General features: G+C 39.0%; 2 protein-coding genes, 2 long non-coding RNA genes and 1 pseudogene across 6 annotated transcripts in view; 3 read left to right on the forward strand and 2 right to left on the reverse strand.

Moving 5' to 3' along the window:
• Positions 1-6,277, reverse strand: part of LOC132520006 (uncharacterized) — a 9,259-nt gene extending 2,982 nt beyond the window's left edge. The window contains exons 1-2 of the long non-coding RNA XR_009540408.1: positions 6,250-6,277; positions 380-561 (exon numbers count right to left, since the gene is read on the reverse strand). This is a non-coding gene — a long non-coding RNA (uncharacterized LOC132520006). The remainder of the gene's footprint in view (positions 1-379; positions 562-6,249) is intronic.
• A 26,702-nt stretch (positions 6,278-32,979) lies between these two features.
• On the forward strand, positions 32,980-204,775 carry SYNPO2 (synaptopodin 2). Of its 2 annotated transcripts, XM_060148653.1 has the most exons (5): positions 32,980-33,233; positions 165,370-165,521; positions 168,881-169,680; positions 172,128-174,313; positions 201,031-204,775. In XM_060148653.1, the coding sequence occupies exons 1-5, from the start codon at positions 33,129-33,131 to the stop codon at positions 201,571-201,573; spliced, it is 3,786 nt and encodes a 1,261-aa protein (XP_060004636.1). In that variant the 5' UTR covers positions 32,980-33,128; the 3' UTR covers positions 201,574-204,775. The 2 variants fall into 2 exon arrangements, with proteins under 2 accessions (XP_060004636.1, XP_060004635.1); XM_060148652.1 differs by lacking the exon at positions 201,031-204,775 and having other exon boundaries at positions 32,986-33,233; positions 172,128-176,100.
• On the forward strand, positions 95,584-96,415 carry LOC132519481 (ran-specific GTPase-activating protein-like; annotated as a pseudogene).
• A 6,951-nt stretch (positions 204,776-211,726) lies between the features above and the next one.
• LOC132520002 (elongation factor 1-gamma-like) lies at positions 211,727-213,143 on the forward strand. Its single transcript, XM_060148651.1, has one exon. It carries the CDS (start codon positions 211,740-211,742, stop codon positions 213,051-213,053), a length of 1,314 nt encoding a protein of 437 aa, XP_060004634.1. The 5' UTR covers positions 211,727-211,739; the 3' UTR covers positions 213,054-213,143.
• A 4,886-nt stretch (positions 213,144-218,029) lies between these two features.
• Positions 218,030-226,595, reverse strand: LOC132520005 (uncharacterized). Of its 2 annotated transcripts, none has more exons than XR_009540407.1 (2): positions 226,572-226,595; positions 218,030-221,328 (listed from the first exon to the last, which is right to left on the reverse strand). It is a non-coding gene; the product is annotated as an uncharacterized LOC132520005 (long non-coding RNA). The 2 variants fall into 2 exon arrangements; XR_009540406.1 differs by lacking the exon at positions 226,572-226,595 and adding an exon at positions 221,631-222,156.
• Between the last annotated feature and the right edge of the window lie 27,480 nt (positions 226,596-254,075).

Here is a 254,075-nt window from a genome sequence, read left to right on the forward strand (position 1 = left end):
AGTAGCCATGGCTCACGGGCCCAGCCGCTCCGCAGCATGTGGGATCTTCCCGGACCGGGGCACGAACCCGTGTCCCCTGCATCAGCAGGCGGACTCTCAACCACTGCGCCACCAGGGAAGCCCCAAGAGAATACTTTGAAGCAAAATTTTATAAAAGAATTCTCTCTCTCTCTCTCTCTCTCTCTCTCTCTCTATATATATGTATATATATATGTATATATAAACATATATATATATACACACACACACATTAAAATGTGTAACAAATAGAGAGGGGGAGGGGAGAAGGGAGGGGAGGGGAAGGGAAGTCATCCATTTATGGCTCACTTTAACCCAACACTGTACACAGTGCTTGAGTTCCTGGGAATTTGGCTCTTACCTTCTGTCTTTCTAGGTTCCACACCTTCTTACCCTGGATTGCACTGACAGTTTCCGAGCCGTCCAAGGGAAGATACAAATCTGTTTTTGTAGCACAATGCTTTAACTCTAAAAGCCAATTCTTCTGCCTCCAAATTTCAGCTTTAAGATCTCATCTTTACAGAAAGCAGGTGCAAAGTGTCACTGAGTGGGAAGCAGAAAGTGGGAAATCAAAACCTTCTCCTTAGATAGGATGACCTTCCATGTACTCTCTTGGAGAGGAGGAACCGCCTCCTCTTTCCTATTTCTGAGGTTGAACTTTCTGTCCTGTTTAAACGTATCACTAATGTATCTACTGTTTCTACTATGGTTTTAAACCATTTATTGCCCCACTAAATTAACCATACAGTTTACAATGAAACAAAATCTTTTAAATGGTAATATAAATGAGGGAAAATCTGATTTGTTAGATCTCACCACTCTGTCATAAAACTTTGGCTTCACTAAATCTTGACAGTCTCATTATCTACATAAAGAACCCTAATTTCTACATTCTATATTCTCTCCACAAATGTTGGCTAATTTCTCAGATGGTTTTCACATAACCTTTTCTTTTTTCTAATTCGTCACTGCCTTGCTTCCTTATTTCTTGCCTCTCTCTATTAAGCCCTTTTAAAAGAACCAGCTCCCTCCTCCCATGCATCAGGTACTTACAAGGCCCTGAAAAACATCGCTGCAATTACAGACCGATGAAAAAAATCTCTTATCACTGAATCACCTGAGTTAGCAAATGAGTGGCACTTTCCGGTCTTTATAATCACTGTTCCTGCTCTTTGCATGAGTGTGATAGACTGAAGTCTAGGCTCCTATGTAAATGTGTGACCCGTCGTTTCTATAACTGGGATAATATCTTCCTCATGTAATTAGGCATAAAAGCTTTGAACATTTTGCATTTCCTTGGTATATCTCCATCCAAATTTGTTTTTTTTAAGATAAGACAACAGGCCTCAAATGGGGTCACTCATACTAAGCCCCACGTCACCAAACCAAGACTTAATTACAGTTTGGGCTCTCCCAGAAATGGAATCTCACACCAGTTTGGGCTCTCCCAGAAATGGAATCTCACACCAGTCAATCGGGAGTTGCCTGATCAGCAGTAGTGAGGTAATCTGCCTGATAGACCCATGCTGCCTGATAGACCCGTGCCATCCCCTAAAGGAAAATAACCTTGCAGTAACCAATTTGCTTTTTGCCTGATAAAACTTCCTTGTTCCCACTCCCTTCTACCTATAAAAGCCTTTCATTTTGTGCAGCTGCTCAGAGCTTCTTTCTATCTGCTGGATTGGATGCTCACTGATTTGGGGGACTTGAGCTCAGTAATGAAGCAAGTCTCTGGCAGGCATATCTGTACCTCTGATATCACTTGAATTCAGGGGATGGCAAATACAGCTATGATGTTGCTGCTTAAGAATTTTAATCCTTTTTAAAATGAGCTGTGAATAACCAGCTATATTAATATTAAAGACTAGAAATATGACTCAGTTTGAGGAAAAAACCTCTCAAAACAAAATACCTCTGTGATATAAAAGAATGTCAAGTCTATCAAAAATTAAATTTGCAAAATATTCAAGGAATTCCAGAAATATAAAATTATTTGTGAAAAAAAGTTTTGAAAGGACATAATACACACATGGCTATTGGACATGTGTTTTGTAAACCTTGGCTCTTTTTTTTGCCAGTTTATATGTAGAAATATTAGAAGAAATATGGATTTGGGTACTTTCTGCTAGATATTTAAATTTTCTTTGCTTTTTATTTAAAACAAGATGAACCCTTGCAAAATGCTTTATTCAGTATTTTGTGCTGTGAAGAGGGGAAATCAATTAAGAACAGCTTCAGAAACAGATTTCACATGCTAATAATCACTTTAAATGTTATTATTAAAAGAGGAAAATAAATACGTTACTTAAGCCAATGTGAAGAGAAAAATTCTTAGAGGAAATGTATCTCTAGAATAATGATGAAAGGTGAATTGGTATCCTTTGTTGATGGGGCAGAAAAAGACATACCTGGATGAGAAAACACCTGAACAAGGTCATGGAAAAGTAAAACAACCTGGAGTCATTTTGAGAACTACAAGTTCTTTAATATGGCAGAATCAAGAAATAGGTTTGCTATGGGCTGTGGAGGGTACCTGCCAAGCATTAAGGATGGAGAAGTAATCAAGGGCCAGGTAATGGATGACATTTTATGTTCCACCAAGGTGTTAGGGAATCCTTGGAGGGGGGCGGGCATCAAAGGGTTTCAAGACAGGGAAACATGATTAGATTTGTTGCTTTTGTACTATTGGATTTAGTAGCAATAAGGAGGATAAAATGGAAGGTTGTGAGACTAGTGGCAGAAAAGAACTAAGAAAATACCATAATAGTACAGAAAAGAAAAACAAGGAAGAGTGGTGATGGAAGGGGATGAAATTGAAAGAAGATAGGGGAGGAAGGTGAGAGTGAAGATTAAAGTGACTCTGCTGTTTTTGACCTGAGTTATTTCTGAATATGGGGGGATGCCAAGAAAGGGGATATAGGAGGGGGAGTGGCTTCTGGGAAAACATTTATTCCATTTTTGGTTTGTTGCTTTCAAGATGTCCAGAACATATAATTCTAGAGCTCAGGAAGGAATGTGAGATAAACATCTGGGATTCAGCAGCCAAGAAGTGAAGTTCCAGTCTTGAAGATGGACATGATTGTTGAGGGAGACATATAGAGTGAGAAGACAGATCCAAAGACAAAACTGTTGGAAGCATCAAGATTTATGGAGTGGGAGAGAAAGAAAAGCCAGAAAGGGAGAGGGAGAGGGAGAGTTAACAAGAGAAGCAGGAGAGAATGGTGCCTTCCTTATATTTCAGCCAACTGAACTCATTACTCATTATTTCCTGAGAATAACAGATGCTTTCCTGTTTCTAAGCCTTTACGTATGACTTTTCATCCTTTCAAAAAGAGTTCCTCTTAAAGTCCTACTTTTCAGAGTCTAAAGTGGAATACCAGGTCTTCTGAGAAAACTTTCCGTATCTTTTCTGCCATAATCTCTCTTTCCCCTGTTTTCCCTGTAGCACCAGTGTCATGAAATTAGACACAGTTGTATTATTTAAGGCAATCTTTATATATTAATTCCTTTCAAAATAGCAATAAGGCCGTTACATGTCAGTGTAAATAATATTTTAATGAAAAAATATATTTTCTAAAACAGAACAATTTAGTGAGAAAAGTAGCATTGTTTTACATTTTTGCAAACCTCTTTAATGCCTGGTTTACTAGAAGACAGCTGGATTATCATAACCATTTTTGTATTAAATCTGTTGTGATTAGCTGTTTGGCTGAAGGACAGAAAGAAAGTTCAGCCTTATAGCGATAGGTAGTTGGAAAAAGAAGGACGTATTTAATAGCCTTTTCAGAAAACTGTGGATATTCTTTCTTTTTTGGATATACACCAAAACTTAACAAGGGGTTGTTTCTTAAAGGTTAGTTTGTAATGTGAACTCTGAAACCATATCAATAAAATGTTCAGACTGTTGTATTAAAATCCATTTGTCTATCTTGCAATTTGGATGGCCATTTTTGTAACATTGCTTACACATCAGTCATTTGGAAAGTATTGATCCACTGAGTTATGCAAGTCCTTGAAATGTTGACACTTTTCACTATCACATTTGTTCATATTACTATCATATTATGAATCGCATCAGAAAAGCCTTTCGATATTGGGAAACTGTCAAACTCACAGTGGTGGATACAAGTTTTCCAAATTTTCGTTTTTACTCAAAAGCTCAAGTTTAATCATTGGAAACAAATACTGTGTTATTTTCTTCAATGCAAGAGTCTTACATCATTAATTTTTAAGAAAATGTCATACTATTCTACTCTGAATATGAATCCTTTGTATATATGCCTTATCCTTCCTAAGGGTAAGAGGAAAGAATTGGCTCAATTCCTATTTGTATTTTCCTTTCAGCTTATAGCTAAAGTTCATGGGCTTAGTAGGTCCTCAACAAATATTTGTGGATTTGAATTGAATTTATTTCCACTGTGAATTTAAACTACTTTAGGGTTTTCATATGCCCCAGTATGCCTGAGACAATCCCCATTTATGCCTATTCCCTTGTACCATCCACTTTAGGATTTTTTTTCCTGATTTAAACAAGTAGTGTTAAGTGTTGTATTAAAATAAGCAAAGATCAATTTGATGGGCCTTTATTCTGTACTTGCAACTTCTGCTGTAGTCTCATCTAGAAGTATGAGGCTAATATGCAGGGAAAAGAATTCTCAGTTTAGGACATATAAAGAGAGTTGCCTGGTTAGAGAGAATATCTTTCTATTCCAGAACCTTTCTAAATATATATATTATATATATATATATATGTATTATATATAAACTATACATATATAAAATAACAACTGCTGTTCAGGATAGCATGTGGAGTCTTAATTGATAAAATGATGTGCCCTTGGATTCAGGCGACTAGGAACAGTTAAATCCTTCTGGTCTTGAGGGTGGAGGAAGAAGTATTCAACACAGTTGCCCCTGCAATCTATTTGGTGTTCTAGCCAATTATGCCATGGCCCATGCTACAGATTTCATGATGTAACAAGCTGCCAGGCTGCTAATCAGCAGGGTCATTAGGAAATGTGGGTAATTACAGATTAGTTGTCCACGAAATATATTCAGGAAATGGAGGCTGGTTACCATACTGTGTACCGAGAGTGGTCTGAGTGCTCTTGTTACAGCAGTTTTGTCAGTATCCCATGGTAAAAATCTTTAAAATTTTCTTATTTTGTTATCCATGCCTTTATAAAAATTGCAGTCAACTCTTTTGACAGTAATAGGCTGAAAGCCAAGAGTGTTTCATGAAAAATTAAGTACTGAGTTTCTGTTTCTCAAAAAAGCTAATGTTGAAGGTGTAACTTTCAAAATTTTTAAATTCCCCATCCAACAATGGGGCCATAATTGCTGAGCATGTGAAAACTGAAAGTATCCACTTCAAAAGTTAATGTTATTTTAAGATGATTGTTCCTGGAGATCATGATTTAACATGTGCAGCTGCAGAAGGTGTATTTACATGTCACTCTGCAGCAGGACTTTCCATTTGGATCAAATGATTTTACTTCTACATTTCGCTCATTTTAGATTCCCAGTTTTCTTATGATTGTACAAAAAGTGAAGTGATAGCTGTTATTTTATTAGTTCTAACAGGATGCTAACGTCACAGATAGTTAAATGATGAGACTCTTACAACAACATATCAGGTGCTACAAATAAAAGCCAGCCAATTAAAAATGGTTCAAGATTTTTTCCCATACAAATCATGGAATCAAAGTAAAACTATTTAAAGTTCATTCTGTTTAGATAAAGCATCTCACACTATTGTTAAAAACATTATAAATTTAGTTTAAAAGTTCAACATTGATATAAAATTATTGGCTTATTTCAGTAATAAAATGAACACAAATTTTGATGGACAACTTTGTAAAAACATGGTAAAAGCAATGTTCCACTAAATTAATATATATACATTGAAGAAATGTGCTTATCGTATTGGTTGTGGTACATACAAAATTCATAATTGCATCCTAAAAGAGCTGTGATGATCTAACAATTGAAATAGAAGCTATAGTTGTTAAATTTTATAAATATTTTGTATGTACATGCAGTTAGTTACTAAACTGTATACTTCTTTCTTTTTTTACAAATTTGATGTTGAAATAAAAAAATAATTCAGATTCAGTGTGGAAGTAGATGCTTTCTCTCTTTGCTACATGTTATCAAATTTTAGAAATGCTTGAGCCCTTAAGGAAGTTCTTTGTAAATCAATCTAAGTGCAATACAATATATTCAACTTACTTGTAAGTACTGAAATAATGAAAGTCCAAATAGTGCAAGATTTGATTTTGAAATTAGATAATAGATCTTTGGGATATCTTGAATGTCCTTTGTGTTCCCACTTTTGTTGGAAAAAATTCTCTGTGCCAAAATAGAATAAAACTCAAATGAATTTAAATTTGGCAAAACATTCAAAAGAATCATAGAGAGAGATAATTTGATAAATTTCATCTAATAAAACATTTATTGAATAAATATACTCTGAGTGGAGGCAAAAAGAGAGTACTTGTGAAAATATTTTGGCTGAAATATTACTATATTTCAATATAATGCAATTAAAATGGAAAATATTCTCAATTTAGCATTATTATTGATCTGACCAGGTACCTCAGTAACTGTAGAGAGTATTTTCATGATTAAAAATAGTATGGGAGGGCTTCCCTGGTGGCGCAGTGGTTGAGAGTCTGCCTGCCGATGCAGGGGACACGGGTTCGTGCCTCGTTCTGGGAAGATCCCACATGCCGCGGAGCGGCTGGGCCCGTGAGCCATGGCCGCTGAGCCTGCGCGTCCGGAGCCTGTGCTCCGCAACGGGAGAGGCCACAACAGTGAGAAGCCCAAGTACCTCAAAAAAAAAAAAAAAAATAGTATGGTTGAAATAGAAGAAATCAACTGAAGATATTAACAGTTTCATATATATTAACAATAAAACACCATTTTAAAGATTGCAAGTAATTTTGTAACAAACATACAAAATAATAAGACCATAGGAAAATACCAGTGACATGATATTAGAGAAATATGACTAAGAAACTGATACATGAAGACATAATGAGGATAATTCTGTACGTATCATTTTTACTATCTATATTTATCTTCTTTAAGTGCAGATATAACACATACCATAAAATTCACCTATCTTAAGGCTTAATGATTTTTTACATGTGTATATAAGTGTGCAAACACCATTCGGATCAAGAGAAGAACATTCCAGCACCACACACACCCTGACGCCTCCTCCCAGTTGATTTAGCCCCAAATAAGTTACTACTCTTCTGACCTCTGTAACCAAAAAAATTACTTTTGACTCCTTTTGAACTTCATATAAATGAATATTACAATATGCATTCTTTTTTAAAAAAATATTTATTTATTTATTTTTTGGCTGTGTTGGGTCTTTGTTGCTGCTCACAGCCTTTCTCTAGTTGTGGCGACGGGGGCTACTCTTTTGTGGTGTGTGGGCTTCTCATTGCGGTGGCTTCTCTTGTTGCTGAGCACGGACCCTAGGCGGGGTGGACTTCAGTAACTGCCGTGTGTGGGCTCAGTAGTTGTGGCGTGCGGGCTCTACAGTGCGTGGGCTTTCAGTAGTTGTGGCTCGTGGGCTCTAGAGCACAGGCTCAGTAGTTGTGGTGCATGGGCTTTGTTGCTCTGTGGCATGTGGGATCTTCCCAGACCAGGGCTTGAACCCGTGTCCCCTGCATTGGCAGGTGGATTCTTTTTTTTTTTTTTCCATTTATTTATTTATTTTTGGCTGTGCTGGGTCTTCTTTTCTGTGCGTGGGCTTTCTCTAGTTGCGGCGAGCGGGGGCCACTCTTCATCGTGGTGCGCGGGCCTCTCACTGCCGCGGCCTCTCCCGTTGCGGAACACAAGCTCCAGACGCACAGGCTCAGTAGCCGTGGCTCACGGGCCCAGCCGCTCCACAGCATGTGGGATCTTCCCGGACCGGGGCACGAACCCGTGTCCCCTGCATTGGCAGGCAGACTCTCAACCACTGCGCCACCAGGGAAGCCCTGGCAGGTGGATTCTTAACCACTGCACCACCAGGGAAGTCCCACAATATGCATTCTTTTATCTCTAACCTCTTTCAACATTGTAAAACTCATCCATGCTTTGGGGTATTACAGAGGTTTATTCCTTTTTGTTGTTGTATAGTATTCTATTATATGAATATACCACTTTTAAGTTATCCATTGCACTATTAGTGAACATTTGGTTTATTACCAGTTTGGGGCCATTATGAGTAATACTCCTATGGGCATTTTTGGTATATATATATACACTTGGCAGGCACACATAGGTAATCATCTTTCTTGAGTACATACCTAGAAGTGGATATCACTGTGTCATAGAGTTTGGGATGTTTAGCTCTAGTAGATATTGCTAAACAGTTTTCCGAACTATCACTAACACTATCACCAGCAACATTTGAGTTCCAGTTCCTTTACATCCTTGCCAACAGTTCGTATTTTCAGTCCTTTTAATTATAGCCATTTTAATGGGTGTTGTTGGTATTTTATTACTGTTTTAATTTGCATTTCACTGTTATTAATAATATTGAACATCTTTTTATATATTTATTGGTGATTTAGATACCTTTTTTTGTGGAGTGCCTATTCAAATCTTTTGCTCATTTAAAAAATTTTGGGCTAAGTGTCTCTTTCCTATTGTTTTATATGAGTTATTTCTTTATTTTGGACACAAGTCCTTTGGGAGATATATGTATTTCAAATATGCTCTTCCAATTTGTGGCTTCCTGTTTACTCTATTCATGATGGCTTTTGATAAAATAAAGGTTCTTAATTTTAATAAAGGTAAATTCATCGTATTTTATTCTATGATTAGTGAACTGTATGTTCTATTTGGAAATCTATGCTTTTCTCAAGGCTATAAAGGTATTCCGTGTTTTCTTCTTGAAAATTCATTATCTGACTTTTCACATTAAGGTATGGAATGTTTCTATATACTTATTTCTCACAGTTCTGGAGTCTGGGAATTCCACAATCAGGGCACAAGGCACCAGTGAGGTTCCAATTCCCAGGTTCTTGGCAGAAGGGACAAAGGGAACTCTGGAGCCTCTTTTATAAGGGCACTAATCCCATTAATGAGGGCTCCACCCTCATGACCTAATCACCTCCCAAAGGTCCCATCTCCAAATACCATCATATTGGGGATTAGGTTTCAACATATTAATTTCTGAGAGATACAAATATTCAGTCTATTAATTCAGCCTATTAATCCATCTTAAATTTTTATGTAAGCTAGGAGTCATATTTAATTTTTTCCAGTATTGTATCTCTTTTTTCTGGCATCCTTTTATTAAAAAGACTATCATTTATTTTACTGAATTGCTGTAGTGACTTTGCCATAAATCAAATGATTTTATATGCATGAATCTGTTTCTGAATTCCTTACTTTGTTATACTGGTCTGTTTGCTTGTCATTGAACCAACACCATTCTGTTATAATTTCTGTTGTTTCATGGCAAACCTTGATATCTTTATGTTCCTCCAATCTCTTTGTTTCTCTTCAAGATGCCTTGGCTATATTAGGTAATTTGCATTTTCATATAAATTTTAGAATGCGCTTTTCAATTGGCACACACAAAAAAGTCTGAGATTTTGAATTGTTTGTAAACCACTCTGGGGGAGAATTGACATTTTTACTACCATGAATCTTCTGATCATAAACATAGAATATCCTTCCATTTATTTAGGTCTTTATAATCACATTAGCAATATTCTGTACTTTTCAGCACAGAGGTTTTGCACATCATTTTTAAAAAATTTTTTTTATATTTTTGTGGTACATGGGCCTCTCACTGTTGTGGCCTCTCCCGTTGAGGAGCACAGTCTCCAGGCGTGCAGGCTCAGTAGCCATGGCTCATGGGCCCAGCCACTCCATGGCATGTGGGATCTTCCCGGACCAGGACATGAACCCGTGTACCCTGCATCAGCAGGTGGACTCTCAACCACTGCACCACCAGGGAAACTTTGCACATCATTTTTTAGATTTATTCTTAGGAGTTTTATTTTTCAGTGTCATTTATAATGCTATTTAAAATTTATTTTCATTTTCTAATTATTCCTAGTATATAGAATACAATTGAGTTTTGGATATTGATATTGTTTCCAGTAGCTGTGTTTATTAATTCTAATAGTACATTCTTTTAGACTTTTTACATACATACATACATACATAATCATGTCATCTGCAAATGACAACTTTACTTTTTTCCCTAAGAAAGTATTTTACTTTTTACTCTTTGTTATATCTTTTGTTTCTTTTATTTGTCTTGCCTTATAGCATTGACTAGTACCTCCAGTACAATGTAGAATAGAAGTAGTTATAGTGGTCATATTTATCTTAATCCTAACTGAAGAGGCAAATGTTTAAAATTAACCATTAAGTAAAATGTAGTTGTCAATTTTTAAAAAAGATATTCTTGCTGAAATAAGACAGTTCCCTTACATTTCCAGTTTGCTAAGAGGTTTGGGTTTTTTGTTTTGTTTTGTTTTTCCTTGATCATACTTTTTCTGCATCTATTGAGATAACTATATGTTCTTTTCCTTTATTCTGTTAATGTAATGAGTTACACTGAGTTTTAAATGTTAAATCAATCTTGCATTTCTGGAATAAACTCTGTTTGGTCTTGATGTACTACCCTTTTTATATGTCCTTTATTAGATTTGCTCATATCTCACACAGGACTTTTGCGTCTCTGCTCATGACAGATATTTACCTGTAATTTTCTGTTCTTGTAATTATTACACTTAAGTCATCTTTAAATGTTCAGATTAAAAATTTTTAAATTTAAAAAATTTCCTTTAATGTATGTAGTTTTTTCCCAGAAAGACTTATATTTTTAAATAATTTTGAATAAAACAATTTTTGGACAATAAATATTTCACGAATATATTAAAATAAATATAAATGATTTAATTTTTATCACTTTTACTATTTTTTTCTCTTTCAAAAGTATCACAATTTGATGATAAATTTTTATGGTCCCCTATTAATTGGCAAGGTTGAGTCTTCCTTGCCCTTAGGCTCTCAGATTTTTTTTTGCCTGTTGAAGAAATTATTTCCTGTTGAAGCATGACCCTTTGAACTTTTCCTGAAACCTCAACATCTCCTATCCTTTCCCTGCTCTGAGCCTTAGCTCTTGCTATTACCCGCAACTGGAGTACCCTCTGAACTCCAGCAGTCTTTGCCTTTTGGCATTTTCCTCTTCCCTACATTCCAAATTAAATGGTCTCTTCTTCCTTCATTCCAAAAATATGAGATTTACTTCTCCTCTGAATAGATAATATTAATAATCACTTGCACATATTACAATCACTACGTCAGGTACTATTTATTCTAAGTGCTTTTAATATATTAACTCATTTAATCTTCCTAACAACCTTATGAGGTAGATATTATTTTTATTAATCTTTTACAGATTAAAACAAAAAAACCCTGAGTTATAGAGAGGTTAAGTAACCTGCCAAAGATTATGCCATTAATAACTGGAAATCCACTTTTCCAATCTAAGTTGTTTGTTTGTTTCCAGACCCTGTCTCAGGCAAGAGCTGATAACAATTTTCCATTTCTACTGTCACTATGTAGTTTAGATCCCCTCATCTCTCACAGCTCTTTGTCAAGACCTGGCTAATTGTTATTAGTAGCAGAGGCATCAGGACGTACATTCTACCTCACACACTACTCCCAAAGTAACCTTCTAAAACACACATCTAAACAGCAACATCCAAAACATAACAAACCAAAATAACCACCAAAACCCCCCTGAATTTCTCATTTATTTGCTTAAGAATGTTTGTTAGCTCTTCACTGCTTTTAAGATAAAGTCCAAAATCTACCACAGCACCGAGGTCCTTTATATACTACAGTCAAGGCTTCCAGCATCAGCTCTAGCATTCCAACACTGCCCTGGCCCCAGCCTTTATTCTCTAGCCACACCTCTCCATTAGTAGTATTGACCCAAATCAAACAGACTGCCAGACATTTCTCCAGCAAAGATGGGTTTACTCAGGATCAGTAGAGAACTGTCATGTAGCGTCTGCAACCATGCTGAGCCATGTGCAAGTTCCCACGGAGCAAGGCAAGAACACTTTTATAGAGGGGAAAAGGAAGTTGGGCAGGCTACAGGAAACAAAGAGTCCAGTGGCTTTTCATTGGCTGAGCCCTTGCCAGGAAAGGAGTCTGTCTTCTTCCTGTTGGGCTCTGCTATTGTCACAGGGCATGAGAGCTCCCCCTTCTAGTCTCTTGACTATTTAATTGAGGTTTCTGGGGGGTTTTGTTTTGTTTTGTTTTGTTTACAGTAGTTCTTAAACTTACATGCTTACTTTTGTCTCCATGTCCTTGTTAGTGTCTCTGTGCATCTGTATTATCCTTCAGCTTTCCTCCCTCTCTCCTTTTTTCCTTCTCTTCCTCCCTGCTTCCCTCCTTACCTATCTCCTTACCTACTTCTACTTCTCTTTCTCTTCTCTCTCTCTCTTCTTCTGTCTACAAACTCCACCTGAAATATCATTTCTTCTTTTGGCAGTGCTCCATAAGCACTCCTTTCATCACCACCCCCAGCATAATTCTTTTATTCACCACTGAGATACCAAAAAGTAGTGAATCTACCTCCATTCCAGCACATATCATACAGTATATTGTGATTTGCATTTATACCTGGTCCCACAACTAGCTAGTGAGTTCTTTGTGGGTAGGGACTATATGTTACCCACCTTTATTCCTTAGCACTTAGCACTTTGTACAAGGCACATCATAGGAACTCAACAAATGTCCTGTGAAATGAATGATTTATTTATTCGATCACATAATGGGGTTGAACACATTGATGGCTCTCGATAAATATTTTTTGAAGCAAGTAGGCTTGTATCTTCTAGTTCCTTGGAGTTAGCAAATATCTGGTTCTGAGATGCCTATAGGTTTATCAGGGAGGATTGTAAAACCTACCACAGGACAATCAAGTCCTCCTCATTAGCAAAGCTTCATACTAAGCCACTCTTTATATTGAGATGAATAGAAATCACTCCAGATCACTGAGAATTTCAAATGCATATATACTAAAAAACAGTTTCCTCCTGTTCTATTCTTAGTGTGAAGAAGAGGATGAATAGAGTCTTCAATTACATAGAAATAATGGACATCCACCTTTAATTTTTATTCTATGTGGGGTTTTAAATAAAGGATATGAATTTGCTTTGTTTTTAAAAACAATCTACAAAAATTCTTTATTCAACAAATTTATTCTTTATAGCTATAACCAAAAACTATAGGCTTTTATTTTTATAATTAAAAAATCTTGGCTTCAAAATAAATTAATAAATATATAACTAAGCAATTTATATTATTATATTAAACTTGGGGCAATCTTTGAAGAACGTGTTATTCCCCCACCCTTTTCCAAACATTAAAGGGACAAAATACAGACAAGCATTTCTTCTTTGAGTTTCTACATTAAAGGCACTGGGTAATTTACCAAAGCAGTGCAAAAAAACACCAAACGTGAGAAAATTCATTTCAAGGAATTATTAGTAGTGCAAAAGTAACAGCCATACAGAGCAACCCAATTCCCCAGGAAACTTCATAAATAGTAACCTTATTAAGCTGAGGGCATGATAAATTGTGATAGGTGTGCATATTATATAATATATTATAATATATAATATTATATATATAATATATAATATATAATATTATATAATATATTATATATATTATATAATAAATTATTATATATAAATTATAAATTATTATATATATTATATAATAAATAAATAAATGATAACTCCAAGGCCAGCCAAGACATGATAAGTTAATAGCAGATTGGATGGTATTTGACAGTAGAAAGCTTTTGATGGAGAAAGTTCTGGATTTTTCAGTAAAGAACTACACAGAGCATATGGTTCACTGAAACAGGATAGATTTTGTTTTAATCAAATGTTTTAACTAATCTGTGAAATCGCTAAAATTTTACATTTCTTCACAGATCAACATAACATGAAAATTAGTTAAAAGAAAATCACTGAATTTCAGTGTAACGTTTAAGCTTGTTTTTAATTTCCAGTTGAGTAGAATGCTTTCATACTAACAGAGTCATACAGATTTTTCTAGAACCACTTATTTGAATAACATTGATCATTATATCATAACTAAGATAACTTTAGAGTATTTTTATTTATTATAAGTAAAGTGAGTGGCTTTTTGCGTGGGTTTTTGGCTACCTTGACATATAAAAGTAATTTGGGGAGAAACAGTGATTCAATAAAATTTCAAGAATCAAGAAGTGGTGGTGATTTCTTATTTAGCTTATATTTCTCTTGCTTTCCTTAGAATTTGCACCTCCACATAATTGAAAACCACAGGGCTTCCTGACCATTAAATCCTCAGGGTCAGGCTGGCTTTCCTTGCTTTCATTTCTTCCCTGCTGCACAGGCCCATGGGCTGTAGCCTTCTTCACCATCCTTTTTAACAGTGTTAGCATCTTCTCTGGTGCTTGCTGGCCTTTTGATAATCCTAGCTACATGATGAGAAGGCTATATATAGTCTCTCCAGCTCCCACTTCCTTGCTGCCCTGAAATCAAGCATAGTAGATGCTTCCCATTTCAGAATTTTACTGTTATTCATTATGGGATAGAATCTTGATAAAAATGATCAAAGAAAATTACAAAATTTAAAAAAACTTATAACATTTTTGGAAAAGACTTTATTTTTTAATCAGTTTTAAGTTCGCAGCAAAATTGAGAGGAAGATACAGAGATTTCCCATATAACGCCTTCCCTCACCCTTATAACATTTTAATGCCTTTTGTTCCCTCACAGTTCCCCCTATGGCTAGAAGCCCTAGAAACGGAGGATTCCTACCTGCTCTTTATGTTGAGAGCAGATTTCATGTGTTCCTAACTTTCCTGTTTCTAGGCCCAAAGATCCCTTTCTTTGTAAAGGCTTGCCTTCCCTCCATAGGCCTGAAGATGCAAAATGAAAAGTGTAAGTCAGTGTTAGGGTACCTGTCTCAGCACCTTCCAGTCTTGACTCAATGGCCTTCTCAATGGCCTCCTAACTCAAGATAGAACACATTCCCCTATGATGTTACCACACCTAGAAGCTTTCTTCGAATAATCATGATTACTGGGGGTCTTGGGATAATATAAAAATAAATAAGCCTGAATGAGTAAAGCTTCAATTTTATTAATGCATAATGCCTACCGTATCATGAGGCAAAGGTTATGGATGTCCTTAGTTTAGCCCAAAAGTACTCATTTCATCAAGGTTTATGTATAAGTCACTGAAACCCCCTCCCTCATTCAACCTTTCAAACTTCTTCCAGTTTTAGTTCCCCCTTCCACCCCACCATAACCACTGGCACCCCATAACAATGGGATGGAATGGAAGCCTTATTTGGAGGCATGATGGAAGGGTGAGTTAAACTTTGGGAGCCAGATCTTTCCTCGTAATTAATATCAGTACACTAAATGAACACCAAAATCCCATATACCATTCATGTCAGCTAGGGGAAAAGTAAACTCAAAATGTTCTAGGATAAAAGAGTGTTACGTTACTCTCCTGTTGAATAAATAAGATGATAGCTATAATTATGGCTATTCTATGTATTACTGGCTCTATTATTAAACAACTGAAAAGGCAAGTAAGAACACCAAAGCATCATGGAGATGGCAACTGAAAGAAGCAGCTCTCCCCAATACCCTTCATAGGTTTGGGGCAAATAAAAGGAAGAAGTTGGAATTTATTAAAACATGGAAGTTTGAAAGGGGACCCGTGGGCCTGGGCCAGCTCTCTAAGGAGGGGTTGCTGCTCGGCTGGTGGTGGTATCATGAGACTGGTTCTGCAAAGTGTCAGAATAGCCACAGAGTGGAATCAAGGTCAGCTATTAGAAGAAACTGCTACAGGAACTGGAAACAATCCAGTGGAAGCAAGTCCCTTCTCTCTGCTCTGGCCTTGCGGTCTCTGTCCAGCGCCCTCTATTGGCAGACCTTATGAGGAGCCGCTGGCAAAGCAGAAACGCAGTTTGAGCCCCAGCTTGAGCATCACAGAGCTGCTGTAGAAGGGTGGATTTGAAGTTGAGAGGCACAGTATGATAACTGCCATACTGCACACAGATCCTTGTGGGATATGTGTAGTGGGTGGGATAGTGAAGGGATCAAAAAAATGATGATAGAAGGAGAATCAGGTTAGTAGGTATCAGAGGAGGACACAGGAGATTTTTAACAGTAAGTATTATGGCTAAAGGAAGACCATTGGTTTTACAGTTGAGATTTGGCTAGGAAGGCATTTGCAGAGAGTCATTGAAACAGATGTTAGATTATAATAAAGTGGACACAGTCATGTTGACTACTCTTTCAATAATTTTGGCTGCAAAAGGAAGGAGAGGAATAGGGAATAACCTAAAAAGATAGCAGGGTTAAGAAAACGTGAATTTGAGGGGGAGGGGGGAAGGAGAACTGATAAGGCATTTCCTTGAAAAAGAGGAAATACTTTCTTAAAGATGGAAAAGAATGAGTGAAGTTATAGAAAAAAATATGTGGAGAGGAAGGAAGTAGACACAGCATTTGTAGGATGATTTTAACTAAATCATTAAGGTAATTGATGAGGTGCTTTTCTGAGGATGAATATGGCTGTGCTGGGATGGGGACCTGAGGGAATGAAGATGATTCAGAGCACTTCATGTGTGGAATTTAATGGGGGCAGGAAAATTCCATACATCAGATTGAAAGAATCTAACAAAATGATTCCTAGAAAATGTCTGAACCAAACCAGGAATAAGAATTATATACACTCTGGGGTGTGTGTGTGTGTGTGTGTGTGTGTGTGTGTGTGTGTGTGTGTGTGTAAGATTCTAAGCCTCCAATTTCTGTAGTCCAGGGTTTTACAGCTGGGGTACTGTTGACATTTTGGGCCAGATAATTTTTCGCTGGGGACGGAGGGCTGTCCTGTGCATTGTAGGGTGTTTAGCTGCATCCTGGCCTCTACTCACTAGATGCCAGTAGCAAACCATCTTCTCACCCACATTATGACAATCAAAAGTGTTCCCCAACATTGTCAACTGCCCCTCAGAAGCAAAATTGCCCTTGGCTGAGAATCACTGCATGTTTAAATTTTCTTAGATTTATCTAAAACCATAAACTGAATTCAGTCATTTTCTTTCAAATGACTAAAGGCAATGAAAGATGGTGCTGTAATTGCATTGTTCTGCATCATTTAAGTCAAATGGCATTGTTGGTTAAAGACTAATGCCAAAGAGTATAATTTTAAGAGTATAGACCCAATTCCTGGCTGTACCTATTAGTTCCATTTTTGTTCAGTCACAGACTTCCCCTTTCAATACCTATGTTGCAAAAAAATGTATTATTTTTCACAAGGAGACTAGGACAAAGTGAATAAATGCATCGGTACAAATCAGTCATTCATACAGATCAAAAACAGTGTATTTATTAAAGATGGTCATTTACTGCATCTTTCTGTTAATACAGTTCCTCATGTATCTTTTTACATTACACATGTTTACATTACATGTGTACTCTTTGAAATTCATTTGAAGAATGTAATAATTTATATTTGATATATATGTTTGATAATGTATAATTTGATAATAAGAATGCCTTCTATTTAATTTCTTTCAAAAGCAGATAACCCTTGAAATAGCTACATTTTCCTCCCCCTTCTTTCACAAGCAAAAACGAGGTAGAGGTAATTCGTATAATCATATGTCACAAATGTTCTCATACACCAAAGAAAGGAAATTATTTACTAGTTCAAAGTTGTTGAGATTAGTTGTCCTTGGACTAAAATAATATTTGTGTATGCTGTCTACCAAATACAGTTGCCCGTATGCTTCCACTTCAAAATCTTATAATTCTTATTAATGATTTGTTCTGCTAATATTTAATGATGAACATCATTAGTCAGATGTTATCCCGAACTCATTTTGCATCTTGGATATTAATGTGTATGTATTTGTCTTTCCATTACTTCTTGGCAAAAGCATGTTTACCATACTATAAATCTTATCAGTCTTTGAACAAAAGTTACTTAAAACTCTGAAACTGTGTTATTTTGTGATTTTGAGTTGCCACTGTACCTGGGTAGTATCTGTTATTTATTTGCTTGTCTCCTGAGGGTACTGGTAATGCTTAATGATTTACATCCCGGGGTTTCCTTAACCAAAACAATTTTGTAAGGAGACTAAAGGGTTTGTTTTTCAAATGAATGGTTATACTAACTAGAAATCATGGCTCTGCTTTACTGGGCTTAAAACAAAGTATCTCGCATCACTCTAACATCTGGATTTCATTTATTGCTAAGGCAGAATAAAATTGGTTTGAAAAGAGTGAAGTGAAATCAGTTTTAATGATAATGATCATTATCTGATTTTTTTTTGACTGAAAATTTCCCTCCAAGTCAGGTTCTGTCATGTTTAACTTTGAGTGTGTACCTCATAGGAATAAAAGTTAGAGCAACCCAATCTATTCCTCTTCTACCTCTGACTTAAAAAACTACTTACCTAATGAAAAATGGAGTAAGAGACATAATCTTCCTTGATATTTTGGTGCAATGGTTCTGTTGGATTTCATATATATATATATATATATATATATATACACACTTGTATACACAAGGAATGTGTATATACCCAAGTATATATATATATATATATATATACTGGCTTTAATTGCCTGCACTTGTTAAAACATTTTATTCCACCAAAAATATAATACACTTGGTCTAGATTTTATAGCTTTTCAAACTGATTATCTAAATTCGGGTGATTCTTTAATTTTTAAAATGCATTTACAAATGGGATACATCAGAAACAATGTGTCTGAAGTATCTCATGCGTGCATTAAATTTTCCTATAGTGACAACATAACATTACATTTTAAAATTGTCAACCTGTGCAAATCTTCATGCCTGTTTATGTATGCCTTTCAAAAAACTTTTCTTACATTTTGTTGAAATTCTATAGCTATCTGGCAGAACAGCTGTCTTGCTCAAACATTACTTCAATGTTTTGATTTTTAAAAAACCTACCTCTTTTTTTTTTTTTTTTTTTTTTGCGGTATGCGGGCCTCTCACTGCTGTGGCCTCTCCCGTTGTGGAGCACAGGCTCCGGACGCGCAGGCTCAGCGGCCATGGCTCACGGGCCCAGCGGCTCCGCGGCACGTGGGATCTTCCCGGACCGGGGCACGAACCCGTTTCCCCTGCGTCGGCAGGCGGACTCTCAACCACTGCGCCACCAGAGAAGCCCAAAAAACCTACCTCTTAATTAAAGATGTAAAGAAAGATTTTTTTCAAAGACATTTAGAAGAAGTGTTTCACATATGATAGCTCTATTCCCAATAATCCTAAACGTTACTACTATCAGCACTAAAAAGGAAGAAAAAGATAGTAATGGGAAGAATAGAAATATGAAAAGAGAACTGGAAGTTATACTTTAAATGATAGACAAATTTCTCCTGGCAGTTGAAGCTCTTGGAGGCTGGCATAATTACCCAAGTTGGAAAGATGGAAAGTGGAAGGAAATACTACCCCTAGGGATACTTAAGGCCAGATTTGCCAAAGTGCTGGGAAACAAAATGCAGGAAAATCCCCTGAATATGTCGTCAGGGCAATGGCCTAAGTACCTCCAGATAACTTTCCCTGTTCACCATGGATGGGGTAAGAAGGCTCTGAGTCTGGTTTGCTCTCTCACTGATTCCAGTGTGACCTCAGGCAATTTGCTTCACCCGGCTGCCTCTTTCCCCTCTCCTCAGAGAATTTAGAAAATGACACTTGGTGGGACTTAATGTTTATAACCACTTCAAGATTTCAAAGAGAAAGTTATCAGAGATGGACAAAGTATAGTTCCTTGTCACTCTACATGATGGTAAATGAAAGTTGAAATCTGGAAATAAAGTCCAAACCAGGTTTAATATGTTAGTTTAAGTTTGCATTTACTGTGTTTCCATTTAATTCAATTTGATTCTATGCAATTTCATTCCATGTGTATTTATTAAGGAGCGACGATTACCTTCGGAAAACTCAAAATCCAGGGCCTGCAGAAATTGGTTCACTGGCCATCTTGGAAGGCAAAGGGGTTCCTCTACTTGAAGGACAGAAAAAGAATCTCCCAAATCCCTATGTGGTTCAGCAATTCTATTATATCCAGAGGTGAAGCTCAGTGGGAAAACTGGGAGACAGTACAGTCAACCCATTGGCAAACATTTTTGAGCTCCTAGTTGGTTGCAGAGGCTGTTCTAGATGCTGGGGAATTCAGACTGAAATTCAGTCCCTGGATGAAACTATGGAGGAAACCATGCTCTCTCAGGGCCTTATTTCACAGTTCCGGTAAAGGATATGATCCTATTTCTACTACTGTACTTCATGCTAAGAGAGTGAATGGGAAAGCATCCTGAGCCGAAAATGGATAGACCACTACTACTAACAATAACAACAAATATACAGCGAGCGCCTCCTGTGTTCCAGCACAGAGTTAAGCATCAATATACATCACAGTTCTTCAAAACAGCCTTTTCTTTTCCAAATACGAGGAACCTGAGGCTTAGAGAGCCATGGTAACCAGCTAGTGGGTGGCACAAGTGCGACACAAACCCAGGCCTGTCTTGATTCCAAAGAGTTATAAGGAGTAATGAAATCTGGTCAGCTGAACGTCTGCTCTCGTACTCAGTGGTGGCCCTTTTATTCTCTCTTTGCTCAGTTGTTGCTGCCTGTTCTGCAAATAATTAGCAATTTTGTATGAAATTCCTCACTTTTGTGGGAAGTCCATTGCACTGACCTACAATGAAAAGCTATTTCCTTCCAAAGACTCTGAGCTAAGGCATCTGCGTTGCCATCCAGAAAGGAACATCTTAGAGAGCAAAGGGAGGGGTTAAAGGAAAGATTTATTAAGCAGTTACTATGTGCCAGGCACTTGTTTAAAATTTGTTTGAAAAACAAGTGTTTAAAAACATGTCATTTTGGGACTTCCCTGGTGGTCCAGTGGTTAAGGCTCCATGCTTCCACTGCAGGGAGCATAAGTTCGATCCCTGGGAACTAAGGTCTTGCATGACATGTGGCATGGAAAAAAAAAAAAAAACTCATTTATTTCTCAGAGAAACTTCAAAAGAGGAGAATATCAAGGTTCAGAAAAGATAAACCATGCATCCAAGGCTGTGTAGAAAACAGTGGCAGAGCTGGGGTTTGAATTCACATTAAGCTCCTGCCTCTCCCCCGACCTGTGCTGCCTCTGAAAAAAGTATACTTACAGTATCTTGCTTGGTCAAATATTCTTATGATTTAAATAAAGCAGTGAGGGACTTCCCTGGTGGCGCAGTGGTTAAGAATCCGCCTGCCAACGCAGGGGACACGTGTTCAAGCCCTGGTCCGGGAAGATCCCACATGCTGCGGAGCAACTAAGCCCGTGCACCACAACTACTGAAGCCTGCGCGCCTAGAGCCCATGCTCCACAACAGGAGAAGACACCTCAATGAGAAGCCCATGCACTGCAATGAAGAGTAGCCCCAACTAGAGAAAGCCCACGTGCAGCAACGAAGACCCAACACAGCCAAAATAAACAAATAAATAAATAAACAAACAGTGAAAACCACCACTACTGCAACAGCACAGAATAGATCTCTGCTCAAATATCACCTCCTCAAGATAAAAAGCTTCCCCTGAAGTAGCCAACCTCCCAACCCTACCCCTACAGCTTTATTTTTCTTCGTTGCACTTACCACCTTCTGACGAAGCCCAGGGTTATTTGTCTTTATCGTCTGTCCTTCTTACTGGAATATGAGTGTCTAGAGGGTATGCATCTCATCTGACTTGTTAATTTCCATATCCATCATGCCTAGAACAGTGCCATCATGCCTAGAAATAAATAATAAACATTTATTAAATAAATGCATGAAAGCAGGTTTTTGAAGGCAGGGTAGATAGCAAACCTGCAACAGGTTGAAAGCACAATGTGGTTTAGTCTTGAAAAGATCACCTTGGTGCAACAAATGCAGTGATTTGAATTAAATTTTTTTTTCATAGGTTAAAAGTGATTCCCAACTTAAGAAATCACTACTCGTTATCTAAAATTTGGCTCAATATAAGGCTTCACTCAAGAACCCCATCAGCATTATTTATTTTATTAGGCATTTTTAATAGTACTTTATAGACATTTTGTCATTGTAAATGGAAATGTATTTACTTTAAATATTATTACCTTCCAGAAGCCTAAGGGCAAAGCAGACATTTTAATTTATCTTGCAAAGCTATGAAGTTAGAGAGAGGGTGGAAAGATTGATGAAAAATGAAAAGATCGGGCTTCCCTGGTGGCGCAGTTGTTGAGAGTCCGCCTGCCGATGCAGGGGACACGGGTTCGTGCCCCGGTCTGGGAGGATCCCACATGCCGCGGAGCGGCTGGTCCCGTGAGCCATGGCCGCTGGGCCTGCCTGTCCGGAGCTTGTGCTCCACAACGGGAGAGGCCACAGAAGTGAGGGGCCCACGTACCGCCAAAAAAAAAAAAAAAAGAAAAGAAAAGATCAGAAGAGAGACAACTAAATTACAAAAATAAAAATGTGTTAGTTTTATCTATGAACGCCCCCCCACAAATTACCTGATAACTACTACAGACATCTCAAAATCCAGATAAATAACAATATTTTTATTAACTGTTTGATACACCTGTTTTTCCCTACATTATTTAGTTGAGTTCTCTTTGATTTCCTCAAAGACAAAGTTATATGACAATAACTTTGTAATTTTTTTTCCATTAACCTCTAGCATAGTTAATTAATGCTAGTTTTTATTATTGATAATTGGCTTGCACACCACATGGTTTATTATTGATAATTGACTTGCACTGTAACATGGTTGCAGGTTTGTGCCCAGAAACGTAGGAATTCTGATAAATTCTATTTTTCATGGTAGCCAAAAAAAGCATGGTGCATTTATAATTATATGCGCTGCATCATCTAGCATGTTCCTGAAAGGGGAAAGCTTCACATTTGACTAGGCATCAATAAGAAACTAATTCTTCACTGGCAATTTTTATATTTAGCTACTGAAAAAGTTTCCACAGACTAATTTGTGGTGCTGTACATGCCAACCTATGTTTCTCCTTTACTACCAAATACAGTGTCAGCACCCTAAAATGGGTTGGTGTTATGGTAAGACCTCTGACCCTGCCCTTCAGTGTTTCCACACCAGGCATATCGGCACAACACATGGGGGGAGTGTGCCTGGGAGCTGTTCATTCCTATGCTGGCGCAGCTGGCAATAACTTGACATGAATGTGACTGAGAACCACATAAATATAGTCCACCGAAACCAAGCTGAACCAATCCCCAACTCATCTTCCCTTGAGCTGGATTTCAATAATGCTCCACCACCACTTGGAGGGGAAGTCGGAGTGAAAAAAGACAACAATCTTAACCAAATTCAGTTCAAGTATTTTACTCTGGCAAATTTTACAAAGGCATGTGAACATGTGAACACATTGCTGGTGTTCCTTCCGGGGCCTTGGAAGGGAGGGTCCTGAGCTTCTGCTTCATTAACTTCATGACAGATTCTCCTGTAATGGGTTCACATGCACTACACTTGCTAACCTCCATCTCTTTCTTTGCACTGACAAGGCATAGTTTTGCTCTCCCTCCCACTCTTCCTGTCTTTCAAATACCTGTCTCCTTATCATTCGTGTCTCAGCTCAGAGAAGCTTTTTCTGATCTCCTATGTGTATCATTCCCCTCACTCTGCCATGTTACCCTGTTCCTCTCTCTTTTTAGCTCTCATTTCTCTCTGAAGCTATTTTGTTTACTTATTTACTGTCTGGCTTCTCCAGGAAAATATGGGCTCCAAGAGAGCAGGAATTTTGCCTGGAATGCTTACAGCTACACCACCTGAACCTAGAATGAGCATCTGGCACTCATTCATTCAAATGACTTTTGAATGAATGAATGAACTATATGCTTAAAAGCGCATAAATTAGCTTAAGAATATAATTTGCTCAAGAATATAATTTTACCATTTTAATCAAGTTACTCCACCTCTAGTCCCCCATTTCACTGTGCTGGCTGAAAGCCAATCTCAGGTATGGTTAGGGCTCCTTCCTCCCTGGGGTTTACAAAGGTGTTAGAATTCAACAGAGGAGCAGGTCATCAGTCATTGCCCTCACTGGTCACTGAACTGTCCATGGTCTTCGCCAGCAGTCAGGTCCTAACTGCAGCTTCAGTGACATGCATGTGGCTGAGGAAGGCTGACAAGGATCGGGGGAGCCCTGCTTTTGGTGTTTGGCCTCCCTCTAAAGACCCTGCAGCCCTTTCCCCCGAGGCCTTGCCATTCTTTCCCTGACAGCAGCATGGTGGTCTACCGACCACTAGTCCCTCCTAGTCAGAACTAAGCCCCTCCCTTGCTTTTCTCAAAGGCATTGCTCTGGGACACCTTGCAAAATCATTTCATGGTGTTTAGACCTTATGAAACTGAGAATCACGGTTACCACCTTCTGTTTCTGCTCAGAAAAATCCTTGAGTTAAGGAAATTGTAAGGGTCTGACTACTTTCTTGGAATAGGAAGAAAGTGGGAAATCTGAAGAACAAACAAAATTATCAAAATCTCAAAAGTGATCTCGTCACCTCCATTTTATATATTCTTGTATATTGGAAAGGAAACTAACCGGCAGTTTGGCTGACTGTATGCTGTGGCTCTCTGTTATGGGCTAAATTTTATCCCCCCAAATTCATGCATTGGAGTCCTACACACCAGTATCTCAGAATGTGACTGTATTTGGAGATAGGGGCTTTACAGGTAATTCGGCCTAATGAGGTCATTGGGGTGGTCTTCATCCAATGCTTGCCATCCTTATAAGAAGGGGAGATTAAGAGACAGACAGGTACAGAGAGAAGGCCATGTAAAGACACTTGGAGAAGACAGCCATCTACAAGTCAAGGGGACAGGCCTCAGAAGGCTCTGCTGACACCTTGATCTCAGACTTCTAGCCTCCAAAGTTGTGGGAAAATAAATTTCTGTTCTTGAAGCCATCCAGTCTGTGGTACTTTGTAATGGAGGCCTAGCAAACTGATAGACTCCCTGATGCTGCAAGGTTGGGCAAGGCAGCCACTCTGGGGGCTGTGTAATAGTAGGAGTTGTTAGTGTGCATTCTTTAGCTCTGCAAGCCGCCGTGATGGAACTTTAAATCACCAGCAGTAGCAACAGTGCTGGTTTCTCCCCAAACCACATTCAGCCTCAAAGCAAGAGCGGGCACGTAGATGCACAGGGAAAATGCTTTCAGCAGGGCCTGGGGGTGTCTTCTTTCACACGGCTCCTTATCGCCTTCACTGGAATGCCGCAGAGCCCAACACCACCTGCTCGCATGGCATTTCACTCATGTGCATTCCAGGAAACAACACAAATACTCGAGTGGCAGCAGGCCCTAGCGGGGTCAGCAGATGATGAATTAGTGATTCTCCAATAGTCAGAGTTGCGTAACTGTCAAATATGAGTTCACAAATATTTATCCATTATATCGATTATCTGTATATTTATTTTTTAACACAGAATGAAGTTCTGATATCTGTAACTAATTCCAACCAGCATGTTGCCTCTTGCTGTCTTTGTCTGGGATATTCATTTCTTCTCGTATACACGATCTTATGTCTAATTGTTGTCAGTCATTTTTTGCAGGGAGAAAAATAAGACAATAAAAAAAATGCATTGTTTCAAAGCTCCAAATTTTAACACTGATTTTGGAGGGTATAATTTAGTGATCGTTCCAAATTATGATTGTACCTATGGAAAAATGGTTTTGTTTGTTTAAAAATATAAAAGCTATCAGGAAAATCTCATCTTTGATAATTCATTGACATTACCTTATGTTTTTCCTTAAATTATCTTTAGTTTTTCTGATGTTTCAGATAATCCAGTACTATCTGAAATGCAAAAAAATGAAATATTTATTAGCAAAAACATAAAGTAGCAAAATGTTATAGTCAGCAGACATCATGAGTCATAGCATTGTATTTCATTCCTTGACATTAGAGACAAATGCCCTCCAGTGTTTTGGAAAAATCTAAAACTATTTTTTCTAATATGTTGATTTAACTCCCTCTTCATTGTCCTAAAGTACACACACACATGAACACACAGGCACATACATACATACACACCACTTTTATAAAGTATGCTTTTTGAAAATGAAACTTTTAATATGTATTTATCCTACAAGGACTTTAATCCATGTGGTTTCATTTGGTGATTCATTCAAATTTAACTCACATAAATATATTAGCTAATGTTGCAAGAGGCCTGCTACATTTTTTTAAAGTCCTTTTAATAAGCACCAAGTTTTGGTGTCCCAAAAGGAAAGAAAACTTAAACTTGGTTTCAACACTGAAATCATGGTACATTTTTTTCAGTTTTGGTCATTCTAAATTTCACATAATTTTAAAATAATGTTGTGAGATAATAAAAAATATATATTAGTCTTTGCTTCCAGTTCCTGACACAGAGCTCCTAAAACGCTTGTAATTTCCTGGGTGATAGGAGTGCCTTTGTTCTAATGAGGTGACTCTGGGTGAGCTCCTGGATGGCTCCTGAGTGAGGGCTGGTCACCAGAAAGACCAAGCCATGATTAGAAGCTTGGAATTCTCAGCCACACCCCACATTCTCTTGAGAAGGGAGAAGAGCTGAAAATGGAGTTAATGATTGATCATGTCTATGTGATGAACCCTCCATAAAATTCCAAAAGGATGGGGCTCGGAGAGCTTCTGGGTTGGTGAACACATAGAGGTGCTGGGAGAGTGGTGCCCTTGGACAGGCCGTGAGAGCGTCATACCCCTTCCCACACACCTTCTCTTCCCTACCCGTCTCTTCCCTCTGAATGTTCATCTGTATTCTTTATCATATCCTTTAATAAACTGATAAATGTAAGTAAGCACTTCCCTGAGTTCTGTGAGCTGCTCTGGCAAATTAATCCACCCAAGGAGGGGAGTCTTTGGAACCTCTGATCTATAGTCAGTTGGTCAAAAGCACAAGTGATACCCTAGGATTGCAGCTGGTGTCTGCAGGGTGTGTGAGTGGGGGGTGGGGGGGGGAGGCAGTCTTGTGGGACTGGGCCCTTATCTCCTGGTAGATAGTGTCAGGATTTAGTTGAATTCTTGGACACCCTGCTGGCATCCTGAGATTTGCTTGATCCCCCTCCCCACAGACCCACACTGGAATTGTGATCAGGAACCAAAAGAAATGTTTCTTCTTTTTGCTGTGATGCTTTATTTTTCTCCAAAATTTAATATATTACTATGTTATTCATACTGAAGAGTAACATCTAGGTTTTTTAATAATTAGAAAGAGCCCATAGACATTAGCTCAAAATGGAAAGTAATGATATTTTTGAGTGAAAAACTGAATTCGAAAAATAAAAAAGAGGCACGAGCTAGGCATGGGTGGCCAATGTGAAATTATTGCAGGATAAGTAATTCCTAATGGAATATTTTTGCTTCATAATATGCCTTGACAGTTCATGTTAGGCTCAGAAATCTTAATGTGGTGTCAAAATTGGGAAAGATAGTATAAATATTATTAGCTGAATGAAAAATGAAATGAATGAACGAATGAATGAATGGTAGCGTAAAACAGAGCATCTGATATAGTGTTAAATCATTTAAATGGCACAGAACTAGAGTTAGTCTAAGAAGATCATTTTCAAAACCACTTAAGTCACAGTTTTTTCCCTTAAGAAAATATTTATTTTTCTCTTGACGTGATTCTTAAATCCCAAATAAAATAAAGAGCAGGCTTATGTGCTTTTTGACCAGGGCTCTGGTTCCATTTCTCTACTAGTGTCTAAGTTTCACCCCACTGGGTCTGGGATTTAATTGCATCCTCTTTGCAAGCTACTAAGTTACCCTGTTACTGTTTCATGGATGCTGAAAGCAGATGTGAGACTCTTGGGTAGAGACAAAGAGCTTTATTACTCAGGGTGCAGCAAGTAGCATGAACATCAGCGTGTTTACACTGGTTACCCTTGCCTCAGACTCCACAGGGTTGACATGATATGACCCAGATGCATGCTACACACACAGTGGGTTTGCATAACAGCTAAGGAATGCTAAAGTTAATGAGTCCATTGCTTTCATTTTGTTTTTGGCTAACAATCAGCTAACAAACTTGCTCCTTGTCCCAGGTTGAGAAATTACCACATTTCTCAATATTGCTTGATGCAAACACAACCCTGAGAAATAGCTCAGGAAAAGAAGCATTAGGATCTTGAATTCTGACACCCCTAGAAAGACATATAGGAGCCTAGACACCCATGGAGGACTCTCCCACTACCACCTTGTGGCGGTTTCATCCTTACACTGGCTTCCCCCACTGCTATCAATATCCATGGGGGGAGGATATTGCCCCTGACAGCTACCTGGAAAAGTCTTGCGCTTCCCTGTGGCTGGAACTTATACAAATTAATCACTGGAACCAGAGGAATGTCCTTGACTTAGGCCTAGGTTTGTACCCATTCCTGAACTAATCTCTGTGTTACGGAGGAAAAATTACTCTGATTACTTAGATCATCCATGCTGCTGGGGTGGGAAGATCAATTTTACCTACTTAATAGCTACCAATGGGGCTTCCCTGGTGGCACAGTGGTTAAGAATCCGCCTGCCAATGCAAGGGACACGGGTTCAAGCCCTGGTCCAGGAAGATCCCACATGCCGCGGAACAACTAAGCCCGTGCGCCACAACTACTGAGCCTGCGCTCTAGAGCCTGCAAGCCACAACTACTGAAGCCCGCGCGCCTAGAGCCCATGCTCCGCAACAAGAAAAGCCACCGCAATGAGAAGCCCGTGCACCACAACCAAGAGTAGCCCCCGCTCACCGCAACTAGAGAAAGCTGGCGCGCAGCAACAAAGACCCAATGCAGCCAAAAATTAAAAAAAAAAAGCTACCAATGGGGAAGAGGCAAAATGTGAGGAGGCAACAATTACCTACCTCACATGGTCTCTAAGTCGTATAATTCAAAACTTTTGCTCTATTTCAGGTTTTTCCAAGTCAAATGAAGTGGAGAGAAAGAAAACTCTTTGGCTCTCTTTTCTATGCCTTTATTCTGGGAAATCCTATCTATTTTTTCATTGTACCCATATTAATGGATCATCAGTTAAGGGTCAAGAACTGTATTAGGGGCTTCCCTGGTGGCGCAGTGGTTGAGAGTCTGCCTGCCAATGCAGGGGACACGGGTTCGAGCCCTGGCCTGGGAAGATCCCACATGCCGCGGAGCAACTAGGCCCGTGAGCCACAACTACCGAGCCTGCGCATCTGGAGCCTGTGCTCCGCAACAAGAGAGGCCACGATAGTGAGAGGCCCGCGCACCGCGATGAAGAGTGGTCCCCGCTTGCCGCAGCTAGAGAAAGCCCTCGCACAGAAACGAAGACCCAACACAGCCAAAAAAAAAAATTAATTAATTTAAAAAAAAAAAGAACTGTATTAGACTTGGGGATACAATTCTCAAAAAGTCAGAAATGACCCCTAAACTCACAGGCAAATAATCTAGTGAAGGATTCATTTTAAGAGACCATTAGGATGAGAGGGAAAAATACAGAGTGACGGTAGCACACAGAAGGAGCGCCTCACCTGGACATTGAGTGGGAAGGTTAGGAAAAGCTTCCTGGAGAATATGATTACTAAATCCGAAGCCAGAAGGATGAGCAGGAATTATCAGGTGAACTGTGTGTGGGCGAGGACTAGATAGCTTGGAAGAATGCCTTTGCAGATGGAAAAACAAAGCAAGTTAGAGAAACTAAATGTAGTTCTGTTTGTCTGAATCATAAAATTCAAGGTGAGAGATGAGGTGGGAGAAGTGAGGAGTGGGAGGGAGAAAATGTTATCTATGTAAAGGAGCTTTGACTTTTCTGAGAAACCTTGAAGCCTTTCAACAGAGAGAAAACAAGGTAGATACTGCATTTCAGGCATTTTACACTGGCTATTAGAGTGAAAAGTGAATTGAGGGTAGAAACGAGGCTGGGACAGAGAGATTAGTTAGGAGACTGTTGCAATCCAGCACAGAGATAGAAGTAATCATACCAGTGAAAATGGGATGAAGGGGCAAATTTGCCATCTATTTAGAAGTTGGATCCATAGGTCTTAATAAGTAATTGGAAGCATGAGATGAGCATAAGGAAAAACATAAGGCCTGGAGATAGGATAGCAATAAGAACAGATTTTTTTTTTTTTGGTTTAAAATGGCACATTAACATTTCTGCCCCAAAGGGGGAGGCACTTTTCCTTTTTTAAAAAAATAAATTATTTTATTTTAGTTTTGGCTGCGTTGGGTCTTTGTTGCTGGCACGGGCTTTCTCTAGTTTCGGTGAGTGGGGGCTACTCTTCATTGCAGTGCTAGGGCTTCTCACTGCAGTGGCTTCTCTTGTTTTGGATCACGGGCTCCAGGCGTGCGGGCTCCAGTAGTTGTGGTGCACAGGCCCAGCTGTTCCGTGGCACGTGGGATCCCTCTGAACCAGGGTTCGAACCCATGTCCCCTGCGTTGGCAGGTGGATTCCTAACCACTGCGCCACCAGGGAAGCCCTGAACAGATATTTTTAATTCAGACAGCAAAGGTTCAGATCCTGACTCTACACTTAGCATCCAAGCCTGAGTTAATTACCAGCAAAAGGGAGACACTGATAACTACCTAGCATGGCTGCTTTGAGGATAGATATACAAAGAAATATTTTAAAATACTATATGGCAAGTTCCTAACAGAATAAATCTCTAATAAAGTATGGCAATATATCAGTTCCTCTTTCACTGTCTGAAAGAACTGGTTGGATGGAGAAGCTATTCATTGAGTGCAGCAGTCAGGAGCGTGCTGGCTGCAAGTAACAATAAACTAGACCTACAGCAGTTTAAAGAAGTATGGGTTATTTTTCTTGCACAATAAGAGAACTGGAGGTGGATAGCTATTGGCATTAATTCAGTCGGAAACTGGAGTCTTTGCTGTTATTCTTGGTTTTACCTCATGGTCACAATATGGCTGCCCCAGTTCTAGTCTCCAGTGTCACATTTACATTTAAGTCAGGGTTGAAGGGAACCATGCATAAGAGAAAGGTAATGGGTTAGTCCATTTTCCTGAGATGGGGAACATAGGAGGAGAAGACAGAAGTTTGGGAAGAAATAATGAACTTGATTTTGAATATATTGAGTTTTAGGTGTCTTGATATATTCACATAGAAAGAGGTATAATGGGCAGTTAGATATACTGGCCTGGAGTTAACGAAAGATGTCTGGGATTGAAGGGGGAAGTTAAATTCTGTGGGGTGAATGAGAGAACACGTAGAAAGGGTCTACAGTGAGAAAAGGTGAGGTCCAGGACACAGCCCTGGCACAGAACACCAACATTTAATGGATGAGTAGAGGCCAAAAACTGCCAAAGGCAAGAGTGGTTGGACAGGCAGGAGCAGAGCCAAGAGCATGCTGTGTCCTGGAAGCCTAAGAGAGAAAACAATTAAGGAGGACGTGGTCAATAATATTAAGGGCTACACAAAAGCAAGAAGGTCATAAGTGACCTTGCTGAGAGCTTTTCCTTTTGTGGGGACAGAAGCTAGACTGGAGTGGGTGAGAAGTGGAAGGGACAGGAGAAAGCAGAACGAGCAAATGTAAAAAGTTCTTTTCTTTTTCTTTTGTTCTCAGAGTTCATATTTTAGGATGTCACTTGTAAAATTCTTTTTTTCAAAGAAAGATTTTTGGTAACGTCAATTCACCTCTCTGAAGAGAAGAAAACTTGGGATGAGAATCTGGTCTTCATGGCCTTCTAAAGGTCTCTTCAGGAGCCACCCGTCTCTGATTACATGGTCTTTCTTACCCCAGTGATGAGGCACAAATAAAATCAAGGACACATCTGGGTTCTGGGAGCAGGGCTGTGTAAATGTTCCTTGTATGACGCTTCCTAGTACTGAAACAGGCAGAGTCTGGAGGTCACTTGTCTGGTGCCACATGTAACACAAACTAACTTTCCCAGGCTCTTCTTTATTTAGTGTGTTTTTATGTGGATGAATGTCATGGAAAATAAAAGTATTATGGGAAAATAAAAATGTTCCATTTGTGCAATTTTGGGTAGGTCATATTCAGATTTAAAACGTTAAACTATTTTGGGCCACATATAAAATCAACTTTTATATTGGACCACCCAGACTCAGAACACTAGATGAAAGACTAAAAAGAAGAAACTTGTTGGTGACATCGTATTCAGTTGGCTGACTATTCAGGTTTAAGAAGTTTCCTTCCTGTTGAAGAAGGAAGAAAATGAAACACTTATTTAAATTTAAAATACTCCAAACCAGGCAATAGATGTAGTTATAAGAATGTAGCTTCCAGGGGGAAATAGTCTCTCCCTCTCTCTTTCTATCTGTCTCTCTTCTCCTTCTTCTGAACTATATAAGCACCAGTTCAGAAAAGCACTTTTCAGAGTACAAGGTTTTTGTCTTTTAAAAATGAATGTTTCGCTTTCTTTTATTTCCTGCAGATTACTTCTGCAGGCTACAGACAGCAAAAGCTAAGAAAAATAATAATTTAACCCACTTAAACTTCTTTTTGTCTGTTTCAATCATCAATGTGGTAATTCTCAAAACATTTATTTGAGAGAATCTAATCCTCTAGTAGTTCACTTCTCAGAGCTCATGTTTTAGGATGTCACTTGCGGCTTGGAGATTAAAACCTTCATCTGTCCTCTACTATTTATAGAATTATTCAATGAAAGTTTTCCTATTATCCTTTCTTTTAAGGGTTGGGTTCTCTCGTTAGAGCTAGAGAACTTTTGTTCCCCTCCCCGCCCCGCATCTTGCCCCAAATGGGGGACATTCTCCTCTGTGTGAGGCTCTTTCCGTTCCTGAAGGTGGGCTGAGCAAAGGAGCGTGACGCAAGAGTGGGCTGTGCGCTTGATGCCTCCAGCGCCTCTGCCGCCTTGTGAAGGATCCCATTAGCAGCGCAAATTCGAAGCGGCGGCCGGGGCAGCAGCGGCTGCTACGGCGGAGGCTCTGCGCGCCTCAGTCCTGCCTCCCTAGCGGGAGCCCGAAGCTCACGGCTTAGCCTCAACCGCACCCAGGCTTCGTCTGTCTTTTCAAGCTCTTCATGTTACCCAGCTAAAAGAAGAAAATGGGCACCGGGGATTTTATCTGCATTTCCATGACCGGAGGGGCGCCCTGGGGGTTCAGACTGCAAGGTGGCAAGGAGCAGCAGCAGCCCTTACAAGTTGCTAAGGTAGGACCATCGAGGATGGGTTATCACGGTTCTGGGCTGGGAAGGAAGGAATGAAAGCAACCTGTTGATGGTTTTTCAAGTTCTGATCCAGTAGTCTCTATATTAGTTTGATTTTGATGCTGACATTGAATCTTTCTAGGGTGTGGGTTTTTTTGTTTTGTTTTTACCAAAGAAACTTTGGAGAGTAACATATAGCACATATGTAATTAATCAGCCATTAATGGGGAAGAAAGCGTGCCATATTTTATTAGCTGAACAAAAGCCTACGTAATTAGCTTCTTCTCCGGCATCCAGCAAGACGCTTGGGGACGTTTCTTCTAGGCAATATTAGAATCTGCAGTTGTTATTGTTTCATGTCACTTTCCTTGGCTCTGGCTGAGGAGAAGTGCTCAGCTCAGCATAACCAATTGGCTTGGCTTTTTTGGGGCCTCATAAAGTATTGGTAATGACATTTATTATACAGCATTTATGAGAAGCCCAATTTGGGGCAATAATTTTTAAAAAATATGATGAAGATGCCATAAAATCTATTTGAAAGAATACTCTTTTAAGGATTTGGCTAATAAATGCAAAAATCCAAGTACTCTGTTCTATCATGTGCATTCGTCTGGTTAGGTGCTCAAAATAAAATTCAAAGACACTGGAAATATATTTTAAGTACTTAGAGGTAACTTTGAAATGCATCTAATAATGATTTAAAATATTTTAGATGTTTGTGTTTCCATTAGATTGCTTTTTTTTCTTAGCTCAATATGCTTACCAGTTTGCTTGAGGGGATCTGACATTGTCTAATTGTGATTCAGCTAAAACAAATGTTTAAATACATGAAAATAAGCAGACTTTCACCTGATTGTAATACTAAATTGAAGTACTATAGGAAAGAACATGTTTGATTAATTTCCTGTTTTATACTTACATTAAAAATGTATCTAGATCCTTATGAAATATATGGACCACAGGCCTTTGTAGTTATTCTTCTTTCCCTTTGGCTTTTTTTTTTCCTTAATGTTCACTGTGAAAAAAGGAGTTTCTTTGAAATTTTCTGCACCCAGGCTTCCATAGGAAAATCCTTTCATAATGCGATGGTGGAATCCTGCCACCTAGTGAAAATTTCAAACATCAGGAATGAAGCATGAAACGGGAGAAAGCAGAAATTTTTAGAACTGAAAAGTTCCTCAGAGATTCCCACTTCAACCCGCTAATTTTAGATGAGGAAAGAACCCTGAGAGGTTAAGTAACTTGCCTCCGGTCTTTGGTCTTCGGCTTGGAACTGGCAGAGTGATTAAAGGGTACGGAAAGGTGGTTGGTTTCACTGTGTTTCTTTAGGAGTGAATGGCAGCCAACATCAGACAAAATATTAATGTCTAATTCAGCGTATACAGAATTCATGAGACTGAAGTGGATTTGTCCCGGGTCTAGAATAGCCGTCGGCTGGCTCCCATTACTGAGATTTGGGTCCTAATTCCAGCTCTGATCTAACTTGCAGCCGGGCCTGAGACAGATCACCCTTCCTGATTCATCTGATGTGTGTGTCTTTGTGTGTGTGTGTGCAGAGGGAGAGAGAGACAAAGATTTTGAGTGGGGTGGGAAAAGGAGAGAAGTACGGTGGAAACTGGACTCTACCATTAGTGAGGTTCTATGTTGCTCGAGTTTTCTACAGCCCTATTAGTGTACAGTTTTAGAATCATTTGCCTACCAGTTAAAATGTGGGGACAGGAGTGGCTAGAAGCTGTGATTCCTGGTGGCTCTTTCATAGCCAGACCTACAGAATAGAATGGGTTCTCCCGACTTCTTGATGTGCTTATTTCAAAGTGGAACCACTGTGTGATTTTTTTGAAGAACTGAAGCAAATTGCTAGTGAAGGGTGTTTTGGAGGTGCTCCTCTGCTGATAGCATCTCTATTACCAGGATTCAAAGAGGCTATTAGTCTGTATGAGGATCAAGAAATTTAGTCCTGCTCTCCCCCCATCTCTCCTAAAATACCCAGGAAATATATTTTTGGTTTTAAAAAGATCATTATATTAAAGCATCGGGATGTTTGCTTTAATTTTTTAGTTTGTGTTGCTATAAAGTTACTGATTTTAAAATATTATGAAAGCACCTGGATGTTTGCCTTAATTATAGTATGTGTGTGTGTGTGTGTGTGTGTGTGTGTGTGTGTGTGTAAAAGAGAGAGAGGGATAGAGAGAGAGAGAGAGACAATAATCTATAGTTTTTTGCCACATGTAAAAGTGACCAGAGAGCCTTCTGAAGAAGGTATAATTTCTAAATTTCTTTGGCAATGCCCACTTTTCTTGGTCTGGTTTTATATTTAATTAAAACTTATTATATTTAATTTCTTATTACTAGCATTATTTGTTCCCAAAAACCCTTGGAACAAAGTGCTTGTCAATTTCTACGTTATCAAGGCCATGGCCTCACTGGAATCACTGTTCTTCACTCAAAACATTAAGTCAACTCAATTCTACTAAAGGTCTCTCATTGAGATCAAGGTGAAGTGTATGTTGCTTGGCATAGGTTTTCTTCTTTTCCAAGGACTGGTTAAAACTTATTAGAGCCAAGTTACCTCCAAGTAGGAGGATGAAGAGAAAAGAGACAGAAAGGCTGAGTAGGGGATGGTTGCTGGCAAACAAAATGCTCACAGTTTTGAAGAACATGCAAAAGAATAGTTTGGAAACTGAAGAGATTATTTTCAAAAAAAAGAAATTTTCACACAGTGCTTAAATCATGCCCCTTAAAATGGGTGTGCTACAAAGCTGCTCTTTAGATAACAACAAATTTTTGGCTCGTTGTAAATATCTAGTGTTTAGATTTTCAATAATTCTATATAGAATGAAAATCTAGCAAGCTGAAATAGCAAAAGAAAAACTAGTCTAATATTTTTAGAAAAAGAAAAAAAGTAATTCTAATATTATTAAGAATGATCAGAATTTAATAGCTTTATAATTCCCAGTAAATATCCTTCTAGTGACATGTTTAGTCATTTTTGAAAGATATTCAAATGTTTTTAGTATTTGGCTCGCTGGCTGAACTGTAGGTGAACCCCATCTTTTAAAGATCACTAACAGAAATATTAATAATAAAAATTTTCATTGACATTGAAGCTCAAGGCCATAAAATTCTGCTTTGTTTTTAAGATAAATTGAATTTCTAAAAGGCCCTAAATAATCAATAACATTGCCCTATTTTTTAAATGTTTATATATCTTTTAGTTTCTGTTCTAAATATATGTGGTGAGAAGCAAACATTTCTAATACAGAGTCATAAAACAGTACTCTTGCAAGGTATATTTCCAAGACATCATCCACAGAAACAAATTTATTCAGACATAATTACAACATAAAACCCCATTGTGTCTGTGCAGATGTCCTTATGAAAAGTATGTTAGCACTTTTATTTTACAAAACTCTCTTATTTGGAACATCTACTTACATGGCTATGTCCCTGGACATACTCTTGGAAAATCACTTTGGAAAATCTCCACATAAAGAAATGGGGAGAAATTTTTGTTTTGCAAACAAATCTTATGAATGATTCAGAAATAACTCACATTTTGAGAATCATGAACAAAAAATGTTTAGACTGTTTATTCTTTACATGTTTTAATGGTTAGAAATGGGGAACTTCCCTGGTGGTGCAGTGGTTAAGAATCCGCCTGCAAATACAGGGTACACGGGTTCGAGCCCTGGTCCGGGAAGATCCCACATGCCGCGGAGTAACTAAGCCCGTCGCGCCACAACTAGTGAGCCTGCGCTCTAGAGCCCGTGAGCCACAACTACTTTAGCCTGCGTTCCTAGAGCCCGTGCTCGGCAACAAGATAAGCCACCACAATGAGAAGTCCAGGCACTGCAGCGAAGAGTAGCCCCCCTAGCCACAACTAGAGAAAGCCCGCACACTAGCAACGAAGACTGAATGCAGCCAAAAATAAAAAAATAAATCTATTTAAAATAAAGAAATGGAAGCTTTCTTCAAAAGTATAGACCACTATGGTACTTATTAAAATGAATTTTAATCCAGTTTCAAATAACTTTATTAAAATTTAGATGACAAATTACAATCATCCATTTTATGAGGCAAGGTGGATTTAATGATTCTCATCTATTATTGTATATCCTCTCTTTAAACATTTGAATAAAAGTATTTAGGCAAAGCACATTCAAATACATAATTCATATCCCTTAGTGACATCAGTGAGGTATCTAAAATGTTTCAGATAGAATAATTCAAGAAACATAGCTATTTCTAAAGGGAAAATAGGGAAGATTTTGATGTTTAAATATGTATATTTCAGGATAAATGCTCCTTACTACAAATGGAAACCTAGGAACATCTTTATTAGTAAATATGACTGATCACTTAATATTTATTGATTTTTTGAGCACTTTTTAGAAATTCTAAAAATAGCTATGCTTATAGAAATCCGTGCACACTAGCTAAATCTATTAAGCAGATGTTACATAAAATTTTTATTTTAGAATTGCATGTTTTAAGACAGATCATTTGTTGAAGGACAATGAGATAAAATAATGACTATGACTATGCATGAACCTTGCCATTATCTAGACATAGTCCATATGTAGCTCGCATTTATCAGGCCCTTGTCATATGCCAGGAAATGTTCCAGGTGCATCCCTGGTAGGATGTCTTCCTTGTCAGTGCAGTTGCTGGCCTGCCTAGTGCCTATGTGAACAGTGGGATGGGGGTAGGGAGAGGAAGGTGGGGGGACTAAAACTGGAGAAGGATGCAGGAGGGAAAAGGAGAGAGAAAAAGAGAAACAGAGAGAGAATGAATAGGAACCTGTCCATTTAGTAAGGCAAGGATCCTTGCATTTCCCATGGATGAACGAATATCACAGAAAGTCATTGGCAGGACTTGAGCCATCTTGCTTGGCCTACCCAGAAAGGCCAAGCTCTTAGCCAGGGGCTGGCAGGAACAAGCTGGCATTGGGGGCTTGGAAGGGCTAGAGAAGTGCTGGACAGGAGCCCTATTTCCTGTGTTAGGGAACTATGCAGGGCAAAGCCCTCCAGGGCTCCTAGAAGGAACCACACAAGTGTCCCTGCATTTGGACACCAGCTGCAGAGAGGACAGTGATGGCCACTCAACATTAACCAGAGAAGCACAAAAACCAAGAAAGAGAGAAATGCCACCTCATTCAGTTATGAATAAATAGATCTACCTTCCCCCTCCTTCTCCAGCCTTCCTTCCTGCCTTCAACCTGGGAGGAGTGGGTGGGAGGCTGGTAAAGAGCAGACAGCACTTTCCTCCTCTTGCCAAGCCCTGGAGCCACAAGCCAGCCACCGTGCTTAGGGAGAGAGATTAGAGTTAGGTGTTAGATCAAGCTGTAATCGGACTAGACCGTTTTAATAACCAAAAGCCACCAGAAATGCATGGGATCTCACCAAAGTATTATTAAGGGAGGGATTTGGTTTTATAATAGTAGTCAAAAGCAGTTACTGGAAGAAATAAAATAGTTTCACATTTATAACAGAATGATAGGCACTCCTCAAAAACATCAGTTCCATCATACAGGTTCATATTATCAATCACACATACTTGATGTGTGTTAGATTGAAAACTTATCACCAACTCATATGACTTCCATTGATCATGTTGAAGCTATTGTTTCCAGGTAGAATGCATGAAAATCTGACTTTGAGCTTAATGAAATGTAAACTACTTCTTTTTCCTTTTCTTCTTCTTTTGTTGAATGTGAATCAGTACTTTATAACCTGGGATGCATTTCGTTATTAGGCAGATGCATACCTTTGGTTAAGTCTAAAGAGGTGTTTCTTGAACACCTATTTCTTGAACACCTATTAGAGGCTAGAACTCTCAAGTTAGAAGTACTCTGAACTTTTATTGGGTATTAAACTTTTATTGGGTATAAAGGTGATTGGCTTTTTTTAAAAATAAATTCATACTGCAAATTCCAAAAGTCAGTATGTAATATCATTGGGACATACACATTATACCTAACTGGATAATATTTGCATATTTTTCATGGTAATGGTTTTAAAAGACAGGTCAGCTTCCAAAATAATTTAGCTCCCTCTGTTAGTTAATGTATTCAGGAATATAAGCTAATTTATATATTTAGCTACAAATACTTCATTTGTTTATCCTACAATCGTCTTAGTGGGTTAACATATATTATCTCCTTTGATACTGGTGGTGTAGACAAAGTTTTATTATGCTCAGTTTATAGATAAAAAAACTGATTATGAAAAAAATTATTTGAAAAAAATCTTATATAAAACAGCCTTAAGTCAAATATGATTCTTTCCCTCTAGCAGGGGCATCATATCACTCTGCATCATCCTGGATAAGAGAACAGGATATCATTTAGTAATGCTGAACATTGCAGTGACTTCGATACAGAATTGTATCAGAATGTCACCAATCTAAGATTTGATCTTTAAAAGCATTTGTAATGATTTCTTCTTTTAATGGGCCTGAGGGCCCATTAGGGGTTTTTATAATCTTCCTGTAACGATTACAGGAAACGCATCTCTGAGCTAACGTGCAATGAGAGACAAGACTGGAAAGGGAACTGGTTTACTTGTAAATAAACCTGAAAAATATATGGACTCCAAAATGTTTATTGTGTCTGTTCTAACAGATTCATGATGAAACTAAATGCCATGAGGTTTTTGTAAAAGGAAACGGAGAATTCCTGCATCGGCTTCATTAAATAATCTGAAAGAGTAAACAACTTCATGAAGTTAAAAGCTCATCTGAGAAACAGATATAACATTTGCTCTTTGGGGAATATTTCATTGTTTGACCACCTCAGTGAGAACATATTTACAGTATTGAATTATCTTAGGCACTTAATTTTTCTGAATTATTTACCATTCTTTTCTTATTATTAAAAAGCAGAAATGGCCGCATTCTCAACAAACTGTTATCTTCAAAGTCTTTGTGAAATCCATTGGCATGTGGCAGATCATCAGCGATAGTAGATATAGTTTTGTGTTATGACGGTCTGGATGTAGTTTTCCTTAACTTGTGTATAAATCTGGTGTGTTTCAGATAAAGTACTAAAAAATGTGGTGGATTTACTCTTTGAAACATTATAAATGAAAGATTGTGTCACTTGATTATGTAACAAATAGTTCTCCTATCCATTGGTTTTTGGTTTTTTATAATCTTACTCACCCAAGACTAGCTTTTCCACTTTTCTTTGGAAGCAGTGTGGGTACTGCACTGATAAAACAATGTAGTGGATGACTTTTCCTGAACAGAACTATGTGTTTGTGTTCTATCTGATCCTACTTAGGCAATACTCCTTCCTTTATCAAAACTTACCTGGCTTGGATTTCACCGTTTTAGGACACAGATTATTTTTTCCAGAAAAAATCTATAATAATGTTCAGAGTATCATTTTCCTCCCAACATCTTATTGCCTTCTGGAGATAATTTTAAGAAACTCATATTAATGTTTACTGGGTGCTGGACAATTCTTTGATCACCTTTTAAATATAATGGAGAACCCTGTGAGGTTACCCCCATTTAAGATCCCCATTACAGAGGCAGAAAGTGGTTAAGTGACTTCCTTGGGTCACACAGGTAGGTAGGGGCAGACCTGGGCTTCACCCAGTTTGACTCTGGGGTTTGTCTTCTAAGCTCCTACACACATTTTGGGGTTTAGTGTAGTTTGAACAGCCAGTTAAGAAGGGAAGAAAGACCTCAACAGACCATGGTGGAAAGATTTTTGTAGTCCCATAAACTACACCTACTTCTTCTGTTCTGACTTTAAGTATATTTTCACTAATTTAAATTAGTGTCAGATCACTATTTGAAACTTTTGTTTCTGGAACAAATAATTTAGGAAATGAAATAGAAACAGACTAGAAACTTTCATAATTCTGTCTTCTGAAGGATAGATTTAAAAATTTTTTTCTAATCAGATTTCCCATGTCTTCTTAACAAATATGACATGCTACTTTATTATTATTATTATTTGTTTTTGTCTTTGGCTGTGTCTGCAGATTACGGGATCTTAGTTCCCTGACCAGGGATTGAACCCAGGCCACGGTAGTGAAAGTGCCAAGTCCCAACCACTGGACCACCAGGGAATTCCATGCTACTTTATTTTTTATTTATTTATTTTGAATTTTATGAATTTTTTTATACAGCTGGTGCTTATTAGTTATCCATTTTATATATATTAGTGTATATATGCATGCTACTTTATTTTTGAAGCAAAAATTTTCTAGCAGTAGGACCATGTTTCAGAATTTTACCATGTAGCTTAAGACACATTAAAGGGGTATGAAACCAACGCACTGAGGTGGAAACTGGCGGTACTGAATTTACCTTCTCAGTAGCTCACTCACTTCCTGCTCGGTGTGTCTACTCCCACTCCTTCAGCTCAGGCCTTCACTGGCTGTCTCTTCGATAACTACCTTGGCCTTTTAACTGTCTCCCTGCTTTGGGTTTCACATTCCTCAGGTTCATGATACAGAGAGCTGCCAGAGAGATTGTTCTAAATCACCTGTTATACCACTTCTAAAAATACTTCAAAGTCTCCCCATCGTATCATCAAAATAACCATAACATTAAAAAAAATCTCTGTACAGTTAAGTGCTTTATGTATCATATCATTCACAGTAGGCTTAACTATCCTTTTTTTCACAGATGGGAAAACTGAGCCTTAGAGAAGTTAGGTGAATAACTAAGGTTGTAGAGCAGGTCCAGGCAGGCCTAGGACAGAGGCCAGTTGGACACCAAAGTGCATGCTCTGAACGACCCCCTGCACTCCCGATATCACATGCTTTATAGATTCCAGTATATATTAAATGTGAGTTTTTATTCAATTAACCATATTGATGACATCCTGCAGCACTTTTGCACTTTTGTCTTCCATTTATTTTGCTTCTCTCTTCAACGTAACTTTCCTACAAATAATGTACTGAATGAATTTTATGTGAGGCACTTCATAACCTACCCTAGAATCTTTTCTTTGTTAATCCCTGTTAAGGCGGCTACTTCATCAGTGGTTTTATTTACATTTTTCCCATAAAACATTGATTTTTTTTTAAATTAAAGAATTCGTTTATTTTGAGAACTTATCTCCAGTATTTTTCTGTATCGGCTCTCCAAACGAGTAGTTCTTCATCTATTTCAGTGTTGAAATAGAATCAAGAAAATACTGTAGGCTGGGATATACCAGAAACATATGTTCTTTTATTTAACTTTACAGCAAAACTCCTCCAACATGTAGGTTGGTTTAATATTATTTCTACCAATTTCCCGGTTTTTCTTTACATCTTCAACAATATTTGCTGATAAAAAATATATCTCGGTTTGTTGCCATATTGTATTATTTTAACCATTTAAAAATGCATCCATGAGACGCTTTCTAAACATTATCATTTGGTTTAATTCTGTAATGCTTTAAATCGAGTATTGCCTGACTTCAACCACTGTTAAAAAAAAAACAAATCTGGAAGTTTTTCATGCTCTGGATGCTTGGTTATGAAATATCTTAGTCCTGACTACTTCATACTAACACTAGCTGGTATCATAGAGCACAATAAGGCAAAAGTTCCTCTCTGACAACAGTGGATATAAATCCGTATTCCAAATAGTGTTCTTGGTAATTTTGAATATTTTACCAACCTGTCACATATGATTAAACAGTAATGGTGTTTAATCTCGCTACATGGCTGATGAAGAGTTTCTGAAGGAATACATATCTTTTTCTCTTGTGCCTGAAATGTAGATGTTATCTTTAATCAATAGCTGCCTTTCAGGAATATTTTAAACTTGTGTCATTTTGTGAGGGTTAAAACTAGATAATAACATGGAAATTCATTTAATCAAGCACCGTAAAACATAATATATTGCAAGACAATGAACATATGAGGAAGCCTCTTTCCCCTCTGCCGTGTTAGGAGCCCCTGTCCCCTGTTCGGTGGCGTCACCTCAAGTACTGTATGAAACTCATAACTATCTGGACCAGACTGGACCAGGGTACTGGTGTCAATCCATATATGAAAGTGGATTAAACATTAGTTAGAGCTCCTTCTCATTTTTTAGTTGAAAATAAAAGTCCATGGGAGTTCCAGTTGGCTTGGCAGATAATGGGGGAAGTCTTCCAGGCATAGGGCACTACAAGTACAAGAGCCCTGGGACAGAAGCATGCTTGGCACATTCAAGGAACTGTGAAGACGCCAGGGTAGCTGGCACACACTTCCATGAGAAATTGCTATAAGAAGTCCAGTCTTTCACAGTGATAAATATGAAAAACTCTCTCCTGGGAACCCTGACCATGCCGTTATGTTCCCATCATTAGATGATTAACATACTGGTCCTAGAGAATGACTTTGAGCTGTTTTCTTCATAGTTCCTTTTCATCCCTTTCAGTTTTTCATAATGTAACAGCCTACTGGCCGGTCTTTAGGACACTTTATTTAAATGAATTATTACTACCGCTTCTTGTGTAGATGTTTGGTTAAAAATTCTATTAACCTTTCCTCTTCCTCTGACATTGATTCTCCCAGTGAGAGAAGAAGAATTTAAGGAGTGTCAAATAGAATTTGATACATAGATCCTGTTTATTTTGACTTCAGTGTCAGACCTAGAGCAAAGAATTTTATTATATTTTCTAGTTTGTCTTAATTTCATTTCTCCTTCAAAAAAGAGATGATCTTATTTAGATATTATTTGGAAACTGACCCATTGAAAGGATACGAGCATTTTAATGCTGGCTACCACTTACCGTGTAGGTTTAAACACATTTTTCTGAGCCTCAGTTTCCTTATCTGTAAAATAGCATACTATGTAATGGAATTGCTGTTTTTATAGATAAAAAAATGTCACCAGTTTTACAGGTGAGGAATCTGAGATCCAAGGAATCAGTTAATAATATGTCTTGTGATACTTTTAAGTTATACATTTTACAAGGCCAAATAAAATGATTGTCCCGCTTAAAAATAGTACAGATTTTTTTTCTATTGGAGTATAGTTGATTTACAGTATTGTGTTGATTTCTGCTGAGTACAGATTTTTAAAAGGAAAATACCTCAAGCCATGAAGAATTATTTGCCTATATTTATGTTGAGCTCTGTTTAGAGCAAGTAAACTCTGACTCTTTCAATCATATTAGTCTCTGGGCTTCAGTTCTCTCATTTATAAAATGGGGATAGTGTCAGCACCTAGCTCCAAGGATTGTTCTCAGGGTTAGAAATTGAGCATGCAAATTACTTAACACACAGGAAACATTCAAGGGTTTTTAAAAATTACTGCTATCACATTTGTGGTTATTCTAATTTTATTTAACCAACCTTTATAAAATTGAAGGGTTATCTGCTGTCTTCCTTGCAATGCCTTTTGAGATCCGGATCTCAGTATCGTAAGAAGGGCTTCTGCAGTCCTCAGGATCTCTCCCTGTGAGATGGCATGTAATGGTTTCAGAATGTGGCCTTATGTTCACTCAGTAAGCCATCACCCTTTCATTGGAAACAGCATATGGAAATCATCACAAAGAGAAGGAATCATTTCAAGTGCTTTGAAAATATAAAAGAAAAATAAATTGTCCCTGGTAAGTAAATATAGGATGCTGATCTCTGAATAGTCAGGAAAACTCTGTGCCAGGGCCTTTGGGGAAGGCTAATGAGCATTTCAGTCCCTCCCCCCAACCCCCCACTCTTGTCTTCTAAATTAGAAGTTGTTACTATATAAGGCTGCTTTTTCTAAGTAAATGATAGTAGTTAAACTCTGTGTATTTTTAGCTTTTCAAACAGCGGAAAGTTATTTTCATCAGTCAAGATCAAGCTAAAATGAAAAAGTTTGTGAAAGGCTTAGGCCTTGGGAGTCAGGTACTACCGTAGCAGTCACCTTTATTTTTATTTCTTTCATGAAAAACATAACATTTTCCATTGGATGGTGCTCAGCATGACGGATATTAGATTGAATTGTGTAAATATTACATTACATGTATGGCCTGCTGCAGGGAGTCAAAACGCAGTGACCCATTTTCAGGTCTCCAATCTTTTGGCCGCCTGCCTGCCAGATGGGGAAATGTTGATCAGAACAATTTCATCCTGAGGCAGAGCTGCAATCTGGGAGAGAAAGCTCATCGCTGTCTGCTTCTTCTGTGCCAAAATGACCATGTAGCTTCGTGTTGAGTGAGTTACCAAGGGTTTCCTTCAGCTGCAGGCGCAGGACTGAGAGTAGACACAAATTCAATTAAGGATCCCATTATGATGTCTTCCATTCTGTTTTTTATTACCCTCAACTTCTCTTACCCTCTGTTTCTTTTTCTTATTTGAGAAGGAAAATTCCTTCTTCTCTGTCTTCACTGCCCCCATTCTCTTAATTCTCATTCTTTATCTATAAAGAATCTCTATTCTTTTTATGCCTCTCTTTCCCCCTATAGCTTCCTAAGCAAGACACCTAATCTGTTGTTGCCTTATCTGCAGAAGAAAAAAGGAATGATATCATGCACGTGTGTGTGTGTGTGTGTGTGTGTGAGAGAGAGAGAGAGAGAGAGAGAAAGTTCTGCATACATCTCTCTTTCTTAATTGATTTTCATGGAAAGATAAAAACATGCTGGATTTTTTGATTCAGAGCTGAGATGAACAAGTATGGAGAATTACTTTCCAGGAGTGTGTTTCCACAGTCCAGGCCTTCTCTCATAGAAACTCTTTTTCAAGGTTTTTAAGGCCCTTTGCCTCCTATCGCTGTCTCTGGTCTGAGCAGCTTGCTTCTTCCGGGGAGGCTGTTCTCATTTTCTCCTGAACTTGACATGTTAATTCTTCTCCCAGGTCTCTATGACTTTGCCCATGATCTTTTCTGCAATGGAATGTTTATATTTATTTCTCCCAGGCACATAGTAGGTATGCAATGAAGACTATTATTTTTTTAATTGACTGATTAATAATGATTCTCCTTTTTAATTTAGTAAGGGATAAAATTGCATTCAGTTGAAAGCAAGTACACATTGTTTGAGGAAGTTCATAAATTTTATCAGAAGCTTGAAGGATAAATGTTTTGAATGATAAGAATAAATGAGTGGTTCAGAATCTGTATCAAAGGCAAGTAGGAGCCAGAACATGCTTCTGCCACAGGATTAAAGAAGAGGGTAAAGGGCAGGGAGAAGGGGACTGGGATGGCACAGCATGAAACAAGGGCATTCTTCCTTTAGAAGTACTCACACTGTGGTCAAACCACGGCTCTTACTCAGGCCCCAGGCTCCTGGAGCTAGGGTAGCAAAGAGTGACTTCAGACCACAGTATGCCTTCCTATTTTGTACTTAGCAAACAAATATTATTGTTTTGATAGAGCTAAAGGCTATGATAAAGAAGCTTGTTTCTCATTGGTATTTCTAGTTTAAAAATTAGCATTTTCCACACTTATATTGTCACCTTACTCTTTGAAAGCAGGAGCCTAGCTCTTGGCATCTTCTAAAACAGTGCTCTTCAAGGTGAATGACATACACATATGTGTAACTAGGTACTGAAGCCATATTCTTATTAAAAGGTTGTTGAATAAATGAATGAGTAAACGTATATCTTTTATTCTTTTGTGTGAGAATGGCAACTACTGAAAAGCCTGATTATGCTGAAGCTTTATCTGATGTTTTTTTAATGAGCAATTTGTTTAGAGGGTAATTAGAAGAGTGATATATATGCTTTATATGTGTGTGTGTTCCTATTTTTATTAAATATTATGTAGTTACCAGATGCCAATTCAAGAGGTTCAGTGAAAAGACCATTGATTGGACTGGAAATCAGGAGGCGTGAATTTTAGGCATTGGTCTAACTTGACTTTACTCTGTGACCTTAACTAAAATTGTCTGACTCAATTTCTCTATTTATAAAAGGAAAGATTTAGAATATGTAATTTTAAGGTTCCTTTTAGCTAGGGTCTATTTTAAATCAAGAAGATAAAAGATGAGGGACTTCCCTGGTGGCGCAATGGTTAAGAATCCGCCTGCCAACGCTGGCGACACAGGTTCGATCCCTGGTCCAGGAAGATCCCACATGCTGCGGAGCAGCTAAGTCCATGTGCCACAACTACTGAGCCTGCGCTCTAGAGCCCACGAGCCACAACTACTGAAGCCTGCACGCCTAGAGCCCGTGCTCCGCGACAAGAGAAGCCACCGCAATGAGAAGCCTGTTCACTGCAATGAAGAGTAGCCCCCACTCTCTGCAACTAGAGAAAGCCTGCATGCAGCAACGAAGACCCAATGCAGCCAAAAATAAATAAATAAAATTTTTTTTTAAAAAGGTAAAAGATGAAAGAAAACACCCATGAATGGTCATATTTTCTCTGTTAACTTGAAAAATAAAGCAGTATTTTCTGGAAGGGCATTTCTTTATACAGCATTTTTATCGGACTTTAATTCTCATTTCTCCAAACCATAATTTGCAGGACGTATATGTAATAAATAAATAAATAAATGAGTAAAACAAAAACTCTCAAAATGGTATCAATTTAATGTGCTTTTTGGCTAGATTTTACTTTTTTAATGCTTAAAATTGTAGTGCAGTGAATTACTACTGAATTCAGCATTTTCTGATTTTTTTTTTTGGTAAATGCTTTATTCTTTCCTTATTATTTTTCTAAATAAAGAGGTAGTTCCCTAGCATACACAAATGTGATCAACATGTTTTTAAAATATCATTAAGAATTCATGGATTTAAATACAATTGATGTTTTTATAAATCTAACTTATTTACTCAAACTCTGGATCTGACATGATTTACAGACTTTAAGCTTTGTTTTCCTTACCCTACTTAGAAACCCCAGAGAGACGGTGGATAGAGATTATCTCATAGATTAAAACCACTCATTCTGACCTACCTGTTCACTTATACAACAAATTTTAATTTGACGGAGAAGAGGGAATGTGCTTGATATTCTTCATCTATTCTTTAAACGCCTCTCATTTGTGTAAAATGTGTCAAAGAGAAAAAGAGATAGTCCTTGGTAAACTTGCACTGGATTAGTTTAGTTCCACATCTTGAAGTGCAGTATTTTGAATCAAATCATGGTTCTTCCTCACAAATGGATTAAAGCCTATCTTTTAAAAAATAGCTAGAACTGAAAATGGCTTTTATTTTTGGATTATAAAAAATGACACACTGTCATTGTAAAAAAATTCAATTACAGAAAAGGATAAAAATAAAATACATACCATCCAGAAATAACACGTTATTAACATTTTGGTGAATGAATCCTCAGTCCCCTCTCTGCACACACAGCAACTTACAGTCATACTTACATTCAACTCCATGTAAAAAGAATGGAACTAAATGTGCTTTCTTATTAAACACACAACATGAGCATCTTTCTGTGTCAATGAATCCTGATTTACATCATCTCTTTAATGACTGCATAGAATTACATTGTATGGATTGACCATAATTTATATAATCCATTCCCTATTAAACATATAAGTTATTTATAATTTTTCACCATTACAAATAGTGTTCATATGAATACTTTTGTATATATAAAATATATCTGTGCGCTTATCTGATCATTCCTATAGAATTAATCCCTAAAAGTAGTCTGAGAGTATGCTATATTTTTTTAGTGAAAATGAAGAGTATCTGAATTAATTTCAGGCCAACTGTTATATGCAAAGAGATATTTTCTTATCATGTACATGTCACTCATTATTATGCTAGTCAGTATAATTCTCTTTGGCTGATAAAATAAGTAAATGTCAAGATCACATAATCTAGGTAACATACTTTCATTCTGAAACATTTAAAAATATTGATAGTGATTTGTAACTTTTAAAAATGTCTTGAAAGAAAAATTTTTGAGAGAAAAAAATTCCCACATGTTCCAGTTCCATTAAATTTCCAGATTGTTTCAAGATAAAAATTTTGTATAAAGATGATCAGTGTCTTCAAAGTAAGGGACAAGGAGGTATTAATGCCTAGGGAATCAGGGTTTGCAGCTTTCCATGGAATTATCAAGATGGTATAGTCAGATAAATCAGAATTTTAAAAACTTATCTTAAAGAAATAATTAAACTCTGATATCTCTCTTTTGAAAGACATGTGAAAATAGGTTGTATACATGATAAAGCCACATACAAAAGTATTGTTATAAATATCATTGTAGTATTGTTTTCTTAGAGTCACAGGGTCGGTTTCAAGAGGAGCCTTCCTTTTAGGAAACACATCATTGAAATTTAGGTCTTAGAATTCTTTTTTTTTCTGGTTTTAATTTATTAAAAGTATTGCAAAACCTGTATTTAGTTTTTATTATAGTTTATATAATTTTGTTTTAATATAATTAAAAGTCCCTAACTTGTCTGATACATAATATAAAAGATCATACCTACAGAATATGAAGCATGAAGGAATGACAACCTCTGGTTTACTGTTCAGTTCGCTGGTGCTGCAGAAGGGGTCTTAGACAGACCCAGCAGCCTGGCCTGGAGCAGGGCCCCAGGAGGAATGACTCTGTGCTGAGATGTGAGCGCATTGCTCATATGTACTCTCAGACATCCTATAGGCATCAACAAAAAGTACTGGTGATTGTAAATTTGCCCTTAGAGAAGCAGAATATGAAAGATAAAGCTCCTTGTGTTGAAATACCCAAAGGATGGAAACTTACACACCTGGAGACCATCTATTCCATGTGCGTGGCCCTTAGTTTAATTTTGTGGAGGCAATGGGGCTGGTCCTGAGTGAGCCCAAGAGAAAAACATGTCCATGGGATGTCATGACATAGAGTAGGTGACATGTTTGGGTGTGTGGGAGAGGGAAGAGCCTGTGGGAAATGGAGGTGCCTTTTCCCCAGCCTTGCTGGGGTGTGGGCGGGGGGACAACCTTTTACTCCAGTAGAGGGAGAGTATGTTGCAGCAGTAGGAACTGTCTCCTGCGAAACTAAGGGTATTAGCTGTGTCAGCGTCCTAGTGACAATGTGTGACACAGTGCTGTGGAAAGGTGTGCTCTGGCCCTTCCTTCTCATACATAGGAGGGGGTGGCAAGGACTGGAGACATTGCAGTTTAACCCCTTGAAGATTTTACAGGTCTCCAGCTTTGTACACAGGAACCTCAACACTCCTAGAAGAGAGGCAGCTTTGTCTTGGAGACTTCTGGAAAGAGTGGTTGATGGGGCAGACATGGGTGGATTATGGACCACACCCATCCTCGGGAAGGCTGCCACATAAGGATGTGAGTGAACTTGTCCCTGAGTATGCAGGAGGAGATAGCAAACTTCTAATTATTAGTGTCCCTGGGGGCATTGTGATTATACGTATATCTATGTGATTTCCAGAGAGCACAGCCTGGGTGCTTATCTCTGACTCTTTCTAGAAGTTGATATCCGTATACCAAAAGCTATCTGTAAACTACAAATGAGATGACTCAGCAGTTGCACAATGGCATTTCCTGGTCACTCACAGCATGCTCCTGGTCTCTCCCATTTGTGGAAGACAGAGGACGTGAACATGATTCCCCACCCCCCATTTTTTGGTTTTCCATTTCCAGAGCCTGTGTTCTGCAGTGACCCCCAAATCATTAATCTAGCTGAAATGCTGAACGTTCTCAGGTTCCTTCTGTGTTGCTGCTTTTCATCTAGAGTCTGTCTTTGCATCAACCCATGCTGCTGTTTTTCACTGTTGTTTTAGCTCTAAAGTTTGCTGCAGGTGCAGAGAGAAACCCTGACTTTGTAGACCCAAACGGTTCCTTTGAACCAGTTCTTCCTTATGATAGGATGGCCTTATGGCAAATGATGCTGTGGAGAATGCAGATGCCATCACTCAACTTGGCTTTTCCTTTTCTGTGCTGAGACTTTGTTCTTCTTTCTGTCCCTTAATTTGCTTTTGACCTTGCTGAACATGCCTCTGCTCATATCTGAAAGAGGAGTGTTGCACTGGGGATTTCCGTTTTCACAACACTCAAAATCACTTAATCTTCATGAGCACAAATGCTTAGATATTACTTGTTTAATTTTGTGAATGTGTTTATGGGAAATAATGGTGTTTCTAAGTACTGCCAGTTTCTGCTAATTGATAGGATAGACAGGGGAAACTGCTTCACTGACCTCCAAAAAAAAAAAAGAGAGAGAGAAGAATGCTTTTAGGGACCAGGGCTTTAGAAGATTTTGACTACCTCTAAGCATTTCATAGAAAAGCAATATTGTTTAAAAGCTTAGCTTGTGGGTGGATGTGTGTGGGAGGAGGTAGGGGAACCGAGTTCAATAGGTCATTTTAAGCTAGGTTAGAGGAACACAGCACAAGAACACATCTTTCGTTCTTATCTTACCCAGCCATTTTTTTCCTAACAATCCTTCAAAGTTTAGTTCAGTCCAGTTGTTTTCATGAATCTCTCCCCAAACAAAATATGAGTACTTTAGTCTCTAAAACTGTCAATGCCATGTATTGTCAATGCCCAAGCATTTGGTGCTTAATCATATACTGCTAATGTATTTGATGTTTCATAAATGTGTGTTTTTGACAAAGAAAATGCTAAGCTCCTTAAAGGCAGGGAGTATATTTTGCATTTCTTTTATCTGATGGTTTCTTGCACACAAGAGACCCTCAGTAAATACCCAGGAGATCTATTCTGGATTTTCCTATGCATTGTCTGTCCTTTAGTCCCTTTACTACTGAGTACCCCCTTTACTGTAATATGGATGAAGGAAAGATAAGAAAGTATTTTGGTTTTAGAAAAATCTAAAGGATACGAGGATGGAATTTTGAGGCAAATTTATTTTCGAATTATATGGATTTCAGTTCATTTTTTGCTATCCTTGGTTCTATTATCATGGATAATTGGGAAATGCCTGTGTTATACTTGCATGAAATATCTTGGGTATCTATTATTATGAATCAGTTGCATAGTCCTTGTTTGCTTCTCTCTTATAAACTTCAGATGTATGTCTGAGATGAATTCAGTCTTTGTTTTCCCGCCTTCACCACTTGTTTTTCTGTTGAATCTAGTCACCTTTCAAGTAGCTGGAGTGGAAATATCAATATGTTCTCTGGTGCCTGATCCTTTGTTCTTTCTGTTATTGTTTTATTTTCTTTGTGCATTCATGAAAGTGTCTTGGCGCGTTCCTATGATAACATTAAAAACTCTACACGCTTTATCTATAGTTTCCATGAAATTCTGTCAGAATCAAAGGAAAACTCTTTGCCTGAGAAGTCATAATGAGGTCTTGCCTTGTCACCATCATGGAAGGGGTTAAGAGTTGACTAACATTTGGAAGCTCTTTAGGTCATTAATTCTAGGAGTTGAGATGAGACATGTACTAAAAATCATTGTGTTTACAGGTCCCATTTCCATCCAGAGACCTTTTTTCTCTCTTTATAATAGATCTATATACAATGAGAACACAGGCTTAATTTATAAAGAGAAATTTCTCTTGGGGCAGACATGAATTAACAGGTTAAATCAATTGACAGGCTTAAGTCTAGGTGCAAAATAGGATTGACTGCAGAATGGCAACAACTGCGAAGTATGGAAACTATTAATGGGATCATAAAACCTTAGAGTTGAAAGAGACATCTCAGTTGATACAACTGGCCCCTAGATGGAGGACTTCTTTTTACAACACCACAACATTACAATAGATAAGCAACCAGCCTTTTGAAAAATAGTTTTTGTCTTGGGACTCAATAAAATCTAAAGAATTCATCGTTGGTCACCATTACTCAAAGAGAAAGTTTCTTTATATTTAGGTGAAATCTTCCGACTTGTAGCTTCTACTCATTGACCCAAACTCTGCCTTCAGTGAAATATAGAACAAGTTTACTCCTTCTTCCTATGACAGCTGTTCAAATAAAGACTTCTAGAAATGGCAATCATTCTTTCCCTGTAACTTATCCTTCTAATGGAACACATCTACTTTGGAGCCCTAGCTGTACCAGTAAATGCAAATTTCTGCATTTAATTTAAAAAATCAGTTTTATAAGGTGATGAGTGATACCAGCTAGATAGTAGTTCAGAAAAATAAGACTTTAGGGTTTTAGTTGGCCAAGTTCACTATTAATAAACACTGAGATTCGGCACTTATAAAATAATCTCAGACAGCATTAATAAGGAAAATGTCCAGCTAAACACACAGTTATTATTTATGTTTATAGCTTCGACTTCACTGTAAGAATTTTTTTCATGTAATTTTCCAAACCATTAGGGGAGTTATTTCAGGGTAAAATCAACTACACTTCCAAGATTTATGGATTCCATCTAATTTTTAGCATTGGCTTCTGATGCTCATTTTAATTCAGTAGGCGTATTCACCACTTGCTTTGTAAAAAGTACCATTCCAATGTGTTTTTTCCCAATACCACCAAGCATTTCTCCAATCTCAGCAGACACTGAGTGTCCTACAAATTTAACTCAATTCTGATGCTATCTACTTGAGATAGCATCAGATCCCACAGGTTAAGGGCTCAGTCCCATAAGACTGCCCTTTCTTCAGATACCAATTGCAAATCCAAATTGTTACCTGTGCTTCTGACTTACTGGTTATAAACTGGGGACTCCCAAGACCCTCTCCTTCTCCTTGGTTCTGTTAACTTGCTAGAGTAGCTCACAGAACTTGCAGCAACATTTAATTACACTTACCAGTTTATTATTAAAGATATTGTAAAGGATACACATGAACAGCCAGATGAAGAGGTACACAGGGCAAGGTCAAGAAGAGTCCTGAGTGCAGAAAATTCTGTCCCTGTGGAACTAGGGTACACCACCTTTCCAGCAAGTGATGTGTCCACCAACCTTGAAGTTCATCAAATCTTGTTGTTCAAGAATTTTTATAGAGCTTAATCTGCAGCACCCGCTTCCCTTCCCAGAGGTCAATGGGTGGGGCTGAGACTTCCAGCCCCTAATCACTTGGTCTTTCTGGTGACCAGCCCCATCCTGAGACTATCTAGGGGTCCCACTCTCAATCACCTCATTAGATAAACTCAGGTGTGCTCAAAAAGCCTCTTTGTGAATAATAAAAGACACTCATCACTCAGGAAATTCCAAGGGTTTAGGAGTTTTGTGTCAGGTACTAGGGACAAAGACCAAATATATTTCTTATTATACCACAAATATGCTAGATTCTGGGGTAAATGAGACATTGTCTTCGCTCTTAAGAAAGTTAAACTTCCATGGACGAGGCAGATTTATAACTATTAAGAAGGTGACAAGGTTTTAAAGAGATGAATATATAATGGATTATGAAACAAAATCATGAATAAATTAATTCTGCATAGTAGCATCAAGAAGCAATACAGAGGAATCACCATTCAAACTGGACCCTGAACTGGACTATTCATTCCAGGCCTAGGGAACACATTCAACACGGACACAAGAGCATGCAAGAGCATGGCATGATCAATGAACGGCAAGCAGCTGTAGAGACTAGTATCTTCTGAGAAATTGTTCAGTTCTGATGCTATAATGACCTCTTTTGTGAGTACTGGATAAATCTCAGTGAATTATGTATAAAACAGAATTCGGTCAGATACTACCCAAAATGACCCTCTTTGACGTTTGGGTCTTTTTTTTTTTTTATTGTTTTGTTCTTTGTGCACGCATAAAAGCTCATTGGCATGTTCCTATGATGACATTCGAAACTGTACACTTGTTTTCTACAGTTTGCATGAAGTCTTTGTGTCAGACTCAAAGGAAAACGCTTTGTGAGAAAGGCTATAATGAAGATCTTGCCACCTCACCATCAGGGAAAGAGTTAAAAGATACCAAATTTTAGACTCTCTTGAGTTTATTAACTGAGAAATTGAGAAAAACCAGGGATTAAAAGCCACTGTTTTCTTCCTTTCAAATGCATCATCTTATTTGTAAGAAACTCTTTCTCTCAAATTCTCATTAAACATTTTCGAACAGGGGACTGGCACAATCTGGTGCACGCTTAGAAAGATAGTAATATGGAGATGGACTGAAGTGTGGCGCTTGGAGGATGGAGAACAATTAGGAGGTGGTTATAATACTCCCAACGACAAATAATGAGACTCTAGATTAGGCTAAGGGCACTGGGGCTGAAAAAGAAAGAAATACAAACAAATTAGAAAGATATAGATGTGGATGGCAAGAACAGGGGAAGAATGGACTGTAGTTTGGAGGTTTTACCTTGGAAGACAAAGGGATGGATATAGCATTTATTGAAAGATTTCACAGGAGGATGAGGAGCAATTATGGGGAAAAGAAAATAAATTTAATTCTAAATAAACTGAATTTGGACATCCAGAAGGAGCTATGTAATGAAGAGTTAAGAGCATGGGTCTGGGCTCAGGAGAGTTACCAGTACTAGAGATTATCTGGGGAAATAGCTGAGATACATGAAGCAAGAAGCAAAGAGACCAGAGGACAGAATCTTGGGGAAGACCAGTTTATAAAGTATGGACAGAGAAAAAGGAGCCAATGAAAGAAGTTAAAAGAGGTCACAAGAGAGATAGAAAGAGCATAAGCATTTCTGATAAGTTAAGAAAGGAGAGTATTTTAAGGAACGGGTTATCAGTGACAAATATTTCATGGTTCAAGGAAAAGGATGATAAGACCATACATTGACACACAGGAGGATTTGGGTGATCGTTTCTTAATAGAACGGTAGGGCTGAAAGCCACATAGTAGTGGCTGGGAAGTGAATGGGAATTAGAGGAGGGCAAGTGGAGATACAAGTATAGACAATTATATTTAAAGTTTGGCAGTGAAAGAAAGATAGCAAATAGGATGTGACTGGTGAGAAAACAGAAAGACTGAAGATGGCAACTACTTGAGGGAAAAGATGGTCCGGGAAAGTGTTTTTTAGGATATTGGAAGGAGAAAGAGAGAGAAAGACAAAGTATCAATAGTTACTCTTATAGCAAAATCAGAGTTGTTAGGGAAGGATTAAATCCATTGGACTTAGTGCTAAATATGTTGATATTTTATGTTTTACTTTGATATTTGGAAGTATTCTTTACATAATGAAAAATATTAGATGTAAAAATGTCCTTCAAAAGAACAGAAAAGCAAACAAATAAGGTCATTATTTGTTCTAAAAAACAATGCCTTCCAAAATGTTTGAGCCAGACTGTGAATTTTTATTTACTTAAAAATTTTTTTTTTACTTTGGACAACAGGAGCACAGAATTGGAATAATTATAATCCTTAGTTCACAGCACATTTTTAAGCTATTTTTAATAATATTATAAGCACATGTGACCTCAACTTCCTAACCAAAAACTAAAAAAATAACCTACATCTAACATTATGGACCCCCATCTCCCACCATATCATTCTGCCTCTCTTGACAGAATGATATGGTGGGATGTAAGCATCATTCTGAATTCTGTATTCATCATTACTTGCCTTTCTGTTTTTTTTTTCTTTTTGCGGTACGCGGGCCTCTCACCGTTGTGCCCTCTCCCGTTGCGGAGCACAGGCTCTGGACGCGCAGGCTCAGGGGCCATGGCTCACGGGCCCAGCCGCTCCGCGGCATGTGGGATCTTCCCAGACCAGGGCCCGAACCCATGTCCCCTGCATCGGCAGGCGGACTCTCAACCACTGCGCCACCAGGGAAGCCCCCTTGCCTTTCTTTTTATATAGTTTTATTGGCTATGTATGCATTCTTAAGAAGTAGATATTTAAATTTTAGTTGTTTTTAACTTTATAAAAAGGGCATCCTGCTGTATGTAGTCTTTGGAGACTGTTTTTCTCACTTAAGATATTATCACTAGGTTATATCCATATGGCTGCAACTTGTTCATTTGTTTTGTTGGATGTATAGTATTCCACCATGTGAACATCTCACAGTTTACTTATCATTTTCTTGTCAAGGGGCATGTGGGCTGCTCCAGGTTTTTGCTGTTTTGAGCAATGCTACTGGAACATGTCTCCTGCTGCAAGAGGGCAAGGGTTTCTTTTAGCTATAAACCCAGGAGTGGAATTGCTGGGTCATAGATTTGTAAATGATCAGGTTTAGGAGAAAAAACTCTTTTTCAAATTGATGCATGATTTTACAATTCCACCCGCAATGCCTAAGGTACCCTGTGCCTCTACATCTTCTCCAACACTTGATCTGACTTTTAAATTTTTGCCATTCTTCTAAGTATAAAATGTTATCTCTTTGTGGTCTTGATTTGTATTTCTCTGACCACCAGGTAATTTGAATATCTCTTCATTTGTTTATTGGCTGTATGTGTTTTTTCTTCTGTGAATTGCCTATTCATATCTTTAGAATACTTTTAGGTTATTTGTGTTCTTCATATTGATTGGTACAAGTGTTTTACCTATTCTTCATATTAAACCCTGTCAGTTGATTAAAAGTAACTTGGTTAAAAACAAGTCCCTCCCCCCTCAGATTCATAGAATTCAACGATTGCAATTCTCTGACTGAATAATGGCATTAGGGTGTTGTGACAATATCCGGGAATCAAGTTTTTAATTTTTGAATTCTTCAGCTATAGCTTTGTTGTTTGGATAAGAGAAGTAGGAAAGAATTTAGTCAAAAACAAAACTTGGTTTTATACTATGTAGATATATGTACATACATGTATATGATGTGTATTTCTTATTATATATGACTTCCAGGTAGCAACACTAAAAATATTTCAATCTGTAAAAATGGATTTGTGTTACTGGATAAACATCAATCCCTTGTGCTTTACTTTAAAAGAAGAATTTGATTATGCCAGGAGTCATTTTTCTAGTTCAGTCCAAGACACTGACAAAAAGACTAGTGGCAGGCATATTTTGGTATAATGTAAGGAGAATAAAACAGTTGTAAAATATTTGGAAAAATAGCTAAATATCAAGCCTCCCAATACTAAAATTTTATATTCTTTCACTTTTCAAAATCAGAGAATGAGCAGAGTTAGAGAGAAGTAAAAACTGAAGTGATAGTTTTCCCATCAAATTGTAGAGTTAGGCAGAGAGGGGTTGTTAATTGAACAGTGCCTGCTGCGTGGCCCTACGTTTTACAATCTTTCCCATTCAGCTTTCTATACAAATGCTTTGCAATACAAATTTCATGTTTTATAAGGTTCCTAGAAACTCCAAGTTCTCTTCTTTTTTTACTTTTAAAAACAAATTTCTTTAACAGAGTAGCCAAAATATAATTCCAAACTGCGACCAGATGTTGTAATGCTTGCAGAGAAAGAAATGTCCTTTTATTTTTACCATTTCACATGTGCCCAGGTGCACATGTTTATGTAATGTGTTTATGTATAATAGATTTTGACATAGGAGAAACATTAAATAAACCTACAGACGTATTTTCCACATGGCTCATCCAATAGACCTGTATTTTATAGTATTCTCTTTTTTGGTTGTTGAGAATATGTTCCAATAGAAACGGACAGAGGTTTATCTCTAGAAACAGGTTTGATTTCCTTAAAAGGCAGTTGTTTCTTTTTTCCTTCGCTTCTCTGGAGAATTGGCTACAAACTGGGAATAGTTATCCTATGACTCACTCACAGGGTTTGCACTACAGCATATAGAGTTCAGATAAAATTATAATGAAACAGACTCTAATTAGACTGTGTGAAACAAGAGAGTAAGTTTTAAAAGGAAATTTTATAGATTGCATTTTCCTAAATTTTTTTTTTTTTTTTTGGCTGCACCGTGCGCTTGCGGGATCTTAGTTCCCCGACCACAGATTGAACCTGGGCCCTCAGCAGTGAAAGCGTGGAGTCCTAACCACCGGACCGCCAGGGAATTCCTCCTTATTTTTAAAAAAGACTTAATCCAAACATCAGGATAAGATTTTCATTTGCCTTTTTAACTCAATATATCTAGTTTTTGTTTTTGCCAAAAGACATGACGTGTATCGTTATGTTAGGTGATTATTGAGTAAATTAGAAATTATTTAATTCTTGTTCAAGTGTGTCAGAGGTAATGCAATGACTATTTTAGATTCCCAAGTCCATCGAATTGCGTATAAAAAATATAATTGAATTCACGTTCAACGGTATAATTGAATGTGAACGTGTGGGGCAGGCTGAGGGTGGAGAGCCACAGACGAAACATAAAGCTGGGGAGTTAGGCCACATCATGGGGGGGCTTGTGGCATCTAAGAAGTCAGAATTTTCGAAAGGCTATGGGAATCCACTAAAAACATTTTACACGTTTAAGGAATAATATGATCAACCCCTGGAGTTAGGATTGGTTGGGTGAGGGACTTAAAGGCTGGGAGAGGACAGAGGATGAGGAGTAGAAAAGAGGAGATGAAGACCATTGATCAAAATAATTAGATTCTGTAGGGTTAGGTGGTTGAAGGGTTGCAAGACGTGGTGTAGGAGAAAGAAGAATCTGAGCTGACCTGGGTAACTGAGCAAATTTTAGTGTCATTCTTGGAGATAGTGACTATAGGAGAAGGAACACGTGTATGAGAAAGAAAACAAGTTTACTGTTGTGCATTTGAAGTGGGAGGTCCCTGGAGGCCATCCACAGTGCCTCGTTGGCAACTGTTCATAAGGCTCCAGAGCTCAGAAGAAAGGCAAGGATTTGGAACGCATCTGTGTGCAGCTGGTGGTTGAAGTCATTGGAGTGGGTGAGATCACCCATATCACGAAGAACAACTTTTGTTTAAGTGATCCAGCTTCACACATATTAGAGTAGATACAACAGTTCTTGGCACCTACAGTGGGCACACTACCAGGTACTTGTTCTCTCGTGGACCATGCATGGGCTCTAAGAATAAAATAACCCACCATGGAACAGAGGAAAGGCAATCATTTCCTATGCTTTCTCTCTCCTCACTGTAAGGTAATTTAACCATCAAGAAAACTCTTTGTAGTTTTGGTGTGATCTAATAAGAAATATATATTTCATACTCCAACTTTATTAAAATTGCATACTGGAACAATTTTGCTGAGGATGAAATAAATCTTAAATCAAATTAATATTTTCAAAATACACATATGAAACCATTTCTTTTTTGGACACCAATCTAATCATGGAATAACCAGGCAGTAGGTGGGCACACCGGCCAAATCAAGAATAATCTCCTCCGGCCAAGGAAGATTGTCAATAAAATCCACCTAAGTTCTTTACCTAGCCTTTAAATGTGGGTATGCTGTAGGGTTTCATGGTCAGCCCACGGCCTCTTGCTCTGCACACTATCCCTAGGAGATTATTTCCTTCTCGGAGGTTCTACTGCCCCTATTATGATAATGCTGTTCATGTCTCTGTCTCTAGCCCAGATCTTACCTTCAGATCTATCCTCTACGTAACTGCCAGCTGTTGTGATGTTGGCGAAACATATATTGGCCCATGCTACTTTCCTAATTAAAATCCTTCAGTGTTTCCTCATGGCTTTCAGACTAAAGCAAGTGCTCTTTAATTTTGGAAAAATGGATCCTTTACTGATGATGCTCTCTTTAGCCTTATCATTTTTTTAAACTATTTGAGCTTTAAACTTCAGTAACACCAATTGCTTATAGTTACTCTTCACATATATGCATATATGCATGTATACATACATTTATATTTATACTTTTTTTTTTTCCTTTTGGTCATCCGTCTTAACTCTTTTTTTTTTTTTTTTTTTTGCGGTATGTGGGCCTCTCACTGTTGTGGCCTCTCCCATTGCGGAGCACAGGCTCCGGACGCGCAGGCTCAGCGGCCATGGCTCACAGGCCCAGCCGCTCCGCGGCATGTGGGATCTTCCCGGACCGGGGCACACACCCGTGTCCCCTGCATCGGCAGGCGGACTCTCAACCACTGCGCCACCAGGGAAGCCCTGTCTTAACTCTTGCTTCTCCCTCAATATGTAATTCTCTTCCTCCTTCACCTGGCAAACTTCTGTCAGCTCCTCAGAAGGTGAGGTGTCTTGGCCCTGAATGAATTACCTCTATATTTTTATAATACTCTGCATATCATTGTCACTTAACACATTGTTTCATAATTACCTGTTCATATGGCTGTTTCCTTCACTACCCTGGGAGCACCCGGAGGGTAGGGACTGTATCCTATTCATCCTTGCATCCTTAGTGTCTAGCATACGCTCATAGAATGGTTAAATAAATGAGGAAGGAGTGAAGGTCAAAGGGAAACTCACATGGAAAACATGTTTTTGTACTTCAGTTTAATTTTTTAGCCACTTAGTAATTCCAGTTAACCACACGGAAAATTTGTTACTGTTAAATTCTTTTTGTTACCAGTCCTAATCAGATATTATCTGAAGTGGACATACCTCTGCATAATGTACAGGGCTGTTTCCTTCCCTCAAGAACTCCTTCAGTTTTAGAGAAAAAAATAGATTGGTTTTCTGCTCCAAGATCCGCAGGTGGATGATCCGTTCTGCAAGGAAAAATATGCCATTTTGGTGGTGCTCCTTACTTTATCCTTCTAAAGAATTCCCTGAGGAAACTCCAACTGTCTACTTTCTAGCCTGATGGGATGGTCAAATAGGTGTTGCTCTTAACTCTTTTCTACCTACATATTCATAGGACCTATATATTTTCTACCTACATATTCATTTGGGACCTACATGTTCACACAAAGAGACACATACCATATTTGTTTATAAAACCGAAGAGGGTTAACAGCCTTTTCCAGTACATTAACTTCTGGCATTTTCTGATTTCTGTTAGTTGTGAATATAAGGCCGCTTTTGTAATAGGATAGAGAGACATAGTGTTGTCTTACTTTTTTTTTTTTTTTTTTGCGGTACGCGGGCCTCTCACTGTTGTGGCCTCTCCCGTTGCGGAGCACAGGCTCCGGACGCGCAGGCTCAGTGGCCATGGCTCACGGGCCTAGCCGCTCCGCGGCATGTGGGATCTTCCCGGACCGGGGCACGAACCCGCATCCCCTGCATCGGCAGGCGGACTCTCAACCACTGCGCCACCAGGGAAGCCCATTGTCTTACATTTTAAACTCCAAGGAAAAGTGTCCTATAAGAATCACTTTATACCTAGGGATTTCAGACAGCTAATAGGCTCAGGCTGTCAAGAAGAAATAAGATCTTTTTACTGGAAGTATCATCTATATAGTATAATTTCACCATATTTGGACTAGCTGGCCCTATCTATGCATATATTTTTAATTATACATATGTGCTAAAATACAAAGTAAATCTTGTAAATAAAACAATACATGTCATGGATATATAATAAAGGAACTGCAGTATCCAGGTTCCTTGCATATATCTGGGGGGAAAATGTCTCAGCCATACACACAGCATGGTGGCAACCTGGGAAAATTGGCGTTTTAGCTAAATTTCACACGTAGTATATAATGTAAAACCCCAAATATTGAACTTTAAGTTTGCCTCCTAGCTCTAAATACAAACAAGATGGTTAATTGACCTGTGTCATCCCTCCTAGAATACAGAGGCTGGCTGTTGAGTGTAGCTGAGGACATGCCTGCAGACTGCAGACCCACTGGAGAGGATACTGGCTCTTAACATCAGTGTAACCTGTGTGTTCTATAACGTAGCTCCTTTCCTTAGCTTCCTGAACCTCTCCTTATGAAAAATTCCTTGCATGAGGAAAGGACAGATAGCTCAATAGGCTACACTAAACACACACACACAAACAAACACAAAACAAACCACAAAACAAAAACCACTGGAGTTCATGTGGCAACAAGTTTTTCAAGAAAGTTTTAAGGGGATTGTTACTCTAAGTTTCAATTAATGCTGATCTCAGATGGAATAATTTGCACTTCTATGTAATTTGTGTTTCAGTACACATGTGGTTGACAGGAGCTGACTAAATACATCAGATTTTATATATCTGTCAGTAAATCACAGCTTTTAAATGTGAAAGGCAGTACCTGGCAGCTTTGTGTGGGTGTGTAGCATTCCCAAGTGGATATATATTGAAAACAATCTCTTCTGTCATGGGTATACCCTTACTCCAGGACTGTACAGGTCTGCAGGAAATCTTTGCCCATTTTTAATTTTCAGAGCATGGGGATCTAGAATTAGCAGAAGAGAGTCTTGTGGCGTGATTGCAAATGATAGAAATTTTTAATTTGGCATTGCCTTTTAGGTGTTATCTTTTGGGATGGAACAAAGCCATGAGCATTCTGAGTTAATTCATTAGTAATAATAACATGGATCTTAAGAGGGTAGAAATATTTCCCCAAACATGCACCTAATGCACTGGCAACATAGAAGCCAAAAGGGGATTCAGAGCAAAAAAGGCCAGGATTTTGCTCAATGTTGGATGGGTTGTGCCTGCTGGCATTTCCTCTCCTGCCCCTGGGCATTCACGCCCACCTTCTTAGCCACTTGACAGGGTCATCTGCGCTGGTCCCAAGATGTATGACACACCATTTCTGTGTGAAGGGCTGAAGAATCTCCAAAGAGATATAGAGAAATTTTCTTTCAGATTATGTCTTCTCTGGCCAGGTGAATAAAGCTCAGTTCTTAGAAAGTGACAGTCTGTCCTGCTGGCATCTCCACTGTTTTAAAGGGCGGTTTTCCTTTAGGCCACTCTCGAGGCAATCAAGCAGCTTCTCTCCAGTCTTGTTTCTGTCAGTCTGTCAGTTGCAAAAGCCCCAATATTGTGCATTGAAGTTGAGTAGCCAACATATTACTGGAATTTTGAAAACTATTCTGCAAATTGCCGTCCTAGGCACATAAAACCTAATACACAGTCTTTGTAGCTGTAGTAATCCAATAACCGATTTTTTCTTAGAGTAAGAGTGATTCTCCTTTTCCTTCCATGGCATATGCTCCCAGCTGCACTGGTAATTTCATTGCATGATGAGATGTACCACTTTGCTAGAATTTCTGTTTACAGTCTAATTAATTTTGTGGAGGACACCAAAGTTTCAAGAATGTGGTCATTTCAGTGCCATGGTAACTAAACAAATGTGTGGTTAGGGAAGCATCAGGATGGAAAATATTGCTGACATAGCAAGAGAACCCAAGGAAATACAGTTTCATTACCTGGACTTACTAGCATGTGACGCATCAGATATGATTTGCCACCTAGACTCACCAGCCAGTAATATGCCAACCTCGAATCACACGGCTATTGGCCTTAAAAGCCCAGCCTACTTGGAAATAATGCACTGATTTTTTTCCATCCCCAAAGCCCACTCCATTTATTGCATTTTTTTGCTAGTCATAGTTCATTGTCATCACCTAAATATCAGGAGCTCCACCTTTAATATAGACCCCAGGTGTCAGGGCTTATGATCCATGTCATTCTTCCTTATCCTTTAAGGCTGTTCTGTGAGGACAAAAGCCTAAATATCTTGAACTCCATAACTTTCCCTGAGCAACATTTATTACCTTCAGGCTCATTAAAGTCTAACCCTAATAGAGCTCCTGAATGCAGCTGTATTTAATTATTATTAACATCACTTAATAAACATGTTAATAACATTAAACATCAGTTTAATTCTGTCTCCAGTATATTCAGAGGAAAAGGAGGTGGGAACTGTCTTAAGGATAAGTAAGAGTTCTCCATGAACTTAGGGGTGCAATATGTGATTATAACTCTCTGCCTGCTGAGTTTGGGTTACAATTATAGATATGGAGTTGGTACCCTGAAAACTCAGTGTGACAGTTTCCCAACTTTGATGCCTCAGAACCCCAAGACATTTTATTTATTTATTTGTTTGTTTGTTTATTTATTTATTAAGACATTTTAAAAAGGTCTAAAAACTTCTGAGATTTTGTTTATTGAGGTATAGTTGATGTAAAATATCATATAAGTTTCAGGGGTTCAAAATAGTTTCACAATTTTTAAAGGTTATATTCTATTTGTAGTTATTATAAAATACTGGCTGTATTTCCTGTGTTGTGCTATATATCCTTGTAGTTTATTTATTTTATACATAGTAGCTTGTATCTCTTAATCCCTTACCCCCGTCTTGCTAGGTACCAGGAAAACCAAGATCAGTCGGACACAGACCCTGCCTCCAGAATGTGCAGTGTCACAGGGGAGAGGGTAGGAGCTTTTCTCGAGGAGAAATGCACTTGGAGCAGATGGAACAATATTTGAACCGGCAAGGAGGCATGGCATGGTGTATGTCTGAGGAACTACAAGCACATCCGTGAATGGAGAACAGAGCTGGGGATTATAGGAGGTAACTGGAAAGGTGGGCAGGGCCAGATTAGGAAGACCTTGTAAGCCCCGATAGAGATCTTAGGTTTTGTCCTGTCAGTGTGTGATAGGGAGCAACAGTGAAAATTCTTTCCATAATCCTTGAGGCCTGCAGGAGAGGAGAAAACCTTCTGCTGTTTTATACATATCTGGAGCTGCTAGGAAGCTGTTGCAACTGTGGAATATGGTGAGGATGTGAATTGTGCAGCTGCAGCGGGTTGAGGAGAATAGGATGTGGTTAAGAAATGTTCGTGGGGCTTCCCTGGTGGCGCAGTGGTTGAGAGTCCGCCTGCCGATGCAGGGGACGTGGGTTCGTGCCCTGGTCCGGGAAGATCCCACATGCCGCGGAGCGGCTGGGCCCGCGAGCCGTGGCCGCTGAGCCTGCGCGTCCGGAGCCTGTGCTCCGCAACGGGAGAGGCCACAACAGTGAGAGGCCCGCGTACCGTAAAAAAAAAAAAAAAAAAAAAAAAAAAAAAAATCAAAAAAAAAAAAGAAATGTTCGTGTCATGCAGTGGAAAGGTCTGCATGACCCATTGGAGATAGGGGGGAAGAATAATAAGGGTGACTAAAGGACTACTTCTTCTGCCTTGATTAAATGGCGCCAACACCTACTCAAAAGGGAACACAGCACCCCCTGGAGATGTGCAGTGCAAACCTGTACAAAATCACACAGTGCACAGTAACCCTGAGAGCCAGGCTGCAGTTTGGTCTATGAACTTTCTAGCAGCCAAAGCACAGAGAAAAATACAGTCAGTTACAAGAGTCACATTATTCAAAGGTGTAATGCAACAAAGACTGTAAGATGCTATAAGTTATAAAATGTAATAAAGGAGATTATTACTATGATAGTCAAACGTGCCTTTCACTAGAGGAGCCAGGGTGCTGTCCTCCAGCTCTCCTAAGTCTGCCAAAGCCCAGCAGCGCGGGGGCGGTCTGCTTCCCCAGGGCTTCTGTCCATAAAGAGTGAGAATGCGCTCCCCTCCCCACCTCAGCAAGTGGACGCAGAAGCAGCAGGGACTCACCCTCTGTTAGCCCCTGCCTAGACCATCCCTGTCCGTAGATTGACACCTCTTTCTTAGAGGCATACTTCTGGAGTCACCATCTATTTCATTCTCCTCCTGGAGTCGTCTTCTTTCCCCTTCAGCAAAAACCAAAACCTCCTCTTAGTCCTAGCTCGCTAGCTTGTCCAACATGCACAGCCTAGCCTGGAGCCTAGCAGGTGTGGAGCAGAGGAGATGAGATTCCTGCCACAGATATTTTCTGCATTCAAAAAAAATCAAAATTTGACATTATTCAGATATTTACTCTTATTTTTCTAACTCATAGTGGCTCTTGGATTCTCTTTAATTTTACAGACAAGACATAAAATGTTGCAATCAGAAGAGACCCTAAAATTACCCTGGCCAATCCTGTACTCTTACAGATGAGGAAATTGAGGCGCAGAAAAGTAAAATGAATTGTTCAAAGCTATGCAACTGGGTAGTGTCTGAGCAGAACCTAGATTCAAGTGCCCTGACTCTCAGATAAGTATTTCTCCATTACCATGTTGCTTCCCAGAGCTTTCTTGAAATTGCACGAGAGAGACAGAGGTAGAGGGAGTGAGAAAGATAGAAGGAGAGAGAGGGAAAGAGAAAGAGTGTCGTTTATGTTTGAAAACATTAGCCCTCTGTGCTGGAAAAGTAGAATTGTCAAAAAAAAATAACTTTTACATTTTATACATTCTAGTAGTATAGCTGCAAGATAGTACTATATTATGTCTCTATGAATGTAGAGACTTGTATCTGCTTTATGATACGTACTGGTGGCCATGCTGACCCAGCGTTGCTTTCAAGGATGTTATTCTAGAGCTTGTTTTTTCCTAAAAACGACCGAGGAGTTACAATCATGACAGAACTTTGGAAAATGATGGATGTTTAATGTTCCATAGATGACAGAGAGTTTGCAAAGGCTGTTGCTGGTATTGGTATCTAGTAGTTGCCTTAGTTTTACATATATACTCTATGGATATCATTTAAATTTTTGGAAAATTTAGCTGTGCCATCTATCTTGAAAAAAAGCATCCTACTTATTTGTGTTGTGCTGATATTCTACAGAAATTGGTCAGGAAATTATACTGATCTAGAAATATTCAACTACTTCTCCCCCATTTTTAATTTTATAATGCTCTGTGTTGGGTTGATTACAGAAGAGAAGAAAGTATTCTGTTATTAAAATAGCATTTGTGTTTGGACCTCATCCTGGGAGGAGGAGGGTGTGTGCTGGGTGCTCGGGCTCTGTAGAGGCCGGGCTGCCAGGCTCCTACGACAGGAGGTTTGCTAGGCAACCAGAACGAGCTTTCAAACCAGCCTGGATATTCCTGCCTGGCCTGCTGCCATCCTCCAAGAAGGCAAGTAGGTGCAGTAAATTAGAACTGAACCATAATTGTTGATGTGTTACCCTGTAAGAAGTGTTGATGTTTTATGGCAAGAGGTTTGTTCAGAACTAATCTGTCCATGTAGGGGTTTATTTGCTAATTGGTCAGGATCAAAACTTATAAAAAGCATTTGGAAAACAGTCATCTGTGATTATACTGCAGGAAAAAAACCTTATGATGAATCAGAATTGTTGATGTTTGAGAAAGCTTGTCAACCTGCATATAAACTTGTGTGGGAAGAAATACAATTAAAATATGTCCTTCTATAGTAAATGAAAAAAAGCTTCTCCCAACAAGAAAAAACCAGATGGCATAGGTCTTATTAGGTCATAACTGATACTTTGAGACTTGAAAATCCAGACTAGGTCCAAAGACATCCAAATGTGCGCAGTGACATTTCTTTAGAAAGATTAGACATTACTCAGAAAGTTTTAGGTCATCCCCACATAGATACAAAAGGATGTTTTTTTCTTTAATCTTTCTTTCGTTTGTTCTTTTATTTTATAAATGTCTGGTGAAGAGGATTAGCCTAATCACCCTGGGATACTGTGAGGCAGTTTTCTTACGTTGTATTTTTGTATTTATATACTTATACATAAATACCTACATAGTAAAATGTAAACCAACTTTGAAAACCCTGGGTAATGAACTATTTCTTGTTCATGAACTAAACATTCCACAAATATGTGCTCTTGTCCTACACTGTATTTGCCTGATTATATAGCACTGCTAATGTTGTAATAAAAACACTTGTTTAATTAACAGTTTTCCATAGAAGATTGTAAGCTCTGAGGAAGGAATCATGTCTATCTTATTCACTGCTTCTTTGCCAGCACTTAAGAAAGATCCTGATCCCTGGCCATATAAAGAAAAAAAAGTGAAAGGTAGAGATAAAGAGAAAGGAAAGAAGGAAGGGAGGAAGAATAGAAAGAATGAAAGAGGAGGAAAGAGGGAAGGATGGATGGGAAGAGAAAGGAGAGAGGAAGGGAAAGAAGAGAAAAAGAGAGAGCAGAAGCAAAAAGTAAACCGGACATATATACAATGGAATATTACTCAGCCATAAAAAGAAACGAAATTGAGTTATTTGTAGTGAGATGGATGGACCTAGAGTCTGTCATACAGAGTGAAGTAAGTCGGAAAAAGAAAAACAAATACCATATGCTAACACATATATATGGAATCTAAAAAAAAGGAAAATTGTTCTGAAGAACCTAGGGGCAGGACAGGAATAAAGACGAAGACGTAGAGAATGGACTTGAGGACACGGGGAGGGGGAAGGGTAAGCTGGGACAAAGTGAGAGAGTGGCATGGACATATATACACTACCAAAGGTAAAATAGATAGCTAGTGGGAAGCAGCTGCATAGCACAGGGAGATTAGCTTGGTGCTTTGTGACCACCTAGAGGGGTGGGATAGGGAGGGTGAGAGGGAGACACAAGAGGGAGGGGATATAGGGATATATGTGTATGTATAGCTGATTCACTTTGTTATAAAGCAGAAACTAACACACCACTGTAAAGCAATTATACTCCAATAAAGATGTTTAAAAAAATAAATAAAGCCGGTTGATTAAGTTCTGGGGATACAATGTACATACAGTATGGTGACTATAGCTAACAGTACTGTATCACATATTTGAAAGTTGCCACAAAAGTGGATCTTAAAAGTTCTCATCACAAGAGAAATAACTTTGTAACTTTGTGAGGTGATGAATATTAACTCAACTTATTGTGGTGATCATTTCACAATATATACATATGTCAAGTCATAGTGTTGTACACCTAAAACCAGTACAATGTTATATGTCAATTATATCTCAAAAAAACTGGCAGAAAAAAAAGAATAGATGCATACAGAAAAACAAAGCCAGTTGAATGCTACTTTTTATTTGCCATAAGAATATAAACTGGCCAATGCTTTGGACCTTTTTAAAATTTAGATTAATGCTTTTAGATTTTCATGAGTAACTGAGTCGTTTACATCTTTAAATTTGTATCAGCATAAAGAGTTCAGAATGTCCTTTTAGAAAATCAAATGCCTCTCAAAGCTCTAAAATCAAGGGATTTCTTATCTGGCTTTGGCTAATAATGCAGGAAAAAAAAGAAATATATTTAGTTATATTTTCCCAGTAGTGAAGAGCTGGATTTTATTTTATTTTTTTTAAAGAAGATGTTGGGGGTAGGAGTTTATTAATTAATTAATTTATTTTTGCTGTGTTGGGTCTTCGTTTCTGTGCGAGGGCCTTCTCTAGTTGTGGCAAGTGAGGGCCACTCTTCATCGCGGTGCGAGGGCCTCTCACTATCGCGGCCTCTCTTGTTGCGGAGCACAGGCTCCAGACGCGCAGGTTCACTAGCTGTTGGCCTAGTTGCTCCGCAACATGTGGGATCTTCCTGGACCAGAGCTCAAACTGTGTCCCCTACATTGGCAGGCGGATTCTTAATCGCTGCACCACCAGGGAAGTCCCTGTGCACTTTTAAAATATAAATGTATAGTGATTATCATAACTAATAAATTGATCTGGCTTAAGTCAGATTCCATTCATTAGAACCCTCAATCGATTTATCATGGATGTGTATATTTTGTTTCTGATTTATTTATTTTCTTCATTCTGCTTATAGAAGAAAAAGTCAAAGGACTAAGAAGGCAAATGGATGGTATTAATTTAGTAAACAAAAATTACCTCTTCAATGTTATACTGTTGGAATAGATATTTATGATGGTAATCCTTTAGATTAACTTTCATAATAATGACTCTGTAGGACTGCAACTAAGAATTTAGAGAGAGGGACTTCCCTGGCAATCCAGTGGTTAAGACTCTGTGCTCCCACTGCAGGGGGTGTGGGTTTCCTTGGTCGGGGAACTAAGATCCTGCGTAACGCGTGGTGTGACCAGAAAAAAAAAAATAGAATTTAGAGAGAACCTATTATGTATATAATATTGTATTAGGCACTCAGAAACAATAAAGATGGGAGATGTATGTGATAACAATAATTAAACATTTATTAAGCATTTATCATTAACTAAGTGCAATACTAAAGCATTATCTGCATTACCTCATTTAATTCACACAGAAGTCCTATGAGGAAGATAATATGAATTTTTGCCCCCATTTTACACATCTAGAAACTACCAGAGAAAGCAAGTAAAACATCACATAGGTAATTTAACACAAATTTGATCCTGAGCTTTTCATCAGTTGTACTAGTCATCATATTTTAGTACTTTCTTATCTTCCCCATTGTTTCCTTCCTACCCCTACTCTTAAACTGTGTTGTGCATACTTCCATTAAAGCATTTATGTATGGTATGGGAATAATTTGCAGGTTTTAAAAAAAGTTTTCCCTTTCTTATTGGAACACAAGCTCCTTGAAGTCATGGTACAGACTTTTTCATATTTGTAGCACGGTGCCTGTCATCTACTAGGAATTCAATAAATATTTGCTGAATAAATGAGTGGGTGTATCTGGGTCTATCATCTTTGTTAGATTATGACTGCCTTGAGGATAGGGAAATATCTGACTTGTGAATTCTTTACCCATGGTGATGACTCAAATTAATATTTTCTGAGTTGGATTAAGAGTTAAAATGAGTGCTATATTCAATAAACATTTTATTATTATAAAGAATATTAAATTATAGCTATTAAGTCACGTTACCTAAGATATGAGAATACCATCACATCTTATGCAAATGTTCAAAAGGATGGATATCATACCTTATAGGGTCTTCCAATTTTAAAAGAACATTGTTGGATTATTACAATAAGTCTGAGAAATTAGGGATTCGTTAAGTCAGGAAATTGACTATCGGAAAGTTTGTGATTTGTCCGTATTCACAGAGCTTTCAGTAGCACAGCTGGGATGAGAACATAGGTCTTCTGACTATTAGTTTGGGTCCTTGCTATGATATTAAACTATTACACAGCTGACGTTTCAATGTATGAGAACTTTTAACTCCTCAAGTATTAGGTCATTAGGTTATTTTTGTTTTTAATATTTATTGAACACTTACAAAATGGTGGGCTCCTTTGTGAAAAATTGTATACATCTGTGCCATACTCCCAAGAAGCTTGACTCTCCCTAGAAAGAAGAAAAAAAGCAATCCTATATTGAAATGAATTGATATCACTTATTTTCTCTATAATCTAAACCATATGAAGAATCCAAGTCTGCTGCATAGATCAGAAATAGCTGGGAGTAAGTGAGGCATACGAAATTATGTGAGCAAATCAGTGGGATCCCAGAGTCTCAGAAACTACTAGTTCCACACCCAGTCCATTATTACCCACCTGTATACCGTGGATCTTTTTCCATTCCTTTGGCTCACTGAATCAAGAGCTCTTTGGTTGGGATTGCCAACAAAGGCCTCAGGCTTTTATGGAATGCCTACTGTAGGGCCAACCTTATACATAATTTAAAAATCAGCAAATATTTGTTTATTTCCTGGGTGAAAACTCCTTACTACATCAGTCATTAATTTGAATTCTGCAAATAACAGGTTTTTGGGTTTTTTTCTGAATTAAACACTTGTGACTGCTCAAAATTTCAGCATGTTTTTTAAACTACTCTGTCCCTATTACCCATTTTGGAAGGTGTGAGCCTAGCACAGTGAAGCATGAGCAGTGTACCAGCTGCTAGAAACCTTTTGACTTCGTGGCTATCCACAGCCTTGTAATCTCTTTCCTCAGCAGGTATCTTCTTCTGAACAAAACCATATAGTTTCCAAAGAGACTTCTAAGAATATGCTTTCAACTGTTTATAAGAGTCTTCACTTCAAAGATCCCATGATGTTCGAAAATAGATGACAGTGTTTTCGCTGACCTACCTGTATTCTGAGATAGAGGCAGCACTGACCCCACAAAGAATAAGGCAGCACTTAGTGTGGGATTCAAAGGAAGATTCTAGGTTAGGAAAAGAAATGCTCTGAAAAGCTTCCTGTCCCTGCCTTCGGAAATATAACAGAGTTTTGAGCTTGTATCTGACTGGTTGTTGTTAATAAAATAAGAAATTTTATCCTATGAAAGCAAGCATCTTGAAGCAATTGATCTTCTGCCAGTTATAAAATGGAAACTTTAGCCAACAAATAGCTAGATTTCATGCACTATCGATATTCAATTACTTTTTCCTGGCTCAATAGAACCCTTCATGGGAACTGAGCACAGACCCTATCTAGGATTAGTGCTTGCCATGAAATGGTGTTTTTCGTGTCAACATTAAGTTGCAATATGAGAACACCTGTGTAAGAATTTGCTTTCTGCAATTTAAAACCTGAAATGTTAAATAACCATTGTTAATGAGAGTAATACACAGGCAGGCCCTTGGTAGTTCATTGGCATTATCATTGGAACAAATATCTATCTTTCTCGAGTGTCCCTTACAAATTTTCCAAGGATAGTGTTGTGGGATCTCTGCATCATTTCTCACATCTCTGTGTTTGGCTGTAGGAGTCTTGTCCATGAGTGATGTATAATATGCTCCACCCTGAAAATCTGCAATTTTATTTTTAAACCAGCACTTGCTAAATCTAAGAGGAACACTGAGTAAAAGAACATAAAAATAATTTTCAAGGGAAAGAGACAAGTGAAAAACACTTCTTTATCTCAACACTGAAAAGGAAAATAAATTTTGGAGTTTTTTGGAATTCTTTGAATTCAAACTAAAGGGAAAGCTTGTCTTCCTTTACCAATATGCTGGCAAAACAATATTTTTTATACGTTTCCAGAGTTGGAATCTATCAAGTTCAATAGAAGAGGAACAAGGTAGAACCTTTAAGCAGTGTTATTTAGGGTAGTGCATCATGGACTTTTTATTGTGATGCCACACATTGGACATGAAAATATTTCTATTGCATTTTGGGTGAACAGACAACGTTGCTCCTGGCCAGAGGCTTCTGATATGGGGTCTTGATCTACCTGGGCCCTGTACAGCTGCCCTGAGGACTGAAGGAAAAAATCAGTAACTCAACACATTAATGGGCCACAAACCAGCAGCTGGGAAGCAAGGTTGATTGATGCTAATATCTGGCTTTGGTGCATGTCTGTGGTTTCAATTTTCATTTTTCAATTTACATATAGGCACAGGAGTAAATGATGATAAAACCTGAACCCCAATGAGGATGACTTGTTGATGTGGATCAAAAACCAAATTCTATAGAATCAAAATATGAAAGGTTGGAAAACAGCATGCAAAACCGTTTAAGGTCCTTACAGTTCTAAGTGTTGAGAAGTTATCAAAACTTTAAGCAAATCAAGAAATTAGTTAAGCATTTATTATCATCAATTCACAAGGTCATTAACCCCGCAGGATGTCTAAATTGATTGTAACTACTTTTTTTCATTGACAGTAGCCCTGCAAGGAGGAAGAAGGATTAAGTTTAGGCAAATAGGTTAAAAAATTTTCGGGGGCTTCCCTGGTGGCGCAGTGCTTAAGAATCCGCCTGGCAATGCAGGGGACATGGGTTCAAGCCCTGGTCTGGGAAGATCCCACATGCCACGGAGCAACTAAGCCCATGTGCCACAACTACTGAGCCTGTGTGCCTAGAGCCCGTGGTCCACAACAAGAGAAGCCACCACAATGAGAAGCCCGTGCACCGCAACGAAGAGTAGCCCCCACTCGCCACAACTAGAGAAAGCCGGTGCACAGCAACGAAGACCCAACGCAACGAAAAATAAAAAATAAATTAAAAGAAAAAAGTTTTCTGTAAAACTGCTTTAGATCTGTTTTAAATCTTTAGTAAATTTTTAGTTGCCGTGTTGTTTAACATGGTTTGTTCTGAAAGAGATACAGATTTTGAAGCCAGATTTTGACAAAAATTGAGTTTATGTGATTCAGACATTAGTATTAAGAGATCTCGGGACTTCCCTGGTGGCACAGTGGATAAGACTCCGCGCTCCCAATGCAGGGGGCCCAGGTTTGACCCCTGGTTAGGGAACTAGATCCCACATGCCTGCCGCACCTAAGAGTTCACATGCCACAACTAAGGAGCCCGCCTGCCGCAACTAAGACCTGGTGCAACAACAACAACAACAACAACAACAAAAACCCACAGAGATCTCTTGGTTGTTCAGTGGATCCCTGGATGCAAAATACAGCTGGTCTCTTTTTCACTTTCTGAGAATGGATGACTTTACACATATTTGGATAAGAATCAGAGTTAGGAATCATTTGTTTGCATGTGTAGAAAACACAGTCAAACTGCTTAAACCAAAAAGAAACTTCATTGGCTCATATAATTGAAAAGTCCACTGGGAGAAGCAGCTTCAGGCATGGCTTGATCTGCTGGTGTCCACAGCCTGACCAGCTTCAGGTTCTTCTCCCTTCAGTTCTTTGCTTGGTTTCTTTGTTAACTTCATTCTAGGCAAGACCTCCCCTTGTGGTCCTAAGATGACGACCAGTTATTGCAGAGACTCCATGCTTCCTATCCATAGCTGATAGGAATAAAGCATATTTGTCCCAGAATTCCCAAGAAATCAGACTGGATTAAGTCACACGCTCACCCCTGACCCAATCACTGTGGCCAGAGAAGTGGAATGCACTAATTACTTAGCATAGCTTCAAATTCCTCCCTCGTAATCCCCAATGTGATGCCAATGAACTACCTAAATCACCAAATGGGAATTTGTGACTGTTAGAATGGTGAAAATGGAGGCTGAAGACATAATCAGTTACATGAAGAATCTTAGAAATAGAAGGAGACTTTAGAATCTTTAACCAAACTTTCTGATCTAGCCAAATAACCAATTTAGCCAAACAAACTGACCAAACTTCACAAAACATTAATGCAAAAAATAGTCACTTAGTCTCTGCAGGTACCACTTGTGACAGTGAGCCACCATAGCCTGTGTGACTTTTGAACAGTTCTACTGGGAAAGGCCTTCTTTACATTGAGCATATATTTGCTTCCCTTTCCTTTGTGCTTTATCCATTGAACCCTGTTTTACCGCTGTGGCGACAAAGAGTAGATTAAATTCTTCTTTCATATTACAGGCTTTCTAGTATATATTAAAGTAGTTAAAATAGTCATCCTTAGTCTCTCTTTTCTAGGCTCAACATCCCACATTCTCTCATCTGTTATTGACATTGAAGGAGTTAAAACACCCTCGCTCTTTTGGCTTCTCTTCTTTGTATGAATTCTGGCTAGTCAATTCCATACTCAGACACACAGTTCCATACACTGACATAGAGACTCCCCATGTGGCCATTGGGAAGTGGTTTATTGCATATGTATAAAGATACTGAGGAAAAGAAGAATAAATCTTGTAGAGAGTCACTTTAATAGCAGTCTGTAGAATCAGTCTCAGAACTGATTACCTAAACTGAAATATCCACAGCCAGAATGTGAGCAAAAAGTATGTTTTGGAACATGATTTCTCTAATCTCTAACCATTAATATTGGGCTTAATTACTTATTTTGTTGTTGTAGGCTTGACTTTTAATTATTTTAATGTTATGAATTATTAGTATTTTAACAAATAAGTGCCTAGTAATAGATAGTATTTATTAATATATATTGATTTTGTGATTTACTTTATATATATATATATATTTATATTTATATAAAATAGTATATGTATAATATATACTATTTTGTTTTCAAAGATAATTCTTTTTATTTTCCCATAAAAATGAATGAGAAAGTATTACATCAACATACTTGGTCAGATTCTATTTGTCATTTGAACTGTGAGTTCTGTCCTAACTGTAAATGTTCTCCAGCAGGGTAACAACTTCCCAGGATCTACAACTTGACACATTTGTAAGGGAAATTGGAGAGACGATCCCCCAGCTGTTCCTTAGGGGCAGGCAGCTTTCTCCCACCTCTTTGTCCATCTCTCACACCCGGAAACACTGAGGAAATTTAGTTACACTTACAACCTAATACCACTAACCAATACTGTTAAGTCCGTGATCTCCCTCTCTTCTCCCTTTCAGGAAATATTTGCCCTGGTATTAACTCTGAAAAGGGCTGGTCCCCATCAGACACAGGAGAAGTAGAAAGGAGTTGAACATTGAGCTAAGGAAAGGCTCTGATGAGGTTTCTGGAACTCCTCCCTCTTCAACCAATCCACCACCAGGTCTTGTAAATCTACTTCTACCTACACCCCAAGCACATTGTCTTTCTTCCAGCTTCACTGCCACCACTAGTTCAAGCATCATCATCAGCTACTTGGGACTCCTGCAATGTTCTCCAAACTTCTCTCTTCCCATCCTCCAGTCCATTTTCCAAGCAGCAGACAGAGGACTTTCAACTGCAAATAGGATCATTCTTCTTTTTACTCAAAACTCTTCAATTTTCACCACACCCAGGATGAATACAAAATTCCTCACATGGTCTGCAAGGCCTGCCTACATGTCCAAGCCTATCTCCCTCCATTCTCTCAGTTACTACATTTCAGATATACTCTTTTTCTTTTCGTTTTGTTAGTGGAATCAGCTCTTTTTCACCTTGGGGTCTTTCCCTATGTTCCCTCTGCTGCTTGGAGCATCCCCATCTCTTTGCCTGGCTAATTCCTACTAACCATTACCTCTCAGCCCAAGGATCATTTACTCTCCATTCTTCCCAGATAGCCTAATTTTGGACCCCATTTTGTATTCTGTAAAAGCGTTCTCTACTTTTCTTTCAGAGCACCTATATGTGTCTAGTGGTCCACCCTTACCCTTGGTTTCGCTTTCCTCAGTTTCCATTACCAGTGGCCAACCTTGGTCTGAAAATATTAAATGGAAAATTCCATAACTAAGCAATTCATAAGTTTTAAATTGCACACCACTCTGAGTAGCATGATGAAATCTCACGCCGTCCCAATCCATCCTCCTGCCCCCTATCCCCATCCCCAACCACTGACATCCTCTGCTCCTGACACGTGACCATCGACATCGTCATGGCTCCATGACCCAGGATCACCTGAAGCAGATGACCCTCCTTCTGAGGTACTGTTGGAAGACAAATAGTAGCCTAACACTATGACACAGTGCCTACGTCACTCACCTCACTTCCTCTCATCACGCAGGCATTTTATCATCTCATGTCATCACAAGAAGACAGGTGAATACAGCACAATAAGATATTTAGAGAGAGACCACATTCACATAACTTCTATTACACTATAATTGTTCTGCCTTATTGTGAGTTATTATTATTAATCTCTTACTGTGCCTAATTTATATATTAAACCTTATCATAGGTAAGTATGTATAGGAAAAAACATAGTACCTATAGGGCTCAGTACTATCTATGGTTTCAGGTGTCTACTGGGAGTCTTGGAATGTACCCCCCTTGAATAAGAGGGGGGGCTCTCTGTACCATTTGAGTGTTTGAAGTCCACCTTGACCAGTAGACCAGAGACTGCAGGAGGAGTGGGTTGGCTCACTACTGGATCTCCAGGGTGTGGTCAGACTGACAGGGTTTGAATCCTTGTACCCTCACTTGGCAGCTGTGGGGCTTTGAATACTCAGTCTCAGTTTCTCCAATAGAAAAAATAATATTTTATTACAGGATAACCTTTTTTGTAGGGTAGTTGCAAGGATCAAATCATAAAATGTAAAGTATTAAATGGAGTGCCTGGCACATAACAGGTGTTCAATTTATATTGGTTATTAGTATATTATCATTGCTTTTAGGATATGTTTACTTATCGAAGGTAAAACTGTATCTGTTTCTTGAATAATTCTAAATAGTCTCTAGAAAAGTTATTGTTATCGAAGTTAGAACAGCACTTTAAAAACGTGTTTTTCACTGATAGCCTCACTGCGTTTCTCCCTAAAAGTTTTTTTTAATTGTCAAATATTTCAATGTAGCCAAGCTAATAGTTTAATCTCTGCTTCAGAGGCTGTCTTAGAATATGTTGCATTTATTGATTTGTTATATATGTACATATATATATATGTGTGTGTATGTATGTGTATATATATATATATATATATATATATATACACACACACTTACTTTCAGATGCTTTGAAAAATAATCCACCATTACTTTTTATCTTTTCCCCTGATATTTGAGTTAAATGTATTTTAAACACAGGACAAACTGGCTGAGCCTCTTGACAAAGACATTTTGTTTTTATAAACTTCAACTTTGAAGAATAAGGATATCTTTTCCTTTTTCCTCTCTGTCTGGAAGGAAAGGAAAAAGGGATTTTTTTCCTTTTTGATGGGATTTCCACGAGGGGAGCTTTTTATACCTTTAGCAGGGTCTATACAGTGAAAATACTGCTCTGTGTAAAAGGATTATGACAGCGTACAGATTTTTCACTGTCAAGCACCCTTGGGTCAATGTTTATTTGAAATGAGCTACAGCATTTAAAATAGCCCTGAAGAAGCTGCATACTCTCCTTGACAACAACAACAAAGTTTGTATATTAACAGTTGGCTTAACAGTGTCTGGCATAGAGAAATAAAGACGAAAATATACTTCGGCCCTGTAATATTTATAGCATTGCCAGTTTAACCATTGTGCCCTATTTAGGAATATTTTTTGAGTGAGCTTTATATTAATGCCTGAGAACACAGTCATAAATTGGTGGCAGGGAAGCTCATGCAGCAGAATACATGTTTGTGCTGTGCCATGGAGGACGGAGAGGGAACTCACACTGTAAAAATCCCCCTTAATTCTTATACCCACTGACATAGAGGACATTGATAACAATGGGGTTGCCGCTTGGAAATGCTGTGTCATGCTTTACATGCTTTTGTAAGAAACATCGTCTTTATGAGTTTATAAATGAGAAAGGCAAAGATTCCATTTTGTCATTCTGAGTAATGCATTTCCACATATGGCAGCGACTTGTTTATATGGCTTTCCCACTGTTAGAGAGTGAGCTACTCCAGATAATGCACATATTCCAGATATCTGGAAGCTCAGCTAAGAGGCATCATCACTTTACACTTTGAATCTTTCTAACTTTCATATAATCTTTGCTCTAAAAGCTAAGAACTAAAAATAATTGCCATTGTACAATAAATCTGTTAGAAGTTTACATATCCTCTCTTGATTTACTTAATAGAGTCATGCCTGTTGCAACAGCCTCGTTGGAGACTCCATGTTCTCACGTGAGCATCAGTTTCCAAATTGCATTGTGTTAAAATTTGTGAACACGTTGGCATTTATACCAAAGAATGCTAGACTGCCACGTACAAAGCCTTTTTAGTTTCTCCTCTTTCACTTTTTAGCTTTCGGTGCCCTGTCAGCGTGTGTGAGTGTATCTCTAGTTCCATCGCCACTCCCTTGTTTGTTTCTAATTGCCTGTGGATTAGAAAACATTATTAGAATTATTTCCAAAATAATAGTAAATTGGCTTTAAGTGATTATTGAAAAAACTGTCCTATGACTCAAGCATGAGAGCTTACATTTTTTCATTTATTCAACAAATGTAAGTTGAATGCCTCCTCTGTGCATGTTATTGGACTGAGGGAAGCTTCTGTTCATTCCCAGTCACCAGCTTCATTCAGGACACTATCAGTCTTTTCCTATATTGCTTCAAAACTACTATCTGGTCTCTGCCCGCACAAAGCAGCTAGAAGGATTAAACAGAGTAAATCCTGTTACTTACCTGATGTAAATACTTAAGATTTCTGGTTGCCTTCCAGATGAACACTCTGAGTGAATCTGCACTTCTACTCTCATTGCAACTTGGTCACACCTGGCCATTTATATATTCTTTTCTCCCTGCATGAAATGTATTCCCCATGTATTCACCTTACTAATTCTGTCCTTCCTCAGGGAAGCTTTTCTGGTCCCCTTGACTAGAATAAGGTAACCTTTGTATGCGCCAATCTCAATGACTATAGCTGTAGGATTTAAATCTTTAGAGATGACTGAGCGACAACATAGAGAGGTTAATGCCTTTGAAAGAAGATCTTTATTCCTTACACTTTCAGAGAGGAGGGGACGTATTGTGCCATGCAGGGCCACATGGGGAAGCACCAGTGTCAATCAGGATGTAGAAAGGAATGAGGGGAAAGCATAGGGCACAGTCTTTATTGTGTTTTCCATGGGAAGGCAAAGCAGGGCGGGAAAACAGTTTAGGGTTGGCTAGTTTGAATAATTCCAGCAGGCTTTGGGGCATAAGGGCGGTCCTAGTTGTCTGGCACCTGGACCTGCATTGATTTAGGGCACGGGAAGTATTGGCTTGGTGGGTGAGAGTTAGATAACAAAGATGGTTGGGGGTATAGAGTCAGGATTGGTTTATTTGCATATGAAAGGAGTGCCCTCAGGCATGTTGTTTAGCATTTTAGGAATTAAATAGCTCTGGGAGGGGCAATGTCTCTCCAGCCAGAAATCCTCCCCGCTCCACCAAGATGTCAAAATATCATAAAATATAGACAATAAAAAACATGATTAATACACTACCCTGTCACCTACTGTGGGATGGTACATATCTTACTGTGTTGCTTACATCTCCCAAACTTGCTAAATTGTAGGCTTCTTGAGAGCAGAGATCTTGTCTGTCTTGTTCACTACTGTAGCCCCATTGCCCAGGGTAGTGTCTCTTGCTTGGCAGATGCTCAGTAAATATTAGTGGAATGAAAAAAAAAATGAATGGACACCTTTCTATCTGGCATATGTGGTTAGTGTTTCACCTGGAAAGCATAGCATTTTTTTCCAGATACAGATTTTGTTATACCAATCAACTAAGTAAGAAATATTTTTATTTGGTTTAAATGTGAGGGTCTTACTTCTGTCATAACTCTTATTTCACTTGTCACTGTTCATTTATTGTCCATACTTCTGGAGCTCCAAGAGGTTGGGTTCCTTGTTCCCCACATGTAGGAAACCCCAGCATTTAGCAGTGTCTCCATTAAAATCACTCAATTGTGCTTCAGCAATTAAAAGTATTTTACTTCCTACATTGTTGTTTTCACATAGAAAATCCATTAAATGCTCTGAAGCAGAAAATAAATAAATAAATGTGAGGCTTGTTTTTTTTTCCTTTCCAGCTCAGTAAAGTTTAATTTGGCTCCGCATAATGCGTATGATTTACAACTCTATAAAGAGACCAACACATCTCTCTGCTCCTTGCGTTAGCCAGTGGTTCTTTACCAGGGGCAATTTTGCCCTGTGGGGGGACATTCCGCAATGTCTGGAGACATTTTTGGTTCTCACAGCTGGCATCTAGCTGGTAGAGTCCAGGGATGTTGCTATATATCCTATAATACACAGAACAGTCCCCTGCAACAGACAGTTATCCAATCTAAAATGTCAATAGTGCTGACATTGAAAAACCTTCTGTTAGAGGGTGATGTGTTTGACCGGTTTATCTAAAAACACCTCACACATCCAACCATGTTCCCTGACTTCTCCACGAAGCAATACAAGCTAAGTAGCTGATATCTTAGAGGTAAAGACAGCAGGCCTGAGGGGAAAAGTAATTTTTAGAGGAGGACACATGGCAAGCTGCAAGAGAGGGGTTCAGTATTTCAGCAGACACCATGAAAGGAAATCTAAGTGGATTGATACATAGCATGGTGACACTGAGGTCTGGGCTTAAAATGAACACTGAAATTATAGGCTTTTTAACTGAGAGTTAAAAGGTATGACTTTAAGTTAACATAAGTCATGTGGGGGGAAAGGAACAATCATATAGAGCTTGTAATTCCAAAATTGCTCTCTTTAAAACTGGAGTTGTCTTCTTAAGCTTAACATGCTGCCATTGATCAAAGCAATGCTGTCACATCTTTTTGGGATGGTCTTCAGGGCTTGTGTCATGCTCTTTTGAATAACATAAGAAGTTGCAAGCATTGCCCTTTTAGGCAGGAATTTGCTTTGGGGGGAAAAATATCAAGTTATTTGGACCTATATATGATGAATAAGGAAAATCATCCTTGCTCCTAATACCATGTTCATAAAAATTGAGGACAGGCTATAAACTATATGAATCTGACTTTAAAGGCAATTCTAAAAAGGAGTTTTAGAAATGTCTTGAGCTAAGTCATTGTCATTGGAGTATAAGCTCTCAGGATGACCATTTTCAGGAGAAATGCTCATATTGAGGTATGAGTGTTAGCAAAACATTACTTGATATTCATATTGATTTCAGTGCCACAAATATATGTGGAAATAATGCCAGGTTTGCACACAACCAAATTTCTGTCAGCATGAGAATGTTTAGGACAGGTCTTATAGTGTTTTTTATATGTAAAAGTTTAAATTTTTTCTTTTCCCCAGTTTTATTGAGATATATTTGACATATATAATTGTATTCATTTAAAGTGTACAAGATAATGATTTGATATATGTGTATATTGCAAATGATCGCAGTAAGTTTAGTTAACATCCATCACCTCACATAGTTACAACTCTTTTTCCTTGTGATGAGAACTTTTAAGATCTACTCTTCTAGCACTTTTAAATATACAATATGGGGACTTCCCTGGTGGCACAGTGGTTAAGAATCTGCCTGCCAATGCAGGGGACTCGGGTTCGAGCCCTGGTCTGGGAAGATCCCACATGCCGTGGAGCAACTAAGCCCGTGAGCCACAGCTACTGAGCCTGTGCTCTAGAGCCCACGTGCCATAACTACTGAGCCTGCGTGCCACAACTACTGAAGTCTGCGTGCCTAGAGCCCATGCTCTGCAACAAGAGAAGCCACCGCAATGAGAAGACCGTGCACTGCAACAAAGAGTAGCCCCTGCTCGCCGCAACTAGAGAAAGCCCACGTGCATCAACGAAGACCCAACGCAGCCAAAAATAAAATAAAATAAAATACTAATAAATAATAAATAAATAAATAAATAATTTAAATATATATATATATATATATATATATATACACAATATGGTGTTGTTAACTATAGTCACCATACTGTACATTACATCCCCAGAACTTATTAATCTTATAACTGAAAGTTTGTACTTCAGTACACATCATCCATTTTCTGCACCCAACCCCCCACCTCTAACAACCACCAATCTGTTCTCTGTTAAATTTTTAAGTTGTGATACCACACATACTTCAAAATCTGGGGATTTCTACTTTAGGCAAGGAGGTATTTAAGCTTTTTCCTCAGATGTCAACTTTACTTTGGCCACATAGACCTAATTTAGGATGGCTTTTCAACATCAAATCAAGTGCGAATCTAGTGTACTTGAGATAAGTTAGTGTTATAGAAGAAGAATTGATAAAACTACAAGTCTACTCCTAGTAGAGTAGCAATGCATCACAGTTTGCCAGGGAGAGACCTGATTTTAAAATGGGAAGTCCTGCTTCCTGGGAAACCCCTTAGTCCTAGGCAAATCGAGATGGTTACCAAATTCCCAGTCACTTAGCTAACTCCTCTGTTCTTTTTGGACTATCTACAGTGAAAACAAAACAGTGCCTTCCCATAATAAATAAAGGAAAAGGACATACCCCTATTGGGAGTAGCATAGCAACTCAAGTCAAACAGCAACATATGTTAGCTGAAAGTAGGCTGAGCTAATGGCTAACTTTTATGCTGATTCAAACTGAAGTCAGAAGTTCTGTTTCATGGCAATGCTGCAGGCCATGTTTTACCAGCCAATAACAAGAACAAGAGCAATAACAAAAAATAAAATAAATTTTACGTTTCAACCATCATGCTTATCATATTTGTTTTGGTTTTTAGGAGAGCTACTTTGACAACTAATGTCCTTGGGCAAGGAAATAATAGGTTACTTAGTTCTTCAATGGCTTTGTACAGTGGATCTAGCAATTATATACAATGCTTAAAAAATGAATTATGGTGGAGTTTAGCTGAAAGTTAACATTAAAAATATACATCATTGAGGGGGCATTTAGGGTTATGCAGATAGGAAAGCAGATGTTGTGGCAGTGAAGCACTGGGGTCCGGAAGAGCTGTGTTGGCATCCTGCCTTAACTGGTGTACGACTTTGAACTAGTTGTTGGCCTCTCTAAACCTCAGTTCCTTCATGAAACAAACAGGCACAATTATGGTACTTATCTCCTGGAACTGCTGTTTATTAAATGATAATGAATGTACAATACTTAATACTGTGCCCAGCATGTAGTAAGCATGAAATAAATGTAAACCATTATCATATGCACCTGCCAAAAGTTTCTGTAATAGTATATTCCGACTGTATTTAAGAGTCATGTTATTTCTTTAATTTCTTATTTCCTATCCATTACTCTTTGTAGAAGGATCTTGTTCAAGAAATATACAAAGAACACAAAGAATTCTGATAAAAGATGTTTTGCTATGTATCATTCTAGGTTCCAAAGATCAATATAGTGTTACTCTAAGAGAATATTGATAGGAAAAAATCACCCATGACACAAAACCCTCGGCTGTCCCAAATCAGGATAAGTTAAAGAAAGAAAAAAAGAAATTCTAAAAACTAAAACCAAACAATTAGAAGAAAAAAAAAGAGTCAGTAAGTATTAGATCCAGATTTGAACTACTAGTGTATCGTGCAAGCAACTTTATGTATACCTTAGGCGAGAGCCATTGAGACATCTTACTTGGGACAAGAAAGCAAGGTGTGTATTAAGATAAAGATGTTAGAAACCAAGTAATAACAACCCAAGATAGTTGCTACACAGGTTTTAAAAAGGAAGATAACGTGCCCCAAATTGTCCTGTATAATTATCTCCAAAGTTCCATAACATGATGACTTCAAAACTAGTGTGTTACATATATGTAATTGAAATAGTCAACAATTTGTCCCTCAAAAGTTTGTCTTACGGCTGTTTTGAAAGCAGATATTGACTGAATAGTTTAATACTGTTTAAAACCATTATCAGGAAAATACCTGGAAAAAGCAAGATATGACTTTGAAGGTTTAGAAAGAAAGGTAAGACATGAGGCAAAACCAGCACTTTCTTGCCAAATGAGGGCTCAAGATGTGCTGTTTGGTGAGCTCCAGTGCTATTTGGAATACAGCTGACAGATGATTAGGAGAGGTCACTGACTATCTCATTTTTTCTGTGACCCAGTTTTAGAAATCTGCCACCCAGAAAGAAGAGAACAGCTCTCAAAGGATTCCACACTCTGGCAATCAGACCCCGGGTTAGCCTCTGCTTTCCTACGTGAGCCTCCACATCATCTGCTCACTCTCTGTTGCATTCTAACCGTAAATTTAAGGCAGTAACTGGTTATTCTTTTTATGTTCTTTAAACTTTATTTGAATGGGTACAGTGCATTTTCTGTCTTCATTAATATTGTTGGAGACTGTAAAATCCTGAAAAGTTACACTAAGGTATGTTAGTCTCCTTATAATTTCCTCTAACATTTCAAATTCATCATAAAATAATTGAGCATGTTCTCTTTGCTAAATGTCTTATGTAAAGTGCTGAGAGAGTGCCATGGGTATTTTAAGAATGAAATCAATAAAAGGTTTTCTATTTTTCTGTAAAAATCAGTATGGTTAGAAGAAATACATTTAGGCTAGGACTTTTGGGTCAAGCACTTAGAGTTGACCAATTTTTTACTGAATTGATTAGTTGTCTTACTCCTGTGAAGTTACAGCTAACATTTTTAACCACTCTTCTTAATCTCTCTGTTCTATCAAGATGAGGTTTTTTTTTTTGCTGGTGTTTCAGGTTTTATAACAGATCACATTTTTACTTGGCTTCAAATCAGTTTAATTCATCTTTAGGCAGACTGACTGAATTCTATGAACTTCAGAGTCTCTGGTGATAAACTTCTCTGTCATCTCTGTATTATCTCTTTTACAGCCAGATGGGGAAAATGGTTTACATCAGGCACAATGTATATTTGAACAATAAGGTCACAAGCAGAGATGTATTATCTTTTATGGGCAGTGAGACATGTAACGTGTTACAGCCTTCCCCTTTAAGCTACATAGCAAATGGGACACAGCACTTTGTTTTTATGCCTGGATTCCCATACGATATTATTTTCTAAGCATGCTCATGTTAACAACCTGAGCCTATTTAAAGCAGCATTTCCTCTTAAAGTGTAGAGGAGGAGGATGACCTTCATTCCAGTCCTCTTAAGTTTGATTAAAGCCACCCGAAATAAGTTTATTGCCTCAAACGCTACTCTTATCCTCTGTGTCTTAGGTTCTCTTCCTCTCTCTGTATGGGAGGAATCAGCATTCTATTAAAAGGCTTGGCCCAGAAGGAGGAATCATCACACTTCTGATTTTGGATCTATTCCCTTGTTAAAAGACAATTTTGAACTATGTGGAAAAGTAAAACAATTTAAGGGAATGGAACAGTTTAATTCTAGCATGTGGAATATGTTTTAAGTTCTGGTAGGAAGTGCTTCCATAGCACATATTTTTTTTTTAAAGAAGGACAGTGTAGCTTAGGAATTGGCATGATTTAAATAATAATGAGAGACAACATATAATTGTCACCATAACCTAACTTGCTTTTTCTTTAATGTCACCCTAGTTTTGGGGATCTGATTACGTTTGGCATTTCCAGCAAAACATAAATAATTTTAAATGTCTATAATAGTCCAAAAGAATACTTCTTTGGCTAATTAACTCTGGAAGCAAAAGAAAAAAAATAAACAACAAACAACAGAAAAAAACCTCTTCTTTTCCCTCTGTAGAATTGTTTAAAGAGAGGTTCAAAGTGTTTGGTTTAGAGCTCTGTTTCACTTAATATTTCCAACGGTGGTTTATGAAAGATGGAATTCTTGAAGTTCATTAATGGCACTAATATGGTCCAGGTTGTTAAGATCTTGATTCATAGGAACAAAATTAAGAACAAATTAATCAAATACAGGATAAAAATCAGCAGTAGGATTAAAAAGCAAATTTTCTTAAGGAAGAAAAGTAGCAGCTGGGACATACGATGCTCAGGAACCATGCTTTACCATGGCTGAGTGGTTCTCAAACTCAAGAGTGGATCACGGTAATAACCTGGGGGCTTGTTAAACCAAAGATCACTGTCTCCCACTCCACACATTTCTGATTCAGTAGGTCTGGGGTAAGGTCCAATAATTTGCATTTCTAGTAAGTTCTAAGGTCCAGGAACCACAGTTTGAGAACTACGATTCTACCAAAACAGGCTCTCCTGCGGTCACAGTGTAAACTGAGCACTCTCCTGCCCCGGGTAACGTCCCTCTGCTGCCCCAAAATGAAAAGGGGGGATTTTCTCCTTTAAATACCACATTCCCGGAATCATGATCATTGCTCACTTTCCCTACCACATTTGTTCCCTAATTGTACATAGGACATTCATATAAATATACAAGTTTTTATTACAGTGTGAAAGAATTGATGTATTATATGTCAATTTACAATGAAGGTAAATTACAAACACACCATGTCATGTTACTTGGTTAACTTGTCACAGGCTTAAAGTATTGAATAAGCACTTAGACTTGCTTCTCTCTGGTTAGCAGTAAAGGATCTTTCTAGATCTAACCCACTGGAGAGTTTTAAAATAACAAAGTCTGGGTCCCATTCCAGATGAATTACATAAAAATCTCAGAAGGGGGACCTGGTAATTAAATCCCTTTCAGGTAGTTCTAGTGAGTAGCCAGGGTTAAGAACCATTGGTAACTCTAACCATGTATTCTCACTGGTTATCAGTGAAGTGAGATCACCCCCATGGGGGTAAAAATTAGTTCTCTAGGGGCAAAAAAATACCTTAGCTGTTATACTGGTTTGTGGGCCTCCAGAGGACCACAGCACGTACACATGTGTGTAGTATATCTGTAGCATTAGCATTTCATGGGTTGGGGACAATCAGGAAAAAAGACTCCCTTAGAAAATGATCATGAAAAAAGGTTGAGAAATACTACCCTAACCCTGGTAGACTGCTGTTAGTTTTCAATACTTCAACTTCCCTCTAAAATGGAACACAAATCTTTTTGGGTGCTCTTATAGATATTGGTAGGGAAAAATAGCATTTAAAAATTCTACTGGGCTTCCCTGGTGGCGCAGTGGTTGAGAGTCTGCCTGCCGAGGCAGGGGATGCGGGTTCGTGCCCCGGTCCGGGAAGATCCCACATGCCGTGGAGCGGCTGGGCCCGTGAGCCATGGCCGCTGAGCCTGCGCGTCCGGAGCCTGTGCTCCGCTACGGGAGAGGCCACAGCAGTGAGAGGCCCGCGTACCGGAAAAAAAAAAAAAAAAAAAAAAAAATTCTACTACATGTTGATCACCTAGCTAGGTGCTTTTACATATAGTATCGAGTAATGCTATCCTGCATTTTTCCTCTAGAATGTACATAAAAATTATAATTAGTTTTGTTTCATTCTGGCTTCATAATATTTATATTGAAAATAACTCCTGTCTTCATGAAGCTTACAGAAAAATTCCATTTGAATCTGTAAGGCAACCAGGTGGCTTCAAATTGCTTTCACTCTAAACCACTATCAAATGCATGTAATGAAGTTCAGAAAACAACATTCCATTAAAAGAAATCACAATAGAAAACAACCTCCATATCCTTGTCTCAATAGTATATTATTTATCTAAAGAATCATAGAAAATTATTATTTCATTAATTTACGGTAATACGGCTTTACAGTATAACTTAAGACTTGAATATATAGTATATTTGTAGTATAACTTTGCTACAAAAAGGCAAGTATATTAAAATATATATATGGTTGCATGTATTCTTTTGCTATTTGCAAGGGTATGGATTTGTTTTAAATATACTCAGGATCTTGTTTATATTCAGATATGGTAAGGCCAAAAGATCGGGAGATAATTGCCATTGAAAAGATACAGTTGGTCCTTGAACAAAGTGGGAGTTAGGGGCTCCAACCCTCCTTGCATTTGGAAATCACGCATAACTTATACTCAGCCCTCTGTATCCACGGTTCCTCATCCTTGGATTCAACCAACCATGGATCCTGGAGTATTGTTGTATTTACTGTTGGAAAGAATTCTCATATATGTGAACCCACACAGTGCTGTTGAAGGGTCAACTGTAGTTTGTCACTCACAGTTCCCAAGGGGAGGGGACATGCCATACCATGAAGGGCCACATGGGGAACAACCGGGGTTGGTAAGGAGGAGGGGCGAGAGGGAGACCTTGGGCAAAGCCTTTACGGTGCTTTCCAGGGAGGGAGTGGGCAAGGCCAGGTGAGCAGGTTTAGGATTGGATAGTCTGGATGATCTTGGAGGGCTCTGGATTATCAAGGTGGCCCCTCGCTGTCTGGTACCTGGTCCTGAGCTGATTAGGGCAGAGGAGTGCTGCCTCCTGGAGCGCTGAACAGAGGAGGCAGGTGGGGGTGTGCGCTCAGAATCGGTTGCTCTGCATCAACATTGTGCTCAAAGGCAAAGCACGTTGTTCACTCTCTAGGAATTAGCTAACTTGGGAGAGGCAGTCCCTCTCTAGTCCGTGAGGTCCCCGATGTTAGAGTATCAAGAATATAGAAGATAAGAAGATACAGTTAATGTAGTTAAATATAGTTAATACAGGGTTGTGTCCCAGAAAGTCAGAACCATAAACTAAATCAGCTGTGGAAAAGGAGAAAGATATTCAAGTGTGCAAATAATGTAACCAGGCACTCTGAAGGTCCATTTCTACACAAGTACGTAGAAAGTTTTACCCAAGTATAAAGTTATTCAAGGCTTCATGCTATTGCATAGATAAATCTAGAAAAATCACTAGTCCTAAACAGTGAGATATGTTGGGAGGGAGCTGGGGGAGGGAGGAGTTGACTGACATTATGGCCTAATTAATTCTGTCCCCTGTCTTCTTTCTCTATGTACTTGGTTTGTGTAGAGACAGAATATAAGGACGGAAGTTCAGAGCAGACACTTTCTGTTACCAGACAGGACCAGTACATAAAGAGATAGCAAGTTTGTTGCGGCGCAAGTGTGAAAATATATAGCTTCCAAATAGGACCAGGAGTTTTATTACTGCTGTTATGTGATTTTTACTGTTCAACAAAAAGAAGGCAACATTGTATCCTGAAAAGAAACTAAAGTGTACAGTAAAGTGGGCCAGGGCTGGAATTCTAACTCAGCTGTTTACTGTGTAATCTTGGGCTATATATGTTACTTCTCCAAACATAAGTCTTTTCATCATAAAATGCAAATTATATCTAGTCTTGAGATTGGAAACAATTAAGAAGCAAAACATAGGAAACAGATGAAGATTTAAATATAAAAACTTTTAAAAACTAAATTAAACTGAATTTGAGGATGTAGTCAAGAGATTGGAAACAATTAAGAAGCAAAACATAGGAAACAGATGAAGATTTAAATATAAAAACTTTTAAAAACTAAATTAAGGGCTTCCCTGGTGGCGCAGTGGTTGAGAGTCTGCCTGCCAATGCAGGGGACACGGGTTCATGCCCCGGTCCAGGAAGATCCCACCTGCCGCGGAGTGGCTGGGCCCATGAGCCATGGCCGCTAAGCCTGCACATCCGGAGCCTGTGCTCCGCAACGGGAGAGGCCACAACAGTGAGAGGCCCGCGTACCGCAAAAAAAAACCCAAAAAAACCAAAAAAAAACTAAACTAAATTAAGCTGAATTTGAGGATGTGGCCAGGGTGGATAGACATAATGAGCTTTTTTTTTTTTTTTTCGGCCGTGCCTTGCGGCTTGTGGGATCTTGGTTGCCTGACCAGGGATTGAACCAGGGCCCTGGCAGTGAAAGTGCAGAGCAGTCCTAACCACTGGACCGCCAGGGAATTCCCAGCCACTCTTCTAAACTTATCACATGATCTAGCTGAGAACAGATCCTGGGTAAGGTGTCTCCTGAGCTGGGAAGAGCAAGAGGAGGTGTGACTTGAGCTGGGCTTGCCCAGTCCCTGCTCCCAGTCTCAACCATCAGGCAAGGCCCTCTTCCTCCTCCTCCAAGAGTGAGTGAAGAGTGGTAAAGAGGAGACAATAGGTCCCCACCTCCCCACCCTGGAAAAATTAGAAGTGGGGGCGGAAATCTCCCTATACCACTTTGAAGATGATTATGAAGATAGACTACAGATAAGATATGCAAGATGCCTAACCAGAGCAATAGGCATTTTCAGTAGAGATAAATTCACCAAGACTTCATTTATCACATATAGCTTATTCCTTCTTCTGGTATTGAATTTAGTGAAATAGCTCTCTTTTTTTCTCTTATATAATATTCAACACTAAACTTTTTATTTATGAGAAAAGGGGATATTCTGTCTGAATCCGAGTTACTTGTAATTATGTATTCTGAATTAACTCATTGATTTTACATATAATTCTCAAATTCCATTCCAGTAAGAGTGTAGATTGGTAAAAAAAAAAAAATGCCAGAAATAATGTAATAGCAATCTGTAAACACAAGTATTAAATCTTACTATTCAGTTGTTTTGTTGGTATTTTAGTTGATCACATTGAATGGTAGGTATTTAATTCATCTTTCCAGATAGAACAATTAGGCACCTTCTCATCATTACACATACAAGTCAACAAAGGAGAATTTGGTAGTTTTCAACAATGATACTAACATATACTATTTATGAAGTGTTTTATAAAGTTTCAGGCACTGTGCCAGGTGCTTTATAAAGCTTTATTTCTAGTCCTACAACAACCCCGGAAGGAATTATTATTATGCCAATTTTATAGAAGAGAAAACTGAAGTTCAGAGACGTTGAGTAATTTTCAAAGTTGTAGATACAGATTGAAACTAGCAAAGTCAGAATTCTAACGCAGAACCCTGCCAAGCGTACATTTTTTCCTTTAAATAAGTCCTTCTGCCTCCCCCCACCCCAAGAACCTAAGGTGAAAAGAAAGAAAACAAGGTTGTAGTTCCATTAGCATAACTAATAAGTGACCTTGGCACTTCATTTAACGGAAGTTTTGTAATAAGGGGTAGGAAGACAACCCTTTTTTAACCCTCACATATGAGTTTAAACACATGATTCATTTTGAGCTAAAATGTTTAGCTGATTCATCCGAACTATGTTGAGAGTTCAGAGAAAATGATAAAAGTTCTCCTGCATTTATTATAATTTGAAGCTTTTAATGGGCACACCATTGTTTCTAAAGTTCACCAATACCCTGTACTTCTCCTTTCATAGGATTCATCACATTGGGACAGGATAGGTGCTCATTATTCATTGATTATTTGAATGCACTAATTAATGACTAAAGGCATAGGGGTCTCAGAAGTGGTGTTAGAGGGTATTAACTTCAGGCCAGAACAGGAGAGATTCTGCAGGACCCAACCTTTCTCCAACTATAGCCATTCCTTTTGAAAATCAAAAATTGCTCATAATTGTGCACACCATGAAGCTTTGAACACTTTGTGCCATGTATAATACCTATTGTTGTATTTTCATAATTTTCATGTGTAACTGCAGAACCACCCTGCTTATTATAGACTCCTAGGAATTAATATAGACTGCCAAAGATCACCAAAGTGAAGACCATAAGCCAGCGTGAAATTGAGTATTGATGAGCTCCATGGAGAATCAGAGGTACTGATCTCTCTTGGTCCTCTCCAGTGAATTTTTCTCCAACAAAACTGAACTCCTCTGGGCTTGGTGAAGAATGCATTAGAATGCAGAAAGGTGGAGCAGATCCTGTGTCCCCTTCACCCCTCCCAGAAGGCCAGGATTCCTGCTCAGGTCCTTGTCCATCTCCCCTCTCCTGACACATGGCCCATATCTGTCTACATGGTGTCTATAGCTCTCTCCTCAGATTCTGCCTGTAACTTCTCCTTAGCATCACCAATTATGTATGCTCTTCTCATATAGGTTTTACTGTGTTATGTTATAAAATCACGTTTTTATTTCAGTGTTTTAAAAGATTTAAGTACATAAATTTTCATGTAATCATATTTTACCATCTGTACACATCTTTAAAACAAAAGAAGGTGTTTTAAAAAAAGGCAATTTGGCTACAGATGTGCCTTAAATGTCTTCATCATTTAAGTGGTTTTTTTTTTTTCCCCATTTCTCTCTCTCTCTCTTGTTTTTAACTTCAGGAAGATTATTCATGGGGAAAGTCCTAGATCCTATTTCCAAACCGAACACAAATTGTAATACAAAGCATCCTTTTATATAGACTCATCATTGCCATTTAGGGAATATTTATGTCTCAAATGGGAAAGGATGTTCAACTAAAAATGGGTATTTCTATTCTGGTCAAAGTCTTAACTGAAATTAAGTCCGCTGCCCATCTCTCTGTCTTAGAAGAACACTCATGTTAAGTCAGGAAAAGAATGAGAAGCTGAAGGAACTCTAGGCATAATTCAGGCACAAAACTGAGCTAGAGAGAAACATATATATATTCTTGAAATCGATGGTATTTCCACACTCCCCAAATTAACTGGTTAGTTGATTAACTATTTTTTCAGATATATAGATATAGATGTTGATATAGATATAATATGTGTGTGTGTAGATAGATAGATATGTTTATCTAGCTAGCTAGCTAGCTATACGTGGGGAAATATATAAGGAAGAATAATAGCTAACACTTACAAAGTACTTATTATGTGCTGGGCACTGTCTAAGCATCTTACACATATTAACTCATTGAATCCCCATGATAAGTCTATGAGGGGAGTATAATATTATCCACAGTTTTACAGATGAGAAAACTAAGGTGTAATAAAATACACTGCCTAAGATCACATAGATAGTAAGTGATGATTTGAGCCCAGACAGTCTTGCTCTAGACTTCATACGCTTTACCACCATGCCAAACTGCTTCTGTCGTCAGAGAAGGTACAACATAATGGGAAATTTAAATGTTCACATGTGAGAAGCTAAATGATAACTCAGTTCCACAATATGAAATGTCCCACAATAGTGTGTCTTAGGTGGCGCATGGGCTCTGAGGCCATGAGAGCTGCAGATTTAGAGAATGTTTCCCTTGCCTATTTTACTCTGGACTGAAGTAACCAGGAGAAGCTTTTTAGGAAGAGAAGAATTGAGGAATTGGGCCTTTTTAACTGGAAGAATTGGATGAGAGAACAGAAGGCATTCTAGGTGAGAGGAAGGGCTTGAGCCAATATTCAGAGATCAAAATGAACAAAGCATTACTATAAGGGAGGAACAGGAAGACCAGCCTAACCAAAGCAACAGGTTCAAGTAGAGAAAAACAGATGTGTTTCCAAAGGTTGCTTAAATCCAGATGTTACAAGGATGTGACTCTCAGGCAAAGAATTTGGACTTCATTTCATAGATAAAGCAGAGCTGTCTTAAGAGGTCAAGTGCAAGAGTGGGAAAGTAAAAAAAGTATTTGGGGAATACAAATTTGGCAACCATGTGCAAGAATAGAAGGGATAAGAAAAAGGAAACAGGGCCTTACTCAGAAGTTTGTGCATTTTTCAAGATGAGGGCCTGGAATTCAATAGATATATTTTGAATAAATAAAAAAGAAGGCATAATACATTCTAGAACTATTACTAAGGAAATAGGAGGAATTGTATGAACTGTTCTGGAAACCTAAGGGAAATCATCAAAGATTATTTCAAAGGTTTTTAACCTGGGAAACACAGAGTAAGATGGAATCCAGATGAAAAGTAGATACAAACTGGAAATGAGGAGAGAGATTAGGGGTTTGAAGACAGATTCAGAAGCCATCTCCATAGATGGGGACTGATTTTGAAGAGAGGCTAGGGGACTGATATGACCGGAGGTAATGTCCATGTATGAGGAATACGAAGCGGAAGAAAAGCTCTTGAAGGAAACTGAGACGATGCAGTTATTAAAGTAGAGGCTGTGGAGAATCAGGATGGTATAAGCTTTATGGAAGCCGAGGAAGGAAGTGGTTTCAAGAAGTAAATTGTGGCCAACAGCTCTAAGAGTTGCAGAGAGGAGGAAGAGACATGAGAACACAGAAAAAGTTACTGGACCAGCACACTCACATTACACAATGTAGATATAAGTAGTCACAACTTCATTCTTTTAGCTTGTAATTACCGTAATTTTGTCAACATCACCATTACTCCTGCCAGCGCGTTTCCCGCCGCCGGGGTCAGGGGTCGGGGTTCGGGTCGCGGGGCGGAGGGAAGAGCGGGCGGGAGGGAGGCGCCGACGCCAGACGCGGAGGCAGGAGCTGTGACCGGCCGCCGGGAGGCCGCGACCACGGAGCTCGCCGAGCCGCTGCTGCCGCGCTCATGGCGGCTGCCAAGGACACCCACGAGGAGCACGACACGTCCACCGAGAATGCCGACGAGTCCAACCATGACCCCCAGTTTGAGCCCATAGTTTCTCTTCCTGAGCAAGAAATTAAAACGCTGGAAGAAGATGAAGAGGAGCTTTTTCAAATGCGGGCCAAGCTGTTCCGGCTCGCTTCGGAGAACGACCTCCCGGAGGGGAAGGAGCTGGGTACAAGGCATGTCAAGCTGCTGAAGCACGAGGAGAAGGGGACCATCCGCTTCCTCATGCGCAGGGACGAGACCCTCCAGCCCTGCGCCAACCACTGCATCACGCCGGTGGTGGAGCTGGAGCCGAACGCGGGCAGTGACCGCACCTGGGTCTGGACTACCCACGCCGACTTCGCCGGCCAGCGCCCCAAGCAGGAGCTGCCGGCCATCCGCTTCCTTAACGCCGAGAACGCACAGAAATTCGAAGTTTGAAGAATGCAGGAAAGAGATTGAAGAGAGAGAAAAGAAAGGAACAGGCAAAAATGACAGTGTCGAGAAAGTAGCCGAGAAGCTAGAAGCTCTTTCGGTGAAGGAGGGCAGGGAGCCCGAGGACGAGACCAAAGTGGCGGCTGAAGAGGAGCAATGAGTCGGCTCCCGTTGTGTCCTTTCTCCCTGTCTTTTCCCTTTTTCTTTTTTTAAATTTTGCCCTGCCCTCTTCTTTTTGGTTTGTTTTTATTCTGTTTTGTTTTTACAAGGGACTTTATATAAAGTACTGGCCTCCAATATTCAGGTTGTTTTTTTCTAAGTTTTTGCCCTAATGAAAACGACTTCAGAAAATCCGTTACCCAGTCGTGAGAATGTACTGTGCTAACTTTCTTTTCCATAGTGGAAACATTTATCTGTAGTCATCAAAATAGCAAATAAACAAAACATTTGTTGAACCTGAAAAAAAAATATTCCTTATTGGGTAAATCAGTCCCTACTTAGACACCCAGTCAATCAATAATGCTTATTGAGCACTCATAATAAAACAACAAGGGAGGAAGCTTGGTGGGACAGATGGAAGCAAGTGTAACTCAACAGTAAAATAAAATGGTTTCTAAGCCATAGAGCTTGGGTGATTTTATTCCTTTTCTTTAGTTACATGGAGAATAGATGCAGGAAGATAACATGGTGATAAAAAGCTTATGAACTCACTCACAATTGGTCCAAAGAGTGTCCTGGCAAAGGTCTTTGAAACTGGGATCTTTATTTGGAAAAACCATTCCCCACAAACACAGGAGGCACCTCCCAAGGGAAGTTCCCTGTGATCTTCCATGTCAGGGACCTAGTGGATGCTGCTGACTTGAAAGGCTCTTGAGAATTAGTGAAGAGAATAGGTAGGCTGGGGTCCATCAATACACCCACCCATGCAATTGGGGGCCATGTTTCATATCTCTCTGGTCTTCATTCTGTGTGACCTAGTATGTAAGAGAATGTGCCTGGGAATTGGATCTGGATTCAAACCCCAGCTCCTCCGTTTATCAGAATTGTGGTTTGGAAAGCCATTTAATCCCTCTGGACTTTATTTTTGTCATCTGTGAAGATGGAAGTAATAACTCTATATCAAAGATTATTGTTAAATGCTCTGTTCATGTGACACTAAATACATGGTAGCTACTCTAATTACTATCTGAGGAGGTCTGATGCAAACAATGGTGATTATCCTAGTTGATTACGAGGACTGAGTAGTGTCAGAAAAATCTCAATCCTGATTCCCATTACTGCATGATAAAATGACTTGCAACTTTAAACTTTTTCAAAGCACTTTCGTATCTGCTAATACATGTTATCCTTACAACAAACCTTCGAATGTGTGTGTGTTCGTTATTGCTCCTATTTTGTAGATGGAGAAAGAGGGCCTCAGAAGGGGACAAGGACTTATTTCAGTCACAAAAGGGGAAGGTCACAGAGTCTGCACTGGAACCCAGGGCTGCTCACTCCTGTCAGAGCCTGATGGGAAAAGCCAAGAATCTGCTGCCACTTTTCTTGCCAAAATACCCCTCCACTTATGTAGTGAACACAATGCAGAGATGAGTTAATTCTCTAGTCACATCAAAGAGCTGCTTGTTGAACTTTGGACTTTTGGCAAGTCGTGCATCATTTCTTAGCTTCAGCAATTCCTTGACACTTTTCCTGCTTTAACTTTTATTTTTCAAGGCACTTTTCAATTTACTCTGTTGTGTTCTCGAATAGTAGGCATTGTTTTCATCCTTTCTGCATCTCAAAAAAATGTGGTTTGTTTATGTTTCCATTAGTTGACATTACCATCCAAATGCTTATTCAGATCAGAATATTGGTTTGGATATATGTGGTGCATGTATGGTAGTGGGGGTGGTGGGAGGTGATCTCAAAGATGTTCAGACACGTCATATTACTTTAAATCCTCCGATTTTAAGGATAAAGTGCACTTGTCTTCAACTTCGTACACCAAGTTAATTGACTGGTCCATTACTTAGTAGATTTTGTACTTGATTGGGAGGTGTAAGGCCCTAGACAAGCAGAACTCAGCCTTATATAGTTTTGTTTACCCCTTAGGACCCTGTGGCAGGTAGGAGTGAGGGTGGGAGATGGAGGAGAGGGTCAAAAGTACAAGACTGCAAGTACTGAATCCATCTCCAGTGGAGGGGATGAGGATCCTGAATAGCTCCGCCCTACAACTTGTCCACAGTTGTGTGAGCCCAGAGAAACTATAGAGAATTCTTCAAGCCTCCTCTTGCAGTCTTCAATCATCTCAGGAAACAGACTGCTTCAGTCATCGTTTTCCTTCTAGAAGGAAGATGACTAGAAGAAAAGTTGAAACTTTCCCTCAAATTGCTCCCCCTAGAGTTTTTGAGAGGTAGGACCTAGAGAACCTTGCCATCCAGTAAGAGAGCCACACCTGGGGGTGCGGGGGAAGGACTAGTGTTCCTGCATTCTGATGCCATACATTCATTTTACTCTGATTTAAAATGTATTTCTCCAAGTTACCAATTTTTACACTGTAAGACAGATGACATTTTGATCCTGCATGATATATTTCTATTCAAAGGGTTTTAGGATATATTTGTTCATTAGTATGTAAAGCTGAGAAGTATTGACTCTAAAGTTACTGGTAGGGCTTCCCTGGTGGCTCAGTGGTTAAGAATCTGCCTGCCAATGCAGGGAACACGGGTTCAAGCCCTGGTCCGGGAAGATCCCACATGCTGCGGAGCAACTAAGCCCGTGAGCCATAATTACTGAGCCCGAGTGTCACAACTACTGAAGCTTGCGCACCTAGAGCCTGTGCTCCACAACAAGAGAAGCCACTGCAATGAGAAGCCTGAGCACTGCAGTGAAAAGTAGCCCCTGCTCACCACAACTAGAGAAAGCCCACGTGCAGCAACGAAGACCCAACACACAGCCAAAAATAAAATAAATAAATTTATAAAAAAATTTAAAATAAAATAAAATAAAATAAAGTTACTGGTAACACTGAATCTATTATTTTTATGAAAAGACAATGAATATATTTTCCCCCGGAGTGAAGATATATTTTCCGTTACCATATCAGGGCATCAGAGGAAAGCAGTTTCCTTGAATCATTACTCTCCGTCCCTTTCACTTCACTGACTAATCACAGAGATTTGAATCCTAAATTTAACTTTGGAAGTTTGCTACAAGTTTCAAAGAATTTGCTAAATAGGTTTCAAATGTTAGTCCTTTGTGCCTTGGGAATAAAGAATTAAAAGAAGAGTGATGGTTACTTTTATAGTAAAAACTTGGCACAAAATAAAACGTTTTTTTTTTCTTTCTCTTTTTTCCATGTGCTCACCTAAAGCAATAAACGTGTGGATGATTACCTCTGAGTTTTTCCAACAAGCTCAAGGAAGTTTAATGGCCTGAACAATGTGCTTTTTAAGAAGATCACTGTAAACATTCATTTCAATTCAAGGAGTATCTTTCAAAATTATTCTGGGACAAATATGGTGCAAAGAAACATGAGAGAGAGAAAAGAAACAGGAACCCCAGGCTCTCGCTCTAGTCGTCTGTGGCCCCTGCACTGTCTGGCTGTTCTTTCCTAGCTCTTCATCCTCTACTAACTTCTGTGTGTTGGAGTCTCCAAGGCGCTGTCATTGGAGTGCCAGCCTTGGAGCAAGCCTTTTGTCTTCTCTATCTGTACTCTCTCCCTAGGTGTAGTGGGTTGAGTGGTGGCCCCAAAGAGATATGTCACCATCCTAATTCCCAGAATTTGTGAGGGTTACCTGATTTTGGAAAAGGGATCTTTGCAGAGGTAATTAAATTAAGGAATTTGAGATGAAGAGATCATCCTGTATTATTCAGGTGGGCCCTAAATCCAATGACAAATGTCCTCATAAGAGAAACACAGGGGAGATTTGGCAGACAGAAGAGGAGGCATTGTGACCAAAGAGGTAGAGCTTGGAGAGGTGTGGCCAAAAGGCCGCAGTCAAGGATTGCTGACAGCCACCGGAAGCTAGAAAAAGTGAGGAATGGATTCTCCCCTAGAGTCTCCAGAGGGAGTACAGCCCCTACAGACACCTTGATTTTGGACTTCTGGCCTCCAGACTGTGAAAGAATACATTTTTGTTGTGTTAAGCCACCAGTGTGTACTCAGTTCGTTATATCATCCACAGGAAGTTAATACACTAGGGAATCTCATCTAGTTCTCATCTTCAAATTCGATCTATAAATTTAAATCTCCAATCCTGACTCTCCTCTAGGTGCCACACTCATGTATCTAACTGCCTGCTTCACATCTGCACTTGGATACCTAATAGACATCTCAAACTTAGTATGGCCAACAGAATTCTTGATTTCTATCTCCTGCACCCACCACTCTGTTTCCTAGTCTTCCCTGTCAATAAATGGCACTACCATCTCAGGCTTAAGGCTTAGGTCCAACTACTTCATGGCTCCAGCAAAGAACCTAAGCATCATGCTTGATTCTTTTCTTCCTTTCAACCCCCTCTACCTAATTCCCAGATGAATCCTCTTGGCTACCATTTCAGTCCATTGTGTCTGACCTAAGCTTATATTGTAGCTTTCTGATTTCTTCCCTGCCTCTACTCTTGTCTCTTTCCACAAAAGCCAGTGTAAACGTCCTACAGTGCAACTCATTTCTTATCACTCTCTACCTAAGATGTTCTAATAGCTTCCCACTGCAATTAGGATAACATCCAAATTTCTTATCTTGGCCTACAGCAGTGGTTCTCAACTGGAGACTATTTCACCTTCACAATGCCAAAGACATTTGGCACTTTCTGGAGACATGTTTTGGTTGCTACTACTGGGGAGAGCCTACTGGAGTCTAGTGGGTAGAGCCCAGGAATGCTGCTAAACACCTTGCACTACACAAAACAGGGTCCAAAAAGAAAGAATTATCTGGTCTCAAATGTCAATAGTGCCAAGGTTGAAAAACCATGCCCTACAGAGTCCACATGAGTTGATACCTGCCTTTTACTGCCTCATTTCCTTTTACTTTTCCTCAAATATGCTAAGCTTGTCCACATCTCAGAGCCTTTGAATATACTCTCCCTTTGGATTGCAACATACTTTTCCTAGTATGTTGCATCCCATCTTTGCATTTCTGTATCTTTGTTATCCAGGTGTAAATTCTAATACTACCTCCTCAGAGAGGCACCACCCATCTAAAGCAGCCTCCACCCCATCCTATCCCTGCTCTGTCGCATTAGCCTGTTTTTACCCTCTATATTGCTCTTATTGGTACTTTATTTTATATTTTTATGAGTTTATCATTGGCTTCTTCCCTCTAAAATTGCAAAGTCCTTTAGGGTCTTTCATGTTCACTGCTGTTTGCCTGCATCTAGAGCAGCACCTGGCACAGAGTAAGTGCTTAATAAATATTCATCAAATCACTGACACGCAAATGTAAAGCAATAGAGGATAATTAAGTAACCCATAAAATGTTTGGTCCCAAAATTGATGCAGTGAATCACCAGGAAGGCAGGCTTATTTCTAATCCCTTGTCAATTTCTAGTATATGGCTCTTTGGATGTTACCTTCATTTAAGTCTTAACTCCACTGACAGAATAAGAAGCTAGGGCCTTGTTTGTAGAAAAGATGTAATTTTACTTTTGAATCTATTGTTTTGAAGACAGAGCAGGCTTTCATGTAGTGGATGACTGGCAACCAGTTGTTAATGTGGTTGTAGATTTGAAGAATCCACGTAGAAGCAATGGCTGAATCCCTGAGAGCAGAGAAGCCCACTGAGGGATTGCTTTCAGAGAGAAAAGCCAAAAATTTGCCCTGAGAGAACCTACTGTTAGGAATAGAGGAGAAAGAAGAGTCAGCAAAGGAAACAGAGAAAACCTGATTAGAAAAGTAATAGGAAAACAAAAGAAAAAGTTTCTGAAGCCCCAATCACGGAGTGATAGAAGACAGTCAATTTATAAAGGAAGCATTGATAATGCATTTTTGGAACTTTTATGCCTTTGGGTTGGGGGTACATGTTCCTTCCATTAATCAGTGAACAGCTAAAAATTTTCTGGCAATGCAAAAATAAACTTAGCTATAAAGTACCTACAGAGAAGGTAATGAAAATATTCAGTTCTTACTTAAAAAAAAAAAACCTTAACCTTGCTATGAACTTTCCATAATTGTAAAGGGTTTCAGGATAATCCTCGGGCCCCTAATTTTTCTATTATCTATTTTACTTATTATGAAAAAACTTTTATCATTTCTAATAGAGCCTAAGTGTTGGAAATAGAAGTCATTTTTTCCCCTTTCATCCTGTGTTAAGTGGTTGAGAAATCAGCTAGGGAGATTGGCAAAATTAAGAACTGGCAGAAACTTCCATCTGCCCCAAACTGATCCACTCATGTTTCCATGTTTGGAAATGGTTTTTTGTTGGCAGGTCGTATCTTTGGAGAATGACAGGCACTTTTCTCCCTACTACCCTACTAGCCATGATCCTGGGCTTGAGGAATGCAAACTGTCTGTAATGTCCAAAAGCTGAGGGCAAATTAAACTGAGGGCCAAGTGAAATTACGGGTGCAGCCATTGGGTGAGAACTTACTCCGTTGCAGATACACATTACTGAGCTTGCCTTGTGGTGGTGTATTTTGTCCCATCATATGAAAAGAGAAATGAAAGAGAGGACATGTATGAAAGTAGGGTAGAGAATGAGAGTTAAACATGTCTGAGGATGAATTAAATTATTACATTTGAGATGCTAAGAAGAAATAGAGAGGGGATGGGATTGCAGATCACAGAAACCCAAGTCTGACAGGACAAGCACAGTTAATCTTAGGTGGGTCAGAGGATGGCAGTTCAGACAGAGGGACTCAATGACAATGGCTGTGAAGCTCTCCACCATCCATTCTGGCTGCTGGAGTGAAAAGGGAAACCGAAAATGTGGTTTATTTCCATCATCTCTCCCTCTAGCTCCCACACCTCAGTACTCAAGCAATACCTTTTGGCCAGAATTGAGATATGAGCTCTCTAGGGAGGAAGAAAAGGCAGTCTCCCTCCCCCTGGCAGTTTCTGGGTGGAGTCAACAGCTAGCAGAGGCTTGAATTCATTTCTCTTCCCCAGAGGCTGGGCCTCTAGAGCACAGCTCCCTCCTTACCCAGCAGATCCCAAGGGAGGAACTTCTCTGCAGTCTCACATGGAGAAGGGAAGCCAGGGTATGACTGTAAGTTCTGGTCATGAAGCTGTGGGATTTGGGATTGGACCCCAGGGCTGCTGCTAGGTCATATGGAACATTTATGAAAAACTAAAAAAAAAAAATGCCACTTCTTCTGGGATGATGCAATCCAAATCTGGGGTACAAGACTTGGAAAATGAAAGATCCCCTAAACTGTTCCTCTTGGGCAGGGTGCAAACTGAACAAATGGTGACCCAGTCTGTCCCGGGTTGTATAGATTCTATAAATTCAAAAGGTTGAATAAATTGATGAGATTCTTATAGGACCTGAATCCACTGATGTACTACTTGAAGAGTAGGTCCTTCCTCACAAGGCTCTAAATGATTAGCTAATAACATGGGAGTGTTTAAGGAACTGTACCTCACAATGCGTACATCTTTTCCCTCCTTCTTATCCAGTTACTTTAAAATAAGAGTAACAATGGTTAGCTTTTACTGAGCACACTTGACAGGTTCCAGACACTGCACTAAGTCATTTACAGAGATTAAGTCAATGAATTCTTAGAATAACCCTGTAACCTAGGTGGGTATTATTATTCCCATTTAATGTTTCAGAAAACAGAGGCTTAGGTGGTTGAACTAGTAAGTGGTTTTTAACCTGGAGCCCATTTTAACTCCCACTCTATGCTGCTATTCCCTTTTCTTTCCCTCCCTCCCTTCTTTTTCTCCTTTCTCTCTGTCTCTCTCTGTCTCTGTCTCTCTCATGTTAATAAGGTATTCATTGAACTTCCTGATAACTCTACAATTGACCTTTTAGCTCTGACATGCCCAGACACTGGGCTTTCCAAACAAATAGCTTCCCTTTGTTGTTTGGGGTTTGCCTCAGAGCCAGAATTTTGAAAATCCTGGCTTCAGGTTTCCACACCTAATCCTTGCCAGGCGGTAATACATTTCAGCACACAAACAAGAAAACAAAGCTCCACTTGGTCCTTGGCCTGAGGCTCTGTGGCTTTTCTGGCCAACCAACCAAAAGCACAATGGGAAACCCCCATCCATGGTCACTTCTAGATAACCATTTGCCATCTGCGGAAAATGAAAATAGAATAGTACCTGGTAGTTTCTATACAAAGAGGTTCCATGTTTTTCCCCCATGCTTCTGGCACAGCTCTGGATAATTCCCTTAGATATTAGCCATCTCCTCAAGAAATCATAAGATATACAGCATCTTAAGTAAAATTTATAACACCAGAGCTCTATGGTGGTACTCCCTTTGACTTTGTTTGAAAAACCTTATATTTTACAAAAAATGTAGTGTCTACTTAAAACATGGACCTATTGGGGCTTCCCTGGTGGCGCAGTGGTTGAGAGTCTGCCTGCCGATGCAGGGGACACGGGTTCGTGCCCCGGTCCGGGAAGATCCCACATGCCGCGGAGCGGCTGGGCCCGTGAGCCATGGCCGCTGAGCCTGCGCGTCCGTAGCCTGTGCTCCGCAACGGGAGAGGCCACAACAGTGAGAGGCCCGCATACTGCAAAAAAAAAAAAAAACAAAAACCAAAAAACAAACCATGGACCTATCCATGCACCTTTAACCTTTGTTAGAGAATGTGATGTAATGAAGATACAGAGCTAATCCATAAAATGTCTAATTTTTGTGAAAAATGTGTAACATCCAATATATTAACATCCAAATAAGATAACCTAATGTTCTTGGTTATTGGTTTCCAAAGACTGTAGAACATTTCCTTCTTTGGCCTTGGAGAAATTTGCTCTGGGATTTCAGCCTAGCCCTTGACTTGCTGAAAGACTACAGACTTAGAACAAAGCAAGCTGGCTAAGAACAAAGCAACTAGTGAAAATGAAAGTAAGAGGTCTCTAAGGCTTAGCGTGTGTGTTTTTTTTTTTTAACATCTTTATTGGAGTATAATTGCTTTACAATGGTGTGTTAGTTTCTGCTTTATAACAAAGTGAATCAGCTATACATATACATATATCCCCATATCTCTTCCCTCTTGTGTCTCCCTCCCTCCCACCCTCCCTTTCCCACCCCTCTAGGTGGTCACAAAGCACCAAGCTAATCTCCCTGTGCTATGCAGCTGCTTCCCACTAGCTATCTATTTTACATTTGGTAGTGTATATATGTCCATGCCACTCTCTCACTTTGTCCCAGCTTACCCTTCCCCCTCCCCGTGTCCTCAAGTCCATTCTCTAGTAGGTCTGCATCTTTATTCCCGTCTTGCCCCTAGGCTCTTCATGACCATTGTTTTTAGATTCCATATATGTGTTAGCATGCGGTATTTGTTTTTCTCTTTCTGACTTCACTCTGTATGACAGACTCCAGGTCCATCCACCTCATTACAAATAACTCAATTTCGTTTCTTTTTATGGCTAAGTAATATTCCATTGTATATATGTGCCACATCTTCTTTATCCATTCATCTGTGGATGGACACTTAGGTTGCTTCTATGTCCTGGCTAAAGAATGAAATTAGAACACTCCCTAACACCATACACAAAAATAAACTCAAAATGCATTAAAGACCTAAATGTAAGGCCAGACACTATCAAACTCTCAGAGGAAACTATAGGCAAAACACTCTATGACATAAATCACAGCAAGGTTCTTTTTGACCCACATCCTAGGGAAATGGAAATAAAAACAAAAATAAACAAATGGGACCCAATGAAACATAAAAGATTTTGCACAGTAAAGGAAACCATAAACAAGATGAGAAGACAACACTCAGAATTGGAGAAAATATTTGCAAATGAAGGAACTGACAAAGATTAATCTCCAAAATTTACAAGTAGCTCAATATCAAAAAAAACAAATAACCCAATCCAAAAATGGGCAGAAGACCTAAATAGACATTTCTCCAAAGAAGATATACAGATTGCCAACAAACACATGAAAGAATGCTCAACATCATTAATATTAGAGAAATGCAAATCAAAACTACAATGAGATATCATCTCACACCAGTCAGAATGGCCACCATCAAAAAATCTACAAACAGTAAATGCTGGAGAGGGTGTGGAGAAAAGGGAACCCTCTTGCACTGTTGGTGGGAATGTAAATTGATACAGCCACTGTGGAGAACAGTATGGAGGTCCCTTAAAAAACTAAAAATAGAACTACCATACGACCCAGCAATCCCACTACTGGGCATATACCCTGAGAAACCATAATTCAAAAAGAGTCATGTACCACAATGTTCATTGCAGCATGTGTTCTTTAAAGAAGGAAGAAATTGCTGCGGGGGTCAGAAGAAAGTCATTGGCGGCCCTTGAACTTACTAATGCTAGTCAGACCTCCTGTTCCAGATAGATCAACAAAGTCCAGAAATGCAATGTCTCAGTGTGACTGTTACAGCAGTGTCCTGGCTTCGCTGAGATGTCTTCTCTCCCAGAGGTCATTTTACTATTGGTCATTTAACTGTTTCCCCTGATGCTGACATTCCTAAATTAGTAGGGAAAATGAACGACAGATGTTCCAGATTGAAGCCCAGGCTTTGGAAGGTCACAACTAAGAAAGCATCGATAGCCAATTCTGGTCTCATTTAGTAACATCTCTAATCATGATACAGTGCTGGAGGATGCCAAGAAGGAAAGGGGACCAGATTTATGTGAGTTTGCTGAGGTTGAAAGAGCAATGTCTTCTACCTAGTCTTGGGGTTGAGGTTAGGGAGTGACAGGGTACTACTTTCGAAGATCGCGAAATATATATATTGATTTGCCATAGGTAGAGAAAAATTTAAAGCTTCAAATATGTGACATTACTGGGTTTATTTTCTCCCCACCTCTTGAAAAGAAACTTTTGCAGAGACAAGATCGAGTGATTTTGAACACTACTGCATTTCCAAGTTAGATTCCTAGACCTTTGTGGCAAAATAAAAAACTGTACGGGCTTCCCTAGTGGCACAGTGGTTAAGAATCTGCCTGCCAATGCAGGGGACACGGGTTCGATCCCTGGTCCGGGAAGATCCCACCTGCTGTGGAGCAGCTAAGCCCATGCGCCACAACTACTGAAGCCCGCGTGCCTAGAGCCCATGCTCCGGAACAAGAGAAGCCACCACAATGAGAAGCACGCACACCGCAACAAAGAGTAGCCCCCCGCTCGCCGCAACTAGAGAAAGCCCACACGCAGCAACGAAGACCCAATGCATAGTACTTCCCTGGCGGTCCAGTGGTTAAGACTCTGCACTTCCAATGCAGGGGGTGTGGGTTCGATCCCTGGTCAGGGAGCCAAACAAACAAACAAGCAAACAAGCAAGACCCAACTCAGCCAAAAATAAATAAATAAATGAATTAAAAAAAAAAACTGTAGAATGAGAGGAATGAGGAGACTGCTGTTCTGATTATAGCTTAGCTTCTATCCAGTTGAGAGAATCCAGTAAACTTTCCAGGTCAGTTAAAAAGAGGGGCTTGGCTAATTAGTTGACCTCAAGGGCCCTTGCACCTCTTAAATTCATTGCTAATATAAACACAGCACTCTGTCTCTGATAGGTTACCACATTTAGTATCTCTTAACACTACACAGGTAAATTTTAGACCAAGGTCCCAATGTAGTATTGTCTTCATTTTTCTGTTATATTAAGATGAACTGTAAGTCCTTGAATTACTATATAGATATCTCATTGTACTTTGTAAACGTTCTGTATGGCTCCAAAAATGCATCTGAGACCAAAAAAAAATGTATTGTCTTTCAAACCACTTACACGTGTAGTGTTTAAAATGGAAAATGCAGTTGTATGGAAATACATCTCTCTCCAGATTGTAATAAAAGGTTTATGTGATCAATTAACAGTGCGTTTACTGCCCTCTGCTGCCCTAAGCAGAACACTGGCTTTGGAAAGTCCAGTCTTACATCTGACTGGGGAAGGCCAGATTTTCTTTTACGGTCATTATTTTTAATGCTTGCTGGCATATTCCAAATGTAACACTATCTGACTTAGAAAATCCCAACAATGAAGTAGCCCATGGCCTGAAACCAAATAAGCACTACGTTCTTGTGATTCAGATTTTTCTAAAGTCTTCTGGGGTTTTATTAAGTTCTGGGTGTTCTTTCTACAAGATCACTAATATGTGGAAGTACCTGTTTATTTAGAAGTTGATTACAGGGTGTTTTTTTTAAAAAAAAAAATCAGTTATCTTTTAAAACATGAAAAATTAGTAGAAATGGAAACAAAACTGATGAAAACCTTAGATGAAAACCTTCCTTCTTAAAAAGTAGAGTGAAACTTAATAGAATTGCTTTGTGGGAATGTTCTATTGTTTCCATTTAATATTGGGTGCTTACCATAAGAAAAAGATTGAGTGCTTTTATAGTTTCAATTATATTTTTGTCTACTTTTTTTTTTTTTTTTGCGGTAGGCGGGCCTCTCACTGCCGTGGCCTCTCCTGCTGCAGAGCACATGCTCCGGACGCGCAGGCCCAGCCGCGCTGCGGCACGCAGGACCCTCCCAGACCGGGGCACGAACCCGTGTCCCCCGCATCAGCAGGCGGACTCCCAACCACTGCGCCACCAGGGAAGCCCTCTTTGTCTACTTTTAATTAACAATATTAGGTGCCATTTCTGTTCATTCTTTAGGACTTCTATTTAATAATGATAGCAAAGGATAATAACTGACATTCGTGAGGCTTCCTGGAGAGGTACCTGTAAATTGTATTCATTACTCACCTAGCAGAAGCTTCTACCTGAAATCTATTTTACTCCTGAGTTATAAATTATCAACTGCTTTTATTCACTTAACAATTATATGTCAAATGCCTACCATGTACCAGGCACAGACTCTTGGATGAGTAAACTGAATTTCTAACCTAAGGTGCTCAACAATTTAGTGAGAGCAAAATGTAGATAAACAGATGTATTACTGAGAAATTTCCACAGATTGTGCTTCCGTTTGTGCCAATCTAGAGTTCTAGTAGTTTGATTATTTCATTTGATTATTTATTGATTATTTCAGGATCCGGGGCACTAGTGACTAATTCTGTCCTGTAGTATTCCTTAATACTCACTAAGAAAAACAGGAATAGGTTTTGCAGCTTTTTTTTTCTCCACTGTATACTTTTTAATAACTTGATACCTCCCTTGGACAAGATGCATGCGTGCATCTACCCTAACTCACCAATCACAAATGTGTTTGTAAATAATAAAAAGATAAGTATACTTCCAAATGCAGATAACCTTATTTTGCTGTTATAAGTTGAGAGGAGTTGTAATAGAAAACCGACCATGCTATATCCAATTACTGCCAAAACAGAGAGCTATGGATCCAACATTCCAGAACCAAGGTGAGTGACTTTGGTAAATGATTCTGACATTTAACTGGCTAGGAGTCAATAAACCTATTTAGCAAGTTAGTTTATTTGGTTACCAAGAGTGTGTTTTGAAAACACAAGGAATACTCAAGGGGCTTTGCTTGAATCCTCAAATGCCTTATAAGGAATACTCGGGAAGTTATTGCTCAGTGTTAAATGCTTTGATAAAGCTTTCCATTTTGTTATGGTTAAGGTAGGCATGTAGTTATATTTGCTTCAAAGGGGTTCCAGGATTAAGTTGAGGAGATCATACTGTAAGATGTGCAGTGGGGGGCCTTTGCTGCCTTTCCATATATATGAGCTCTGAATGAAAACCCTAAACTTCTTAAGAATCTTAGCCAAGCCCAGCCTGTCTCCACTGGCCACCTCCATCTTCCAATGTGGAAGCAGAGTGGCCTTCTATTTGGGCAACTTCTTTCAGTTTCCTGCATCCTACAGCCAACATGGTTCTTCAGCTAGCTGCATCACAGGAACATGGCAGGAAGTGTAACATTTAACTACTGTCCATTGGCACTTACCAAAAATTTGGTTGATGCAAACCAGTCTAAACTAAGGAATATTTAAGAACAAGTTCCGTAAAATTTAATTTTTTTTATACAAATAAACATTGTGAAATTTTAGGGGGCAATAATGAATCATCCCCTTCTCTCCCTTTTAATTTCGGAACCAATTAAGAAACAGACCAGAGTTAGACAGATGGAGCCAAAAAAAGAAAAAGAAAAATCAGCTTTATTATTGGTAAAGTTGGCCTGGAGAACATGGTTTGATCTATGACCACATCGGGCTTTCTACAGGTTCCCTTCATCTTGGAAGCATTTGCAAGTGCAAAGAAAACTGTTCTACCTAGAAGAGTTATAGGTGCTCTATACCTCCTTGCAATAAATGAATGAATGAAGCAGTCAATCAAAAGTTACTTCTGCTTTCCTCAGAGGAACATCAAAATAAATTCCACAGTACATGGAATCTTTTCATTTGTTTTGACCCTTGATGACCCTTTGCCTCTTCGGACTTGCCGGCTATTAGCATGACACCCTCAGAGGTGGCAGAAAGCTGGAGTGGCTTTCAGACTGAGCACTTCTGGTGCCAGTAAGAGGTCCCTTCAGCACCTTTTCCTCTTCCTCCTCTCCCTTCATCTTAAAATACAACATGTTATTTTCTGGTGGGAAGGTAGATATATTTGATTTCTGAGATTGGTTCAGTGCCTTAGACCAGCTGTTTTGGCTCAAGTATGATTAATTTAAACACCAGCTCCTGTTTAGTAACTTACTCTAATCAATCAACAGGTATTTATTATGTGCCTTTTAAGCAGAAAACAAAGAAAAATGCAAAACAAACCTATGACTCTTAAGAACATGGAGCCAGATCCAGCTGACGGTTATGTTATGCCAGTGTTTTCAAGACAGCAGAGGACCGAAATGCCTATCTCAAGAGTTCTAGCCTTAGAGTAGCCCTCACACAGTCCACCTTCCTTTTAGGTTTTAACTTTAAATAATCAGTTTTACTCACAATAAAGGTGGACAGGACAATGTGACTTGGACCTGAGACTAAAATAGCACTTCCTTTTAGGGAACTAACATTTATTAAGTTAGGCTAAAATAGCACTTCCTATAGGGAATTAAGATTTATTAAATTAAAGTTAATTGGCCTCTGGTGATGGGCCTCCTGACTCACCCGTTCACAGACAAGAAAGCTGGCAAGAAGATCAGAAGCCTAGCTGACCCTACCTGGGGAAAGTTTGCTTACTTCCTGGATCTTGAAGCACAGGTGAACCCACTGCCCATGAGCACAGCCCGTCCAAACCAGTAAGAGAAAAGATTGGCTGTCACTTACTTTTCAATTCAATGACCGGAGTCCTTGGAAAAATCATGGCTCGGTGGCTTTCAGGCTCTTCACCAATCACATTAGCTCGTCTTCCCAGGAGAAAAGTGACAGGAGACATCCAGAAGTGTTATATTGTCCCATCTGTGAGAGGAATGGAATTTCTCTCTTTTGAAAAAGAATGAAAAGGGAAATAAAATTCTCCCTAACACCAAAGTTTTCTACAGGGGTAGACCTCACAGGGCAGTCCCAGCGACCGTCATAAGTTGTTTAGGTTTAGGTTGTCCTGAACACAACTGCAGGCTTTCCTGTAGAACTCTAATCTCTGCAGAAATTCTGATGTAAGAACTATCTTAACTTCTGATTGAGACCCTCATCAGAACATAAAAGAAGACAGAATAATATTTACCATACATAAAGAAAGAGATTTGAGCCTACAAGCAGAATCTGATCTCCTCATTTTTCCCACTTGGGAAAGTAAAACATTTTAAATATATGTTTTCTTCCCTCCCCTCCTCCCAAAATTCAGGAGCTAATTTGCCTGAAGTAACCCATAACGAAGCCTAGCAAATCTGTCTCTTGTGTTTGATTCCAATTCCTTTCCATCACTGTAGCATTCTTCTCCTCGGATTGTTGTCTGGTTTAAAGAGGTATCATAGTTGAAAATGTTTCGCCCATTGCCTAACATTTTAAGTCACATTATCTCTGGGTTTGGATACTGGCTCTCTCATATACTAGCTCTGTGACCTTGGAGAAGCCACTACAATCTCTCTGAGGCTGAGTTTATTTTTCATCACAGGGCAAGTGCTTATTAATTTTAGTGCCTTTCCTTTGAATGTTAGAAATGAATTAGATATCGTAGAATTAGAAATATATATTTTGTAGGCTGGCTATCCCTGCCAGCCTCCTGCTTTGTCTTCCCATCCACACCACTTTTCTGCAGGCAGCACATGCAGTGGAAAATATTTGAACTTTTGAATGAAATCGTCATGGGTTTGAATTTCTGTTCTGCCGTTCATTAGCTGTGTGACTATGGGTAAATCATCCGAAAGGTCTCATTTGTTTACTGTGCTAAAAAATGTTATCACAATGAGAAGAGAGACCTATATTCAGACTCATATCTGAAAGAAGAGAATTATAGTACATCAACTATCAGACTTTTTTCTGCATTTTAGAAAGTAGCTTATATATTAGAGAAGTTTCATGTCTTTAATGATTCATTCACTTGTCAGGCATACCTGTGCACTGTTCGTGCAAACGCACACACTACACTCACACAGAGGTCAGCTTCCTTCCAGGGTGGTGCCGACTTCTTTGGAAAAGGCACAGCTTGGTGCCAGTGACAACTGGCAATTTCTGTTACTGTGATGAGTGAGGATGGGTTAATCCCTATGCCTGTCAGGTTTGGCCAACCACCAACAAATTTCCCTTCATCAAATGTAAGTATGTGTCCTGCCAAGTACTTTCCACTTACTTTTTAAGCTTCATGTTTTTTCATTGGAAACTTAATGCATGTGTGCTGAGTTATTTGCTGAACTCAGAATATTACTGGGCAAATGCCAGTCTGTATCCAAAAAATTCCCTCCTCACAAAAGAACCCATGGTAAATATCCACATTCTTCCTTCCTTCTTTTCTTTTATTTTTTTAAACAAAATTTTTAATTTTAATTAGGATCAGAACTAAAAGAAGCCTAGTTTGGTCCTGAAGTTACATAAAAGTTATATTGATTACACCCATCACTAGTCTCTGAATATACAAGCTAAAAGAATCACACCAAAATAAGCAATCTGCCATCACTCAGACAAAATATAAGTTCTGTATTGACCTATTTTCAGATTCCTCTTTCTTCACAGAAAGAGAAATCAGGTATTAAGGCTCCCATTTTATAGCTGAGGACATTGTCTTAACTATAAAATCAACAACTTGCTTATCTTGGTCACCTGATCTACATTGTGGAAAGGAAATTTGAGAATGAGAGTTAAACACAGCTGAGAGTTAAACTCAGATAATTATTACATTTGATCTAGAAAAGAGGCATTTTGCAATATCTTCAGTGGGAGAATACATTTTAGCACCCAAAGGGAATTGTAGCAGCAGCCTGTGTGCAGCTTTGCTCAGTGGGATGAGATGGGAGATGCTCACAAAGGCGCTCTATCATCAGGTTTCTCATGCACTAGAGATGCCATATTTAGGCACAGAGGTGGACTTTTTTAGAGCCACGTTGTATAACAGATTCTCTCGTTATGAATATTCAGTCCATCCATAACTCCCTTGCCCATCCTTGGCCACTGGCCCAGCCCCAGAAGATTGTGTAAAACAACGGACCTCTTGCCAGATTAGGCTTGAATTCCCTTACAGTTCCCTCATCCATATTTATGACTTCTACTCCCACATCTATCCCAAACTGATATGTTTAGCCCTGATCCTCTCATTTGCCTTCTAGTCTCACTTCAACAATTCACCTGATTTCAACACATTCCTCTGCTTGAATACTTGCTAACAACGTACTCAAATATAATCAGTGTTATTACTGAAACATCTTGGAAAGAGAGCTGGGGTTTTAGGCTCCTTTCCCCAATATATTGATTCCCCTTCCTAGATTTATTTGCTTCTACCAATGATGCCACCATAATTACGAATTTGCAGTCATTATTGATTTCTGCCTCTCTATAAATCCAGTCTTTCACTGAGTCTATAGTTTTTGCTTCACGTGTGTCTCTTATCTCCTTCCTATGGGTTATAATAGATAAACTCCAATTCAGGCTCTCATCCCTTCATGTTTGCACAAGTTTAATGGTTTCTCAGTTTCTCTATCTTCACTCTTTTCTTCTCCAGTCCATCCTGCTCTAGTAATAATTTCTCATCACTACTGGGTTATATCCAAGTGTCTCATCCTGGATTTAAAATTGTTTTTGTTTTCGCGGTACGCGAGCCTCTCACCTATGTGGCCTCTCCCGACGCGGAGCACAGGCTCCGGACGCGCAGGCTCAGCGGCCATGGCTCACGGGCCCAGCCGCTCCGCGGCGTGCGGGATCTTCCCCTCCGCGGCACGAACCCGAGTCCCCTGCATCGGCAGGCGGACCCTCAACCACTGCGCCGCCAGGGAAGCCCTAAAATTGTTTTTAATGTGGTTCCACCTCACTAAACCACCTTTACTTTCAACGACCTGTCACACATACCCTCCCACCCTTGTTAGGTCAAGCTCTGCACCTCTTAAGAACACACTATGCTTTTTCCCACCACTGTTCTGCCATACTTACATTATGAGTCACACATAGCCCAGCTACAGGGCTAAAGGAGCTGGACAAAGACCTGCACAAGGAATGATAAATAATTTGGGAGGTAGATTCCCAAATCTATCTAGACAAGTGTAACAAGTAGAATAGAGTTTGGGAAATATATGGGAACATAAAATTGGGGGTAGTCTGGGCAAGCAGTTCTTTTCAGAAAGAGCCAAACTTCAAGAGTGGAAATGGACTAGTATATGGATGACAGAGACAAAGGATCCAAGACAGCCATTCCGAGAAACCTAGGTATACAGGCAGCACCTGGTGGTAGTAGAGTCCACGCATTCAGGTGAAATGGGATTTCCATCCTGGGAAGAGGAGGTATGACAGGGGCAAGAAAAGTCTCCCATTGTAGAAGAGTTGGTTTTCATGTAATTTATCGAGGGCAGGGTAAGTCACAAAGAGTAAGACAAGCAGGAATATAGTTACAGGATGGTTCTCTAGAACAAGGCAGAAACTTGTCAAAATGGGGTCACACAATCAAAGCTGATCAGCATCAGTAACAGAGTCCACTGCCCCCAAAAATCCAGGGCTAAGAATATGTGTTCCAGAGCCTGAGACGGAATCTACCATAGTAAAAAACTTTGGATTTGAATTTCATTCTCCTGCCATCGTGCTCAAGTTCCTTAACTTTTGTGAGGCTTGATTTCTTTATATATAAAAGTGGGGAAAATTATAAATATTTTACAGATTTGGTATGATGATTAAATAAGTGCCTTCGATGGTATCTATTGTTTAATAATAGGCTCGCTGTCCTCTGTCAGAGCTTCTGAAATCACCCCTGCCCAAGAAAAGGACTGACTCTACTGGTTGAGGTGGTGCTAAGCCCGTGGGTGGGGTGTAGCCATTCCACAGATGGCAGAGAAGATTCCAGAGGCAAGAAATCAGGCAAGGCCGGATGCTGGGATGCCTTCCTTCCCCTCTCCTCTTCCCCCCTCCCCCCATCTCTACCAATCCTGAACATGACTCATTATCAACACAACCCCACATCTTCTGAGAAGCCAATACTGTCCTAGGGATTTCTCTGTTCTTTTAGCCCCTTTTGAACAGGCATCTTACTATACTTAACCATGTATAGTACTACAGTCCCAGTTTTGACTTCTTTCAAGTAATGCCTAAGGTTCATAGCATTGACATTTGCAATCTTGCAAAGGCATAACTTCCATTCAAGAGTTCTGCAAAGCTGGCTTGAGGTAGTGGGTCACTAGCCAAGTGAGTGAATCCAGAAAATCAGCCCCCATTGTAGTCCAACATACTTTAGATGATATCAAGTTGTTGCTACATGAATATTTTATGGGGGAGTTATATGCTATTATGGAATTTGAGGATTGGGAATTTTCGAAATTCTCTGGATGAATTCCTTGATAACATCAATGGCCCACAATATAATTTATTGTTTTTTAGTTTCCTCTTGTTCTTTAGCCAGATTTGCTCAGCTAATGCCAAGCCTCTCTATGAATGAGCCGAATTTGTTCTTTCTCTTGGTTCTCCCAAAATTTAGCCCAAAGTTGCCTTCATAATGAGCATTCAACCTGCAGTTGTTGAATTGATTCAATGACTACAACTTGTTACCATTTTAATTTTTGTAATTCTAGATAGTCATTTTCTTCAATTGCCTAGTTACATCTGACTTAAACTATGACATTTTCCCTAGCATGAGAAAAAGGGAAGTAAAATACAAAAGAATTGGGCCTACTACTCATTTTTTTTTTTTTAAACAAGAAAAGCACTACAAACCATTTGCAGGGAAATTTTGGCTACACATCATTCTTGTCACCAGTTGGCTTATGAATAATCAGGGTAATTTACATTACCTTCTTCTGTTTACAGACTGTATATCTGTCTTCCAATGGATTTTCCACTTGTTCTAATGACTTGCTGAAATGGAAAAATACTCAACCTCCTTTACAAAGTAATGATTATCAGTACCCAACCACATCTCCCTGCTTCCAGATTAGTATTTTCGCTTTCATTTTTAAAGAATGTTCTTTTGGGCTTCCCTGGTGGCGCAGTGGTTGAGAGTCCGCCTGCCGATGCAGGGGACACGGGTTCGCGCCCCAGTCCGGGAAGATCCCACATGCCGCGGAGCGGCTGGGCCCGTGAGCCATGGCCGCTGAGCCTGCGCGTCCGGAGCCTGTGCTCCGCAACGGAAGAGGCCACAGCAGTGAGAGGCCCGTGTACCGCAAAAAAAAAAAAAAAAAAAAAAAAAAAAAAGAATGTTCTTTTACTATGGAAAATGACACCAGGACTTTCTGGCTAATTATGGGTACAAATATAACACATGAATTACTCCTGACATCACACACACACACACACACACACACACACATTTAGCCCATCCGTTGAAAAGCGGCTATAACGTTTTTATGTGTAGGATTCTAACCTTTTCTATTTTGTCCAACTTATTGTTTTACCCTGTGCAGTGGCCTTGGATTGAATTCCAGTTTTTCACTAATACTCCCCGCCCCACACACATTCACACACCATTTCCAGTGCCATCACTCTAGCTCAAACCTTCATCATTTTACACCTGGACTACCTTGATAGTCTTCCAGAGGCAATTTTGGATTGGTCACTTTTCCTTTTAAATCATTCTGTACGTTGCTTCTGTGCTTGCAGCCGTATAACCCTGCTCCTGCCCTCAGTGCAAATACAAAGGCCTCTACAATATAAATCCAACGTCCTGCCCAGACTTGTCTTCTATTCCGCCTCATCCCTTCCCCCTTCCACCCCCTGCAATACACACCCTCTGCCTGCCTAGCTGTCCCTTGAATGTTGGCTGTGCTTTCTCACTGGCATAGCTTTGTTCCTGCCATTCCCACCTGCCACGTTCTCTCTTCCCACCTCTACCTAAATTTTATTTACACTTCAAGGCCTGTACCGAAAGTTTACTCCATAAACCCTTTCCTGAACAAATTACCTAAAGTCCCACCCTTAACCCTATATCATAAGCACATATTACTACGCTATGTGTCTAGTAGTCACTATTTACTGCCTTATTTTGTAGTTGTTTACTCTCAGTAAATATTTGTTCACCAGATGAATATTCTCTAACTATATTATATTTTCAGCACAATAATGGGATACACCAATAGAGAAATCTATTGGGGGGCATACAAATCGGAGCTCAGAAATTCATGGAACTATGGACTGCAGTTTGAACAATTTCATAAAGTATAATCTCTCAGTAAATATGATTACAGATGGCGATATGAAAACACCACATGGAAAATAAATTTTTTCTGCATTCACTCAGCATACTTGAACCAGAACAGTGGCTATTTCATAATTCTGAGTCCCTTGGTCCGATACTTAATCTGTATCCCATATTATCACTCATCCACACTTGTACGATCTCAACTTAAACACTACAGAGGGAAAAAAACTCTTGGTGGTTGAGAAATAAAGTTGTACACATTTTATATTATATCCTGTGTTTAAATGAACTTAAAGGGAAAGCTTCCTGGATGAAAACAAATAATATTAATTTTATTAATGATGGCTCCTACTAGTAATGATACATATGTACAGTGTATTAAAATCTTTTTCTGTTTTCTGGAAAATTTTCAACTCTTTTTTTTTTTTTTTTTTTTTTTTTTGAGGTACATGGGCCTCTCACTGCTGTGGCCTCTCCCGCTGCGGAGCACAGGCTCCGGACGCGCAGGCCCAGCGCCATGGCTCACGGGCCCAGCCGCCCCGCTGTATGTGGGATCTTCCCGGACCGGGGCAGGAACCCGTGTCCCCTGCATCGGCAGGCGGACTCCCAACCACTGCGCCACCAGGGAAGCCCTTTCAACTCTTTTTAGTGTATTTTTCCTTTGGGGACCCATTCAGGGCTTATACCTTCCTGAGAAAAAAGTTGTTATATCTTATATATAATATATATATTAATATATCTTCTTCCTTAAAAAGTTGTTATTCTGCCTATGCTCCTTCGTATTTTTTCCAGACCATTCTTTAACCATGATCTTCCATCTTCTGGCTGGTTTTCCTGATAGAGTATAACCACACTTACGCACATACCCACACTCCTAAAACTATCTGGTGTTTGCTTAGTGAGTTCTACCTAGTTTCTTCCCTGGCCTATGTCCCCCAGGAGCTGTGGGACTGCAGTGATTCACACTCCTTCCTTCTTCACCCCTCTTCCAGCACACACACAAGCCATCATCCCAGAATCAGATGGGACTCATTTTATAGGAAAGTGTTTGGACTTAGAGCCATATGTGATTTCATTTAAGATTAAAAAGAAGAAAAAGAACTCCACCAGTAAGTGTCACCGTCACCATTCAGAGTACCTGTCCCAATCACAGTATAATGTAGCTGGAAAGGAAAGGTGTATAGACCATCTGATCCAGTGGTTTTCAAATTTAGATCTATAAAATGGATCAAAGTGGGCTTGCTATGCTTAAAAAGGGAAGGAAGAAAGGACTCTGTGTCCTGGCAGTAGCCTGTGAAGCACAGCCTCCCCACAGAGCAGTCTATAAACCACTAATCTGAGCTAAATGTCACAGTCTGCAGATGAGGAAACTGAGCCCAGAAATTTCGGTTAAGTGACTCTCTCATGGTCATATAACCAGTGTATGGCAGAGCTGATTCTAGATCCCAAGTTACTAAGCAAAGTGTTCTTTCCCGGGCTTTCCCACAGCACCAGAAAACTGCTAAATCAAGGGCTCATTTCTACTCATTGGACTAGCCCAATTCACCTCTGTGCCCAGCCCAAAAGCGGTGTACGAGAACTAGTGTTTTCCTAGCCGAAAATCTTTCATTATTGAAGGATTTTCACGATTAACCGAAATCACCCAAAATATCAGAACAATGTGGCAAAACACAAGGGACAGCACTGCCTGCATTTTTAGTTGGCCCACCTGTTCCAGGATGGGCTCTCTAGCTAAGTAGCCAACAGCTTCATAACCGACCTGCCTCATAAACCCAGCCCAGAACACCCAGCACACCCTGAGTCTGCTCATCCCCTTGAGGGTGGTCTCCTCTTTTCCCCATCAACAAGCTGGGAAGCTAAGCATAGGCATTAGCAGGCCTTGGTGGTGGCCAATTAGAGCAGAGTCCCAACAGAGCTACCATTATAGGCCCTCCACATTGGTACCCTCCTCCACAAGCCATCTTTGTGATTAATGTAATCACCATAATTGCTGGCCTCCTTTTTGAGTCTTGGCCACATGGGGAAGAGATGAATATTTTCCCTGAACGCATTCTTTCCAAAGGACTGTATGTCCTTAGTAGTGGAACATGATGTCATGAGTTCTGATGAGGGGAGTGCCCTACAGAAGCTGAAGATTGGCCCCAAAGGCCTAAGGGAGCCAGTTCAACTCGTATCCCACAGCTGCATCCCTGTGGCCACACACGTGCAGCCAGTTACTCTATAATTAACAAAAACAAGCCTGTGACTATTGCTATTGTACTTTTTACTTTATACCTTTTGAGGGAATATTGGGAAATAAAATCTTCCTTTTCCCTCATGCTCCTCAGACTTGGCACATAATAATTTTTGTTGTTGTTGTTGTTTTTCTCCTGGTCAGGAGTTAACGCTTCAGTCAGACAGGTCTGATTGGAAACCTGGTTTCCATCCAGAAAAAAATAGTTGGTCATTCCCAACCTAGACCATTTGAGGGCAGCATAGCCTTAAGAGTGTGTGTTTTGACCGGCTAATATGCAGCCTTAAGGAGGGAATAGGCAGTGTGGGTTTCACATACACACTACTGCTACTGGAATTCAGGAAATAAACCGTGAACAATGAGAAAACACTCCCTGGGAGTCATCTCAAATTTCAGGATGAACGAATAGATGCCTAACTTTAAATGTACTTACATAATTTTCTTATATAACATAATCGCTTGAGGCAGGCACAATATAAACCATTGGAGGTGAGATTTAAAACTGGAGTGCTATCAAAAAAAAAAGAAAAAAGCTAAAAACAAAAATAGCTAAAGTAAAATATATTAACCTGGGAAAAAAATCAGATATGTTTGCAGGCCCTTATGCTCCTCTTGGGGGACACATAGTACTTCACAACTAACATGTCCCTATTATAACCTCTTTTAACCTAAGCAGAAATGCTGCCTCTCTGCATTTCTTCCATATTTCGGGAGTAAATCCAGGATGGGCAAGTGAAGATAAAGGGAGGAGGCTTAGGAGGAAAGGGAGGAGAAGGAAGAAGGCATTGCACGCTGTCCTTGGAGAATCACCGGTAATGAATTCTAGGGAAAAGTCTACATTGACCCAAATCACAGGGAGGCGCACTGACTCCACTCATCTCCCACCCCTCCCCAGTAAACTGTACATACCTTTTGGTAGTTTTCACAGGATGTTAATAAGAAAATTGCAATTGATCAGCCTAGTGTGATAGTGATGTTTAAGTTCTCTCTCCAAATATCACTGTATAAGTTACCTAAATAACGGAGACCAATGGCTGTCTCCCAGAAAGTCATCTGGAAGGAATTCTACGTTCCTACCTCTGCTTTTCTTTATAGGCTACAGAAAGAACATGATAGTTCTTGAACACATTTCCCAGATTATTCAAAGAGACCAAACTTACTTTCAGCACAGCTCTTTAGAGGTTGTGATGGTGGGGAAGCAAACCTCCAAAAGCAAACTCAGTCTCTCTCAAGCATGGAGGCAAGCTCAGCTACTTTGCTGAGAGGGCCAAGGTGACATGGCGTGCATGAACTCCTTGGTTTTCCTCCCTTCGTTTCAATTTTTCCCCTTCGATCTCTTACAGGATCTTGTTCCATCAAATATCTTCCCAACTCCACCCTTTTCTCTTCAACCTTTTCTGCTACACTTGCGGAGAAAGTCCTTTATCTGCCTTATTCCCTTTTCCAGGTCCTTTCCTCTCTCCCTCCATTCACAGTAGATTTCTTGAGAGGAAGTTCTCCCCAGGGCCTCCGTACCTTTGTGTTCCTTCACTCGCTCCCTTAATATGATTCTGCCCTCACCACTCTTCAGCAGTTACCCTTTAAAGCTCATCAGTAATCTGCTCATCACCAGGTGGTCCACTGATTTCTTTTCAGCGGTTTCTCCTTACTGCATCACATCCCTATTACCACGGCTTGGTATTGACCAGAAATCCTCCCACCCCTCCCCCTTTGAAATTCTTTCTCCCCCTAGATTCAATAACACATGTCCTCACTCTCTGACCATTTCTCCTCAGTCTCTGTTGACCCCACTTCTTCTACAGCCCCCTTAAATGTGGGAATTTTTCAGTACTCAGTAGCCCCTTAATCTTCCTCTATCGAGCTCATCCAATCCCACAGCTTTAACTACCACCTCTTTGCCCTTGACTTCCCAGTATATATTTCTCTTCCAAGCTATGTATCAGTAGTTCACCTTCTAATGGGATATTTGTCATTTCTCAAACAAAAATTTCCAAAATAGACCTCATCTTTCCCACACAGCCTCCTCATCTCCCTGTCACAAAATAACTTCCCCTCCCTACCATTCCTCAAGTCTCAAGACAAAATTTCATTTTCGACTCCTACTGTGCCATTTGTAAACTGATTGGACATTGGGAGTAAAGGATGATGAAATATCCTTTTAGAGTCTCCTTTATATTTACAGTAACTGTACTCTACTTCAAGCCTTCATTTCATCACCTGGACTTTTGCAATGTGAAACTGGTGTCTCTGTCATTAACCTTTCTCTTCTCCATTACTATCCAACCAGTATTGGGCCATAAGCTATTTTCCCAAACAGTCCTCTCCATACAAAAGAAATAGGTAGCATTAGTGGCTTCCAGAACAAATGGCTGAGGGACAAGGGTGGAAGGAAGGGAAATTTTACATTTATGTACTATCTTGTTTCTTTAACATTCTGTGCTCCATGGATATACTAGCTACTAAGAATACTATTTAGGGCTTCCCTGGTGGCGCAGTGGTTGGGAGTCCGCCTGCCGATACAGGGGACACGGGTTCGTGCCGCGGTCCGGGAGGATCCCACATGCCGCGGAGCAGCTGGGCCTGTGAGCCATAGCCGCTGAGCCTGTGCTCCGCAATGGGAGAGGCCACAGCAGTAAGAGGCCCACGTACCGCAAAAAAAAACCCAAAAAACTGTTTAATGGATGAACAACAAGATCCTACTGTATAGCACAGGGAGCTATATTCAATATCCTATGATAAACCATAATGGAAAAGAATATAAAAAAGAATGTATGGGTTTCCCTGGTGGCGCAGTGGTTGAGAGTCCGCCTGCCGATGCAGGGGACACAGGTTCGTGCCCCGGTCCGGGAGGATCCCACATGCCACGGAGCGGCTGGGCCCGTGAGCCATGGCCACTGAGCCTGCGCGTCTGGAGCCTGTGCTCCGCAACGCGAGAGGCCACAGCAGCGAGAGGCCCGCGTACCGCAAAAAAAAAAAAAAAAAAAAGAATGTGTATATATTTGTATAACTGAATCACTTTGCTGTACAGCAGAAATTAACACATTATAAATCAACTAAACTTCAATAAAAAAAGAATACTGTTTAAGTTAAACACTGTGTTACCCCTAAAATTAAAAAAAAGAAACATCCATTTCAGTTCATCTTCTCAAAATCCTGCATACATTGCCTTTAGGACAAAAATCAAACTTTGGCCTATTGTTCAAAGCTCTCTGAGGTATGGTCACAGCCCACCCTTCTAGCCTTCTCTTCTACTCTGCTTCTGTCTCCGCTCTTAACACACTCCACAGGCCAGGCACATGCCATCAATCTGGATCAATCGTCTCTGCCTTTGTTTAAACATTTCCTTCTGCTTGAGGTGCTTTTCTTCATACCAGATGCAGTCCTACCTTCCTTCCAGCTACACCTCAGATGGCACTGCTCCCAAAGTGCTTTCTTAAATCCCAGCATTTAGAAGGACTCCTCATCTGCAGGTTTCCTAGCCTAAGCACTTGATTCTATCGAAGTCAGCCTGGTTTTGAAGTTATCTGTGCACGTGACTATTCTTAATGCTGTTCAATGCTTTTCACATGATGGGTTCTCAGAAAATGTTTTCTGAATGTCATTGGCCCTTGATACACCAAGAAATCCAAAATTAGAATTGCTTGGATATGAGATCCAATGGCATCTTCATGTCATTACTGGTGCTTGGCATTGTCATTAAGAAGTACAAAGCTTGATGGGTCCCCTTTAGGTCAGTGCTTCTCCAATTGTGGTCCTAGACCACCTGCTACAGGAATACCTGGAGTGCTTGCTAAAATGCAGATTTCTGGGCTCCAATTGAGATTGGTCCAGAATCTCTGGGGGTAGGGCTTGGCAATCTGTAATTAAAGCAAGCATCCCAGGACTTCCCTGGTGGTCCGGTGGGTAAGACTCCACACTCCCAATGCATCAGGCCTGGGTTCAATCCCTGGTTGGGAAACTAGATCCCGCATGCGTGCCACAACTAAGAAGTCCCCACGCCGCAACTAAAGATCCCACACACAGCAACTAAAGATCCCGCGTGCCATAACGAAGACCCGGCGCAACCAAAGTAAATAGATAAATATTAAAAAAAAAAAAACCAGAAAGCAAGCATCTCAAGGTGATCCTCACATACACTCAAGTTTGAGAGCCTCTGCTCTAATCGGATAGAGCAGGGTTTGGGGGAAGGTTTTTAGAGGAGAGAATCCCTGTGATTTCTTCCCTGAGATTTTCAAGCTGATCCTGCTTGTCTGCTCAACATTCCTCAGCTTCTGCCAGTCCTTCAACCCTGCTGCCCAGCCTGCTCCATGTGCCTGGCTGTGCCTCGTGCTCCTGGAACAGGACTCGCCCTCTGTCTCTCCTTTCAGGACATTGACAGCAGAGCTGTCAAGCTGATTCCCTGTAGTAGTTGGCACTGGCACCTCTTGACTGGAGAGCGGTGCCTCAGATTTCGACAATAATCTCATCTTTTTCCAGGTTTGAGAGGTGGCAGTAGGCATATGTGGCCATTTCCACTGTCTTCAGTCTACAAGTGGGCTAGAGTTAGAACTAGGCTGAACCACTGTGGGTGGCAGGGAGCACAGTCCTTTACTGAGAGGGATTTCGGCCAGTAACTCTACCTCCACATCGTCCCACACTCTATTTCAGGCTGACGGTTGTACACGCTCTTCCTTTTTCCATCTCATCTAGCCATTAAATAAATGCCCTGGCAGGATCAGAGGAACCAGGAAACGGAATGTTATTCAGTGCTATTGACATTGCCCCTTAAAGCTTCCAACAACTTCCCCTATCAACATCTCCGAAAGGGCCAAAAACTTCCAGTGGGTTGCTGTTGCCCATTCATGTGTATTGCACATGTGATCTATGTCTCTCTGAATAAAACCACCACGGTTTTGCTGAATTATGCCAAGACAAAGTCTTCTTTAGATATCTCATTATCCGTATCATTGTTTTAGGTGAAATTCCAAATAAATAATCTCTAATGAGTTAATTACAGATATCCAGATGGACAAGTGTAAAAGTTAATTGACTGGATCGAGTTCACAGAACAAGTTAATAAAGGTAGAACAGATGAAGAACTAAGGTCTAATAATTTTCTTCTAGGACTATAATAAAATTTATTTTCTCTCGGAACACAGAGCAACCCACCCAAATAACATCAAGGAAAAATCTAAAATATGCTTTTCATTCTTTAGACTTTCCCTTTGATTCAAAGAAATGTTGCTTTAGTTATTTCTAGTTTTACTTTCTTCAGTTATTAAAATATCTAATATGTACCAGAATTTCTGCTTTTAGACTCTTTTCTCCACTTAATACTGATACATCTAAGAGTAGACAAAGAATTAGATGGCTGTTTAAATATACTAGCAGTGCTATTGCTATGTTCCATTTTTATTTTTAAAATAGTCATTTTTATAGTCACTTATTCCATCTCTAATGGAATACCTAGCGTTCACCGCTAGGTATTTACCCATCTCTAGGTGTTTTACATGCTTTTCTATATTCACAAAAACCTATATGGGATATATTATCATCATGACTCTACAGAAAAGGAAAATGACTCAGAAAAGTTATGTAATATGTGAAGTTACTATCTCAGTGCCTGATGTGTAACAATTTCTCAATAAATATTAGCTAAAATTATCATTATTTTCCCCACGTTCATACAAGCTACTAAATGGGGGAATCTGAGTTCAAACTCAAGTAAAACAGAGCACTTTTGCTACTATGCACACACTGCCTCAATTTTCAGACTCAATTTCATGAGCAAAAAGCTATTTTCATACTGTTTATTTGAACAGCTAGAGCAAATACTGTGTACATTTTATTCATCTGTCAATATCTCTAACATTAATTTATGTACTTGTGCACCTGTGTGTCTTCATTCTGTTTTGTTTTTGTTTTTAGCTTTTCATATTGTATACTGTCATGTTTTTAAGGGCACCTTTAGACCAAGAAGGATGCTTATTTTCCCGGGAGATGTGAGGAAGGTGTTAACAGAGAGGCACATAAACGTGAAATGAAACAGCCCTGTGCTAGGGAAGAGCAGGGAACTTCCCTAAAAGCCGAGGCTCTTAGCACAGCCTTATACAGCAGGTTGGGTGACACCTCTTTCTAAAATTAGGAATTGCTTGGACTCTGCAAGGTGGGACATTTAGATTCTGTTTTATTTCTAACTGACGTTTTGGAGAGTGCATTCAGTATTTCTTTTCGGAAAGCTCCAAGGATTGTTTCTCTATTTATGAGTTATTCTGAAGAAAATGTGTAAGAATTTGGACTTCTGCTTGTAGATAATAAATGACCATAGCTTTCATTTGGGGAGAGGGAAGGAATTCAATTTATAGTAAAATGAAGAGTTCCAGATCCAGACCTCCCAGCCCCTTTCCCTGCAGGAACAGATGTTAGAGCTACAGCAGCCTCCCGTTTGGCTCTGCCCAAGCACCCTTCAGACTTCCCTGCAAAGGTCAATGACTGAGGAGCTTCAAAAGGCAATGTGCACTTCTTTCTTACTCTCCTTTCTCTTCTCTTTTTAATTCTTCCTCCTAAAGTCTAGTAACTTTGGTCTTAAAGGTCTCCATATTTTGACAGAAGGCTCAACTTTGATTAAAATTTCTCTCAACTGGTTAAAAGTGATTAAAGGTCACTCAACTGGTGTGGGTGATGAGCAGCAGGTGTGGCAGTTCCCTTCCTTGATTCAAAAAAAAAAAAGAATAAGGTGGTCACACCAAAACACCAAAAGGAGTCACTGAATTAGGCCAGAACCAAGCTTTGGAAATGCATTCTAATTCCTGGAACCAGTGATCTTACTTGCATAATTTTATGTTTACACACGAGGTAGCTGATTTGGAAAGACATCTTAGCTTGGTCTAGGCTGAGTCTCAAGCTGTGTTAGCCTGGTGCTCTTGCCAGAAGACTCTGATTACATTTGAAAGCATCAGGCCCTGGGTCATGATTATGCCTGTGAGACCCTGTGCCCAGCCTGGGGAGGAGATTGTCGGCTTCTTGGGGAGTGAATAGCATGTGCAGAGCTTTTTGGAGTGCAATGGGGAATAGCTAAGGCTTTGGCAAGCTTCAGACTGACAGCCAGGGCCTCAAACTGTGACTCAAATCGGCCTATTACTCTAAACTGGTTTGTACCATTCATTCTCTCATTGTTTTATGTATGATCATACCTCCCTAGTAAGCCTGAAAGCATCTGAAGACAGAGCGCATGCTATTTTTGATTTCCCAAAAGAATCTGCCAGAGTCATGGGCTCACCTTATTGACTGACTGACAGCCCCTTGGTAGCAGTGACTTCAGCTGCAAATAAAGAAAAATAGGTTATGTTCCAAGTAATAAAGGAGTGTGTCATGTAGTCATGCCTCTGTGGTGTTACACTGATCACTAAGATAGAAATACCCCATGAGGCAGAAGTATGTCAAATACACTCAGTATTCAGGAATCTTGTGGCAGAGACAGAAGAAACAAGTGGTTGGATTAAGGGTCAGAGACTTGGTGGAGGAGGCCCAACTTGTGTTTAGGCAGGGACCTGGGCACAAGCTCTCCAGAGAGTGTGTGGTCAATACAGGCAGTCTCTGAGAGCAAGCCTAGAGGGCTGGAGGCCACAAAGTCCTCTTTCCATCAGTAGACAGACCCACAGTCATTCGTTCATATATTCTTTAATTCTGATCTTAAATATGGTATGGCAGGTGCCATGCTCAATGCTGTGAATATACAGATGTATATGCATGGTCTCTGCTTCCAGTGGTGGGACAAACCTGTAAACAGATAAATTACGATATCAAGCTGAGAACTGTATGGCAGCATGATCTAATGAAAAGGGGTTTTGCAAAAGAGGGAAGCCGACCTACCTTTGGATACAGGCTTTGCCACCTGTTATGGATTGTGTGACTTGGATTTTTTGAGCCTGTTCCTTCATCTGTAAATCTGGAAAACAATACTATCTCCTAGACTTCTTGAAAGAATGAAAGGAGAAGCATATATAATAACAACTGCCACAGTACCTACGATAGACCCTCAGAAAATGTTTGATCCCTTGCTCTGTGATAGTAGAATGTACAATATTGTGGAGGCTTAGAGGCAAGAACCAATAGCTGCCTGAGAAAGGGAGGGGAGACTCTACCTAGGAATTAACGTTCTTCTTGATCTTGAAGAATAAGTAAGTCCCTTGTTCAATCACTTATTTACCACATATTTGCAGAGCATGATTATGTGCCAAGTATGGTGCCAGACACTGGGGGCACAATGAAGAACAAAACAGATGTGATCCTGGACCTCATAGAGTTTATTTGCCAGAGGGAGAGACAGGCCAAAACCAAACAAATGGACACACTAAGTATGAGCAGGGTAGCTGAGATAGGGAATTGTGACTCTCAAATGTATTCAGAGTCTTCTGGCAAGAGCACCAGGCTAACACAGCCTGGGACTCAGCCCGGACCAGGCTAAGACGTCTTTGCAAATCAGCTACCTTGTGTATAAGCATAAAATTAGGCAGGTAAGATCACTGGTTCCATGGCTTCAAATTCTGTTCCCAAAGCCCAGTTCTGACCTAATTCAGTGACTCCTTTTGGTGTGACCACCTTACTCATTTTTTTTTTTAAATTAAGAAAGGGAACTGCAAGACCTGCTGCTCATCATCTACAGCAGGTGAGTGATGTTCTAGAGAAGTTTTAATCAAAGTTGAGCCTTTTGTCAAAGTTTGGAGACCCTTAAGACTGAAGTGACTGGACTTTGGGAGAGAGAATAAAAAAGAGAAGAGAGAGGAGTGAGAATGAAGAGCGAGAAGGAGACAGATACATGTTGCCACTGAGGCTCCTCAGTCATTGACCTTTGCAGAGAAGTCTGAAGGGTGCTTGGGCAGAGCCAAATGGGAGGCTCCTGTAGCTCTAACATCTGTGCTTGCAGGGAAAGGGGCTGGCAGGATGTCGGTCCTGATATTAGCCAACAACAAAGGATGAGAAGGAGCAAGCCATACAAAGAGTGAAGGGAAGAACATTCTAGGCAGAAATGGCATGTACATTTGTGCTGAAGCAGGGACGAGCTTGGCTGAGCAAGGAAAGAATAGAGTAAAAAAGGGAGAAGATAGCATTTAATGAAGTTCAACAAAAAAGAATTCAGGGGAGTTCACTCCAGATTGGGTAGCGTGTGTGAAGGTGTAGAGTCTCACAAGAGTCTGGTGTGTCCTAAGAATTGGGAGAACTTCAGTGTGACCACACTCTAGACTGGAGGAAGGAGTGGGGTGAGGGAGAAGCATGGCAGGAGATGGTGCCAGGGGATGGGGGTCAGACTGAGGGGGTCTTGCTTGTATGATAAGTGAAGACGTTTAGATTGGACTTGCTATTAGCTCTTGGGTTTGGAACTCCGGCCTGGCTCAGCAGCTCCTGCCCAAACTCCCAAGCCTGTCTTTAAGCCCTCCCACTTACAGTGCTTTCTTAACCGCCCTCCAGTTTTTGGATCCTGACTCCTCTGCATGGTTTCAGCTTCTCTTTCTACTCAGATCTGAGGCATCTTCTGTTGTTATCTAGAGGCTCTACTCTGGCTCTGACCATAGAGAAAGCATCCTCCACTCTGAACCCTGGGCAAGTGGTCAGGCAAAGCTAGGCTTACTTTCTTAAGATAACTACTAAAACCAAGCAGAGTAGATTTGAGAATTAATGGGAAGCCAGCGTTAGTCCTTGAATAGTAAAGCGACATGAGAGAAATATTTATTAATCCATTTGACACTGGTTTGCAGAATTAATTAAAGAAGGAAGAGACTGAAGGCAGGAAGCCAAATGTGTAGTGTGTGGGGATGGGACGGGGTAGGAGTATGGGTGTGGGTGTGTGTGTTCTTTTTAAAAGGAAAAAGTCCTTTACAGGGTAGAAATGAAATAGTAAACACAACAGAGTGTGTAGGGTTGGCCATTGTAGAGAAACATAATTTTAGTGGATGAAATTTATCTGGAAACTTTTTGCTTCACACAGATTTACCTCACTTTATGAGGTCTGTTTGATTTCACTTGGTTTAAAATTCAGAGGAAAAACGTAGTCCATTTGATCAGATTGTCAAGTGAAGCTTGTTAACATGTCTGCGTGAATTTCTGACATCTTCGAACAACTCACCACTCAGCTCTTGGATCCATCCACTTGCTGAATACTTGTATGTAAGCCAGCAAGCTCCCTCCCCCCCTCCATTTACTCTTCAAACACAGTTCTCTCAGCAGACACATCTCTTGGCCAACAGACTCCCATGACAAAGGCTTCCTCCTATACCCAAACAGCAGCTTCGTCAGGTGTCTCTAGGTGTCTGTTGAGAACTTATTTAACTGCTTCTAGGGGGTCTTTTCTTCTTCCCCACATTTTTCCTCCATATATATATATATATATATATATATGGTTTTTGCATTTGAAATATTATTCTGAATTTTCTAAATTGTAAAGGATTCTCAAATGAATGTTCACTTGTATTCGATGGGCTGAAAATCTATTCTATCAGCAAGTTTGATTCCTGGACTATAGTGATGGAGGCATGGAGTGAGTTCATGCTTTACCTAGTCTTACCCAGCAAGTTGGGAGACACATGGTCTAAAGCCTGACTGGCTGATCTCCAGTCCCACATATTGTCCCTGAGCTAATTAATGTTCCCTTTTATTGCTGTTGAACATTTGGTTCTTCTAGGAGGCCTCTGGGTCAGTCACTGTCACCATATTAGGCAACCTTCTGACAAACTCTTTTATACCTACAAAGAATCTAAGTATGGCCTCCTTAGACCACTGGGCCCTGATGGTGATGTTTGAACTGCTCAGGGGATGAAGCAGATGGCCAAAAATATACCAATTTTAGCAGAAAACACTTACATCAGCGACAGCTGGAGCGCCACGAAATCTATAAACGCACTTGTTACTCATCTGCTGTGCCTGTTGGGCAAGCCAGGTATGTGGCCCACTTGAACATCTTGTAGTGGAGAGGTTTCCTAGTCGGGCCTCTGGACGGAACCTGAGATGAGAAGAATCACATGAGCTCGGCCTTCAGAGCATTAAACTGTGTTATTGGCTTAGCCCTGGTTTGAAAGAGGAGACCCATCACCTAAATGGAATGTAGAGAGTTGAGGGATTGGAGAGTTGAGCCAATCCATGGGATTGGTTGGATCAATATGAGCACTGTTGATTCAAAATGTGAACTGGGGGATCATGAGAGTTGGGTGCTAATTGGCTGCTAAAGTTTTCTTTAAAACTCTTCAAGAGGTTCTGTGCCCAGCAGCTCATCAGCTAGAAAAAAAATCAGTGTTTTGTAAGAGGCAAAGCTAATTACAGTGCTAACTAAGAGCACATGACTGTAGGCTTGGCAGGAAATAGCATGTAATTAACATGAATGTGTTAGAAATCTAAAGTTAAAAATGCCAGAGATTATGGAGCAAGATGTCCTTTGTTTATGGTTATGGCTATTTAATTTAGTTAATTTTGTCTTTTGTTTTCTTATCCAAATGCCTGCCCATACAAGAATGAGATTATCTGGATGGGAGATGTGATAAACCTAAACCCTATGATTAAATTGTCTGGGGTTTTAACCAAACAACCATAGATCCCTATATGCTAAATAATTTATATTGATTATTTTTATCACTAACTAATAAAAGTGCACACAAACAAAGGTGTTCTCATGATGTATTCAGTCTGTTCTTCTAGGTTTCTTGAGGGTTAAGAGCAAGATTTTTACTTCCAATGCAATTCTTCATAGGATCTAATTGCCATGAACACTCAGCAGTGCTGTCTCATGATGTAAATGCCCATGATTGTCTTAGCTTATTGTTGCAGGATGATCCCAGCCTTTAGCTCTCATCTGTGCAGTTCTTTAAATACATGTCTTTGTAATGAATCAAAGTCATTTTTTTTTTTCAACAGACAGAACTCACACCAGATCCCATGTTAGGTATCTGAAGGGAAATGTATATCCCAACTTGGAGCTCTACATTAAGCTCCAAGCCCAATGTATGTAATAATAAGAGCAGCTACTATTTACTATTTGTTGTATACCTATTGCTGTGATGAACATTTTATATATATTATGTCAGTAATTCCTCTCAGCATGGGATACGCATATCATTCCCATTTTACAGATGAGAAAACCAATGATTAATACACTTGCTCAAAGTCACACAATTAGTGAAGGAGGAGTTATTTGGACCCAGACTTGTCTGATTCCATAGGCCCTGCTTTGAGAGTGGCTGTGCAATGTGTTATTGTAACCTTTGCCCCTGAAGCCACACTGCCTGGGTTTAAATCTTTGCTCGTCACTTGATATCTGATAACAATGAGGCCTGGGCCAAGTGACTCTCTGTACCCCAGTTTTCTCATTTGGGGGACAGTGGTAGTACCCATCTTGTAGCGCTGTTCTGAAGATTAAATGTGTGTTTTTTTTTTAAATTTATTTTTGGCTGTGTTGGGTCTTCATTGCTTTGTGCGGGATTTCTCTAGTTTATTGCGTAGAGAGGGGGATACTCTTTGTTGCAGTGCACAGGCTTCTCATTGTGTTGGCTTCTGTTGTTGTGGAGCATGGGCTCTAGGCACACAGGCTTCAGTAGTTGTGACGCACGGGCTTAGTTGCTCCACGGCATGTGGGATCTTCCCGGCCAGGGCTCAAACCTGTGTCCCCTGCACTGGCAGGTGGATTCTTAACCACTGTGCCACCAGGGAAGTCCCTAAATGTGTTTGTGTACAAAAAGCTCTTAGAAGAGTGTTTAAAACATAGAAGCATTATATAGTGTAGTCTGTAGGCATTATTATACCCACTAGGCACAATGTCCTGCACACACCTCAGATTCATAAGTCCCAAACAAATCCATCATCTTATTTTCCCTAACTTGCTTCCTTGACTTGGCGGATGGCATTGTCATCCAGCAAGATTTTCCAAACTAGAAAACTTTATATTCAACTAGTGTTTCATTGTTGACATAAATCAGTCCCTAATTTCTGTCAAATTCATCTTATAAGTATATCATAAATGTATCCTGTCCTTCCTGTCACTGCCTCATCATGTATTGTCTGAACCTGTGCTGTCCAATATGGTAGCCAATAGCCACGTGTGGTTATTGAACACTTGAATTGTGGCTAGTTTGAATTGAGATGCACTATAAATATAAAATACACACCAGAGTGCAAAGACTTAGGATGAAAAGAGGATGTGAACTATGTCATTAATAATTTTTTATATTGATTACATGTTGAAAGGATATTTTTTATATATTGGAATAAATATATATTAAAATTTATTTCACTGTTTCTTTTTAACATGGGCACTAGAAAATTTAAAGTTACACATGTGGTCTACATTTGTGTTTCATATTATATTTCTATTGGCCAGCACTGGTCTGGACTTTTCCGAATGCCTTCTTACTTTATCCATTATCTATCTATCTATCTATCTGTCTACCTACCTACCTATTATTAAAAGGCAATCTGAGGCATATTGAAAATTTTAAGAGCTTGTCTGAGCATTTGTAGATTCCAGTTGGGCAGTGCCAAACCAGAAGTGGTTAGAGGCACTCTCTCCAGCAGGAGCCAGGGGAAAGACAAATAGAGAAGGTGCAGAAGCAAAGTAAGGTAATTATTGATTGGCTGTAACTTAAAGCCTAACTGGCTATTTGTGACTGCTTGTCCTTAGCATTTTGATTTTGTAGCCTTGAGGCTTAGGTTTTGGTTTGCTTAGGTTGGTGACCATGGCATTAGGGCCACCTCAGTCTAATGGCCTCCTTGTTTAATTAATTTAACACTACCTATCTATTCCTCTATTTATCCATCTAATCTTGTTATTTTCTGTCTTACCTCTCTTTGTTCCCTTGTCCACGTGGGTACAAAAGACATATTTTTAAACACAAATCTGATCCAGTCTTTTTTGTAATAAAAAGCCTTTGCTAGCTTCTGTCATCTGCAATGGAAAGTCCATACTCCATCTGGGGAATACATGAACATTTCATCCTCTCTCTGCCTATCCAGCCTTAGATCTCGGATCTCGAGTGACTCACTCCCTTGCACTTCACACTTTTACAGTACTGAGCTGTGTTCTGATTCTCAAGTCATTTCACACTTTTTTTGCCTTTGCATATGTTTTCCCCTTTGTTTTGAATACTTTTTCCCTTTCTGATCTTTTGGGTGAAATTTTGTTTATTTTCCACAATCCAATTCGGACATCGCCTCCTCTAGGGAGGCTTCCCAGCATCGTTCATCTCTTCCTCTTTTGTAATACTTCAGTTCCTTATACACACTTTCATTATTACTTTGCCACATGTATAACTTGTTTTTCTGTCTGTTACCCCTACTCATGAGTATATAGAGGACATGACTGTATCTTATTCATTTCTATACTGATACTAAAAAATAGCAATTGAATAAACAAAACAAAACAATACCTGCCTTCAAGGAGATACACTCTCTTACAGTAAAGTAAATATTATACCAGGCATAAGATATGCCCTAAGAGAGAGGGATCAAAGTCTATCAGTGGGTCAGAGAAGATATCAATGAACTCTAACTGAAATTTGAAAGAAGATATAATGAGGTAGGGAAAGTTTGACTGACAGACTGACAAAAGGTCTCCGGAAGGTGGTCTGATCTTTGTAAATCTCACATAGTCCAGGGCCTGACCCTCAATTATCCAAAATCTAAAACAGTCTTGTCATTGTTCAAGCAGTAACCCAGTCTGGGGATACTGATTCATGCTCTTAAACACCAAGAAGACGGATGGTAAGCTAGAATTCTGATTTCTTCCTTTAGAAAGAGGTAAAAACACATTGACAAGGAGCCTGAATACTTGCATCTTCTGTTTAGTGCTGTATCTTCCCTTAAAAACCACATTATTGGGCTTCCCTGGTGGCGCAGTGGTTGAGAGTCCGCCTGCCGATGCAGGGGACACGGGTTTGTGTCCCGGTCCGGGAAGATCCCACATGCCGCGGAGCGGCTGGGCCCGTGAGCCATGGCCGCTGAGCCTGCGCGTCCGGAGCCTGTGCTCCGCAACGGGAGAGGCCACAACAGTGTGAGGCCCGCGTACCGCAAAAACAAACAAACAAACAAACAAAACATTATTATTTCAAGCTGGCTTTGTGTGTGGAATCAGAGCAAAGAGTGTGAGTTGAAAGATGCAACTGTGGGTGCCTGCTGCACTCACCTCCACAACTGCATGCACCTGGTATTGTGCAGCTCAAGCCCTTCATCTGGATACCTTCTCCTCTGGGCAGTACTTCGTTGGGCACCATTTGCCTCCTACCCTTGTCTAATTTCTATTTCTGAACAGCCCATTCAGAAAGATATGCTCTTTCTTTCCATATGCTTATTCCTTCCATTAGGCTGCTCTGGTCTGTTTTCAGTCCATTTATCTAAAGTAACTTTGAAAATTCCTATTCTCATCTGTTGCTGATGATCTTAGAGTTCTCTCTCAGAGGCAGCCCCCTTTCCCTTATTCCCAGGATCTTAGATGTCCCAGATTCCTGCCACTATGCATTTCGCTTTGGGGGAGGAGGGAAAGAATTTAGGCAGAAGAGGAAAGCTTCCTGGAAGAGATAGTATTAGGATTGTGAGAGAGGGTGGGGTGGGGTGGAGGTGTTGGCATGAAGCTATAAAAGCACACGATTCTGCTTATTAGATTTTGGAGTCATCTAGGATTTGGTCAACTGCCCATGCTTGCTAAACACATTTTTCAGAAAGTATATATCAGCTAATTGGGGGAAATTACAAGGCCCTGAACTTGGCCTTAAATATATATAGGTTTTTTTGGGTTTTTTTTTGCAGTACGTGGGCCTCTCACTGCTGTGGCCTCTCCCGTTGCGGAGCACAGGCTCCGGACACACAGGCCCAGCGGCCATGGCTCACGGGCCTAGCCGCTCCGCTGCATGTGGGATCTTCCCGGACCGGGGCACGAACCCGCATCCCCTGCATCGGCAGGCAGACTCTCAACCACTGCGCCACCAGGGAAGCCCATATATAGATTTTTTTTTTCCATATATAGATTTTTAATACCCACACCTCACTAGTTTGGTCATATTCTAAACTTTGCTGCCTTTGTGCTGTTCAAAAGTATGCATTTAGCAGGGTGCTCACAGATGAAGCATTCACTATTTGTATTGTTAGGACTGCTAAGTAGTGAAGGGCATTTTAAAGGCATAACATGCCTTTTTGGTGATCCGACAAAAGAAAATTATGTTATCTTGTATATTTTATATATTATCCTATCTGTTTGGAGATGAGAAAATTATTCAAGAAAACACAGAAATTCAAATCCTTGCTTCTTAGTAGCCAGAGGACTTTAGTAAACAAAAGTTTAAGCAAACGATCAAGCTTATATGTCTATGAACTGCTATCCTGTTTTAAATATCTTAATGTTTTAGTGCCTGCTTCAAAATTTACATCTTACAGAGAAAGCAACTTGGGAATTGCAGTCAGGATCCTTAAGGTCTGCATTAGTCCCAGCTGTGTCACTGGCTGTGTAACCTTGACCAGCGATCTTAACCACTTTGGTCTCAATTATTCTCTGTGTAAAAAGCAGAGGATAGGCTGTGTTAAATTTCTTCAATCTCTCACTACTCTGGGAGTCTGTGAAATATTATTCCAATAAATGGGTAAAATCCTGAGATTTTAACTTTTTGTTTCCTCCCTTCCTCCCTCTCTCCTTCCTTCATTTCTTTCCTTCTAACTTGTAGCAGAGTGTGAGGAAGACAGATTCTGGCTGAATGATAAGTTCAGTGAGATGCTGGCCACTTCCTGACAATGTGATCCTGGGCAAGCCACTTACTCTCTCAGAGACTTAGTTTCTTCTGCAAAATAGACTTAATAGTCCTTGCCTCTCGGGGTTGTTGTGAGGGTTAGAAATAGTGTATGTATGGCAAATGGTTTAGCTGTGGTTATTGTTCTTACTAATTTACATGTCCGGATAGTAAGGAGATTAAACAAGTTTCCTGTTTGGGGGAAGACACAATTTAGAAGTGGAGATAATGTGTTTTCTAATAATTAAAATAAAAGTTAAATAGTGCCAGAAGATAAATTCAAAGTCTTTTTTTGGCGGTATGCTGGCCTCTCACTGTTGTGGCCTCTCCTGTTGCGGAGCACAGGCTCCGGACGCGCAGGCTCAGCGGCCATGGCTCACGGGCCCAGCCGCTCCGCGGCATGTGGGATCTTCCCGGACGGGGGCACGAAGCCGTGTCCCCTGCATTGGCAGGCGGACTCTCAACCACTGCGCCACCAGGGAAGCCCCCAAAGTCATTTTTACTGAGTTCATAGACTGCAGATACTCCTGCCTGGAAGGTAAAGTGGGGTGATCAGGGGGAGGGCTCCATGAAGGAAGAGCAGCCATTTGGTCTGGGTTCTGAAGGAAAAATCAGATTTGAAAACAAGATGGACATTCTGGGAAACACAAGGTAGATTCTAAACACAGAGAAGAATTTCCTTCTAATCTACTACTATCTTCAAGCTTTTGCACTGTTGCCTGGTATTTTTAAAAGGTTTTGAAGTAGAGATATTAAATTCCACCATGTTCTGGCCTAAGAAGTTATTTTTCCTTCGAAGGATCTGGCAAGGGAAAAGTTAAAGAGCTTCGGAGAATGGCCTATTAACAGAAAGGAGCTCCAGAATCTGGGTCCACCTGGAGGAAAAGCCAGTCTCCTTTAATAAGCAAATGGGAGAGCACAGCCACAATGTGACGAGAGCCATCCATTATCACTCCATCAATCTTTCCTTCCAGGTAGCAAGGTTTAGTGACTTAATGAAGTGATAAGGAGCAAGAAACTGACACATACAGAGGCTAAGTCTAGAAGTAGGGGATGTCAGAGGTCATTCTCATTTTAATCTTTCTTTGCTTTTAATGTCAAAGACCTTGCTCAAAGGTGAGAACCCCAGAGTTAGGATTAATACCGAGTTATCTCCACTCTCCTTTTGGCATGTCTGAGAAAAGGAAGACTTCTTGATGACTGTCATATAAAATAGGAGACTGCAGAAGACACACACACACACACACACACACATAATGAAACCCCCAGGGATGGCCAACCTTAATAAAATAGCACGAGCTCATAGCTGCTCACATTACACAAGGTTCCCTTCTCGGCCCTGCAGTGTGGTGCTGAAATGCTGTTTAAAAATTTTTGCTGCTGCCTTCATACCATGGCCATATTTTGAAGCCTATGACTTCATCACTGTCTGAGTTGCCAGGGCTAGATGCCAGGAGAAAGGGGAAGGGAGGAGGAAAGGAGGGAGAGGAAGCAAAAGTTCAGCAAGTTGAACTTATTAAAACATTTAATTCCGCCTTTAGAATTCAATTATATCATTTGCACAGAGGGTCTGTGTCTTGTTCTTTTTCCCTTCTCCCCTCCCTCCCTCCCTTCCTTCTCTCTCAATGCTGCTGAGACATAAATCTAGAAAATCTCTAAGCACCAAAACTCTGAAGTCATTCACTGGGGCACAAGTCTCTTAGGTCTAAGGTTTGAAATGAGTGGAATGAAGTGGAATTTTCTTGAGCTCTCCATTGTAGAATATTTTTCCACACTGGTTTTCTTTCTACCCTCACACTTTCCTCTCAAGAGGTCAAAGGTCACTCCCATTTCACAACCACCATTTTTTCTCCTTGACTTTGTGCCCTATAGGGGGTGTCATTAATGTGTATCTAATGTGATGCATGTCCCTTGAAATTGTGCACCATCCTGCCCCTTCCATGTACAGCTAAAGGAAGAATGGATCAATTGACAGGAAAAAAAAAAAGAAAAGGAAAAAGAAAATCCACTTCACCTCAAAATCTTAGAACACAGTCTTTTATAGATAAAACACAAGCACATTTATATATACTCATGTTTTGTTACTGGTTGGTAGATTAAGGACAGATACCGAAATAAAAACAGCTCTTTAGTATTTTCCTTAGCTAGATACTCATTTTTCACTGAAGAATTAGGCAAGTGGCTAATCTTTCATGTCCATAAATCCCACGGATTATTTAATATTCTACAGTGGAATTTTGAGTAAATCAAGACAACTTTTATTTACACAAAGTGTAGATTCACAGGTTACTTGAATCCAGTATACCTTAGAACCAGAATATTAAAAATACAAAAATTTGGAAAAAAGCCATGATGCCTTTTTAAATTTAGTTTTTAATCTTTATCAAAGTTACATGCACCTAGTTTAAAGAGTCAAATATCTTTAAAGGATGTGATGAAAAACCATCAATTCTAGATTTCCCAAAGGCAACATTTTTACCTTTGGTTGTTTTCCTTCTTATTTATAAAATACACACTTATTGTGCTGTTTCTTTATTTTTTTAGTTGTAAACATTATCCTTTTGCTCACCACTATGGAAAATGAAGATCATAGCTCTGTTATCCCTACCTACTCCCTGCCTCAAGCTCACATAATTCCCTTTGCCCCTGCTCCATCCTCACGATATAACTGTATCATATTTTGATTGAATCAATATCCAGTGCTTATATTATGAAGTTAAGCCATATAGTATGCTATGAGTACTTTTTCCTTTCTTTCACAACTTTTTTCTCCTTAGAATTAACAGCCGTCATTTCTTTTCAGTTTTCTAAGTATTTATCATTAATTCACCCCCAAACTCTCTGCATCTAAGTAATCCTCCTGATATTTTCAAATGTATTAGGAACTCTATTAATATTGTCTGTTTTGGAGACATCCCTCCTACAGTCTTCTGATCTGTTCTAATTTGGAATGGTAGCTGTCTTTGCCAGGTATACACCTAATTCCTGGAATCTCCCTTAATCATACTGGAGATTCCCTTTCCTTTCTCTTGAGTCAATTCCCTATTTCCTAGACGCCATATCTCCCTTTTTCTTCTTTTTCTTCCTCATTTTCATGGCATTCTTCTTCCAATTGCTTCCTAAGAAAAGGTGATGAGAGCTAAGTTTTTTGAGATCTAGTATTTTTGATATTATCTTTATTCTATCCTCAAACTTGATTGATAATTTATCTAGGTATAACATCTAGGCTGGAAATATTTTTCTCAGAATTGTGAAGGTATTAGTCTGTATTTTAGTTTCCAGTGTTGTTGTGAAGTCCAAAGCAATTCTGATTTTTTTGATCCCTTGTATGTAACTTTTTCTCTTGGAAACATAAGATTTTCTTGTGAAATTTCAAATGATGTGCCTTGGTTTGGGCATATTTTCATCTGTTGCATGGGTCCTTTCAGTCTAGAAAACTTGTACTTCAATAATGGGAAATTTTCTTGAATTACTTATTTGATGATTTCTTTCATTGTTGTTTTCTCATTCTGAAATTTCTATTATTTATACATTGGACTATTAGTATCCATTGTGTAACTTAGCTTTTTTCTTCTATTTTCATCTCTTCGTCTTGCTATTTAAACCTGCTAGGTTCTAGGACCCTCTAGAAAATTTCTTCAACATTATCTTACAAATTCTCTACTAAACTATTCATTTCTGCTGAGATATTTTTAATTGCCAAGAGTCTTTCTCATTCTTTTCTGTACCATCTTGTTTCTGTTTCATGAATTTCATATCACTCTGGAGATATTAGTGATAAGTTTTTTGATGTTTTCCTCTCCCAGCATAATTTCCATGTTTGCTTTTTGCTTGTTTTGGTCTCTTTTATAATAGAGGCTTTCCCTTAGATTAGAAGACCAATTTCTTGCTACCTGCTTACTGTAGGTGAGCAGGTGGGGCCGTTTCTTGGTGAAGCTCTAATATCTAATTAACAGGCTAATCAGAATCTCCTAATCTCCTTCTAGAAGGGTATAAAGTCCAGCTGCCAGAGTTCTGGGAGCCTGGATGGGAGCGTGGCTGGGGGCGGGGTTTGTCTTAAGATCTAGAAGTTAGGGACTTCCCTGGTGGCGCAGTGGTAAAGAATCTGCGTGCCAATGCAGGGAACACGGGTTGAGCCCTTTTCCGGGAAGATCCCACATGCCGTGGAGCAACTAAGCCCGTGCACCACAACTACTGAGCCTGTGCTCTAGAGCCCGCGAGCCTAAACTACTGAGCCCTTGTGCCGCAACTACTGAAGCCTGTGGGCCTAGAGCCCGTGCTCCACAATAGGAGAAGTCACCGTGATGAGAAGCCTGCACACTGCAATGAAGAGTAGCCCCCGCTCGCCGCAACTAGAGAAAGCCTGCACACAGCAATGAAGACCCAGCGCAGCCAAAAAAAAAAAGAAGATCTAGAAGTTAATCTTTCACATAAGCCTCTATTTTCCCTATGGTACACCCACCCTCAGCTGTGCCTGCTGTCCTGCAGGGTGAATAAAGGACATTTGCTTGACTTGGGGAATAGGAAAATGGTATTGGGAGGTTCTCATGTCTTTTTTTTAAACTAGCTTTGCTGTTTTCATCCCTACCCTCATCCTTACTTCAAGAGGGAACTGTTTCCACAAATTCCTGAGTCTTTAGGGAATTCTACCGAGCAAATTATGTTGCTTCTTGGCTTTCTCCATTTCTGACTTAGGAGTCAGTGTTCCCAGGTCTGCCAGTTTGTAGATCTATTAAAAATTACTTTTCTTTATAACCAAGGCAAGTTTTAAAATAGAAAATAAATATCTACCTTTGGAAAACAATATGTGCAGATAACATTGCTGAGAATAACCAAATAATTGTTTTGAAATAACATTAACACCAAGCTAGTCTAGGAACACATATCCAGTTGGAGCATTCAGCAAATATAACTATTATGTTCTACAAAGAGAATAAATTGTTTGATAGCAAAAAAAAAAAAAAAAAGCATTGGCCCACTGTCTATCTATGGAGGGAATCTGGGTTGACTGAGCTTTTAGCCAGAGTCTCTGGGGCACCAGAAAGGCAAAGATGTCGTCTTCCCTAGCAAGAAGAAGATCTGAGCTGAGGGGAAGGGGAAGCAGCAACCCACTCAGGCCACACTCACCCTGACACTATCAGCAGTAAACAATACAAAACTTAAAGTTAAGGGCTTCCCTCGTGGCGCAGTGTTTGGGAGTCCGCCTGTCAATGCAGGGGACACAGATTCGAGCCCTGGTCTGGGAAGATCCCACATGCCATGGAGCAACTAAGCCCGAGCACCACAACTACTGAGTCTGTGCTCCTGAGCCCATGAGCCACAACTACTGAAGCCCGCGCGCCTAGAGCCCATGCTCCGCAACCAGAGAAGCCACCGCAATGAGAAGCCCGCACACAGCAACGAACAGTAGCCCCCGCTCTCTGTAACTGGAGAAAGCCCGCACGCAGCACCAAAGACCCAATGCAGCCAAAAATAAATAAATTAAAAAACAAAAAACAACTTCTTAAAGTTAAGACTGAACATGAAGGTGTGAAAGTTGATGTCCTAACCATTGCCTTTTTTTATACTTTACAATATATGAAGACAAAAGATTCTGATGAAGAAGTTGTTCAAGATGGAATCAGAGTGTTCATCGAAAAGGTAGCACAATGAATACTCTTAGGAGCAGAAGTGGACTACATAGGTCTTTTACTAGAATACAAATTATCCAGTAAATTTGTGTGCAATGATGCAAGTATCACAGAAATTTCTGGCTGTGAAGAAAGTTTTAATATCTGAAATTCCAGGACTATTTCTTTGGCTGTAAGCTCTAGGAATGCTCATGGAAGCCTTAGGATATACTTAGAGAGATCATATGACTGCCCAGTTCTTAGGCAGTTTTACAAGGAAAATAAAGGAATGTGTTTTGGGAAAAAACATGACCATCTCACAATCTGACATACTTATTCTATCAAAAAATGTCAATATCAAAAGAGAAACTAATAAATTAAAGACCTACTGAACATCACTAATATCTGTATATAAAACAATAAATTGAATTTTAGGTAATCCCCCCAAAACAAGATTGTTGTTTATTTTTTAATTTTCTTTATAATACTTGTAATATTTTATTTTGTAACAGATACATCTGCTCCATTATGTTAATAGCTTTTCCATTTAGCTATGAGAGCTAGGGTAATCTGCTGTAGCCAGCGTATTACAACACACAGACACTGTTTCCCTAATTACCATTTGTCTTTCAATCTACATTTATTATCTACCAGGCTTTCCTTTACTGTATGCTTATAACAATTTTTGTGGCCACCTACATTAGTTCATATTTCTTCTGGTCTCCTTGATATCTTGCCTTGTTGCTTCACCATTTTAATGTTTTTTAATTGCATTTGTGGGCTTCTAAGGCTAATAGACATCACATTAGGAAGTGCATTTGGCTTTTTGTACCAGGTAGAAAGATGTCATGTCTACTGTCAAGCGGCTCATAGACATTTCTCTTCACACACACACACACACACACACACACACACACACACACACACACACACGAAAAAAGAGATAAGGAGGACCCAGAAAATTCCTAATACAAACCAAAAACCCAAAGGTATATGAGAAGGCACACGCCTATTTTATTGGGTTGGCCAAAAGGTTCGTTCAGTTCTTTCCATAAGATGGCTCTACTAGTGCTTAGTTGTCTTAATTTATTCAAAACAATTTTGTTAGACTGTATTGTGACAGCTGTCATATCAGGGTGCATTTAAAAAAAAAACATCAAAATTGGCGAATTTCTGTGTAGCCATTTTAATATTGAAGATGGAAGAAAAAAAGCAACATTTTCGGCATATTATGCTTTATTATATGAAGAAAGGTAAAAACGCAACAAAAGACTTGTGCAGTGTACGGAGAAGGTGCTGAGACTGATCGAATGTGTCAAAAGTAGTTTGCGAAGTTTCACGCTGGAGATTTCTCGCTGGACGATGCTCCACGGTCAGGTAGACCAGTTGAAGTTGACAGCAATCAAATCAAGATATTGAGAACAGTCAATGTTATATCATGCGAGAGATAGCCGACATACTCAAAATATCCAATCAAACACTGAAAATCATTTGCACCAGCTTGGTTATGTTCATCGCTTTGATGTTTAGCTTCCACATAAGTTAAGCGAAAAAAACCTTCTTGACCATATTTCCGCATGTGATTCTCTACTTAAACGTAACAAAAACGTTCCATTTTTAAAACAAATTGTGATGGGTGATGAAAAGTGGGTGCTGTACAATAATGTGGAATGGAAGAGATTGTGGGGCAAGCAAAATGAACCACCACCAACCACACCAAATGCCGATCTTCATCCAAAGAAGGTGATGTTGTGTATATTGTGGGATTGCAAGAGAGTCCTTTATTATGAACTCCTTCCGGAAAACCAAATGATTAATTCCAACAAGTACTGCTCCCAATTAGACCAACTGAAAGCAGCACTCGACAAAAAGCATCTGGAATTAGTCAACAGAAAACGCATGCTCTTCCATCAGGATACCGCAAGACCGCATGTTTCTTTGATGACTAGGCAAGAACTGTTACAGCTTGGCTGGGATGTTCTGATTCATCCGCCATATTAACCAGACACTGCACCTTCGGATTTCCATTTATTTCAGTCTTTACAAAATTCTCTTAATGGAAAAAATTTCAATTCCCTGGAAGACTGTAAAAGGCACCTGGAACAGTTCTTTGTTCAAAAAGATAAATTTTGGGAAGATGGAATTATGAAGTTGCCTGAAAAATGGGAGAAGGTAGTGGAACAAAACAGTGAATATATTGTTCAATAAAGCTCTGCGAAAATGAAAAATGTGTCTTTTATTTTACTTAAAAACAGAAGGAACTTTTTGGCCAATCCAATACTAGTAACTTTTTTTTTTTCCACACACACACAGTATTTTATTTTTACAAGAGATAAATAAACTAACACCAAGCATTGTAAATGGATGACAATAAAAGCAACAATGATTGCATTCACCAAACACGAAACATACTCATACTACGTCATAATATTGACATTCAGTCCAGTAATCCTCCACTGTAACAGCTCCTTTACTTTGCAGGGAAAATTGATTTGTATATTTTTTGCCTGAGTCCTTGTGGGATTTTTTTTTTAATTCAAACAGAAAGCCACAAAAATTATAATCATCCTCATCAGTTCACTCAGTCCCATGTAATTAATTTTTTTAATCTTGAGCTTTTGTTAGCACTTTTATGAATTCATCAGTTTTCCATTGGAGTTCTGAAAATGACTATTCATTCAGTTCAGCAGTATAGTCAGTTACCAGAAACCTGTACTTGTCAGAGTCTTTTCCATGAATTCCTTGAAGATGAAACCCTTTTTGGGTTTTTTTTTTTTTTTTTTTTGCGATACGCGGGCCTCTCACTGTTGTGGCCTCTCCCGTTGCGGAGCACAGGCTCCGGACGCGCAGGCTCAGCGGCCATGGCTCACGGGCCCAGCCACTCCGCGGCATGTGGGATCTTCCCGGACCGGGGTACGAACCCGTGTCCCCTGCATCGGCAGGCGGACTCTCAACCACTGCGCCACCAGGGAAGCCCGATGAAACCCTTTTATAAGAACATATTTGCAAAAGCATCAGAGTACACCCAGAACTGTATGTAAATGACAAAAGATTTAAAAGTGACCATGGTTAAAGATTTGATGAAAGTTCATAATAATGCAATTGACAAGGAAATTTAGTTATTTCTGAGATATACATTTTAAAGTAATAATTAGAATTATGACTTATAACATTATATCAGAACATATAAGAATTTTAGAAATTTCATGTAATGTCTGAAACATTTATATTAACATATTTCCATACAAATAACCCAAAGAACGTTTAGTATTAGTTTTTGTTTGTTTGTTTGTTTTATACTGCATGTTCTTATTAGTTATCCATTTTATACACATCAGTGTTTACATGTCAATCCCAATAGCCCAATTCATCCCACCCCTCACCCCCCAACTGCTGCTTTCCCCCCTTTGTGTCCAAACATTTGTTCTCTACATCTGTGTCTCAACTTCTGCCCTGCATACCGGCTCATCAGTACCATTTTTCTAGGTTCCACATATATGTGTTAATATACAATATTTGTTTTCCTCTTTCTGACTTACTTCACTCTGTACAGTCTCTAGATTCATCCACGTCTCTACAAATGACCCAATTTCATTCCTTCTTATGGCTGAGTAATATTCCATTGTATATATGTGCCACATCTTCTTTATCCATTCGTCTGTCGATGGACATTTAGGTTGCTTCCATGACCTGGCTATTGTAAATAGTGCTGCAATGAACATTGGGGTGCATGTGTCTTTTTGAATTATGGGTATATGCCCAGTAGTGGAATTGCTGAGTCATATGGTAATTCTATTTTTAGTTTTTTGAGGAATCTCCATACTGTTCTCCATAGTGGCTGTATCAATTTACATTCCCACCAACAGTGCAAGAGGGTTCCCTTTTCTCCACACCCTCTCCAGCATTTGTTGTTTGTAGATTTTCTGATGATGCCCATTCTAACTGGTGTGAGGTGATATCTCATTGTAGTTTTCATTTGCATTTCTCTGATAATTAGAGATGTTGAGCACCTTTTCATTTGCTTCTTGGCCATCTGTATGTCTTCTTTGGAGAAATGTCTAGTTAGGTCTTCTGCCCATTTTTGGATTGGGTTGTTTGTTATTTTGATATTGAGCTGCATGAGCTGTTTATCTATTTTGGAGATTAATCCTTTGCCCGTTGATTCGTTTGCAAATATTTTCTCCCATTCTGAGGGTTGTCTTTTTGTCTTGTTTGTAGTTTCCTTTGCTTTGCAAAAGCTTTTGTTTCATTAGGTCCCATTTGTTTATTTTTGTTTTTATTTCCATTTCTCTAGGAGGTGAATCAGAAAAGATCTTGCTGTGATTTATGTCAAAGAGTGTTCTTCCTATGTTTTCCTCTAAGAGTTTTATAGTGTCCAGTCTTACATTTAGGTCTCTAATCCATTTTGAGTTTATTTTTGTATGTGGTGTTAGGGAGTGTTCTAATTTCATTCTTTTACATGTAGCTGTTCAGTTTTCCCAGCACCACTTATTGAAGAGACTGTCTTTTCTCCATTGTATATCCTTGCCTCCTTTGTCATAGATTAGTTGACCATATGTGTGTGGGTTTATCTCTGGGCTTTCTATCCTGTTCCATTGATCTATATTTCTGTTTTTGTGCCAGCACCATGTTGTCTTGATTACTGTAGCTTTGTAGTACAGTCTGAAGTAAGTGAGTCTGATTCCTCCAGCTCCGTTTTTTGCCCTCAAGACTGCTTTGGCTATTCGGGGTCTTTTGTGTCTCCATACAGATTTTAAGATTTTTTGTTCTAGTTCCATAAAAAATGCCATTGGTAACTTGATAGGGATTGCATTGACTCTGTAGATTGCTTTGGATAGTATAGTCATTTTCACAATATTGATTCTTCCAATCCAAGAACATTGTATATATCTCCATCTGTTGGTATCATCTTTAATTTCTTTCATCAGTGTCTTATAGTTTTCTGCATACAGATCTTTTGTCTCCCTAGGTAGGTTTATTCCTAGGTATTTTATTCTTTTTGTTGCAATGGTAAATGGGAGTGTTTTCTTAATTTCTCTTTCAGATTTTTCATCATTAGTGTATAGGAATGCAAGAGATTTCTGTGCATTCATTTTGTATCCTGCAACTTTACCAAATTCATTGATTAGGTCTAGTAGTTTTCTGGTGCCATCTTAGGATTCTCTATGTATAGAGAATGTCATCTTCAAACACTGACAGTTTTACTTCTTCTTTTACAATTTTTCTTCTACAATTTTTTCTTCTACAATTACTACTTTTTCTTCTCTGATTGCCATGGCTAGGACTTCCAAAACTATGTTGAGGAACCTCCATACTGTTCTCCATAGAGGCTGTATCAATTTACATTCCCCAAACTTCCAAAACTATGTCGGACTTCCAAAACTATGTTGAATAATAGTGGCGAGAGTGGACATTCTTGTCTTGTTCCTGATCTTAGAGGAAATGCTTTCAGTTTTTCACCATTGAGAATGATGTTTGTTGTGGGTTTGTCATATATGGCCTTTATTATGTTGACGTAGGTTCCCTCTATGCCCACTTTCTGGAGGGTTTTTATCATAAATGGGTGTTGAATTTCGTCAAAAGCTTTTTCTGCATCTATTGAGATGATCATATGCTTTTTATTCTTCATTTTGTTAATATGGTATATCACATTGATTGATTTGTGTATATTGAAGAATCCTTGCATCCCTGGGATAAATCCCATTTGATCATAGTGTATGATCCTTTTAATGTGTTGTTAGATTCTGTTTGCTAGTATTTTGTTGAGGATTTTTGCATCTATATTCATCAGTGATATTGGTCTGTAATTTTCTTTTTTTGTAGTATCTTTGTCTGGTTTTGGTATCAGGGTGATGATGGGCTCATAGAATGCATTTGGGAGTATTCCTTCCTCTGCAATTTCTTGGAAGAGTTTGAGAAGGATGGGTGTTAGCTCTTCTCTTAATATTTGACTAAAATTCACCAGTGAAGTCTTCTGGTCCTGGACTTTTGTTCGTTGGAAGAATTTAATCACAGTTTCAATTTCATTACTTGTGATTTGTCTCTTCATATTTTCTATATCCTCCTGGTTCAGTCTTGGAAGGTTATAGCTTTCTAAGAATTTGTCCATTTCTTCCATGTTGTCCATTTTATTGGCATAGAGTTGCCTGTAGTAGTCTCTTAGGATGCTTTGTCTTTCTGTGGTGTCCATTGTAACTTCTCCTTTTTCATTTCTAATTTTATTGATTTGAATCCTCTCCTTCTTTTTCTTGGTGAGTCTGGCTAATGGTGTATCAATTTTGTTTATCTTCTCCAAGGACTGGCTTTTAGTTCTATTGATCTTTGCTATTGGTTTCTTTGTTTCTATTTCATTTATTTCTGCTCTGATCTTTATGATTTCTTTCCCTCTGCTAACTTTGGGCTTTGTTTTTCTTTCTCTAGTTCCTTTAGGTGTAAGATTAGATTGTTTGAGATTTTTCTTGTTTCTTGAGGTAGGTTTGTATTGCTATAAACTTCCCTCTTAGAACTGCTTTTGCTGCATCCCATAGATTTTGGATCATAGTGTTTCCATTGTCATTTGTCTCTAGGTAGTTTCTGATTTCCTCTTTGATATCTTCAGTGATCTCTTGGTTATTTAGTAACGTATTGTTTAGCCTCCATGTGTTTGTGTTTTTTACAGTGTATGTATGGGTTTTGTTTTTGTATCCATTCAGCAAGCCTGTAGCTTTTGGTTGGAGCATTTAACCCACTCATGTTTAAGGTAATTATCAATATGTATGTTCCTATTACCATTTTCTTAATTGTTTTGGGTTTGTTTTTGTAGGTCCTTTTCTTCTCTTGTGTTAGAGAAGTTCCTTTAGCATTTGTTGTAGAGCTGGTTTGGTGGTGCTGAATTCTCTCAGCTTTTGCTGTCTGTAAAGCTTTTGATTTCTCCATCGAATCTGAATGAGATCCTTGCTGGGTAGAGTAATCTTGGTTGTAGGTTATTCCCTTTCATCACTTTAAATATGTCATGTCACCCCCTTCTGGCTTGTAGAGTTTCTGCTGAGAAATCAGCTGTTAACCTTATGGGAGTTCCCTTTTATGTTATTTGTTGTTTTTCCCTTGCTGCTTTCAATAATTTTTCTTTGTCTTAATTTTTGCCAATTTGATTACTATGTGTCTCGGTGTGTTTCTCCTTGGGTTTATCCCATATGGGACTTTGCTCTTCCTGGACTTGGGTGGCTCTTTCCTTTCCCATGTTAGGGAAGTTTTCAACTATAATCTCTTCAAATATTTTCTCGGGTCCTTTCTGTCTCTCTTCTCCTTCTGGGACCCCTATAATGCGAATGTTTTCGCATTTAATGTTGTCCCAGAGGTCTCTTAGGCTGTCTTCATTTCTTTTCATTCTTTTTTCTTTATTCTGTTCCACAGCAGTGAATTCCACCATTCTGTCTTCCAGGTCACTTATCTGTTCTTCTGCCTCTGTTATTCTGCTATTGATTCCTTCTAGTGTAGTTTTCATTTCCGCTATTGTATTGTACATCTCTGTTTGTTTGTTCTTTAATTCTTCTAGGTCTTTGTTAAACATTTCTTGCATCTTCTTTTTTTTTTTTTTTACAGCTTTATTGGAGTATAATTGCTTCACAATGATGTGTTAGTTTCTGCTCTTGCATCTTCTTGATCTTTGCTTCCATTCTTTTTCTGAGGTCCTGGATCATCTTCACTATCATTATTCTGAATTCTTTTTCTGGAAGGTTGCCTGTCTCCGCTTCATTTAGTTGTTTTTCTGGGGTTTTATCCTGTTCCTTCATCTGGTACATCCTTTTCATCTTGTCTATCTTTCTGTGAATGTGGTTTTTGTTCCACAGGCTACAGGAATGTAGTTCTTGCTTCTGCTGTCTGCCCTCTGGTGGATCTAATAACGTTTTTTAAAATGGAGGGCATGGGGCGAAAAGGGTCATAGTAAAATGTTAAAAAACTGAAAGTAATACCGTTTTATCTGAGCGGTTGGTTTTTTTTTTTTTTTTGAGGTTGGCTTTTAAATTATTGAACAACAGAGACTGAATAAAGAACTTAGATTTATATTTAAGCCCTATATGACACAAGCCAGAATCTAGATTTCATAATATGGTCATCATTTTCTTAGCAAATAATTACAGTCTTCGGAATCAAATCCACAATTCAGTTTGAACTCTATAAAGCACAGCACAGTATTGTACTCATCACCAGTGTCAGGCTCCCTGTGGCCTGGGTCTTCTTCATGTTTCTATCTTAGTCTTAATGCAGGAGTGTCAATTCATATTTCCTCCAATTATATTTTCCTATTTTAATATGGATTTCAATTTTTTTTTTTTGCGGTATGCAGGCCTCTCACTGTTGTGGCCTCTCCTGTTGTGGAGCACAGGCTCTGGATACGCAGGCTCAGTGGCCATGGCTCACGGGCCCAGCCGCTCCACGGCATGTGGAATCCTCCCGGATTGAGGCACAAACCCGTGTCCCCTGCATCGGCAGGCGGACTCTCAACCACTGCGCCACCAGAGAAGCCCTCAATTTTTTAAACACTGATTTTGGGGAACAGACAGAACATCTGGCTTATATACTTATATGCTAATAACATCGTCTTATACTTTTGCTGTGTATATTTTGTTTCAAGGACTATAGACATGTCAAATATAAGTGTGTTAATAAAGGAATCTGTGAGAATGGATCTTAAATGTAGGCTCAAGCATAAGATACCTCTTTTCACACCATTGTAAATGACAAGTAGATTGAGTCCATCAACTATAATTGTAGTCCATGGAGAATTTATAAGAGACATCATTATGAGAGAAACAGAAAGATGTGGGGGGGTAGAGATTGGCAGGGAGAAGGAGGAGGGGAAGGGGAGGAGAGGATAGAGGAAAGGGAGAGAGGGGAGAGGAAGGACGGACAAATAAATGAAAGAAATTGGTGGCTAAATTCTGCAGCAGATAATGCAACAGCTTTCCACTTCTGAGAGCTTTGCTCAGGAACTCTGCCATAAAAATCTTCATATGTTTTAGAGTACAGTACCTTGCATATACTACATGCTTAATACATAATTTGTTGTTGGATGAAATCAATCCTCATGGGTTTAGTGCCCCTCTCACTCTGGATCTTGATGATTCTCTGTGGTTATCAAGGCATGTCATATAACCAGCCTTTTAAGATTTAGGTTCAATTGCCAAGTTCTTCCTGGTCTCCGGAGTTAGCCTGGGGAAGGCAAGCCCAGAGCAGTACCCACTCCTGGAGACAGTACTTGGTGAATGGTTGAATGCCTTCAAAACGGAGGCTTTTTATTTCTCTCTAAAGCAAACTCTGAATGAAAGCGAGTCTTAACAAATACAAATGTGATCAAACAGTAACAGAGATGTTGTGTTACTATGAAAGATAGTGCCAAACCATTTCATTTGAAAAAAGTAGTGATTTGATATTTTCATTCAAATCCAAATTGTTTCATGGGAAGTGGAGGAGACAATATTGCTTAAATTTTCTTTTACAAACAATTTGTAAAAGTAGTAAAGTCCTTGTCTGAAGAAATTAATACGGTTTATTTTTTCCTTTAAAAGTATAATTTATAGAGGATGTTGTGTAGTGTGCTTGAGTTATACCAAGTGCTTTTATACTGAACTTCAACTCATTAAAATACTTAAATATATTTATCTGCCATTTGACTATTCCATTTCCTTCAAATATTAGAAGATGCTGTATTATGCTCAACTAATTTAATTAATGTGGAGATCATTTTTCCTTTAAAACAAGGCTTGATAATGCCATTTCTTTGCTTCAGGTTTACGTAATAATAGAGAAGAAATGAAAATTTCATCATATTTAGTTTCAAATGAAAATCAAGAACAAATGGGAATTCCTTGTCTTCAGCATGTTAAATTTTATGACCAGCTAGAGAATAAAAGTTATATTGAGAGTTGAAGTAAATCAAAGTTTGAATGTGTTGTTATATTTGCATTATACATTTAGCACAAGTACTGTCAAATGGTACTTGGAGTTTTTATATGGCTGCAGGCTACATAGAGTAGTTTTGAAGAGCTAGTTAGTTGCCTGCATGATCTGCTTAGGGATAAAATGTGGATTATAATTTTCCCCATAGGCGGCCTTTAGCAGCATTCTAGCTTATATTATGTTCACCACTTCTAATCCAGAAAGTCTTGACTTTGGATCATGTTTGTTTTCAGAACCATAAAAATTATATAGTTAAAATAAAAGAATGTGCAAAAAAAAACCACTTAATGATCATAATGTTCACCACTTCTAATCCAGAAAGTCTTGACTTTGGATCATGTTTGTTTTCAGAACCATAAAAATTATATAGTTAAAATAAAAGAATGTGCAAAAAAAAACCACTTAATGATCATAAACTCATCTTCTAGTCTCCTTGAAAAGTATGGTTATTTGAAGCTCAAAAGAGTTAATAACATAATCACTTGGAAGAAAGTCATTCAATGAAGATCTGCCTTTTCGTCTCACACACAGACAGACAGACACACACACACACACACACAGAAAAAAATGGTTGGCCCCTAATGTATTTCCCCAAAGTATTCTATAGAAAATAACACCAGGTTGTGTCAAAGAACAGGCCTCAGGGTTCCCTGGGAAGTTTGTTAAAAATGCAGATACAAAAAAAAAAAAAAAATGCAGATACATAGGTCCCAGCCCCCAAGATTTGGTTTTTGTGGAAGAAAAGGGAATAAAAACTGGATTTCTGCATTTTGAAAGTCCTCTCCATAGAGTCTGATGTTCCCAAAGGTTATAAACCACTGTCCTAGAAGGCCATCACTGGTTGACAAGCCTTTGGAACAGCACAGTCTTGAACCCTAATGTGTATATGAATCACCAGGGGATCTTAAAATGCAGACTGTGGTTCGTCTGGGTTGGGGGCTAGAATTCTGGGGTTCTAACATGTCCCCAGGTGGTTCCAATGCTGCTTGAATAGCAAAGATGGGATTTTCCTAGCCATTTTGTAGGTGAGCTAACAGGCATTTGTTTTGAAGTGCTCTACAAGAAACTGCAGTATTATTAGGAGGCAGCATTGCATTGTGAAAAGATAGTTCATCCAACAAGCATTGACTGAGAATTTGCTGCATGCTAGGTTCTTAGGCCTTTGTGTTTCTGACTCCCCTTGACCTTTTCTTGTGAGGCTAATATTTATGTGTCCTTTAGAAAATCTTCCCTCGTCCAGTAATCCTTGGCTGTGACGCTGCAGTGTGCTCCCCCTGCATATTGCATTAACTTTAATCATAGCAGTTGTCACATTGGGTTACACTTATCTACTTTCTTATCTATCTTAGAATATAAAGCTCTTGAGGGCAATACTCATGATTGTACTTCAGACCTCAGAACTCTGTCCATGAAAGACAATCAGTGAATATGTAGGATTATTACTTAACTAATTAATTAAATAAGGTAACATAAGCAAAGCCTCAAGCTCCAACTCTATTTCCTTTGTAAATTCAACACTGACCTCCAGCCAGGTAAAAAGTGAGAGTAGCTGAGGTTTCTCGCCTGCCTCTGGAAGGCTCTCCTTGGCTGGCTCTGACCCAGAATTTTTTGGCAAGGTGATGACATTCATGCAGGCTCTCCTTAATCAGAAATAAATAGGAAAATAATTGGTCAATCCCAGCAAGGAGCACGACTGGTTTTAAAATGCATCAACAGAACACTTACATGGACACAGAGGACACTTGGCATGACCCTGATTTCCCTTCCTGAAGTACAGGATTTGGCAATCCACTTCCATAGCCTACCCAGTTCACATGGAGCTTCCAAGGCAGACAGAGCACATAGGAACTGCAACAGCACCTATGGTAGTGCCTCAGCTCCAGCGCCTCACACTGCTTCTGCTCATGTGCTTATCTCCATAAAGTGCAACCAAACCCACATAAAGTTTTATGTTTTACTGGTTGCCTGTGACCTTACCTCTTATGGGGCCAGGGGACTGATGGTGAAACGGAGTGATTCACAGGAGCAGCTGCAGAGCTGCTTATTGAGTCATGGTGTGGCCATCCCCTTTGCTGGGGAAAACTCAGTTATCTCTGATGTACAGTATTCGATAGGACCAATTCTCTTCCACAAATACACTGGGAATTTCCCATTAATCACATGATATTTTTGTAGTAATCTTAAACCTAAAAGAGACTACAAAGAAAGAATACATAGAAAATAGTGTTTAGCTCATATTTATTGCACGCCTATATTCGCAATACATACATTGGGTTATAAAAGATACAAAGATCTTTGTATTGCAGTCACAGCTCTCAATGAATTTCAACCAGCCAGTAGTTTGGAAACTGAATGGAAGTTATTTTTGACAGGAATAAAGATGCAGACTTAGAGAATGGACTTGAGGACACAGGGAGTGGGAAGGGTAAGCTGGGACGAAGTGAGAGAGTGGCATGGACATATATACACTACCAAATGTAAAATAGATAGCTAGTGGGAAGCAGCCGCATAGCACAGGGAGATCAGCTCGGTGCTTTTTGACCACCTAGAGGGGTGGGATAGGGAGGGTGGGAGGGAGACGCAAGAGGGAGGGGATATGGGGATATATGTATATGTATAGCTGATTCACTTTGTTATAAAGCAGAAACTAACACACCACTGTAAAGCAATTATACTCCAGTAAAGATGTTAAAAAAAAAAAAAGCACCCTTGACACTCCAGCCCAATTAAGATTTTATTCTCCCCTTTGTTCTCCTCTCTTCTGAGAATGTACTTGGAATCTGGGCTGAAACTGCTTGCTTCTTTTCCTCAGATCACCAGAGTGATGTTTTATCTGAATTCATGGTTGTGCCATGCTCTCTTAGCACATGCTTTTAAAAGGTATCACTTCCTGGCTTCTGTCAGCCTTTCTTCCCTAGGCTGGACCTTACTCTTGTTTGTCTCTGAATTGCCTTTGATGAAATTTCCTCTTCTCAAACTCAGATACCCAAGAGGGCAAAGATGCATATCACGCATCCCTGTCCCTTTAGATGAGTAGTTCTCAAAGTGTAGCCTGTAGACCTCTAGGGGTCTCTTAGATGCTTTCAGGGGATCTGTGATATCTAAATGATTTTCATAATGGTACTAAGACATTGTTTGTCTTTTTCACTCTGTTGACATTTGCACTGATGGTGTAAAAGCAAAGGTGGATGACACCTTAGCATTTGAGGCAGTGACACCTACCTGTACTAGAAGTCGTTGTATTCATCACTGTCACCATTTGACTTAAGAAACAAGATGCTGGTTTCATGTAAGAATGTCCTTGGTAAAGCCGTAAAAGTTTGCATTTTATTAAATCTTGAGCACACATCTTTTTAATATTCTGCATGACAAAATGAGGATACATGTAAAGCACTCTGAATATTTGTGTTGAGGAAGCACGTGCATAATTTTTTGAATTGCAAACTCAACTAGTCATTTTTTTCATGGAACATCATTTTTACCTAAAGAATGACTGACAGACAAACTATGGTTATTTAGACTTGGGTATTCAGTAGACACCTTCTGGAAAATGAGCCAAGTGAGCCTGTCACTTCAAGGAAAACAACTGACAGTATTCGAGCTTTCAAGGGAAAATTAGAAAGTTGCACCTGCCACCGTGAATTTGACAGCTTCCCAATACTTAAAGACTTCTCTGTTGAGATCACTGATGAGCTTAAGAGGTGTGATTTTGTATACTGTATGATTAAATGTGTCAACGTTTGGAAGATCTGTATAACTCAGTGAACCAATATTTTCTATGACTAGTGCGTGATGTAACAGAATCATGATGGACTAAAGATCTATCCAAAGTGTAAAACAGGGGCTTCGCTGGTGGCGCAGTGGTTGAGAGTACGCCTGCCGATGCAGGGGACACGGGTTCGTGCCTCATTCTGGGAAGATCCTACATGCCGGGGAGCGGCTGGGCCCGTGAGCCATGGCCACTGAGCCTGCGCATCCGGAGCCTGGGCTCCGCAACGGGAGAGGTCACAGCAGTGAGAGGCCCGCGTACCGCAAAGTACAAAACAGACTAAAGAATTTTAATATAATGAAGTATGAAAAGTTCATTGCTATGGTTTCAGATTCCACATTGCAGTTTGAGAAATTGCCACTTACTCAATTTGATGTAGTATCAAGGAATATCCAAAATTATCTGAAAAGGCTATTAAAATACCCTTCCCTTTTCTGTTTATCTATGTGAAGCTAGATCTTCTTCATACACTTCAATCAACACAATGTAACACAACAGAATGAATGCAGAAGCACGCATGAGAATTCAGCTGTCTTCTATTAAGCTCAGACATTAAAGTGATTTACAGAAATAGAAAACTATGTCACTATTCTCATGAAATTATCTTAGTGTTAGAAAACATGATTATTTTTCATAAAACATTTGTGTTAACATACTGTTATTTTATTTTTAAATTAATAAACAAAAGATTTAAATATCTTTTTATTTCTAACATGGTGAATACCAATAGATAGAACCCACAAGAACAAAATATTTTTTAAGTACTCAGTTATTTTTGAGAGTGTAAATGGGTCCTAAGACCAAAACGTTTGAGAATTGCTGCTTTAGGTCACACACTTTTATATACTAATGATTGACTGAAGTTCCAGTTAACTAAAACTTTGGAGGAGGTTATTTAAATTGGCCCTTCCCTGAAAGAGCATAGTCCTTGATTAACATTCCCGGCCCCTGCACGAGCATATCTAGAGGTAGGGAAAAACAGATACATTTTTCTGGGTACATGAGACATATTCAGTGTCTGAAATGAAACAATTTCAGTAAAAACACCAACACAAGCAAAGTATTAAGGACCTCAGATTATGAATTCTAATCCAGTTCCTTCACTTTATTAATATGACAATGCCTCAGGCCTAGTTTTACCTTTAAATTAAAAAACTTCTATTTTAGCTGTTTGGAATGGTACTCTTTCTAAGAGATGTCACATGTGTTTTTGCATCTAATTAGGCTACTAAGGTGATTTAAATATTTTAAATGAATTGCGATCATTATTATTAATGCCCATTATTTTACTCAAATACAGCAGAGCCACTAAGTCCCATTGAGCATGTGAAAGTTTTTTACACTTTCATTAAATGTATTCTGAGTCCTTTTTTTTTTTTTTTTAAGATTTTCATGTGTTTTTAAATGTTGCCTTTTGCTTCCTTGCTTTGGTGGTGTGTGAACTGTGACATCTTTATACAGCGTGCATGTTTGTCTCCCCATTTCTAGTTTTCTGTAAACTAAACAAAATGCTTATCAGAATTGTTTAAAATTGAGCAAATAGACTGAAAAATGATCCCAGACACTTACAGTGATGTGTAGAAGTTTTAGTGAACTTTTTTATTGTATTTTGACCACTCAAAAGGCTGTTGAGCTTACTTAGTTTTTTAGATAACTAAATTCCTAATAGATGAGGTACTGCAGCATAATAATCATTTAGTTAACTGTTGGGCGTGCAGTTAATAAATATGAACAGAGACTTGAGAAACCCAAACAGCGAGTTCTAGTTCTGCTCTCTTTTCTGAGTCATCCTGATTATACTGACTACTTATTTATCTAATCTTTTAGGTTTTACATGTGCTTTTTCAATGAGGTCTTTAAAAGTTTTAAAAAAATATTCTGTATAAATATTTATAAAAAGAATCTGCCTATAGTTCAAAGCCTCTGTGCAATCTTTCACAATTTAATCCAACAAAAAAGCAGACAGCGGCATGTCCTACCTAAGGCTCTGGTCCATCAGTGTTTTTCTGAAAGAGCTGGGATGTTTACATTCTTAGGGAGAAAAGAAGAGCAGAGAATACCATTCCATATTTGTACTTGTTGGTTTTCTAGCATCATGGTGGCTGCTTTATAACAGCTCATAGCAGTTATATTGCAGCATCGTTTCTGCCTGTGGAATCACATTGGTATGCAGATTCTTAAGTATGCAGCCCCATGGATTAGGGCCCTCATTCCTGTTAAAGAGAGTTATTTACTTCAGGAATCTTTCCAAAGTTGCTACCAGGAATGCTTTTTACTTTTTTGGTGACTTGGTCCCTAAGGATAAAGACAATCATCCAAAAGGAAAACTTTTTGCCCAGTATCTGGACCTATATTACTGACCAGAACAGAAAAGTTCATAATCTTCAAAACTCAATATGAGAAACAGGTTATTGAGTTTGAATTGAGGAATTGAGTATAGAATAACTGAAAAATCCTAGTGTCTACTTGTATTTGCATCCATGACCCAACTTGAATATACATTTTAAGAATTATTTTCACTAGTTTTAGACAATTTGTATAATTGAATTTCTTATTCAATTCTTCTTATACTTATCAATGCTTTAATGGAGAAAAGCCTCGCTTCATTTTAGGAATTATCTACTCTCCTTTTAGAACATTTGTCTGAACAACAGTGCATATTAATAATCATTTTACTTTATTCCCTCTAAGTTCTTCACAAAGCTTTTATTTCTCTCATATTAACTTCCTAGTACGTACTCTACAGTGGTTTTTCTGAACTTCATTGTCCTCAAGTTTTAATCCCCTTCTGCCTTTCCTCCTGTATTCTTAGCAGATGGTGACCTCGTACAATTTATCTGGTGTTAGTTCCTGCATTTTCCTGCATTGTCTCTCCTGTCTGTCTTGAGATATCAGCATCTGTGTCCATCTTTTTTTCTTTTCTGTATCTGAGAAATAGTTGCTGTTTTAGCTCTTGTCCTTTTTTACCTTCTATGTTTGCCCTTGATTCTATCTTTCTGTATCAGTTCAGGGTTCATTTGCAGGAAATAGAAAACTCTCTAGTTAATTTAGGGAGAAAAGGAATATAAGAAGTACTTACAGAATTGTTGAAAGACCTGGAAAGGCAGGCTTTAGGCAGGGCCTCCAGAAATGACTTCAAACAACACTGTAGAACCGGCTACCCAAGGGATTGGCAACATTTTGCCACAATCAGGAAGCTAAAGGGGTCAGGAAGCTATTGGGCTGGCCCAGTGCTAGGTCTAGGATTACACACTTTAGCTGTGATCTGGGATTAAGAAACTGCCAGCAGAACTGCTGTAGCCAGAGGAGAATCATCTCCCAGATCTGCACCAGCAAGATGGATGCCTCACAGTGTAATGCCTCTCTCCATTTAATTCAATTTCAAGTGCAAGTTTCTCGCAGGTACACCTGCTTGTTGAAATTAAATCACACCCAGAACCCTAGCTGAAGGAGAGTCTGGGAAATGTTATTTTATCTTCTCAGCTTCTGTTGCACGCAAGGCACATTCAAAGGGGCTTGGGACAAAAGTCGAGCAATCCATTCAACTCTTTGCCACAGTTTTCTCCGACTTTTTATTTACTCAGTTACTGGTTATATTTCTTGTTTATTTTCCCCATAGTCTAGATATGTCCTCAAGTATTTTTTTTCCATTTTGCTGTTTGAATTTCTGCACTGAATTCCAAGATGCTTTTTGCTTCCTACTATTAAGATTTTTCTTGGTTTATTATTATTTTTATTCCATTGTGTTCTGGTCCTTGTTTTCTTTTGCCTTGTCATTCAGAAACTGTTACATTGCTATTTGCTATTGATTTCCAAAAATATTGTACCACTGTGAACGTGAATTCCCAACAACTTGTAAACTCAGTTTTGTTATTAGGAAACCCCCCTTCAAGGGCTGAGGTTGGAGTTCAGAATTTGGAAAGCAAGCCCATTAAAAGTAGGATTATTTACGTATTTCTAAAACTTTAGCCATCATCATTGCTCTTGCTGTACCTTCCAGTGACCATTCTGACCATTTCACTGGACAGCTGATAAACACAGACTTATCTAAGTCTTTGGTTTAAGAGCCAGTTGGGGTGAGGGAATGCTTATTAAATTTTGTCTTAGAAGTATGAGGGAAGTTTTGCCAAAGGCCTGAAGTGGAAAACTGAGGAAGGGCTGGGGCTTCAGAAAGAGCTACTAGATCATAGACTATTTTCCAGCTTCCATCAAAATGTTTTTACTTGTCTGAGATCATGTATTTCATCCTGTCTTAGTTATCTCCAGGTCCCAAGACTTTATTTTATGGATTAAGAATAGCCCTGCATAAGATAGGTTAATTTATGCTATCTTCTCTTTCTCTTTCATGTATTTTAATACATATAGTAGTGGAATTTAAAGAGGAGACTGTCTTGGTTCTACCACTTACTCTGACATCTTCCAAGAGGACTTGTCAGTGAACTGTATGTGAAAATGCAGCCCATGAGACAAGATTTAGGTTCGCTAACAGGAATCTGACACACTTGATATGTCATATACACAATACAAAGTAGTTTAAGTACAAGGTTCTGTGAGAACTCAAACCTGGTACTTGCTTTCTAGTCAGTTCTGGAAGACGTGGACATGAATCAATAATAAGTTAATAGAAATGGAGCTTTTTTCATTTTACCAGGGAATTATTTATCATAAAAGTAAATGAGCGTAGCTGACATTCTTCTCAGATTTAGTTTATGAAATGAAATAATGTTGTTAAATTTCCTAAATAAGGCTTGACTTTACATTTTCACTTGGTTGCAGTAAAATAAATCTTTCCTGACATGGATCAAGGGCTGTAAACAATAAAACACAGTATTTGGTAAATATCTACATTACCAATATCTCTCTTAGTTTTGTGCTCTGATTAAATTGAGAGACACTGAAAGGGAATACAGGATTTATGGATAGAAACTCACTCATCTGACTAATGTATTAGGTGTGGAATGAGGTCTCTAAGGGAATGTTTTCAAAGAAAGGGAGTTATATTACATGCTCACATAGGTATGTTGTTTCAAATCACAGTTTGCAAAACACAGTTTTACTCAATTTTGAATTTGTAACATATTGGGTCATAAAATTGACAATTAAAAATTAAAGATTGAAAAATCTTTAAAGAATATTACATATATATAACTCTTAAAATAATAAAAGAGGAAGAAGAAGAAGGAAAACAAAATAAAAAAACCCTGTCCTTCCCAACATTGGTTTATGGACTGACCAGGCAAGTTTCTATCACTTCTTCCTAGTCTCTCCCATTTCCTCCCTGACTTTACTCACTGCAGGTCAATTGTTATTGCACTCCTCTCTCTCTTCACTGTAGGGCTCATGGTAGAGAATTTAGACTATCGACTAGGTAGGCAGTATGTGTAATGGTTAAAACACAAGCCCTGGAGTCAAAATCCCTGTGTTCAAGTTCTGGTCCTAGCTGTGTGATTTTAGGCAAAGTACCTAACTTTTCTGAGTCTCTGTTTTCCGATCCATAAAAATGAGAGTAATGACAGCACATCTGAACACATACAAGTAGAAGTACATTTATACTTCTCATTAATGTTTTATAGGGATAAATGGTTTAAGGATGTAAAGGGCTTGGTATAGTAAGTGCTCAATAAAAACAAGCCACTAATATTTAAATATTTGTATTATTACTTCTGCTGGGAAACAATAAATAGGCTTGTCTTCTCTTCCATATTTCAGTTATGAAATGTGTACTCACTGAGGAAAAGGCAGATAAAACATTGTTTATCTTAGATTATGATGAGATAATGCCAAGCATATGGATAAAAACTGAAAATAAATCCAGATATTTTCAAACATCTTATAGACAAAGTACTAACATTTTACAGTTTTTCTTTTTACTTGGCATGTTCTTTTTGTTTGTGTGTGTGTGTGTGTGTGTGTGTGTGTGTGTAGGATGTCAATGCATTCTTATTCATTAGTCCCTTCTTGAGCACTTCTATGAGCTGTATGTGCATCATGGAACTTAACACATATTATTTCTAATCCTTATTAACCATCTAGAGAGATCAAATTTATTAGTTCTATTTTACACTTTAGAAAACTAGAGCTTAAGGATGTAATGTAACTCATCTAAGTTCAGAGAGTTAGCAAGCCTTGGAGCCACACAATTGAATCCTATGTCTTCTTTCATCAGAGTTGGTGTTCTTTTCCACTAGGACACATATTTTATGAATCTAGGACTAATGGCCTGAGGAGAAGACTGGTTGATAATTTCACTGATAGAGATTCAGCATTATAAATAGTAATGATTTTTACATGCAAACTTACTCTTTTTACTGACAATGTATTTCATTTTAACAAGTAAGAATGTTTTCAGGGAATAGAATTTTTACTCAGATACATAATAATACACAATTATACAAATTATAAAAATACATAATTATACACAATATAAGGTAAAGATCTTTTGTATCCTAATAAATGTTTATTCTTCATAATACACCTATGAACAGAACCATATTGGTGAAGTTGGTGATTGCAAGGGATATGTTTGGGCATAATTGACTTGGCATATAACCTTTGTTTAGTTTAGTCCTATTAAAAAATGGAGAAAGAGTAGTCCTTTAGAAAAGTCTCTGCAGCAAGGAAAGTATCACCACATTTAACATGGTTCTTGAGGGAAAAAATATTTCCTGCTGTTCAGACAAATGTAAAAGGTCAGCTAAACACAATCACAGCAGTTGATTCCAAATGTTGACCTCAGAATGTACGCTCTGAAGGAATGCTAATGGCTCCTACCATAGTGCTTTTGCTGATTTGGATACCACTAAAAGCTCCACTTGACAAGCATAATGATGAACTGCACTTTTCCCATCAAGCAACACATGTTTAGATGATAGGCAGCTCTATTAAGTTGTGGATTTGTTTTTTTCCAAGGACCAATTTTTCATCTTGCTCTGCAAACCCATGAAGCTGCTCAAAACTCACACAACTTATTGCTGATAAACGGAACCCCAGCTTCAGGATTGGGCCTGGTGGGGGCCGGGGTACAGGGTATAATGACGCATCTGTTTTATCAACATAAAACCCCTTTGGTTCTCAAAAGGATGAATTTTCTGTTTGTACTCTAGTACATCTGACTCCACTGGATGAATGGTTTTATGCTTCAGAAACATGCTTTATTATCCACCTAATCTTATTTTATTTAAAAAAATTAAATAAATTTAAATGAAATGTGAATAACTCTATTCCTAATTTAAATGTTCATTGTTGAGCATTGTTTTATTCTTGACTTATTAACAACTCTCTCATGATTCTTTATTTTAATAATTTCATGCAAGACAACAAAAAAATATATTTGGCAGTCAATAGACAAATATTTTTCAAAACTGGGTGAAATTCTCTTTCTCATTGCTTTTGTTGCTTCCTTATAGCCTTGGAAATATTGAGTTCATTTAATTTTTGCAATAAATTAGTGTATTCTTTCAAAACAAAAGGAATTAGTATTAAAAGGATAGACCCTCCCAGAACAAAACTAACTGAATCACTTCAAATTTCAATAGCATCATTGCTTTGGCACTTAAAGATATGCTTCTGCTTCCAAGAGTATCATTTAAAATATAAATGCACTTGGAGATATAAACTTTAAACCTGTTTCAGTCAGCATATTAATTATCATTTAAGACCTTAGCAAGAATTTGTGGGCATCTGTTAGAGATAAATTGAAATACATTTTATGCCAAATCAGAAATGAACCTGGCTATGAAAACATTCTTCAAGAAGCACTGCTTACCTGGTTTTGGCCTCTTTGGACTCAGAATCTTAATTTTAATAGTCAAACAGGGATTCCCCTTGGTAGAAAATGTATATAAGATTATCTTAAAGTATTCTTAAATTTGAGATTGTATGATCATGATACATGGTTCATTGAGAACTATTAAATTCACGTTATAAAATGAAATCTAAACACATTAGTATCATTTAGGGTCCTAGCAGGAAATAGGTGGCCTGTTCAAAGGAGTAATTAAAGATAATGTAATGCAGGGACTAAAGGCAGGCTCAAGTGAACCAACAAATGATAATGAAGCACCCAGAGATCAAGAGCAGGAAGCTATTATTACCCTTAGGCCTGAAGATGCAAAGAGATGGTGTGTGTTATTGGAATATAACAAGAGTTAAGGCATGGTAGAGGGACAGACGGACAAGAGCTCTAACTGTCTAGATCAAGGAGCAAAGCCATTGCCAAATCCTGGCCCAGCAGGTCTTGCAGGGAGAACACCTCCCTGACCTCTCATTTCCCTTGCTCTTTGATCTCTTACTGGGGCTTCCCGTTGACCAAATCCAACCAGGAGTTGGCAGGCAAGGGAACTTGGTCACTGCAGTCTCTACAGGCCAATCCTCCCACTGCCATAAAGAGGTGCCAGGAAGGGTAGAGAATGGGCCTGGAAGGGCAGATGGATAATAACCAGCACAGCATTTTACCATAATCATAATTATACAGAATGTAAATCTCCAGGAATAACTGAATGTTATTCTTCACTAAGGACTGGTGGGAGCTCTGTTGCTATTCTACTCCTCTGAATTTCTCTTCTTCCAGGATCTGAAGGTTCTCTTCTAGGTTTTTAGTCATTTCTTGTCCCACTGAATCTGTGCTGGAATATGATGCAATCCTTATAGCAGGGCTGTTTCTGTTTTTTTGCAAAATAATCCCTTTTTTTTCTTTCTTTTTTGCTAAAGTTTGCTTATTATCAAGTCCTGAATAGTTGATTTCAATGAAGGATTTCTCCCTCTGACGTAATTCTTAATATCCTGCTGCCTAATTTCCCCATTTTACTGGGATGGCTTTCGTCAATTCATTGAGCTGTACAGCTATCTCCTTAAATTGATTGTCCTGCCCTACATGTCCTTCTTACATTTGGTGTTCCATCCACCCTGGCAATGAGAAGGGCTTTTAAATTTTATTTTAATGGGAGAAGCCACTTTCTTATTGGATCAAGCTTCACAGTGTGAAATAATTATTTTTAACGTATAATCAGTTTAAACATCTGTCTTCCTCCATTCTTCACTATTCTTTACTTCTGTTTTTCGAGTTCCTTCACCATAGATTTGATTTCCTTTTTTTCTGTTTACTTAAAATGCTATGAATTAAATGTTGACATTATGGTGTATAATAAATTGTGTGTAACGGGTGGAAAGTGTTTAAGATGGTCTTATAGGTTAACAGGTAAATTAAAACTCAGGGCTGCTTTTACAGTCTGAAGATCTATTTACCTCTCCCAAGTAGAAATTTCTCAGAGATAGTGGCGCGTTTTTTTATGTTATATAATTCTAACTGTTGCCTCCTTTTTCACCCCACTCAGATCCGAAGCCAGAGCAAAGCCTCCGGGTCTGGGCTCTGTGAGGGGGATGAAGTGGTTTCTATCAATGGCAGTCCTTGTGCAGACCTCACCCACCCAGAAGTCGTCAAGCTCATGGAGAGCATAACAGACTCTCTCCAAATGCTCGTCAAAAGGTAAGAAGATTCGTTGGAATGTATATTTTCTCCCGAAGCTACATGGGAAAGCTATAGCTCCTACTACCATATAAATTGTTATTTATGGGGAAATAAGGGTGCTCCGTAGGTCAGTATAGTTAAACAGAAAAATCATAGTGTTTGAAAAATGGCAATTCTAATCAACTGAATTTTCTGGTTAATTGAGAATTAACTTGAAGATTTTGTTTCAAGAACTCTGTTGAAAATCTTAGGTATTTTAGACTACTTCCTTAGGAAGCTCAGTATATTGAATATAATACTTCTAGGTCAAGATGTTTTGGTGGGTCAGGATCACTAAATTAAAATTCCTAGATTCCTAGATTAATTTAAAATGTTTAAATGTCACAATGTTATACTGTATAATATTTATTTGAATAGAAAGAGGATGCCTAGGAGAAGGAAAAGAACCAAGAAACCCTTAAAAGCAGTCCAATTTCTGTTTGCCAGAAAAACCAGTATTTGGATATGGGCAAAAGCTGATGGTTAGTTTTTGGACTATCAATGCAAATCACTTGTCAATTTGATCTCTCCAAATTACCCTCCTCACCTAATTGCTTAAAAATACAGAAGTAAACTTTAAACATAAAAACAAAAGAAAACAATGAGGGTAATCACAAAAAACTATAGCATCAACATTTTTACCATGTGCAAATGGTAGTATAGTCCACATTAACTTTGCAAACGAGGCCCTGACCATGGCATTATAATGAATCCACAAAGGAACACTCTGGCTTCCTAGAGAGCAGCCTTCAGAAAGACAAGAGAAGGACTTTTCACACAGAATTTCAAAACCTTCTAGGTTTTGCCTTAACTCTGCAGAAAGACTACGTATAGCATTACCCCTCTGATAATCATTCAATATGATTCCATTTCTATACAAATGTGAACTCACTTTGGCCAAAATTTTGTGAAAATAAAAGAAATCTACCATTTGTCTCAGAATCTCCCATCTAAATATTTACCCTTCAAGCTCAGTGTTTAAGCCCCTGGGATCCTACTTATTTATAAAGCTGCCATTTGCTTTTAAAAGGGATCTAACAGTAATGTTGCCAAGTGTAGTCACAGGGTTGGCCATTATTATGCATCAATCTCTGAGGTATCTGAAGTGTTCAATCACATCCAAAATGGGAGAAAAACCTTTTCTAACTTATTCCCTTGTAGTGTCTTTGCTGATTTAATGAGGCCAGTCTCTTCAGAACACACTTGTAGTCTGAGACATCCCCTACTAGTTTTTGTTTTGATTATGATTGACTACCATTGGGAAAGTCCTTGATGGTTTAAAGTTGAGTCTTAGGTACCTATTTACTTTCAGAAATAAATAGACTCATTCTCTGCTACTTTTAAGAACTGGAATCATGATTATTATTATTTTTCCCTTTAAAAAATAAATAAATAACTGACGAGATTCAAAATGGAATCTCAAATTAAAATCAGCCCAAAGGTAATCATCATCATCATCATCATCACCACCACCACCACCACTACCAATCTGGGTAACTGAACATTGTTTCCTGGAATTAAATATTTCTCTCACTCATGTAACTGTTGTCTATCCCTAGAGGACAAGCGATTTACTTTTCCTGGACTATTGCCCAGAGATAGCTGGGTCAGACTACCTTAAAAAAATCCTCCTTTAACATTGTCTCTATTACGGTAAATTTCATTTAAATGATTATATATATATACCCATATAATTATGACACATAAATTGTGGAATTGAGTACCTATGTGCCCTGAATGGAAATGAGCATGTTAAGGTATAAAGCTTTAACCTCTAGTTCTTTTATGATTTTTATTCATGTACAGCTATCCATTTTACCTTGGCTACCAATAAATGTTAACATTTTTCTGACCCATTTGCCTGTATTACAGTGTGTAAGGCTGGAACGAATTCAAACTTTTCTCTTCTCAGCTTCATAACTGATTGCTAACATAATTCAAAGTGATTTAATCTACTTCCATCTCAAGGCCTTCCTAAATTAAAACTCTCTGGCCTTTTGGTACCCTCAAATTCAGTTGCATACAGTGTATTCATCATTTCCTATAAAAGGAAGATCTAATTTGCTTTCAACATGTTTAAAAAATACTATATTATAATTTTTTTTTGGTATTACCAGGAAGCTTTACAGATTATTTGCATAGAGAAAGCTGCATTTCATTTGACTGTTAGTTTGTGTTTTGTTTATTTTTGTTTTGCTAAATGCAGTCAAAAGCAAAGTTAGGAGTAATTATTTTGAATATTAGTCTTAAATTTTACTACAACATAAATTCAAAGGTAAATTCCCTTGAGTAGAATAGAAGTAGGGGCTCACTCCCTTCAATTGATGACCTTGCATTAGTTAGGGTACATTTTGTGGGAAGAAGAAAGGGGCCAAGATAGCGCTGCTGCTTCTTTAAAAAACTTACAAATGTAAGAAATGAAGGCATCTCCTACAGCTGTTCTGTGAATGATGCTTCTCTTCTAAAAGCAGCTAGAGTTTAAATTAGAGTTTTAGCAAGAAGTTGTTTAACCCTTAACTGACACTGCTTCTTGCAAACCCAAATTTGCAAAACTATCTGGGAATGGTAAAGGTCAAAATCAAAGGACTGTGGTGAACAGCTGTGGGCTCCTTAGCTGAGAGATTAAGGAACAGTTTGACTTCAGAGATCCTATAAGGAAAATGCTCCAAGAGAGCAAGTTCAAGTAGAGAAGGGGAGACATCTCAGATTATAAATACTCCATGACTCAATGATTCATTGCCGCATGGAAAGGATTTCTCTTTACACAAGAGTACTGGGCTGGGGTCCACTTATTACAAAACACATGCTCATTGGAGCTTAAAAAAACAGCTTCTATTTCATTCCTTTCAAGAAAGCACAGCCTCTAAAAGAATTACTTGAGTTATCTGTATATTAATATTGCTCTGAAGCTGCTGAATATGTTTATGAGACTTTATAATGTCCAGACCTAAACTTAGTCAATAAGACATTAAAATGCTTTGTCATATTATAACAAGCATGGTTATTTGAAAACACCCCAATAATTATAGATTAAGGGCATCCATGTAGCTATAACTTGTGCTTTGAAAAAAATAAAAGCTGAATTTAGGATGGATTTCCGTTTCATAACCTTTTGTGAGCATTTTTGCTTTGCTTTAAAAGACAAGTTTATTTGGAAGATCTTTAAATAATAATATAAACATGTTGCCAATTTCTGTTTTCAAATATGTTGCAGTTGACATTTAAGAGGAAATATTTTTATTGTATCCTGTATTAGACATCATAAAAGTGTCAGGAAGTTCTTTGGCAGGTGTAACACACTCTGATTTAACTGTCTGGACTGATTTTTCTGTGTGCAGACCATCCAGTGGAATAAGTGAGACTTTGAACTCTGAAACTGAAAACAAAAACCACGAGCGTCTCATCCATGAAGGGTACGTGGAAAGTACCACCCTACAGATTCGACCAGCCACAAAGAGCCAGTACAGGGAGTTCTACATTGCCCAGGTCAAGAGTGGAGCTCCCCTAGCTGAGGACCAAGCAAGTGGTGCTGGTTTTTCTGGGAGCATAAAAGAAGAAACAGGCCTGGCTCCTCACACGTATGACTCTAAAAGTGGACGCTTACCAGAAGAGGTTATCTTAAGGGAGAAGGCAGAAGCGGGGCGGCCAGGCACTGTGGTTGAGCTACAACTGTCCCTTTCACAAGAGAGACACAAGCGCACTAGTGCCCCTGTAGTGGCTCTCCTGGGAACTGAAAAATCTAAGCCTCCTGACCAAGATCCTAATTTACAGCATGACGGGATCGTCCACATAAATTCTGTCCCCACTAATGAGAAAGGGGAGCCTTGTCTGAGGTCCAGCAAGATAATCCAGATCTCCAGTGGCCAAGAGTTGAGAGTGATCCAGGGAAGTGAAGCAGGAGACACCGGGCTGCCCCGAGTGGAAGTGATCTTCGACTGCTCTGATAGGCAGAAGACGGAAGGGAGCAGGCTTCAGGCAGGAAAGGGGTGTGTGGATTCTCCAGTGGAAGGAGGGCAGTCAGAAGCACCTCCTTCTCTGGTATCCTTTGCAGTCTCATCAGAAGGCACAGAGCAGGGAGAAGATCCACGCTCAGAAAGGGATCACAGCAGACCTCACAAGCACAGAGCACGCCACGCACGTAAGTCCTGCCCTGGGGGCCACTGCTGGGCTGTTGGAAGGGGCTTGGGAGATAGGGTATTTTGCTCCTGCTTTGCCTGCGTGAATTTCTTTTTCTTTTTTCTGGTAAGATTTTCTTACGTCTCTCATTGGCTTTTTTTTTTTAATTTATTAATGCACAAAATAACAAACATGAAATTGTGGAAAATACCAATTTCTGAACTGGAAGTAATAAGTTTGAACTTTGTAGTAGATTTAAATGTTTTTAATGCATTTTGTTTTATTCCCAAAGACACAGGAGCTGTTAAAGAAAATAATACTGTTAATGTGCCTTTTTGATTTGTCTCAGAATATTGTGATATTTCATGTTAAAATAGCATCTGAGGGTATCTGAAGTCATGTGGATGCTGAGTTTAACTGTCAAAAACTGTTGAGTCTGCTGCTGAGAGGTGTCTTTAAAATACAGTCTCCACCACTGATATTAAAAGCAGATCCTCGTTTTGAAAAAAAATCATTGTGCAGCATGATGATGCTTGCAGAAGTGAGTTTGACGGACAAGGACATGTGGAATACTAAGCAGTTACATGATCCTCTCCGTTTTGTAAGTCTTCACTAGACCGCAAAGCGTTTCATCTACCTTCTAGACACAAAAGTCAATCCCCAGGGCCATGTGGAGGCATTTAAATGTCCCCCAACACAAAATATATTTTAAAGTCAAGGTTTTTTACAGTGTTTTGTTTTACCCAGGGGAGCGATTACAGATTGGAGAATGAAGATAAGAATGGCAGTTAGGTTTTATGATTTTTGCTATTTTCTTTCATGTGCTTTTTAGAAACAAATTTGGAATTTCATTTGAAGAGGTAAAAACTGACTGTCAAAGGCACTTGAATGTATGAATGATACACAAAAGTAATGATCTTGGTTATTCAAAGTATATTAAGTCTCCTAACTATTGTTATTCCTTTTAAAGCGTATTTTTAGCATAACCATTTGTAGTTGAATTGGCAAGTGATGTTAATCATTCTTTATACTTTAAGCATCTGTATGCATCTTCACATTTATAGCATATTAAACAAGTGCATTAAGGCAGCACTCACACATATTTTACATGTTGGCAGTGAAGTTAGCAACAACTGTGACTGTCAATTTAATAGTAAGTTGTATAACACTAGTCAAAAAAGGAATTACATTTAGGAATGACCACACTTTTTACTATATTCTCTAAATAAAATTTGATTACCAGTGAATATCTGTAATTTTGTTATAAAACTATTCTGATTCTATTTTATTTTTGAAAAAGTAACCATTAAGTCTGATTTTTTCCAGTGAAAAATAGAGCTGATTTCCAATTAAAAAAATATTCAGAAAGATTTTCTGAAATTTCCATTTAACTATTTTGAGGAACTCAAAAATTATTTGTGAACCATGCTCATTTATCATGGAACACATGATTATAATTAGCTGGTACTATAAATTAATTTGCCACCAATTTATTTTTTATAACCATAATAATAAAATTAAAAATTGAAATATAGCTTTTTGTTATTTTAAAACTGTCAAGTTCTCATTTTACATGACTTAATTTCCGCATCAGTTTTCACCCACAGTTATAAGAGTCACTAGTAATATAATTTAAAAATTTCCCCAAGATTTACACTTATTCTTGCTGCAACTAAAGTAGTATTATATTTCCAAGATGGTAATAATTTACAAACAAATTTATCTAGACAACTTTGTAGCTAAAATTTCTTAAATGTATTCACAATAATCTTGTATTCTGAATTATTATTAATTATTGATTCGGTACCTTCAATTATTATTCATTCAGTTTTTTGACTTTATATTAATTTAGCAGCTGTGAATGCAAAGACTTTGGGAGAATGACAAAGTAAAAAAAAAGAAACAGAAAACTTAAATATTTAAACTTATTACATTGAAACATTTAGGTAAACAATATTTTCTTGTTTCCCCCTCCCACTTTTTAAAAATGCTTGGAAATGTTTTATATCAACATTTTATTTTTTAAATATGGAAATGCAAGGTATGTCCTAACTTGTTTTCAGAAAATATTATGTCCTTAAATTCTTTCCTTTGTAATTTTAATTACATCCGACTAACTGACATTTATTTTCCAGTGTTTATTGTTAAAGTGTAAGGAGCCATACAGAAACAAATTATGAAACATATATTCTAACCAACATATATAAAATGTATTTACAGGAAAAAATGAAATGGCATATTATATATATACAAATTATATCTGTATTATACCATCATGTATATCATTACAGAAGTATATATTTTGAAAGAAATAAGAAAGAGAAATGAGTTGGATTGTTTCAAAATTCAGTACCCAACTGTAAACATGTTTTTTCTGCATTCATTTTCCCCCAGGAGAGTTGATTTCTGGGTTGCCATGGAGTCTTCCTTGAACTCGCCAACTCAGTATAATTTTTGTATTTTCCCTAGGGCTCAGGAGGAGTGAAAGCCAATCAGAAAAGCAGGTGAAAGAAGCAAAATCTAAATGCAAAAGCATTGCGCTCCTTCTGACAGATGCCCCCAACCCCAACTCCAAGGGGGTGTTGATGTTTAAGAAGCGCCGTCGGAGGGCCAGGAAATACACCCTAGTCAGTTACGGTACTGGTGAACTTGATCGAGAGGCAGAGGAGGAGGAGGAAGAAGGCGACAAAGAGGATACATGTGAAGTAGCATTTCTGGGTGCAAGCGAATCCGAGGTGGAGGAAGAGTTGTTGTCTGACACTGACGACAACACACAAGTTGTGAACTTTGACTGGGATTCTGGACTAGTGGACATTGAAAAGAAACTGAGCAGAGGGGACAAGATGGAGATGTTGCCAGACACCACAGGCAAGGGGGCCCTCATGTTTGCTAAGAGGAGGGAGAGAATGGATCAGATCACAGCCCAAAAAGAGGAGGAGAGGGTGAGTGGAATGCCAAGCAGAGAACCAGATGCTGCCCAGATGGATGGCCTGAGAACCATGATATCTTACCAAAGGAAGGATGAAGAATCGGTGAGAGTGCAGAGATCTGCGAGCAAAAGCTACATCGAGGTGAGCCGTGGCCTTGGCCATGTGCCCCAACAGAATGGCTTCACTGGCTTGTCCGAGACAGCAGAGGCTCAGAGGATGATCCCTATGAATAGAACGGCCAAACCCTTCCCGGGGTCCGTGAACCAGCCAGCAACCCCCTTCTCTCCAACGCGAAACATGACCAGTCCCATTGCTGACTTTCCTGCGCCTCCACCTTATTCTGCAGTCACACCCCCACCTGAAACCTTTTCCAGAGCAGTGTCAAGTCCGACAGCTGGCCCAGCACAGCTCCCTCCGTGGCCCCAGCCTGGCCCATGGTCCCAGCCAGCCTTTTACGATTCATCTGAACAAATAGCTTCCCGGGATGAAAGGATCGCGGTGCCAGCAAAAAGAACAGGAATATTGCAGGAGGCCAAAAGGAGAAGCACGACAAAACCCATGTTCACTTTTAAAGAGCCCAGAGTAAGCCCAAATCCTGAACTCTTGTCACTTCTTCAAAATTCGGAAGGCAAAAAGGGCACTGGGGCAGGAGGAGATTCCGGACCAGAAGAAGACTACCTCAGTTTAGGAGCAGAGGCTTGTAATTTCATGCAAAGCCCCACTGCAAAACAAAAGACCCCACCTCCTGTCGCTCCAAAGCCTTCTGTCAAGTCCTCATCCTCCCAACCAGTAACTCCAGTTTCTCCAGTCTGGTCGCCAGGAGTGGCTCCAGCCCAACCTCCTGCCTTCCCCACATCCAACCCATCACATGGCACCGTTGTTTCCTCCATCAAAATAGCGCAGCCTTCTTACCCTACTGCCCGGCCTGCTAGTGCTCTGAGCCTGGCTGGTCCCTTCAAAGGACCACAAGCATCGGTAGCCAGTCTGAACTACACTCCCAAACCATCAGCTCCCACACCAACGGTAAACACTGCTCATACTGGCGCAATGGGACCATCCAATGAGCTTCCAGGAATGAGTGGGAAAGGAGCCCAGCTCTTTGCTAAAAGGCAGTCGAGGATGAAAAAGTACGTGGTAGATTCAGACACCGTGCAGGCCCATGCTGCCCGTGCTCAGTCTCCCACTCCATCTCTCCCGGCCGGCTGGAAGTACTCCTCCAATGTCCGAGCACCTCCTCCTGTGGCCTACAATCCCATCCACTCCCCCTCCTACCCACTGGCTGCTGTCAAGTCCCAGCCATCAGCCCCACAGGCCTCCAAAACAAGCAAGAAAAAGGGCAAGAAACCCCTTAATGCTTTGGATGTCATGAAGCACCAACCTTATCAGTTAAATGCATCCTTGTTTACTTTCCAACCTCCAGATGCAAAGGATGGCCTCCCTGCAAAGTCATCAGTCAAGGTCAGTTCACTGCCAGCCATGAAGCAAGCTATTCCTCCTCGGCCAGTGAATGCTGGCTCGCCCACTAATGTGCAGGCCTCGTCTGTGTACTCAGTGCCAGCCTATAGCTCTCAGCCTTCCTTCTTTGCTGAGGCCACCTCACCAGTAAGCGCCTCCCCAGTGCCCGTGGCCATTCCCACCTCTCCAAAGCAAGAATCAGCCTCGACATCTTACTTTGTGGCACCAAGGCCGAAGTTCTCAGCAAAGAAAAGTGGTGTCACAGTTCAGGTGTGGAAACCATCTGTTGCGGAAGAGTAATCTTGTAGCTGAAGCTGAGTGTCCACTTTGCTTGAAACGAATTGTTTGCAGTGTTACTTGAGTCCCTGAGAATGCCTAGCAAGTCCTCAACTTAATTTAATTTCAGATGTCACCTCCCAATCTGGGTCCAAGGAGAATATTTTTAATGAGTCAAAAATCTAACTCAGATTGACTTAAAACATATTTATCTTCTTTGCACACTTAAAAAGTCTGGGAGCACCCCTAAATAGACATGGGCCATTATATTAAGTAAGCAGATCCTTAGGGTTTATGCTTTAGCCACAAAAAAACAGTGATCAGTGTTATCAACATTAGGACACAGTCTTTATGTAACATAACAGCTGTGTTCCTACAGTGAAAAGGTTCAAATGTAGTGAAAACATAGCATGTATTGACTGACATTTCCTTTTTAAGTAGTGCTTTATCTCTATTACTAGTATTAAAGGATAAGAAATTTATCGAGGACAGGGATCAGCTCTGGTCTGTCAACCTCAGCCACCTGTTTGATGTTGCAGAGAAGGTACCTTGGGGACTGTTGGAATGTACATAGTTTAGTAAGGTAGGTAAGAAAGAGGGGATTAATAATTACAGAGTACTTATTATGTACTAGGCTCCTTGCCAGATGTTTTACATATATTAGCTCATTTCAGAAGACTTCTTTAAAGTAAACTGGATGGGTAAGAAGGATAATTATCCTTAGAGATTGATTCCCGTCCTCTCTCCCCAGTTACCTAAGAAATTGAGTACATCTCCAATTGCCCATGAAGGCATAAGTTTGTTTTCCTCGCTGAGGCAAGTGGTAGAGTACAGTAAAATGGAGTAACATATAAAAAGGTGAGCAGGCTGCAGCTAAAGGTACATATGGCTATTGTTTTCCTTTGGGAAATCACATGATTGGGCATGAAGGGTTACTGATTCCAGGGGCTGATTGTGAAGCACAAGTAATCCCATGTGTGTGGAGGCCGTAGGGTGAGAACTCACAATTATTAGCATCATTTCTGAGTGACGTCACAGATTTTTTTTTCTTGTGTTTGTTTTGCTTTCTGACGACTGCTTCTCCCACTGTTCCTTGCAATTCTATTCCTGCACCTTCACTTTATTATTTATATTTGATGGACCAGGAGGATTCAGACAAGGTTACCTTTAAATTTGGATTGGTCACATGCCATGCCATCATCCAGCTGGCTCTGAAGTTAATAATGTTACTGACAGTAAACCTGAAGAACTTTCTCATATCTATTTTAAGTCCAAGTCCGACCAACCATGGAAAATATTCAACATGAATTAATGTAGAGAACCACAAAGCAATTTTTTTTTTTTGCGGTACGCAGGCCTCTCAATGTTGCGGCCTCTCCCGTTGCGGAGCACAGGCTCTGGATGCGCAGGCTCAGCGGCCATGGCTCACGGGCCCAGCCGCTCCGCGGCATGTGGGATCATCCCGGACCGGGGCACAAACCCGTGTCCCCTTCATCGGCAGGCGGACTCTCAGCCACTGCGCCACCAGGGAAGCCCCACAAAGCATTTTTGACAGCTCCAAGGAAAACCATCTACTCGATACAAGAGATATGTCTAGAGACCTCTCATAAAAGCTTGCCTGGTGTGAGGGTACATGGTACCATTTTAATCCTCTGAAAATATCTGTATTCCTGTTCTTTTTCTGCTGTCACTGTCAATCTGCTATATTTTCACTACCCTATTAAAATATTACTTTCTTCTTTAATCTGTTCAATGTATTAAAAAAAAAATACTTCCCTGTATGAGCTGTTCTGACCTAAGTCATTTCTCTGATATTTCTCTTATATTGCTTCCCAAACATCTGAATTTCTTTTCTGTGAACATTTCCATTTTTCTGTACATTGTAAAACTGCAAGCTGTAGGTATTTGTATGACATAACACAGAGGAGAATTAAGTCAGCTACAGAACAATGGGGCTTATTCTTCTGCTTTTTCTCTGGAAAATCCTCCATTGCTTTTGGTGGCAATTTATGTAGAGGTTAGAACCACAGGATGTAGCTTGGCCTCTTATTTGACTTTTTGGGAAATCAATTAGGAAGATTCATACAGGATAAAGGAAAAAGCAATCTATCCATTATATAAGGCTATTGTTTGTATTACTTGTTCTTTGCAAAGGAAGTCTGTTGAATGCTGTGCGTTTTGCATTCTTTTCTAATAGAACAACCAAAAAAGGCATCTTAAGGTGAGGCAGGAAAGGAGATCATTTTTGTAACTTTGCATTCTTAACATAGCATTTAAAGAATGGCATGAATTAGAGGGAAGAAAATGGAACACAAAGTAGTCAATTTGAGATCACTGGTTCAACAGTAGCCTAGAATGGTAATGACCCACAAGTATTTACAGTTGTCCAGTGGTTTGTGGTATATAGGAATGAGAAGTGTTTGGGGTCCATTTCCTGTTGGACAGGTGGCCATCTTATCAGAGCCACTGTTTGGAGCTGATGACTAAAGACACAACTAACATGACTGAGACGTCATGGGGTTCCCAAAAAGCTTCTAAGAAGCATGTCAGGCATGCACTAAAAGCATCCACAGCTTCGACTGGGAGCTGGTAGCACAGATCTCATCTGGAACCATACAGTCCCAAATTGTGGAAAAGGCATGGGAATCCTCCAAAATTGTATCCACAGCAGAGTCTAACCTCACCCTGAGAGATGGGGGCTGGGAGGGAGAAGGACTGAGCTAGCTCCCTGGAGAAGAAGGGATTTATTTGCCTCTTCTCCCCAGCCGGGGAGCCCCGTGGGAGCTTGCAAGCAGAATAAGCTGGGTGTACCACATTTCAGGTTGGAGTTCTGGAAATGATGTCAGTGCAGCAGGTGGGAGACTTAGGACTCATGACCTCAGCTTCCCTCCCACTGGGCACCCTTTGAATTCGGGGTGTTGGCTTTGTTGTGGTGGCAGATATTCGGATTGGTTGCTTGGCTAGTTTGAGGGTATGGGGAGGCAGTTTTTGTTTAGTTTAGGACCTTGCCTTTATCTTTGTCCTTTGTTAGCTTAATTTCTAGGTACAGCACCCCACCCATGAAGTCCAGTTGTTATCGTCAACACAATAGCAATGATCATTTACTGAGTGCTTGCGTTATGATAGGTGCCTTATATACATTATCCTAAGGAATCCACTGCATGGTTAACAGGCATTGGAATATAAAATAAAATGTAATCACAGTCACTCACTTACTGCAGGACCTTATGCAAATTTCTTTCCACCAGTGTCCCCTTAGTGATGTCTCAAACCTCTCTTCCTGGAATGTTGTGCCATAGTGAATGTGAACAACACTAGATATACTAGGAAGAAAGGTGCTATGTAAATGTAAGTATACATATTCCTCTCAGTCTTATAGGAGGGCAGATTGAATCACAGAACTGGTAAGATTGAGAATCTGAGCACTGCCGCTTTGATCTTAGAACAGTTACAGTCTTATTTCTAACATTTCAATAATAAACACATCCTGCTTTGAGAGAGGAAAATCACACTGTTTCTGCATTTTGACTATTCATTGATAGTATAATGCATACATTTTTAGGAATATGTTTTATAAGACACATTGGGGCTGTCATTCTGGAACATGTAAAATTTTGTACTTCAAAATATATCTAGCACGATTGTTAATGATTACATGTACCTCATTTAATCTTCAAAAGAAGCAACTCATTTTAACCACAGGAAAACTGACTGAGTTACAGTAGTTCTTGAGAGTAAGCCAGGATTCTTTAACTCTTCTAGATAGTGCTGACCCCTTTCAAAAAGTGGGTTTCATAGGGCAACTGAGTATTATCACACAGTTGAATTCTAGCCTGGCCACAAGAGTTGCATCTGAGATGTCAAGAACAAATGATCTGCATTTAAAGGGAGTGGACTAAGTGATGTGGGGCCATTGTTTTGTTTACAGTTACTAGCTTAAAAAATTTTGAAGGCTCTTTGCTGCTGACAGGCATATCAAACACTCAGAATGCAGCACTTTCACAGACGTTTCTTGAGAGCACAAGACACATGGCTGTTAGTGTCTGAGTTTGGATTTAATCTTTCAAACAGAAGTCCCTTGCTGTGTATCATTTCATCCAGTTACAAATTTGAGAACCTGCAAGCACCCAAATTCAAAGAGTGAATTCCTGAAATCCATTGCTATTTTATGAGTCATCACTGGCCTGGCAGGAAGGGTATTTGAAGTCATGGTCATCAAAAAGAAGTGATTGTTTTCTGAAAAGCTAAACGCTTAAAATGCTTCCAGAGGGAAGCAGTGGGCTGTGTTCTCATTCCCTCCTAAAATCACAGTTGTTGAGTTTGTTTTAAAAATTGTTAAAAGTTCATGAGAAAAATATGTAAATTCTAAGAGCCAACATTATATTCCCAGAAGCACTGACCCTTGCTGGTCTCATGTCCCCTTATCACTGGACTCTGGGGGACACAAAGACTCGTGTAACACTTCAGTGCCGCTGAGTTTGTCAACAAGTATTCTGGGAAAAAGCAGAAATGAATTCTTCTCTAGACTTCCCACCAGGATTGGCCAAAGGCCATAAAGCAAGCTAGTAAATTCCCACAGGACCCAAACACCAGGCAAAATTGCTAAAAGAGGCCAGTCTGAGTTTAAAAAAAGGAAAAAAATTACAGGCCATCCTGTGGAGCATCAGACCAATGAAAACCAGGAGCCCCCAAATCAGACTATTCTTTCCTTGATGTTATCAGGTACAGCCAATTTCTTAAATTAAAAAAAAAAAATTTAATGTTTCTATGGTATGTATATTTGTACACTAAATTACCATTTGGCACTTGGAAATCATAGACCTTACTACTCAGAAGCAATTGAGTGAAGAGAAATTTAATTTTAAAATATCAAATCCTGTCAGATTCCTGATTTTATCAGAACTATGCCAGCTAATAAAGTATTTCTCAAGTACAAAAAAAAGTTAGACTTCTACAGGGTCCTATAGTTTAAATAATTGTTTGTTATTGATACACAGAATTTCTTAAATTTTCATTTTTTGGTTCTAAATGTAAAGTTCCTCATGTGTATCTCTGTTTATACCTCATTCTTGACACGTTTATCTAAATTATGTGTGTGTTATGACTGGTAAGATATACATTCAGGGTCCTAATAAAAATAATCACAAGGACCTACTTTCCAGCCTACCCTTCTTCCTCTACCTGATAATAATAATAGTATTTAAAATAATAACATTCCAATATACCATGGAGGAATCCTGCTTTCACAGCCCCTACTTCTTGAGCTCCTTGATAATTATTAATGGTTGTTCATGGAAAACAAACAAACAAACATAGACTTGCAATTAGCTCTAAGTTGAAAAGAAATGCACATTTTAGGTATAAACTGAGAAATTTTTTCTTCTTGCAAGTAAATATCAAAAAGCAAAAGTGTTTTTCTTTGTTCTTCAGGAGACATTTTAGAAGTCAGGGAGGCTCTTTGGTATCTTTATTTAGTGGAATGATCTGTTTTCAAGACCACCCAAAGGCCCTGAGTCAAGATTACGATCTCAGTTAGGATGACATGGGTGGGGATGGAAGCTGTGGCAGCCATTTAAACAAGCTCATGAGGTCTAAGGAAAAGACAGAAGGTAGGGTGGGGGGGGTTGATGTATTAAGTTTCTACTAAAAGCCAGGAACAATGTTAATACTTTACATAAATTATAACAATAACTAACGCTAACTGAGCACAAACTCTGGGCCCTGAATTGTGCCAAGTATCTTCATAGATTCTTTTTTTTTTTAAATGGATATATAATTGACATATAACATCACATTAGTTTCAGGTGTACAATAATGATTTGATACTAGTATATACTGCAAATTGATCATCACAATAGATCTAATTAACATCACACATAGTTACAAATTTCTTTTTCTTGTGATAAGAACTTTTAAGATCTACTCTCTTAGCAACTTTCAAATATACAATACAGTATTGTTAACTATAGTCACCATGCTGTACATTACATCCCCAGAACTTATTTCTGATAACCTCAAGTTTGTACCTTTAACCACCTTCACCCATTTTGCCCACCCACACCTCCACCCCTCTGGCAACCACCATAGATTATCTTTTTTAATCAGTAGTCCTTATGAGATAGGTACCATCATAATCCTCAGTGTATAGATTATAGATGGGATTCTGAGGCACAAAGAGGCTGAATATCTTGCCCAAGATCACATAGCGTTAAGTAGTGGATCCTGGATTTGGTCTGGACCTACACCCTTAACCAATTACACTGTGGTCTCATTTACTCCTCAGAATTACCCTGAACATGAAGGTATTATTATTATTTCCATTTCGTAGACAAGGTATCTGAAGCCCAGAGAGGCTAACCAACTTGTCTGGCAATCACTAAGCTTATAAAGTAATGGGCTGGGGTTGGACTTACATACTTATCTGACATCCAAGTCCAGGCTCTCCCTTCAGTACCACAAGATTTCCATAGTCTCATTAGACCCCAGAATCCCACTCCCTGAGACCTGTTAATTATGTGTTCAGCAAACCATCCACCAAAAGCCTACTCTACATATGCTTAATGGATGGCTTTGACCACTTGAGAGACATTAGAAAGGACCCTACTATCATAAGATTGCTCATAAAATCAGATGCTATGATAATATGTTGGAAGTGAAAACCAGTCTCTGAAAAATAAGCATCTGTTTTATAAGTAGAAATGATGGATTTGACAGTGATTTTGTATGAGTTCCCAAAATTCTTTCACTTATATCAGGGTGAAAAGGTGATATTCATGGGCTGGGAGCAGTGAGGAATGTCATTAAAAAAAAATAAAGCAAAATCAAAGGCTCTACATAAAAGGAAGTACTCCCCTTGGCTTCATGCCTTTCCCACTAAAAGTAATTCAGGGAACTTGCTTATCATAGTGAATCAGCACCCAGCTTGGTTTGCTACTAAACCAATAATAACTTGAGACATTTCAACAGGAATAAGTCTACACAGAATAATGCTGAGAGAATCACAGTTTTCAGTGTTTCAAAATATATCAAAAAAGTAGTCGTCACTGGAATCTTAGAGTTCCATGAAGTGTCTCCTGGCTGAGCTAGCATTCATCCTGGATATGGATGAGGCAGCAAACCCCTCCTGCTGCAATGTCCTCAATGGAAGGTTTCTCAACAGGTATTTCTGTTGAAAAGTTCCCAGAGAGGACATTTTTATACCTTATGTTTTTTCCAGTAGTTTTTTGTTTTGTTCTGTTTGCTTTAAACTATGTCTCATTGTCATTTTGGAAACATCTCCTAAAGAACTACTGTAATGGATTCTAAATGTGGGTATGAACATTCTCGTCACTAACTTCAAGGAGAGAAGATGTGAACTTCTGAGTTAATTGTAAAAAACCCTCATTATATTTGCAGATCTTTACTGCCTTAATTTAAAACCATAGATCCACTAATACAGTGATAATTACGAGGACTTACTATATGCTAGGTGCCATTCTAAAGACAACAAATTTTAACTTTTTTAGTCATCACAAAATGACTAGTGTATGAAGAAGGTACTATTATCATTCTACTTTACAGATGAGAAAATACAGTAAAGAAAAGTTAAGAAACTTGTCTAAAGTGATGAGGCTAAGACTCAAGACCCAACAGTCAGACTCCAGAGCTATTCTCTAATCACAAGGCTACATTACCTCACTTGATCACAAGACAAAGGTCACATATGAAAGGAATTGCCCATCAGAGGTGATGAGCTATACCTGTCTCAGGAATAACTCAAAAGTTACTTTATACCTTCCAAATCAAAGAAAGAAATGTTGAAAAAACTTCTTAGAGTTTGGTAGACCCAAATAATAGACACTTGTGAACAGGTACAAGGGGAGGGAGAAAGGTGTCGTTTTTATTTCTACCAGCCTATTTGCTTATAACTCAAATGGTAGGGGAAAGTCTAACATTTTGCTAGTTCCATTGAGTGAATACCCATGATGTGTTTGACTAAATTCCTCAAACACCCACTTCAAGCCATCATATATTACTACAGCTGTGCTAATTTACACCAGGTAAATTAAGGAAAAAAAGAATAGTGATGAGAAATTCCTCAAATTTTAGTAACAATAATGCAGAAAAATGTTCCTGCAAATATTTAAATTAAAAAATAAATAAATTAAAGCAATGATTTGATTTAGGGGAAGCATAAGGTAACCATTTTTTAAATGAAATTCACCAATGATTACGTGAGATAATGCACATAAACACCAAGTATACAGAGACAATATTTTGTAGTGGGTAAGCGTGTGGACTTGGGCCAAAATGCCTGTAGCTGAATCCCAGGCTGCCTCTTGCTTGTTGGGAGACATTAGGCAAACGATTCAGCCTCTCTGTGTCTCAGTACCCTCTGCTATGTAATGGAGAAAATAATAGGTGTACCTCACGATTTGTGAAGATTAAACAAACCAATATGTGCAATGGGTATAAAACAGTGCCTGGTGCATAGAAAGCATTCAACATATGTTAGCTTTTAATATTCTTATAAAGGGTACTCAATAAACAATAGCTACTATTTCATAAACTACCAAGGAGGGAAACACACACAATGATTTAAAAAGTTCTTTTGTTTTCTCTGTTAATATGAATCCCAGTTTAAGGGATCTAAGAGAACTAAAATAGAAAAAGCGGCAGCAGTGTCTGTATAAATCTCATATTGACATGAAGAATAATATATCCCCAGGAGTCTTTTACTGAGACATCTTTGTTTCTTCTCTACTGTTTTCTTTTTACTGAAGTTTTATTTTTCTATATTCCTCTGTATTCAGCCTATTGGTTAATTTTTTTCTCTTTTGTCTTCATCTATTGTACTAGCATTGTTGTAGTGGTATACAAAGATGAGACCAGGATTCAAAAAGACTGGTACAGTATTTTTTTAAAAAGAAACTTAATATCAGCTTTGAGACTCACTATAAAGGGACTGTGATAAATTCAAAGTACCAATATCAAAGAAAATAAGTGTGGTGTATTTAGCAATATAGAGAGAATTCTTAGGGGAAATGCTTGTAAATGAAATATATTCTCAAAATAGAATAGCTGGTATCCTGAGCAAGGTTCTAGTAGGACAGTTGAAGCTTAACTAGGCCTATCACACAGAAAGTGGAACAGTTGGCAACCCAATCCCCGAAGCTACCCCAATTCAGGCCTGCAACAGTTGGGGCTCTGAGAGAACCTGGCTGGCCTCTGACGATGCAGCAGGCAGCTGTTCTTATCCCTCCTCCTCAACACTGTCCCAGGATGAAGGGTCAGCAACCTGGTCTTTTTAGAGTAATTGATCCCCTTGCCTGAGAAGCGTGATCAGTTTCCAAAACCAGAAAGAGTGAAACCTCGGTCTGAACAGAGCAAACTCCCAGCTCACAGCGCAAGTGATGAAAAACAATTCTCAGAAGCTGAATGACTGATGTAGGGAGGAACTTAAAATTCCAGCTGCCTTTCAAACACAGGGAATTTTTGTGGGTTTTCTGGTACTTCTAGAATTCTTCTGAGTCAGAAGCAGAAGTTAGGATGATCTTGAAGAGAGAAAAATCACAACAAGATGAGATTCTGAAAAATTCATCTCAATCTAAAATTGCTTTAGTTTCAAATACAGTTAAATTGACTTAGTTAAGTTTTCCTTTTGTGGCGTTTAATTACACTTTTTCTTAAAAAGTAAAAAACAACTAGGTTTCTTTCTTACATGGCATTAGTTCTTTTTTCTGCTAGCATATCTCAGTTTGATAAAGAAGTATTCACAAAACCATCCTCTAGAGCTAAAAATCACTAAGGAATTGGCTGGACTGATATAAATAAAATGATAACTTAAAGTATCATACCAACCCTTTCACAGTTGGAAGTTTCTTTCTTGTTTTAATCACACTCAGAATTTATTGATGGTCTGGCCCACTGGACTACTTGTTAATGCTTATCAGATGGTGCCACTTATAATCCTTCATATAAACTCAATATGGGCTAAATAGATTTTGAATTCTACATTATGAAATGTCCAGCAAAATGTCACAATTCATTTCAGGTGGTATTATTGAAATTAAGAGCAAAACAAAATATATCTCTTAGAACTTTTAATTTTAGTTTTTCACTTCAGTTCACCAACTATTTCCTTTATATACAGTGTTTTAGTGTGAGCAAACTATTGCCTTCACAGTATTATTATTATTTTTTTGACTTCACAGTATTCTAATATGCAGTTTTCCAACTTTTGTTCCCAGGGAAAAATTAAGATTCCCCTCGCCCCAGGGAAATTATGATTTTAGTAGCCCCTGGATGGGGCCCAGGAATTTGTTTTTGTAACATATACCCCAGGTGATTCTGATGGTAATGGGCTGTGAACCTCACTTTGAAAACCAGTTTTCTGACACACAAAACACTGAAATCAACTTTATTCTTTAAAACCCATCAATAGTTTTCTAGTTCATTCAGTCCGGGACAGCCAGACTTGTAAACGGCACCTGCTTTCAAATGCTCTTGATGCCTTGTCTGAAGGGAGCAGCCCTGAAGTGCTGATCTTGACAGCTTTATTCTAAAAGCCCAGGAGGTGGCAGCAAACTCTCTTCCCGCTCAGAGAGTGCTTCACAGGCAACCATTCTAAAGTGTGTTGCAAATAATTTGCTTTGAACAGTCTTTTAAATTTGTTTTTTAAATAGAAGAATAAAGAGGGCCTTGAGATGTGATTTTATCTAACCCCCTGCTTCTAATCAAGTCTGAGAATAAATATTTCTAGGAATAGAATGATACAATTTTATCATCTAGAGAAGCGACTGTACAAAGTTCCCTGGCTGATTTTTCTTATCTCTGGGCAAAGGGATTGTATGACTTCCCTTGGCCGTAGGGCAGTAGAGTCTCTTATCTCCAATCAAAAATGTTCTTACTAATAACTGAAATCTCTCTGGCAGTAATCAAAACATTCTTATTTTGGGATCTAGACTAAAGGAGAATTTTGAAGCACTTTGAATGCTAATTAGCTTTTTAAAATGGAAACAAGTATGATTGTAAAATCTCCAAAACTAAAAAGAAGTTCGTGTGCTTTATGGATCACAGGGAAAGATCCCAATATTTTTGTTTAACCTTAACATTAAGACAATCAGATTGTGTGCTGGATTGACAAAATGCAGTCAGTCAAGAGGCTGCTTAAACATTAGAAGAGTGAACAGAACAAAGGGACAGGTAGGCCCACTGAGTAGCAGCTTTGATCCTAACAGGAGTATTGTTTTCAGGCCTTTGACGCACTAAAGTTTATTTCTAAAACAAAAAGGATGGTGATGTGTCTGGAAGTTCTGTAACATGAGATATATGCTTGTACATTTACCAGTGGGAGGAGAAAAGACTAAAAAGGAGGTAGGAGAGCTGGATATTTGAGGAATTTTGGTATGGATGAGAGAGTAAAGGTCTCCATTGTGAAAAAGAAAAACAGGACTAGTGAATGGAAGTTACAAGACAGTAAATTTCAGTTTAACTTAAGAAAACTTCAAAAACTTGTGGGGAAGGAATGGAGAAGGAACTAACTAACATATGTGTTAGACATATAAAATGTGTTAAGGGTCTTAATCCATGTATTTAATTTTCACAATGACCTTATTTGGTGGAAATTATCCTCATTTTTTTTAATTGATAAGGAAATTGAAGCTCAGAGAGCTTAAGAAAATTGCCCAAAGTCACCCAGCCAGTAAGGTGGCAGACTCACCAGCTGAATCCAAGTCTATCTGTTTTCATAGCCTGTGCTTTTTCCATTGCAATGCCTATCAGGGGTGTTATAAAAGGAACTCCTATACCTCATGGAAGCTTGATTGCAGGATCTCTAAAATGCCTTCCACCTCTAAGATTTTATAATTCTCTATATAAATAGCTCCTTAAAAACATTTGGGTTTTAAGTGTTGTGAGTATTTTGATGCAGTTCAATGCTTTTTAAAAACCAAGGTCAGTTTAAAACCCGACAAGACAAAATTTGTTTGTTCCTTACCACTTTAATTCCAGAATATTTGAAGAAAAAATCTTAAAGACATCATTTTTCTAATGAGACAAAAAGCAGAGCTTAGGCGGTTAGAGAATAATTTTTCTTTCCTTGAAGCCCTGACCAGAAGATTTGCTTTGGTTCCAGTGTCTGTAAAGTGTGACTATAATTCCTCCTGTCTATTCTCGACACACGCAGATACTTCCTGAGAATGGAGAGCATTCTGAAATTCAGAGACACCTCTAGTCCTAGGGCAGCCATTAGGCACACTGGAGTAAAGTAAGAAAAGGGCTTGCAATTCTGTAGAGCAGAACTTCTGCTATTCTTTGCTTATCATTTCACCTGAATCACTAGCTCTCCATCCTTTGCTCTTAAAATGAACATTTTCCATTTTATGAAATTACGTCAAACATATTATGCATTCATACAAAAAGCAATTTTTTACAAAGAACCATTTAGTATTTACCTTCTTTGCTTTCACTATTCAATCTCTGTTTTGTTGTCTTTTTTTTTTTTTTCCAAACTTCTGTGATATTCTACCTACCACTGTCAACCACGGGCAAAGTGAAAATCCTGTTTTGTGAATGGTGCATAGATGTTTAATTATCAGTGTATCATGGGGATTGCATTGCATTGTCAGACTTCATTTTGTCTCATCTAGACTTCATTTTTTTTGCAAAAAATGTACTGGTCTAGACAACTAGTTGTAACATCAGAGTTGGATTTCATCTGGGACTATCTGACCCACAGTGAGAAATTGTAAGAATTGCTCCCCCTACCCACACCTCCTTCAGGCTCTATAAATGAAGGAATTGGGAGATAAATTTCCTCCCAGCTAAAACAAACAAAAGCTCTAGCCTAGGTCACTAGCATATGTGATTCCAGGTGGTCAATCATCGCTGACCTATTTATTATATTTTAAAAGGGACTTATCCTCATTAGATTTACCAATATTGAAAGACGCAAGAATAAGGACAAGAATGGAATGGGAAAACAACCATCAACTGGAAAAACTGAATATCACTATCAGAAGGTGTCTCATAATATTTACAAAACAGATCAAAACAGATTTGAGAGGAACTTTTTGACTGGTATAAGTAAGGAATCTTTTTACAAACAGATAAGCTCTGGACATTTTTTTTCCATCCCTTCCCCAGCATTTTTCTTTTCTTTAATGGATAGTTGCTTGAGAACTTCAAACATACATCTTACTGAAGGATCTCTTCTTTTCTCTCAATCTCAAATGTATATTTATGATGGCCTAAACATGTTAATACTTCCAGAAGAATTTACCTTTTATATTAGGCTAAGACTGTACAACCAAAGTGGCTTAGAGGGTTGATGAAGTGTTAGTTAGTTCATAAGGCTTTTGTTAATTCGTCTATGCATTTGTATGAATCAATACTGAAAGTGAAACAATTGTTTAGCAAGCGGATAGTCAATAGCTACCTAACATCATATCAAAATGAAGGTGAACTTGGTAACGAGGAGTGGTCAGGGAAATAATAAGGAATGAGATCTTTTGAATAAATGAGTGGCCCACATAGAAAAATTTGCTGTAGTATTAATATGCAATATTATGTCTAGATAATTACATACTGCCATTTTATAAGTGCATTAAGAAAGCTATGCCAATAGGAAAAGCTGTAATAACTAATGTCAAGGGAAAAATTAAATATTTGCTCTCTAGGGGTTCCCTGGTGGCGCATAATTGAGAGTCCGCCTGCCGATGCAGGGGACACGGGTTCGTGCCCTGGTCCGGGAAGATCCCACATGCAGCAGAGCAGCTAGGCCCGTGAGCCATGGCCGCTGAGCCTGCGCGTCCAGAGCCTGTGCTCCGCAATGGGAGAGGCCACAACAGTGAGAGGCCTGCGTACAGCAAAAAAAAAAAAAAAAAAAAAATTTGCTCTCTAATTTTGCAAGTTTGATAAGTAGACAAGCATCCTAATACCTTATGAGACATCCCCTTGAACCATTAATGGAACTACATTTATACCTGGGATTAGTATCTTCAAGTAAAGTAAATGCTTCCTAATTTTGAAGAAATGTACCTGGGGCACTTCTGATAAAAGATGTTTCCATATTTCCCATTTGCATTTGAAAAGCACACCATCAGGACTATCACTGTACACTCTGCTTTAATCTATTTTATCCCTTAGTGGTCTTTTTTTTTTAGTTGTTTATTTTTGGATAGTTTTGGGTCTTCGTTGCCGTGCATGGGCTTTCTCTAGTTGCGGCGAGTGGGGGCCACTCTGTTGCGGTGCGCGGGCTTCTCATTGCGGTGGCTTCTCCTGTTGCAGAGCACGTGCTCTAGGGCACGTGGGCTTCAGTAGTTGTGATGCGCAGACTCAGTAGTTGTGGCTCGTGGGCTCTAGAGTGCAGGATCAGTAGTTGTGGCGCACGGGCTTAGTTGCTCCATGGAATGTGGGATCTTCCTGGACTAGGGCTTGAACCTTTGTCCCCTGAATTGGCAGGCGGATTCTTAACCACTGCGTCACCAGGGAAGCCCCCCTTAGTGGTCTTTTATCTCTTCATTTGAAAAACCACCATTCACTTGAAACTCCCACTTACTTTATGGCATTCTTGTGTCTCTAAAATGAACTGACATATATGAAATTATTGTGTAAATTCCCTTAAACAAGAAAGTTATCATTAAATAAAATGTACCATTTGTTCCAGAGAGATATGGTAAGGCAATTAAGCAAAATTTTTATCTACTCTGCACTTAAGAAAACAAGTTGGTGATTTCCCAGATGAAGAGTTATATTTTTATTATTCCTAATTTTAAACATCACTCTGGAGCCGTGTTTTTGACAAAGGAAACATAAATATGATTTGGCACTAAATCTTAAACTTCTGTACCATTTTTTTTTTTTTTTTTTAGATTCCTATATATGCGTTAGCGTATGGTATTTGTTTTTCTCTCTGGCAGGAATAAAGATGTAGACATAGAGAATGGACTTGAAGACACGGGGTGGGAGGGGGAAGCTGGGGCGAGTTGAGAGTAGCATCAACATATATACACTACCACATGTAAAATAGATAGCTAGTGGGAAGCAGCAGTATAGCACAGGGAGATCAGCTCGGTGCTCTGCAATGACCTAGAGGGGTGGGATAGGGAGGATGGGAGGGAGGCTAAAGAGGGAGGGGATATGGGGACATATGTATGCATATGGCTGATTCACTTTATTGTACAACAGAAACTAACACAGTATAAATATTGAAAAAAAACCTTAAACTTTCCAAGAACAGTAGGTTAAACATTTTCCCCAAGGCCCAGGATATGAATCAAAGGATCTATTTAATAAGCTTAAAAACGTAATGGATAGAAGAACAGTTACAAAGATCAAGTACGTTGTTTTCTTCATGCTGTATCCTCTGCATCCTTATGAAATAATGTCACGTGTTGTGTAGTTGTTGATGTGTCTGTCACTACCATTAACCAGCTTGGATTTCCTGTTTTTTAAAAATGTTATAAGGAATTGTAACAGTAGGATTGCCTAAAAAGCTGCCAGTAGGAAATTTGGAGAATGTTATCATGCAGAGGGCCCGAGCAAGGTTGTTCTATAGCACCCACACATATCTTAAGAATTGTTCTTAATACCTTAACTGATAAAATTTTCCTCTGAGAAAGCCATTCTAGTTGGGAAATGAGTTTGCTTAAGGGATATTAGCTCCACTTCAAATAGCAGGCACATAAGCTATAAAAAATATCTCTTATCCCTACTTTCCTTCTAGGGACAAATGCACATTCATGGTAACTTTTCTTTTTGTGAATGAGGGAGGGAGGAGATGGTTGCCTGGATTTGTTTCAGGAAAGAAGGTGTTTAGAATATTATGGACAGCTAAAGCTATATTCACATAGTTAAACCATTTAAAATGTTTTTTTTAATTAATTTATTTTATTTTTGGCTGCGTTGGGTCCCCGCTGCTGTGCACGGGCCCCCTCCAGCTGCAGCGAGTGGGGGCCGCTCCCCGCTGTGGTGCACGGGCCTCTCACTGCGGTGGCCCCTCCTGCTGCAGAGCACTGGCTCCAGGTGCGCGGGCCCCAGCTGTGGCCTGCGGGCTCAGTTGCTCCGCGGCATGTGGGATCCTCCCGGACCAGGTCTCGAACCCGTGTCCCCCGCATTGGCATGCGGCTCCCAACCACTGCACCACTAGGGAAACCCTTAAATGGGTTTTATAATTTATCATAAACATAATTCTAATTAGGGATATAGTATAAGTATTAATTTTATACTAATACACATGACTCTCTTTTATGAAGTGCTTTCTATATGCCAGGCACTGATAATTTTTCTCTACAAAAACCTTCCACAAGGTCAAAAATTCACTTATTTCATACAGGATCAGCATCCTTTATTTATTGTGAAATTCTCTATAGAAATTGATGAGAGCTGAACTTTTGCTATTATTCATTCTTTTCAATAGTGAGAAATCTATATAACTTTTACTGTTTAAATCTTCTGAGGAGAGAAAACTTCTTTTCAGAAAATATTTTGAAATGTGTTTAAAAGATTTTATTTTTATGTTCAAACCAAATTAGACTTTTACAAAAATGCACTTAAGTAAGGCTTTTTCCCAAGAATTATAAAAAATTAAAATGGCAATGCCAGCTACTTAAATATAATACAGTCTATATTAATAGGAGTATTTTCACAGATTATAATTTTGAGAGTGACATACTTCTTTTCTGAGGATAGAGGAAAATGAGAGGGTAAAAATTGCTGCTGCAGTAATTCTTTTCCACTAACATATATAATGCCTTAAAACACATTACTCAGATAAAATTTTATTATCTATGGCCTTAATTCTTCAGTTTCCCTTTACAAAAATGAGCTGTGTAACTTCAGGTAAATCACCTAATTTCTATGCCTCAGTTTCCTTATTTGCAGAAATTGGGGATTATATATTTGCAGAAATTGGGGATTGTTGGGGGCATTAAATGAGTTAATAGACAAAATGCTTAAAACTGTGACTAGTACATAGTAAAAATTCTGTACACTTTAGTTATTGTTATCATTGCTTCTAAGATGAAAGGGACCACAGAAGTATAAGTGTAGACTCCTGCCTAACATCAGTCTTCATGACCTTAAATTAATGTGGTTATTTTTATTCTTCTATAACAGAAGGTTAAAAAAGATCCAGAAGTCTATACTTTGGCCCACCCAGAGCTAGCAGAGAGATGAGGTCAGTGGCGATGTTTCTGGCCAGCCCTGCTGCCGGCGTTCTGGTGGGAGGGAGTCAATGGCTGGCACAGCAATATCTGAGGCGTGCAGTGCTAATGCCACTTCAAAGGCAGCTCCCTCCTATTTTTATCCTAGGGCAGGAGCCTGCCTATGCAGTTGCCTCTTGAACAAAAGGTTCTGCCAGGTCTCTGACACCTTTTAAGGCCTCACAGACTCTTCTCACAATAACAAGAATAATCTGTTGTGCTACGTGGCATTTGATTTATAAACACAATCTCTACTCTACCCATAATCTTGAAACAGTAGCCAGCATTCTTACCATTTTACAACCAAGGAAAGTAAGGCTGGGAGAGGTTGAATCATATGGGTAAAAAGAGGCAAAGGCAGGACTCCCAGGTCAATGTGATGTCCAAATTCACATTCTTTCCAATATAACATGCTGGCTTCTATTGTCAGTTATAACTCTTAGCCTCTCTCACAAAGGGATTGCCTTCAAACCTAAAATAAAAATTTTTTAAAGTTTATTGTTTTAGAACCAAAAATTTAATCTGATAGTTAATCTAAGATGAATTAAGATAAATGGTTAATGGCAAAGCCAAGATGAGAAGCTCTAGCTACAAGACATTATCTCTTATTTTGATGTCTAAGTATGTTTATTGCATTCATGGAACTATTTAAGCAATGTATGGTTACTTGGCTACTTTTCTATTCAATAGTACAACTTATTAGTCCTGGTTATCTGCACTATTCTTGGTAAGCAGAATAATATTGCTGATTTTGGTTTAAAAAAATGGACACTTCCATTTTTTAGATAAGAGACAGCTACAACAGAATTTCCCAAAACTCCACTTCTTCCACCAGGAAGATTTAAGGTTCACTTGAGAAGGCAGGGAATATGTGATAGAGACTGTCTTATTAAGAGACTAGAACAAAAATGACCTTAAAATTCTACTATCCCCCTGACTACTTAATTGTATCTAAATTACATCAAGGGAGCATTTGTCCTATACTTAAGGATCTCTAGGTAATGGAATTCTATATCCCTATGGAGAACTTCCTTCCAATGTTGACCTGCTTCCATTGTCAGAAAAATTGTAATCGAAAACTCTTTAGAGCTGGAATTGCCCCAAGAGATCAGATAGTAGAAACTGCCATTTCCTACACCTGCTTGCAATCTCACGATAAGTGGTAAATTAGCTTTCAGCTTTCTCTTCTCCAACTCTAACCCATCCCAATTTCCATTATCTTTTTCTTCTTTGGTCTTTATTTTTAAATCTTACAAGTAGATTTTGGGCTGTCTTTAGGATTCATGAATCATTTTTCTAAGATTTTTCTCATTTGGGGAAGCAAAGCAGTTTAAAACCCTTACACTTCCACTGACCTAAATGCAAATCATTTATTTGAAGCATGTTACAATCTTTTACCTGTTTAGAAAATCTGATTTTTCATAAACATTGATTAATCCTATCTGTCTTGTCAAACATGTCTTGATGTGCATATTGGTGTGCATGTATTGGGGGTGGTGGGATGGGTCTATTTGTGTGAGTTCCTCATCACATGTAAATGACATGTGAGAAGGGCTACATCTTGGGACAGGACCAAAAAGTTTGGTGAAGATAACTGAACTTCCTGATTACGGCAGTCTGATAAAGAAATTATTATTCATTCATTTCACAAATACTTACTAAACATCTACTTGGCAGGCACCATTCTAGGTCAAGGGATGTCTTAATGAATAAAACAATAACCCCTACTTTATTTTTTTAAATTTAATTTTATTTTTTTATACAGCAGGTTCTTATTAGTCATCAATTTTATACACATCAGTGTATACAGGTCAATCCCAATCTCCCAATTCATCCTTGGTGTCCATATGTTTGTTCTCTACATCTGTCTCAATTTCTGCCCTGCAAACCGGTTCATCTGTACCATTTTTCTAGGTTCCACATATATGCGTTAATATACGATATTTGTTTTTCTCTTTCTGACTTACTTCACTCTGTATGAGTCTCTAGATTCATCCACATCTCTACAAATGACCCAATTTTGTTCCTTTATATGGCTGAGTAATATTCCATTGTATATATGTACCACATCTTCTTCATCCATTCATCTGTCAATGGGCATTTAGGTTGCTTCCATGACCTGGCTATTGTAAATAGTGCTGCAATGAATATTGGGGTGCATGTGTCTTTTAGAATTATGGTTTTCTCTGGGTATATGCCCAGTAGTGGGATTGCTGGGTCATATGGTAATTCTATTTTTAGTTTTTTGAGGAACCTCCATACTGTTCTCCATAGTGGCTGTATCAATTGACATTCCCACCAATAGTGCAAGAGGTCTCCCTTTTCTCCACACCCTCTCCAGCATTTGTTGTTTGTAGATTTCCTGATGATGCCCATTCTAACTGGTGTGAGGTGATACCTCATTGTAGTTTTGATTTGCATTTCTCTAATAATTAGTGATGTTGAGCAGCTTTTCATGTGCTTCTTGGCCATCTGTATGTCTTCTTTGGAGAAATGCCTATTTAGGTCTTCTGCCCATTGTTGGATTGGAATAACCCCTACTTTATTTTTATTTATTTATTTATTTATTTAACCCCTACTTTAGATAGAGCTAAATTTTAGTGGGGAGAAGCAGATAAACGAAATAATTAAATAAACATTTATTATGTTAGATAGGCATAAGCCTAAGGGGAGAAATAAAGCAGGGAAGAGGGATAGGGAATCTTGGGGTTGGGGGGAAGAGAGAGAGAGATTGAGAATAGCCAAATAGTGATCATAAGATACCTGAGTAAGGCCTGAAGGAAATGAAGTAGGATCACCCTAATATCTGGAGTACTGTGTTCCAGGCAGAGGATCAGCAAGTATAAAGGTCCTGAGGCATGAGGGTACCTGATCTGTTCAAAGGATAGCAAAGAGGCCAGCGTAGCTGGAGCAAAATGGTAGGGAGAGAACAGGAGGAGATGAAATCAGAGGTATAAGGAGGGGTGAAACCAGCAGATTTTGTAGGGCCTTGTGGGTCAGTGGAAGAACTTTGTTTCCTGTTGTGAAATGAGAAGCGATGACAGAGTTTTAAACAGAGGACTAAGTGACATAATCTGACTTAGGTTTCAACAGGATTCTCAATATGGCTGCCGTATTGAGGCTAGACTAAAGGAGCAAGGGTGAACTGGGGAAACTAATTAGGAGACTATAGCAATAATCCAGGCAAAAGAGTATGGTGGGTTAGCCCAGGATGGTACCAATGGAGATGGTAAGAAATAGTCAGATGCTGGATATATTTTAAAGCTGACAGTTCAGGTGTGGAGTGTAAGAGATGGGGAGGAGTCAACAATCACTCCAAATATTTTAACCTGAGCAAATGGAAAACTGGCAGATGCCTGGTGCTTTCTTCTATTCATGTGCCCTTTCATGGACCTCTGCTTTGTAGAAGTTCTAATCAGTGATTTATAAGTCAAAAGAAATGCCATTTATTCCTGTTGGCTTTTATTAGAATCTGCTTATGATAAAGTATATGTTTGTGATGAATATTTACTGATCATGTGTGTTTAGAGAGAAAGGAGTCGAAGGAGTTGAAATAACATTTGTCAGCTGGAGATTCTCTACTGTGTATGTGTAAGCAGGATTTCAGCCAAGAGAATTTTTTAGCTTATAAGGTTTATGGTATGAAACAGTTTAAACTTCAAAACGTATATCACATTTAACTTCTTTGGCTTCTAGGGCTATTTGCATTACTTTAGAATTCACTTCTTTGTCCTAGGTAAACCTCAGATGACCTTTCCTTATTTTAAATGTCAAGTGTTTCCTGGCAGCTAAATTGGTTACTGGACAGTTTCACAAGGAAGCTCACTAAGCTGCTTCATTAACAAGCTATGTGGATAAGTCAACATCTAACTGACATAAAAGATAGTTCATGTCAAGCGGAGAAAGGCCCCCCGCTCCTCTGAGCTTTTCAGCTGACCTGAATGCAGGGTGCCCGGTGTCTCATCTTCAGAGAGAGGGAGTACATCTCATGTGATGTATTCCCTACTCACTGGTGCCTACCTGTGCTTGTGACAAATGGCAAGATGCCAGTATCAATTAATCCAAAATTAAGATTTCAATGACCCTTGCCAAAATTTCTAACATCTCATTCCATTTAGTTTGCTTGGATTCAAATCTTTTTTTGAAAAGATATTTTTTCAAAACAATTGCATTCCAAGTACAGTGTCATATGTATTTGATTAAGAACCCTGATATGAGACTGCCTGAGTTCAACTCCCCCCACTCTAGCACTTTTTAGCTTTCTACCCTTGCGGAAGTTACTTACCCTCTTTAAGTGTCACTGTCCTCATCTGGAAAATAGGAATCTTAAAAGTGCCTACTTCATGGGGTTGTTATGAGGAATACATGAAATATTCCACGCAAAGCAATTAGCACCCGCCACTGGGCACACAGTAAGTGATCTACTAGTGTTGCCTATTGCTGAAGGCAGAAGCAGGAAAATGCTTCCTTTGTGTTTATCCTTTTGATGGGAATACATAACACTAGGTGATTCGTGAGTTCAGTGTGAATATTTGCAGCCTTTAATGCATGCATTTTATTGGATGAGCTAAAGAGTGACATGTACTCTCATGGATTCAACACTTAAATGGCACACTGGTCTAAATACACAGAGACTGTTGTTCTACGTGCAATATTAACTATGCCACCTGCCAGATGACATGGCCCCTCAGTCAGTTTGAATGATATCTTCATGGGTTTGCTTCTGGTGATTGTGTTTCTGGAAGTACATCTACTTAAGGAGATCAAGACATTACATCTGCATTAGTTTTATCTAACAAACTGGCGGAAAAAGGATGCAGAAAACCTGAGGGAGTGAACACCATAGATGTTATTTTCCCTTCGTTGGAAAAGTGAAGAAGAGCATGAGGTGGTGAAGGTGCTCCAAAAGAGCGGAAGCAGCCTGGAATATGTGAAGGAATGGCTGGAGAGGAGTATAAGTAGATGTACTTTATGTTATCAGGATCAATGGGGTAAAGTTATGGGAGGCAAAGTTTGGTTCAATATGTGGAAGATGTTCTCAACGATTAGAGCTTAAGCACTACCTGAGATGCCCTGGAAATGAGTGAGGCACCTTCTCTAGGGCAAGGCCTGGGTGCGGTATAAGGTTTCAACTTTTAAGACTATTTGAAGTTATTAGATAAATTTCTTGAAATTAATTAGTAGAAAAAAACACATTTCATTCTATTTTTAACCTATATTTCATTTTAAAAAGAAAAATGAGAAAGAACTATATGCTCTACTGAAAATGATAATGTTATATAACAGAATATTAAAGTGGAAATTTCCCCCAAGGCCCTCAAATATAAGAGATGCTGCACACTGAAGTGAGATTCCAGATTAAAACATAGACTTTACAAAGAAAATAGCAGACATGAGTGTCCCGGTGTGTTCACAGAATAGCAAACCACTTGCACAATTCTGGAACTCCTTAGGTCCAGGTTATTAAAGGGGGTCAGAGTCTGGTAAGGAGAGAGGATTTTGTGAGGAGGAATTCTGGAATGCTGCAGATCAAGTGTGTGTTTGGAGTAGGTGGAGTTGGGGGGCCCTACACTCTCACCTCCAGCCTTGTGAGAAAAGAGTTTCAAAGTGGCTTCTTAGGGAACTTGATCCGAGATGTCAGCATGCAGATGGATGGGAGGTCAGAGTGGGTGGGCTGCAGTCAGTCTGACTCCCTCCCAGGATATCTACAGGGTGAGAGATGGTGTGAAAAACTGTTTTGGCAAAGAACCAGGAAATCTGCTGCTGCACTCCCAAAGGCAAATGATGTGAGCATTCCCCATGGACCAGAGCAGTCCAGAAGTAAGGAAGAGCTGGATGGGGTCGTCTTGGGGCCTCTCCAAGGGTGCAAACAGAGCCTAGTAGCTACAACGGTAGGTAGACAGCTTTCTAGGGGGTGCAGATTGAGTTACAAGTTAACCCCTAGAACTGAGATGAATTGGCATGAACCGAGGACTGCAGATGAGCTATCTGATAGGAATAAGAATCTTCAAATATCCCTTGAAAGTTTTCTTCTCTGGGCCCCCCTGGCTCTGAGAGTGAAAAGCCAGAATATGATGTTACCAAATCAAGTAAAAATTTCTTTCTGCTCTTTTTTTCTCTATCCTGTCATTCTAACCCCAGGGGGCTGGAAGTCAGGGTTCGCAAGCTAGGAGAGGAAGAGGAAGAAAGCATGAAGAAGCCAACCACAGTGCCTTCCCTGAAGGAAGGTGATCCTCCTGAAATGGGCCGCAGTTGGGGAAGGAGAGGAGATTTAACTCTAAGAGGAGATTGGAGTTTGTTATTCCAGTGGCTGGAATATTCTATGTTGAAATCAAGTGGTTTGGGTAACTTAAGGTAATGATAGGACTAGTCCTAAAAGGAAGCAAAATGTCCCAGGACCTGCTAAGTTTCATAAGCAGCAGTGAAAAAATTTCTTTCATTAAAAAAACTTAAATAGTAGTAGGAGACAAAAAGAAATAAGAATTTTGATGACACATCATACATAATAATACACAAAAAAATAACCAATTTAACATACTGGTTACAGTTAAGTGCTCTCATATCAAAACTAAATTCTTTTGATAATAATACAACCCAAGATAGAAACTCCAACACAGAATCTAACCCATGTGTGGCTAGGATTCTACCATCAGACATCTAAACTCCAAAACAGAAGAAACACTTCTGTTATTTTCAGGTCCCTTTGGTCATTTCTGGCTCAGGATAGATCACATGGCTTCATTTAGCCAGCCAAGCAGAGAACAGCGTGAGCCTTGGGACAGAGATTGACAGAAGGAAATAGCACCAAAGAACAAAATGTGAAAATTGCTTTGGGGAAATACGTTAGAATTAGGGGTTTGGGTGCAGGCAGAGACTAGAGGCCTGAAATACTTTTGGCATGAACAGAAACAAAAATGTACCTAAAGAACTATTTATTTATACCACAGTTGCATCTCTAACCTAAGACAATTTGTAATTTTATTCTATTGTTAGCATTTAAAGGAGCATGAAGTCACATTTGGCAGTCTGAGGAGTATATAGAAGAGCAATTGTCATTTTGTTCATTGAGGTCATTGCACTCTTCCTTTACGACCTGCACTGCTGCTATATTTGGCGTATGTCTATTCTACATGAGACTTTTCTTAAAATCTTCAATGCTATTTTAAATTTCTCTTCAGAAAACTATGACTTACTCTTTCAACACTATACTTCAAAGTTTTACTCTTTCTCCCCACATTCAACTGATTAATGTTTTTTGCCTCAGCTGAAAAACAATCCCTGATGTCTTTGTTTTTAGAGTATCATTCAACAGTGTTTTGAACTTTTACATTTCTGTTAAGATTCCATTCTTCTGAAGATTTCCCAACTAAGTGGGTAGAACAAAGACCAGAAAATAAAGTTCTCTCTTTCATCCAGTGTTTTTCATGCCCTATCACTGAGGTGTATGCCTTCACATTGTACTTAATATTTCCAAATATACTGATAATTATTTATTTTTCCAGTTATTAGCCAGTGATGTTAGTTACCTGTATGCATATTCAGGAGCCTCTCCTATATTTCTATGGAGACCTGAGTCTTTTTGTTGCCATCCTTTACGTCTCTATTGTTTTAAAGACCAGACTAAAGCAGGTGCTGTATCTGATGGAAAACAGATATCATTGGAATGTGAAAAGCGTCCCAGGGACTCTATAGACCAATGTTGTTCTCTTTCTTCCAGAGATAAGGACAAAAGGGAGACATAGACACATACTGTGGGAGAGAAGAGCTAATTCCTCTTTATCATGCTGAATGTTAATACTTCTCACAGTGTACAAAACTGGCTATTGGTCCTGTCAAGATAGGTAAAGAGTCTCTTCTCTAAATTGACTTCTGATTGACTAACTCACAATTGCAGAGCTAAAAACTGTACTGGATTGTATGCTTCCTGAGGAGAGGGACTTTATCCGAAGCATCTTTGTATCTTTTGCTCATGGGAAAGTGCCTAGAAACATTAGGTATTCAATAAAATTTTTGTTAAATGAATAAATGAATGAAAACAATGCACTAACAATGTGGAATAGAAACCAAGTCCTTAAATACTGACTTACTGGATTTAGATTAAGAGAAGGAGATTAATGAAAACAAGTTTTTGCTAAAAGTCAACCATTATTACTAAAGTTTTTTTTTTTCTTTTGGCTGCATCCCTTGAGGGATCTTAGTTCCCCCACCAGGGATCGGACCCGGGCCCCACGCAGTGAAAGTGCTGAGTCCTAACCAATGGACTGCCAGGAAATTTCCCCATTATTACTAAAGTTTTAATGACTGAAAAGAGAGAATCAAGATTCATTATATTGACTCCCTTATTCTTTATATGCAAACCAAGATTGAACCACCCACCTTCTTTGTGTGCCTAATGGAATAACAACAACAGAAATACCTAAACATTTTAATCTGAGACATTTTGTCCAAATCCAGGTGTTGCTATTCATTTTAAATTTAAGAACTTGATTAAGAAAGAAAAGCTGTTGAAACCATTTATAGTATCTGAACACATTTTTAAGCATGGCAATGCTTTTTGTTCAAGAAACACAATGTTATGATACTTCCAAGTTGACTCATTTCTCTTAAGTGTGCCTTTGATACTTTTTGCCAAGAGTTTGTCTAAGGGTCTCATGCGAATGGGAATGTGTGAGAATATAATGTATATAACCAGACTTCAAGGTCCCTGGAAATACAGAATGGGTAAAAAGAGAGAATAAAAGAGCTTTCAGTAATTTATATTTCTGCATATTAGACAAACTGAACATTTAGCATATACAAGGGAATATTTCAGGGACACACACTCTCAAGGAAATAAGGAATGTAATACACATAAAAGGAACCAAAGCACAAATGAAACACGTGGCTGAAATGTTTCCTTCAAGACATGGGCAATACACCACACTCAGAAAATAAAGATTGATGTGATTTTCACTATTGTATAAAAAGAATCTGGCTGGAGAAAGGCGATCTACTCCATCAGACCAGTAACACTGAATACATCTGAGTAGTTTTTCTTTGTTTTTGCTGTAATCAGTGGATCAATATAACATATTAAAAGTCACTTGGGAAAAGTACAAAGCCCAGTAGCTCATGGTCTGTTTCCAGAGTTATCAGTATGTTAAGTTTATTTGGTATCAGGAAAACAGGATTAGAATGAGGGTGGGCTGTGGATATAGATATGAATATGAAGAGTGCAGACAGAAGTAAGGGTGGCTCCCAGTGATGACAGGGCACCTGCCATGGTGGTTATAACTAAGAAAGATGGTAGCAATTGGAGCTATGGGTTCAGAAAAGGAGAGCAAGGAGGAGGTCCTAAATGAGGGCCAAGTCCCAGACCAGCATTAATAATACACCGGGTAGAGGCAGCCTATCTTGGCTTTAGGACTAAGCATTGTGGTGATTTGATTTTTATAGTGCTTAGTAATGGTGTGGAGAATACATTGGAATAACAGTCAATCAGCATAAACCAACATGAATGAGATATATTAACATTTTCATTATTTCTAGCAGAGTGGATGCTCTCTTTCTCTTCCTGGAAGACCAGTCCCACCCACCATCTCTACAACATCTCCTTGGGTATACCAGCCTGCTTATAGCTACTCTAGCAAACCAACTGATGGGCTAGAGGAAGCAAACAAGAGACTAACTCCTGGGGAAGCAGCAGCCAAGTCTTCTTTTGGTTTACTGGATGATGCCTTCAGACCCAGAAACATTCAGGAATCCATTATGGCAAATGTGGTCTCAGCAGCTCGGAGGAAGGTGCTTCCAGGGCCGTCTGAGGATTGGAATGAAAGACTGTCCTATGTCCCTCAAACCCAGAAGGCCAATATGGGCTCATTTGGAAGGCAAGAGTATAATGTTGCATTCCTACCCAATAATAGTATGCCCACCAACTCCCAACATGATTCACAGGTACCATATGCATATTATAGGCAGCCTTCCAGAAATGATTCTGAAATAATGTCCATGGAGACCAGGTCTGATTACTGTGTTTCGGTAACCAATTGCAACTATAACCCACACCCTAGGGGATGGAGACGCCAAACATGAAAGTTAGAAGAACTGATCATGTGCCACTTATAATTTTTTTTTAATGTTTCTTTGCAGTGGTTTTGACTTTTCCAACAGATTTAGATTCACTTTTGATCTTGGCTTGTTCTCATAGGTCATTTATCTGAGTTTGTGTGTGTGTGTGTGTGTGTGTGTGTGTGTGTGTATATGCACATGTGAGTGTGAATCACTTCCTTCTCTGCAGATGCATAGAGAATTTCTTTGAAGAAAAATTCATTTTCTGTGCTGATGGCACTTATACGTAATTCATAATCTTAATTCCATTCTTTTCATTAATATGGAGTAGTCTAGGCAACTAAACTCTCTCAATTAAAATGAAATTTAAGTATTTTCTTGTATGTGCCTTAGTCTAGGATGGAATTAATGAAATATGGTATGCTAATTGTCATTAGCAGTAACAGCAAGAATATATAATATTGGAGAATTTTTCAATGGGGATATGACAATGAATAATAATTACATAAAGAGGATTTCCTTGGTGGTATTTTAAGCATTTCTCTGAAATATATTTTAAAATCTGATAAAATTTGGTTTTTGGAATTGAAATATAGATGTTCTCAGAAAGAAATAAATATTTGAGAGTAAGACAATTATACATTTCAGATGGATTTTTGAGATATGTGGGGAATAGAAAGATTTAGGTACAGGATTTAGTTTTTTTTTTTTTTTTTTTTTTGCGGTACGCAGGCCTCTCAGCGGCCACGGCTCACGGGCCCGGCCGCTCCGCGGCATGTGGGATCCTCCCGGACCGGGGCACGAATCCGCGTCCCCCGCATCGGCAGGCGGACTCTCAACCACTGCGCCACCAGGGAAGCCCTACAGGATTTATTTTTAATCTACTTAAAGCCAATAGCCTGAGACAGGAATAGATTCTGGGTTCAGGCGTTCTCATTTGTCAAATGAGAATATCAGATTATTTAATCTCTTATATCCTTAACAGCTCTGATATTCTGAGTTTCTCTCATTTGTAGAATGACCCTTGATGCAGTATGCATTTTTATTGCTCATCATATAAATATCAGATTAAGTTTAGGAGTGGATGAGGTCCCTGGTGTCACTACATGTATCATTAAAGGTCCAAGAGGAATTGTTGGGCGGCAGGTTTTGTGCTATGTGTTATGTGGAGTGAGGGTTGATATGAAGAAAAAAAGGTATTAGTGGATTTAAGGAAGTGGTAGAGGATGTGTCTGTTATTATGCAAACGTAGGTCATGACCATTTATTTAGTTATGGAAAGCATGCCACAGAAGCCTATGCAACAAGTGGTGCTTCTTTAGAAAGACATCATTAGGATGTTCAAAGGAAGTTAAACAGTTGCTTGGACAATTCCATGACCCATGCCTTGTTAGCATGACCATGAGACAATCAGTCAAACACCTGCTCCTCACTGCCATACCCACAAAGTATTAAATACAAGGAAATTCAAAGTATTTTACATCATAAACAAGAATTGAGAACATTTTAAAATGAAAACATCTTGAGTGTTCAAAACTTTCTTAGGTTTCTAAATATGATTATTTTGTTTTGTTTTACTTTTTTTGACTCTTGAATTTATCACTATGATGGTCTCTTTCACAGGATAAAATTTTTTAAAATTGCCAGGATACAAGTAATCCCTTATGTTGGAAACAAAGAAATAAAAAGTTGAAGAAATCACAGTAAATTCTATTGGTAATGGAGTCACCCAGATACTAATTTGTTCAGTTATTAAGAAGAGTACTTTCTAAATTTATAGTGTTAAATTATCTTAAATTGATACAGCATTAATTCTCTCAAATTATAAGATATAATTATTGATTCCTAAAGAATTCCTATGGAATCTTAAAAAAATAATGTCTGGTATATTGATTAATCTGTCAGGAATTTTCAGGAATCCCCACATAAAAATTCTTATAGTGATTCAGTTATTCTACATGTCAATGTTTTAAGATATGCAGAATTTAGCAGAAAAGATTTTGTGTGACAGGATCATATCCTATTTTGTTGCTTTCTTTTATGATGCTAGAAGTTATTTCCTTTACTCCTTAGATTTTAGATACTTCAATTCCAGAAGTTGATATACATTATATTATTCACTAAAACTTTCACTAGACTCAAAATAGAGAGAAGCAGACATTTTAAACTTAAATATTATTGTAAAACAGCCATCTCCCTCTTTGCATGCACTAGATCAAAATAATCATGGTATTAAGCTATTTGAATTTATTCTAGACATCATGAAAATGACAGTACATGGCAGGAAAGTTATGCATTTTTCATTCACAAGGAAATGACTGTCTCATATTTTTATTAGAAGTCAATGTTTCAAGAAGTCATACTTTGCAGACATAATTCTGAAAAGCAGAAGTGCCATTGTCAAATCATCACAAAATGTATGGGTATTTATCTCCAGTTTACTCAAAAAGGAGTAAAGTTAGATTGCTTACACTCAAGCTAGTGTTTGAGCTAAGGTTGCCATGCTGATATCTGATTCCTTTTGAGAATACCTAGATAACTACTGTTCTCACAAAAATAAAAACAGTTTGTCTTATATTCCAAATAATAGTCTTTTTAGAGAAGAGCTGTTGCTTTGTAAATATATACCACATGTGTTGTAAGACATTTTTCTACTAGTAGCAGTCGCATAGGTACAGAGTTCTGTTCTACCATGGATTAAAAAGCATTCTCTAAAAGTACACTAATTTGGCACCTCCTTTCCATCTTGAGTTTAACTATATCATTGCATGTGTGTGAAGTGTCTGTTATTAAGATGATTTAAATACTGTGCTGTATTTTAAGTTTTATAACTGCACAATTCTAGTCCATTTATCTCTGAATATGTCTCATGTTTTGGCCCCATCACCCACACTGGAAAGGGCTACACAGTTAGGGCTCAAGCATATACATATATATATTAATCAATTGAAACTTTGGATAAAAAAATACATCAAATAGGCTCAGTTATTATAATTAGATAGGAACTGTAGAAATGTTTGTTTTTAAGAGAAAGTAGATTTTCACATTTGATTTCCTTTTAAAGTAGAAGTATCTACACTGTCCACACCTTTTCTTCTAAAATAGACTATGTTCTCCTGCTTATTAGCTTAACATTTCCACCTTTGTTAATCCCAATAGACTGTATTTGAAAGATGCATACTGAAAATCAAAATTGTATTAGTAATAAATATTAACTTGAAAATCAACTTAAACAGCCTTTTTATTTTTCCTTATAAAAAATTGTTTTGAAATAGTCTTCACTCCAAAGATTTAACCTTATCTACTACATATTTTTAAATTTTAGTTTCTACTGTATCAGCTTCCAGACACATCAAAAGAATTTCATGTTGGTTGGTAACATTTTAGCTATAACATTTAAAAACTTAAAAAAAAATTTACCTCAAAATATGATCAATTTCACATGCAAGTTAAGAGGTTTTGGATCCATATTTTAATATTAGAATATTATTCTTTATTAATTTAATATTATTCTCTATTAATTCTTTCTTTCATAGTATTGAAAATCAGTCCTAAGCACAAGCATGGCCAGTGGTAATATGACTTGATAATGTGTTGATTGGATTTCTAAAACCACCCTGGACTCAGAGAATCTACCATGTTTGTCATTCCAGGGCTTCTGATCCCTCACCTCGATTAAACTGAAGGTTTCATTATAATAAAGCATATTTAAGTAAAGCTTTTAAAAAATGACTTTGGATTTTCCTACATACTATTAAAACCATCAGCTGGAATGTGAGCTCCCTGGTCAGTGATATTATGCAGCACAGCTTTTTGATACTTCTTTTTTTTTAAAATTATGAATAAAATGGCTGTTTTTGGCATTCTGATAAAACATATTTTTTAAAGGGCCAGCACTTGAAACATTCTTTAAAAATGAGGACCATTTTAAAGATTTAAATAACTTAAGAGACAGTAGCACTATACTGTCTGTCAACTTAAAGAAAAACACACAACATAGAGTTGTGAGTTTAAGTTTTATTCGGGGTCTTACTGAGGACTACAGCCAGGAAGACAGTCTCTCAGTAGCTCTGAGAAACTGCTCTGAAGAGGCAGGGTAGGAGCCAGTATACCTATGAATTTTTTTGCTAGGAAATACTGGTAGTCAAGCAAACATCTTAGTAAAAGATTATTGCTAATCACATAGAACAGATATCTCAAATTAATGATTTTTGTGCTTTTCTGCAAGAAACTGGGCTCACTGAAATTCTTCCTGAGATGTGCTTCTTAACTACCTAGGTGCCTGTTTATCCAAAGCACAGAATGCCTCATACATTTTTTCCATGCTGTATTTTCCTCAGGGTGCACTGTTCTGTCGGTGGGTCAACTGCAGTAGATTCCGACTTAACCCTTTGTATAACTAGATGATGAGTGACACTCTCTTCTTTTTTTGTTCACATGACTGAAGATGCTAATGCCATAGAAAAAGCCCCTTTCCTCTTAGGAATTCCTAGCACTCAGTAAACTATAAATCTCAAAACATGCCAAAAGATAAGTTATGTTATCTCCACGTGGAGCCAGCGGGCAGCCTGAGGCAAGGAGAGTCCAATTCCCTGGCTAGTCACCAGGAAGACAGCAACAGAGACGCTTCAGGACTAGCCAGTGTTTCCCTAGTCCACATAATACCAGAAGTATTTAGTGCAAAGTACTTTTCCTCAGTGGTTTTGGAAAATAACAGGATCTGTGACTTCTCAAATTTAATGGAGCAGTATTTTTCACAAAGGGACATTTCATTATTCACAGCATTATAAAATGTGACAGTTTATATTTCTAGAAAGAGTCTGGCAATCCCCCCTATAAAAATCAAGTAATTTTATGAAAACCACTTAAAGAGGAAATGCCACCAGTGTATCTTGCTCTGATATTTTTTTCCTCTCTAAAGTTGTAGTGAAGAGTCGCTACATTGTACCTTATTTGTCCTTGACTTTTCTGTCACTCTTCTTTTTTTTTTTTAATGTATTTATTTATATTTATTTTTGGCTGCGTTGGGTCTTCATTGCTATGTGCAGGCTTTCTCTAGTTGTGGCGAGCAGGGGCCACTCTTCACTGTGGTGTGTGGGCCTCTCACTGCGGTGGCTTCTCTTGTTCCGGAGCACAGGCTCTAGGCACGTAGTCTCAGTAGTTGTGGCACACGGGCTTAGTTGCCCCGCGGCATGTGGGATCTTCCCAGACCAGGGCTCGAACCCGTGTCCCCTGCATTGGCAGGCGGACTCCCAACCACTGTGCCACCAGGGAAGTCCCTCTGTCACTCTTCTTAATAAACTGTCCTCCATTCCCACCTCCAGCCAAGAGGAAAAAGCTTCACCACCTCTTCAGGATTTTGAGATTTATGCTTATTACTTGAGGGTCTGAAAAGGCTTTGTAGAGCAGGACTGCCTCACCATGATGATTTGAATAAATGTGAGGTTTGCCCTAAATTACCAAATAAATTATAATGGGGTATATGTAGGCAAAGGCACAATTTTATGTAAGCCCAAACTGACCTTGAAGAACCCTGTCTACATTACTACGAACATTCAGAGGATCCTGCTTAGCCTTTCGTCAGCATCACCTCTTCTAGAAAAAATTATCCATTTAGACAACTGAGCTATAGATGTATTCTGCAGGTATAGTGCACACGCTGGAAAGTAAAGTGCCATCCTTAAACTAGGGAAGATACACTGTTTGTACTGCCCCTACTCCCACTTGGATGGAGCAACCATTTTTTAAGCAGCAGAGAAATCTATGACAGGAGTCCACAGCAGCTTTTTAGGACCCGGGGCCAATCCCTGACCCAGTCAGGACTAGCCTCATTTCAAGAAGTTGGTAGTTTTTCCTGTTATTCTACATGTCATTCATACCATAGCCTTCTGCCAGACCAGTAAGTAAATAGGACAGAGAAGAATAATAATTTTAAAATAAATAAATAAATAAGGAGGGGTTTTACCTATTTTTTCATAACTTGGTTTTATTTGGAACTTTATGCCAGTTAAATTTTGTCCTTAAATTCGAATGATATCTTCTCCGGTTTCTATCTACAGTAACTACAGCTCTGATTATCAGCAATACAAAATGCCTTTAATTTATTGAAGCTGATACTTACTAGGGGGCTAAGAAGAGGAATAAGAACCCTGATTTTGTGATGAAACAGCCAAAGTTCAATGCTCAGCTAAGCCAAGCCCTAGGTCCAGCATGAATTTGATAAAGAAAATAACCAAAAAGAGGGCAGAGGTTTCATGTCCTGCAGTGTTCTGCAGTAGTGGTGTTTGAAAATCTTATAGTGTTTCCAAGAGAGATTCAACTTCCACAAGATGTTTTAATAAGCAAAGTATCTGGATTTCTCATTTTGCATAAAAAAGAAGGCACTGAGAAAGAAATAAGAATTAACTGTTCAAGGACTAAAGTGCTATCAGGTAGAAAAAAATCAGAGGTATGAACAAATTCTATAGATATTTTACTTGAGGAAGTTGCAAAATGATTTGTAACACGTTTTTATTTCACCATTACCCTGCTATAAAATTAACAAAGCACATTAAAAGAGGGTCATTCCAAGATGAATAAAAAAGAAAGGGGGGTGAATTTTAGCCATAAGTATAAAACAAATGATTTTACTACCATGAAGACACTGATATTTATGGCACAAATATTTCCATAAAACATGCATTGCATTCACTTTAAGAGATCTCCCTTCAGGCATTAAATCAACCAACTTTGAATTTTTCCCAAGTTATTATTATTTGAAGTTACCAATAGCAAGATTTGATTTTAATCTAAGAAAATTGTGACTTTGGTGAATACAGCAGAATGATAAGGTCAGCAAGTAATGCTCATCCTGATTTTTAACTTCTGTGACAAAAGGAAACATTAAATTTTATCAGCCTGAGCAGGTTTAAAAACACTGAATGATATTTCTGTTCTGCCCTAGACTTTTTTTCTTGGTACAGTGAATGTACCCAGAATTGGGTTTAAAGGAAGAGCAAATTCAAATCCTTTCCCTAAGTGGAAAGCTAATATAAATGGGCTCACCATAGTCTATGGCTATAGACTCTGCAGATTTTAAGAAGAGAACCTGAGGAAGGAGAATGGAATGTCACAGTTGGTGGACATTTAGTAATTCCGCTAGAATGTATCACTTTTAACCAGGGCACATAAAGCCCTTTTGTTGGCAGCTCCAGGAACTACTGTCATGGGGAGATGGATGCATTCACTTATCAGTCAGCAACCCTTTATCATTTACCTGCTTAGGGCTAAATACAATGCTTCATGCCAGGGATGTATTAGTGAATAAAATGTGGCCTCTGTCCCCAGGGAGCTGATAGTACTAATAGAAGGTACAACGTAAGGAGACAAGAATACTGATAGGATTGTACACAGAGATTAAGAGAAGAGCAAAAAGCAAAACAAAAAAAACCCAGCCTTAAGGGTGGGAGGATTGCTGTATGCAGGGTGAAAAGGTCCTCAGAGAAGCCTTTTAGAAGAATTCATGGCAGAGTTGAGTCTTAAAGATTGAGTGACTGTACTCACCTCTATTGGTAGAGGTGAGTACAGCAAAGAAAGAGCCCATTCCAGACAGAGGGCACAGCTAATAAACTCCAGGCAGTTCTGTGTTATTGCTGGATAATAAAGGGAGAGTCAGAAAGCATTGGATTTTATCCCACAGGGAAGGATAAACTTTTTCTTTTTGTAAAAGGCCAGATACTAAGTACTTTAGGCTAAGAGAAGCATATGGCTTTGACTCAACTCTACAAAAGTGGCTACAGCTAATATGAAAATGAATGAGCCTGGCGTAATAAAATATTATTTATGGAGACTCTAATTGGAATTTCACATAATTTTCACAAGTCATCAAATATTATTTAAAATTTTTTTTTCCAACCACTTAAGTCAGCAAAGGGTTGCTTCCAGCCGGCGCACCGCAACGAAAAGATCCCACATGCAGCAACGAAGATCCCACGTGCTGCAACTAAGACCCGATGCAGCCATAAATAAATAAATAAATAAATAAATAAATAAATAAGGCATTAGGCCAAATTTGGGCTGTTGGCCATAGTTTGCCTATTCCTGCTGTCAGGCAACCATGGACAGCCATTAAAGAATGTTAAACAGGAACTGGCCTGACCTAGTCCTCTTGGTAGGAAGTTCATTTTGGCAGCAGTGGGGAAGATACATTTGAGAGAGGACGGTCCAAGGAAAGAAGGACATGGAGAGCTGTCAAGTCTTTTCTGTGAAAAGGAAGCACGGTTTGCCTCCTTGAACACTTTGTACTAAATCAGTCAACACTAGGGTACCCCCTAAATGTCCCTTCCCTCCCCCATTACTGCCCACTCCCTTCTCTGCCACAGTGCCTCCTCCTCCCATCTCACCCTCCTCATCTCACCACCCCTGTCCCAAACACACAGCATGGCTGCCAGCTGGCCTGCTCTTTAAAACTCTTTCAACAGAACAGAGAACAGGGAATTGTGCTGAAAGAGTGACCCCCAGTAGCCCCACTTCTCTAATTTCTGGGAAGACGGTAATGGCTGAGTGAGCACTAGGGTGACCCAGCCTTCCTCCAAGCCATCAATATATGTTACAGATGTGGTTACAATCTTTGGAACATTTATTTTCCAGTTGACAGGAATAAATCTTTTTTTTTCTTTTGCATTTGGCAGATTAAGTAATGTGCCGTCTTCTTTTCCTGCAGCATAATCTAAGATTTTATCCTTTGCTAAATAGTCTTGATTTCAAAGCATTTAAAATTAAATATGCCACAAAAACGCTTTGATACTGAAATTATTTTAATAGATTAAGAACTAAAATAGGAATATCTTTGGTAAGTTTCCAAAACTCATGGACTATTAAAATGAGAAGGGGACCTAGACACCATATAATGAAACACAGGAGGGATTTTGAAAGCCAAAATGAGTACCAGGTTCTCTTTCCTTTCAATGTTGTGTTCCTTCTTCAAAGAATTGATTGCAGAGCTTTTCTAACCCAATATCTGCTAAATTTAAGACGCCAGTATTATCCTACCTTTGGTACAATGCCATTTTCAAACATGAATGTTGCTGTAATACCAATTCCATTTTAAGCTCTTAAGGCGCTTGATGTGTATAGACCTGAACCAATGTGATGTTTTTCCAGACACGGCCCATGTTAACATCCCTCCTCCCTTCCTGTTCTACAGGCAAGAGATGATGTCATTGGCAATCGAGGGGATAGTTTTATGGTGCACTCTATCATTATCTCCATCCTCAAATCCTCCCAAAGTGGAGAAACACAAAATGAAGGAGAAGGAGTGGAAGTAGTGGAAGATGTATAATATTTGTGCTTCTAAAAGAGTAAAGCAGAAAAAGTCAGAGTTGACTACAATAATAACTCATTCTAACTAAAGCAGCTCTGAAGTCTGGAAATTGCCAGTCTATTATACCCACATAAACAAACAGTTCAAGTTCAAGAATGATGTCAAAATCTTTCAACAGGATGATATGTGAAAAATTATGACAAAGTCACAAGAGTTTAATTATTATGGATTTTCAAAAACAGAAAAAAATCGGAGAAGTGTCACAAAATCTAGGCAATTCTGCCACATATTCTTCTGATCTGCTTTGATTTCATCACATATGTCAATCCAAATGAACCTTCTTAAACATGGCAAGGTGCAGATTTGCACTGGAGACTTAGCTGTTGCTTATCTATTTTCACAGAATTAACAACAATCTTATTCAATAATCCAGAAAACAATAGGGATTTATTTGACATAATTTACTTGAATGATTATTCTCTTTCACTGCATTCATCCAATCACTCATCAAGAATACAGTAAGTAAAAAAAAAAAAAAAAAGAATACAGTAAGTATTTTTTAGGTGATAAGCACTCTGCTAAGCAGAAAGAGTGATGATGATGATAGTCACTATAGATACTGGAAATGTACCAAATCCTGTATTAAACGTTTTAACTCTATTGTCTCTTTTAATCTTTCTAACTTTTTACATTTGATACTGTTAATATCCCCATTTACAGATGAAGAAACTGAGGCATAGAATGCATAAATAACTGACAGGGTCATACTAACAGAAAGTGGTAGATCAAGGATTTGAACTTGGCCATTTCTGTTTCACAGCCCATTCTATTTGCACTTATCTATATATACATGATAAAAAGATGTAGACGGCTTTCTCTGCGGAATCACCATGGCGGCTGGGACCCTGTACACATATCCTGAAAACTGGAGGGCCTTCAAGGCCCTCATTGCCGCTCAGTACAGCGGGGCTCAGGTCCGCGTGCTGTCCGCACCACCCCACTTCCATTTTGGCCAAACCAACCGTACCCCCGAGTTTCTCCGTAAATTTCCTGCTGGCAAGGTTCCAGCCTTTGAGGGTGACGATGGATTCTGTGTGTTCGAGAGCAATGCCATTGCCTACTATGTGAGCAACGAGGAGCTGCGGGGAAGTACTCCCGAAGCAGCAGCCCAGGTGGTGCAGTGGGTGAGCTTTGCTGATAGCGACATAGTTCCCCCAGCCAGTACCTGGGTGTTCCCCACCTTGGGCATCATGCACCACAGCAAGCAGGCCACAGAGAATGCAAAGGAGGAGGTGAGGCGAATCCTGGGGCTGCTGGATGCTCACCTGAAGACGAGGACTTTTCTGGTGGGCGAACGTGTGACGCTGGCTGACATCACACTTGTCTGCACCCTGTTGTGGCTTTATAAACAGGTTCTGGAGCCTTCTTTCCACCAGGCCTTCCCTAATACAAACCGCTGGTTCCTCACCTGCATTAACCAGCCCCAGTTCCGGGCGGTCTTGGGGGAGGTGAAACTCTGTGAGAAAATGGCCCAATTTGATGCTAAAAAGTTTGCAGAGAGCCAGCCTAAAAAGGACACGCCACGGAAAGAGAAAGCTTCTCGAGAAGAGAAGCAGAAGCCCCAGGCCGAGCGGAAAGAGGAGAAGAAGGCAGCTGCCCCTGCTCCCGAGGAGGAGCTGGATGAATGTGAGCAGGCGCTGGCTGCTGAGCCGAAGGCCAAGAATCCCTTTGCTCACCTGCCCAAGAGTACCTTTGTGTTGGATGAATTTAAGCGCAAGTACTCCAACGAGGACACACTCTCCGTGGCCCTGCCGTACTTTTGGGAGCACTTTGATAAAGATGGCTGGTCCCTGTGGTACTCCGAGTACCGCTTCCCTGAAGAGCTCACCCAGACCTTCATGAGCTGCAACCTCATCACTGGAATGTTCCAGCGATTGGACAAACTGAGGAAGAATGCCTTTGCCAGTGTCATTCTGTTTGGAACCAACAATAGCAGCTCCATTTCCGGAGTCTGGGTCTTCCGAGGCCAGGAGCTTGCCTTTCCGCTGAGTCCAGATTGGCAGGTGGACTATGAGTCATACACATGGCGGAAACTGGATCCCAGCAGCGAGGAGACCCAGACGCTGGTTCGAGAATACTTTTCCTGGGATGGGGCCTTCCAGCATGTGGGCAAATCCTTCAATCAGGGCAAGATCTTCAAGTGAACATCTCCTGCCATCACCTAGCTGCCCGCACCTGCCCTTCAGGGAGAATGGGGGTCATTAAAGGAAACTGAACATCGAAAAAAAAAAAAAAAAAAAAAAAGATGTAGACGGCATGGCCTCTCCATGTTTAGGAAACTAGATAGATAAATTGACAACAAAAGAAAAATTCTAAGGCATGTATGGGATCATGATGCTGAAAAGTATCATAGCGATTATCTAATCAAAACTCTCATTTTGCAGAAAGAAAATTGAGACCTAGCTAGGACAAAATGCCCAGTGGAGTGCAGAACCACTTTTCTCTACTCCTAGTGCTACTCTGCAAGTCTAGGTCCTCATCATCTGTTACCTGAACTATTAAAATAGCATCATACTGTGTCTCTCCATCCCCAGTTCCATTATTTTCTATTATAATTATATTTATATATAATTCTATTATAATTATAATTAACTCAGACCTGTTAATGTTGAATTCCTTAAACTCTTCATAATGGTTTTCTCTTCCTTTTTGCTGAAGGCCCAGCTCTGCCTTATCAAGCACCAATCTATCCTTCTTCCTGCTCTGGCTCCCACCACTGCTCCAGCTGGTCAATAATCCATTTCCACAATCCTGCTGTTTGGCTTCCTTCCCTTATGTGTTTGAGTATACTCTTCCCTCTGTCTAAAATGCCTTCTCCTTTCCTAGCCTGTGAACTTGTTCATCCTTCAAGAAGCAGCTAAGATATCACTCATTAAATCATTTCGTTCTCCAAACTCCTTCCTCTGCATTTCTATAATATTTCAGTTATACTCAATATTAGAGACAATGACTTGCTTATCTTTTATTCTTGCTTATCTTTTATTCTAACACCTAATAAAGCACATGGATGACTCATAGTAGGTCTTCAATACATGCTTGAATGAATGAATGAATACACTGAGAGTACTATGGTTTCTTGATTTCCAAGTCAATTTTTGCCCCAATAGCTTTCATTCAGTCTTTTAGTTCTTCCAGTAAATATTCATTATATTTCTTTGTGCCAGGTACTCTGCTAGGCACAGGGGTCACAGTGGTAAAAAGGCAGATAATGTCCCTGCCCTCATGGAGCTATTTCTACCAAGAAATGCAGATAACAGAAAATAACAAGCAAATAATACCAGGGAAGTAACAGATAGCAGATAAGAGAGCGAATAACTGAGGAAGGCCATCTTAGAAAGAGGGGTCAGAAAAGCCTTCTCCAAGCACTTAGTATTCTAATGAAGATCTCAAGGATAAGATGTCTAGCCTGGTAAAGAGTTGGGGCAGAGCATTTCAGGCAGAGAGGACTGCAAGGCAGTAGGGAAGAAAATGATCACTATGATCAAGGAAAGAAAGAGGCTTATGTGGCTCTAGCCACATTGGTGAAAATGGTTGGAGAGGTAAGATGGTAAGGGCAGCCACAGCTCATGAATGCTTTGCATGCTTTGTAGGCTATAATGAGGAATTTGGATTTCCTCCTAAAAACCATGGGAGCTATGGAAGGGTTCCTAGCCAGTGGAACTGGCATTTAAATGCACATTTAACCTGTGCATTTAAAAATGAGGGAAATGAATTGAAGCAGGGCAAGGGTAACCATAGGAAGACCAATTGGGAAGTTCTTGCAGAAGTCCAGGCAAACAATGGTTAAAGCGGAGTCACTGGAGATGGAAGAAACACATACAGATTTTAGTTATATTTGGAAGATAGACTCAACAGGTCTTGGAAATGTATTAGACGTGGGCAGAAAAGAAAGGGAGGCACTGCAGTTTATTTTTAGATTTTATGGTTTGAATCATTGGTTGGATGGCATAATTTTACTGAGATGAGGAAGACTTAAAGTGAGAAATAAATTTAGGAGGGAAAATAAAAAGTTCTATGTTTGTACATACCGAACTGATATTAAGAGTGGACATTTTAAACTTTACCATGGAAAACTGCTCTTAAAGTAAACAAACCACCAGATAACAGTAAGAATGGCTAATGATCATTGGGTGCTTACCATGTCAGCCCTTGTTTACATATTAAGTTATATAATTCCCCAGACAATCACTCTATAAATAAGTTACTATCGTGACCTCCATTTTACAGATACGGAAAGTAAGGTATAGAATGGTCAAGTTACCTCCCCAAGGCCTCACATTTGTAAGTGGCAGATTCAGGATGCAAATCCAGGCATTCTGATTCCAGAGACTGGCCTTTTAATCTCTGTATAAAGAAAAAGTAATGACCTGGTGCCAGGAATGTAATTAAATCTTACTTATTTCTAAATAAAACCAACAGGAGCACAGCTCTCCACACATTACATGATAAGATTTATTATACACTGATTTTTTAATAAATGACAAATCTGTTGCTAAAATAAAGAACTTTTCTTATCATGAATGCCATTATAGAAATCACATTATGTACTAGGCACCAAGTAGAGATTACTGCTCAGCAAGGACTTCTCCCAGAGGAATTAACTGGATCCCCATTTAGCTCTCTTATCCAGTGGCAATCACCTGCAGGCACCCATTTCCATCCACAGTTACCACTTCAGAAACTATTTATTGACCACCTATAATGAGCCAGGCATTGGAGTAAGCATGGGATCTACGATTCCCTGCCTTCATGGAGCTCCCGACTAGAGACAGAGACACAAAAAAATGAAACCACCAATTAAACTGTGATATGTGCTGAATGTAGTACACACGGCTGGGGGACCCAACCCTACATGGGGGACAGTAGGTAGGATTTAATCAGGACACAGCTCAATATTTCTTAGCCAGGGAAGAGAAGGAGCTGACAGAGTACTTTGGACCTGCTACAGGAGCATTTGTGCCATTTGACACAGGTAGCAGCTAGTAGGTTTCCAAAACTTCCAACGGAGCAAATGTGGAAATGCCTTTACCTGTTCTTAACATGAGTGCTCCAACCCTGCCCCTGCCCTCCTCTTTCCGAAGGCTCTCCCTGAGTAACCCAATTACAACCACCTCATCCTGATGACAGATAATCCATATCCAAGCTTGACTCAATGATCCCTTCAGCTTCAGCCCTGAATCACACTAGACTTTACTGCTTGAGTGATTCTCAAACAGCATCGATTCAGAAGAGACTTCACTTCCCCCATAGCCTGCTCCTTTTCCTACATGCCCTGGTTCCACCACCATCCACCCAACTACCTAAGCCAGGACTGAAATCATTGCCCTACTTTTCTCCTCACCCCAGCCCTTACTCAACACATCAGTCACCAAACACTGTGAGCTCCCTCCTTAGCATCTCTGGTTATTCGCCTGCCCTACCACCACCATTGTCACAGCATTCGATCAGCCCTTCCCGGCCTTTTACTGCAGTGGCGTCTTAAGTGTCTTGCTGCTGCATCCCCAGTCTGTTCTTCATACAAGTGCCAGAATAATATTGCAAAAATGCACGTTGTGGTCTTCCCTGGCATCAAAGCCATCAACAGCTCCCCATGGTTCACAGACTAAAGTCCCAACTCCTGTGAAGCCCTCTGGTATTTCATCTTTTCCTGCCTTTCAGCCTTACCTTTTGCTAATAACCCCTCTTCTTCTAGTGCTTCACACTCCTCCCACACCAAACTACTTACAATTCCATGAACTCCTTATGTGGTTTCAGACAGCAAGCTTCGGCTCATACTTCTCTCTCTGCTTTAAACGCCTTTCAACACTATCCCCACACCTCGACCCATCTTTCGAGTCTCAACTCACGGATCAACTTGTCTCTGAAGTTTTTTTTGATTACTCTGTCTCTGCCCCAAATAGAACTGACCTTTTCCTCCCTTATGTCCCCACCACTTCTAGGGCCAAATGTTTCCAGAGCAATTCATTATAGTGATCCCATCAGTCTAGCACGATGCCTGCCTATCAGATAGCTTCATCCACAACAACACAATTCATGGACCAGTACTTATTATCCAGCAGTAGTAGGTGCTGTGGCTAAATGTTGGAGAAGTGGAAAAGGCATATGAAACAATCTTTGCCCTCATAACTTATTTACAGTCACAAAATAAAAGTCTTCAGTCTAAAAGTCAAAAGCCCTCCCTGGATTTAGCCTGAAGTTAATATAGTTTAAGCTGGTTTCATGTAGTTTAAGGGACTTGATTTATAGAGGCCCCTTCTAAAGTTCTGTGCTAATTTTATATTTTTAACTTTAGGTCTTTATTTTCTTAAAGTGGGCCCCAAATTTGGACATATTTGAGGCTCCACAAAACCTGCACCCACCTCTGGTTCCAAGACTTAGATGATTATCTGTAATCACAAATTTTTGTAAATAAAGCCTAAAGAAAAGTCAACAGCGATTTGGGAGGGTTTGCGGGCGCGGCACAGGCCTCCTCCTGTGCCCACAGACGGAGCGCTGAGTGGGAGTGGCTCAGCGCCACCCCCCAGTCCTCCCCTGGAGTAGAGCAGGAGGGTGGGGCCTCCGACCCAGAGTCTCCTACTGTCTCCCTCCTTTCCTACCACCCACATGCCCTAAAAGAGGAGTGAACTAGAAAACAGTGAAGGAAAAGAAAGGTGACAAATACTTCAGGAACAGCAGAATACCGAGGTTCTGAGCTACGAACAGAAAATGCATCACGCTGGCTCACTCAGTGTCATCAGGTTCACGCCGATCCTGTGACCTGACTAAAATTTCAGATTAAAACATGTTTGCTGTGGTGAAGAAGTGAGGGGAAGAGGGAGGTTCGAAGCAGGAGAAAAAGGGAAGAAGGACATATGACAAAGACAAAGAACATGACTAATGAGTCCAGTTCTTCCTTGTGTCATTTGTGGCCTCATGGAATAATGAGCAAAAGGAATAATGGGCTGGGAATCCGTCATCCACATTCCTTCTCCCTACTTCACCCCTCCTTCAGCATTTCCTTCAGAATCAAGCCAGGCCCTTGACACAATAGCTCCATGTGACAAAAGGGAGAAAGAGTGTTGGCGAACCTAAGTTTGTGTGCCTGTTGCACAGGGAGGCCAAACAAACTGAAACATTCAAGTTTGGAGCAGAGAAAGGTTTATTGCGAGGGCCAAGCAAGGAGAACAAGCAGCTCATACTCAGAAGACCCAAACTTCTCGATGGCTTTCAGGGATGAGTTTTTAAAGGCAACATTAGGGGTGAAGGTTGCAGAGTGCATGACTTTCTTCTGATTGGTTGGTGGTGAGGTAACAGGATGGTGTTTCAGGAATCTCAATCATCAACCTGGGTCTGACCAGTCTGGGGTCTACAAGCTTGTGCTCAGCATGAAGTCATCATCCTCCACCTGGGTGGGGGGTCTTAGTTCCTGCAGAACAACTTAAAGATACGTGTTGGATTGTTACGGGTATCCCTTGAGGAGGAACTAGGGATTAAAGGAAAATGACATACCAACTTTATAAATGAGCAACTAGACCCAGAGTGGTAAGGGACTCTTCCAAGTTTACACCATCAGTAAGGGCCAGGATTGTGTTTTATCACTGAACTATTATTGTTTCTTGTCTGCTTTTCCTTGTTTCTGCATTCTTTCACTTCCCTTATTAGTTACTGCTTGAATCCTTGGAAATCAGGGAAGGCCTAGGAGACTAAAGCCTTTTTCTGCAAAGGCGTCTGAGTCCACTTCCTGGTTCTGGCTTGGGTAGGACTTAGATCTTTCTAGGCCCCAGCACAGAAAAGACTATGGGTCCACCACGGCTCCCATTATGTAATTCAAATAACACTTTAATATTTTTAATGACACATAACTTACCTGTACACTGAAATTAGGACTACTATTTTTCTAGATTTTGTGAGTTTTACATTTTGAACGAGCTGGTTAGAGTTGATCTCTCTCTCTCTCTCCCCTCCCTGATACATGCTTGGTTTGCCTATTCTAACACCGTCCTGGCCCTTACTGACGGTGTGATTTTGGCAGCGTTCCTTATCACTCTGGGTCTGGTCACTCATTTATAAAGTTGGTGTGTCATATTCCTTTAATCTCTATGAGTTTATCAGAGATCATTCTCTTTCATCTTTTAAAGCAAAATAACAATTTAAAGTACTTCTGCTCTGGGGCTTCCCTGGTAGCGCAGTGGTTAAGAGTCTGCCTGCCGGGCTTCCCTGGTGGCGCAGTGGTTAAGAGTCTGTCTGCCAATGTAGGGGACACGGGTTCGAGCCCCGGTCGGGGAAGATCCCACATGCCGCGGAGCAACTAAGCCCATGTGCCACAACTACTTAGCCTGCGCTCTAGAGCCCACGAGCCACAACTACTGAGCCCACGCGCCACAACTATTGAAGCCCATGCACCTAGAGCCCGTGCTCCACAACAAGAGAAGCCACTGCAGTGAGAAGCCCGCACACCGCAATGAAGAGTAGCCCCTGCTAGCCACAACCAGAGAAAAGCCCACGAGCGGCAATAAAGACCCAACACAGCCAAAACTAAAAAAATAAATAAAATAAAGTACTTCTGCTCTAGTTTGTACATCCTACCGACTTGTACAGCATAGAGAATTCCAGTCTGGATGAGAGAAGACATCCTGTGTATGTAGTGATATGTTTCATTTTACTCATTCTGTAAATATTTACTGAATGTAAGGTCGGATCTTAACAAACGGCACCGCGAAACAAAGGAAAGCTTCAAGGGAGCTTTATTAGGGAGCGCTCCCGGGCGAGGTTCACTGGTCCGAGAGAAAGGGGCCAGAGAAGTCGCACCCGGGCGAGGGTTGGGCAAGATTTTATAGGGGAAGAAGGGAAAGGGGTGTGGTGAATCTGGGAGGGCGCAGGGTATTCCTTATTTGGTGGTCTTTTCGGGTATCCTGGGGAACGGTTAGTCCCGCCCCTCGGAAGGCGGTAAGCTGGGCCGGGTGCAAAGTCCGCAGGTCAGTGCCTGGAACTGGGTGGTCCGGAATGTCTCCAGGTCAGTTTCTGGAACTGGGTGGTCCGGAGAGTTTCGGTCTGATGCAACCTGTGAATCTGATTGTGTTCCCCTGCCTCGGGCCAGTTGGCCTTACACTGAATACCTATCATTTAACAGCTGCTGAGTGTACAGTGATGAGTGGAGCAGACATACTCCTTGCCTTGTCCAGTTTACTTCAATGGAGCTTGCAGTCTATTGAATACAGTTGTGGAGCCTGGGAACAGCCCACATATCTGATTTCCAGAACCTATCCTCTAGGATCTAGTATGGTGGTGAGGAAGCTGATTCTGCAGTCAGGTGGCCTAGGTTCAAATCCCAGTGCTGTCACTTCCTTGCTTTGTGACCTTGAGCAAGTTTCTTAGCCTCTCTGTCCTGCTATTTCCTCCAGGCTAACAATAGCAAGTCCACATGCCCAGGGTATATTTCCTGACACACATGACTGTTTTACTGCCAGATCTTGTGCTGTGGCTCAGGGTTGCTCAGGACTGTGGGTTCAAAAAAGACGGCTGTGTACTTCCTCCACAGAGGATGTCCAGCTTTAGGCCAGAGAGGGAAGGATGAGTCTTCCCAGTTTGTGTCTTACTCTGGCGTCTGGGTTAAGCAGCACTATCCAAACATCATACTGAGTTTTCAGAGAAAACAACCTTCCTGTTTTTACTCAAAGCCCATTCAATCTTCCCCACCCTCTCCCCTATGTTTGAAAAAGTATCCTTGGCAGCTTAAATTAGGAGATCGGGTATAAATGTAACTCGGATTTCATCTGTCTCCTGGTCCTTCTCTTTGAGCTCCTCAACATCCTCCCCCAACCACACACAAAATAATGAATCCACTTCACAGAAAAATATTGCTGAGAAATGTGGACTTGACAAAGCATTTTATGGAAACAAAGGAAGAGAAAGTTCAGAGCACACACTCCAGAGCTGACCATTTGAAAATTCCTTGTAGACATTTTTCCATTTCTCTTTTCCAGATTCCCTTTCCTGCCAGGTTACTAGCAAAGGTGCCATTCTTTCTCCTCCTGGTGTCACCCATCCCCATAAAATTGCAAAGATGTAAAAATCAACCCTCAAGTTCATCCACGTCAGAAAATACACTCAGAAGATGTACTATGCTTACTTCTCTGGCTTCCCAACTTCACTGATTTCATGGCCTGAGTATTCCAGCTCATGAATACAAACAATCAAGAGTTTTTTCAACCAACGCTTTAAGCTGTTTTTAGCAACAGGCTTGGTCTGGGCACCCAAAACGTCAGGTTGCCCTTCACAGTTTGTGCAGTCTGATGTTGAGTCAAGTTGCCTGATCACATTGCTTGGTGATCAGCCTAATACAAAGTCATAGTGTTTAAATCATTATGCTGAGATTTATGTTTCAATGAGTCAGTTGCATTATCTTTCTGCACCATTTTTGCCTTAAGCAATAAAACACAGCTGTAGAAGAATGAGAGATAAAAAAGATACAGTTAACAAAGAATCCTAATTCTGGACCCCTTAAAGGAGTCCAAGCCAGAACTTAGACTGTTTTCATTGCCTTGCCCTGTTTAGGATTTTGCTTGGTTGGCCTTCACATTAGGAAAGTTGATTGTTTACAAATGTTTGAACATTTTTCTCACACACCCATGTTTGGGTGTGCCTTTGGAATAACAAAAGATGAGTAAAAGAATTTAATTTGATCCTCATTTTGAGCGAAATATTGAAAGTAAGCAATAAAAATTGGAAGTAGGAATATATACCTGGATTCCAGCTTGTGAGTTTGTTTCCACAACACATATGACAGAGGCCCTTAAAATAGAGTGTGAGACTATTCCAGTGTAAGACTGCAAGGGAAGAGAGATCACGTAATTCAAACTTCGCCCATCACTGATGAGGAAATCAAATCCCAGAGAAGTTATGTGACCTGTTTAGCATCACACAATGGAAGGAATTCCAGGTCAAGGTCTCCTGATTCCCAGGAACTTACTTCTTTCAATTATATTATGCTGTCATGTAATATGAAGGTTCCCTTTTTACCAAAAAATCATATACATGTTTAATAAACTTGGTAAATTTTGTTTATTTTGAGTACCTAATGCCAGAGATTTATGAAAAACAAGCAAAAACAACCTACTGGAGTTCAAAAATAAAACAAAAACCAATAGTTAAGAAAAAAAAACTTTCCATTACATGATGTAGGTTAATCTTTCTGTTTCCCAGTATCTTAGTTGTCTTTACCAGCACAGTAATTAGAAAACTAGGAAACATCAAAGTTAGTTAGGGATGTCATTATTATTAAAGAAAAATTTTTTATTATTTACAAACTTTATATTTTGAAATAGACTTAGGAATTTACTTAGATATTTAGAAATAAAAATTTTTCATCCGGCTTCTCGGCCATTATCACTACTTATGAGACTCAAATAAATTATAACTAAGGAGCTATAGAGCTGTATGTAGGTGAGGTGGAATGTGAACTGAAGATCTGTCAGGAGTGAACCTCAGAATTTTAAATAAGTGAGGTCAGAGCTAGAGACAGAGAGAGGAGACAAGTGTCTTCATCATTACTCATGATAAGGCTGCAGCAAATCACCTTGACTGAGGAACCATGAAGGTCTGTTTGGTATTAGAAGCAAATTACAGAAGTGATCATGTCAGGACAGCTCTGATGGATCTGATTTGGTGCATCCACTCTTATCACGTGAATAATTATATATTCAGAGTCACATATTTTTACCACAGATATCATACAGTTGTAATTTCCCTCTAAGGGAGCAATAATAACTCACACTTTAGATTGTTTTTGGATACATTAGAGCTTTAACCTCCTATTTCAAATACATAATCCAAGATTCTAATAGATAATCCCAGCTCTCTGTTGCCAGCACATTCCAGATTTCACAGGTTCACAGAATTTTTAGTCACCTAGGAGTAATCAGATCCAGCAGAGATTTGTGTTTGTTTTCTTTTGTTTTAAGTATAGGCATAGAAAGTTCGCTTATCTAGTACTGGTTTTGCTCCCCATCTGCAAGAGATCAAAGTTAGTATGGAAAGTATCTCTGGCATGGGTAAGTTGTGAAATCAAAACAACTGCATGTGTCAGGAGAGTTTACTTTTTGGATAGACACTCATGAGCAAAAACTGAAGAAGGGGTAAACATAATACATATTAAAATAAAAAGTGCTCAGTCAACCAAATATAAAAGGAGATTATAAAAATCAAACTCCATAAAATGAGTAAAAAAGGTTAAAAAATGCCAACATTATTAGCAAAAATTGCCAAGAGTATCAAGAAATATGTTAGGTAACTAGTTGTGAAGGATGACTATTAAAAGAAATATCATTTCTTCCTGACAGAGTTTTTGCTCCAAAATGAACACAATGATACAAATGCTAGCAAAGAAAAAAATATATATTATTGCCGGAGAAAAAAAATTCCTCTAACTTAAGTTTCATATTTCCAGAAGTTACTTAGCTATTTTTAGGGTTTTTCCTCCAACTGGAAATTTGATGCATGTGGGGGGAAAAAAAAAGGTTAATGGAAGAAACAAATCAGAGGACAGAGTTTATGGAAAATAGAAGGATAATGAGAACAGAAGACTGAATCAAGATGGTGCAGGGATGATCCATTTATTCATTCTTTCTTTTTTTCTTTCTTCAACAAATAATTATCGAGTGCCATGTATTCTTCTAGGCACTGGGGATACAGCAGGGAACAAAATAAAGTACTTTCCTTTGTGTGGCTTGAGGTCTAGTGCCGGGTGGGCCAACTTTTTCTATAAAGTATTTTAGGCTTTGTGATCCATACAGTCTCTTTCATGACTACTTAACTCTGTTGTAAATGTCAAAGCCATCAGAGAAAGACAGACAAATGGCCATGGTTGAGTTCCAATAAAAATTTTAAAGCCTAAATTTTAAAATTAAATTTTTTAATTAAAACGGATGGCAGGCAGATTTGTCCTTCAAGCCATAGTTTGCCAACCTCTGTTTTAAGTGGAAGGAGACAAGAAAATGTATAGTATCATTTCAGGTAATGATAACTGCCTTGAAGAAAAGTAAAACAGGCTGAGGGGATAGAAGGCAATGATGTGGGAAAGCTGTTATTTTAGATTGTTAGAGAAGGTCTTTGTAATGACAATGAAGCAGTGAACCTGAATGAAGTGAGGCTGTTAGAGAGGATCCAGTGCACAAGTGGAGGGTTTGATTCTAAATAACAGCATGGATAATTAATCTGTTATAATAGGAAAGAAGGCAAAATATAACATTACAGAAGCAGGTAAGTTGGCATATATGGTTGGAAGAATGTGGATGTTTTCCTGGATCACTGATGGAAAGTGGCTACAATGAACACACTTACCCTCTTCTCTTAGTGTTATTGCTATCCTTTATTCTCTGAAGACAATAAATTCAGTAAGTATTGTGGGCAGGTAAGAAATCTATAGAAGGAAATTTAATAGCAGTTTTTAACGGAGGCAAGAGATGTAGTTGAGGAGGAAGTACATTCCGGGAATGACTAGTGGATGGTGCAACAGCTTTGAAGAATATCATATGACCTGGACTTAGGAATCAAAATCACATTGCTTGACTGAGAGCATGTATTCTGATGTGCAGTGACTGTTATTACTTAAGGAAAGTAGGAAGTGAGCAGAAGAATTCAGAAAATGTTATTAAAAGTTTAAATATTTAATCAGCAATATTATCTATCCCTGGGGGCCATGCAGGGAGAAGTAAAAGGCAATACTTAAAGAAAGGTGAAGTTTTCTATTAATTTTATGTAATCAAAACTCATGAGAAAAATTGTGATAGAGACAACTGCAATATAGGAAAGAATATGGTATATAGTTCAGAACTGGGAACAGATATAAAGAAAAATTAACGATATTTAAGAATTATCAATATGTATGTAACATTAATTTCTAAGCACTAAAGCACTACATATAAAATCTTACTTCATGAGAAATGAATTCTAGAAATCACTCATGTCCAGACAACAGTGATACCTGTAAGTCACAGCTAACAGTGCCTCCCCTGAAATATTACATCATACCATGTGGATAGTTAGTGGGTGTAAACTATATTTCAAAATAAGAGGGCAAAGGGCTGTCTCATTCCTTATGCCTGCTTACAGTTTGACCCTAGACTGCCTGAACTTCAAAACTTTTGTTCTCCAGGAACAATCAACTCTTAAGGCAATGTTTGTCCAAAGAAATTAGCAACTGACAAGGAATCTTCACTTCAAGATCTAACTTCTCAAAATAAAACCATGAGGTTTGTATGCTGACCATAGAAACAAATCCTAATTCAAGCTGATGTCCCGTCAGAGAGCAGCAGTGATGGTCACACTGAAGAACAAGCCCTCTTGTCCTGCACTAAAAGCCCATGGGTTTGAAGGGGAAGCAATGGAGAAAAGGCAGATTGAGCTGCCAACGTACAACACTTATAACCAGGAAGTTCCATGCGCCCTTTTCAGCTAAGTAAATGACTCACTGTTGTAATCTTGAGTAAGTCACTTAAATTCCAAGTAGTCAACTTCCTTCCACCTAGTAACAATGACTTAATACTAAGAAATCCTGAAAATCCGAGACAATGTCTTTTTTATGATTACCAGCAGCTAAGAGTAATGGATGACTAAGGAAAAAAAGAAGGAAAGAAAGATCGACAAAGCAAAAGTAATTCATTCTTTATTATAGTATCTCCACCACTAAGTTACTAACATTTTCTCTAGAAATGTTCTTTTTGAGGTATTTTAGTATGGGTGCTGGCATAGTTCATTCAAGAGCTAGGATTCAATTTTTTCTACTCAAACAGGTTTTCAGACTATGGCTCTTTGTCTAGGTGAGAATAGTGTGCCAGTGTCTTTTTCTGAATTCATATGCTGTGTGTTCATGAATCTGAGTCCTAATCTGCTAGTTTAATTAAAGAACTCTCACCAATTTAACAAAAGTTCCAGCTGTAGTTCAGGAAGCATGACCTCACTTATTTGGATTCAGATTAGTCACTAGAAAGAGTGAGGGCTTCAGGCAGGTCACTTTTCCACAATATAAAAAGTAGATTTAAAAATTTGTTTTATTATTATTTTTAATAAACAAATAAAAAAGGAAAGAGTATAACATAGGGCTTAAGTATGTAGATTTTAGAACTTATAGACCTGGCTTCAAATCCTGGTTTTATTTACTAGCTATAGGTGGCAGGAAAGCTACTTAATCACTCTGTCTCAGACTTATTTGCAAAATGGGGGCAGTGAAGCCTCATCCATTCATATTGCTGTGATAGTTAAACAAGAAAAATACGTGTACAGAAAATTACACATAAAGTATATAGATATAGCATGAGTTTAGAATAATTTTATTTATTTACTTTTCAGCTACTCAATGCTTTTAACAAATTTTTCTTTAGAAAGCAATTTCTCAAATTCCTCACAATTACCCACCAAGTTTTGAGTAGGTATCACATCAGTGTTTTGCTTTTCCTTGGGGACAAATATGAATTTTATATCAAATCCTAGAGCTTACCTCAAAGTATTATTTCATATCCTCAAAATATTAAAATTTTCAGTTATTCTGAAGAGATTAGTATTTGCACATCAGACATCAAAATGTAGATCATTGTTCTGGCAAATAATATCTTGTAATCTAAGAGTTTAGCAAAGCAGAAATGTCTAGGAAAAATACGAATAAAAAAAATAGAGGGACTAATCCTTACCTTCTTTAGCCTCAGAGTATAAATAATCCAGTCTTGTAATTACATAGCACTTTATGCTTTGTACAATAAAAATAAAACAAAAGGCACTTGTGACACTGTTCTCTGAGAGCCAATGACATGCCTCCTTGCCTGTCACATTTCCTAAGCCAGGACTTGAGAAATCAGGTGACTTGGCAAAGAAAAATAAATAACATGTATATTCATGGAAAGCCCATAAACCAGGACTGATGAGAAACTTAAACACAAGCAAGAGTCTACTGCCCTATTATTGTTTTTGCCTCTTGCTCCTATTGCCTTTTATCATCTCTATTGATGGCAAAAGAAACTGTGAGCATGGTAAGGAAAAAAAGAGATAGCTAAAGCTGACTTGGCACTCAGTCCTGCAGGTCAATGAGAACACAGAATTTGATCTGACCTTTTTAAATTCTTCACTGTAACTTTGGTCTCTCTCTTAACTGAATTATGGATCTAAGGTTGGTTTTGTCTTTAATGTTCTTCACTGAATATTTTTATTAAATGAGTACTTGTTGTTGTAATTGTTGTTACTGCTGCTTTGATAATTAGTTCAATAAAAATGGCCACATCCAAATGGTCAAGGACAGACCATTGGGAGGAAGTGGCCAAGATGGTAGAATAGGAATACCCTGAGCTTACCTCCTCCCATGGGCACATCAAAATTACAAATATTTACAGAGCAACTGTTAATGAGAAGTTTTAGAAGACTAGGAGAAAAGATCTTCTACAACTAAAGATATAGAGAAGGAACCACAATGAGATGGGTAGGAGGGGTCAAGATGTGGTATAGTCAAAGCCCATAAGCACAGGTGTGTGACCCACAAATGGGAGGATAATTACAATTGCTGAGATTCTCGCCAAGAAGGGAGGGGTCTGAGCCCCACATCAAGCTCTCATGTGTCAGAAACAGTAATCTGAAAGGGGACTGGGTCGGACCCACTTGCTGATACTGGAGAGCCTCCCAGAGAGGCAGGAGGCAACAGGAGCACACCCTGGGGACATAGACACTGGCAGCAGCCATTTTTGGGAGCTCGTTCCACCACATGGACACTGGTGCTAGCAAGCTCCATTTTGAAATCCTCCCTCTAGTGTAAGCACCAGGACCCAGCACTGCCCACTAGCCTATCTGTACCAGTACTGGGACGCCTAAGGCCAAGCAACTAGCCAGGCAGAGACACAGTGCCACATAATGGCAGGCCTGCTCCCTTATGACCCTCTGAGCCTGCAGCCACCCCAGATCCAAGCCCTGTCCACCAGAGAGCCCATGATCTGGCCCTGAACACCAGTGCACTGGCACTAGCCCCAGGACCAGCCCCACCCACCAGTGAGTAGGCACTAGCTCCAGGACGCCCTGGACCCTGGCCTCTCCCACTAGTGGGTCAAACACCAACTATGGGACCCCCCCACAGGGTCCTGCAGCCAGAGACCCCAATACCTGGCTCTACGCATGAGTGAGCCAGCACTAGCCCTGTGTCCCCATGGGCCTCAGCTGTCCACCAATAATAGGCTGACACCAGATCTAGAATCCCAGGGCCATGCAGCCAGAGATCCCAGGACTCGAGTCTGCCCAACAGTGGGCCGCTACTAGCCCCAGGACACAGCCCACCAGCCAGCAGGCAGGCCCCAGCCCTGGGACACCCTGGACTCCAGCAGTGACCCCCAGCAAGCCAACAGCAGCTCTGGGAGATCTTGGGTCCCTCATCCAGCTGCCCCTGGAATCCAGCCCCACTCATTAGCAGGCCAACACAAGCTTTGAGACACCCTGGACACTGCAGCCAGTGTCTCAGGAAACAGCCCAACATACCAGCAGGTCGACACTAGATCTGGGACCCCCGGCCCTGCAACCAACCACTCCAGAACCAAGCTCTGTCCACCATTGACCCAGCACCAGCCCTGAAATCCTCTAGGGCCCCACAGACAGTAGCCGTGTGACCACGCCCTACCCAACAGTGGACAGCAAGCTCTGTACAAGACAGGATCTGGCAACCAACTGAACCAGGCACTAGCCACACCTACTAGACCACCCACAGTAGCCAGGCCACCACAACAGAAGTACCCATACAGTCCAAATAGGAGGCAACCCTAGAACATATAGCTCTGGTGACCAGAGGGGAGTGGGCTGCTGGGATGCACAGAACATCTACAGAAGACCACTTCCCTAAGGTTAGGAAATGTAACCAACCTACCAAATACATAGAAATTTTAAAAAGCAAATTAGGCAAAATATGTTCCTTTGTTTGGAACATATTTCTCTGTTCCCTCTTAACAAAGAGTTAGAAATATAAAGAAGTACCAAACCGAGCTTAAAAATACAACAACTGAAATGAAAAATACACTAGAAGGAATCAATAGTAGATTAGATGATACGAAAGAATGGATCAGCAAGCTAGAAGACAAAGTAGTGTAAATCACTGAATCTGAATGGCAAAAAGAATAAAAAGAAATGAGGACAATTTAAGAGATCTCTGGGACAACATCCAATGTACTAACATTTGCATTACTGGGGTCCCAGAAGGAGAAGAGAGAAAGGAAGGAGCAGAGAACATATCTGAAGACATAATAGCTGCAAACTTCCCTAACCTGGGAAAGGAAACAGACATTCAGGTCCAGGAAGCACAAAGAGCCCCAACCCAAAGAGGACCACCACAATACATACTGTAATTAGAATGGCCAAAATTAACAATAAAGACAGAAAATTAAAAGCAACAAGGAAAAGCAACAAATTACATACAAATTACATACATAAGGCTACCAGCTGACTTTTCAGCATAAACTCTGCAGGTGGAAGGGAGTGGCACTATATATTTAAAGTGATGAAAGGGAAAAACCTACAACCAAGGACCCTCTACCTGGCAAGGTTTTCATTCAGATTTGTTGGAGATACCAAAGGTTTATAGACAAGCAAAAGCTAAAAGAGCTCAGCACCACCAAACCAGCTTTATGAGAAATGTTAAAGGGATTTCTCTAAGTGAAAAAGAAAAAGCCATAACTAGAAACATGAAAATTATGAAAGGAACAATCTCACTGGTAAAGGTAAATATACAGTAAAGGTAGTAAATCAACCACACAAAACCTAGTAGGAAAGTTGAAAGACAAAAGTAGTAAAATCATCCACATCCACATTAAATAGTTAAGGGATACATGAAATAAAATGATGTAAAATATGATGTAAAAAAACTGTAATCATGGTAGGAAGGGGAGTAAAAATTCAGGGTTGTTAAAATGCATTTAAACTTAAGAGATCAGCAACTTAAAATAATTATACACACACATACATCTATATATGTATGTATGTATATAGCTATATATAAACCTCACGGTAACCACAAACCAAAAATCTATACAAGGTACAGAGAAAAAAGAAAGGAATCCAAATATAACACTAAAGATAATCATCAAATCACAAGGGAAGAGAAAAAAAGAAGGAACAACAAAGAAAGACAAAACAATTAACAAAATGCCAGTAAGTACATACCTAGCAATAATTACTTTAAATGTAAGTGGATGAAGCTCTAATCAAAAGACATAGAGTGGCTGAACAGGTACAAAAACAAGACCCATACATATGCTGCCTACAAGAGACTCACTTCAGATCTAAAGATACATGCAGACTGAAAGTGAGGGGATGGAAAAAGATATTCCATGCGCATGGAAATGAAAAGAAAGCTGGAGTAGCAATACTTATATGAGACAAAAGAGACTTTAAAACAAAAACTGTAAAAAGAGACAAAGAAGGACACTACATAATGATCAAGGGATCAATCCAAGAAGAAAATATAACAATTATATGCCAAGAAATGCACAAATTCCTAGAAATGTACAATCTTCCAAGACTGAACCAGGAAGAAATAGAAAATATGAACAGACCAATGACCAGCAATAAAATTGGATCAGTAATAAAACAACTCCCCAAAAACAAAAGTCCAGGACCATATGGCTTCACAAGTGAATTCTACCACACATTTAGAAAAGAGTTAACACCTATCCTTCTCGAACTGTTTTAAAAAATCAAAGAGAAAGGAAAACTTTCAAACTCATTCTACAAGACCAGCATCACACTGATACCAAAACCAAAGATATCATAAAAAAAGAAAATTATAGGGCAATATCACTAATGAACATAAATGCAAAAATCCTCAACAATATATTAGCAAACTAAATTCAACAATACATTAAAAGGATCAAATGATCAAGTGGGATTTATCCCAGGGATGCAAGAATGGTTCAAATCAATCAATATACCACATTAACACACTGAAGAAAAACCATATGATCATCTCAACAGATGCAGTAGAAGCTTTTGACAAAGTTCAACATCCTTTTATGATTAAAAAAAAAAACCTCTCAGCAAAGTTGGTATAGAGGGAACATACCTCAACATAATAAAGGCCATATATGACAAGCCCATGGCGGCTAACATCATACTCAACAGTGAAAAGTTGACGGCATTTCCTCTAAGATAAGGAACAAGACAAGGATGCCCACTCTCACCAATTTTATCCAACACAGTATTGGAAATTCTAGCCATAGCAATCAGATAAGAAAATCTAAATTGTAATCTAAATTGAAATATAAAGTGGAAAGGAAGAAATAAAACTATCACTGTTTGCATATGACATGATACTAAACATAAAAAAATCCTCAAGATGCCACCAAAACTAGAGCTCATCAATGAGCTCAGTAAACTTGCAGGATACAAAATTAATATGCATAATTCTGTTGCATTTCCGTACACTAACAATGAACTATCAGAGAAATTAAGAAAACAATCCCATTTACAATAACATTAAAAAGAATAAAATAGGCCTTTCTCACCTTCTGAGATGGCCCACACTCTGGGGAGTGTGTTCCTCCCAAGGCCTTTCTAACCTTCTGAGATGGCCCATACTCTGTCTGTGGAGTGTATTTCTCTCTGAATAAATCCACTTCTTACCTATCACTTTGTCTCTCGCTGAATTCTTTCTGCGATGAGACGTCAAGTACCTGAGCTTTGGGGCTTCCCTGGTGGTGCAGTGGTTAAGAGTCTGACTGCCAATGCAGGGGACACAGGTTCGATCACTCATCCGGGAAGATTTCCACATGCTGCAGAGCAACAAAGCCCATGTGCCAAGACTACTGAGCCTTCACTCTAGAGCCTGCGAGCCACAACTACTGAGCCAGTGAGCCACAACTACTGAGCCAGTGAGCCACAACTACTGAACCCACTCACCTAGAGCCCGTACTCCACAATAAGAGAAGCCACCACAATGAGAAGCCCGCGCACCGTAATGAAGAGTAGCCCCCACTCACCGCAACTAGAGAAAGCCCGCATGCAGCAACAGACCCAACACAGCCAAAATTAAAATAAATATAATAAATAAATTTTTAAAAAAAGAATAAAATACCTAAGACTAAATCTAAGTAAGTGGACAAAAGACCTGTAATTGGAAAACTATTAGACACTGATTAAAGAAATTGAAGACAATGCAAACAGATGGAAAGATATACCGTGTTCATGGATTGGAAGAAATAATACTGTTAAAATGGCCCTACTACTCAAGGCAATCTACAGATTCAGTGCAATCCTTATCAAAATACCAAAGGCGTTTTTCACAGAACTAGAACAAATAATTCTAAAATTTGTATGGAAACACAAAAGATCCTGAATAGCCAAAACAATCTTGAGAAAGAACAAAGCTGGAGTTATCACGCTCCCAGATTTCAAACTATACTACCAAGCTAGAGTAATCAAAACAGTAGGGTACTGGCACAATAACAGACATATAGATCAATGGAACAGAACAGAGAGTCCACTTATATAGGCCATTAACCTTTGACAAAGGAGGCAAGAATATACAATGGAAAAAAAGACAGTCTCTTCAACAAGTGGTGCTGGGAAAACTCGACAGCTACATGCCAAAGAATCAAACTGAACTACTTTCTCATGTCATGCACAAATACAAATTAAAAATGGATTGAAGACTTAAATGTAAGACGTGAAACCATAAAACTTCTAGACGAAAACATAGGCAATACTATCTTTGAAATCAGTCTTAGTAATATTATTTTGTATATGTCTCCTCAGGCAAGGCAAACAAAAGCAAAAATAAACAAATGGGACTACCTCAAACTAAAAAGCTTTTGCACAGCAAAGGAAACCATCAACAAAACAAAAAGGTCACTTACTGAATGGAGAACATATCTGCAAAAGATATTTCTGACAAGCAGTTAATATATAAAATATACAAAGATTTCATACAACACAAAATCAGAAAAACAAACAACTGATTAAAAACTAGGCAGAAGATCTGAATAGACATTTTTCCAAAGAATACAGATGCCCAACAAGCACATGAAAAGATGCTCAACATCACTAATCAGGGAAATGCAAATCAAAGCCACAATGAGATATCACCTCAGACCTGTCAGAAGAATAGCTATCATCAAAAAGACAACAAATAACAAATATTGGTGAGGATGTGGAGAAAAAGAAGTCTTATACACTATTGGTGGGAATGTAAATTGGTACAGCCACTATGGAAAACAGTTTGGAGATTCCTCAAAAAATAAAAATAGAACTACCATATGATCCAGCAATTCCATTCCTGGGTATTTATCCAAAGAAAATGAAAACACTAGTTAGAACAGATATATGCACTCCTATGTTCATTGCAGCATTATTTACAATAGTCAAGATATGAGGTAGGCACATTGCATACGTTTTATATACATCGTCTCATCTGAGCCTCTTAACCACCTCATTTTAGTCCCATTTTACAGATCAAGACTTGAAATTCAGAAAGATTGTTACTTGCGCAAAGTTACATAGAGAGTAAATGGTGAAAGCATAGATAGGAATGGACTCCCGAGAATGTACAAGCATAGCATATTTTCATTACTGAAACATTCTCTAACACAGAAGACCCCAATACCCAGTGCTGAACCAGTTTTCTCATTTTTTTTGATAAATTTATTTATTTTATTTAAAAAAAAAAAGATATGGATGCAATCAAGTGCCCATCAAAAAATGAATGGATAAAGAAGATGTAGTATGTATATATACAATGGAACATTACTCAGCCATAAAGAAGAATGAAATCTTGCCATTTGCAACAACATGAATGGACCTAGAGAGTATTGTGTTAAGTGAAATAAGTCATAGAGAGAAAGACAAATACTGTATGATTTCACTTATATCTTAAAAACAAAACAATTGAATCTTAAAAACAAAACAATTGAACAAACACAACAAAACAGAAACAGAATTACAGATACAGAGAACAAACAGGTGGCTACCAAGAATGAGGGGGTGGGGGGAGGAAAGAAATAGGTGAGGGAGATTAAGAGATATAAAATTCCAGTTGGAAAATAAAGGAGTCACAGGTATGAAATGTAGAGTGTAGGGAATATAGTCAATAACCATGTAGTATCTCTGTATGGTGACATATTATAACTAGAATTATCGTGGTGATCATTTTGAAATGTATAGAAATACCAAATCACTATGTTGTGTAACAGGGACTAACATAATGTTGTAGGTCAATTATACTTCAAAAAATGAACAACCAAACACATAAACTCATAGAAAAAGAGATCAGATTTGTGGTTACCAGAGGCAGGAGATGTACGGAGGGGGAATTTGATGAAGGCAGTAAAAAGTACAAACACTTTGTAAGATCAATAAGTACATGGATGTAATGTACAACATGGTAAATATAATTTACAATGCTGTATGTTATATGTGAAATTTGTTAAGAGAGTAAATCCTTAGGGGGGAAAATGGTCAAGCACAACCAAGTGTATATGTTTTCTTATCATGAATGATATATCCTATGTTAACTTATACTATAGAGTGCATTACGTAGCCCTTGTAAATGAATTCTTCACCTGCTAGTTGAATAGAGTTAAAAAGGACTTATCAATCACAGAGAGTTATTATTAAGAATACTGTATAATCAGAATTTGGGGGCTTGAGGTAAGTCATTTAATTCAATGTCTTATTTCTATGCAAAAAAATTGCAATTTATTAAAGTCTACATCATATATGAAATACATGATTTTACGTATATGAATACATAAATATTTTTTCAGTATAAATCTACTTTTAAGTAATGTTATTTGGGAATTAAGGTTCTCAGTCAAGGATTCTATGATAACAAAATAACCAATATTTTCCTTAAAAAAATGAAATGGATTAAAGATTTTTAAAAGCTGTTGGAATATGTAATGGTAGCTATAATGTGAATTCAGAAGCACAAACAACCACTTTCTGTCATTCAGGAAGAACAGGCCATCTTATTCTAATGAATAAGATGACAAAGGATATAGTTAAGCCAAATGAGCTGGCTGTAGTTCCAAAATTAATTCTTCTGGGAGACCATTAAAATCCACATTTGAAAAATATCCTTCATGTTTCCACTTCTTTGGCTTTAATTCCTCAAAGGGGGAAAACTGGATCTGAGACCTAACAGCAAAGATTTCCAGCTAGTTTTAAATGTGCAAGATCTGAACAACTTAACTTCAGCCCAGAACTTAGCTTATCCTGAGTCCACCTGGATGTTCAGCTTTTCTTACCAGAAAAACCAGTCTGGAATGATCAGATAGCATAAATCATGAGAGACAAAACAGAAAGCCAGAAACTTGCACCTGGCACAACTTGTCTACTACTGTCAGTATAAATGACATGTTGATTCCAGAAGGACCTGAGGAGCCCAGAGTAGAGGCATGATGGATATTGTGGTTTGGTGGAAATAGCAGGGAAACTGGAATAAGAGTAACCATTTACATTTTGGTTCTGCCTATTCACAGTTATGTTAGTCAGGACTTTTGTCTGAAGTTGAAGAAACCCAGTTAGAAGTAGCTTAGGCAAAGGAAAAGGTGGCGTTTATTGGCTCAGGAAACCAAATGGGCAGAAGGATAAAAACATAATTGTCATCAGGGGCAACTGGATCAGAGACATGAATGCTGTCAGCTCCCTCTCTTTCATCTCCGTTTCTGTCTGTATGTCAGCTTCCTTCTCATGGACCAGCGCTCTCAATGTGCCTACCACGACAACTTTCAGTGGCTTCCTCTGGCTCTCAACTGAATAGCATCCCAATCAGAGAAGAGGATGTTCTCCCCACATCACCTCTCTCACCTTTCTCCATCCATCTCCTCATCCAAGTTAAAAAGGAAAGACTCTAATCTGTAAGAGAGATTTCAGGCTCTCTTCGTGCATTCATGAGTTGGGTCAGGAAGATTATTATTATTAGTCCAGCTTAGGTCAAGTGGCCACTCCAAGGTTGGTTAGGGTAGCTCAGAAGATTGAGGTTATATAAGATGAGGCAGCTGCCAATCAGACCACATGTTGGAGGGGAGGACGGTTTTCCACAAGTAAGAAGGTAGCACGGACATGAAACCCACGAGAAAGGCAATCCTGGTGACTTGACTCTACCACAGTAGCCCCTGGGTCTTAGGCCAAGTTCTTTAACCTCCTTACCTTCCTAAACTATAAAATGGGTAAAATTATAATACTTATTAATTCACACAATTATTGTGGCGTTATTAAATTAATATATGATAAAGTATCTTGAAAAACACAAAACGCTTTAAAAAAATAAATGCATTTTTAGTTTTTTTCATCAGACTAGTAGATTTCTGGAATCTGGTATAAGCCATCAAAGGACTTTTTCCCTTGGCCCCATTTTGTGCATCAGATTCCTTGGGAAGTATTTTAATAATTAGCAGGTTACTTGTTGCAAGTTGTTGCAAGATCAAATGTGAAAAGACACGTTAGCAAGAATTAGGTCCAACAACTTAAAACATCAAGCCTAAAGGAGCAAAAATGTATTTTATCTCAGCCAAAAAATACAGCTGTTTCTGCTTTATAACATAATATCTAAATTATGGATTAATACAAAGAAATGTGTTTTCTGGATAATGTAGCTGAATATTTATCTTGAATAGAAAAATAAATTTTACTTTCTACTCCTTACTCCAAGCATTCTGAATCTTTCTTTTTTTTGATACTGATTAATGTCAAGAGATAATACAAATTTCATGCTGCTAAAAAGGAAACTGAGGTAGGAATATTTAGCAGCTCAGTGACGTTACTCAAGTGATGACATCAATACAAAAGCTTTGCTGTCCATCCCCACATTAAGGACTTTCACCATTTCTTCAATTGACTGTCCTTAATTTGGTGTAATTTGACCTTGGAATTGATACATATGGTCCTTGGTAAAGTATGTAAAACAGGCAGCTGGCTCACAATTAACGTGTGTAAGGTCTCCCTAGACTTACAGCTTTTGTTGGATATTCCTGTCCTACACAACTTTTCTCTGGCAGGAGGGTAAAGGGATTTAGGGCAAAGGGTGAATTTCTCAGTGTCAACCTTGCCTACCACAACCCACCTGGACCCATCCTTACAAAAATAAAATGATCCTGCCTCATCCTTGGCATGCTTTACACAAACTCAAAGCTCACGTCCTCTGGGAAGCCTCCCCTGAACCCTCAAGGCTGTCAAATGACTCTCCTTTGGGTCTCAGAGTACAGTGTGCTTGTACCTTGTATCAGTTATATCTCTTTCAGTACCAAAATGCCAGAAAACACAAATCAAAGCAGTTTAAGCAAGAAAAGACCATTTTCTTCAGCAAAGTATGCATCTCCAGTACTAGAACAGTGTGTAGCATTTACGCATTCAACAAATATTTATTGAGCCTCCACAGTGTGCCAGCCTTTATTCCAATAACTGTGGGAGCTAGTGCTTGAAACATATGTGAATAAGACTTTCATTCCCATCTGCAGGTGAGATTAAGAATTAATCTCGTTGTATAAGCTTGGGCTTTTCCATGCCCATCAAGTTCCAATCGTTTCCCTTAACCATCACTGTTTTTGTCCAGCCATTATAAATGGGCTTCTCTCTTTTACTACTTCCCCCCTTGCTATGGCTAGGACTCTGTCCTGTACCCTGGTCCACTTGGTAAGAAATGAGCCCTTCCTTATTCCTCCATAGTCTCTTTCTCCTGAAGCCTATGTTTAACACTACTAACTCGATGAGCTACCTGAACTGTGATGCCCCGACGCATTTAACTTCGGGCACAGCCACTGTCCATTCTCTACAGTGGTTATTTCAACTTCCATTGTTTATAAACCTCCTAGGACACCACTGCCACCTCCCTCTAAATAGGTGACCTCAACTTTATATCTGTACATCTTCAAAATTATCTGCACCTACATCCACTGATTCCTCCTTTCCTCCTTCCATTATGAAAAAGCCTCCATTTCCTGGAAGAAAACAAACCCTCTCAACCTAGGTTCTGATTTCCATTGTCACCCTATTGTCTCTTTGACTTTGAAGCACAACTTTCATTTGAATGTATAAGTTCTTATAAATCTGACATTTTTTTCATATAGGACCTAGAAAATCCTCTATAGTAGCTGAAAGATAAAAAAGCAATGTTCCCAGTAAGGTTTTTTTTAAACCAGTGTTTCACAACTCAGCACTGTTGACATTTTCGGTGGGATAACAGTGGGAGATGGGAGGGTTCTGTGGATTAGAGGATGGTTAGCAGCATCTCTGGCCTATACTCACTAGATGCCAGTAGCACCCCCAGTTGTGATAATCAAAACATTTCTCCAGACATTGCCAAACTCCCCGAGGGGCTAAATTAGTTTGAGAGCTACTATTGCAAATAATCAGAAAACAAAATGAAGGACTTGAGAGCAAGATCAAGAACTTTATGCTTCTGGATTCAGGATCAATCTGAGTTGTGTTATAGAGCTTGAACACCATAAATGACAAAACTTTAAGGGTGAAAATATATTGTATAGGACGAGGGGAAGATGGCGGAAGAGTAAGATGCGGAAATCACCTTCCTCCCCACAGATACACCAGAAATACATCTACACGTGGAACAACTCCTACAGAACACCTACTGAACGCTGGCAGAAGACCTCAGACCTCCCAAAAGGCAAGAAAGTCCCCACGTACCTGGGTAGGGCAAAAGAAAAAAGAATAAACACAGACAAAAGGATAGGGACGGGACCTGCACCAGTGGCAGGGAGCTGTGAAGGAGGAAAGGTTTCCACACACTAGGAAGTCCCTTCGCGGGCGGAGACTGCAGGTGGCGGAGGGGGAAGCTTCGGAGCCGTGGAGGAGAGCACAGCAACAGGGGTGTGGAGGGCAAAGCGGGGAGATTCCCGCACAGAGTATCAGGGCCGACCGGCACTCACCAGCCCGAGAGGCTTGTCTGCTCACCCGCCGGGGTGGGCGGGGCTGGGAGCTCTGACTTCGGTCAGAGCTCAGGGAGAGGACTGGGGTTGGCGGCGTGAACACAGCCTTGAGGGGGTTAATGCACCACGGCTAGCCGGGAGAGAGTCCGGGGAAAAGTCTGGATGTGCCGAAGAGGCAACAGACTTTCTCTTCCCTCTTTGTTTCCTGGTGCGCGAGGAGAGGGGATTCAGAGCGCTGCTTAAAGGAGCTCTAGAGACTGGCGTGAGCCGCGGCTAAAAGCGCGGCCCCCAGAGACAGGCATGAGACGCTAAGGCTGCTGCTGCCGCCACCAAGAGGCCTGTGTGCGAGCACAGGTCACTATCCACACCCCCCTTCCGGGGAGCATGTGCAGCCCGCCACTGCCAGGGTCCCGGGATCCAGGGACAACTTCCCCGGGAGAATGCACGGTGCGCCTCAGGATGGTGTAACGTCACGCAGGCCTCTGCCGCCGCAGGCTTGCCCCGCACTCCGTACCCCTCCCTCCCCCTGGCGTGAGTCCCAGAAGCAGCTGCTCCTTTAACCCCGTCCTGTCTAAGCGAAGAACAGATGCCCTCAGGCGACCTACACGCAGAGGCGGGGCCAAATCCAAAGCTGAGCCCCGAGAGCTGTGAGAACGAAGAAGAGAAAGGGAAATCTCTCCCAGCAGCCTCAGAAGCAGCGGATTAAAGCTCCACAATCAACTTGGTGTACCCTGCATCTGTGGAATACGTGAATAGACAACGAATCATCCCAAATTGAGGAGGTGGACTTTGAGAGCAAGATTTATGATTTTTTCCCCTTTTCCACTTTTTGTGAGTGTGTATGTGTATGCTTCTGTGTGAGATTTTGTCTGTATAGCTTTGCTTCCACCATTTGTCCTAGGGTTCTATCCGTCCGTTGTTTTTTTTTCCTATAAAATAAAATATTTTTTCTTAATAATTATTTTTTATTTTAATAACTTTATTTTATTTTATCTTCTTTCTTTCTTTCTTTCCTTCCCTCCTTCCTTCCTCCCTCCCTCCCTTCCTCCTTTCTCTCTTTCTCTCTCTCTCTCTTTCTTTCTTTCTTCTTTTTCTGCCTTTTATTCTGAGCCGTGTGGATGAAAGGCTCTTGGTGCTGCAGCCAGGAGTCAGTGCTGTGCCTCTGAGGTGGGAGAGCCAACTTCAGGACACTGGTCCACAAGAGACCTCCCAGCTTCACATAACATCAAACGGCGAAAATCTCCCAGAGATCTCCATCTCAACACCAGCACCCAGCTTCACTCAACGACCAGCAAGCTACAGGGCTGGACACCCATGCCAAACAACTAGCAAGACAGGAACACAACCCCACCCATTAGCAGAGAGGCTTCCTAAAATCATAATAAGTCCACAGACACCCCAAAACACACCACCAGTGGACCTGCCCACCAGAAAGACAAGATACAGACTCATCCACCAGAACACAGGCACTAGTTCCCTCCACCAGGAAGCCTACACAACCCACTGAACCAACGTTAGCAACTGGGGACAGACACCGAAAACAACAGGAACTGCGAACCTGCAGCCTGTAAACAGGAGACCCCAAACACAGTAAGATAAGCAAAATGAGAAAACAGAAAAACGCACAGCAGATGAAGGAGCAAGATAAAAACCCACCAGACCTAACAAATGAAGAGGAAATAGGCAGTCTACCTGAAAAAGAATTCAGAATAATGATAGCAAAGATGATCCAAAATCTTGGAAATAGAATAGAGAAAATGCAAGAAACATTTAACAAGGACCTAGAAGAACTAAAGATGAAACAAGCAATGATGAACAACACAAAAATGAAATTAAAAATACTCTAGATGGGATCAATAGCAGAATAACTGCGGCAGAAGAACGGATAAGTGACCTGGAAGATAAAATAGTGGAAATAACTACTGCAGAGCAGAATAAAGAAAAAAGAATGAAAAGAACTGAGGACAATCTCAGAGACCTCTGGGACAACATTAAACACACCAACATTCGAATTATAGGGGTTCCAGAAGAAGAAGAGAAAAAGAAAGGGACTGTGAAAATATTTAAAGAGATTATAGTTGAAAACTTCCCTAATATGGGAAAGGAAATAGTTAATCAAGTCCAGGAAGCACAGAGAGGCCCATACAGGATAAATCCAAGGAGAAATATGCCAAGACACATATTAATCAAACTGTCAAAAATTAAATACAAAGAAAATATATTAAAGGCAGCAAGGGAAAAACAACAAATAACACACAAGGGAATCCCCATAAGGTTAACAGCTGATCTTTCAGCAGAAACTCTGCAAGCCAGAAGGGACTGACAGGACATATTTAAAGTGATGAAGGAGAAAAACCTGGAACCAAGATTACTCTACCCAGCAAGGATCTCATTCAGATTTGATGGAGAAATTAAAACCTTTACAGACAAGCAAAAGCTGAGAGAGTTCAGCACCACCAAACCAGCTTTACAAGAAATGCTAAAGGAACGTGTGTAGGCAAGAAACACAAGAGAAGGAAAAGACCTACAGTAACGAACCCAAAACAATTAAGAAAATGGGAATAGGAACATACATATCGATAATTACCTTAAATGTAAATGGACTAAATGCTCCCACCAAAAGACACAGATTGGCTGAATGGATACAAAAACAAGACCCATATATATGATGTCTACAAGTGACCCACTTCAGACCTAGAGACACACACAGACTGAAAGTAAAGGGATGAAAAAAGATATTCCATGCAAATGGAAACCAAAAGAAAGCTGGAGTAGCAATTCTCATATCAGACAAAATAGACTTTAAAATAAAGACTATTAGAAGAGACAAAGAAGGACACTATATAATGATCAAAGGATTGATCCAAGAAGATATAACAATTGTGAATATTTATGCACCCAACATAGGAGCACCTCGATACATAAGGCAAATACTAACAGCCATAAAAGGGGAAATCGATAGTAACACATTCATAGTAGGGGTCTTTAACACCCCACTTTCACTAATGGACAGATCATCCAAAATGAAAATAAATAAGGAAACACAAGCTTTAAATGATACATTAAACAAGATGGACTTAATTGATATTTATAGGACACTCCATCCAAAGACAACAGAATACACATTTTTCTCAAGTGCTCATGGAACATTCTCAAGGATAGATCATATCTTGGGTCACAAATCAAGCCTTGGTAAATTTAAGAAAATTGAAATTGTATCAAGTATCTTTTCCGACCACAACGCTATGAGAGTAGATATGAATTACAGGAAAAGATCGGTAAAAAATACAAACACATGGAGGCTAAACAATACACTACTTAATAACGAAGTGATCACTGAAGAAATCAAAGAGGAAATCAAAAAATACCTAGAAACAAATGGAGACACGATGACCCAAAAGCTATGGGATGCAGCAAAAGCAGTTCTAAGAGGGAAGTTTATAGCAATACAATCCTACCTTAAGAAACAGGAAACATCTCGAATAAACAACCTAACCCTGCACCTAAAGCAATTAGAGAAAGAAGAACAAAAAAACCCCAAAGTTAGCAGAAGGAAAGAAATCATAAAAATCAGATCAGAAATAAATGAAAACGAATTGAAGGAAATGATATCAAAGATCAATAAAACTAAAAGCTGGTTCTTTGAGAAGATAAACAAAATTGATAAACCATTAGCCAGACTCATCAAGAAAAAGAGGGAGAAGACTCAAATCAATAGAATTAGAAATGAAAAAGGAGAAGTTACAACTGACACTGCAGAAATACAAAGGATCATCAGAGATTACTACAAGCAACTCTATGCCAATAAAATGGACAACCTGGAAGAAATGGACAAATTCTTAGAAAAGCACAACCTGACAACTGAATCAGGAAGAAATAGAAAATATGAACAGACCAATCAGAAGCACTGAAATTGAAACTGTGATTAAAAATCTTCCAACAAACAAAAGCCCAGGACCAGATGGCTTCACAGGCGAATTCTATCAAACATTTAGAGAAGAGCTAACACCTATCCTTCTCAAACTCTTCCAAAATATAGCAGAGGAAGGAACACTCCCAAACTCATTCTACAAGGCCACCATCACCCTGATACCAAAACAAGACAAGGATGTCACAAAGAAAACTAAAGGCCAATATCACTGATGAACACAGATGCAAAAATTCTCAACAAAATACTAGCAAACAGAATCCAGCATCATATTAAAAGGATCATACACCATGATCAAGTGGGGTTTATTCCACTAATGCAAGGATTCTTCAATATATGCAAATCAATCAACGTGATACACCAAATTGAAGGAGAAAAACCATATGATCATCTCAATAGATGCAGAGAAAGCTTTCGACAAAATTCAACACCGGTTTATGATAAAAACCCTCCAGAAAGTAGGCATAGAGGGAACTTTCCTCAACATAATAAAGGCCATACATGACAAACCCACAGCCAACATCGTCCTCAATGGTGAAAAACTGAAAGCATTTCCACTAAGATCAGGAATAAGACAAGGTTGCCCACTCTCACCACTCTTATTCAACATAGTTTTGGAAGTTTCAGCCACAGCAATCAGAGAAGAAAAGGAATCCAAATCGAAAAGAAGAAGTAAAGCTGTCACTGTTTGCAGATGACATGATACTATACACAGAGAATCCTAAAGATGCTACAGAAAACTACTAGAGCTAATCAATGAATTTGGTAAAGTATCAGGATACAATATTAATGCACAGAAATCTCTGGCATTCCTCTACACTAATGATGAATAATCTGAAAGTGAGATCAAGAAATCACTCCCATTTACCATTGCAACAAAAAGAATAAAATATCTAGGAATAAACCTACCTAAGGAGACAAAAGACCTGTATGCAGAAAATTAGAATACATTGATGAAAGAAATTAAAGATGATACAAATAGATGGAGAGATATACCATGTTCTTCGATTTGAAAAATCAACATTGTGGAAATGACTCTACTACCCAAACCAATCTACAGATTCAATGCAATCCCTATCAAACTACCAGTGGTGTTTTTCACAGAACTAGAACAAAAAATTTCACAATTTGTATGGAAACACAAAAGACCCCGAATAGCCAAAGCAATCTTGAGAACGAAAAACGGAGCTGGAGGAATCAGGCTCCCTGACTTCAGACTATACTGCAAAGCTACAGTAATCAAGACAGTATTATACTGGCACAAAAACAGAAAGATAGATCAATGGAACGGAATAGAAAGCCCAGAGATAAACCCACGCACATATGGTCGCCTTATCTTTGATAAAGGAGGCAGGAATGTACACTGGAGAAAGGACAGCCTCTTCAATAAGTGGTGGTGGGAAAACTGGACAGCTACATGTAAAAGTATGAGATTAGATCACTCCCTAACACCATACACAAAAATAAGCTCAAAATGGATTAAAGACCTAATGTAAGGCCAGAAACTATCGAAGTCTTAGGGGACAACATAGGCAGAACACTCTATGACATAAATCACAGCAAGATCCTTTTTGACCCACCTCCTAGAGAAATGGAAATAAAAACAAAAATAAACAAATGGGACCTAATGAAACTTCAAAGCTTTTGCACAGCAAAGGAAACCATAAACAAGACCAAAAGACAACCCTGAGAATGGGAGAAAATATTTGCAAATGAAGCAACTTAGCAAGGATTAATCTCCAAAATTTATAAGCAGCTCATGCAGCTCAATAACAAAAAACAAACAACCCGATCCAAAAATGGACAGAAGACCTAAATAGACATTTCTCTAAAGAAGATATACAGAATGCCAACAAACACATGAAACGATTATCAGCATCCCTAATCATTGAGAAAATCAAATCAAAACTACCATGAGGTATCATCTCACACCAGTCAGAATGGCCATCGTCAAAAAAACTAGAAACAATAAATGCTGGAGAGGGAGTGGAGAAAAGGGAAGACTCTTGCACTGCTGGTGGCAATGTGAATTGGTACAGCCACTATGGAGAACAGTATGGAGCTTCCTTAAGAAACTACAAACAGAACTACCATATGACCCAGCAATCCCACTACGGGGCATATACCCTGAGAAAACCATAATTCAAAAAGAGTCATGTACCAAAATGTTCATTGCAGCTCTATTTACAATAGCCCGGAGATAGAAACAACCTAAGTGTCCATCATCGGATAAATGGATGAAGAAGATGTGGCACATATATACAATGGAATATTACTCAGCCATAAAAAGAAACGAAATTGAGCTATTTGTAATGAGGTGGATAGACCTAGAGTCTGTCATACAGCGTGAAGTAAGTCAGAAGGCGAAAGACAAATACCATATGCTAACACATATATATGGAATTTAAGAAAAAAAAATGTCACGGAGAACCTAGGGGTAAGACAGGAATAAAGACACAGACCTACTAGAGAATGGACTTGAGGATATGGGGAGGGGGAAGGGTAAGCTGTGACAAAGCGAGAGAGAGTCATGGACATATATACACTACCAAACTTAAGGTAGATTAGCTGGTGGGAAGCAGCCGCATAGCACAGGGAGCTCAGCTCAGTGCTTTGTGACCGCCTGGAGGGGTGGGATAGGGAGGGTGGGAGGGAGGGAGACCCAAGAGGGAAGAGATATGGGAACATATGTATATGTATAACTGATTCACTTTGTTATAAAGCAGAAACTAACACACCATTGTAAAGCAATTATACTCCAATAAAGATGTAAAAAACAAACAAAACAAACAAACAAAAAAAGAAACAAAAGGATATAACCAATATGACTCATAGCAAATGAGAGGACATAGCCAAACGTCATATTCCAGGCTTTGACTTCCCTTTGGTGGCTATTCTCTGGGTCTGTAATGCTTTATTGTAAGAAGAAGGAAGCAATGAGAAACGTGTCTTCAAACTACCTGTCTTGGAGAACCAGAATAATCAACCATGCATGTGGAAAAAAGCAAGAGAGCCTCATGGTCATGATGCACACAACAGGGCCCTGTCTTGAGAAACAATCACAGATTTGTTCTTTGCCTTATTCTCTTATATTTCAGACAACTGTGAACTAAATTTCAAAAACTTGGCTGGAATATCAGCTATTTTTTCTATTGAAAACTCTAGTTGTTTTGCATCATTGTGATTCATGGAGTAAAAACACAGCTAGAAAGGTTACTTACTCTATGGTATAACTAAGCAACAAAGAATTTTTTTTTCTTCATAAAAGAGTTTCACACAACTACGTTCTTCATCATTTAAGAGCAAAATTCTTTCATTTTTCATAAATAATCCAAATAATAACTAACACTAATTATGCTCCAGGTATTACTTCTAGTGCCCTTCTTAAACTATTTCATTTAATTCTCACAACAACTCTATGGGTTAAGACTAATATTAATTCTATTTTACAGATGAGGAAGCTGAGCCTCATAGAGGTTAAATAATTTGCTCATGCGGATACACTCAGCAAGTCCTAAAGTTGAGATTTTAACTCAAGTAGTGTAAAACATCATGAGAGTTCGCATTTTAATCACTCTGCTACACAGTCATTAAATAATTTATAATGCTCAAGGTCAAGCTCAGTATTTCACTCCTCTTCAACCTTTTCCTCATTCTTTTGCCTATATTTGAATACCTCACAACCAACCCCTCCAACTACATCTAAGCAGTCACCAAATCTTACTGTTTTTTTCACCTTTATCTTTTTCAGGAGGTCTATGCTCATATATACATCTGCCTAATAAAAGTTTCCACTTGAATATCCCACATGTACTTTAAACTCACCATAACTCACCAGTATCTTAATCATGTATTTCTTATTACAGTGAATAATGCCATTATCCCCTCATTTGAGGAAAAAAAAAGTAATTTGATGGACATCAGAAATTAGATAATTTCTGCCTCTTGGACTGTCTACCCACCAAACACATATGGGTTGCATACACACACACATGCATGCAAATACACACAGATACCACCCCACCCATCTGACCAAATCACTAATCCTTGCTAATTATCACCTAAACTATCACAAGTGTCTCTTTACTGATTTTCCTGCTTGCTTCTTATTTCACCCCACATCACCTCAATCTAACTTCTGTACTGCTGCGGAATGGCCTTCATGGTGTAAACATCTTCTGTCTTCTTTTTGCTTGCATTTTCATAATGGACTATAAGATAAATTCTAAACACTTTCACAAAGAATACAAGACTTCAGAATCTGACATCTGCCTATCCACTCAGATAAATTTTCCAATTAATTTGAGTTTCCTTTGTCTGGAGTATCTCTTCTCTGGGATTCCCACAAATCCTACAAGCTTCACTTGAAATGCTGCTTCCTTCATGAAGATTCCCTGTCTCTTGAAGGCATGTTTAGATACTACTGCTCACCTTTTCAGTATTTTTTTTTTAACATATCACTATTATAACTACCAGATTGTTATATTGGTTGTTCACATGTCTGTCTTTTCACTAGGGTTTTGGGAGGCAAAACAATATATACACTTTAAAATTAGAAAAAAAATTTAAATGTGATATACTGACACTATAGACACTTCAGAAAATTCAATAATGCCTAAAGAAGAGAAAAGTAAAATTATTTATATTTCTTCCACAAAGAGGATACCATTATTTTGAAAATATTTATTTTTTTCATACGCATACACATACAACATAAGTTATATATTTTTTATTTGTCTTAGAACATTCATGGTTTGGTTTCATTTTTTCCTAACAGCTAGCACAGGGCTCACAGCTAGCACATACAAAATAGTCTATTTGTTGAGTAAATGAATGATTCTAAATGTATGCCGTTTTCCTCTATTTCCCCAACTACTGTGTTATAATCATTCTTCTGAGCTACTGTGATTATATCTTCAATCGGTCTCATTGTCTCCAGTTTCTTCTCCCTTGAATTCATCCTCTACATTGCTGCCATGGTTATAATATAAAATAAAAATCTTGCCACATTATTTTCATATTTATGAATCCTTTGATGACTTTTATTTCCCATGAAATAAAATGTAATTCCTTATCAATCCAGACTTTTCACAATTTAGTCCTAATCTACTTTCTTGATTCTTCTGTTACTTCTACTTCCTGTATCGGCATCAATCTAGTCTAGTTACACTAGACAATTCACAGTTCTGAAAGATTCGCCATGGAGTCTCACTTTGTGCCTCGACTCATGCCACTTCTGTCTAAAGTATCCTTCCCTAGTCTTCCTCATCAGGCAAATATTTGATTCATCCTTCAAAGATAATTTTTTTTTAAAAAAAAAACCTCTTCTGTGAAGTCTTCTTCAACCCTACCTCCATTTTTTTTTAGCCAAATAACTTGCTCTCTCAGCTGTTTCCAAAGAAGTATTCCCCAGAGGTAAAAGTACAATTCTGTAAAACTGCATTCCCTCACCTCCCCTTATGCACTCATGGAGGTTCAGACTTGGTAGGTCTGGAGTGGAGACAGGAATACATTGTTTTAAAAACACGCTACATCCCAAACCAAACAATGCGACTTCAGGGCCAGACTGAACTCCGGGTTGCTAAGTGCTAAACATTCTTTTTAAAGCATGACTCAGAATCGCGCTAGAAACAGAAGTAGAGCATGTTGGGGTCCATGCTTTCAGGTATAAACAAAACCAATCATTGTTTTTGATAGGTTTTATGGGTATGAGTCCTTAGGAAGTGAAATCAGACTCTTATTTCAAAGTGTTCAAAATACCAGAGAAACAGAAGGATCGAAAACAAAGTGAAACAAAGGCATACAACTATTAAATATTCAAAAAAAAACAAAAAGAGGAAAGGACATGAGGCCACATAAACTGCTTCTATTATATTGTACTCATACAAAAGTGAGGAGATGAAGCAGCACAATAAAACTAGTTATAAGAAAATATGATATGTGCCCAAGAAGCCATCAAGGGCCTTGGCTCATTCAAATCCTAGAATGGCATTACTGGCTCTAAATAGGTCACTTAGTACAAAATGCTTGAGATTTTCCTCATTCACAAAGACATGCAACTCCTTTTAAAGATTTCAGTTCAAAGCAACTCTATGTAAAACCTATCCCCATTTTCTCTTGCATACAATATACTCATTCACTAAACAAGTGCCCAGAGAGGAAAAGTGCATTAATAGTTAATTTTTTAAATCAAGAGTTTTAGACAGAAGGACTATTAGAGGATCATCTAGACCACGCTTCTTAACCTTTTTCACAACATAGTGCACATGGAAAATTATGACTGTCTGGCACTGGGATAAAAAGATGAGACCGCTAGGGACTAACAGTGATTGGCAAAGAGTTCATGCTGCTCCAGGCCACACTTGGGGATCATAGAGATCAAGATGTCATACAACCTCTGTAACCCATATTGCTTGAGAAGATATGCTAGATAAACCAATACATCATAGAGATGAGGAAAAAACCAAGCCCCAAAGGGTGGCTTAACAGCAGAGGGGTTAACAAAATCACTTAGTGGGGAAGTGAGTATTGGGTTTTCACAGGCCTCATATGAACAATGATTCTAATGTGTGCTATTCAGAATTCATCAATTCTGAGCATTGATGGTGTCATTTTGAGTGGTACACCAATTCACTGAGGTACCCAACATTAGCAATAGAAAAGACAATGAAAAGACAATGATCTCTCCCACAAATATCTGTACCATTTTCCAACTGTATTTAAATGCTACTTGAAAAAATAAAAGAGAAATTCATTCATAATTCTCTAAATTCATTGAAAAATTGCTAGATGAAATACTAGAAACAATTTTTAAATGAATGCAAGAGGCTTCCAGGAAAGCAGTGGTATGAATATAGGGAAAGAAGTGAAAACTGAAGCAGTCGTGTGCCCTGGGAGAACCTTTATACCCAGGCTGCCCAGAACTGTACATCTTCCAAGAGCAGAGAGCTCCATCTAGCATAAAAGCCATGCTCAGGAAAAGCCATTCACAAGGAAAAGAGTTCACTAGAAACAAGTGAATAAATAACCCTTCACAGAGTTAAACAGGAAAGAAAACTGTCTAGAAGGGGAGAAAAGCTCTCCTGAGAATTTATAGCCACTGGAAGGTTCAGACATGGATTTAGGATCAAAATTTATACTGTTTACGTGGTAAGGAATATCATACACTAAAATTCTTCATTTCTGGACCCATTTAAACTGGACTCAGGTCTGTAATGTCCTCATACCCATGGCAGAAAGAAACACAAATCCTCCCTTGAGGAATGGATTTTAAAAGTTCAAAAGATTGTGTTTTATTTTGAATAAAAGTTCACAATAAAAGAAAAATCACAAAACACATGAGAAACTAGGCCACCATAATCAAGTGTCACATAGATTATAAACAACAGGAACTTGGAATATTGGAAATGTACAAATACAAGGAATATATTAGAAAATAAATTAAATATATTTATATGTTTAAAGAAGTTTTAAAATGGAGGGGAGGGAAGTGAAAATATGACTAATCAGCAAGAGATTAGGCAGAATTGGAGGAAGAGATCTCTTAGAAATAAGAAGTATGATAATTGAAAGTAAGTATTCAATGTAAGAGTTAAATAGCAGATAGTTACAATGGAGGAGAAAATTAATAAAATGGAAGATTTTTACTTAAAAGGAGAAATTACACAGAATAAAGCAATCAAGATAAAAAGATAAAAAATTTTTAAAAAAGAATTGAAGACACAAGGAGAACAGAGAAAGTCCAAAATATATCTAGTCAGAATTTTAGAACAATCAGGAAAATTTAACCCAAAGAAAGTAATGTAGCCATAATAAGTATCGAAGTATTCTTTAAAGAAAAAACACCACCAATAAAGAAAGGAACTGTATAAAAATAACAGGATATAATCAAAAGGATACCACATTTGTAAATGTATACTGTTTAATATCATAGCCTCAAAATAAATAACATAAAATAACTACAAAGAGAAATTGACAAGTTCATCAACATTGTGGGAAATTTCTACCTCATATCTCTTGGTCATTAATACTTAAAGTAGATAAGACAACCAATAAGGTTGTAACCAGTAGATAAATAAGTCCTGTAGATTTAAAGCACAGTATACTGAATACAGACAACAATATTGTATTATAATCACCAGACTTGCTAAGAGAGTAGATCTTAATTATTCCCACCACAAAAAAAGAAGTGATAATATGTGATATGATAAAGACTACAATGGCAATCAAATTATGATATATAAATGTATCAAATCAACATGTTTCAACCTTCAATCTACACAATGCTATATATCAAATGTATTTCAATAAAAAATAAAATAAAATGGAGGAAATTTTTTTTTAAAAAGAAAGACCAGTAAGAATGTAGATAATTTCAACAAAACAATTAAAAAGTTTGATTTCATTGATGTATATAGAAGCCTGCCTTCAGTAATTGGAAAATATACATTATTTTCAGGCACACACAGAACATTTACAAAAATTGACTGTGTCTCACATTTCCTAAAGAATTGGTATCATACAGAACACATTTTCTGATAATAATATAATTAACATTAGAAATTATGGCAGGGATTCTGCTTTTCCTATTTGTCCTGGACATGAGAGTTAGACGCCATTTCCAGCCCCTGGTAAATTTAGGAGGCTTAGCTCTGTCTTATGGAATGTGAGCAAAAGTGTTGCATGTACTGTCAGGCCTGAATACAGAATATCCTGTGCAACCTTCCACGCTCTTGCTTCCTCTTCTTCAAAAACGTAAGGAGCAGCGTGTTGAGAATTTTGGCAGCCTAAAAGGGAAGAAGCTTATTCTCTGTGTCATATACAGAAACATTCAGGTTGGACTTCAAATGAACAAGAAATAAACTTGTAGTGTGTTAAGCCCTTTGAGATTTGGAATTGTTTGCTGCCGCTGATAGTTTACTATGAGAACACAGAAATTAAAAATAAAATAAGAGCTAAAAATAATCCTCTCTGCAAATTTTTAAAAACAATTCTGGTAACTCAAGAGTTAAAGAGAAGAGTATAATAAATTTTTTTAGATACTGGAATTAAATAACAAATAACCCCCCACAAAAAGTTGGGGAGCAAAATAATATAGAAAATAAGGAAATAGAGACAAACATATAATAGAGGAGCAACAAAATGAAATGTTGGTCTTTGAAAAGACTAATAAAATTAACAAACCTCTAGAAAGGTTGATCCAGGGCAAAAGAGGTAAGGTAAAAATTAACAGTATTAGGAATGAAAAAGGGGAACACTGCAGATATAGCAGAGGTTTTTAAAATAAGAGAATATTTTAAAAACTAAAAGATAAGAGACATTGACTGCTTTTGTTCTGGACTAACTTGTCTGGGATGTTTGTATAACTGAACAGTGTTGGAAGGTATAGTGTCTCCCTTTGGAGCAAACAGCCTTCATACTTACTGCCCAGTATAAAAGATTCAGGTTCCCTAAGCTTAGGGTTCCTTTTCTATAAGGCACCCAATGCATATGCAGGCATCCATCTGAGCCCATCCACATTGCCCCATGGGACTTGGAGACAAGGAGAATAGATGTAAATAGGAAGCTCATGCAGCTTGCTGTGCCTTAAGTAAAGTCTTTTATCTCTGACTCAGGAGTTCGTGTCTTCTGCCAGCATTCATGAAACTGTGGTAAGCTAACTTGGTGGCTTGTAAGTATGGCAAAATCTCAGAACTCACACAGTTCTTGACATTGACAAAATGATTTTAATATGTATGTGGAAGATCCAAGACAAGTTAAGATCTTCTTAAAGAAGAAAAACAGAGAGGATACTGCTTGCCCTGCCAGATATAGATTCATTATAAAGTTATAAAATTTAAGAGAGTGTGATATTGGGATGGAAACAGACTAACAGACCAGTGGAACATGATGGATGCCATAGAAACAGACAACCATATATAGAAACTTAATACTGATCCAATGATAATCCACTTGTGGGATGTAGAAATCACACACTCAGAGATCGCTTAACAAAGAAGGTAGAAAAGGGTCTTTCTAGTCCTTGCTTGGCTCAGTTCATCAGTCAGTTAATGAGTCCCTGTATAAAAGGATGAAAAATTTAAAAAGAAAAACATCTAACACTAATAAAATTTTATAATTTTTTTATGGTATAAAAATGGCTGGGACTTCCCTGGTGGTACAGTGATTAAGACTCCACACTCCCAATGCACGGGGCCTGGGTTTAATCCCTGGTCAGGGAACTAGATCCCACATTCATGCCGCAACTAAGAATTCACATGCCACAATAAGGAGCCCACATTGCCACAACTAAGGAGCCCACCTGCCACAACTAAGACCCAGCACAACAACAACAAAAAAAACTTAACATTTCAGCCAAAAAAAAGGAAAAAGAGGGAAGAAAGTATTCTAGAGAGCAAACAATGAAAGTACAAATGCAGTACCTTCTAAATAAAAGGGAGTTTTGTGTATGTATAGACTCATAGATTTCTTTTGTAAAAGTACCAGATGCAATAGTTCCTTCACAAACATTCTCCTCTGTGCTGATGGTATGGTTTGATAAAAGACCAGGGATAGCCTCTGATCTTTGCTACTTATAATCAGAATGAATTGCTGTATATTAGACAAAACTGAAATTATCATTTTGAAACAAGGTATTTTCCAAGTCAAATAGCAAACATTAGATGAATTTATTCAGCCTCCTAGAGGTACATTTACAACCAAGTCATTTGGATGCTCTTAGATATAAAAAGTGGTCATAAAACTGGGATATTCTAGAGGAAAGAAAGGACTTCCTTTATTTGACCCATAAATAATCTAAAAATTCTCTTTATCTACACGGTTTCCTCCAATTTTTATGGAAGCTGTTCCAAAATTCTTCTCTTTTTTCCCCTCCATGCACCCTATTGCCAAAACCTAAGCTCACGATTATTACTTGATCATATTCCTTCCTTCTTATTATCACTACCCAATTCCTTCCTTTCTAATCTGGCCTTTCAGAAGAAAAGCATCCTTGAGCCACTCCTCCCCTTTTCAATGTAAATGAAGGAGGCCCACACAGCTTCTTTCAAATTTGAGCTCTCTGAGGCCTAATGCTCAAAATATTCTTTAGGAATTGGCATCCAAAGGGAAAGTTGGGAATACTTATGTTAAGATTTGTTCTTTTTATGCAAGTCACATTGTACACAACTTTCTCCTTAATTGGACTACAAATTCCTCAAAACCTGGAACCACATTTTAATCATTTTTATAAATGTCTGCCATAGGTATGACCTAAAGAAGCACTCAGTATGACTCTTGAGCCCCACAGCATGTACTTTCTACTGTACCATCTGTGGGTGTTTCCACATTTCATTTAGGAGCCTAGAGGGAATTTTGAGGGAAGAGGGTCC

The sequence above is a fragment of the Lagenorhynchus albirostris genome, chromosome 4, assembly GCF_949774975.1.
Source record: "Lagenorhynchus albirostris chromosome 4, mLagAlb1.1, whole genome shotgun sequence".
NCBI classification, from domain to species: domain Eukaryota; kingdom Metazoa; phylum Chordata; class Mammalia; order Artiodactyla; family Delphinidae; genus Lagenorhynchus; species Lagenorhynchus albirostris.

Coding starts and splice junctions, on each gene's coding strand:
- SYNPO2 (XM_060148653.1), top strand. CDS start 33,129: ATGGGCACCGGGGATTTTATCTGCATTTCCATGACCGGAGGGGCGCCC. Junction 169,681..172,127: donor GCACAGAGCACGCCACGCAC/GTAAGTCCTGCC, acceptor TATTTTCCCTAG/GGCTCAGGAGGAGTGAAAGC. Junction 174,314..201,030: donor AAAGTGGTGTCACAGTTCAG/GTGTGGAAACCA, acceptor CATTATTTCTAG/CAGAGTGGATGCTCTCTTTC.
- LOC132520002 (XM_060148651.1), top strand. CDS start 211,740: ATGGCGGCTGGGACCCTGTACACATATCCTGAAAACTGGAGGGCCTTC.